The following is a 288,358-nucleotide window of genomic DNA, read 5'->3' as shown; positions in this document are numbered from 1 at the left end:
CACGTCTGCATCACAAGAATTAAGCATGAACACAGTCCCTTTCCATGCTTCTTTCCAGAAAGTGCTGCATATTAACAGAAAATATTGCAGACAACCCACAGTTCTATTCATTCTGTAGTATTGGAACCAGTGTCTAGGAAAGAAAAAAGAAAGTATGAGTAATATATACCCCCACTACAGTTGAGTATAAATTAAAGAGAACCAATACCATTTTCTAATCTCTTCCCCAAGCATTTTAGAACATGTTCTATACCTACTCAATTGCCTCCACTGCTATGAATGTGATGCATGAACTGCTTGTGCTGTTTCATTTCAGTTAGCAACATTGAAAAGAGCCAGCGCAAAACTTCAAGGTTGTGCACGCACATCATTTGCTATTAAGGCATTAAAAATACAAGAACCTTTGCTCTAACGTGTAGTGATACACAAACACTTCACTGCAGTCAGCCACGAGCACATCTGGCTAACTCACATGATCTACTAATAAGAAAGGGTTTTGTACATCCAGTAGCATAAGCTGCTATGGAGTATGGGCTACAGTTTACTAAGCATTTTGAAATAGATGCAAGAATGAGCACGATCTTCATAAAACAACTGAGAGCGATTCTCTGTTCTGAACTTTTGTCAGAAGCACCAATTAACACCAGGACAATTTCTGGTATTACTACCATTACTGCTTTCTTGTTCCTAGAGCTATGGAAAAAATACGTAACTTGGATATGGAGAAAGACAAGTCAGTGTTTCCTACGTTCCTTTAGCAAGTCAACTTCTTGTGGGAAAAAAAAGGCTGTAATGTTATTAGCAACTTTAAGTCATCCAGTTCTTTAAATCTTATCTGCATACTTTATCAAGAGTGAAAACGATTCATACTTAGAAAGTAAGGTTTCCTCTACTAGCTATAAGCACACAAAAAATAAACAGAGTAAGATTATATGCTTGGCTAATACCAGAAGTTGAGCAAACTATAAATTCTGTCAGCTCTTTAGAACTACAACTTGAAGTGACCACTGTAATCATGCCAGGATCAGGAAACCATAAAGAACCTGTTTCAGAGGTCTAGGGTGTATTTAAATAAAGCCTTTTCCATTCTCAGTTCTTCCTTTTAGCATCACTCCCTGGGGATGAAACAACTGGCACCATTTCACACATCTTTAGTGATATTCTACCACACTGATGGTTTCCAAAGTTATAAACCAGCTGGCCACATAAGTCACTAAATGACTTTTTCCAGTAAATAACTTCAAGAAACATTGACAAATGTACTCCAGTCAAGCAGATATGGAACATAAACTCCCGTAAGCAGTGTACATACAGTGGGCCTGTTGAGCAATATATAAATCTTATGATTTGCAAATGCTAACATAAGCTTTTCATGTGCTTGGGTCCCCTACTATAAAATCCAGCAAACAATTGCTTAGACAGTTTTCTCAGACAATTGCTTGCTCAAACTGATGAAGCACACCTTGAATTCAGTAAAATATGGTGCTGTTCTAATGAACAGGTTAATACAAGAAAAAAATCAGCACACAGAAATTTAATTAAATTACTTATGACTTTCTAATTGCTCTAGTAGTACGTACTTAACAACAGGTGTACAGCAATCTCCAACACATTTCTACTTCAGTGCTAATGAGTTACGGAAGCATTTAAGCTTGCTTTTGTTTCATTTCTCATCATATGTAAAAGGGAGGGCAGAGCCCTACTTTTGTCTGAATAATACAGTCAATCTGGCTTTAATCAGACATTTGGTCAAAGCTTTCTATAAATGATCAAGTCTTGTGTCTCAGCTTACGTATATCACATTCCATACTTACTTTTTCCATCACATGCTACAATTTTCACTTTATCCACTTTCACAAGTTCAGTGACCTCCCTAAATTCAACATCATTCAGTACAAATGTCCATACGTTGTCACAGAACCTGTATGTATTCAGAGACCCCTTTAAAAAGACAAGAGACATTTTCTATAGGATGCATCCCAGAAGTAACAGAAAATACGATGTTTACCATCTACTGAACTACATACCTTCTAGAACTAGGTTTGCCATAAAGCCAACTGTGAACCTGAATGCATACAAACTTTGCAAGAAAGCAGTTCTGAGGAAAACTGTAGTTTAAATGCCCTCCAGTGGCTGACATTTTCAAGACCGTGTAGTAATGTTACAGTCTATCCAAGGGCAAACTTCACAGGTACACTAAGAAGTTTTATAACTTTTCTAATCTGTGTAAAGGATCAGTTTCAGAAAAGGTTTCTTAAAACATAGGCCATAAGAAAACTCAGTTACAGCAGTGATCATAACAAGATGTGAATTTTGCAATTGTTTAAATAAAGCAATAGTTTCAATAAAAAATCATGACAAAACTGATCCACATGACATAAAGGGGTATTCGTCATGTTTGATGTATTACTGAGGATGTTGATATGTAAACCTTTTGGCCTTCATCTCTACATACTCTTGAACTTAAGCTCCAAGTAAATTTTTTTAAATTTATCCTCTAGACACATGCTGAACAGTTTTCTATACCATGTTACATACACAAAGTTTATTGTGTTAGAGAAAAGAAGTTATGCTCTTTTTAACATACCTGTATGGGTTAAAGATCTAAAATCTTAAGAGCTCCCTTCATTAATGCATTCTGCATAGACTGCAGAGGAAGCGTTAGGACATAAGTTAACAAGACAACTGCTTGTTTGTTGGGTTTTTTCCTCCTCAAAATTACAATCAAGTTGACACTTAATAATTTGCTGGCTATCTAATATTAACTAGGGAGGCTAGCTAGGAAAAAAACCCCAAACTTCTTTTTTTTTTTTTATGATACCTATAAAAACAGCTACAAAATGATCCAGTGACTTGCGGAAGGGTAGATCCACAACTGTGTAGCCTCTCAACATTATAGATGTGGCTGAAAATCTGGCCTCATCTCACTTCTGCTAGGTACAACTAAGAGAAGCAAAAGTCTCCCTCCCCATCTGCAAGGCACTGAGGGTGGCAACGCTACCCATCAAAGCATTTCCCTCTTCCTCTGGTTTTACCCACCTACCGAATCTATTTCTCATTTTTGCTTTCCTTAAAAAAATCCCTAGCAGAATAAGAAGATAACAATCCTTACAATTACATACAGAATATACATGTAAACAGTCATTATTTCAAAGTCAAAACATATCTTCATAACAGCTTTTAAGGATGTTCTGCATCAGCGGTTATTTACCGTACCTCAGGAAGAACTTTTTTATATATTGTTATCTTACCCTGAAATTGACTCTGTTCCTGACCCGTTGTGCCAATGCTGAATTTATAGCTTTATCAAACTGAAGTAACACCTGAAGGGCCAGCTGAGGTGTGATTTGCTGTGACTAAAGTAGATTTAAAAAAAAAAAAAGTTTTAAGTTGTTTCAAAGTAAACTTAAAAAGGCAGTAAAAATTAAAACCCTCAAAGTTCACACAAAGCAGATCTCAAAGTATTACATTCCTGTGTTTACTTCCTTTTTCCTATTTTAACTCGGAGAGAAGAAATGATGTCCTAACATGATTTTTTGTGCTACACAAGAATTTCTTCTGATTAACCTTCACTGGAAACAACCAGAAGAGCAAGAAATCGATTGCAGCATTCCAGATTAATCTGGCTGTCCGTCTACTGGGCCACACAACAGGGGATTATGCCACTTACATAAAACATTTTCCTTCATCTAGAACGTTAAGAAAAAGATTTCCCATGTGAATGGAGTGTCAATAGCTTTTGGTTTTAATCATTAGGTTTTCCAAACATTGGCCATAAGTACCCTTATACAGCAAGCACCAAGCCGTTTCAATAACTACCCTCTCTTTTTATTAAGCTAATTGCCCAGACCCTGAACCCCACACGTACCTGTATGAGCTCGTCCAGACTCTCCTGCAGACTGTTCCCCAGCGTGGTGTTCCTATACAGCTGATAGGCCATGGTTTACCGAGACGGGCTGGACACCCTCCTGATCAGCCAGGCTCTGGACGCCAGCTATGTCCTCGCTCTCGTTTAAAAAGCAAACAAACAAGAATCTAAAAAAAATAAAATCTAAAAAACCACACAGAGCCCTTAAGGTACAACACACGGCAAGAGCAAACAGAATTTTTAAACTCATTCCGCAAACACTGACCGACAATTAAGAGCGCTCAAGAGCACGAAGCATTAACGATCGGCAGGAAAACCGGGCCGCCGGGGAAGGCAGTAGGGAGGGAGCCGCATCGCTGCCGGGACGGGGCAGTCTTTGTTCGGCACCCGTTCGGCTTCCAGGCCGATCCCCGTCCCCCCCCGCGGCACCTAAAGCCGTTGCGGGAATCTCAGGCAAGAGCTGGGCACCGAGCGGCCTTGCGCACCGCCCGCCGGCTTGGACCGGGCCCCATCGCCCCCCCTCCCGCCCCGCCCGCGGCCCCAGCGAACCCGGGGGAAGGTGCCGGTCGTCGCACCACCGCCACGGGCAGCTCCGGCCGCGGCCCGCAGGGCGCGGGTGGCCAGCCCCGCCGGCGCCGCAGGAAGGGGGAGCCGCGCCTGCAGCGCCGCCCCGCCGAGCCCAGTCCCCGGGCTACCCCCTCCCGCGGCCCCAGCCTCACCCGCTCCGAGCGGCCGGAAGAGGTAGGGGCCCCTTCTCGGCCGCCCCGTGGCCCGGAAGCGGAACGGCGAGGGCGGTGACTGGGCCCGGCCCCATCCCGCCCCCCGGAGCTGGAGCCGGGAGGTCGCGGTGCACGGCGGCTGACACAACTCGGGCCACGGTGCCAGGTCGCCCCCGGAGCAGAGCTCGTCTCACGCGGTGAGGGGAGCGGAGCGCCTCGGCCACCCGGGAGCAAGGGCAGGCGGAGGGGCGGGAGGCCCCAGGGGCCGTGCCTGGCGGAGCCACCCGCCATCCATTAAACGCGTTAGGGTTAGCTTTTTAAAATTACATAATAAAGTCAGTTAAACCGTCTGCATTTCTGGGTTTAGGTTTATTTTACCTGTTCAACTAAGAGTTACTTGCCTTCCTTATTAAGAGCTTAGCCCATTTTCCTCTAACTTACTTAATCCTTTGAAATATTCAACTCCAAAAGTATCTTAATTGTTAAACTTCAGTGCGACTAACGTACTGGCACCTACAATGCTGTGGGAACCAAATTTAAATTTCATTTTTTTAAGGAGGAGTTGGTGGTGCATACAATCACAAAAGATTCTCATCAATATATTCCTAAGCAGTAAAATAAAACATTCAAATCTTTTCCAAAGGTATTTATTGCATATAGCATTTATTCTTTTTCCTAATTAAAAAGTTTCCCATAAGTATTAACAGCTAGCACATTCAGAAATGTGTTTATCACATTACTCCATGACACCTCGGAACATAAACAGAAAACAAGTTCATTTAAAAAGAAAAGATCATAACATTCTTAAGAGGTAGGTAAAGAGTCTTGTACTTACATAGTTTTGTATTAAAGGGGCAAAGGAAAATAGTGACATCTGTGAAGAATATTAATAGTCAATTTGAGTCATTTATATCATTTATGATTCACAACCTATGTCTTTGCATGACTACTGCAGCTTCATTTTGTTAAACACTGCACATTTCCCATACGACGCATATTAAACTTTACTAACAGACAATGTCTTAACCCTTCTATCTACTATTCAACTGGTAGAGCATTCTATTACATGGGCTTTTCTTTTTAATAAAAAGGCTTTGATCAGATGACTGAATAAGAAACACTGCAGAACTGCAGAGCCACTGGGAAAGCTAGCATCTGTCTTCAAATAACACTTTTTGAAATTATTAACCTGGAATTCCATGTCATAAATATTAACTAGCAGCTGAGGAAGCCAGAGTAAGGAGCATGACAAGAGAAGGACTTGACTTTCTGAAAACACTCCAGTAGCTTCTCCTCAGATCGTTCTCAGTATTGGGAAAAAAAACCCCAGTATGTTTAAATCAAAGCAATCTGGACAGTCCAAACTGCAAAACTGCAAAAAGATCTAGTTGAGTAAAGAATGGCTTTAATTTCACTGATCTCAGTCATGCTTGAAGGGGATGACAAAAAAAAAACCTGTAACATGACTGCACCCTCTTCACAAATGCCTTTTTTTCCTGTTAGCTCAATATTGGGAACAAGATGTGATAAGGAAAACAATGCAGTTCAAGTGACAATTTCGAAGCTAGGAAAGCTGCAAAGTCTGTCTTTCAGAATACGAGTATTGAAAGATTCCGTAAATTTCAGAGTGCTGCTCTGACTAAAACCAGATATCCTTAAAAAGTACAATTAAAGCACTTGTTTCAAGCATCTCCAACCACCAGTCAGTAAAACAAATCCTCTACAGAATGACCTGCATCCACAAGGACTAAGAAATTTCATTGAAAGCTTTGTAAGACTTCTGCGGTTACAAAAAGCACGCAAGCTATTATCCCTCTCCCCTCTGTTACTTGTAGGAGACTTTTCTGAGGGAGACTGGAATGACTTGAGAATTACAGTCATCTCCAAAGACAACAGCTTTTGATAAGAGTTGTGTTTAAGCCATCTTTCTACATAATAAATACTGTATAAATCCATAGCATACACAGACAAAAATTTAACACTGGAAGAAATACACTTTTCACCAAGGAACTTACTTCTTTGTGACAGATTTAGTTTAGAAAGTGCCCATTCACAATGCAGTGCCATTATTTTCTGTTAACTACAGATATTTCAGTAGATGTCATCAGTGAGGCTGATGGATGACTAGGCACCAATGCCACCCTCTCCTCCCTATGATACACTTGAGGTCATTTCATAAAAGATTCCATTACCGCCAACATGTAATCTAATCCTGAAGTCTGACACAAATTAACTGTTGAAAGGTTTTAAGCTGTCATTAGAGCACTGAAGTATACGATGCAACAAACTTACTGAAACATGCTAATACAGGCTATAGACTAATTGTGTGCAATTCAATTACTGTTTCTCAGTACAAAGTTCCTCACAGCAAGGAGTACTATTCTTCACTTGTTCACTGAAAATAAAGGAAAAAAAAAGCTAAACTGCACTGTTATGAACAACATTACATATTACTATAACTAGTTTAGCTTTTTGGAACCAAAAATTCTCTATTTTAACATCCCAGAACCTCAAAGAGTTCAATCTGCTTCAGCACTAAATCCTTATACATGCCTCTCCATTACTTTCCAACAGAACATGGCTTGGCCATACTACACAGAATGTCAAGAACATTCAAACAATCCAGAGTCTACTCACATGAGTTTTTAACGACATTTTCTCCAAAATCTTTGCCACTTCTGAACACTTATCCTGTTGTAGAAATCAGCATACAAAATGTCACATCCACACACAGAGAGGCCACTGGCCCAAACATCTCTATTTCAGTTAAGCACAGTAATAACAAAAGACAACTAACGACTTATTACCACATCTATATATAAGCTAACGAGACCTCCAAATCAATGGTAAAATAGTGACTTAAAGTTATCTTTTCTTGACAGGGCTCAAATTGTATTTTTACTTTTAGAAGGAAGTGCCATTGAAAGCTGAATTCCCTACAACACTGTATCTTATCACAAAGTGATTCAGGTTTTGAAATAACTTTTTATTAAAGTATGACATTCCAACTTTTCATGGTTTTAAATACTAAAATATATTAAATTATCTTATAGATTTTAAAAAAAATATAAGTATGACAAAAAGTTACCCATTTGCGTTCAAGATAACTTTGGGACCTCTTCACTTTTTGTAAACACCCACCTCACCATTAAATGATGAGCTGTAAAAGGTCAGAGGGGACTAATTCTTTAGTACACCTGTTTCTCAAACTGTGTATCTTTAGGGACAGAAGAACTGTTGTACTGTATATTCATTTACAAAAACTTATACTAGAGAAATAAGCACATACACATTTCCAAAAGAAATGGTACTACTGCAGCATGAAACTCATCCACCAGAAAAGACAACAGTAACAATCGATCCTTTGATAATATGGCCTATACAGAGGATTGGCTACTCTATACTGCACTACACACATAGGAAGCAACAGGACATATAGAAATACAATCCTTCCACAAAGAATGCAATTTTACTGAAAAAGATGACTTTTTTAATTAGGAAAAATTTGAAATGAGATGAGAATGCTTAGTATCTAGCTTAGGACCCACACAGAATCAGTAAAAATCAGGAAGGTTTACAGGTTTGCATGTTCATACACACCACACTGTGAAAATATCAGAAGTAAACAGGCCATAAGTGTCCAATTTATTGACTGGAACTTTACATTAATCTGGGGCAACATCAGAATTGAAGCAGGAGATAAGACAGCCCCAAAGAAACTGTTCACATTTGTGTTCTGCTGTCAGAGGAAGATCCAAACCTGACAAAATGGATGCAAGGCAACTTGAAATTAGCATTGCCTGTTGAAAGAAAACATCCTGCATCTTAATCTCTGAAAATGTGATACAGAAGCTACTGTAACAAAAGTACCTACATCTCAGGATTAAAGTCTCTGAACTGCAGGCTTAAACTCCTAGAGACATGGGCAATTTGTCCTCATCTGACATGAATATGCTCTCAGAGTCTATACATGTCTCATTAGAGACAGCAGATTAATTGTTAATAAGTCTTGACCATGGAACTATCTCTTGACTGCTATTTATATTTATCAGTGTCAGGTAGTAATCTGGTTGAATGCCACTTTTTTTTTTTTTTTAAGAGAACTGTATAACACTAACTTTTAATATAATTGAGAACTGATATTTTTGGCTTCAATACAAAATGGTGAGCACAACAAAACCCAAAAGTGATGATTTAATATATTTGCTATAATATTATATTGCTCAACTCCCGAATGGATTTATTTGCTATTTCCCTGTAAGGACAGGTACATGCAAAGATTATCAAAAGATATTACAAACTTTTACAACATATCTATCAGTGCATTATTGTTGTCCTGATAAACCTATAAACACTAGTTACGTGTGCAAGAACACCTGTTACAGACACAAGTTTACTACAATTGTGGGGAGAAAAAAATCCCAACCTTTAATTTTTTTTTTTGTTAAGTGAAATTAGTACTGGTATCATGTGCCAAACTGAGAGCTTTAGAAATGGATGTTTCACATACAAGGATGACACAGGCAGCATAAGGCTCCCCATACCTCTGCAAACAATTAATATTATGGCTACAATATCTATGTAACTCCTAAGCTGTACTGAGTATGACCAGAGTTCCTACTGGTGAGAACCGATACTCATCCAGGAAGAACCGCAATGAACCCATTTCCTACTGGTAACTCATTAATATACTCATTTTCTACTGGTAACTGAAGTCTGCATTCTCAAAAATGGACTACAAGATACCAAAGCTCAAGCTCACTCCAGTGAGGTAAATGAGTACTGCTTGTATTAGGTCTGTGAACAAAAATACAGATCTCCACACTTGTGAAAGACTACATTATGTGACTGTTAATAGCCAAACAAATTAAGGTTTCTGTGACAATGAAGAAATGCACTTGACCATTTACAGCAAAACAGATTTATACAATAACAACAAGTAACTTATGGCCTTGTCTACCTGCAAATGAATTCCTTCAGCAGGTATACACAATATATTGCTCAGTCATAAAAATATATATTATCTCTTTCCTTTAACATTTAGGTATATAAATACTTTACTGAAGAACATGCATCATTTAGATAAACAATTGCAAGAACATCCTCTGAAAACAGGGTTCTTTGACATTTAGCAATATAAAAGGATTACATAAACATAGCTATTGAATTAAAGATAAACCAATACAGCTGTAAGCAGTCCACTGTGTGCTAGTCCAAAGAAATTAAGCACCTTTTGCAACAGGTTACATAATATATATATACACACAGAGAATGCATTGTAAATGGAGCAAAAAAATAGCATCGTTCCATCTGCATATTCTTCAGTCTTGTTTGGACTCCAAACTTACTGTTCACTTTTCTGCTCTTGTTTTCCATTCAGCTCTTGGTCAACTCTGCTTAGCAAAGGAAGCAGTAAAATGAAAACTATGTTAAGAAGTGGTTTAGTTTGATAGCTCATATATTAAGCAAAAACTATCAATCTTAACAGAAAAACACAAAGCTTTTACATGGGAAAAAGTTTAGTAAATAAATATTAAATTACGATTTTTATTGAATGCAGTCACAACAATTTAAAAAGAAAAATCTATTTTCCTACCTCCCCCTAGAAATTAATTAAAGTTGTTAAGAAATCATTTAAATAACTATAGCATTCACAAAGAAGCATTTGAAAAGCGCAAGTGAAGTTTGACTACAGAAGAGAAAAAAGCAGGTTCTGTGCATTTATCAACGAATGCAAGCAGGAATACAAGTTTACAGGTAACATGACAATACCGTCAAGCATTACTACTTTGATTAATTCATACACTGCAGAATAAGCACAGAATTATCTTTAATGTTATAGTAATTAAGCAAAGAAGGTAACAGCATTAGTTGAATCGACAAAAGTTAAGTGGCTCCTTAACTGGATTACTTTTTCTGTTAAGTTCTAAGACTCTTGTAATCACCCCAGAAAAATTCACCACCCTGCTGCTAAAACTAGGGGTTTGTTTTTGTGGGTTTGGTGTGGGGTTTTGGTTGTTTTGGTTTAGTTGTTGGGGGTTTTTTTTGTTATCTGCCTTGGGACTAGCACACAAAATGTCGCTTTGCAGAAACCAGTGGATGGCTGACAGTCCTGCAGAAGATGTACTTTTCCTCTTTACAGTAAGAGGAAGCTACAGTCTTAACTGTATCTTCTGGAAAATAAGTTGTGCATGGAGGTAAATTAATTTTAAAACCATCAGCAGTTCCAAAGTAAGAGAAGCTAAGGCCAAGTTTGTCTTCTAATCACCTAGTTGTCTAACCTACCTGTCCCGTCTCTCAAACTATAACCAACCAGTTTTTCAAAATGATAAAAACAATGACAGCTCTTCTAGGCCACAAACCCATAAAAAGGGGAGGCAACTTTGGGGTTTTTTTGCAGCTGTAAGAACTGAACGTAGTACATCAGGATTCAGTAAGTTTGAAGCAATGTTGTCAAGAAGCAACAGTCCTAGTCGAATACCTGTTTGCCTGCACAGTATGCAGCTGCAACTCATCCCTGCCCTCACCGCAGTATCTTAGGAAAGCATGTTTTGACAGGACTTACAGGACTAATCACAGAAAGCGGAAGAAAATATGGTAAGCTAATGCAAACAAGCTATGCATAAACATACAGCTGACAATATAAATCCATAGAAGTATATCATATTCTAGCTTCCAAAGTGACTCATACACATAGCCAAGGAACTCCCACTGCTGTCCTCAACAAATATAGTAACTAAGCTTCACCACATCTCCTTTCTCTCATTGTAATAAGTAATGCCTACCACTGCTTTCAACCCCATTAAAGTCTCAGTATCAAAGAGTGCCTGTGATCTCTCCTTATACGTAAGTTTCACTTAGGAACATACTTTTTACAAAAGTGATGGCAGTATAAATTATGATATTGACAGGGACACTAGAAAGTGCTTGTTGTACAGGAAATTTTAAAAAGTTTTTACATTACTGTTTGAATGTCTCAGGTTTGCATCCTGAATACAATAGGCCTTGCAATAGAATTGGGCCAAATTATGCACATTGAGCGGGGGGAGATCAAGCAGAACTGTTGTTCAGTATTTCTTAAATTTGACAGGCTTAGTATTTCAGGTTACACACTGCAAGATTATCACTTAATCAGAATAATTCCTAGAGAATGTTCAATACTTGTCACCAGCTTTACCTGCTAGCTTTCAGAAAAAAATTAAATTCCTGTTATTTTAATCTCTCAGCATTCCTCTCTATGTCCATCACTCAATTTAGACAATAAACCTCCCTCAGTAGTTATGCACACACAGGAAGATAATTAAAAAAGGCAAAGTTAGTAGCAAAACCTTTCAGTACATTTGTTAGAGAATGAAAAAAAAACCATATCCATTCAAAAAATTTCATCAGCTGCTGGAATAGCTTGAATAGTTAGCAGGAGACTGAAAATTAACAAAATTAAAATCCAATGTTTATTAGCAAGGAACATAGGCACTGCAAATACAAACAGCACTAAAAATACTAATTTAGATTGCATCTGTGCAAGTTAATAACTAAAAAGGTAGTTAATACCAAAAATACAGAATACAAGATTCACTGTTAGAAATTCCAGAGTTGCATCTCTGCTGAGGCATAGCTACAGCTTAGTACCTAAAAACACCTCTTCCTTCCGACATCACTTCTTGTTAAAAATGGTGAAACTCAATTTAATCAATTCATACAGAAGCACTACTTTTGCCTCTTGAAGATTCAGTTGAGAATCCATGTATCTCCTTAGAAGTGAGCATCTCGTGTAAGAGAGACTATTCACAAATATCTGTTTAACATCCAGGGTGACTTCTTTTGGATGATATACTGTACTTGCAGGCAGTAAATTACTTTAATGCATAAAAACTTAGTCACTAGTGCCTGTTTATATTTACAAATGCTTATTCCTTTATGCAAGCCAATCAACTGGGAGTTAGTTGCAGTGCAAATCGTCTTATCTAGATGCAACCCTAATCAAAATATGAATATACCTTTTCTGTTTCTTTCTAAACTTTTCTTCTTCATACCTTGGTGAGGAAAAGTTTGATTTCAGTAAATATAATATATATGAAGGCCAAATTCAACAGAAGCTGCAAACTGGTATTAGTGTCAATACAGTTTGTAGAAACATACGACATATTTTTCCTTAATTATATCAGTTTTAAAACTTGGTATCTCCAACATTTATATGCAGTAAAGCAGCAGCATTTAGTTACTACAACGTAACATGTAAATTCAATGCAACTACCTGTACAGTATTAACATCCATCAGTAAAATTTAAAGTCTATATTCGTAACAATTTGAAGCCAGATATAATCCTCCACAGAAGTCTGAGCATTAACTCCGTAAGTCAACCAAGTTCAGCCTTTGCAGAACAGATAAAGTTGTTCTGTTGTTGACTTGGAGTGACAGTCTGAATATTCCTAACATACTTCAAAAGCCCTAGTAAAAAAAAAGTTCTAAAGTAGCACAAGGCTGCTTCAGCATTGTCCTGCCTTCCTCCCCACCCCAAGAAAACTGCGTTTTCTCTGTTTTATAAAAAGTTACATTGTGCAACTGATACCAGATTAATGTTTACTGCAATAACCAGACATTTGCAGGGGTGGGGAGGGATTTGTGGATTTGTCCAATGTGGATGTGCCCTTCTGTCCACAGTGCAAGACTGTGTCATCTTTCCTTACGGAATTACCAGTTTGCAAGAACCTATTGTGATGTGTACTCTATAGGTTTTGTACATTATACCCTCTAATAGGCTGATCAATTTATCATCAGAATTTTTAGTATTTTCATCTGGCTTTTTTAAGACCCCAGTTTATGGTTTCTGCTCTATTGCTGCACCCACAAATGCCATTGACAGAAGTATCATCACCATATTTGAGAGGAGAGTCATGCTGATGTTAAAATGGACATTTATATCTGGAGAGAAGGAAGAGGAGAAAGCCAAGGACAGCGATGCTTCCTTCACCTCTTCACCAAAGTAGTTTTAGAACTGTTATGGGTAGGGATTTAGCATTTTTCCACCACAGCTGCTCTGTTAAATGAAATCCCAATCCAAGTGGTATTTCACCACTTAACACGTTCCACATTTTAGCATGAACACTGAAGATACTATAACTAACTTCAGTATCAAGATGTCCAGAATTTCTCACTCACAAGCCAGTTTAGTATACTAAGGGGTTGAAGAACTGGAAGGAGGCCTTGTCTCTAGAAGACTAATTCACACACAAGGTAACTACATAAGGTACTATTTACACAAGGCACCAGAGGAGGGCCACGAAGCTGATCGGAGGGCTGGAGCACCTCTCCTATGAGGACAGGCTGAGGAAGTTGGGGTTGTTCAGCCTGGAGAAAAGGGGGCTCTGGGGAGATCTAATTGCAGCTTACCAGTATCTGAAGGGGGGCGACAGGAAAGATGGTGAGGGACTGTTTGTCAGGGAGTGTAGGGACAGGACAAGGGGTAATGGGTTCAAGCTGAAGGAGGGTCGATTTAGATTAGATGTTAGAAAGAAATTCTTTACTGTGAGGGTGGTGAGGTACTGGAACAGGTTGCCCAGAGAGGTTGTGGAGGCCCCATCCCTGGAAGTGTTTAAGACCAGGCTGAATGAAGCTGTGGGCAACGTGGTCTAGTGGAGGGTGTCCCTGCCTACGGCAGGGGGGTTGGAACTAGATGATCTTTAAGGTCCCTTCCAACCCAAACCATTCTATGATTCTCTGATTTGTGAAAGTCCCTATACATTTACATTTTGACTATCCATGCTACTACATACCAAACTATAGTTAGCAATGTGGTCAAACACGGATTCTCCTCCTAGAGATAGTTTTATTAAATACAAAGTATTACATTCAAACCAATCATTGAATACAGTATGTACCAGTTCTAAAACACGATCAATGTAGAACATGTTTGAATAATAAAACGTACTGTTTTATGCATTCTGGGATGCCAACGTATTCCATGGGGATGAGCTCAGCTAGTTCTGCCAGGGTAAAGACATACCTAATTTTTTGGCTGAATTTTGAGCTGTGGAAGAACAAATGCAGGGTACAGTTACAACTTAAAAATTTTTCAATAGGTCAACATTAACAACTGTTTAAACTTCAAAAACTGTTTTAGGATTATTTAAAAACCAAAACCAAAACCAAACAGCTTCTAGAGTATTACCTAATAAAAGGTTTTGTGATGGCCAGAAGTGTTCTGATGAACCAAGAAGGATGAACTATGATTAATGACTTCAGATTTTTCCTTAACCTGAAGAATTCAAACAGTAGACATAATTAGAAGAACAAAAAGGCAGTATGACAACAAGGGGTTTTTAATATATAAAATGTTTTTGAAAGCACAACTGTCACATAAGTCTAGTATTCTGACATTCTATTATTAGAAACTACCATCTGCCAGAAGAAAAAAAAAATACCTCACAACTGTATAGTCGAAAGTTAAGATATAGTATCAGTTTGACAACAATGACAAGGAAATAACATACCAAAGAGAAGTTTCTTTGAATCTTTTTAAGCAACTAATGGATGAAGTGGTTCATGAAGGACCCCCCCTTATTACCTTATCATATTAATACATGAAATTTAAAGGATATTCCATGTGGTACCAGTATTCAGTATTCTAACACTACTATTTTCACCAAAAACCCCAAAACCAAACAAAAAACCCCACCACACCCAGGCATGCCTGTAGCATTGTTCCGTATTGTTTAGCTTAGGAAGAGGTTTCCAATACACCAAGCAATTCTCTTTTAATTAACTCTTAACCAGTAGGTACCAGACACCACATTAAACAGCATTTTTTTCCTAAATATATGTATCACTGAGCACATGAATATTGTAAGAAAACACTTCAGAGCTTCTTACCTTCTATCAATTTGCTGGTAACATTTCCTAAGCCAGCCTAAACTTGGCATTTTTCTCCGTGTTGTTGCACCATTCAGGTAAACTATCATATAGTTCTCTGCTACTAACAGCTCTAAAGTGCCAATTACATACCTGCAGAGAGAAGCAAAGGAAAAAAAAACTTTTCAAGTGAGGATCTGTGGATATTAAAGTAATTCCTAGTAGTGCTCAAATATATTTTAAAAATACAGAGTTGGCAACAGCATTGAGCAACATCTAATAATTTTTTTCCTTCCCCTGGGAGCAGACGTAGTTGCTCTCCTATTTGTTACCTTTCCCTCACATGAAATATTAAGTTTCATTAAAAAAAAAAAGAGTGAGAAGTAATTACCCTTACATTAAAATGCTAAGTTTCACAATGTGAAATTAAGACAGGATTCAGAGGTAGATGATTACTTACTTAAATAGATTGTCCATTAGGTATCTGTAGTTAGGCTGGCTGCTTTCAGGCATAAAGCAAACAGCAAACACAACAATGGCATTTAATCCATCACCATAATAACCTGAAAACAAAGAAAAAAAGCAGCAGTAGTGACAAAGGTGACTATACATTGACTAAATTTACACAATATCAAGCACATTCTGTAGGCTTTTTCATTATTTACCTTAGAGAGATTTACAAACATCTATTCTATATAGACAGATTCAGTAGTTACAGAAAACCTCAAGATTTCTTTTTCAAGTTTGTCTACTTCTACAGAAACACCTGAAGTTGATGCAAATCAAATGCTGTACCTACAATCAACATCTCAGTATAGTCTCTCAGTATATTTAATAACATTTTATACAGTCAACTTTTTTTCCAGCCTAAACTCCACAGACTGTTGGGAACAGTTACTAAATTGATTTATGCCTTAGTAGATCTACAGTTAATGCTTTCAATACTCTTAAAAAAAAATTATACTGGTAGCACTGACACTATAGAACAGATAAGTACATCTTATTACATACGTGCATGTTAGTAGCTTCATCTGAACACGTGCACATTTAGGAACATTTAGAAAAAGTTCCAAAATTTTTAGGGGAAAAAATATTACATCAACCATATGCCTTAATACTGCAATAAATGAATTATCACATAAGTCTTCATGCCCAAAGCTCTTCCTGTGCCACCCCAACTCAACTTAAAGAAGTAGTTCCTCAACAGTTCCCCTCAGCACATGACTAATCCTTACCACCATGACTGATAACTTTTTTATATGGCTCAATCGCCTTCATGTCCACTCTATGGTCCTGTTCTCCAATCCTAAACATTCGCCAGCGTCGACCATCATCTTTCTCCTCTGCCGCAGCGTATTCAGTAAGTGATCCTTTCCTAATTACATCAGTAGTTTTTGGTTTTGGAAGATCATCTGCCAAAGTTAAAACATGTTCAAGATCCATTATGAATACTATGTACGGTGACAATGAATTACAACACAGGTTAACCACTTTGCTGTTCAATCTATTTTAATATTCTTTAGCCAGTCAGACGTATCAGCTGACTTAGTTTCTTCTGTCATTACAAAATAGGATCTCATGGGTGTCATATATATTTTATCAAAATAATCTTTTTGCAGTTATCCATTGACTGTAACTTTCTCTGTTAAAGTACATGACAAATTTCCATTCATGTAGGAAGCCTATTTAATCATAGGCTTTGAAAACACAGACCTTGATGAATCTCATCAAAACACACAAAGTGGTTAACTCCAATGATAATTACACAAGTTGCTTGATCACAGATTTACATAAAAGCATGATTTAAAACATTGACAGTACCTTGCAAGCAGACATGCAGGCAAATCTATTAGAAATTAAATCTAATTCATGTGTGTGCAATCAATATATATGAAATTTATGCTGACAACAATCTGTAAAACAATTTGCGCCAATTAAATTATGATTCTTTGACTTTGTTGCATAGACCTTACCCAAAGCGAGAAAAACCTACTGCAAGTTAGTTGTCTGTTCCCAAGACAAAGCTGTTAATTGAAACTATCCTTCCAGGAAAATGAAGGCAGCAGCATTAAAGGAAGAAAAGACAGAAACCCTTTTCAGCCACTTTTAAAAACAAGGCACAAACATCTGGAACATTTCCTTTGCATCACTGCAAAACTAACACTAAATACTTCTTCATTACAGAGATGAAAATCCTTTTACACAGGTAAACCCACAGCCTCTGTTATGAAAATTTCACCTGAAATACGGCTTTAGCTATTTAAAAAAAACCCAACTTATTCTAAAGAGTGTTTCTTTCACCATTTATAAGCTATATTGGAATGGTAGTGTTTCATAGTGAAAAGAAAGCTTCCTGTTTACTCAGGAGATAAAACGATTTTATTTCCAGAATAAAAAAATAATAAAAAAATTAGTTTACATGTTTACTTATTAGAGACATTCTTAAGGCATGAAGTTTACAGAAATTAAAGACTCCAGTATCTGTTCAACTAACACAACAGTTCTTGGCTTACATAAAAGGGCCTTAAAACATAATTAAACTGCAAGTTTAAAACTTGGGTTTTAACTCCCACACAGAACTTTTTTACCTCAAATAAAATTTGTTAGAATCTCCAGATTTTGCCTACAAGAATAAGATGAAGCATCTATTCATTTTTTAAAATTAAGATCATTACTATTGTGGCTATAGCTAAGTTAACTTCCTATCAAGAAATTTCAGAATTCCTTGACAAAAAATAGAGGCTCTTCTACCACTTCAGTCAATGCAAACTCTAAGGCTACTGACTTTTTGCCATTCTCACCACAGTAAGATATGAGATTGGGTGTTACTCGGTATTTTAAAAAAAAAAATCATTCAGTCCTCCTTAAATACAAAGGCAATTCATTGATTTCTGACTAGCTAATCTATAATCTATATCCCTTTATATGGTTTGCCTCCATTTAAAACTGATGTATAATATATGTAAAATACCTTTGGTATTTTTCTCCTGCCCCCAGGTTGGTTCTTAAAACCAACGGAGAGGATTTTCTGTAACTTTGAGACTTACAGGTGTTTAATGACATTCACCTAGGTTTATTTGGAGTTAGTTATTGTTATATTGCCTGTTTAATAATGAGTTGAGGTCTGATTTGTTCTTTAAAAATTCATTGCGCCTATTTCCAATTTCTAATCTAATCATTCCCTTTGTATTTTTACTCCAATTATATTGTCATAGTTACTTCCAACCTGAAAAACTGTTGACCTGCACATAGGAAAACAGAAATATTCTATGGCATCAGACAAAAGTAATAAAATACCTACCTTCCCATTCAAACTCATTGCTATTTTCTGAAGGAGTATCTAAATCGTCCAAATCAATCTCTCCACTCTCATCCAAGTCATCAGACAAAACAGATTCCTCACTGTAATCCAAAGTTAAGCTAATATCTGGAGCCATTAGTTTCTTCCTCACTTTGGTTCCATTAACCTCTGTATTCAAAAAAGCAAATTGTTTATTTTCAAAGCTAAAGCAAGCTTCGATAAGCATATTAACAAGACAGAAGAGCAGAGCGCTTTCTCAGAATGCATTGTAAGTTAATGCCTATAATTTAAATGATGGATCTTTAGAATAAGAATTAAACACAGGGTGAAAAGAACAGCACTTTGAGGTCCAAGTTCTCAAGATCTTAAGCTTACCCAACTGCATACACACTATGATCACAGTGGTAGACCACCATACTCCCTACAGAAGAAAACCCCAAAGTGCTGCCACCACCTAACTAACTACTACCCACGCTAGCTATAGCAAAGGCTACAACGAGTGGTTCTAGATGTTATACTAAATTTTGCAAATAATGCAATAGATCCATGTCCCTAGCCCTTGTTTTTGGTAGGTATTGGTAACATAACCATCTTTGATGAAATAAAAAATAATATACAAGCTGCAAAAAAAAAAGAAGGCTGACAGACAACAGTGAGGATAGAAAATTAACGAAACTATTAGGTGAATATACAGCATGCTTTGAGACACAAGGCAAATACTCGTATGATTTAGACAGCAGCTGAAAGCAGAGAATAAAATAAAATGACTAATCCAGTACTGGAAAAGCCACAACTAAGGCAGACAGACAATAAAAATGCTAAAAACCCCCAAACTTCTGTATTATTTCTCCTCTGAACATTCGGACAGGTAATGCTTTTAAGAGGCCACAAAAGTCTGAAATTTGGAGCAAAACTACGGTAGGCTCCAACTGATGCACAGAAGCCAAATAATGAACGAAGATTTTAAGACAGGTCAGGAAGTGAGTGCAATTTTTGTATTACCTGGATAGCTCTATGCACAGGGAAGATGAAGAGTCTCATATTTTATTCCAACCCCCTTTTCTTTCTACACAAGATGTTTATAACACCCTTCATATAGAAAAATGTCATTCAGAATGCAGTTTCTCAAGTCTGACCCAAAGAACAGGCTAAATCAAAACAGAGGTTTAAAACAGCCATCTAAGTAGGATGCAGTCAACTTGACTGGAGTGGAATGTTCTTACCAGCTTCACTGTCTGTTCCAGCTGCAGTCAATACATCTGATGCAACAGGATCATCCTCTGGCAGGGGCCTGGTAGATAAAGTAGAAACTATTGTTACAAAACTTAGAAAACTTTTTTTTTTCTTTTTTAAATAGCCAGCTAAATGCCAAATATTTAGACCTACACATTGCTAAAAAAACAACTGTGGGATAGTACTGAACTAAGTTTACTTGTAGCCTAAGTTCAAGCTTTCAGTAAACAAAGCACAAAAGTAGCAGAAAATTCCTTCGCAGCATTCAAGCGACCATTTGTTGATGTAACAGATGCCAAAATACTGGTTGCTACTAGTGTGTGCAATCTGTAAGAAAACTTGTCGTATTCTCACTTGAGAAAATTTGACATTAAATACTTTAGAGAAGTAGTTTAGTCATGTTATTATAGAATGTCTCTGAAGTCAGCTGGTTTAGTTTCTTTGGAGGCCCAAGCACCACTTGCAGTCTTAACTGTTAAAAATTCTGCTCAGAAACGTTGCTTGGTGAAATACCTGGGCCTTTCAGACACTGGTAATAATATGCAATGTAGTTGCAAAAGATTACCACAGGAAACAAAGCCAAACGTACAAATTTTCGCTTTAGTAACACTGGAAACTTCAACAGCGACATTCTTGTATTACTTAACTTACACATGAAGTGATCTCTTTTCAGACCATAAACAAACATGCCACAAAACCTTTTCAAGACTACTATTAGTGGAAATCAAGATTATCAATGAGTGTTAGTTCACCAGGAAGATAAAGAGGTAGCTTATTCTGGATATTATGCATTTAATTTTAATTACTTTAAAAAAAAAAAATTAAAACCTTGGAAAATCTTCATCTTGCCATTCTTCCTTAAACTCAACACCTTCCATTCTCCAGTCAACTTGAATTGCTAACAGAAACTCCTGATCAGCCAGAACCTCTTGTCTTCAGGACAGTGGGCTAAAGAGGAGCTGCAGGAACATAACAGAAGATGCTAGTTCAATAGTATTGTAATTCTCATACTTGCAACACATCTCTTATCACCAAGCTGAGGTATTATGCATGAAAAAAACCAACCCCAAAACAGGGAAAAGTTTATCGTTTGTTTCCTTTTTTTTTTTCACATAAAACTTCTTATGGAATGGTTTATCCTACAGTAATTTAGGTTGGAAGGGATGTCACGTAGTCCAACGCCCTGCTCAAGCAGGATCAACCTCTCCATTAAAATCAAGGCCCTGAGCAACCTGATCTATCATTTAGGATTACACCAGTTCACTCCAAACTGTACGAAACCTGACAGCTCTCTAGATTCTACAGAAGATATTGAATAAGTATATATTTTGAGAAATAAACCCAGATGGTCAGATCTAAAATACAACCAAGTTCCTAAAAACAAACAAACAAACGAAACCCCAACCACTTTAAAGATAAGTATTTCACAAAATGTTCTCAGAAAACTCACCCTGCGATGTGCAAGTCAAGCTGTGTTTTTTCAGGCTCACCCATCACCAGCAACAAGGAATCCCCAATAATGGAACATAATAAACCATGCTGCTGACATACAAGTCCAAGCCAGTTGAAGCTCTTAGCTTGTGTGTGCTCTAAAGAGGAACAGGAACAGATAAGCTAATGAATGAAAATAGTAAGAAAAATCAACACTAATCAAACCAGGAAACAATGATATTTTTAAATGCAAAGAAGCAATCAACACAGAACACCAGAAGTACAAAGTCTGAATGCAGTCATACTGCTAATTAAGCCAGAGAGACGATTTTTTACATGGCTAAAAAGAGACAAGTTACGCTTACTGTTCTGTAGGATCACCTTTCATGACAAACCTCAACTTCTCTTCTCCTGACTCGATTACAACCAGAGACTGATTTTAAAATGTCCTGCAATGCTTAAAGCTACACTACACAAGCTGAATAATAAAAACAACAAAATAAAAGACTGATTTCTTTGTAAAACTGCAGTAGCAGAGACAAATTAAACATTAATGATGACAATTATCCCTGCTTCCCTGACCCAGGAAATTGAAATAAAATTTCTAGAAGGTAGCACCCTAGTTCCTCTAAGGCTCAGACTCTCCTTGTTTCAATCGTTCAGCCCCTGCACTGCACAGCTGCTGACAGTATGAGCCTGTGCACACAATCTCCAAGAAGTTGTCCCCAGCAATTTTCCTCCCCGCCCCCCCCCCCTTTCTATTTGTCCTTTTTGACTAACACGCTGTTTGGAGTAGTTTCTTGCCGCTTGAATCATATGACTTTCCTCATGAAACGTGTCCAGTCTTTCATTAAGATGTTGATATTCTTAACATACAGTTTCTCCTGGGTAGTAACCTGCTGAGTGTTTGCAACAATTAATTTTAAATATGTGCTTGGAGATAAGATCATATTTTGATCAGTAGTAACAGTGAATATGCGCATAATTCTTTATGCATTTAGTTCAGGACACTGAGATGAAGCACAAGAAGTTTCAGAAGGTACCCTACGCAGTCAAGAGAATACCGTGCTTACAATCAGCATGCAACGGACCATCTGATGTAAATACGCAGTTCACTGTAAACACACACTAAACCTAAAAGAAAATCTAAACTGATAACTTTATTCTTAAGGGCAAGATGAAGAAAATTGACAGTAAAAAAAAAAAAAACAAACCATGCCACAACAAACCAACCCTATCACTGTGCTGCTGGCTATAAGATGCTACTCTTGAGCTCACCTGCACTGCCTTCACAATACAGATCCCACAAGACATGAACAATTTTCTCACCACGCTTTTGAAAAATACCAAACACCAAGTAACACCTATTAATTTCAGATGTACAGCATTTCAGTGTAGAAGCAATTCCGACCTGCATGTATTTCATTACAATGAGATAAACTTGATAGGCTAAGACAGTCACAGAGTTTAAAAAGTTACTCATGCTGTAATCAAAGTTTAAGACACTTCTACAAAACACTTCTCACATTACTCACTGAATTCTCATCAGCAACTTCTCATTAAGGTAGATTTGAAAGCAACCATTCGCTAAATACCATATAGTACAATTGCAAACAACTTGCAAGTTCCAAGTTCAACATCTGATAAGCTTGAATTTAGGTTTCCAGCATCCTACTTAACATGCAGACTAAGTAGTTGTCTTGCATGTTTCGACTTAAAGTCTCATGTGCAACAGCACAATCATTTGTTAATGTTGTGGTTTAACCCCAGTGGGTAACTAAGCACCATGCAGCGGCTCACTCACCCTTCTCTGAGGAGGAGAATGGAAAAAAAGCTCATGGGTCGAGATAAAGACAATTTAATAGGATAACAAAGGATGAGAATCATAATCATTTTTACTCTCCATTGGTCATTAGTTTCCATTTTATTTAAAGAAATGGAATTGGAATATTGGAAGCTATCTAAAGGTCAGAAACTTCAACACATCAAGTGGTTCTGCTCTCTTACTGGAACCACTGGACTTTGGTGCTCAACAATGCCTTTTCTGAAGTACCTCAACAGGCAAGTTACTACATTACAAAAAGAAAAACGCATCACAAGGGCACACATCACTAAAACCCCTAACTCTTCCACTACCGCTAATGAACGGATTTCCATTTCCAGAACACCAGCTGTAACCTACTGAAGTTTGCATCTGAAGAGTATTACTGCTTGCACCAGAAGTCAAACATCAGTGTTCTCATCCTTTTTCCTGGAAAAAGGAGATCGTTTCCAGAGTTCTCTCATTAATACTGAGCTGGCTTAGTTGGTAGGGGCTGAAATACCAAATACAACAGTGTTAAGAAGCCTATTATACATTGCCATTTTTTAAAATTTAGTTTCGTGCTAAACAGAGACTCTAATCTGTCCCAGCTACTTGAAAAAAAGACATGAGAACGCATGACATCATTTTATTCATAAAGACCCCTTGCAAAAATTATTTTTTTAGGTTTTCACCCTTGAGTTCTCAGAATACACAAATAAATAGGAGTTACGCATTTATATGGCCATATCTGCCTATCCAATATAAAGACCTATATTCAGTCCTTGATCAGAACTTCAGCATTTGAAAGAGAATAAAGTTTATCTTGCAAGACAACTGCAGTGATGAGCACGCTATTGAACTACGTACCAGACTGGCAAAGAATGGCATGCTGTTTCAGTCTCAGAAAGTGGAAACCAACTTCAAAAAAAAAAAAAAGGTTAGTCTACTTTTTTCTACATTTCACCTTCAGCATTTCAATAGAAACATTAACTGAGTGTGTTAAGTGAATTCCAGGATCCAGGCATTAAAGAGGTGCCTCTAAGAGTATTTTTCACATGTGATTTTACAGCTAGCCAAAAGTAAGGAATAAATGTATTTTCTGGTACACACATCCACATGGCGCGGCTCACTATAATTTATTTTCTAAATATTTTTATAACCCCACTGGCTTTTAGAACGTGGCCACACTAGCCATGACCCCAGGAGCCATTTCCCAGATCTGCAGATGGACATCTGAACTTTATCACGTGCAAGTTTGCGCGATAAGGTGATGCAAAGACTTCAAATAACAAGTCAATTCTTCATCTTCTTTTACTCCCTTCTCTCTACATCAAAGCACAGAGAAATCAGTCAGCTAAAAGAGAAAACTTTTAAAACCACTCTTGCTTTCAGCTCTGAGGATACTACTTTAAACTCCACATTCAGAGCAATAGAAGACTCTGCATTTCTGAATCACTATGATTCCTTTAAAGGGAAATACTAACTTGTCAGACAACAGTCAAAACCAACTAATATCCTGCCTAAACACAATCAATATTCCTCTGTAAGATTTAAGTATGCATACAAGCTAAGCAGAAATAATTAATCGCTACTTAGTGTTATTACATTAGTAGCTGGAAATAAGGGGGGACTAAAATAAAAGGCACTAGAAAGCAACTCTGAACTTCTGCGACACGGCTCTATACCGTGCACTTGCTAAACCTACACGGAAAAAAGTTCCCCGCTCGCCACTCAGCCACGCCGGAGAACGGGGGCGGGGGGGGATTAGTATCCGTAAGAGAAGACAACTCCCCAACCTCGTAGGCGCGAACAGGGCTGCAGTTCGTGCCCCCGGAGTGACCCCCCGGCGCAGGGGAAGGGATTCCCAAGCGTAACAGCTCGGGGCTCCGAACTCTGCCCTCCGCCGCCCCCGCCGCCGACCAGACGCCGTACGCAGCGACGCCGACGTCGCGCTCTGCGGAGGAAACCGCGAGCCCGCTCCGCTTCCGCGGGGCACAGCCCGGACGCGAAGGCGGTCCCCGCTCGCCGCCCGGGGGGCGCCGGCTCGGGCAGGAGCCGCCCCTCCGCGCCCGCTGGGCCAGTCACCGGCGCGGCCCGGCAGCGGCTCTCACGCTCGAAGCGCAGGCGAGCGCTTGCCCCGGCAGGGCCTCCCGCGCCCGAGGGCTCCCGACTGAGCCCCGCCGCCCCTCGCGCACCACCGGCTTACCGCCGGCGCCCCCTCCGCGGCCGTACCTGGCGGGGAGGCGGACGGGGGCGGGGGGGGGAAGAACGAGACGGGCCGCGGCCTCGCCCCCGCGGAAACGGCCCGCTCCTCGGCGCGCGCCGCTGCTCACCCGGAAACGCATACGCCACGGGACTCACGTGACAACCCCGCTCCACAGGGCGTCGGCGCACTCACGCGCGTGCGTAAAACAACACCGCCCCCCGGACGGCGGGCGGGCGCGCGCGCCCTCCCTTTCTTGCACGCGCGCGGGGCAGGCGTCGGTTGGGAGCGCGCGGGCGTGGCGTGGTGAGGCGAGGCGAGGCCCGCCGGGCGTCCGCTGGGAGCGCGCGAGGCGCGGGGCCCGCGTCCCTCTGAGGCGCCGTCTGTCCTCTCGTCCCCGCGGCTGAGGAGCGCTGCCCACCTCCCGGCAGCGCGGTGAGGATGAGTTCTGCAGCCCTCGGCCGCCCGTAGTAACTGGCGCCGCTGCTGTCCCTGGGCACCGAGAGCTCCCTCCCTCACCGCCCGTCCGGCCAGGAGAGTCGCTCGCCGCAGGAATGTCAACTGAGGGGGGTCGAGTCCCGGGCCGCGGTAAGCGGGACACACAATGCGAAATATAAAGTCCGCTCACTGAGTTCTCTGTGCTAAACTAGCGTGCTGATACGTCAGGTGCTCGGAAAAATATGAGGTGAATGTCAGAAACGAGTGGAACTTCTCCCTGAGGAAAGGGAGAACAGATAATATCAATATTACATACCGGCAAGTCAGGGGTAGCGGAGTTAGTGAGCAGAACACCTGAATCTCCACATCATTTCAAATTACAACTTGAGCTGTATAAATACAGCATCCAAAACGCAGTCCTTCTTCATGGCATAATGTAGTGATATTACATATGCACAGCAGAAGCACAGAAAATTAGATAAATCTCATACCCAAGAATGATAGTGGCAGTCAGCGTTACTAGGAGAAGGAGATCAAGATGGAAGGTTTTGGCTAAGGCTTAGAACTTACCACTAACACGTTGTTGTAACATACAGACAGCTACTAACTTGGTCACAGCTAATCTATTGCCCAAAGGTGAACGATGCAACAAAGTTTGTTTTATTGTAGGGTACTGAAGGAACTTGGAATAAATGTGACAAATGTGGTGAAGTGCAGAATGAATTAAAAAGTGATGCAAGGGAGCACAAAATGAATCCAGGAAAACATGAGGTAGAAAAATACCCCCAAAGAAGAACAGAAAGCACAGGCACCCCAACCAGCAAAGATAAAATCTACAAATAACAGGAAAAAAGGCAATTAAGGTAAATTGACGAGCATTGAAAATATATTTATAAAGAACTAGTAGCACGCACAGCAAATGGCCTGAGGCCTGTAGTCATTATTGTAACATAAGTTTATCAGATAATAGTTACAAATGCGAAGCAAGAGCTAGCTTAAGTATAAAGAAAGGGTATGTAATTACTGATAGGAGAAATATAGTAAAACAGTGAGGGGAAACAGCAAAAGGGAAAAGATACTGTATCCTGCCACCTTTGTTACATCACTGTTTTTTGTTTGTGAAAGAATTCAACACAAGGTAACCAAATAACTCCATGCTTAAGGACGTTATATTTTCTACCTGCTCCCAGGTGCACACCAAAGTTATTGTTACTTGTGTACATACTTTGGAACTTCTTATGCCTGTAGCACCCCAGTTTTTAGTAATGAAGACCTGATTATATCAATTTTGTGATCAGTGTGTAAGGTACTCGCCTCAGTATTGAAGACTGAATGGCGAGAGGTCTCAGCCTGCTGATGTGGAGTATCTGTGAACAGTATCTGTGAACAGCTGGAATTATTCCAGAATGAGCTGGTTCTAACTCAGCTGGAAAGATCAAGGGTTTCTGCGATTCCTAGTCAGGCACATTGCATTTCAGAAAAGAGAAGTTCCCTTTTATGAGCTGCTTAGTTAACATGGATCAAAACTTATCTGTTAGTTTGATGCCTGAACACTTATTTTATCAGCAAACTTAAGTTTGCAAAGTGTCACAGTGTGGATTTTGCATCAGTACTGTTCTGGTTTAGATAAAGTAGAAAGTGAGATTAAATTATGCTGTAGAGATTCATTTTATTACCCAATAGATAATCTTCCCTGTCTTTCAACAGAACAGTCATAAAGGAAGGGCCACCATGACTTAAGTCAAAAGGTTGAAAGTTTTCCAGCAAATTAATGAGTTAAGAAAAATTAAGTCTTGCATTAAATACTTTTAATGCTTTTCTAAATGAACTTCAGTTGTTGATAAACTTTAACCTGTCTTCAAAATGCACAAATGTCATCTGCAGGAGACCCGTGCCAAACTCACGTTGTGATAGCCAGCAGAGTTGTGCAATTTCCCATCTCTTACACCGGGTGGCACAATATAGCTGGAAATCTATCAAGTGTTCAAATGTAACCTAGAAAACAAGCAAGCAAGAGGTCAGAGCCAACTACTAAGGAATGTTGAATAATTCTGTTTTTAAATATGAGACAATTGCAAATATAAGCAGATTCTCACATGAAAGCTTTAACAAAGAGAACAGGCTCGAAGGAATAATGCTCTGTGGCACAAATTTTGTCCTGTACATGGCAAAAAATCAACTGTTACACAATTTTGGGTCTGAAATAATTCACAATTAACCTTTAAATATAAAATAGTCATCAAAAGCAACAGAATACCAAAACATTCACCTTTTTGATTGTCTTTTCCCATTTTACTTATTAGAAAAATATCTTCTAGTAATCTAAAAAAAAAAAAAAACCCACAAACAAACCCAAAACCTAAAGATGCCCCCCTTTCAGGTGGTTCAAGCAAGAGCTCAGAAATGTTGGAATTTTAAAACATTCTTTTGAAAGTCTGTCTCTGTGGGGATGTATATAGAGACTGCATTTGTGTAGAATTCCTCCTTGCCATTTTCCCTGCACAGAAATATGAATATGGGGGGGGTCGGGGTGGGGGTGGTGGTTGGGGGGTGTTCCAACTTCATTTTGCCCTTTCTTGGTGATAAGGGATTTGGGCTGCAGTCTATGCATGTAATTTGGCTCCTGTCTCAGGCACCTGTGATACAAAATGACAAGATCAACACATAATAGAGTAGTAGTAGCTTTCAGATATGTGGACAGGAAGTGGGTAGTGTGAAATATTTTGCCTTACTTCTAATATTCCCGTTGGTACGTCATCACCTCTTTAAGCCAGTCTATCGTAATCAGTTGTCGTGCTATGGTAGCTAGCTGAGTTTCATAGTTGCATCCTCTTTGTATATCATGGGGTAAGTTATTGAGCAGAAAGCAACCCTCACCACAGTCCTTCTATGTCCCTGTGTACTTTCTCGCAAAACTCCCTGAGCTACTTCAGATACAACCCATGATGTTGTAGTGGACTAGTTCTCTTAAGCAGACTTGAACTTCACATATCCTAGCACTCCTCTCTGACATTATGCCTTTTTCTATCTCCGAACAAATACTTCATTGTTGAAAAGTAGTCAGGGTCCAAGTCAAGTCTAAGTGAAGATCTTGTGTTTGGAATTCAGCTAGAGAAGTACAAAAATGCAAAGAATGTGTATCTTTCATAACAGTCAAACCAAACCCTAGACTTTTGCTATTTCAAGGATATAGTTATTACCTACTTACAAAAGAGAATCGATTCATCCTCTGTGTGTATGATTTTCAGGTTTTTTTAAATATATTTTTCCCATCAGAGAGCATCAATTTGTTGGGTACAAACAGCCATGCCAGTATGAGAGAAAGCAAGAGCCAACTTTCTAGCTATGAGAGTCTTCATGTCTGAATTTGGGGGGGGAGGGGGGGAATGGGACGACGACGTATAACGGTTATCTTGTTTACAGAAGTCATTGCTGTTCTTTATTAGTATTTAGATAAGATTTCTGTATCTGCAAGTGAAAGGTACTAAATACATTGCTATTAATAATTATTTGCTAACTACTATGCCCTCAGGAAAAATAGATACTAATCCTAAATTTCCCTTCACTTGAAAACTGAGGGACCCATTAACTGTGGAAATAAGTTGGAAAAATAAAAGCAACAGGAGATCTCTTGCATCTGCCTTTTCCAGATAAACGCCATGAGATGGTTCCAACACACCAGCAGAACTGCAGACAAACACGGCTGTATACGATTAACTCACATTTCTTAATATGTACTAGAAAGCCTGCCTATCTCAAAAAAGGAGATAGTAACACATACATACAGATAACCGCTGTTTTCTGAGGTTATTTTCTGCATAGATATTTTTTACATGGTAAACATCTGACTGTGCCTTGTAAAAAAATGTCTGATCTTTGCCATTTGCAGTATCAGCTTAATGTCTGCCATAATGCTGTGTTAATATTATTTTTATCATATTATGGTCAGAATCCAATATCAAGTGTGGATGAACCACACCACAAAAATATTTATGCGTTATCAAAAAATCTGCAACTTCCTTCATATGAAACTGTTGAGTTTTCAATTTGCGTTTCTGTGTGTTCTGATGGTCAGGCTGTTATTCACACTTGCATGCAGTATGAATTCAGTGATACTTGGTTCAGCTCACTTGTTAAAGTTTCTGAAAAAAACATGAAGTACCCTGTTACATGGACAGAAGATATCTTTGCTGGTTGAGCTTGAGGGGAAAACTGGATACAATTATATATTCTTTTAATTATTCATGACTTGGGTCTGAAGTGAATGTGTATACGTTTTTCACTTATTCACTTTATAAAATTCAAAACTAAGCCCAGAAGCAGTTTTATTCTTGGCAGCGTGACAAGTTTCCTCTTCTCAACAAACCAGTCAAAGGAATTGTTCCTCAGAGAGTTTGTCATCCTCATGTATCCTAGAGAGTCAGGAGGGGAGCTGGCATTCATTACACCTCCCCTCACACACATGCATGTGCACTCCCTCCCTCCCTTTCTCCCTCTCAGACGGTGACAAGCCTATCTCAGAGGACTGTGTTTATATCTAGCATGTGGTTTCATTTGTGTAGCTGATTTGCAGTTCATTAATCTAGAAAGCATTGCCCAGTTCTGGTAAAGACAATGTATCCATCCATATTGTGCTTATTCTGCCTCCTATCCCCAGTGCAACACACAGTTTGGAGAGAGGGAATTTACTCTGTTTTGTGGAACAACTAGAGCAAAAGCTGCTCAGGAGCCAAAGCTGATGTAAACATACGTTAGGAAATTGTTTTGATCTGGCCTATCAGGCTGCTGGCAATGCACCGTGCTTCCTTGGGAGACATGCAAATTTATGGGACACAACTTGACATGATTAAGGCAATGCATACAGAAGATAATTACCCTTTGGCAAGAGAATGATGTCAAGAACCAATGATTCTTTACGTTCTTGGCAGTGCAGGTAGGATCATGAAATAAGGAGCCTCTTGCAGATTCATTATAATTTAGGTATTGGGTTGGGTATATTTTAAACTATATTTTTCCAGCTTTTATGGTTGTATTACTATTAGTTGTTTGTCTTGCAGAGGAACGTAAGGACAACAGTCAATTTGTGGTTTTCAAAACCTAAATCTGTATCTGCGGATACTGTGATAGCTTATGGTAGCTTGTTGAGTCTGGAGAAAACAAACAAACAAGAACAAAACAAAAAAAAAGGGGGGGGAGTTAATGCCACAGGGAGGTATCAACTTCTGTTATTCACTCACAGCAGTGGGGTTCTTCACTTTGAAATTTAATGATCAGAGACACTGACACTCCTTGTTGACAGGAACAACAGAACTCATCTGTTGTTCCAGATGAGAACAACTCAGAACTCATCCACATACCTGAGCGGAGTTGGATTCATCTTGTGCCAGGGTTAATGAGAAATTACTGATCACTACCTGGGAATTTGGGGGTAAGAACAGCTGAACTTAAGGTGAAAGACTCCATATCCTATTACTACTCTCCTGAGTCAGCCTAGCAAATAGCTAACTGTAATATCTTAATTAACCATGTGTTAGAATCAACCTTATTCTCCCTTGCAAGCTGTACACGTTGCTAATTACATTAGGTAAGAACACAAGAGAAGTGGGTATTAGTGCTGTGGTGAGGCAGTTAGGTTTCCCACTATACACTATAGCAAAGCAAATCTGGTGGCACAATACAAACATAAGGATAAAGGAAAACATACTCTTTGTATACTGGAAAACATTACCCTTCCAACCTCCTGGACAAAACAGGCGCAATAGACAAAGCAGGCTGTCTTTGCATTCCTTTCACCTGTCAAGTTTGGCAAAGGAAGAGACTAGTAGGAGGAGCACAAAGTGCGTAGCTCTGGAAGCTGTCATCTTTCATATGCTTACTATACAGAGAGCCTCAGACACGCACGTTCTGCTGCTTTGAATGCTCATGAGCCCGAGTGTCAATATAGCCTCACTGCACTGGGTGCATAGTGAGAGGAAAGAGGAAGTGTGGTTGGAGCGTGTTATATTCTGGCTGTGCACAGCTGGCATATGATTCATCAGGGACTTGTACCATCTGGTACAGATGACAGTCTAGCATGTTACACAGTGTCTTTATCAGAGATAGGGACTTGGAAAAACATCACAAAGCTATGGATTAGTTTTCTGGTACAAACTGAACTTTTGAACTACAAACCTCAGAAGTAGTCAGCCTCTCCATGAAGGTCACATTCTCCAGTTTGTCCAATGCATAGTTGATAAACACTTTATTCTCTAGGTTTTGCTAGCTGATAATTTCTTGTGGTTTTTTAGATTTAAAAAAAAACATAGTCCCAAAGTCCTTTTTAGAGCTAAAATGCTTCAAATTTGTTTTTTCCATCCCTTTCCATCAGCACACAATTTCTTTGACATTTCCTCCATTGGTACCTGTCACATTCTTAAATCATTTTTGCAGTTAGTGTCAAATTAATCCATAATGGAAGGTAGATAACAGCAGAGATGGAGTCTCTTAGATTTTGACAGATTCCCTCATTGGGTTTAATGTTTTGTATAATATCTCCTTAAGTGAGCAAAGAGCTCCCCTTGATGACTTCCTTCCCTCACACCTAGGCTGCTGGCCATATAGAAATAATTTCTTTGGTTATGGGGAAAACTAACTCTTTTTTTAGATTTCTGAATTCTGAGAGGGAGTGTTGTTAACCCTGATTATATTATAAAAACATTTTTTGCCATTTTCAGGCCTTATATCTGGCATTTGATAGCTGATGGTTGCTGAACCCCCATGGATTGTAACATACAAAGCCTACCACCAAAAAAAAAAAAAAAAATTAAACTTGATTTCATAGAAATAGGTGAAAAAGAAGCCAAATTATCAATTTAACCAGTGGAAATCAAGGGATAGTAACCTCCAGTAGGCAGACTAGTGGAGAGAAGGAGGCTAGAAATAGGATAACATAACCAGTCATTTTGGGATCACTTCCTGGATCAACAAGAGTTGGGTGTGAACATACCTCAGTAACTCAGCATTTTGTCATTTAGACAGATTAAAAAAAAAAAAAAAAAGGAAGCAAACACACTACTACTTATATTAGGCTTATTTGAGTGTTTGCCTATAGACACATCTGTGCTCAAAGGGCATTAATTTGAGGTACCTGATTCTGAGCAGACTTTCAGCTCCAACCTGTGATTGAACTCAGCTTGACTTTCTCTGATGATTAAATGCTTACTGTTGTCTGCACTGAGCTTTCAGACGCTTTCATTTTCTAAGACTTTTTTTTTTTAAATAAGCAGGGACATGGCTGTAGTGGTTCATTTATTCTGGCATCATATGACATAGCTTAAAATTAAGCAATTGGTTTAAGCCAAAACTTTTTTTTGTGCCTGATCTGGCCTACCTGACTGCAGTGACGGTTTTGTTTAGTGACAGTTTTGTTTAAAGTAGTAGGGTGTTAAGAATTACTGAGAAGCAGGAATAGATTAAGAATTTCTAGACAAGATCTCTGAAGTTTGAGAAGACAAATAAGCAGTTCTGTTAGGGTAAAATTATTTATTGTTTACTGGATTTGGATGAACTTTCCTTGTGTATTCCATAAACACACTTTGGGCATAGTCATATCCTACTAGTCTAGCAAAATTCTCACAGATTACTAGTAGAGCTGGTGAACAAACAAACAAACAAATCCCAGAAACCAAACACCAAAAAAAAACCCCAAACTCCCAACATTAGCTACAGCTATCACAAGTAAAAACATAGACTTTGAGATCCTACAATTAAATACAGAGGATACGCATGGATAAAAGTAAAGAACTGAAGCCCTTAAACTAGGGATAGCAAGACCTTCAGCAAGCAAACAAGATTTTACCTTTCTGCATGTATCAGGGCCTCAATTTATGATATATCTTGGCTGTTGAAGTTACCAAGTCTGGCTGCACCTTTCCGGCAGAGACTACCATGCTGCGACACAGGCTACAGGACAAAATGTTGTCTGTTTCTTTTCTACTACAGTTTACAGCCTGTTTTACCAGCACAAGTTGAAAGCTGTGGCAATTTAAGCTAAATTATTACATTATTAGGTTAATAAGTAAAAGGTGTCTTTGCTGGCTCTACCATGGAAGCAGTAACAGAACAAGTGGTCCTGATGAACACTCCTGAATTGGAGTGAATCAACACCTTTTGGATGCCTTTGAAATTAAGACTCACATATAGAAAAGCCACGTGTAATTTTCAGTTCTGCTCTTTTCATAACCTTGGCCAAGGAGGATCACAATCCGTGTGTTTCTTATTACTCCAATTCATAAATGAACTATGCAGACTAAATTCTTCTTAGCAAGGATGATGTTAAGCTATTTGGTTTTGCACAGTGAGGCCTTGGCTTTATCTGGAGCTACTTAATGTTACTGTAGTAGAAATTAACAATAGTAAACTATTGATTTAGGGATCATTTAAATTTGGTGTTAATATTTGTTCAGCTATAGTCCATGTATGAACTTCACAAGTGAGGAGTACTCCCAAGTCATTGAAACTCCTTCTGTGAATATAATCTGTAATATTCAAGCCGTTCAATTTACTTAATGTTGAGCTGAATGTGTGAGTTATGCAGTGATTAATGAGATCTCTGAGAATGGGGATGTGTCCCTCAAATACCTTACAACATTTGCTCCTAAATGCTTCCAGAGACCTAATTATCATTTGTGGGTTATCAGTCTGTTCCCACAGACATACTGTTGATCTCCCGTTCAATAGAAATAGGGGACATAAGGAATGAAGATATAAGCACAGCATCTTGCAGTGAAGTGGTCACATATGAAATTAAGTCAGTCCTATTTGTTGGCTAGAACATTGAGAAGGAGGAGATTTCTCCTGAAAACAGAACTGAAAATCCTTTGCATCACTGCTATTAACTCTAGGTAAGCAAAAGTCAATACAGATTTGGGTAGAGGTGGATTGTGTTAGATTCATGATCAAATAAAATGTGAAAAGCACTGTCACACATAACAATGTTAGGGCATCATGAGGCACCATAAGAAAATAAAAAGGCAGTAAGAGACACGTCTGTTGTGTGCCACTGTCTTCACTTTATCCCTGAAGCACGCAAAAGAATTGAGCAAACCAGAAAGAGCCTTCTACAATGGAGCAATCTCAAATAATGCTCTCAATTTCCAGTGCATTTACAAACTTCTATTACTGAATATGACTCATCAAGATTAAAAAAGAAAAATAATTTAGTCAGAGCTGTTGTCAAGTCACTATTTAATGTTACTTTGTGTATTTGCTATGATAAGCACTAAAATTTGCACACTCCTTGATAAATCATTGTTTAGCAATGCCTAGAGGGTCCAGTAACTGGTTTCAAATTGCCACAATGTAATAAATGGTTATTTGATAATGAATGAAATTGTTTGAAAATACTGTTAAAATGTCAAGTTTTAACGTACAGAACATTAGTCAAAAGGAGTGCAAACAAGGAAACCGTTGTGACACTATAAATATACTGCAACAAATGCATTTATTTGTACAGGGCAAATATTAGGTGCTATATACAAACCAGTATAAGTTGATATATGAAGTTAATTTCAATCTGTAAAAGTAATTGCATTGGTTTAACTTATTTAACTCTCCTTACAATAATATTTATAGCAGAGTGAGAAAGTAAAGAAATAAATGATGATAAATAGATAAAATACTTAGGAAATGGGAATTGTTTTCCAGTTTAATTATGCTGTCACATAAAATTATCACAGAAATACACTATGCCGACAAGAAGAATACATTAAAATCCCATTATGCTGTGCAGAGTTGGCTAGCTTTTGTTGCTGTTTATTCCATAAAAAAGATATAGTTGTGCAAAAAGGACAATATAGGCTGTGCCAGTCGATGGTTAGCTTGTGGCATGAAGCTGGGAAACAAGTATGTCATACTTTTCTCTTCAAGAATAAATCTGACCACATAGTAAAATTTGAAGGAAAAAAAAGTCCACTGAGAATAAGTAATTTTTGTTCTTTTTTTTTTTTTTTTTTCTTTTTCCTTGGACACAACTCTAACTGGAGAGTTTTTGCATGGCTATAGTCATGCTTACATATTGTGGTGATGGGACACTGTTATAACTACAGCAAGACCAAGACCAATGAGCAGGCAAAACTTTATAATAAAAGAGCATTTGTTTTTTTTCTTCCAAGCCCAATATTTGTGGTTTCAAACTGAAGTTCATCTTATCGTTTCTTTTCATGATGAACAGCATTAATGTGTGTGGTATTTTTTATCCGCCTGCTTTCTATGTCTTGGGCTGAACACAAAATGACAGCCTGACCAGAGGCCATGTATTTCTCTGACAGGGACTTGACTTTTCTTCCTCTCTATTTTTTTCAGAACAGTTGAAGCTTAGTTTGTTTGAAAATAGTTACCTTTGTGTAGGTAAAGAACACTATAATGCTGCAGTTAATGCTACTAATATGGCTCCATTATTTTGATCTCTCAAGTATATCATAAACCTTGCTGTGTTTTTAAATTTGCAACTTCCAAAGCTGTGTGATTAAGTAGGAGTTGGTGATTTACTTAATTAAAAAAAATTAAATATTACTCTTTATGGTTCCAGTAAAAATCTGGAAAATATGATTCTTCGGAGACTTCAAATTCAGAGGTAAATTTTTAATATAGACTTCATTAATTTTAAGAATCTTATTATTTTTAAAACAACTTTATAAATCTTTAGCATCTGATTGATTAGGTTTGATCAATGAGGATAAGCAATATTCTGAGCAGAAAGGAAATCTCTAGAATATTAAATACCTGTGAAGAGAACACTAAGTTCAGACTGAAATCCCAAAAGATAAGGCAGCTTCCTGTGTAAGATGAGATTTAGGTCATCAAAGATATTCCTAGTACTTGTCATGCTTGAATAAATTAAATGAATGGACTTGCTCCAAAACTTTATTCCAGCTTTTTAAAATTATGTGTATGCTGTTAAGAATGATTTTTTAAAGCTGTCTGTTGCTGTAAAAGAATGGCTATAACTAAAGTAAGCTATCATTAGACTTTGGAAGGGATCGTTTATTATACTCCAAAATGGTCTGTTATTTACAGTTCTTATTAAAAAAATTGAACGTGGAATGCATTCAAATTTCACCAAAGTTGTAATACTGTTAACTTGCCTTCTAACAGTAGCAAATGATATTTTGGCTCACAAGAATGATTTATAGCCTTTATACTACCAGATGCGCATCCCAAAAGGACAAAAATTGAAACTATCATCTGAAAGGTTATGCAAATCAGACAAGCGCCTTAATTCTTTTCTTGTTGTTTTCTGATCTTAACCCATAGTACCTTTGGTGATACATGCACAGTTATGGTTTTTGTTTTTTTAAAGGGGCTTCTGATTTTAGCAGTCCAAAAATTAGATAAAGCCTAAATTTTAGATACATATAGCATCTAAATGATACTGAAAGCTAGTGCTCATCATCAGTAGCCCCAGATACCCACCTCAAAGTATTTTCAGAACTGGAGACACAAACCATGACAGCCATGACTATCTCTCATTAAAGATCTTGAGAATGAACTGCTATAATTGTTGGGAGTTTAGACACTATCGTTACGAAGACATGTAAAGATATATGTAAAATAAATACACTTACTCCTAATGAACGCTTCTTTTAGGTTTTGCTACTACAATTTTTTGCTTGAAGAGTTGTGTTTAAACAAATTCAGAATGAAACTTTACCAGAATCAAATTAATAATAACTAACATTAGAAGTATCACAGTAATAAACAAGTAACAGTGTTTGTTACAAACACACACAATCCCCAGGTAAAAAGAGAACTAATTATGTCCATCAGATGGAGTTATTACTGTTTTGCTTCATGCAGGACAATGTTTATGGCCTGGTTTCAGCTGGGATAGACTTAATTTTCTTCCTAGTAGCTGGTATAGTGCTGTGTTGTGGATTTAGGATTAAAATAATGTTGATAACACACTAACATTTAGTTCTTGCTAAGCAGTTAAGTGAAGGACTTTTCAGCTTCCCAAGTCCTGCCAGCCTTCTGCAGGAGGTGCACAAGATGCTGGGAGGGGACACAGCCAGGACAGCTGACTGACAAGACTGGCCAAAGGGATATTCCATACCATATGACGTCATGCTCAGTATAGGACATGGGGGGAGTTGGCTGAGGAGGGCTGCAACTCAGGAACTAGCTGGGCATCATTCACCAGTTGGTGAGCAATTGGCTGTGCATCACTTGTTTTGCATATTGATATTATTATCATCATCTTTCTTTTCTGTCCTATTAAACTGTGTTTATCTCAACCCATAATTTTTACTTTTCTTCCAATTCTCTCCCCCATCCCATTTAGTAGGGGACGGGAAATAAGCAAATGGCTGTGTGGTTGCTTTAGCTGCCTGCAGGGTTAAACCACAACAATTGATCATCAAAATTGTGCAGAAATACTCCACAATAACGTCCTAAATTCAGAGTCATCCTGTAGGGTCATTTGCACTTCCTTCCTCCTTAATTATGGCTTCTTGGACTCCAGTCTGTTCTCAGTGGAGTCAATAGAAACACAACAGGAGCAGAATTCAGGCCCTTTGGCCACAGCTGAGACTCTGAAAATCATTAACTTCTAAGAGTAAATTGAGGTTTCACTTGAAATTCCAGTAGTGGTGGTTTTGTGCCTCTTCAATTGAGCAAGTGTCTTGGCATAACAGAAATAATGCTTATCTTTAAAAGCATTTTCTAAGGTCTGCATTTGTCACCCTCGTGCAGCAGGGTATTAATGCTTCTTTCCATCGTATTTTACATGTTCATACCTTTGGCAAGAGCATAGAGACTCTCTTATCTCTGAACATACTCCTCTAAACACAAAGAACTAAGCAGAGGTAAAAATAGATTTCTCTTGCTAGTTTTTTTAATTTTTTGAAAATTAAAATACATATGTACAGAATTAATCTTTAAAAAGAAAGGAAAGGTTCTCTGAGTGTTGGGGGTTTTTGTTTTGAAAAGTCAGGAAATTCTTAAGTGACAAGTATCACTATGACAACAACAGCAAAAGTATCTTGTTATCTTCAGAAGTCAGACACAGAACAGAGTTTTTAAAATTGAGGAACTTCTTGTTCCTAAAACAATCCCTCCATGCTGTCATTGAAGCAGAATATGGAATTCCTGTATGTTTTTCCAACATGTACCAGAAGTTGTACTCAAATCTCCAAAGTTGTCTGTCCTGGACTTGAAGTGTTTCTACCAAACCTAGGAGAAATCAAGAGAGTCAGATGAGTCAGAATGTCTGTCAGTTAGTGTGTTGTAAAAGCAAGGGGTTTTTACCACTGTTGCCTACTAATAATTTGGGACATCACTTTGGTAAATAGAACCCAAAGTAGTCCCATATAAAGGCCTCAACTCAGTGTAATATTTGAGTAATCCAGTCAGAAGCAGAAGGGCTATTGCTGTGCTTTAATCTCACTGGCTGTGAGTACCTCACTGAATCAAGGCCAACGCCATGACGTGAATTTACATGCGGTGATGTTGTGAAGCCTGTACAGATTATGCCAATTGTGCTATGGCTGAGCATTTCCACTCTTCATTTTCTGTAAAGTCTATGGCTTCCCTTTGCCACAGGCTGGCAAGTCATATTGTTTCTATAGTATTGTCTTCTGATTTGTCAGCTGTGCATTAATTAAGATACGGATGAGCCATATGCTAGTGAACTAAGCTGTTAAATGGATTTTTGGGGAAGTTTAGCTGCGAGGAATTTTACAAGTGCCTGCTCAGATTTTACTTTGAACTGCATTAGCCATAAATATGGATTATTCCTGTAGGTCCTGTATATGGAGAATTTACTCTGCTTTAAAGGTTCAGCAGCAAAATATGAACATAATTATTTCCCAGCCAGATGAGTCACTTTAGTAGAGACATTTTGATCATGTGACTTAGTCAAAGTGCAGAAAAAAATAAATATTTCCATCCCTGTCTGCTTGAAACTTTTACCATTATATAAATATATATGTACATGTACGTTTACATAATATACAATTCAAAATACTGCAAATTTTGACACTGTTGCTAGGTCACTTTGTTTGAATAGCAAAGCAGCAAACAGGTTCCTAAACAAAAGGATAATCCTTTTTCATTGCTAAAATCTAAAGTGAATTTAGTGTTTCCTACTATTTGTTAATAACTGCTATCTGAAAATATTAATTTATTAATATCATTCAGCAGGTGACCACTCAGTGCTTAATAGGAACTAGCAATTAGTGTATGTAAATCAACTAAGACAACAGTATCTCAGTCACTGTTCTGCATAGAGAAATAGTTAATTTGTAGGAATACATGTTTCCAGCCCAGATTTGAAGAAGTCACGTTTTCCACTGCTGAAAACCTCAATACCTATAATATTTATTGTGCATTTTATGATTATTCTTAATGCCCTTGCAAACATGTGTAATAGAATGCTAACAAACCATCATCCATTACTTAATTATGTTTATCTAGATGGATAAAGTTGGGATGGGGGGGGAGCCTGTGGTAAAAAATATTGTTTCCCATTTGGCAAACACAGACTAAATGTACAGCTTAATTATTCCTTGTAGTGCTGTAGAGAGATTTTCCTGTTAATCATACTCAGGTCCACGGTTGATTTTAAAAAAAAAAAAAAAAAAGTTGTGGATTTTTATGTTGTTTTCAGTGAGGTTTAAAAAGTACGGTGACTCCCAATTAAATCAACCTCCCCTCCAGTAGGGGATTTAAATGTTTGTAAGGCTTCTTTGGGAACTACACAGGGAGCTTTTCTGACAGTGATGAAACACCTTCTATAAGGCAAGACAAATATCTCAGAAAATAATGTTATGGTTGCCTTCAGAAACTTTGCCTATGGAAAATATCAGAGTAATTCATCTTAATTAATAAAAATACCTCTACGTTTCAGCAGCCAAGTGCAATAAAAATGGAGGTCAGTTCCAGAAACCTTTATTCATGAGAGCATCCCACTAAATTCCAACAGATCACTTGTGTGCACAATGACACCCATGTGATTAAAGACTGCAGTTTATCTCTAGATGTGTTTTTCAATGCTCCATGAGATCTTTTTAATTTGAAATCTTTAAATAGTGTTTTTTCAAAGCCAAATCTGTGCCAATCACCACAGGACCACTAGACATTAAATGCAAAATCAGAAATTGCATCTTGTAACACACTTGACTCCTTTAGTCTTTTACCTTGCAAAGATAGCCTAGGAAGTGCTTACTGAGAAGAATCAACCAATCTTCATAGTATATTCTTCGGCAGTAGCTGGGCAAAAGTATTCATTGCAGTGAATGTTATTTTATTAAACTTGTACAGTAACCCATGAAAATACCTCCTTTTAATGCTGAAGCTTACCATCTTCATAGTCATGAGAGAACTTTGTACATCAGTTAGCTGCATTTGAAACAGGTTGGCAAAAGATTATTGGGCATATCTGTCATGGCTCTAGCCAGCTGTGATTTGATTAACACTATGTTAAGTAGCTAATGAATTGCTTTCTGTTAAGTATTTAGAAGTATACACTATGAAGAGTTACTAAGTTCCATTCCTTCCAGAGTACTTTTCAAACTTGGCAGAAAGCCTGCCTTTGTTGCGCTCACACAAAAAAAACACGTCAACATTTTAAACGGTGTTTGAATTCTGGACATGCATTAATGAAGTACTTTACCTGATTTTTTTTTTCCTGACATTTTCATATTTTTTCCTGATACGGGAATAAGCTGTAGGTTGTTAAGCACTGGTTAAAAAAAAAAAAAAAGGAAAAAGATATTTTACTTATAAGGGTTGAAAATCTGTTCAGTGAAGATATAAGTAGAAAAAGTGTAATCCAAAAACCCATACACAGAGATTGCTAACATCTCATTTATCAGCCTCAGTAAAATGCTGAATTAATCATTTTTGCATAGATTTGAACCTGTACTACCCAATCATTTATGTAAACTTAGAAATTTACTACTTGACTATTTGCCTTTCATTTTCTGGACATTGGTGTAGTTCTTGGGTAGTCTATTATGAAATGTTAAACAACGACCTATATTAGCAGTTCTTGAAGACATCTTTGTGTTGGAACATCATACTTTAACAAAAACAGCTGGAAAAGTTTTTGTTTTCTTCAAAAATAATCTGTAAGAAACAAAGCAAATATTTATTTCCATGGTTTTCTACAAATCATCATGTTGCAATGAAGAATCTGTAACAGCACAGAAGTAATAATCAATACCGAACAGTTACGCCAATGTATTTACAGAAAAGGGTGTGACTTGGGTTTTTTTCTGACATTATCATGCCAGCAAAAATTTTGGCATATGTGAAAGTACAGTGCTTTAAAAGGTGCTTTTAAAGACTTTAAAAGACTTGTGTTTCCTTCATGGGAATAAGCTGTATCAGTGTAAAAAAAATTCATACTGATCCCTATCCACATAAAGGGAACTTTCTTACTTTTGATTAAATCATTATAAAGCATCAGGAACTTTTTTAACATTTTTAAGATAGAGACATGCCCTAAATGAGACCCACTTTTTACATCAGAAGTGTTTTAATGTGTTTTCTTTAAATCAGCAGAGGAAAAAAAATAGGAATATTTTTTTTTTAAATCTTAAAAGGGAGCTTTTAGGAGAACTGCTTATAATACTGCATGGTAGCATACCTGTAATTAGGAAAAGGTCTAAAAAATAAAAAAAAGACGAGGAAACAATGACATTAGGGATGCCGTGGATGGACTTACAGCTTTTGAAACTCAACACAAGGTACACTACTGCAAAACACAAAAGTAATTTCATAGCCTTAAAAGCACTGCTAAAAGACAGCCAACTTTCAGCAAGACAAAAATATCAAAGTCATTACTGATCATATGTTCCCTTCAAACGAAAACCTTTCCAGACACTGATCAAATATTAAACAGAAGAACAGTCAGAATTAGCTGATAGTAAAATCTGTAATAGGAAATTCAGAAACCCATAACTTAATGCTTTTTAAACCTGACCAGGAGGGGAAGAGGAGTTAAAAACCAGCAGTCCCTGACAAACTGTTCAAAAATAATTTAAAATGTTTCTCCTTCTCTGAAGGAAGAAACTTAATATATTCAATGAGGAAAATACAAGCCTTTAATATGTTCATTTGAAAAGCTGAGTCTTTGTTCCCCAAGTTAAGTAGGTGTGCAGACATAGACAACCTTATTTAAATCGTAAGAATGATAATTAAGGTCGCTCTTCAGGAAAGCTCTTAATCGCATGCTTACAGAAGTTGATAGCTTGAAATATCTGTCTAAGCGCTTTCCTGAAACGGGCCTTACTAGGTGAAAGTTAACATATGATGATCATACAGAAAATATCTGAATAATTTCATGCCTATTTATAGTCCAGACAAGCACGAATTCTCATTTCTTACTCAGTTTACACATGTAAAGGATTTCATTTAACTACGGGGTTCCTGGTAATAGTTGTAATTTTTCAGCTGATGACATTTGCATCAAGCTTATGAAACGTCATCCTCTTCATGTGACATCTTAGAAAGCCTATTTTAAAAGTGCTATACAAGCCCAGAATATTAGAGCATGTTCTTTGCATGAAAATTAGCTATTAGAAAAAAAAATTAAAAATCATCTTGTAGTGAATATAGACTAGTTAATACCATCTCAGATTAAAAAAAAGGTTCTTCAACATTTCAGAGTCTCATAAAAATTCTCCTGGCAGATTTAAAAGGTAAAATCTGTTATGTTTATATTGATGATATAATAATTTTCTCTTAGGACCTGGATCAGCATTTAGCGAATATAACAGCTGTACTATAAATATTACAGTCTCTGAGCTTAACTCTAAATCTTAAAAATGAAAATGCTATAGAATATAGATGAAAAAATCTGTAGCATATTTTGTCAAAAACAAATTGGCTGTAGACCAGGTAAGTTGTTTTTGTTTACATGTTTCCCATGCCCTGAAATATGAAGCAAATCCAGCAGTCTTGGTTTTACAAATTGGTATCATCTATATACTCTAGTTGTCTACCTTTGAAGAGCCTCTTAATAATGTTATGGGGTAGAGAGAGAAAAAACATCAGATAGATAGATGAGCATAGAACATTTCTAAAGCCTCTTTAAAACTGTCCAATTAATAATCTTGTGAATCAGGCCTGCTTGCTAAACGCCTGCTTGTATAAATGCTATCTAAAGGCAAATTTATCAGACTTGTGAGAATTCTGTTTCAATATCCTGATATCTGAGAAAACATTTTTTCCCCATACTGATCTGGTAACACTACAGAATACAGTAATACCATAAATAAAATCCATCAAGAAATTTCTGAAAGAAAAGATGGTCATGCATTTATGGATTCAAGCCACTGTTTCATAAATTATTTTAATCACTGGTAAATAAAAAACCAAGCAAAGGAATTTCCTTTAATAAAAATATCAGAGCCCATAATCATACAAGTAGTTTGTGGTTTCCAAAACTGTTCAGTGTTAGCTTGACTTCTCTCCTACTGAAGTCAATAACTGGCTCAAAGGAGAGAAAGGTGCTCGGCTAGGTGTTAGCACAGACTTTGGACCAGTCTGTCAAAAGTTTTTAGAAGGGCCATTATTTCGCTAGGAAATGTCAGCTTGGTGAAACCGTAGTGTTACATACAGGCCAGCTCAAGCTCTCAGAGTGCAACTACAAACTCCAAATCCTCCAACAAGCTATTTCAAATGCCAGTGGTCCAGACACAGATGCTGAGGTGCAGCCAGGAAGTAAGGATACCGGATGACAGTTCATGACCAGTGAGTCCACAAAATTTAAAAGCATGAAGCACATTTAAAAATATTCTCCAGCAGTTCAGTTTGTTCTCAATGGAGATTTAAAAGAAGGACACCAGCCAGGAATAGTAGGTCCATAAAACCCATAATATTATCTGCAGCCACACGATAGTATCTCTTCTGACCTGCAGGGTCAAGACTGGTTTCAGCAGGGATAGAGTTAATTTTCTTCCTAGCAGCTGGTATAGTGCTGTGTTTTGGATTTAGGATGAGAGTAGTGTTGATAACACATTGATATATTGGTTGTTGCTAGGCAATGTTTACACCAAGTCAAGGACTTTTCAGCTTCTCATACTGGCCTGCCAGTGAGGAGGCTGGGGGTGCACAAGAAGCTGTGAGGGGACACAGCCAGGACAGCTGACCCGAACTGGCCAAAGGGATATTCCATACCATATGACGTCATGCTCCATATATAACTGGGGGGAACCTGGCCAGGGGCTGGGACTGCAGCTTGGGAACTAGCTGGGTGTTGTTTGGCGGGTGGTGAGCAATCATGCTGTGCATCACTTGTTTTGTATATTCTTTTATCATCATTATTATCCTCCTTTTCTGTCCTATTAAACTGTCTTTATCTCAACCCATGGGTTGTATCTTTTTCCTCTCTGATTCTCTCCCCCATCCCTCTGGGGAGGGGGGTGAGCGAACAGCTGTGTGGTTGTTTTAGCTGCCTGCAGGGTTAAACCACAACACTGAGGAAGGTAAATGTTTGATATTCTGGATCTGATGGTGGAGTGCATGTTTTTTATTATGGTTTAGGATAAGACTATTTGCATAGACCTAGAGGTTCATCAGGTGCTCTGGGTATCATTAGGTTTATCAGGTAACTCTACCTGAGGAAACTTCTTGTACTCCAGGATTGTCTTCCCATAAGAAATTTTGGTGAGATGGCTAAAGCTGCATTGATTGGTTGTATTTGTGTAAGTGTCCTGTAGGAATTTATTGTGTGAGTGCCTTTCAGCGAATATGAAAATATGACTTGTACTCAGTTCCTGAAGAAATTCAGGATTCCTGAAGAAATGTCTTCAGGAACTGAAGTCCGTCACATTCAAAGGTACCATTTTGCTATTTTAAGGGGCTGTGTTGGAAAAGAGAGCAGCCTGTAAATGGCAAGTGGCAGGGCCCTCCCATCTTCTTCACTCCCTATATTATCTGGTTAAGATAACAGATGAGGAAAATACATTAAAACAAAGCCACCACACCACAATTCCAGGATGATGTGAGGAATGGAAACTGTTAGCAGCAGCAGCACGGGCCACTGCTTGTCCTCCTTTCTCCTACCAGCAGTCAGTCAGATAACAGATTCGTGATGTGTTTGAAACATGTTATATAAACAAGTCCAAATTCAGCCATCACAGGAAATAAAATCAAAAGAACATTTTCTTTCCTAATCACTGTCCCTACTGGAATACCTCTGAGAAAAAGGCAAGCTAAAGTCCTCCCTGGGTTGGCAACCGTGGTGCCAAGGAACCAATGATTCCTGGAATCTATTAGCAACTGCTCTTCCATCCCCAGAGCAAGGTTAGGTGATAAATTCTGCAGATTTAGAATGAGGAAGCAGAAATAAAACTGAGCAGTGGATGTAGGAGCTTCCAAATTTTGTCCTTAGTACAGTATGAAATTAGGAATGAATGGAGACACACAGGTATCACGACCACTTTTAGCGTGGGTGTTTTTAAACATATAGGATATGAGATTCAGGAACTACAGTATATGTTTCAGGGGGTAGCTGGAGTCAGACTAAGTCAAATTATTTAATCTGTTCAATTTGTATGCTAATACAGATACAAGACAACAGGAATACCTGTTTCATAGCCCTATTACCAGTTATCAAAATAACTGATTTGTAAATAAAATGGAGAGCATAATAGTAAAACATTACACACCAACTTGAAATACATTTTTAATAAAAATTTCATTAGGGAAGAAATATGTGTTTTAAACTCTTCTGAATGAATTTTTGCCCCTCTCCCATAAAGGTCAGGATTTTCAATGGGGAAAAAATTGCAAAACTGCTATCTGATACCAACATCAATGCTTTGGAAGAAATGGCATCTCTCCTTTACCAGTTGAGAACCATGACATAGCATGGATCAAAGCTTAATGTCCATTTGCTGTATCTACAAATTAGATCACAAATAAAAAATTGTCTGTGTACATCCAATAAAGAACATTACCTTTCAAGCATGATTAATAAAATGAGAAACTTTTTTCTTAAAGATGGAAGCAATGAACAACCTTTTTTCCTCTTTCAGTAGAGCTGCATGTGATAAAATACAAGTAGTATGTTTCATAGACTGTTGGAAAGCTGTACCTTTGCCTAAGATGTGGATGTATTTCCTTTAAAAATTAATTTTAAAATCTTAATATGATCCAGAATTTTTTATAAATCATATTATTTGGTATTTGAAACTTATCACTAGACAAGCAGGGAAACCTGTCTTTAGGAGGCCAACATACTGATCACATACATTTTAAATACAGCTGGATAGCTGTGATGGCTTTTATTTTAATGGTTATTTTCAGACACGACAAGGTAGTAAGAAGTAATTTAAGGAGCAGCAAATGCACTAAGTAATTAAACATTGTGACCAGTATATGTATGCTTATAATCGGACATCCAGACATATTATGAAGACTAAATTCAGCATCACATATAAATTGAATTCACACCCACTTCCCAAATTTCCATCAGTCTTAAGTATACAAACAATGCTTGTGCCGTGTTCTCACTAGCAATGAACTTGGGCTTACCTGGTTCTCTGGAGGAGTTTAGTTTTTTTCATTGTCAAAGAACTGTTCATTAGGAACGTTCATCCAACCATACGTGCAGCAGAGTCGCTACTTATATGGATTCTGGCCAGCCAAGATGATGGACACAGTTGCTGTCAGGGCCTCTGCTCAGCCACCCAGAACTCTTTGTGCAACACAACCTTTGTTAACACAAAAAGTAAAAAATCAAGAGTTAGGTCATGCCTCATACTAGGCTTCATAATCAGCCTGAGGAAGTGTGTTATGGTAGACCAGCTTTCAGCAGCAGAGGTAAGGATTACACCTGTGGACGAAGCAAGTTACTTCTCCAGTTCAAGTGGGTCTGCACTGGAGGCATTTTATTAAAATACAAACAAGTTTTGTTCTTTGCTGCTGCTGCTGCTGCCATCTCTTTTCCTTGGAGCTGTATATTAATTCTCAGCTAAGTAGGTGGCTCCCTCCTTCCTCCCCAGGCTTGGGCCCCGGATTCCCTTCCTGGGTTTGTTAGTACAAACTGTACCAGCGCAGGGTTTGCTAGTACAGATACCATCTATTGACCAGGCTTGCACATTTGAAAGCTAAGCTAGGTGCTTTCAACAGAATTCAGCTGAGGATGGACTTTGTAATTGTTCCTTGAGTTACTTTTTATTCTTGATCAAATAAGCACTTAGATATTTAGTAATAATCAGAAATCTTAAATTTTTTCACATTAGTACATAGACTAAAGACTTAGAAAAAAGTTACTCTGCCATACTATAGACTACAATAACTTTAAAAAAACCAACAAAACTACATCAACAAAGCTTAACATTGAAAGCCTCATATACAATCAACTTCTAAACAATTTCTGCCTGCAATCCTAGACATTACCTGTTGTTTTTCCACTATTGGTCTTTATCCAGACAAATTCTCTCTGAATTCAAAGGATATTTGACAAAACACACCTAATAAAAATTTAGAGTTAAGCCATTGCTCTGATAAATCCCACTAAATTAAAACAGTTTTATTATTCGAGATCTGGATTAAAGGCTGCTACACCATAAGGCAGCTTGGTGCTTTAATTTAACCCTAGACTTACAGCCACATTTTTGCTAAATTAAAAATGAACACTACGTCATATACTAAGACCCATAAGCAAGTTTTACTTATGGCTTTATCAAATTCTAGTGTAATTGTATTGGTGTTACATGAAAAGCATGTGGGCTGTATTTCTACATTTTCTTACTCTGTGCAATGGTAATACTGGATACTAGTAAGAGCAAAGGCTGGCATAATGGGACCTTCTGCTTTTTGTAACAACCCAATGTACATTATTTAAAAAGTTGAGTGGTGCATCTTACATCTCAAATGCTATTGAGACACTTAGTGGAATTTAATGACTAATGTTGATCTACAGTAATGGAAGGCGTGATTCAATATTTGCAAATAGATACAAATTCCTTAGCAGTAAGTTTAAGTGGAAATTTAAATATTATCAGAAAAATATGGTAAAAAATATTTGTCTAAGTCTACAGTAAGATTTTAAAGTAGGATTTTAATTCATACTGCTGTAAGTCTAGAATTTCTGTTTTGATGTGGTCTTGTCTCAGTCCTTTGCTCCTGAGACAGAGTTCACAACATCACTCACACATGAAAGACATGACATTTGGACTTTCCAGTATTTGCAGAACTTGGAATTCTGAGGTCTCCTTACCTTCGAATTTGATTCATATGTTCCTGTGAGGAGGGCAAGTGATCAGAATACAGCTCCCAGTAGTGTTTATAAGCTGGAATTTTGAACTTGCCAAGGCTCTACACTAAAGACTAAATGTAATTGGTCACTTCAGGTAGTAATAAATTTAGAAACAATGGGGGGGGGGGGGAATCATCTACATTTGAGTGATTTGCACAAAACCTAACAGAGAAAAAATGCCCCATCACTGTCAATGGAATGAATATTCTATCAAAACTGCAGTCACATTCTGTTCTATTGAGATTAACTTTACCTGCTGAATGTTGTGAAATTTATTTCAGTGGCCTATGACCACCATATATCAGCATCCGACCCCTATCTGTATAAAACAATAAGCATGAGCTTAAGGCTGTCTTAAAGGCTGTCTGAGAGATGTATATTTACTGACATATAACCTGACTAAAGCCAAACATCATTACCCCTGTGACTGATTGGAGGGCAGCCATAACTTAACAGTTTTATTTCCCTTCTACAGCTGAGCTCCTTGACCATGCTAGCTGAGCTGACACGGCATTTCAAGTCTTGTTACCAGCTCAGTGGTTCTCTTACTTTAAAAAAAAAAAAAAAAAAAAAAAAAAAAAAAAAAAAAAAAAAAAAAAAGGGTGAGGGCACTGAAGAAGAAAAAGAAGAGGCACCTCTTCATTTAGTCTCTCCATCTTGATCATTGCTGATGGGCTCTCAATAATTTCAACTTGGTTAAGCAGCTGACTGAAGGTTAAATAAATTCTGCTTGGTTGTTTGCGTGATCATACCTGATTTCAAGACTTTCAATTTGAAGCAGATTTCTTTTTGGCTACTCCTTATGAAGTTCTTATATAGTCAAAGGTAGGCTAGAAAATAAATTATTTTTGCAGAGAAGCACAAGAACAAAATTATAGTCAATGGGGCAAAGCAACCACACTTTGAAATTTCTGAAAGGAAATCTAAACGGATAGTAAAGGCTTCATATATGTATATACACACACCCCCCAATTTCGATAAGCACAACAAGAACAGAAATCATCACTAATCCCCCAGAAGGATTTTGTCCAACTGCTTTAATAGATTGTTAAAATCTAAGAACATCTATCCACTGATTCATGGATGAATCATGACTTTAAAAGAAAATGTCATGCCATTTTGCCTGCATTGTGTTCAATTATCTTGCATACTACTATTTTGACACCCAGAGAATTATTTACAGCATGCATAACTACCTATGCGTCTCAGCCAATATGTGTACTAATATGCTGTTAACAATGCATTCTGTGGAGTCAGCATTCCTCTTACTTGCATCAGCTTTATTGTTTATGTAAGTATTTACTTCTTGGGAGTATTCCTGTTATTTCAGTACAAGAAACTCCAAGCTCAATATGAATCAAATACACATGCTTTCACATTTAGCTATAGCAGGGTGATTTTGGAAAACACTCCTCGTTACTGAGACACGAGGAAAATGCACACTGAAATTTGTCTAAAATAATCAGAATAGTTAGTCACTTAAATAGCAGGTGGTGTCCTGTTAAACGAGGAAGAGAATTATGGTTATGTTTTAAAGACTCATATAGCTACTTTGCCTCATACATGATTTAAGTGTATAGTCTACTTTTACATAGCAGTTGATTTTTCATAATCAGATTACCTGCATTTTCAGTAGTTTGTTACTGAAAGGCAATGAACTAGTTTAGAGAGAGAAGTCAGATTCAGGTCACAAATCTTGAGTGCAAGAGCATGCACATCTATGGTTACCCCACACAGCAAGTGCCTTGACTTGCTTCCTTCAGCTTGTCACAGGTGAAAATGTTTTGACTTGGTTATGATTTAGCAGCAAATCAAAATTTATTAATAGTATGAGGTAAATCAAAGGTTGAATTTTAGCAGCACTCAATGATTGACCAATTTAAAGATTGACAAGTAATTCAGTAAAATGTTATGATCAAAACCAACTCAATTATAGATTCGAAGATGACAAGATTCACACTAACTTACTGTAAGATACCTTAAATCAAAGTGTATAGGTACATATATATAAACACAAAACACGCAGGTATGCACAGATGGAAATATTTGGGCCCAGTGGTGTATGACACTCCCACTTGTGAAGGCAAATATATACATTTAAACACATAGATAGGTAGAGAGGTGGATGGAGGAAGCTAGCTTATAGTTAAAATTTCCCTTTTCGAGTTTAGAGCAAATACTCAAAATGTATCAGCATTCCTCAATGGCCGATGGTTGAGACTTGAGGAGGCTGACTTGCCCTGGCCTTCCGTTGCCTTTGTTGGCAGACAGTCCTTGAGGATATTGTCCCTGAGAGGTGCCTCAGCTCAGGGGAGCTGCTAGTCACAGCCTGCTGCAATCCAGGAGAGCTCAAAGGGTCTCACTTAGAATCGCTGTTTATGGGATCTGAGATAATTGACTTTTGTCAGGTACTTTTCCACTTCGGCCCAGGTCAGATCATGAAATATTCTGCTACTTTCCACCAGTTGTGCAGAGCTAGAACATGCTAGATTTTGAAGTTCTGGTATCACCCCTTTTTGGGCCATGACCCAGGTGCAGATGTACCAGGTTGTCAGGAGGCAATTGATTGTCATTACCATTCCTGAGCAATAGGGATGTTAAGGAGGTGCCTTAACACTCTGGTCTGCTGCCTTTTGGCATGTGGCCCAGGAAAGGGGGGAAAACCGCACCAAGCGGCTCAAGGAGGAAGGTGGTTGCACCACCATACAGCTTTCGCTGTTCGACACAGAGAATTCCCAATACCTACAAATAAAACATCTGAAGTTTGAAAAAAATTGAGCAATAATAGAAACATGTGAAAGGGTGGGAAAAGATGATTCAGGAAATTCCTTAGAAGTTTTCAAGACAAAGCTGGATAAAGCCCTGAGTAACCTGGTCTGATCTCACAGCTGACCCTACTTCAGTTAGGAGACTGGCTGGAGACTTGCAGAGAGTCATTCCAGCCTGAGTTACCCTATGACAGTATGACTCCAAATCATTGTTCAGACAGAAACCATAAGCCTGTTAAAGCTTCTAAGTAAAAGCCCTGACATGAGGACCCATCCACACTTTGGAGCACTGCTGTCCAACATTCCAAGGAAATGAACAGTCCCTTGTGGAATATACATTGATTCCCAAACCTCCTTTTTGTTCTCCATACATTTGACATTTTGGCTGTATTTTAACAATAGTTTATTTCTTAATACAGAAGAAACTATGTGTTTCATTGTAGTACAGTGCACAGTGTAATTACAGAGTAGGGTGTAATTACAAAGAACATAGAATTCAGGCCTTTGCTGAGTGTCCTTGGGCAAGTTATTCACAGTTTCATACTTTCAGACACAAAGTTGAAAATATTTTCAGTCCTCTCAACTACAATTTCCTAACTGTACAAATTGCAGCATGCATAAAACTGTATCTTTTCCAGCCTACATATGCAGATGTTCTGTGCTTACTCACCAAAGTCCAAAATTACATCATTTCTGCAATTTGATTTTCCTTACAGCAAGAGAACAAAGACAAGATTCAGCCTTCTCTGTAAGCTTTCTTCAGGGCTTCTCAAACCACAGTCTAGATTGTTTACCCTCCTTTTTTCTCTGAAGGGCAGCATCCACCTGTCATACCAGAGGAGCTTGGAGTTACTTCCTCCTATAAGATGATGTTTGACTTTAGTGAGGGACTTACAGACGTAATAGCATGATCTCCAGATTGCTACCAGTTTTTTCCCCAGTCACTGATATGTGCTGCATGGCATTTCTCCACAGACACTGTATCTTCCTTAAAAGCCTTGTTGACACAGTCTCTCCTTCATGCCTTCACCTTCTCTCTATTATCGAAACTAGAAGGGACAGAACCTGTCACTGGGCTGCAGAAAGCCGTGCAAATAGCCACCAGAATTCCGATGCAGATTGCCTCCACAACAGCATTTCATAGCGTAGCTTCGTCCCAGCTTAACATTTCATAGATTCCTGTTTCCCAGTCCAAATCCTATATAACAAAAGACCTCAGGAATTGCCAACTGCATAGCTTGAGAGTATTTCAGCAGTTTTAAGACAAGGACACTTCTTTGGCTCTGTGTCTCTCCCTCACACTTCTGGGACCTTTAAGAAATGGAAACAGGAGGATGCCCCTCCTCAAAGAGCTATGCCAGTTCAACGAATAAAAGTCCCCAAGTATTTATCTTATTCCTCTCTCTTTCACAAAAAGCATTACATGGATATCTTCATTCAAATTAATTACAGTGAGTTAGTATCATAGAATAGTTTGGGTTGGAAGGGACCTTTAAAGGTCACCTAGTCCAAACCCCCTGCAATGAGCAAGGACATCTTCAACTAGATTCGGTTGCTCAGAGCCCCAGCCAACCTGACCTTGAATGTTTCCAGGGATGGAACATCTACAGCTTCTCTGGGCAACCTCTTCCTGTGTTTCACCACCCTCATCGTAAAAAAAATTCTTGTATCTAGAATTTGATAAAAGATTTTAATTTTATATTTATTTTAATTTTATAAAAAAAATTTGATAAAATCTACCCTCTTTTAGTTTAAAACCATTACCCCTTGTCCTATGGGCTAATAAACTTTTTACTGTGAAAAAAAAAGAATTTCCTCTACAAAAATAATTCCTAACTTTAGTCTAAAACTGCTCATTTATTCATCAGCCAGTGTCATTAATATATCTGTCAATAGCTTTGAAAATACTGTCCTAATAAAACAGTAGGCTGCAATCAGCTATTAATGTATCTCAGTAACTTGGCAAAGGCCACGCAAGTTGCTCATCAACTCACATAGTTTTACAAGTTACAGACACACGACAGCAATTTCTGCACAACACAAATGTTAACTGGAATAAAATGATCATTTTATGAAACATTTTATGGAAGCAAAAAGTACACACAATTTTGTTTTATTAACAAACTCTTGACCTTACAAATTTCAGTGTCCATATTCAAAATGTTTCTGTTCAGCTAACCCCAGAGCTGGCCTCATTCCTTCTCTAAGTCCAGTGCAGTTGTGCCAGGAATGATTAAAAGCAGAAGGATGCTCAAAACAGTTGAAAACCTGGAATGCAAAGTGGATGTATTACCAATTGCCTCTGTTGTTTGCCATTAAGGGAGGGAGGGAAACAAAAAGGGGAAAAAGAAAAAAAGTGTTGTCACAACCTCTTGAATGTTTCTTAAAAACACAGCTTTGAGTACTCAGTCCTTTACAGAGTGTATTGGCTTCTGCAGAAGAATCAAGTATATTTTTAAAAAGCTTTTAAAGAATTAAAAGCCAAATATCAGAGTATCATATGTCAGTTCCATACTGACTAACCATAAATTAATCATACACGTTGTTGTAGGGATGTTGGAATTTCTGCCAGTTTAGGACACTGTGTGTAAGTATGCATACACAATATATATGTATTCACACACACAGATTGGCAATATCGATATTGTCACATGTAAGCTATGTAAATAGTGCACGACTGGAAAAACTACCACTTCCAAAGACAGCCACTTCCAAAATAAACCAATACTAAGCAATGGAAGATGAAGGGAACCACCTCACCACAATTGCATGGTTTACTTGTGGTTTGGGGGTTTTTTTCTTTAAACCCTTTTGGGAAGACTGCTGTGGAACATTCATGGGTTTCCAACAAAACCAGCCTTTATCTTGAACTTTCTTACACTATATTACATGCTGACTTGTTTTCTTTCATGAAATCTTGTTGATCTTCTGAGAGAGTTTAGATTAATATGTTGCCCACTTTGAAATTAAATTCTGTAACATGACAGTTTTCAAAATTCTTGATTTATTGGAGCTTACAGAGACCCACAATTTTAATTTTATTTTTTTTAATATAAAATTTAACAGCTCTTTAGTGAATCAATCTATTGCTATATCTATAGACAGTTTCTCTTTTCTGACTGAATGCTGTCTCTCTGGATGATGACACCAGATGAAAAGTTGTATAGGTTATTAGCAAAAAAAAAAAAAGGTACATGAAATACTTTTCTTTCTTGGGGTTGTTGGGATGGAAGGGTACAGGCTCTTTAGAAAGGACAGGCAGGGCAGACAAGGAGGGGGCGTCACCCTCTACATCACTGACCAGCTGGTGTGCTTGGAGCTCCACCTGGGGATGGACGAGGAGCTGACCAAGAGCTTATGGGTCAGGATTAAAGGGAGTGCTGGAACAGGGGACATGATAGTGGGGGTTTGATACAGGGCACCTGACCAGGGAGACCGAGCAGATGAAGCCCTTTGTAGGCAGATAGGAGCAGCCTCACGTTCACAAGCCATGGTCCTTATGGGGGACTCCAACCACCCTGACATCTGTTGGAGGGACAATGCAGCACAGCACAAGCAATCCAGGAAGTTCCCGGAATGTGTTGATGAAAACTTTCTCCTCCAAGTGATAGAGAAGCCCATGAGGAGAGGTGCCATGCTGGACCTTGTTTTCACCAACAAAGAGGGTCTGGTAGGGGATGTTAAGCTCAAGGGCAGCCTTGGCTGCAGTGACCAGGAAATGGTTGGAGTTCAAGATCCTCAGGGAAGCGAGGAGGGCACACAGCAAGCTCACTACTCTGGACTTCAGGAGAGCTGACTTGGGCCTCTTCAGGGATCTGCTTGGTAGAATACCATGGGACAAAGCCCTGGAAGGAAGAGGGACCCAAGACAGCTGGCTAATATTCAAGGGTCACCTCCTCCAAGCTCAGGAGCAATGCATCCCAACAAAGAGGAAGTCAAGCAAAAACACCAAGAGGCCCCCATGGATGAACAAGGAGCTCCTGGGCAAAGTCAAACAAAAAAAGGTAGCCTACAGAGGGTGGAAGCAAGGGCAGGTAGCCTGGGAGGAATACAGAGAAACTGTCCAAGCAGCCAGGGATCACGTTAGGAAAGCCAAAGTCCTGACAGAAATTAGCCTGGCCAGGGATGTCAAGGACAACAAGAAAAGCTTCTATAGGTATGTCAGTGATTAAAGGAGGACGAGGGAAAATGTGGGTCCTCTCCGGAATGAAATGGGGGACCTGGTTACCCAGGATATGGAGAAGGCTGAGGTACTCAATGACTTCTTTGCCTCAGTCTTCACTGGCAAGTGCTTGAGCCACACTGCCCAGGTCACAGAAGGCAAAGGCAGGCACTGGGAGAATGCAGAACCGCCCACTGTAGGAGAAGATCAGGTTCAAGAATATCTAAGGAACCTGAAGGTGCACAAGTCCATGGAGCCTGATGAGTTGCATCTGCGAGTCTTGAGGGAACTGGCGGATGAAGTGGCCAGGCCACTCTCCATCATATTTGAGAAGTCCTGAAAGGCTGGCAAAGTTCCCACCAACTGGAAGAGGGGGAACATAACCCCCATTTTTAAGAAGGGTAAAAAGGAAGACCCAGGGAACTACAGGCCAGTCAGTCTCACCTCCATGCCTGGGGAGATCATGGAACAGATTCTCCTGGAGACTATGCTCAGGCACATGGAAAATAAGGAGCTGATTGGTGACAGCCAACATGGCTTCACTAAGGGCAAACCGTGCCCGACAAACTTGGTGGCCTTCTATGATGGGGTTACAGCGTCGGTGGACAAGGGAAGGGCAACTGACATCATCTACCTGGACTTGTGCAAGGCACTTGACACTGTCCTGCACGACATCCTTGTCTCTAAATTGGAGAGACATGGATTCGATGGATGGACCACTCAGTGGATAAGGAATTGGCTGGATGGTCACACTCAAAGAGTTGTGGTCAATGGCTCAATGTCCAAGCGGAGAACAGTGACGAGTGGTGTTCCTCAGGGGTCGGTACTGGGACCAGCACTGTTCAGCATCTTTGTCAGCAACATGGACAGTGGAATCAAGCGCACCCTCAGCAAGTTTGCCGACGACACCAAGCTGTGTGGTGTGGTCAACACACTGGAGGGAAGGGATGCCATCCAGAGGGACCTTGACAGGCTGGAGAGGCGGGCCCGTGTGAACCGCATGAAGTTCAACAAGGCCAAGTGCAAGGTCCTGCACGTGGGTCGGCGCAATCCCAAGCACAGCTATAGGCTGGGCGAGGAATGGATTGAAAGCAGCCCCGAGGAGAAGGTCTTGGGGGTATGGATTGATGAGAAGCTCAACATGAGCCGGCAGTGCGCGCTTGCAGCCCAGAAAGCCAACCGTGTCCTGGGCTGCATCAAAAGAAGAGTGTGACCAGCAGGTCGAGGGAGGTGATCCTGCCCCTCTACTCCGCTCTTGTCAGACCCCACCTGGAGTACTGCGTCCAGCTCTGGGGGCCCCAGTACAGGAGAGACATGGAGCTGTTGGAGCGAGTCCAGAGGAGGGCCACGAAGCTGATCAGAGGGCTGGAGCACCTCTCCTATGAGGACAGGCTGAGAGCATTGGGATTGTTCAGCCTGGAGAAAAGGGGGCTCTGGGGAGATCTAATTGCAGCTTACCAGTACCTGAAGGGGGGCGACAGGAAAGATGGTGAGGGACTGTTTGTCAGGGAGTGTAGGGACAGGACAAGGGGTAATGGGTTCAAGCTGAAGGAGGGTCGATTCAGATTAGATGTTAGAAAGAAATTCTTTACTGTGAGGGTGGTGAGGCACTGGAACAGGTTGCCCAGAGAGGTTGTGGAGGCCCCATCCCTGGAACTGTTTAAGACCAGGCTGGATGAAGCTTTGGGCAACGTGGTCTAGTGGAGGGTGTCCCTGCCCGCAGCAGGGGGGTTGGAACTAGATGATCTTTGAGGTCCCTTCCAACCCAAACCATTTTATGATTCTTCCCCTGCCCAGAGCTCCTTTGCCAGGGAAGATGCACTAATTCTCACCTATCTCAAAAGTAGCAATGCATCCTGCAAAATCTCTACATGTAAAGAAAACTGTTAACCCAGGAGGCATAAATTAGATTTACTGCAAGAAAAAAGAAACACTGTTTCTTTGTCGAGTTCCATTTTTCTTTAACAGTTTCTCAGCTGTCAATTTGATAATGGCTGCTTGATTCTGCACTCACATAACTGGGGACAATTCCTATTCCAATCTACATTATGTTCATCTGTTAATCTGATGACAGAATTTGTCTCCTTAGGCAACAAATTTGGGGACTAGAATTTATCTACCAATAGGTTTCATTCCACTGAAGGGTAAATTAAGGTGGATTTATAACATCTTTGTTTATCCAAAAAAATCTAAATATATTGAAAGAACTTGAAAGCAGATTTAATTTAAGAGAAAAGTAAGGCCATTACATAAACAGGAGCAGATCTCATCCAGAGTATGTCACATAAATATCATACAAGAAATGTAAATTATCATACGTACTCTATAATTGAAAAGTGTATTATACATTAGTGAAGTCACCCATTTATCTAATCATAATCAGTTCCAATAAAATCTCATTTAGGAAAGTTGAGTGTAGTTCAGGGTGGATGGTTATGAGGATATCAGTCATGTGAGTATGCGCTGAAACCGTTTTGAAAGATCTTATAAGTAGAAATCCAATTATTGCATACCTCATATGAACGAAACTTACACTGATACGTGCTAAAACTGTGGCATTCAGAACTAGAAAAAAGTAAAGCAAGTATATTGAATAATTATTTTAAATAATGTTTTAAGGCAATTTTCACTCAAACAAGATTTTACATTTGCAGGAGTCATTACAAGAATGACATGGTGTTTAATGCTAATAAGAGATTGTTCAAAAGCAGAAGAAAAGTCCTGATATATCATTGGAAGGTTCTGATGAAATACAGCTTGGGTTTATAAATCCAACCTTTCAGGAGGAGAAATTCTGACTGACCACATATATACAAGTCTGTTACAAACGGCGGCAAAGCGCCACCATTTTCTATCACTGCTGCCTTTCTACTGTAGCATTTTAGATAAAATAGCTTCCAGACATGAACAATAGGTGGTTTTGTTGAGCTTGTTGACATAAAAAGATAGGAAACAGACTTATTTTGCCATTCATACAGTACATCATTCCACATGAATTGCAGGAACATTTGCTGTCTTGGTTTCAACAAAAATGCCAGTGACTTAATCCAGCAATAAAGTAATATGAATAAAATGTGTATCATGACTACATGAAGAGCTGAAGAAGCAGTTCATGATGAATACTTAATTTGGTATCATTAGCCTCTTCTGAAATTATTATTAATGATTTTTTCTTCTGTTCCTCCATTTATGGTACACAGCTGCTAATCTAATCACTTGCATAAACTTATCTTAACCTATGGATAGTGATGGTGATATTTACATGCAGATATTTTCAAGTCACTTTTGAATCTATCAATAGCATGATAACAACTCCAATGTCTACATGTTGTTCATTAAAAAGGAGCACAAGTGAGAAAACACAAGCTTGACAAAAAGAATATCCATATATCCTCTTTAATTTTTTTGATACACACTAAGCTCCAGGTATAACCCTCCATCAAATACTGCAATTCCACCTTATTTCTTGTACCATGATATGTTTGTTTCTTCACAAAAATCCAATGGATTCTGAACAAAGGGGCTTCTTCAGAAACTCATGGGAAAAAATTAACCATTTTGACTACCCTGTTTTTACAGCTGTAGCTAGTCCTGATTTGCTCTGCTTTGCCTGGCTAGATGCAGAACCATATATACATAATATTTATCCAATTTTAACAATGCATGAGTAGACTAGGGCACTTGGAAAATAACCATGATAATCCACAGGAGCTATCAGCATACCTTGTTCCCATTTTTATGTTCTACTGCAATATTTGAAAGTAGAAGAGAGCTAATTTACAAGCATATAGGCTGCTTTTAAGATGAAATTACAAAGGAGTTGTCAATCACAAGTAGATGGAAACCAGCTGGCCAGACTGAATATTATACTTGCAAACATATCATGTTAGAAGTGACTCTTGGCTAGACATATGCCTTCTTTCCACTTCACTTGCTTCTAAGCCTTTCTGATGTCATATGTACCAAGTTAAATATCATTCCCTTATTCTGGACAACGTATCTTACAGGCTACACGCAGAGAAGCCACCAGATCTAGACCACAAAGAACATGCAAGAAGCCTACTGACTAGGAAAGCATCTTTAGGAAGTGAGGAGACACATAAAGAGAGACCTGAACTATCCCCATGCACCAGCACAGGTGCCCTGACCATTCCTTACTTCATAAGGAGAGCCAGCCTATTTCTCTATTTTGTTTTCCTTTCCAGTACTTCTTAAATTAGATGAGATTTAGACAGCTCCAAAGCTCTAAATGCAACTCTATAAGAAGCCACTGTGCAATCATTCATTTCCATTTCTAAGTAGGCTTGTATGCAACTTAATTGCCCTGGTCAAAGTTATCTGCAGTTCTCACACTCCAGCCTTGAGAATAGCTACACTGTTTGACAGTTCTGGGAGACGTCCTTCACAACAGTACGCTTGAAATCAAACCAAAGTAAAGCTAAGAAACACCACATGCCTTTGTATATCTGACTTCAGAGATCCTCTCTTTACTTCTCTCAATGATATGCTTGCTGTTCTACTTGCTATGTTCCTTTTCAAACTATGGGAACACAGACCGTGGGTGGAGGACTTGACCATACTAAGCATTTACTAATAAAACCTCTGAATTAATATGAAACTACAGGGTGTTATTTTCTAAGCCACAGCATACCGTGCTGCTAGAGTTAGCTCAGTGTAGTAAGATGCACTCAAAAGACATGTACACCTAGGAAAACTAGTCTTGATAAGTTCCACTGCACAGGAACAGCATTTAAAATCTCAACACAATCACAAAATCATAACCACGAAACACACAGTCCAAAAGGAGATCTAACTGATCTCCCGTAGAAGAAGATACACTAGTGTTACAGAAAGGCCAAATACCATAAAGAACTAAATGAGCTCACAGCAAGAATTTAAGAGAAGATCAAATACTGCAAGCACAAAGACTGTCACTGCTGGAGAACTACGTCTAAAGAGATCAAGAGATGACAAGGTACAGGAGGAATGCTACACCTAATATTCGTACCTAGAATTTAATTCCATTCTCTGACTGTCCCAACAGCTTTAAGAGACTTTCTTCTTCATTCTCAGCCTGTAAAAATAGTATTACCAATATACTAGTGTGAGGATCAACTCTTGTAACAGTATTCTGAAAACCCACTGTTTAATATTTTGGTCTTGATTCTGGAAGATTCAGCTTGACAAAGAGTATGAAAGACCACACAAGATCTGTGGATATGTTCACTATAGAAACTCCAATACCCTCACGCTCCTAGAGAACATTTCTTTGCAATCCCAGCAGAATGTGTGAATTTTGAAGTGTTTCATTTAAGAAAAATAATCCACAGTAGAAAAACTTTCTGTGAAGTTATGCAGAAAGCTAAATACTGCTTGCTGTTCTCCTTCCCAGTTCATACCATCTAGCTTAAACCACCAGTGAACACTTTTGAAATATGCTGGGCTTTAGCCAGCAGTTTAAATGAGTATAGGTGATTTAGTTCATATTTCCAGGCCTCTCTATTAAATACCTTCCAGTTCCATCTTGCCTAATATTTGATCCAGCAAGTTTAATGACCATTCCTTCATTAAACATTACAAGCTTTTTAAGACCTTGGCAGTGCTGCATTTCATTCAATAACCTAGTACTGCTACAAAGTCAACACTGAGTGCCAAGTTAATCCCTCGTGTCTGCTAATTATGTCCAGTGCTGCAGCTTCCTGGGTGAGCCTGAATCACTGGGGAAGTGCAGGATTTCCAGGCCAATGGATTCAGCACTCCAGCTATATCTCATGTCTTGACACTAGATGTCAGCGAAGGGTAATTGTTGTCTCAATTTAGAGCCCGCCCAGGTAGCTACTAGCAACCTCTGTTAATGTTTTATAGCAAAGGTGAAGTATAGCTTAATACAAGCATCTGACATATATTACAATAAAAAAGGATATAGTTGTCTAGTGTTTTTAAAGTTAGTCATAAAAGATGAATAATGATGCAGTTTAAAGCTAAAAGACAGCTGCCAAGCTGAATGGCCATGATGGATGCCTAAACACCCAGTGTAGAGAAAACCTGTTCCCTAGAGACCACCATCCAAAAAATTAATTACTACGATTCAGCATCTTTAAATGTGCCACTTAATATACTGCCACCATAATTAAATTTCCAGCCCTGTGACCTTGAGACCATTTCCTGAGATAATAAATGAGATCAAGGTTTAATCGATGCAGATGCAAGTAGAAACTGTCCGAGGAAGCACAAAACCATCACAATATAGTCAAGGTCAGGGAAGAAAAACCAAGTGAAGCTGCGAATCAACACTAATTGCTTTCTTATGATAAAAGATGTTTATTTTAATTTGCTTTATTTGCAAACAACAGTTCTGTTGGATACTCTCTGACAGCAGCTTTTAAACTCCAGCCAGAAATGAAGTCAGTAGAGGGCATATTTGCCTCCTTGTAGATAGCACTTTTTGTAGCAAATGAATCCTGAAAATATACTGAATATAGTCGCACACTGAGATCTGATATTCAAGCTCATTACACATCAAACAATACAAAGACAAGAAAAAACTGACTGCTTCAGGTACAAGAAACCAAACAAAAAGGAGAGACTTTGGGCAGAGATATGGAGATGTGAAGGCTATTTTATGTGCTTTTGAAGTCTGAGTGACACAAAGGTTTTGGTCTGACTTCCACTGTTGGACTTTACTAAGTGCTAAAATCAGACACCATCTATATATGGTGTCTGATAAATGTATAAATATCGAAATATATAATACCACCCAGTAGAGGACCTATTATTTTAACAGAAGTAAATATTATTGTCGTGCACGTAATGAGTTGAAGAGATAGAGCTTCTGCAGCTAAGTCAAGTATCCTTAATTATTAGAGAAATTAGAACTAGGTGATGGTAGGGGGAGCATATGTTTAAAAAAAACCAAGATTTTCTAACTTTTTGAGATCAACCTTGTGTACAGGTAGGCTTTTGTTCATTCCAAGAAGCCTGGAGGAAAAAAAAGGCATGTGTTCTGACACCTAAAACCTCAGAACTTTAAAGAGCATAGAAACTATCAGTGAGAGGACAGAGAGATGAAACTGTGAAACAATGAAGACACTAGATCTTGAAATAATAGCACTTGGATGTGGGGGTTGTTTTGTAAAATAGGTATTAAACAACAATCTCTATCCTGTCAATATCAAATAGATTAAATTATGAACCACTATAGATTCCAAGGTTAAAATGCAACTGATACAATAGAAATAGAATCTAGAAATCTCTCAAGCAAATCAAGGAGGCTGGGGTGATATACAAAAACCCAGCGGTGTCAGAAACAAAGATTGCAGAGAGCTCCGAAATCACTCCATACCAGTAAGACCAATGTACAAAAATTTGTACTAAAACGAAAAGAGGGCAAAACAGAACAGTCCACTAACCCTCAGGGATTACAGATTTCCAGTGACAAAAGAGCTCAGAAGACCTGGGACACACACACAGAGGCTGCTGCGGCGTAACATTAACTTCACTGAAAGTTTCCAGAGATAACTGTCATCAGGGCATGTTTTCTGAGCATATGAGTCACAGGACTGTGCTATATACATAGTTAACATTCATGTTAATCCTGCGAGTATGGATGCGCATGTGTAAAACCTGAAGACACACTGAGGATGATTAATACAATTATTTCCTGGTAAAAAATTACCAACTACCCTTCAGTAAGGGAAAGTCTTGGTAAAACAGCTATCATGTCTACAAAATGATGCAACAAAATCACCCTGAGGACTCAATCCAGCTGTAGCTCTGAAAAATAGGTAGTAGAAGCCTGGAAAAAAAAAACCAACCAACCAACCAACCAACCCCCCAAGGTATTACTGTCTCGGAACAGTGTCTTCTGGGGGATGGAGATAAACAGTAGAAATTGACTTGATTTAGGCTGATACAATACTATACTGGAAATTAAAATCAACGTTTGTTGAAATTTGTAGTTGATCTGCCTTCAGTCTAATGCAATTAAGGTTAGATTAAAAAAAAAAATAATCTACTGAGGTTAACACTTTCAAAATGTCCATGGACTTTTGGCTATATTCTTGTGTTTGTAGGTAAGCTGGGAAATCCACTCTGCCTGATGTGAAACTTTTCCTCCTGTCATTCTGTATGTGCCAGTAAAACCTTTAGAGAATGAAAGGGGAAAAAAAGTCTTTACTCTTATCTGACAGGCTAGTGCTGTAAATAATGCACTATTCTAACACCATTCTCAAGAAGTCACATTGCATGACCGATGTCATTGCATGACAAATGCCACAGACTGCCAATACTGGTAGTTCCCATCTTTTCTTATTGAAAGATCCATTCAGATGCATCAAGACAACATGAAGGGTACTTCTGATAAGAACAATGGGCGGTTTCAAAGGAGAACAGGCAACATTTCAATTACAAATTTTTTTATTTTACATTTTTTAGCCTAATTTGGTCTCTTTGTGATAAACAAGATGTTTTACATATGCCTAGTAGGAATAATTGATAGTTCATGCTTCTGTGTGTTATACTTGTTAAAATATTTGCATTTAAAAGCAAAGTTGGACTTGTAGCTCTAGGCTACGTATGTGTCTTTCCTAAGGAGTCTCAACTAGAAGAAGCATTTTGAATTATAATTGTCTCCCAAATCTCAAATTGAGAGAGACAGAACACTGTTAACCCTTCACTTAAATCACTTATCCATGTGAAAACAAATTGTGATTTAGGAAAGTTGAGTAGAGACCTGGTAGATAGGCTGGAGTCACTGACTCCTCCTATATTCAATCAGTAAGATTAGACAGATGAGTAAAGATTACTTATGCTGTCAACTGTTGGAAGATCAGGCCTCAGGTAATTACAGCATCAGAACATATGTACTTTATGAGGAGATCAATTTTACAGTTAAAAGCTTTAGAAGCTTGATTCAGAAAAGCAAATTACTTGAAACTTTGCAGAAATAGTAATAGATTATGAAGAAAAGGTCCTGTGTTTAAAACACTTGCTGAACTCCTCACACAAGCATTTCTTACCTTAAAAAAGATGTGCTGTATAGGATTTTTTCCTGTGTTGGACATACAGAACTTTAAACATATGCACTCAGAAATAAGGAACGTAGAGATGGAAATCGAGGGTTTTTAACTCAGGGAGCTGTAAGAAAGAATATAACATGTGAAGGCTAAGATTTTCAAAAGCAACTTGTTACTCTTCCCTGTCTCTCTCTGGTGATATGCATGTGGAAACATAAAGAATACTCCTTCTCAAGAGGCTGAGGAGGCAGAAACAATCAGTGTTTTCCTACTCACAGACTCTTCTAAATACTTGGAGCTCAGCACCACCAAAATGTACTGTAATATTATTAGTTGCTTTTCAACCCACCAGCAATTGTTTTTTTCATTTGAGCTTCTTGACAGCAATGAACGAACATGCAAAGTATGAGAATAAACACACAGCTTAACTCATAATTTACATAGCTTTTAAAATCTGAGTACTATAATCACTATACTCATTGTACATAAGGTCACATCTTACTGTAACAACCTCCATTTTAAGTGTGCATATGTGGGCATGTAGGACAGAAGATGACTCTGTGTACCACAGAGGTTGTGAACTGTTGAGAAAGCTGTACAGTGCTGAGCATGACTTGCCATCCCCAGCTCAGAGACAGCCGTCTCCATTCCTCACAGCTGCATTCCAACACTGCAGTATTTGCTAAACCTGACAGAACTTTGCAGCTGCAGCAGAGCTGGCTCTCCCTGTTCCTTCTCACATTTATGCATTCTCACAACAGATTTTGTGCCAAATCCCAGCTATTTTCATCTCTCCTGTTTATTGTCTCTGTCCTAGTCAAAAGTAAGAAAGGAGGAAGGTGGGGAAACTGCCTGGGCTATTGCCTTCCTTCCTAAGGAACCACCTTCAGAGACAGAGCAGAGGTAAGCAGTTGTCCCATCTGTTGCAGTTCTGGACTAGTGGATGCCTTGGATTGTGGACTGACTATATTCAGCTTCGCTATGTGCTGCATATGAGGTTTTATGTCAATCTAGGCAGAGCCTACTACTAGCTTCAGCGTTAGAGAAAGTGCAACTAAAGCCCAGGAAAGACAGAGACTTTGTGTTCATGTGCTGATGTCATTCTGTCCTGTCATTCTGTGAACTAGTTCATGCTTTTTGTTTTCAGCAGAATATTACTGTTATACTGTTAGATGGCAAATGAAGCTGTTGTATTAAAAATAATGTAAGGAAGAGCAGAGTCCCAATACAGTTAGTAAATACATCACCTAGAGAGAGAAATGAGAATGAGTAACAGCTTGACAGTAGCAAGGTTGTCAATTCCTTACTTCTGTAGCCAAGGAAAGACATATATTTTGTAAGATTATTTTGGGCTACACTGGGGGAAAATAGAGTAGATTAAATAGTTTGTGTAATGTTATTCTTTGGTCAACCAAAAGGATATCTATATATCAGGTACTATATCCAGCTGAGGGACTTGCCTGCAGCATCCCAGTCACAAAACGAAGCTTTAATTAACTTTGAAATACTTAACCATCCTTGGCAAATATGGGCACCAACATGTTTTGATGGAATGAGAGACGTTTCTATTAATAGATTCCTGCTCCACGTACTACACTGAAGATGAGAGAACTAAGTGCTTATAGTGAAACAGTAGGGAGGCTTATTAAATCAATACACATCTGTTAGATAATGGGCTCAAAGTCAAGAATGTTATTCTGAAAACCTCTCAGCAAAATGTTGCTTGTTTGGCAGTGTTTTCCTACAGCTATTCCCTCATTGAAGGATCCCCTCCAGAGCTGACCATCTATTTTGTAGCGTTCAGTTCCTAACAAGCATATCCAAACCTCGCTGCCAAAGGTAAAGGATTCTCCAAAAATCTCAGACATTATTGTCAAGTATGCCAGCAAGCAACAACAAGATGCTGTGAAGTTTAAATCTCTTCATCCCATAACAGAAGGTTAAGGCTTTAAGAACACTAAGTGAGCTAATGGGAGCCAAAAAATCCCCTATACTAGTTGCAATATACTAGTAACAATTTTTAATGACGTGTTGAAATATCTTCAGAATTATACACAAATATATGTCAATATATACATATATTAATGTATTAAATATATATTATATTTTATGACACATGTTGGGACCTGTAGCCCTTTCTTGTGTAAGATAGTGCGATCTCACGGCTCAGTCAGTAGACATGGTGCTACTCTGCTTTCGCCCTCTAAGTCAGTCACTTCCCGGTCTGTGTGCACTCTTACCTTTTGTCTGGTTTTACTACAAATTGTGAGAGACATAAGTTGCCCCTTGCAGCATCTATGAAACGTTCAGCAATTTCATTTGGAACCCCTGGGCACTGTTGTAATAAACACGAATAAAATAATACTTACCCAGTTAGATATGAGTAAATATTTTACCTTTATCACCTTAAAGTAAACACACAGCTCAATTCTTAACTAGTGTGTTTATATTCACTCAGAATATAACAGCAAAGAAACTTAAAAGTGAACATATATTTAATAGATGTAATTATAATGAATAGGAGCCTGTGCAAACAAAGTAAGATGCTCTGAAAAATGGTAGGGAATGCAGAGAGATCAGATTATGTTTATGAAACTTCACTCACCCATGTTATTTCCATGATATGCATAAAGTTGGCTACTTCTATAATATTTGAATTCATGTTTTACAGACACACAAATGTTTTCTCTGCAGTGGAAAACGTGAATGAGAAATGTACATGTAAGGCTGTCATCTACTGACTCACCAGGGTAATTCCTGAAATAGTGGTTTCAGCAATAGCACTGAGCATGTGCAGGGAAGAAAAAAAAAAAAAGCTGCCCTGATGTTTTGCACACCTAAACAGTGTGAATCATAACATGATATCAATATTAATCTATCCCTTATAAAATCTTAAGACCTTTTCATTTAATGAATAAGATGCTGCACAACAATATAATCTCTACTTTTCCAAATTAGCCATGAACCATCTGGTTTCTCTCCAATTACTTGATTTTTTTTTTCTGTATCTCTAAATGTTACTGACCTAAAAAAGATTTCATCAAAGGCTGTTAGAATCCTAACCCCTCCAGCAACTATTAAATTGGTCCACTCCCTGTCCTGTGCTGACAAATCATTATACTCCAGAGCCTTACAATCCATGGTAGTATCTCAATTAGAGATAAAGATGAAGCAACAGTGTTCCAAATTAATCTATCCATCTAAATATGACTTTATTCTTAAATAAAATAGAAAAATCTATATACAGTGATCCCTAGTCAGTCATTGCTAGGTTCACTGATAACAGACTACTGTTTCCATAGTGAGCTAATCAAGTGGTTTCAAATCAACAGTTTAAAGTTATGTGAAGGTCCTGCCTAAGTTAATAACACTGAAAACAGCATACTCTTCCTTCTTTCTTCTGTTTTCTTCCAATTTGCATTAAGCAAACTGGATTTGTGCGTAGCTTTTAAAGTTTGCCTTGACAAGTACTCTGCTTAATCGGTGAAGGCTCACAGAGGTAATGCACTGAGATTCAGGGTATCCAGAAAACAACAGTGAACTGACTGAAAAATAGATGCTGAATTTTATTAATTTTTTCAGTTTTATGAACTGATCATCCTAGTACAGTGACAAGAGTCCAGCTCAGCCCTTCCATCTCCAGTGCTAAAGCTATTCCCAAACATGTCATAAGGACCACAGAATTTATTACCTTTGGCACTAAAATACCAGTATCATGTGCTAGCAGTTCAAGAGATTTCAAGTAAGTTTGGAAGTGAAATGAGATTATTTTTTTTCTTCTAATAGGCAAATATTATATATATGACTGACCCACTGTCTAAAGCTGAACAAGAACCCAAACCATAATAACTACTCTCCTTTTGGTGGATCTTCTAAACTCTAAATTTCAGTATGCTGAAAAGTAGGGTCTCTTGTCAGCAGAAGCTATTCTGAAGGAACTGTTTATGCCATTTCTGTAATGCCACTTTTCTAATTTTATAAATCCAGTCTATTGGAGGCAGCAGCCACTAAATGGCAGGAATTAATTTAGCCTCAATTAAGAAAAATAAGCAAGCCCATTTCTTCTCAGAACAGCACTTGAGTTGAATCTGTAATTAAAAAAAAAAAAAAAAAAGGAAAAAAAAAAAAAACCAGTATTTCTTGCAGTGGGACCTGTACTGTTTGACCAAGTAATCTCTGTGGAGTTATAATCATCACTTCCAACCTACTACAGATTTTCTGGTATGTTGTGTCACTGGTACAATAACTGTTTTCTTCCTTGTGAAACAATCTGCAGGATGTTAAATACAGCCATATTTCACTACTAAATCATTTGAGGCCTACTGAAACCTTCAGAAAACTATTTGGCAGTCTTACTGTACTTCTTTTTATTAGAGCATGAGAACTTAGAGTACAAGAACTTCTCCTTTAGGCAACAAACATATTCTGATTTGTCTATGGATTTGGGATACTGTAAGCCAATCAACGGAAAGCTCTCTTGCAATGATGGCTTTTCCATATTGCTTTGGCATCATCAACCCTCACTTGACTAGTCTAAAATAATAATGATTTTAAACACCAAGTGGCTCCCTGGATGGGTTCCATAGGCAACTAGATCCCATAACTCCCAGAATACTTTGAGCTTGTTGACATGCTCAATATATTTTGCCAATCTTAGATTCTGTTTTAGCGAATCACGAGATAATGCTGAAGATGCCTTAAAGATCTTACATCTTCCTGAGATCAAATGCTGACAATGAAGTCTTTAATTCATCTATTTCTTCTTACCTTACAGATACATCAATGAAAGCAGGTCTATTGCAAATTAAACCTGAAACAGTCAATAGTCTGTCATCCCGTAGTGAGAATTCACAGTTTATGCTTTACCAGTATCTTCAATTCAGTAGTCAATTTTTGTTTCAAAGAACTTAGTGGATGCAACGCACACACTAACTTCACTAGCAGACTAAGTGCTGATCTAATTACTAATCTGATCTAATTACTGACAAGCTGCTGATCTAGGAAAGTTAATTAACTGTAGGTTTAGTTATTTCCACTGGTTCTATCCTTTTGAAATACAACAGAGGTTGATGGAAAACATTATCTTTAGATCAGATTCCAATATCAGAACGTAACTAGTTGCCTATATAATCCATCCAGTGGGCCACTTCATGCATTTCAAGTCATAATTGCTTTTATCCACCACACATGGACCACTCTATTGGCTCATCACACCTAAAAAGGAGCCAATAAAACATATCTGCCAAGGAAAGAAAATTTTTAACTTCAGCAAAGGAGTACTCTGTCTGCTAAACAACATTAATTAATTGTCGTGGTTTCAAAGTACAAGCCAGATACATACATTAATGCTGACAATTCATCCAGTTTGGGACAATGTAGCTTTAATGGTTTACCTCCATCTTTATAGCTATCTTAAGATGAGGTTGTTGTCTATGATCTTTACTTATTCTCTTAAAAGGAAAACTATAGTTTTAATATTGGAGTATTTATTTTATTCTGAATAAGCTTTTCTGAGTCAATGCAGTGTTCTGTGTATCAGTGGGTCAAATTTCATACTGAATTTTAAGTTGTCTTCCTAATAGATATGTATGATGAAATGCTACATTGTATTCCAGTGCTATGTAACAGGAAGTCTTAGAAGACAGCTGATGTTCTTTGGATATGTCTTTTTGATTGTAAACCCATGAAGCTGGTTTTTTTCCCTCCTCTGGAGTCTAGAACTACTTCTTCTGATAGTAATACAGCATTTTGCCACTATCGATATGGGAGCACTGAATATTTACATTGTAGGTGTAAAGTTTTATTGCAAACACACTTGTCTGGCATAACAACTCTCATCAACTTCAAAGGCCTTTGGAACAAGCACTAATTCTGACTACAAAATTCATTTTAATTACATCACTGCCTATAAGGAAACAGCATGATACCTACTGTGAAATGAATATTCTTACCATATCAATCTTTTTTAAAATTTAGTATCTTAATATGACCCATGACTTAAGTCACCTTTTGTACTGCTTTCTGTTTTGATTATAATTTTATCTATTAATCATGTTAATCCAATAGAATCTGCCTTAATCAAATGCAAGTCAATTACCCACTTCGTCAAATTATATTTTTAATGAAAGACATTTTTTAAGATTGAATACCAATTAGGGACGTGTTTAGGGAAGCGTAGCTAGCCTTACAGCATGAGAACACTTGGCTCTCCACAGAGAAGGTAGTTTTTCATATTCACTTCCAGGTCAAGTAGTTTGAAGAACACTTCTGCACAAAGGCTGAACTCACAGCACACAGTTGTTGCCTACACACATAGGCACTGTCCCACCTAAAAAAATAGCTGCTGTCTGATCACAGAGGGGGATTAGGCTAGGTAGGCTTTAAAGGACAGATCATGACTCACCTCATGAGAATTAAAATGAAGAGGAAGGCTACACTGGCCAGTGGTTGTAAACCTGGGATATGACAATCAAATGTACCAGCCCCAAAGATGCCTGCATATTCAGATCCCTGACCCACAAAGGCCTACTCAGAAAAGCTTCCCTGACAGTAACAGCAAATATTCTATCCTTTTCATTCCCAGCAGCTAAAACTTGGAAGAGCAACATCTGTATTTCATGAGTTCATTTCCATCCCCATTTGACCAGCTTCCATTAAATCCTAAACCAAACTTCAAGCTATGGAACATTACACAAAAATGCTCTGTGCTTTATTTTTGTTTTACCATATGATCACATCCCTGAAAATAAAGAGTGATCTGATAGAGAAGGAATGCTGACTGACCAGCATGGCGAATCCAACACGTGTGAAGATCATCTTCACCTCTCTTTGCTTTCTACTCCCACCTCTTCAGTTCTGATTTACTTGGGTGTCCTGTAGCCTTTCCCATTCCAGACTTGCTCTCAGAAAGATTGCCTGGAGCTGTCAGGGAAGCAACTGCTAAATATGCAGGCAGGTCCATGTACCAGCCCTTTCGGTAGTTCAGAATCTGATCATTCACCCCAATATCCCTTTCCTTGATATTTACAGAATACAAAATAGTCTGTCTACTAAATAAGACACCTCTATTTTAAGTTATATTACACTGAGTTTCTAATGGTACCATTATGCAAAAGTTCTGCAGGGAAGAAGGGATGATTGATGTTAAAAGGCAGACACACATAAATGCAGCATGTACACACAATCACCTCACTGCCAGCAACATCACAGATTCGAAGGTTCATTAAAACAAAGACCAAGACGATGTTCTTCAGATATTTACCTTTATATGCAAAGTACATCTAGCATAAAGTAACCTGAATTTGTTCCCTCAGGAAGAAGGATGGTGCACTGCACTTAGCATATACGTAGTTCCTTCAGACTTGCAAAAGAGTCTGCACAAGGTGCACATTTATCAGTGTATAACTGAGTTTATAACTGAGAAACTGGAAAGAATAAAGGTAAACAGACTTCCCTGAGGATACAAACCAAACCAATGTCAGGGAACCTGTCAAACTGGTGAGAGAATCCAACAGCTTCAGTATTCTGAATAGACTGATGGAGAGCTTGTGGCAATCAAAATTGTGGAATTTTTCATTCACACTGACTGGATTAATATTTTTGAGGAGTAGAAGTGATGAAAACATCTTGATTTTTAACAAGCTCCATGGCCAGTTCCTTTTCCATGTTCTAACACAGTCAGTAGACACGATTCCTTAACAACACCTGTCACCACCCTCTCTTGGCAACCTTCATTTCCTTAGGGGAATGTAAACCCTGCACTTGAGAAATATGACTGTAGCTCATCTAAGCACACCTGGACAACTTGAAGCTACCTGGTTCAGGAGGCAGCTACACTGCGTGAAAATGTGTAAGGCTCCAGTTTCCACCTAGCATGCCAGACACACACAAATCCCCAGTTCTAAGCTCTAACTTGTGGAGGTTCGCTTGCTTCTGATACTCTAACTTGTCTAAAAAGCTCTATGCAAAGTCAGCAGTCCAACACACAGAGTACCAAAAGGCACCATAAAGCTTCACAATGTGCTTGCCTGTGCAAGGGAAGATCTCCCTTAATATACGAAGACATTTCTAAAGCTACCTCAGGTACCTGTGCCCATATCTAGTTTAAAGTAGCGTGAAAGTGTACAAAACTAGGCAACTTAGGGATAAAATATCCTGACTTATTTGAAGGCAAGGTGTTTAGCTCATAACATTGCTCTTATTTAGTAATCCTTTACAGATTTTCTTCTGAAAGCTAACCAGTTTTCAGGGGTTTTTTTGCCTTTTTTTCTTTTTCTTTTTTTCAGTGGTTTTATTTCACAGGTGGAGGTGCTAGATCAACTTCACTAGACCTTTAATTAGCCAATGGCCACGATCAAACCTTTTAAGCTCTAAGAAAAATAACATGGCTTATTGCAGGAGAACCAGGGTTTGCAGAAAGGAAAGACCATCTTCACAGCTGTTTCTCTTCTAAGCCTCATTTTTCCTTCTTGGGATGCATAAACCTGATCCTTGGTCCTATCTTAAAATATTCTGGTTTTCAATGCAGACATTTGATATATGATGCAATTATTCAGTTGTCTAAATGGAGGATGTCACTTAACTAAGGTCATTCAACACACTGAGCTTTTAAAGGACGTTTTATAAGTCCTAAAACAGTAGTGCTTTCTTTCTGGGATGAATTTTAAATCTCTCAGCTTCAATATTTATGCTACGCCGCTGATCAGAAAGGAGTCTTATCGGAGAGTGGGGCTGCTTATATCCCTTTAATTATACAGAAGACTCGGAAGGCAACAGCTTTTCAAACTTTGAATTTACATAGCAAAGCGAACACTGAGAATGTAAAAGACTTGGTCTAGTATTGTAGAATGCTGAACAAGATAAAGCACAAAATACATTGTGTCTGCAGATACACTGCAAACAAAAAGAGGAATATTTTAAAGAAACTAACCTTTACAAATTAAATTTCATCTGTTGCATTATTACTGACAAATACCTTACTAAAGAAGTCAAATTATATTACTAATCTCCAATTTGAATTAAATTCAAAATGCTATACACATTCATTGGGTATGGCTTTCTGCACCGACTTTCTATACAGTCATTTTTGTAATCATCATGTTAATTTAATGACTATGATTAGAATTTTTAAAATCTAAGTTTTAAAACTGTTTTCACATTCTAAATTCTTTCACATTAAAAAACTAATAGTTTTAATTTGCCATTAATATAATCTAAATAAACATTAAGCAACAGAGATACTTGGAGCTTTTGAGAGAAGTTATGTCAGTCAGCGAGAGCTCAAGTTTACTCATTGAACTGATTGATTCTAGCTCCTAACAGCTACATAATGTCCTTGTTTCCTATAGTAACTGGATTGCCAATACAATATTGACAAAGCATCACTAGGCTGAAGCCAAGCTGACCTCATATCACCATCTTTTCTTTCTGGACATGTAACATTGCGCTGCACTGCTCTGAGTAACAGCATGCCCTGATACGCAGTTTTCAGAAAGGCAAAGCTCTCGGAGTACCTTCATAGACTAGACTTGCATTGACTGGATAAATAATAAAAAAAGTCACTTAAAAGTGAGACTGTTTTGTGTCATTTAGGTACCAGAACGACTGTGAAAGCCAGGTATTTTCCTCGTATCTACATACACTTTTCTGGATTAGGACTAGAGCTGCACAAGATGTTGGTTACCCAAGCACTCCCAGGCACTGTTTGCCATCTGCTGGGCATTGTGGGAGGAACCCTAAAACTTTGCAAGACTTGCAAAATTTCTGAACAAAAATATTTGCTTCCTCAAAGTTAAAAAACCCCAACCACCACACTTTATGGCCCAGGACTAAATGTCAAATCCTGGTTAACACAAAGCAGGATAAGATAAAGCTATCTTAACTGCAATTATCTTCAGGATTCTGTAGAATCTAAATACCCTGAATGTCTTCTGTTGAGGTTACCTGAAGTCATCCTCTGAAAATATGCAGATAAAAAGAAATGAAGTTAAAAATGCTGTATATACATTAACTTACAGAATTATGGCATGGTTCAGAGAAAGGTGTTCTGTAGAGCAAAGCCTCATAGAGCTTCCCTTCAAAGCAGCTGAATCTGTAAATATTCTTCAGCTCAGTATCACAGCAATTTTTGCTTATTTTTGAAGTGTACATTACATTGCAGTGGTTTAGTCCTTTATCAGAACTACTGACTGTTCAACCAGAATAACATGCTTTTTGAAACAGTAACAGTTAACTGAAGATCAGCGTGCACTTATATTTTTTACATCATAAAAGATATGGAATAGATTTATCTAGAAAATAAAGGTTATTACAGTATATAATTAGCACAAAAATATTCTCCAGACTTAACTGTCTAATACAGTGACAAAGCAATACATTTATGTTTTAATTAGCCATGTTAGTGCTGGTGGAATTAGGCACAATTTTTTGTAGGATTATGACACACCAAACCCACACCAAATTCCAATTTTCTTAATCAGTTTTTAATTTCTGACCAATATTCTCCCTGCCCAATGCCACCCCCCAAGTTCCTAACAACTGTATTCCTCTTTCTGAAAGCCTTTTTCTCAATAAGTTACATTGAGTGAAGAGTGTTGGCATCTGTTTGTGCTCTTGCATTTTATTAACAGGTTTGGGATAAAGCAACTTTGTTACTCAGTGCTGGGAAACTTCTAGGCATACTTGTTAATCTTCTACTCACCTACTATCCTGAATCTTTCACAAGATCCAGTTGTAACTTTGTTCTAGTTTATACAGCTCTGGGATTTTTCCCACCTTCCCCTCTTTCCATCACCTATTTGTTTTGGGGATGTGCAGCCAGTTGGTATTACAGGTGATTGATACACATGAAAAATGAGAAGTCTACTTAAATCTTACTGATTAGTACTGCAGTACTTGAAGTCTCCCCAAATGATTCCTACTCTCATTTACATGACCTAGTTAATTTTCCCCTCAACACTTTTAAACAGAAAGACATCTCTAAATTTGAATGAACAATCTCAACCTCATCCTAGACTGATTACCCTGGGCTTGAATTAATATCCTAAAGTAAGTTGGCTTCACAAGTAGCTGCCATGCAACAAAACCTCACCTATGCTTGCTCCCTTGAGTTGGTTGTTCCTGCCATTACAAATGACATCTGGATGAATTTCTCTGGCACAAAAGGGTATTTCCATCCCTCTTTAACCCTGGTTGAAGATAATTAAACTGCACGATTCTCTTGAGCCCATGGCAATTTAGCAGAAGAGTTTTGCATTTCCATCCGGCTCTACTGGAGAAGCCAAGTGCCTGACTAATTTTGTGCATGTGAGTACATGAGTGTCTGAGCAGTTCCATTTGCATCAGGCAGACTACTTACATGCTTAGGATTAATTACACATTTAAGGCAGATTTGCCAGTGATTACCATTAATTGCACCTGCAGTGATTTAGGTCCTTTATGAGAGTTAGCATAAGTGCATATGCATTCTTCTTCATTACTTTTTTTCCTTTTTAAGTCAAATGACTTCCTAGAATTCATAGCTTCAAAAAAGCTAACAAAACCCCTAATGTCTCAAGACACAGCTGTGCTACTGCAGTCAAATCTCATGAATTCCAGAGATGTATTTATGCACTGTTCGGACTGGTGATGCTCTCCAGGCTCCCTCACCTTGTCATGAAGCAAGCAGTTTTTTATAAATTTCTGAACTACTTTAGAGATATATAGTAGACCTTAGAAGCCTTCTACCTGGAGTACCTAAAAAAAAGAGATACAAGCTGATTTCACAGGTGTATCATCATTTCAGTCCACATGAAGCAGGTCTAGTATACAGCAGCTGTTTTAGGGAATTAATAGCTTGGCTGTTGAGTCATCAGCTACAAATCAGAGATCTGCTGTGATGTAGCTGTGTGTATTCCTACATCATCATCCCTAAAGATCAGAGGGGAGAAGGGAAATTGAAAAAAATAACGGCAGAGAGGAGATACCATTATACTCAAAAGGGAGAGGAGACCAGTCTGGCTGTGCTGGCATGTAACAACTGCTAGCATTAGCTCCAGACTAGCAGTATTTTAAGGAAAAATTGTTATTACAGTTGACAGACTTTTGCTGCTACTTATTTATTCTAATTCTCATCCATTATCATGACAATGCAACATTAATTTTACAAAAGTTTCCAAAATATTATCAACTGCAAACTTAATGGAAAATTACAAATCAAAACCATATTTTGACAATGTATCTTGTATACTAAATTCAATTTAGGACTGCTAGTGATATGACATCTTCCTTTAATTTCTGCAAAGGGCTATCGTTATCCAACATGTGGTGGAGGCAGACTGAGAGGGAGGGACAAGAAAGAAAATGCAAGGCTAATAATGATATAAAGAGATTTAGACTTTAAGGAGTCAAGTCAATTTTCATCCTGATTGATCATAACCAAATACAATAATTGCCAGTTAAAATACCACTCCAAGAGGGCTCAGTGCTGTAAGCCAGCATCAGAAAAGCTCAGCTTCAGCCATCATCTCGACTGATGTTAACAGGCCTACTTTCACAAACTAAGGCTTTGCATGAAATGGTCCTAAATCGTGAGCAAACAAATATGGAAGTGGGAAATTACTTCATTAGAACAACCCTGTGTATTACAGCCTGACACTTTTCTGATAATCCCATCACCAAGGGCACCATGCATTCTAAGATATAACAAGGAAAACCAGTGAGGTTTAGTTTTAATCAGCCCTTATTAAAAGGGCTAGCATTTCTTGACTCTTCCTGTGAGACTGTAATCCTGGCACAAGACAGCCACTTTTAATGTGACAAAATGTTATTGGCTGAAAGTCAATTTCTATTCTGGCAGTTTTTATACTGGCATTCAAAACAATGATCAAATAAGTAGCTCAAGGAAGGAAGGAGAAAGTTACACATGTTTCTTTCAGATTCTTTCCTCCTTTTCCTGCCAGTAATAAAAAAATGTATAGGTAGAAATTCAGAACATTTCAGATCTTCATTTCAGATATCCTGGTGTAGACTTTAGGCATGTTTTAGTATAACCATCAACAAAATTATAATTACTGATTGCTGCCATTAAAATTCAGCTTTTGGCCACTAATCTGCCACACCAAAGCCATGTAAAACGGTTCAAGTTAGTTAAGGTTCATCAGGAAAAACAACCCAAAACCCTCTCTAGTGCCTTATCCAAACTTAACAAATTTTTTTAGAAAATTTTTAGAAATTTTTTAGAGCAGCAATGAAAATTATCAGTTCCGCACATATGGTACCTGAATGGTGAAGATGTGTTTATATTATGACATATTTACATCTGTGCAATAAATAACATCATAACTAGTGGCTGATATTTAATGCTTATCTAAAACATCCTTATCTTCAGAATCACAATTTCTAAAATAAATTCCAATCAATAGTGCATTTTTACCTAATTTATATTCAAATTGCCATATTATCAATTAGAATGCTTTTTAAAACATGTTTCTATTTTTACATTTTGACAATAAAAACCATGTCTTTAACAATTATATGAAAATGTAAAAAACAATTACAGATATTCATTTATAGCTATGTATCCATAATTATGTCTATATCTAAGTGTCTCTGTGGATAGCTAAAAGACATAAGAAAATGAGAAATGTATAGTTTATCTATACACATAATAAAGACAAAATAAATACCACGGTAGTCATTTTATCCTTTTGATCTATAGGCTACCAGTGGAAGATGTAATCTTTTATTTATATTATGTGAGGTAAAATTTTGAAACAGGCTTTTCTGTGTCTGTCTTCCTGCTCACTTCATAATTAAGCCTGTAGGGCTGCATGGTTTATTTTTTAATGCTGTACTTGTCAATTTCTGTTATCACTAATTTAAAGTTCACAGCTCCACATATCAAAAATATGAGGGCAAAACAATTTATATAAAAAAACGTTTTGAGTTGTGGGGGTGGCTAAGTTTTCCTGTGTGTTCTCTTGAAGATTTCATTTCAAACAGTGCCAGTTTACAAAGCTGGAAAGATAGTACAAAGCTCTAGTGACACACACTTTCCTCCACACCTCCATATCTTTCCCTCCCTCCATCTTTCTCCCTTTATATATATATATCTATATCTACATACATATTTATTTATTTTTTTATATATATATGAATAAGGTAAATTTTTTGCCTTCATTAGTATGTTAGCATTTTTAATTTAGTTCCAAACTTGCTAACACAATCAGTCCTACCAAGATCAACTATGACACTCACTATGAAGAAAAAGCATCTCTTATTTTACACAAAACATTACAAGGTCAGATCAGTGTCTTTCATGTCTTCCCACCTTCACCAGACTGAACAATAGGCAGCAATAATCCTGTGATATCCACAACTAATTTATCCAACAAGGAGACAGGTAGCACTCTGAACCGCACTGCTGCCTGAATAGGTGCAGTAAATAAGCAGCTTAATGGTAGCCTTTCAGGCAGGAGGGCAACATATCACAGCATGGCATTTTTATAATCTTCTTGGCATGCCTACAGCCAAGAGCACATAGCTGAGCGTATGTTCCCTCTTCTGTCGGGCTTAGGATGCATGTAATCGTTAGATTGTGACACATTGTGCCTTTAAGCAAGTTTAACTGTTTTATATCCCCTCTGATCTACAGCTTTGTACATCTGTTAAGTTGCCTCTTAAACTTCAGTCAGCACATCTGTGGATCTGATCTTTCTGAGGCTCATTGCATGGCCCAGGTTTTGCAGTGTTTCTTTGTATCTGTCCAGTGTTTATTTGCAAGGAATACTTTTTGTATTAGTGTTCTTGCTGAGTTAGAGCCAAAGACCTCAGTTAAATCCATACCGGACATCTTCATCTGGCAAAGAATTGAATGGGGCGCTAGGAACTTATTCTAATAACTTGAATTATAAATTGGTGAAGTGAATAGGTCCCTTTTCTTTATGTCTTCAAGCAGAGAATATGTTTTTCCCCCACCCAAAAGACGTTTTGCTGTAAAGGCATAAAGGAGCCACTCACTGGACTTCTCCCACAAAGTCCCCCAGGAATACTGATGAAATAGCCCCAATTATGGATAGCTGCACTAATTTGCAGGTGCACTGACTACCCTCTTAACCTCCCACAGATATTGGCCAGATTTCAGATACTTATTGCATGTCGACTAGTTTCGGCATTTTGTCCTCTGGCACGAAGCAGCCCTGTACCAGCCAGCATTCACCAAAACTATTGCACGGAGCCTGGTTCAAGTAGTGCTGGGTAGAGGACTGAGCCAGCAAAGCAGCAGTCCTCCACAAAGGAGTATATATCAGTCATAATGGCAGCCTGAAGATCTCTGCAGAAAGGGTGATACTAAATTTCTTTTATACTACTGTTTTCTTGTTACACCATGCATTGAAAGCCTTCATAGAAATTGCAGGCACATGGGAAGACCATCTGAATGCTCTCTCGTACAGCAGGGCTGAATAACACAGAGACTGCGTGATGACATTTAAAGATCCTTGTAAGCATAAACTCAAAGTCAGAAGGGCCTCACAGCTTCTACCATGCAGCTACCAAAATGCAAAGATGCTACGGTAAACCTTAGGCTAAAATAGTTATCTCTGCACATACTTGTCAGCTTACTTTCTGCATTTTTTTTTCCTTGGGGAGCTTTTCCACATGTTGGAGGAAATATTGGAAATGATGTAGAAGGTTATGAATCCTTAGATTTATTCTTACCTTGTGTTGAAAGTATAAACTATTATCCTGTCAGTGAAAAGTTATAAACTGCTATTTAAATAGAAGCCAATATTCAGCAAACAATATCAGTGCATGTGTGAAAGTAGTTCTTGTCCCTACCGTAATGGTCAGTACAGCTCAGTCTGCCGGGATAGCTAGTTAAAGAGAGCACACCAAAGTTCTCACACCAGTGGAGCAGTGGCTTCCCCAGACTAATTTACCATGGGCAAAATCTTGCCTACGCTGATCTCAGTGGGAATTCCCCATTACCTTTTTAATGAGTTAAGTTAGAGAAACTCAAGCATTAAATATCTGCTTTACTGCAGGATAGTTTCTTTTGACAAACTACCCAGATATAGGTACAATTTTCAGTTACTATTGTGCCAAGGTATCAGTAGAGATCACATAACTATTCACTTAAAAAAAAAAACCAAAAACCAAAAAAACCCCACAAAAAACCCCAAACAAAAACCCCCAAACAAAAAAAACCAAACAAACTGCCAAAACAAAACCCAAAACAACCACAAACCTCCAGAGAAGTGTATTAAGCTACTGGAACTGCTTTTTGATTATTCTCATAGTTCGGATTTCATATAAAAATATCTCAAACTTAGATATAAAGATACCTCAAACCTAGAGGCCCAAGAACTGAAACAGAAGCCTTCAGGTTAGGAAGATCAAATGAGACCAAAAGCAAGTCTATGAGGAAATGTGTGTTTCTTAGAATTACTCTGATGCAACAGTTCATTATTCAAAGGTGGAGCACACTGCTGGACAGAGTGATAAAAGCAAAGAGAGGCTGCTGCCTAGGTTTCCTCACTAGGATCCTTTCATACACTTTGACATCCCGACAAATATGAACATTTGATTTATCAGTGTTGCAGGATTATTAAGAGATGCCATGACTACCTTTTCCCAATACATACATTCAGCTGCCAACTTTGTCTCTTTAAACAACTCTTTCGCAGTTGTAATACTTTGTTGCCCAGATGAATTTTCTCTCTTTCTTTCCCTGTGACACCTTTCACACTCTCCCAAAAATGATACCCTATGTTTATATACAATGAATTTTCCAGAACAGTGAGAACAGACTTCTTAGTGCAGCATCATTACCCCTTTGCTTGGCAGAGAAGTAGAAAAGAGCTTGTCTGAGCTCGCAACCATCAAGCTTTACAGTCTAACAAGTTCCACTACTATAATGAAAATCCAAAGACCTGGAAACAATATACAGAGCTTCCCTGACTAATTTTATTATGCAGACACACTTAATAGCTCCTGTTACAATCACATTTATAGCAGGAAAACAGTATTCGATTGTGACTATCACACTAAATCGACATGGATTATCAGTCATTAAAAAGGAACAAAATTAGCAGCAAGCAGTAATATTTTACACTTATCAAATCTACAGCTGGTCAAGGTTCATTACAATACTGCGCAATAAAGTCAGGAAGCATTGGCTCATTCTACAGAACATTTAAATCTCTATTGTATTTGTGTAGGATATAATTTCTGATAGCAATAAAGCCTAATAAAAGTTACACCCCGATGAATAAAGTGTTAATAAATTGACCCAAGACATTTAAATGGCTAATTATATTTGAGATAAAGGAGGATTCACTTGTTTCTGTAGATTGTTTGAAGCTGTAATCTAACCAGCTAACTAACCAACTACAAAATTATTTTATATAAATACATCTCTATGATATAAAATATTAATATTTCTAGCTCCTTTTCCAATAGATTAATAATTAATCAGAATTTCCTAATACATTTCCTATTCATCAAAAGACTTGTACCTCTCTTTAAAATATCCAAGCTTTGCATAACTTTTAAATAAAATAAAATCTAGGGAATAGTTAAAGTATTTACACCAACTATGCTTAGCTTTTCCATAGGCCCTTTCAGTATTAAAAAGGGGTACTTTATTATAAAATAATAGTGCCCTATTACAATACTAATAACGGTATTACAAAACATATGTGAAGAGACAGACCAAACACGGACACTAACCAGCTCAGGATATTCATGCAGGATAATTACTGTGATGAGCCTCCCAGGATCCTGGGCCTGAGTCTAAAAAGCTGTTACTCTTTAAGACTGAATCAAGAGTTACAGTGCAAATACATGCTCCCCTCAACTCATTCCTTACACAAAAACACCGTATAAATCCCTCATCTCCCACCATCACATATGCAAGTGCTCACATACATCTAAGCTTCACTCCCCAGTCTTTGGGAGGGTTCAGATCCAAGCTCCGCAGATGACACCTGCTTGCACTGGCATCCAGAGAGGTGTGGGAATCACAAATGAACTATATAGCATTTAGGGCCACCAGAAAGATTTATGAACAGAAGTTAATGAGCAGTAAGGACTTTGCTGATTCTTGATCTGGTTTACTGCATGACTGCACAAACATGCATGAGGGACAAAAACAATCAGAAGCAGCAGGTTCACAGAACAACTTCCTGTGATAGCATCAATTGCTTAAAGTATTTCCCAAACTACACCACAAATTTTGGAAATCTTTGGTGGTTCAACTTCTCCAAATCACATCAGCGACAATAGTCAAAATTGTAACAGGCCTCTGACATGAATGGAATTGCCCAGCAATGTCACTGTTTTTCCAGGTGTCAGGTTCTAGATGCTGAAGGAACAGTGATTTGTGTGTGGAAAGTGACTGGAGTGGTACAAAGTGAGACAAAAGGACAAAGAATGTCTCAAAAAAAAAAAAAAAAGAAATTACTAAAATTTGTGTGTTGGGGTTTGTTTTTTGTTTTGCTTTTTTTGGGTTTTTATAAGTTATGGGGAATTTTACATGGGAAAGTGAAACAAAAGCATCTTGAAACAGAAAATGTTTTCCACATTGCAAATTGAAAACTTCTAGCCATTGCTCAGTATTCCACTTATTGTTACTATGTACTTAATCTTTTTGCTCCATTTAGGAGACAGGTGCACATAGGTGCATATCCCTATGAGATGGGAATTTTCATCTTTGAGCAGCTTAGTCTTATTTTGTGTTGGGTTTAGAACTGAAACCTGCTACTGCTAATAGATCACCTAAAAAAGGAGAGAAGGGGACATGTCCCTCCCAACAGCTTTTTAGTTTCTCCTCTAGGATCGCCAAAGGGAGTCTCTTTACCTAGTTGACCCCAATATTTTACAGATCAGATTATGCATAGAGAGAATCTCTGCTTGGCTAGACAATCTTGGGATGACTAGAAGACTACTTTTATTAGGATCATATTGGAGACATTGAACCAAGCCACTGCAGTTCACCACTTTTGTCTACCTCCTGTCATGCTTACCTTCCAGCATAAGCTACAAAAATTATAAAATGTTCTGGTTTCTGTAACATTATCAAGCTTGAATAATTTTCTATAACTGGTCCTAGGTCAATGAAGCATTTACAAACAGGCAGATGTTCCATTACCATCCTGGGACTTCAGGACATTGCTGAAATCTTGATTCATTTGTTGCAATCTTATTTTTATAGCAAGATGTCCAGCACTGATCGAGAAGAAACTCACGGTTTTAAAAAGGTTACTCTCTTTTCAACTGCCTATGCTTTCAGAGCTTTTGTGTGTTTGCATCAGACAACCATACACCCCTGCACCATAACAACTGTGTATATATGTGTGTACTTTTTATAGACGTGGTTTTAGCATACCACAAATACCACGGTCGTGACTATGCTCTATGTCATTTGATCTGTTTCGTCTAAGCTGTTCAAGTCACAGCTGTTGCCTGAAGTGCCTGCAAAGCTCCCCTCCAAAGAGCCCCACTGTCCTGGGCACTACATCATCCTTTCTTCCTCTTCCTTTTCTTCCTGTTGCTCCAGCCCAGACTAACAATGCTCAGCCCAGAGGTATGGAGAAGGGGCAACCCTTATGGGTTCCAGCTTCTCTTCCCCTCTTTCGATTCCCTAGCCCCTAGGATTGAACCAGCTTAAAGTTGAAGAAGAAAAAAATACTAATCACATATTTTGAAATATTATAGATAAGTCTTTATACTTTGTGTGACATCATACCTACTAGACATCAAATGAAATCAAAATATTTGAGTCACATAAAAATAACTTCATGGGGATTCCTTATTGAGCTGGTAAATTCTCTAGATGTACTGCAGTGGTATGAAAGCCCAACTTTGTGAATCTGTTATATTAATGTTCTACACATAGTATTAGACAGAATACCACCTGTCTGTATACTACATTTTCTAATGCATGGAAAAATCAGCCTATGTCCTTTAGTGGAAGTATTCATATGTTGAAGGAAAATTACATTAGGTAAACCCAGTAAGACACAAATAAGGGCACTTACCTAGGGAAAATGCTTTCTTCACTGCAAACCTGTGAAAAACCCTACATTATTAACCTTATCAAATTCTATTAGAGGATACAGAAAATCTTTTATTAGTGATCAGGATAAAAAATAGCTGATAATATTTACCATAAAAAATTCTGCATATTTTAAAAAGGTAATCACATAAATCACAGGTGGCTAAAGTTTCATTTGTTACATTGCACTTATGCAAACACGTAGAAGTATAAAAACTTCACAAAAAACATAAGGCACTCTAAGCTTAAGTCAACTTATCAGCTAATGATTGCAATATCTTGAGTTCCTAGGTCATACATTTCTCGCATAACTGAAGTTTTAAGATCAGGTACAGTAAAGGCAAACATTCTGGAACTATAGTTACTGCTACTGAAATGAGACCAACTTTGCTACATTTTCTACAATTCAATGCAAAAAGTCTGATTCTACGTTCAAGAGCAAATGCTTATCTTGCTAAGGAAATTACACTGTGTGAAACATCCCATTGATATTGCTGTTGTTAAACGGAATTTGAAGTGTCAATAGCTGCAAAACCAGTATTTACTTTTCCCCCTTTGATGTTTTTTCAAAATTCTGTGCTAAAATCCCCAAAGCCTAAGGGTGTTTGTTCTTATTCAAAATAGCTTCAGTATCATCAATGCGCTACCTTAATTCTTTGCATGCTCAATTTCCTTCTTAAAAGATATCTGCATTGTGTGTTTTTGAAATGGATTACCAAGCAGGTGTTAGATTTAAAGGGCAGTACCAAGCAGAGACCAGCAAGTGAGCTTCCTGGTAACATCCTGTCTGCTGGGAACACCTTGCCAGGCAGAGGAGTGGGTTCCGTGCTGGAAGCTGCAGGGATGTCTCAGATTGCTCTTCGACAGTGCTGAATACAAATAGTAGGCTATAACATGGTTGCCGTTACTCTCCTTCCCCTTGACTGTCTGCCTCTGGATCTCTGTATCCTCCATCTGTTTTATGGGTGTATAAATCCTTAAGAAAAGGAATTTGGGGAGATCACTAAGAGGGCTTGGGACTTTGAGTTACATATAACTATCTTCCATAGATAGAGCGGAAAAATATTTCCACTTTCCTTCAGAGCACGTAGACATGAAAATTGCACTGTGCCGAGTACCCTGAAGTACCCAGCTCTTATGGGAAGCCTGGGGGAGGTTAGACATCTGTCTTCTCTACCTTTTGGGAAGTATCTCTAACTTCTCCAGCAGTATTAAACTGACTGACTTATAAATTACATTACAGACATTCAGTATTATCCAGGTTTATCCCACCTACACATTAAATATCTCCATTTTCTCATAGGAGCCTCTGTAAATAAGCAGCATGAGATCTTACCATAATTTATTTCACATATAGTGTCTTTCCCTCTGTTTTCCTTAATTAATGGTAGACTTTCACAGGTTACTTCACTAGTTATTCAGGAAAGGTATGCTACAAAGGTGTTTTGGGGTGGTTTTGGTCACATCGACCTAGCTCAAGACAGCAAAATTCTAGGCCTATAAACAGGAGTTAAAACTTACAAACTCTGAAAAAAGCAGCTTGTTGAAAGTGACTGGGACTGTTCATAATGTTTGCAAAAAACGGTTGCACAACCTGTCCTTTCTTTAACATGCCATTAATAGCCATCAGACTACGGCGTTACAGTAAAACAAAAAAAATGTTCTAGAAGCACAACCCACAAACACGAAGGGAGAGTCCCATGAGAGTGGGAATGGGTGGAGGAATCATCTCTGGGGAGACAGATCAGTCCCTGAAAGGCAAAATGCAGTAACATTTATTCAAACAAGACTTTGATCTTTTCAGCTGAAGTGTTGTGAAGTTTTCAATTTTTTCCTGCATATCAAAATATTTTCATTGAAGCCTGGTTCCTTGAACTTGGAGACTACTAAGAACTCCAGCTTACGAAGACCTGTGGGTACTGGAATTTCAAACCATCCATTTGTACTTAAGTCACTCCCTGGCAAAATCCAGGAGTTCTGCATGCTCAATTTATCCTTAGCTTTATTTATTTATTTATTGTAGCTAGCTCTTCTTAGCAAGTGTGCTACATATCCATACTGAAAATATAAATTAATGATGAATATTTATGGTCTAAATTAATTAGCTGGGGGTTTTCTTAAGTAACCATAGGGAGGAAAAAAAGAAAAAAGTATCTTCAAAACCATGGCAGCAGTACTACATGAAACACAGAGAGAAGCACAATTAGACTTGAGGAAGCGGCTCCTCAAGACAGCCTGAACTTTCTTCAAACTTAACCTGCTCACAAGCACCTGACTAGTCTTCACTGTCTTCTGATTCCACCTTCGCAGACAGCAGAAACACTTTGTCTCACTGGAAAGCATTTCGCTGCAATCTTTAGTCAAATTTTGTATCTGTAACTGGGCTTGTGTAGCTTTTTCTATTTGCTGCTAGTCTGTGCCTGTGGACATGCGTTCATGATCATTCTTGAAGACAAAGGCAGTTGCAGGTGAATGTCAAATGGAAGAAAGGGGCTAGCTGCTACCTTTAAAAAGTGTGCTCAAACATGCAAAGGTTTTGCATAATTGTCAAAGAAAAAGCACAGACAACCCTCAAAACTGAAACCCAACAAAAGGAAAGAGAGTATTTCTTCATGTGGAAATGCTGGTCCGCAGTAGAGTGGTCAGCAGGAAGATGGACCATTTACAGAACCAATATACTGCAAAGTGCACCACAATTTTGTACAGTATTCTTAAGCAAAAATCCTCAGTTGTGGCCAGGCTGAACTGATAACTTCACTGTTGAAAAGAACTTCTTTCTATAGTTTCTTCTAGAAAACTCCTAAACCAATACTGATTAGCTTCAGAGAGGGCAGTTTATAGTAACAAAGATCCACATGTTTTAGTGCTGCACAGCTAGCTGTACCATCAGTATCAAGTATATTCTTCTTAAAAGCAGACACATTATGCACAGCACACTGTATGATGCTATGATGTACCTTGCTCCATGAACAGTAGTAAAGTCATAAGACACCTAGAACTACTTATGGGCCTTTGAACTACACAATGTTAGGGATTGCCATTAAGAATAATTTGATGCCAGCTGGGGTTGAAGACACATACCGTATTTCTAACTTGCTTCAACTCTGGGGAATCATAAATTATAGTTGAGAAATGTAGAATAGAAAACAAAAGAAAGCAGCAACAAACAGATTAGTGGAAAACAAAAATAAAGGATCACAAATCAGAAAAAGCATGGGCAAATACTGTCATCCTGGTGAGGAACAAAATGAGCGCAGATAAAAGAAAGATCATTAATCAAACATGTACCAGCTGGGCAAAATATCTCCTTCAAATTATAAAGGAGTTAGAGGAGAAAATAGGTAGACAACAAAATAAAGCTTTAAATGGAAAAAACATTTATGCAGATGAACTGTGGCAGCAGCTAGTTTGCATCAGTTTAACCCATCCTCTCTCTCCCATGTTCCATCACATCATCCTGGGCTTCAAACACCAACTTGCACAGACCTGTCATGGATATAATGCAGGTGCACACTGTGAGATCTCAAATTCTAGTGACAGTTTTGAGAGACATTATTCCTACAGGTCATTGCTGCAAAACGGAAAAAAAAGTTTGGGAATTATTATAATAGTTGCAGAATATTTGGAATAGCAGAATGTCTAGCTAAGAAGAGGTAATTCTGCATTGGAAAGTTTGCTGTTTCTGACATAGCCTTCCAGTAAGAAAGTGAAAGTTGACATTTTCTAGGGCACACATGGCACGGATATTTGCCCTGACACGGTCTGGCCTATGGGTATAACTAACAAAACAAAACTAAAAGCATGCATGAGGAAACGGCAGAACACTATTAGCACTCTTTACCACGCTGCTTTGCAAATATCGTAATGAGTTTGAAACATGCAAAATATTTCATCAGCAACTCTCCAAGTAAAGTAACTGTTCAAATATTTTCCTTCCTAAATAATCCAAACCTCAGTAAAAGGAAGACAGTTGCTCAATGTGTCTTCAGCGAACTTACTTGCAGTGTTCCTTGGGCCTCTGAGCAGGAATCAGACTGTGCAGAAGCACAGAGATAGTTTACTGAATTTTCAAGGACAGACCATTCTCCCAGATTAAACAATATTCACTCTCTGTCAAAAGCTCAGCTTCAAAACTGCCAAAGCATGAGGAGAATGAGGTGCTGCTTAGACCTTTCTATGCATGACAGGATAAAACGCAAGACTTCTCTGCCTAAAGGAATCCAGATAATGAAATAATCTTTAATCTTTGTCCCTTCAAGGCACTCTCAACACCTGTTATCCTTGATACTGTCACAGGCAAAAAAGTGTGTGAATTCGTCTCAAGGCTGGTAATTATTTCAGCTAATTACTCATTTGGATGTGGGGTGATTACCAATGATCCTTCAGGTGCAACACTGGCCGCTTTTATTCTAGCTGATGTTTCACAAAGCAGTAGAGTTGCTGTTCCCCCTTCTCTGTTCTTACAGAAAGATTAACTCCCATGCTATTTAAAATCTATGTTTCAGTGTGAAGACTGCTCATTTGTCTCAGCTACTGATTTCTAATTTGCAGCAGTTCAGATGAGTTGGTGGTTGTTGTACCCACACTCAAATACAGTTCAGTCCAACCACAGAAGTATTTATGAAGACTACTACTCATTTCTGAAAGGTGATGTTTGGTACTAGTCTTGAGGGGAGACTTCCTTTTTCCAAGTTCTTAAATTCTGGTGGACACAACATGGAATCCAGACTCTGAAATGAGTGGTCATCTAAGAGGAAGAGAACCAAAATTTCCCCAATTATCAGACTCTCTGATACTGTAGGAAAATTCACAGATCCATACAATGCAACCACAGTGGAAGAGGATCCTCTTCCCTCACCTCACTGCCATGGAACACAGAATCCTCTCTCTCTCACCCCCGGAGGGCTGTGGAGTCTCAAACCGTAGAGATATTCAAAACATGACTGGACAAGGCCATAAGCAACCCTATCAAGCTCTGAAATCAACCCTGCTCCCAAAGGTTCCTCTCAACTTATTCTGTGGTCTTTTGTGTTTATTGGAGGTATTGGTATTACCGGAGGTGCCCCTGGCTTTTCTTGAGGCATTGGTATAAATAAGTCTGTCAGTTGAAGGCCATGAGCCAGTTTTTCCAGAGTGTAACTGCTGGGGGCAGGAGGGAGTGGGCAGGAATACCCAGGGCCCAGGCTGGGAAACCACTCAACAACTAGCTATTATTCAATCAGCACACAGCTAACATTCGACAAAGGAAAGGCAGCGGCAACAGTGGTTCTGCTCAGCTTGAATTTCCATTCATGTGTCCGTACAATGGACTTCAGGACTGCTTTTCTCTGCAGTAGGCCAAGCTTTTTAAAATTTCTATCTCATAAAGAGAAATAAAGGAATAGTATACTCCCCATTTCTGAGAGAAACCTTCTTAAAAATTTGTTCAAAATAATAATCACAATATTTTTTACTTGGAAATAGGAGAAAACAGATAATTTTTCTTTGTCTTTAGTTTTCTAAATGTTAAAGTACATAAGAACACGGTACCATAAACGAATCATTTTAATGCACAATATAGCACATTGCTTTGATTTTCCTTTTTAATACTCACCACTCAGACTGCTTCAGGTTCTTAAATAATTGGGAAGACAACTGGAGCCCCTCAGAATCCAGTGGTCATTAGTAGCTAAATATCCTAAAGAGCTGCACTGCTTTAAGTAGCAGAGTGGTTTTATACTCTTAGAGAGGCAATTAATACTCCTATATTGTTTTGTACTCATCAGTTTGAAAATTGTCTGTGCTTTGGCAGAGGGCATTATTTATGGTCCAGTTTGCTATCAAGCGGCATTCTTTGCTGGCTGACTGATGTGTCCTGACATGTCTCACACAGAAGGGATGCAATATGGGAAAAAGTAGCAAATAGTCTGTAGGGTCTAGTTCTGCCCCCTCTAAAATAAAGAAGTCCTTTGTGAGTCACCGATCAGTAGCATATTCCCTCATCATTAGCATCAGTACTACATTCTCTACAGCACGTAGTTTTGCCTGGAAGGTAGGTGTACAAAGGTGGGTTTCTTTATACTATATTTAGGCAATTAATATTATACTTATATCACCACATACGTCTCTTCAGGACATGATCTAAAAGATGATCTCTGTTCTCCCCATACTTCCACCTCACATTCTGACACCACCACAGGAATTCCTCTTTTTTCTCTGCTTTCTTTCTACAGTATAGATTCACTGCCATTTGATCCTCTGGCTATTCCTCCCATAATACTAAATGCATTCATCTCACTGCTTCTAGTGGTTATGATCTTGTTCTTCATCTGTTAGCTGGTCAAACTGGAGTGAATTGTAGCCACTGCTATCAATACCCAATCCTTTCCTCAGGAATTTCTCTCCAGCCTACTAGGGCCTAGAGTATTCCTAGGGACCCTCGATCTATTCCTTTAATTGTTATCCTTATCCTGGTCCACTTTCTGCTCATCTGCCCCCTGCAGAAGTATCTTGAGACGTACAAAGGAAAGGCCTAGTTATTCCTTGTCAGGAAACCTGCTTTCTCTTTTTTGATCTCACAACTACAGATATTACAGGCTTTCTGTGCCTGTGCCTTACTCCCTGTCCCTTGCTTTCAATTTTTATTAATCAGCTGGGAGGATTTTCTGGAATCCAATCTCCCAGTAGAAAGCCTACATTTTCTCTGTATCCCACTGCAGAAATTGTCCCTTTTGTCTTCTTCAGCTATCAAAGATTTGGTTGGTGTCCTCAGGATTCTTTAACCTGGTCTTTCTTTTGGCTGTTACTCTTATTGGTCAGAGTATTAATCAGATCATACACTTACCAAAAAAGCTTTGTTTAACAATGAGTAACTTATCATAGGGAACAGCTCAGATGTAAGGGTAAACCAAAATGGGAGCACCTGTTTATGGAAGATAAGGTAACACCTTCCTTGCATAATATGAAGATAAGGCTAAAGTGAGTCCCGTGGGACACCAGGAAGATGGAAACAAGTGTACAAAGCTAATCTATAGGATATCTCAGAGAAACAGTCACTTCTCTGCTCTATAATCAACAGTAGGTCTCAACTGCTTTGTGCTGAAGCACTTCAGCATTGTAGTTTAGCTGGAAATATCCCAGTTTTCAAACTAATATTCTTCACTGAGTGACGGAGTTCTTCTTACATCAGTTCTGCGACTGCATGGTCACAGCTCCATATGCATAGCACAGAAGAATGTCAAGCAAAGTGTCAACAGGGAATAAGCCAGATGTGGAAAATGCATATGGGTCAACTGAAGATATTCCTCTATGTAATAAAATCTGGAAAGTGTGTATACACAAACACATCTTCATAAACATATGAAATTCTGCTTAGGGTTTCATGGAACTGCTTTACTGACTTTAAATTACTACAGCAGGAGAAAAGAACATGAGATCAAGCTAATACATGAAAAATATTTACAGTTGCTTGTATTTGCTTTTACCATCAAAGAAATTATATGACACGTATAAGAGTCCCAGTATAAAAGTTATATTCTCAGTCTTCCAGATGACCTATAACATGCAGGTGCATGACAGCACTCTTATGAGATGCTACCTGCACTCAGTTGATTTAGATACACAGAAAATACTGCAGCAATATTGCCTGAATATCAAAAGACAACTTTAAAAAGTAGATATTCTCCATTTCTTGAGCCTAGTGATAACACATTCCTTTTCTACCTACAGTGCTGTAGTACAGTACAGTGCTCAGAAGCACTCTGCATCCTTCAACATCAATCGACTACACCACTCAGGATACTACCTTTAGCACTTAAGTGAAATTTTACTTTTTTCTTTCCAGAACTCCTTCTTGGCTCAGCTTTTCATTGCAAAGTCTTACCCCGTTTCAACTGCAGTTCTACAAAGTGGACGGATGAGAAAATTTGGGGGTTTTAAATACAAGAAAATTTTTCAGCTTCCTGCTTAGGACTCAAAATTGTTGATTCCAGTCCAATAGGTTTGAGCCTACAACCCAAATGAAAATCTCAAGCAAGGCACAGGAGGATCTATAGTCCAAATGGCCCCATTCTGCCAGATGGGGAAAGCCAAAAATCATCAGGTGAAAGAAGAGTTTAAGAAAAATAACCTAGGGGGAAAAAAAATACAAACTTGAAGAAATACTGTCTCTCCAAGCAGGGCTGAAGCAGCAGGTAGTATGGCAAGGCATGAACTATGCTACATGCTACGCCATAGCTAAACAGTGGCTTTTATCCCTCAAAATTAAAAGGAGCCTTTAAGAGATCTATGAAACTAATAAAGTTTTCTCGCCATAAAACAAGAACCTAGGGGTACAAAATAGGTGAAAGCAAAGATTTCAGCTTCCTTGTAAAATGCAATGCTATTCTAAAGGTCAGGTATGTCTAACCAGGCTCATTCTCCTAACATGGCAAAAGTCATTTTTGGAATTAGGTGAATTTTCAAATGAGTAAAAATGAGGGGTTTGACCCATTTTTTGGCTTGTAAAAGGATCTCAAAATCTTGAAGGCATGAGACTCCAGAAGACACTTATCTCAAACGGGCCTTTAGTTTGGAAGTTGATCCCAGTAACCCACAGTTAAAGGCCACTGTAAACCACTGGCAGCCACAGAGCATTGGAACATGCGGGCTGTAAGCAAACAACATAATCTCTTTGCTCATACAAAGTCATAACCATACACCTGTGATACCACAGAAGCAGTTTCAACAACAGATATTCTACTTTCCTGCTTACACTAGTTCTTACAGAGACACAGAAATACGTTATGATGGTGTTAATATTTCAAAACTGTTTGCACTAACAAGCATATTAAGATGATTTAAGCAGATATTTTCACAAATTTAATCGGGTTTTTTTTACTCAAACTGTCACACTTCCATAATTTAACTTTCAGCTTGCTGAACCCGTGTACCTTTTTTCTTTTCATGTATCAATACAGTCTTTCTGTCCCTGGATATATCTATTTGTTTCCCTCACCATCTTTCACTTAAATCCCTTTTTCTGACCAGTATGTAAACAAAAATACCGAGCTGCTGAATAACAATGAGAATCTATATTACTTTCCCGCCTTTTATGGAATTACTTCAACACAGACAAATCTAAGATCATAATTACACAGCAGCAAAAGAGGCAGTGCCTGACTTGATTGTATTAATTAGACAAATGATATTATCTAATTTACTAATATGTTGAAATCAAAGTTTGCTGTTAGTGACTGCCAAACTCATAATCCAGAAGCAAAATGCCCATTTAAAAACATCTACGTCTTATACCTTTGTAAGCCAGAATACTGAAAACCTTACGCACCACAACTTGTTAACATGATATACTGATATTACAGATTGAAAATACTTCGACAACTTTAACGTGTCGTTTTCCAGTGTAATGGCTTGGTGCATAAAAATTAATGTTTTTCTCCAACATGATCCCTCAGCTCCTTACTGAAGATTTCAACTCATTTTAGGACACATGATGAAGCATCTTCCTTGTTATAATGTGACAATGGCACTACTGAGCACAACAATTTGAGTCTGAATGTGCCACTGCAAGAAAAAAAAAAATCTGAAGAGGCAATTCCACCTAGAACTATACAGCAAATGCATAAGAAAGAGGAAGAAGAATGATTAGAGATGTATTAGCACAGTCTGAAAAACAATGCTCTTGACAAAAGAACCCTTGGTACGTCTGGTAAAAGGGGAACAGCACAGAGATTAGCTGAATGAAAGACAGACAAAGAATTTGAGCAATTCTGATGGAGTCTTTTTGAAATACTTGAGATGTAAATGTCTCTGTTCAGACAAAGTCAATTTTAAAACAATCTCACTATAAAATAAATCACTTCTGAAAAGGTTTTTAAGTCTAGAAAAAACCAACCTTTTCCTAATTAACCAGCTCAAGTATTAAATTTGGCATGTGGAATAACCAAAAATGTATTAAGTACGGCCCAGATACTTTTATTTCAAGTAAATTAACATCCAGCACATCGAACATCACACACATGCTACTGCTTTTTTTCCCCTACAGTGTGGTTGCTCTGAAAGTTTGGAGTGCAGTTTTGTAACCTGTGCTGAAATTATTCATTGCCTCATACTACCTCACAACGCATTACTACTCCTACAGCTGGTGTGTTTGGTCTCAACTCCTGATCAGAAAAAATCCCAACCTCAAAAATCGGCTGCTAGTGAGATTTTGGTTCAATCCAGGTCACACCCCTAATAATTAGTGTGTCTTCAGAGAGAAGCAGCTGTTTGGATCTTTTGCTTTGGTAAGGACCGACCTTGGCTTACAAAGTACCTTTAGAGAGACCACCCTGAAGAAATCTAAGTAGAGCTGTATCTGTATTTGACACATTAAACTGAATATTATTTTTTTCCCCAGTTCTCACCTCCACTATTTTCCAACAATAAACACCACATTGAATCTCCTCTGCTAAACAGACTAAGCCATTTTCTGTATTGCAAAACTGCAGGAGAACCCATATGCAGCCTCATAAAAGGTCCAATCCTGTAACCTTTATTCATACATTTGACAGGAGCTAACCATTACAATCACTTGTGCACTGGTTCCTAAAATATTTGGTAGCAGCCTTATTACTGTTTGGCAGCTTTCGCTTAGGTCTCTGGACTTTCAGAAAGGAGTACATTATTGACTGCTGAACCAAGTTAACTATTTCTTCACAGTCTCAAAATTAAATGAATAGTTTTTAAAGAGTCAAACTGTGAAAGACACCTGCTTTCATAACACCTTCTAATGCGTTTCTATAAAGATCTAAAATAGAAAATTTTGATAAAAGCACTCATTTTAAATCTGATTTGAGGTTTGCAAATTGCCCATGCTTTTGCATGGTGCATAGACCCGTTAGAATGGTACAAAGCAGTTGTACACACAAGGAAATATTTCTATTTTAAACAGAACCCAGTATTCTTTCAGCTTTTGTAAACCTGAAAATCTTATTGCCATCCCAAATTGGTACTGTACTTTGCACACAGTAACACCAAGTACCCCCTCAGTACAGGGAAGCAGAACCATGCAGATTCTGAGCCTGATTCATGAGTAAATTCTGCATTATTTACCTGTGTTTTCTACAGAATTAACTTGTGAAAGGCGTGGGAGATTTCAGGAGTGATGAAACACCACAGCTATCCTGGTTCTGCTGAAATGTACGAATGCCTAGCACCCTGGTGTGTCTCACAGGGATGCATAGCCCAAAGAAGGCAATCTGAACTGATCAAGATATTCCTGAGGGAACCCTTCATTAAATCCTAGCCATTTATAACACTAACTCATTACAAGAAATAATTACCATAGCAACCACTGCACACCATGCACTTGCTAGCATGAACAACAGTGTGTCTTCTTAGAGGAGAAAGTGGGAGGGAATCAAGTCAAACCAAAAACTTTTGGAGAGGTTTAGGATAGTCAGTCACAATTAGATTATGTTTTCCTGTATTTTATGTTAATCAAAAGAACATTTTCTATGTTAAGTATACTGTTTCAAACAAGCAGCAAACATTTCAGAATTTTTAATTATGACAAAGCATGTCAACATTTCACAAGGCTTTCTACCAAAGCCCTTTGGTGCTCTTACTTAAAATAGCGCTTTACATACTCCAATCCATCTGATTTGACTTAGGATGCAAAGGCAAGCTAAGCTGCTAGCCAAAGACTTGAGGAACCTGGCTTCAGTTTTTTTTCTTTTCCTCTCTGTATCAGAACTCTTATGTAGCTCCCATTTTAACCTAGACACTCAAAAGACACTGAGATGCCCGAATCCCAGTGCCTTAGAGGACCAAATCACAGAAAACACAATTTCTCATCCATAAAAATGGAAATGGCACTGCCCTAACTGCTTTATTGCAAACATACTATAGACTGTGACATGCTTAGGTGCTCAGAGCAGTGGAATCACACAACAGCATGATAAAGATTGATGCAGAACCAGGGCCAAAAGAGTTCTACAGGAGACAGATTGGGGGAGTTCAGATCTAGACAAGACATCTTCACCAGTTTGAAAAACAGGAGGAGACATAAACTGGTAATAGCTCAGTTGCCTTAAGCTACTTCAGTCATCACCACCAAAGATCCCTTTATGCTCACATGGAACTCACTGAGAGCTTTTTTTATTACCTCCCAAGGCCCAAATCTGTTTCCACTGGCCAGGATTTCAAAGGCTGCAGGACCAACTGTGAAAGGCCAAACTCTAATACATTGTGAGATATTTAAAGTGTCCAAAGAAACCTAGACAATTCTAGAAAGCCAGTTAAGCTTCCATCTGCTGGTTTTAATGCCTACTTATTTCAGAATTGGTAACAAGACCCAGGACTTGTGAGGACAGTGCATATCATCTGCACAGAGGAGTGGAACTGCTCAACTGAAGGTTGCCCAGCCAGTTCTAGTACATTCTTATACTTGACAATTATGAGGCTTACCTAGAAAGAAATGTTAGCAAAAGAACTGTGAAGGTTCTGGCCTTTGAAGGCCTGGAAGAATGTATTTCATCAGTAAGTTTTATAATATCAATTACAGATTTCAAAGAGCAATAAAGCAAAAGGTTCTGCCCCCTTGTAAGCTCCTCCCACTTGTCAAGATTTCCCTTCCTTTCTTCAGAGCAAAATCACTACTATTTTACTTTACAGCACTGGGGGAAAAAAAAAAAAAAAAAAAGGCAAGAAAGTGAAACCCTGGAGGCTAGGAGACTTGGACTTTAAAGTACTCTGTAAATGAACTGTTTCATGGTAGTTAATCACTTTAATAGTGCTTCCTTTCCTCAATAAAAGTTTCCCTGTTCATACCCTCCAAGTGCTCTCCAATCCTTCTCTAATACAACGCCCAGAAGGTCAGAGAGTGTTCCAGCACTGGAACATTGGCCTGGGCAAAGGACAAAAATCCTGTACTCTTCTGGCTGATTTTCTTCCAAATGCATTCCAGGATTATCACCACATTTTAACTCCAGCACCATGCAGAACATGCTTTTACTAACAATTACAACAGGATCTTATTGTATCACTTTTCAATCATTAGCCTTCCGTTTTGTATCTGAGTTTTTCAGTTAAATTTCACAAATCTAATATTGTTTAAAAACTTTGGATGAAATTCTGGACTTCTTTCATGACTGTAAGTCTCATTTGGAAAAATAAGCTTGGGATAAGAGGACAGAAATACAGATTTGAGACCCACTCCGATGGTTTGGGCGAAGGGGAGAAAGAATGGACAAAATATCTTATGAGTTTTGATCCTTTTATCTCACTGAAAAAGGAGATGAGATTCCCAGTTAGATGCTATGTGCACCTTCCCAAATTTGATCATCAGTGCTTTTCTGTAATGGGAAGGAAGGATTCCTGACAGTAGTGGGGGCTCACTGGCCTCGTTTGGCATCTTCCTGACCTCCCCTTCTGAAGTGCTTGGTTTGTACACAATTATAAATCATGAGCTTTCAAGCATTTCTCGGTATTAACATGTGATTAACACTGTGTCTATTTGTTAAGTCAGTGATAATTTAAGGAATTGCTATTGTAAAAATGTGTTTGTTTTAAACTCCGCCTGTCTTCAGTCCTTTTGAATTTCAAAAGTTGAAATTCAACTTTTAGTTTATTATCCCATTGGAATAAGTACATCAGTTCACAGCACTGAAAAGAAGCTGTTTCCCTCCAAACACTGTAAAATAACTGTTCACACAGAAATAAATGCTGAAAACTTACAGCAATGTCTTAAGCTTTCACAACACCTTTCCCCTGCCCCCACCTTTGTTTCCTGCCAACTACTAACAATAAATGTAAAAGTAATCCTAGTTTTTATTTGAAACTATCTCAGCTTTAAAAGAACCTTCCGAAAATGATTGAAGCTATGATTTAAACCCATAGGTAACCCCTGAAATCTGCTTTGAATAGCAACAAATGCCTGACAATATCTTGAGCGCTTGTAGCAAAGAAACCTAATCTCTGAACTCCTAAAGGTCAAGATTTACTGCCTGGTAACATGGCTCAAGTGTAAATGCTCTGTAATGCTACACTAGGTGATTGCTTTGCTCTCTAGACAATGTCAATTTTGTCCAAGTAGCAGCAGATGTGTCTAGCATTAAGTCAGAATGGTGTCAAGGGCCCTTCTTGAACAGTATCGCTTCTCAGAGAAACTGGTCCTAAAGCCCTAGTCTATTAAGACTGTACCCAAAAGACAGACATTTAAAACTTAAAGGAGGCTGGAGAATCAAGGTGCATTAGAGCTCTAATGTTTTACAGTCAGAAAGCCCAGGAGAAGACATTCTCTTGTGATGAAAGTGCACCTCCTCGAATCACACAAGCCTTCCTAGCTTCTTCATAACCAGTGCAGCTAAGGTAACTTACACCAGAAAAGTATTTGGCTTCGAATATTCTTCTCTTCAAACTTCTTCCTCCTGATTTTCCTCAATAAGGTGTTGCTGTGGTGTCACAGTTCATAGTGTCCTCCCACACAGGGTACCCCTGCATCCCCTGGCTCCTTTACCTGAGCCATTTATGCCCAATACCCATGGCTGCTATGAAATCCTACCCTAAAACTTCTTTTTGAAACCGTTCATCATTGCTCTGAACTTTCCAAGCTATGGACACACAATAATCAAAGACTTCATTAAATTAAATACTACCTATTTTATTATGATACATTTTATGTCCAAGAATAAGACAGAAAAAGCATATCCCATTTGCATATAAATAGCTGTAATCAGTCTGCAGAGGATCCAGTACCCTTTAGTTCTACTTCTGTAAAAGAAGCAACACAAAATGATTCCAAAACCAACAGTGGAAGTTCCTCACACACTTTCCCATTTCATACTGCCAACACTTGTGTAACAAAGCAGGCTGAACCCTCTTCCCAGCAGAGCTTTTATACATCTGATGATAGCCCTTCCCACGTTGGTGTTGCAGAGCAGAGCAGTGACTAGCAAGACACCCAGAAGGCCTCAGGAAACACAAAACAGACCTACAGTATTTTTCATGTCTGCAGTGCCTAAAGAATATTCATGGAGAAGCTTAGGACAGCTTGAAGGCTAGCACTGGCTAGCTAAAACCAAGAACAGCATTTCACAAGAATCTGAATTTCAACAAAGACTTAAGTATCCTAGTTAGATGTCAGTCCCTGGGCCTGCAGTTATTTTGTACTTATTTTTCCACAATGCTTATGAACTGTATCAGAAGGATTCAGCCAAGAGTTTCCATTTTACAGGTGGATTGTTTTCATGACAGTAGGTGTGAAGTAGAATGCTAATAATAAGAACTTTAAGCCTTTCCCTCTTTCCACTGCTTTCCAAAATCATTTCTCTAAGGATTTATCTAGCACCCACCTTATTCTGCTGTACTACAGTCAGGCTTTTATTGATCACAAGCACTGCTAAAACCACTCCAGTTTCTCAGCACCAGGAGACAGAGGTCCCTCTACCTCCTTCCTGAACACAGTCTTCTAGGGATCATCAAGCACCAAGTCTCCAAGAAGAAAAAGAATAACAAGATAATGCATAGAGTCAATTTTGAGGAGGAGGCAAAATAGAAAACCAAATCGAAGTCAATTCCTTCACCACATTGTGCGCCCACCATTCTGACTGCCCAGCACAAAGGGCACCTGCTGGCTGCACTGTGTACCACAGCCAGATGATTTCAGCACTCCGCTGAGCACTGTGATACAAGCAGAAAAGCAGTATAACCAATGTAATAGGATAGGTGGCAAAGCAGGAAGCCAGCCGAATTCAGAGAAAAAAAGAAACCTCTCTGAAATATGTGAAGGGGTCACACTACAGGTCAGTCAGTCAAGCGGCCCAGTGTAGCTCTGTGTCTCTAGCTAAACCGGCATGCTCAGGAAATCAGGTGTACATTATAATAGTATAGGCAGTGCCTCCAGACACAAATGATCAAACTGCTCCAGGGAAAGATAACTTTTATCTGCTGGGACACATACCAGTGACTTTGGTGGTCTTTGCATTTCAACACAGGTCAGTGAAGATGAAAAGGCAATGCAGGTATGATTCTCAGATGTTGCTGATGACAAGTTTTCCTTCCATGCCTTGATGAGGACAGATGATTATACTTGCAAAAGAGATGATACTAAATGCCTGCACCTGGGTTGAACAGCACAAAAACAAATTGGCTGCCGAAATGGAATTTAGCCTGTTGAGCAGGAATATTTGAGTGGAATATTCTCTGCTTGTTACAGAGATTAAGTTGCCCTGGATAACTTGAGGGTTTTTTTCGGTTTTCCTCCAAGAATATTTAGAGAAAGTTTTCAATGGATTCATACACGATTAATATTTTGACAGCTGTATAATTATACAACATGTAGTCCAAGAAATCATTTAGCCCATCTCTTATTTCACTCAGCTGAGAATTCTTTGAAATTCACCATAATACAAAGTTTCCCGAATGGGGCTCCTTTGTGCCTCAATTCCTGTCTGGGGTGCTTTGTGCTGACTTGGCATACACACACTTCACATCTGTAACATATTTAAGACATCTAGTAGACTTTTACACACCAGTTACACATGACGTGGAGTATTACAGTGACTGAGGTCTTTACAGAAACATTGTTTCTGCAAGTCTGATGCTTGTATTTCAGGCTTCCCCAAGAGCAGAAAATATTCTCTCTCAAATTAAATTTTTCATGGAGGGCAGTAAGCAGCCTTCTGAAAAAACTCTGAAAGAATCAGACTCTGTTTATGTGCAGAAGTCATGCTAGGGTAACTAAAAAATTCAATGTAAAATCCTAGTGCAAACAACAGAGTTTAAAATTAATTACATTGGCTGAGTTTCTGGCTTTAAATCATACGAGTAATTTCACCAGTGGTACTAGAGTAGGCATTCCTGCCAGACCTCACTGTGAGCTTACTCACCTATATCATTTGAAGTAATCCTTTTGAAGTCTTATTTATAGATGCATGAAAAGCATGATGCCATACAGCCTCATGCTGGGCATGCCATCATTAAGCTCTGAATGGCAGCAAATGTTATTTAACTTCTCTGAACAGCATCATTTGGAATAGGCCCAGGAAAATCTAGTATAAAACTAATTTCTAGCAGCATCAGATATGTAAGTATTTACAGACCTCTTTGTAAACACACTGCAATTAAAAACATTTAATAGAGAGCAAACCCACTCTACCATATGGCAAATCATCTTCAGTTAAGGCAAGAGAGCCTTCGTGTCTGACAAAGAGGGCAAGGGAGACAGACTGTAAATTCCAAAGACCTGACAGAAGGGGCCCCCAAAATAGCTTATCTATGTTGGAATTATGACAACGACATGGAAAAAGTAACCCCAGGCCTCAAATCTTTGCCATGGGATACAAAAACACCTGTAAAAATCCCTGTGTAGGACCAACATATCGTACAAGAAAAATAATTGCTTTAAGCAGCAGGAAGTATGAGAAGCAGCATTATCCTGGAACATCACAGCCTGTTAGTGCTGTCAAGAACTGCATCAGGAGATTACTCTCCATCTCATTCTCTTGAGTTAAAATTTCACATGCAAAGTCAGTATGGAGGGGAAAGTCTAACAGTGGAATGGAAAATATATCTGATCCCTACAGAAAAACTCTGGAAACCTCCTTCAGGATCCATTCAGTACAAGGTGAAGAAAAGGGGGACTCGGCAGATTTAACTGAACCCTTAAAATTGCTCAAAAATACAGATTTTTTCCAAACAAAGCATATATTTGATTTTTTTGAAAAGATAGAAATGTGATATGATGGCTTAAAGAAATATTCCTCTTCCTTTGTCAGTGAGTTGTTTGCTGGAGTCCTGCCGGCAGAGCCCCCGAGTGACTCTAACTTTTCAAATGAGGCCTTCATACAGAAGAGGTTTTCAGGGAGAAGGCGACATACGTATCATTCCCTGAAAACTGCTAGCGAACAGAAACACCTAGAATGATAGTAATGCTATGTCCTTCATTCCCACAATACAAGACAGCTCGTGAACCAGGATAGCTGCACCTCCAGCTGCCCGGTGCTGCAATAGGTCTCCCTCTGTGCAATGGGAAGTAAACATCTGCTGCACAGGAAGATATCCTCAAGAGTAACACACGATACAGTCAAGCTCTGGAACTCCCTGTGGCAAAAATTCAGGTGATGATCTGGGTAAGATTCAAGTACAGACTGACAATGCAGACAGGGAAAGTACTGTAAAATACAACAGCGAACAACAACAAGAACTAGTCTGCTTGGCACAGGCAGATCATAAGACAACGAAGGAAGAAGTTGCCCCACTTCAGGCAAATGCCAGCCCGCTATTATGGAATTTTTACATCGGCAGGGAAGCACACCTGAACACACTTTGAGCAAGGCTTGGCACAGCAAAGACAATACCTCCAGAAGCCCAGTTTGGAATCAGCAGTGATCCTGGTGATCAAAGGTGTCTGTATAGAGTCCATTTTTTACACAGCTTTTACAGGATGTCAGACACTAGAGTTGTTAAATGGCACAGAAACACCTGAGTAGTCTTCAGTGGGTTAAATGCTTTCATAACAGGTCAAAGTTGAGTGACATTTTTAAGCTTCAATTTGTCCTAAGTGAACCAATATGCAAAACTAATGAGATCATAAATTTTTCCTCCAGTTAATGTGCTAGGTGGAGGATGGAGAGCAGGGAGAGCCAGGAGGATGATAGGCTACCCAAACTCATGAACTTGATTAAACTAATTTAATCTGCAACAAAGAATAAGACCCATAAAAGCAGAGACATTATTCACACAGAGGATGGCTTCAGCTCTGCCTGCCCAGGATTCAGACTAACCTAGCCCTTTTCAAGTTACAGGAAGAAACTAAAATACAAAAGTTGTTAAACAAGAAAGCCACATGGGGTTACAATTTATTTTGTTAAGGTTCAGTACAATAATGTCCTCCTGTCATAACCCAAAGAACTGTAATTTTCTCAAGATATCATCTTTTTAAAACCATAGGGATGGTCTAGCAAAGGCTGTAACTGCATGAAGCCTGACAAGTTACACATGTATACATTGACTGAATTGCTGCTACTCCAACAACTACAGCAAATATAAAATATAGAAAACATCATCCTGCATTAAAGCAACATAATCTCACACTTTATCTCTATTAGTAGATACCATGCATCAACATATACAGAGGAAGATCGAAGAAACAGCAGGTAGATATGGAAGAAACCCAGAGAGCAATGCTTCAGCTTACTTTATTAGTTAGTCATCACATATACTGAAGCATGAGACTCACTCTGCCAAAATTCTTGGGGTTTTTATTTTTTTAATCCTTACAACTCACATTTGAGATTAATCTGTTTGGCATTTTCCAACCAGAAACTATTGTTTTGATTATATATACATACATCCACATCAATCTACCAAAACTAAACCTATGCACGTTAAACTGCTTATTTGGAAAATGTTTTTTTAAACAAAAGTACCTTATCTTAATAAAAAACTAGCTACTTAGAAACTATCTGCTTATTTCAAAATTCAAGTTCATTATATTAGCAAACAGTTGTGAAAAATCAAAATTATATATAATTAGATTTTTTTGTAAACTAAATTCCTACTTCCTTTCACTTGAATTTGAGAGATAATAAACATGTCAAATGTGTATGGACTCAAAACTGGATAGCAGGAATATTATTTAATCTAAATTTATGAGCGTTGCTACAGTAAGCCTAAATCTTGTCACATTTGTGACAAGGCTGTACGTCCCTCCAGCATCCACCAAAATTCTGCCTTGCCTTCAGGGCAGAAGTACCAAGCACTGCCACAAGACTCAAAGCCTGACAGCACAGGGAACAGACTGGCTTTGCGCAAGGTATATCACAGCTGCTGTGAGACAGGCATAGGCAATGATCTGTCTGCCTTCCACTTTAGCTTGGAAACTCAACAGCCCCTAGAAACCTGAAGTGTCCTGGTTGGGACTTACTTTACCTGTTTAGGGGTTTCTCCAGTCTGATCAGCCATGGGATAGATTAAATCTTAAGCATGGTGTAATTCTGGTGTTATTGATGTGGCACCCAGGAAGGATGATCAGCTTCTGTGTTCCTCAAGACTTCAGACATGTGTAAGATAAATACAAGATGAACAAATTGCATTGTTTGTTTGAAAGTTAATCTAGTTTCCTCAAATACTCCAGTATGGGCTCATGCCCGTTAAAGTGGAAACAAGCATGTTTACTCACTGCAACATGTTTTTTTCCCCACACTTTTTCCTTAGGGAGAGCCAAAGTAACAAGTCACAAGGAAGCTGGAATTCTCAACCAGACCGAATTGAACACTTATATCTGTAAATCTGATCATGAGAATTGCTTTTCTCAATACCCTTCCACAGTTTTATAAAACTTCCTATGTTTCTTATATTTCCTTATTAATTTCTAATTTATTTTTCACAGTTCAGGACTGAAAGATCATTACATGCAGCACTATCTGCTTTTTCTTTCCTTGTTGGTTAATATTGGTTGGAGTTTCCTTCCACGAGAAGGTCTGTGTGTCTCAAATTCATAACAAAGAGACAGGAAAGTCCACTGGCTGACATGCAACCCCAGACCATGGGAAACCAGATCAGTTTCAGATTCTTTCACAAATTCTAGTAAACTGGATACAGCAAGATTCGCAAAATCTAACCTCCAGACTCTGTGTCTCAGCTCCTCATTTTTCTTCAAAAAAACCACAGCATTTTCCATTATTTTTTTTTTGTAGAGGGTTAGTTTTCTGAGGATTACACTGAAGAGTGCAAGGTCCTCAGCCTTTAGCAATGTGGGCAAAGTACTTAAGAAACAAAGCTTAGGCAGTAAGTCCTTCCAGGGGGTAAAGCTGGAATATATATACTGCTAGTTGATGAATGATATTTGTTAGCCTTCACTTCCCCCATCACCCAACACATATGATTTCACATTCTTCACATTGACTCAAACCTTACCTTAAACATTCCTTTTTTCTGATAATGCCTAAATTCTTACACTGCCCACCTGCAAATCATTTATTTGCTTTGTGCTGTGCATCACTGGCAATTAAGGATTGAAAGGAGACCAACCTATTTCTTTTATATCCTTGGATTTGAATCACAAAAGTGTTACAACTCCCAGCATGTGACCACAACTGAAATGAGCTAGTCCTTAATTAAACAGAGGTTGAAGCTCACTGTTTAATTAAACAGATGTAAGTGCCTAATCATTCAACTATTCCAAGCATACACTGCATATCATTTAATCTCACCACCCACACAATGAAGGCACAGCTCTAAGACTTTGCTGCAATCAAACTATTTCAAATAAGCTGGCCTATGCTTTTAATAGAAGAATTTTTCTGATGACTGGATAAGCAGGGAAAAGAAGAGTGAATGTGAATTCATTAAGTGAGCCACTTCCAGTAAAGTGTGTGTGAAATGAGAATCTCTGTATGGTACAGGAAACAGCCTTACAGCACACCCACACCTCTTGCTTTTTCTGACATAAAGAGGCCACACTAGGAAAGGCTTTATAACACCATGTATGCCTTTCAAACAACATTCCTGTAATGTGCAGGATACTGCATAGATCCTTGTTTGGGCAAAGATGGTAAATTTTACTTAGAACACTTTAAGAAAGCCTGAGCCGTGTGGTCATACATACAGTCACTAATTCAAAGATCTACAAGATGAACCTACCTGCAATGCTAGACAGATTCTTTCTTAGATGTTTAAAGTGAGATGTCTGACATCAGAGGTGGCAAATACTTTTCTATATATCCTTTTTGTGTAGCAGTCATAAGACAGCTGCTTTCTGGAGCAAAAGGGTTTATCTGAAAGAGTTTTGCTGCACGAAGGGAAAATAAAGACTGATAGGTTAGGCAGTCAGCTTTTTACCTATAACTGACAGATCCAATTTTTTAGAAGGAGAGCAGGGGGAAAGAAACTGACATATTTCTCCAGATTCCTCAAGCCACCTGGCAAAACCAGAATGGATCCCAGCATGGATTAAAAAACGTGGACAGAGAGTCTGAATTACAATATTTAGCAGAGAAAGAAGCTTAAGACACAGGCAGAGAAGCTGTAGGTACGCTTCCATGTTTGACAGGATAGTCACCACAAAAGGACCCTGCTGACTTTCTGCCTCCAACCACTTGTTTCCATCCCTTGTGCCAGTGGCCAGCATCCTCTTAGACTGCACTACAGCATACAGCAAAGGTGGCAGCGTGACAGAAAGAGTAGCCCATAGTCTCCTTCATTCAGTCATTTCAATGTTAAACCTGTGTTGCCAGCTGACATTCCAGCACAAGAGCATTTGTTAGCTGGATCAGGAGGTTTGGCTGAAAATAACCCCCCACCCAAAAATAAAGGTCCCTGGCCTCATCTGCAGAAATGCCTATACCAGTAAAGGACAGGGAAGGTGTGAAGTCAAGGAAGGTATTGGAGACTGGTTTGGTTTCTTTTTTTCCCAAGATATATCCGTGCAGACTTAAGAATGTACATCAAATTATGGACTCAGTTTTGTCCATTCCACTGCTTGTAAGCTGCAGCTACACAATAAAAAAATATTTTTTATTCTTATTAAACAACAGCTAATTTTAAGTGATTTAAAATAAAAGCGAATGAACAGTCAGGTTAATTTCTGCAATATGGTTCAGAGGACAGAGCAGATAGCAGCCTCACATAGTGGGAACAAGAGGCAAGAGTAGGAGAGCAAAAACTTCTCAGATTAGCTTTACCAGAAGCTTCATAATGCAGAATTGCCTGTGCCTGCCAGGCTATCACCCTGACCTGAAGACTCAGGTACTTGTGGCCAGAGAACCTTTGTTAAGTTTTTAAAATAAGATGAACATGTGGACTGTTTTCTTACAAGGAGGTTTGATCATACCTTTTCAAGGGAGTAGAAGTCACTTACTTAGCAAGTATCAAACTAATAGCCTAACATACAGGCTGGTGGTGCTTTGACAATCCAGTACTGAGCAAAGCACACAATCCAAGCTAGAAGAGAACGTGCAAGGATTAATCATACCAGGAAGGAGCAGGTCCTTTATTGTCTTATTGCCCAGCTAAGCAGTCCAGGCTTTAAGCCTTAGAAATGTCTACAAATTGTCTGAATTTTTATGGATACCCAGCTATGACACACTTGCAGCAACCGTTTTTCTGAAACTACACATCGGGTGGGAAATAAAAATATGGGAACTGTTACAAGGGGGAGAAACAAAGACATTTGGAAATTAACTGTTCTAGCTAAGCTTTTATGTTGACTCTGTGGAGTCTCTCCACAACAGTCCAAATTATTTTGAATAGGTTTCAAAGTGAATACCACAATGCAATCATATTGTTTTTTCCCCATATGTATAGCCTTCACAGGGAAAAAAACCATCCAAGTTAAGAATTATTCCACAATGGTAAATTTACAGTGGTTTTGTTGGGGTTTTTGCAAACCATAAAGTAAAAAGAAATAACAGAAATTCAAACTTCACATCAGCCACCGCTAACAAATTACCTTGTGCTGCCAGTAATGTTACGAAGTGACAGGATTCCTGTTGTTAAACTTGATGATCAGCAGCATTGCAAAGGAACAAGTAACAACCAGTGAACTTTCCACAAAGACAGTTTGCTTCCCATAGATCTCTATACATAACCTTTACTGGTCTCAGTAGGATCATTACATCCATTAGACTGTGGACTCAGCACTGCTTTAGCTCTTAAGTTAATACAACTGAGACTTTTTTTTTTTTTTAACTTTCCTATTGGGAAGTAGCATGTGCAATTTCAGTGATTTCTTAGATCATTCCATAAGTAAATCAAATATTCTTTCAAGCCTAGTTATCAAAATTGTGTCCTTTGATACTACACCCTCCATCAAACTGCAGTAATCCAGATCAACACATTTTAAACCTCCACTATCTCTCCTAATATCATTCTAGCAGATAGAGTAATTAAATTTGTACTTTTTTTTTAAGTCCTACTCAATAAATCTGAATAAATTAACAACGCATTACTAAGGCTGCTACATTAAATTTGCATAGTGCATTTAATGAATATGCAACTGCAAGTGAAAAGGTCTGCTACTGTGAACCTTCCACATTAGCATAACTACTTCCAGCATGTTTCTTAAATAATGCACTCATTTGCACATCACTGACTTGGCTAATTCTGACTTCAGTCAGGGTAGCCTTGTAATTAAGACTCTTGCTTTAATTTTTAATGAAGTTTATGTTACATCAATCCTGACAGTAATGAGGGGACATGGAAACAAAAAGGCTGCTAATAATTAAATTCACAAACCAGTTTGAGGGATAATAATTCCTGAGGAGAAATTACATGACTAATTATTAATTAAATATTCATACTATTGCAGGGCCATCTCCCTTAACTGCTCCTTCTTGTTGGTAATAATGCTGAGATGTGGATGCCTTCCTGCAACCATTCTGATTTTAAGGTCTTTGGTTAATTTTAGTGCACCGTTAATCAATATGACACAAAAAATAAAATTGCTTTAATTGGTATCGTTTTATTGTTTCTAAATATTACTACAGTTGGTTTAGTTGTGTAGAATTAATCTAGTTAGTCGGTGCCCATTTTATGGGAACATAAATCCAGTTTATATCCATAAACTTCTAATGGCAGGACAACTTGACCTTTTTTTGTAACATTACTGTTTACAGATAATTACACCAAGTCTTTAAAAGGTTGTTTAATAGCTTTGCATTCATCATAGTAAAATGAAAAACATGCAATATTATTTAACTCCAGACTATTCTAAGAAGGTCTGCAAGACCCTAATTTACCCCTGCTGAAAAGTAAGCAATATTAATTTGTGTGTTTTTAGGAAATCCATGAGAGTTTTTCCTCAAATGCATACAAACAGATTGAAAGTGTTTGTGTATGGATCTCTATTCATCTTTTACATAATTTAGATTACATATATAACAAAAAAATAACAGCACTGCAATGGCATCTTTCACAGAAAGAAAGATGTCAGTGTGTGGCTTTCTGTATGACACAGGTCTTTGAAATGATAGTTGTCCAATCTCTCGTACACAAATACCATAAATTAGCCTGATTAATCCTAATTTATGTTGACATTTATATCAGCCAGAATTCTGCCTACTGAAAGTGTCATAATAAACCTTTAGGATTACATGTTTATTAAAAGAAGTCCACTTTGCTGGAAAGTTTAGCAAGAGGAAAAAAAATATTTACATGAAGCTTATTAGTCACCTAACTCAGTTGCACTATGAATTTCTTTTAAAATTTATGTTAGTGCTTTAAAGAGGGAACATTTTGCATAGTGTGAAATTTATTCTCAAATTACTAAAAAGACATAATGCATGTCCTTTTATCCTAAAGGGGCATTTGGAAATTCTGAACCAGGGCAAACATTCCATTTTTCTAATAATTCAAACCAGTTGATTCATCAAAGTGAAACAAGTCCACCATACATGGGGCAATGATTCCCTTTAGCTAGTGCTTGTCACATTACTACAATCTGACAGGTTTGTAGGGCATTATTACTAGATCTGATTTCTACCACTCTATCCCTTTTACTAAATCTTAAAAATCTTTTTAACTTTTCTTTTTTCTCTACTCTCTTAAACTAACACCTGAAGGCAATTTAAATATACCACTCCATAATGAAATACCACTTTCATTCTCTCTAGAATTAAGATGTCGTTATCAGCCATCTGTTCCTGGTCTTGCTCTCTATTTCTTCCATCAAAGAAATAATTCCAGGCATGAAACACCTCATTGGAGCAACAATCACCTGAAACCGCTGGAGTGCTGCAATACAGAAGCCGGCCCAGCTTGCAAGGGGACAGCAATTGAAGAAACTTTTTCAGATAACTTGGTGTCACTGCACACAGGAGGTGAGGAGACATCCTCCGGTCTCTTTCTTCCCTCCTCCCCATTTCTAGAAGCAATATCTCCTCATTGCTCTACCTGTGCTCCCTGAAGTACAATACCAGCTATACAGGACAGAAGCTATCTGAAGTGTTCCCGGGTTAAGGATCAAAGTATCCGTTTAAGGGCCAAAGATATGGGGCCTATACTGAAGCATCTTGATGGAGTTCAGTGGATGCTGAACTAAGATTTGATGCTAGCAGTCAGAAAAGCACAACTCCAGCTGTGCTACTCTGAACATCACCAGCAGTTTTACACACACAAAAGCTGTAGCAACAGCACACAGGCTTTGATTCTTAACCACATTTCCACAAGCCACGCAGAGCTTGTTCTGATCAGGATTTCAAAAGGCAGGGGGGAAGGACGAAAAAGTATGAGGAGGGGAGAGACAGGAAATACAAGATGTTATTGCAGGGCCCATAGATGACAACTCAAGTGGGACTCTTCCCTCAGAAGTTAGCCACCAAGCAGCTTATGACCAGAGGCATTAGGCCTACCATGTTTTGACCAGGAATTTTTCAGGCAGGTAATATATTGTGTGAGAACACAGCAAAATCAGATGCACCTGACTTACAAGATGCTTTAGACGTACTTGTCTACCTAGATGATCTGTACCTAGGCAGTAAGATTTGTTATGTCCCCCACTGCAGTAGGCATGAATGAAGCAATGGGCATGGTGGATCTGATGCAGTGGACACACCAGACCTATGCATACCTGCTAGATGTCCAGTCCAGGACATTGCAGAACCTCGTCTAAATTGTACTGTTGTTCTAGCTGGATATAAAGTTGTCTAGAAATCCTAAAATAAAATATCCAAATTCCTTAAATTCTACCAGCATAAGATTTCCAGGAAGGAATACAGGGTTTGTCTGGGAAAACCTGGCCAAAAGCCAGCCCTATTAAATAATCCTCACTAAATTAAACTAAAAACAAACTTACCGAAAGGTTAAATTAACTTCTTGTTTTCTTTCAGATGTGTTGGCATTTTACGCATACTTACGCTTCCCTTGCTCTGCAAGTTACGCTGCCACACCATACCATTAGTTTCCATTCACTGCCTCCCTATGCTTCCCTATTATAGCTAATGTTTATCTTAGTTTGGGAAATTTCCTGACAGACCTTCTGGCTATATCACTATACCCATTTAATGATTCCCAGTCCTCATTTTTCCATGAAATTACCGGCGATGGCTAGCATCACTGCTGAATTTTACTTGTCTTCAAATGCAAACATCATTAAAAAAAAAAAAAGTTAATGGAACATTAGAAACTACCCCATCAAAATCTAAAGTTATGACAAAGGAGAAGGGGTGAGCACATACAACTATTGTATTAAGATGGACCTGGGAATTATAGACCAGTGCACCTCGCTTCACTGCTTAAGAAATGTGGCAACAGATAAGCACCGGAAGATGACACAGGAATGGTAATACCAATTTGACATGATTTGCTTTTCACAAATCTAACATCCTTCTGCAACAGGATAATCAGTCTTGTGGGTAGAGGAAAGGCAGTTGATGCCTTAAGTCTTGACTTCCGTAAGGTACATCATCTCTTACAGTATTCTCATCAGTGAAATAGAAGTATCTTTAAATCCAGTCTTTAACTATGCACTGTAGCTCAGGTTTCTAAGCCTTGGAATCTGGCTTCTTTGCTGAGTTTGCCAACAGAAATAGTGACCTAGATGGAATTGTTGAGATTACCAGCACTTCCCCAGCCCGGGTTATAAAATAACCTTTCTGCAGCATTTAACTGGAAAAGATTTGAGCCATATCTGAAAAGCCCTGAGCCAATTAATCTAAGCCAAATATCCTGAAAACGCTTATTTTAGTTATTATTGTAGCCTACCGTGGTAAAAGCACTGAGAGGTAAACTAAACTCAATTGCCTGGCAGCGGTACGCAAAGTATATCAACGAATATAGCTGGGTCCAGGCGAGGCTTTGAATCTACAGTTTGAGTTTGGAATTGTGATTATTCAAACTTTAGTAAATGGGGGGGAACCGCCATTTCTACTTTGAGACTATTGTACAAATTTCAAAGTATATGCTTATTCCCAACAGGAACAATATACAGATGTTTTCAAATATTCTAGTGATTTTATTTTTTTTTTAAACAGGTTTGGCTCAAAATATTTTGTTTAATTAACATAAAAAGGAATGTTTCAACTGATACTTCATTGTCCAGCTTATATTTTGTTTACATGAAAGGAAATATTTTTAAATAAGAAAAAACTTAAATATTCAATTTTGACAAGGTTTGGGTTTTTCTTTGTTTTTTAATTAGGACTCTTCTCCAAAGCATACCCTCATTAAAAAGAACACACTTTGAGAAAACATTTCCACAAAAATATCTTCCAACACATCGAACATTTACCAGAAGTTTTTTACTACCCTGCACTGAGATTAGTAATACTTTATATTGCACAAAAAAATACTGTAACTGAAATCTATTCTTAATTTCATAATTAATTCATTCTTAGATGTGGAGCCACAATGAGTTCTGCCAGTGTGAGAAGATACTGGCATGATCCCATGTGAAAGCAACAGCAAGAATCGAGACAGCAGATATGATCCTCTAAAAACTCTTTGGTAACTGAACAATTATTTTATTGTATTTCTTTTAAACAGCAATTCAATAAGAATGATAGACTGAAATGATTTTAGTAGCAGGACGTTTTTTAAATTGGAAGATAGTCTCTAACCAGCTGGTTTTATGCACAAATCTGCATAGCTTTCATAAAAAGCAGAAAATATAGATGCTTACTAGCACTGAGGTCCGCAACTGGAGTGTTAACAGCATGAACTGCAGAGTGACAGAGTATGATAATCATGTTACTGTAAATCTGACAAAAGAAACGGCATGTGGTACAGAAAATCAGCATCCAAACACTGCCACTCAGCTACAATCACTTCAGCAATAAGTCCCTCCAACTACCACCCTTCCATGAAATAATTCCATGTAAAAGAACTTTCTTATATGTTCATTTTTCAGCAACTGCCGTGTCAGTTAAGCTATCAAATTAGTGTTCAATCCTGCGAGCTGTCAATATTTCCTAGAGTAATAGCATCAGGCACTTTCCTAACCATCAGCAGCTACAGCATTTTGGCAAGTCAGTGAGTTCAGGAGTGCCTGGAACAAGAAATCAATTTTAATCTGAGGGACCCCTAATACACTTCCCTTCTAAAGCTTCTCAATTTTGATAGTGCCATAAAAAGCATAAAAGGATGCAAGGGAACAACCATACTTGAAAACTTGTGCACAGCTTTTTTAGGAATATACAGACTCAAATTTAATGTATGCACAAAATAGTCTGAAAAATTGAGATGGCTTTTTAGCACATAGAATTCAGTATCAATTCATAGCTAATAGATTAGTATGACCTATCAATTCCTAATTCCATATATACTGCAGTGCCTAAATATTACTTCATTATCCTGGACACCACACTGCAAAAGCCTACAGAGTTCATCAGACTGAGCATGCTGTCCATTTTGTTTAGTTTTTTAATACACACAAGTAATTCTGGAGATGCTTGGACTACTCTATCAACACACATTGATTAGTCAATATCTTATCTATATATGAACAACATGTAAGACACCTACTAAAATGAAAATTTTTAGGCAAAAATCCCTGTGCTGATTTTCCTCTGCTGCTCAGAAAAAGTTGGGTGCCTTCAGTATAGGCACATAGGCTTAATACAGATTTCAGGTTAACCCTCTGTTCTGCTTTTAAGCAAAGTCAAATGAGATAACATTTCCGAAGCTATGCTGGGGCTTCATTTAGCAGTACTGAGTGAGCCTTAACAAAAAGAATTTTTTTCCACAACAGTTTCTCAGCCACAAACAACAGGCAAACGCAAAGGGACTTTAACAATGCAGGACAGCACTGACCATATCCCCAAATCCCAGTTGTACTAGTGTTGGCTGGGATAGAGTTAATTTTCTTCATAGCAGCCCGTATGGTGCCATTTTGGATTTGTGACCAGAACAGTGTTGATAACACCACCACCATTTTAGTGCTTACACAGCATCAAGGTTGGGAAGGGACACAGCCAGGACAGCTGACCCCAGCTGACTGAAGGGATATTCCCTCTCACATAACATCATGCTCACCAACAAAAGCTGGGGGAAAGAAGGCAACAGGGGGGACCTTCAGACTGATGGCATCTGTCTTCCCAGGTAACAGTTACATGTGATGAAGCCCTGCTTTCCTGGAAACAGCTAAACACCTGCCTGCCAGTAGGAAGTAGTGAATTAATTCCTTAATTTGATTTGCTTGCATTTGCAGCTTTTGCTTTACCTATTAAATTGTCTTTATTGTCAACCCATGAGTTTTCTCACTTTTGCCCTTCCAATCCTCTCCCCTACCCTACTGGGCAGGGGGGGCGGGGAGCAAGTGAGTGGCTGTGGGGTGCCTATCTGCCTACTGGGGCTCAACCACAACACCAGTCAGTACAAAAACATAGGTGTATATTTATATTTTTGGTCACGCGCAACCCTATATTTAGCCTGTCCAGTTTTGCTAGCTGTGCAGTGCAGAGCTGGTTGACGACGGTTTTGAGTCTGCATTTACAAGAACTACACTTCATCCCTCCATGCAAAACTGCCAAGACTTTTAACCCCAAATACACCAATCTCAGATGCCACTGCCCATTCCTCCCACTTACTAACAACAGAGGCATCCTCACTCTCACAGAGGTTCACTTTCTCACCCTACAGAACAGTGTGGAAAGCACAGTAACATCCCAAACTCCTCTTCAGGATTTGGGTCCTTTGTAAGAATAAATTAATACTCTCTGACAGTCTGTTCTTCTCCACTTACCTCAGACTCTGGTAATGCTGAATTTCAGAAGCTCTCTACAATTTTAAGGGAATCAAGTAATAACATCCCAGCATTTTATAACCACCATTTCCAATAGCTCCGTGCCCAGTGATGATGAAGTTCTAGCTGGTTGTTCAAATTATCTTAGAGAATTTCCCTATATAGGAAATCTTGATTATCCAAGTTTAGGTGTGGAGTTACTGCAAATGTCCTACTTAGAGACTTGCCAACACTCAATCTCATTTGCTTCTGTTAAGCCCAGAAATTTCATTACTTTCTCAAAACAAAAACTGAAGAAATATCTTCCCAAATGCCAATGGTTGTCCACCAATATGTAATACTCAGTCTCATCTACAATGAGCCATTCAAAAGCAAGTTATCAAGGATACTTTTGAGGAACTACAAGGAACAAAAGAAAATCAGAGTTAAAGTCATCCTGAATTCTCAGTGGAGTCAAAGGGTTAAAAATGGCACTTTTAAATCTCTTTAAGCTTGAATTCAAATATAAAGATAATTCAGCAAATTACTAAGTGCAACATGCATCTGACTAAAACTGACTGAACTATAGAAGGAGCTCAAATGCCCAGGTATCACCTGGAAAGTGCCTCAGGAAACACCTGCTGTTTCATACGAGGAGATTCACTCTGACAACAGGAGCAAGACACCAAACCCTGTGTGGAATTTGTTGCCTATTGGCCTGAAGTCTCACAAAGGGAAAGTGATCCACAACTCTGACTCCACATTCAGTTTATCCTACTTGCTCTGAAACTACAGCAAGCATGGTACAAGCAAAACAAGCAGGTCTGGCTATGTTCTGGGCTGCAGATGGAAAAATAACTTTTAGATGCTGAACTATGTAGCAAACAGTACATTTTCTTGATATTAAGTCTGGGCCAAAGCCATGCCTCTCTGTAGCAAAACCCCACTTCTGAGAAGACAGTCACATGTGAAGTACAGAACTGACTGCCACATCACTGCATACATCACTGCACCACTTCACAAGCGAGAAGAGAGGCTCAAAGGCACCTTCCAAAAAACTACTGAGCAGCTAAAGTTCCGCACAGTACCTGCTGCACAGCCTAAGAAATGGCAGCTTTCTCTCTGCTGGCCAGCCTCACACCAGCAGGGGTGAACAAATTTTTTAAATTGTAAATATCAGACAGAACTAGAAACAACAAGGGCTGGGTTTAGGGGTTGGTTTGTTGTTTGGTGGGTTTTGTTTGTTTTCCCCCAAAAATTAAGATTTTATTGAAAAGGAATGAGAAAATTGCCAGCTTCTGGCTAAAAATGTTTAACCAAAAGCTTACTAAAGGTTGAATTTCAAACTTTAAAAAGCAGAAAAGAAGCAACCTAAGAGATACGTACTGTAAACCTAGAGCTGAAAACCTGTGTTTCCAATGATGAAAACAGTAATGAATCACTCAGATCTTTGTGTTTCTCCACCCAAGTTTTCAAGCCCTGGTGTTTACTTGGAGTGAACTAGAAATGGAGGGCATTTGTTATCCATTTATGAGGTTTTTCTCTGTGCCAGTGCTGTACTGATTATAGACTCCCTATATTTCGTTAGGAGACATTTGTAGCAAACAGGAAGACTGGCTATTTTATTGGCAAGGCATGCTGAAGAAATCAAGGCTTTGTGTATTCTATAAAGTTAGCTGTATAAGTAGTAATGGAATAAAAGTTAAATCAATGTTGCACTCTATTTCAGATTGTCTATGTAGTTTCTGCTAATGACTAAACTCCACAGCACTTTACAGTCAGGATTCAATAATCAAACACTGGAAATTTGGGCTATTTTGACTGAATATTTTAATTACTCTATTTTATTATTGTTTTTAAGATTAGGTGAAGACAAGAGTCCACCAACAGTTGAAACACCTAATGACAATGAATGCAGGTTTATTCATATAGTCTCTTCCCATTATTTAAAACTTGCAACTTCAGTCAGCATTCCGGCTATTTAATTTATTTCCCAAAAAAAAGGAACAAACAAAAGATCCCAAGGTCAAGTGCAATGAGACCTCTGAATCCACACAAGGAACTCCTGGTTTCCAAGGGGATCTATGTTAGTACAGAAACCTGTTTGTAGCCTGCAAGATGCAGGTACTGACAAATAGGTTATTTTAGAAATATAGTTTGATTTTGACTTTTTCCATCAGTAAAGCAAAATTTTCATCATATTTTATATTAACTTAATCTTGAGTTTTGGTTTTTTATAATTGCACTAACAAAGCAATAATGGGATTTTCTTTTACCCTTCAACATCATGAGCTAGTAAGATGAGAACTTTGTATTGCATAATACATGATGCCCTGCTTTACATGTGATATGCTTTACAAAAATCTTAGTCTAATTGTGAAAGACTACTGTTACAAAACATTCTCATCACTGGCATGTTTAATTGAGCTCCTGAGAGGCAGTATCAGTAAGACTTAGGGATAAATAACCAGTAGTCCCATTGGTCTCACCAAGAATCCATTGATGTTTCATAAATCCTAGTCAGTACAAATCTAATTGAGTTACCATGCTGAATTAGCTTACATCTAAATGGCATTCATGTCTACAAATGGAATAATTAGGGTCTAGAAAATGGGATATATCAAGTGCTATCCCAAGTGACAACAGCAAGACATTTGTATTCATTCAATCAAGTGCTTTAAAAAAGCAGATGTAATACTTGATTTGGGGTTGATGACAAGACAGTGTTATTGAGTCTAGCAATGATATTAGACAGAAAAATGTTAACTATTTCTTCATATCTATCTATTTATATTTATTTTAAGAGATTCTTCACTTTGATTCTTTCAGATTTTGCTTTAGGATACAAAGTCATTACATGACTACATACTCCCTATTTTATATCTAGGGTAATGAAACCAGCTACACTCATTAGCACTGTTCTTTCCACTACTAGAATTCTAAGATGAATAGCAAATAAATCAATAAATAACAGGGTTTGCAACAGAACTTTCAAACCTACTACTATTTTTAGCCTCAGTACCGAAGGAATCTTTTTAGACAGAATAAAGCAAATAGGACTGCTCATTTTGTTACCTTGATTAACCACTTTCTTCTATGTACTAAATTAAATAAGGTACCATTACACTCTTGCCGGAATCCAGTGTCACCCTGCCCATGTCACCCCGCACTACAGACTGAAAATCAGATGCCAATAGTTGGCTGGTTCAGTTAAATACCATCTGGGGTTTTTTTCAGGACAAATATAAAAGGACTATATCAAAACTGTATATAAAACCACTGTTAAATTAGGATGAATCTTTGCGATGCTGGATAACAGATTCCTTTAATTCAGAAAGTAGTCTAATTTGCATACATATTTTATTTATTACACCAATTAAGTTTTGCAAATAGTTTGCAATGAGGTCCCTATGACCTAATAATTCACAATTACTCCTGGGATATCCTGCCCACTTTAGCACGTTTTGAATAATATTGCTATCTCCTTGAGAAAAATAATGCATTTTTTACATGACGGATTTATTAAGAGTGTGCACACCTCTTTCTTAACCAATTTTACTCTAGGCAGCGTTACTGGAACTACTTCATAGGCCTTTGTCATGTTGGTTAATGAATGTTTTCCTTGAGCTTCCTGTCTTTTCAGATATTTTTCTTCTAAGCTCTTGTGGAAATCCCAAGTATATACAATCTAGATAAGCACTCCGGGTGGTAACACAATATAAATGAATAATAACCATTTGAAACTGCCACAATAATATTCTGTTTCTGCTATAGCATTAAATAACAGAGCATAGTTGAAAATGGACATTGTGGAGCAAACTTATTACGATCAAATCTACTCAAGTCTGGAAAATTTGCTTCAGATTTATACTGCAGAATTTAACTTCCAAAAAACTGCATCAGAAAAAATTTGAGTGTCACTTAGATCTATTCAAATAATGACTAATTGTATTGAGTTATTTTATAAGAACAAACTACCATATAGTTTGCTCTGCTTTAATCATCTTTATAAGGAATTTTACATGAGTTTAGAGTATGAGAAAATGCTTTATTTTGGTACTGCATTCAAGACTGGCATGTCCTTGTACTTGATATACATAGCTTCCTCCCTTAAAGCATTCAGCTAGTAATCTACATCTCTCAATTTATTTTTCATTCCATTAAAAACAAACTAACAAAATCCCCTCTTTGTAAGAAAAAAAAATTCCTTGCTAGCAAAGACAGTTAGGGAAAATGAGATATTTGCTAACCAAAAAAAAAAATCAGACATCATATGCTTTACATGCGACTTTCACATGACAGACTTGATTATCTGCCTTGTTTTGGAGAAGGTGATTCCTATGGGAATAGAAACCTTCTCAAGAAATAAGTACCCTGCAACAGAACCTATTTTTTTTTTAAAAACTACCTATACATACTGGTACAAAGTATCTTGGTACTCCTACATATTTTCTCAGAAAACATACTTGGACATACTCAAATAAAAACCCTAAAATTGATACGTCATAGCAAAAACCCCACCTTCCTGTGTCCTTTCAGTGCTTGTGCTACCAGGTGTGTTTTCCATCAATGGGCTAGAGCACAGGGGAGCACTAGAGGCCCCGACTTCCCTCTGCTGCCCACCAGAAAGGCTGGCAGCAGCCTGCACAGCCCCTCTGCCTGCCCGTGGGTTCCATCCTGCCCAAGAGGCCCTTTGCTCAGAAAGGCTCTCTGGATAGTCTCTTTTTGTTGATGTACCCTGCTATTTCACTCTACTGAAGTACAACACTGAGTAATCACTCTTCTTTCTCAGTGCTGATAGCTGCTAAATATTTGTGAACACACCTCAGCTTCAGCCTTCACAGGACACAGTCCTATTGTCAAAGTTCACACACCTCATCCCTTTCATTGCAGATAATAGTCCTCTCCCTACAGCCATCATGGAGTTTTGTCTCCCTTTACTGCTTTCTCATTTTACACTGTCTTTTGATAATGAAGTCCCAAGCACTATACTCCATGTAGAGCCAGACCCTGCCTTCCTACAGAGAAACTAGCTGGTGCACACAATGCCAACATCTGCCCACTTCAACACACCCAATCCTAGCCAAAAAGCTACTGAAATCAATCCAGTAGCTCATGCTGAACTTTTGCAATGGCCAAGTTTCCTGTCCCATCACCCACCCATGGCTAACTATCACCTTTTCCTCAGTTGTTCCCATAACTAAATCTCATTTCAGATTATTTTCCCCAGCTGATTTGATGGGATCCTATTTTGCTCAGTAAAATGGATTCATTGGTACTTTCTACCTGTTTTAACACCCTTAGGTTCTTTTCTTGTATGTCTGAAGTTTCTCTTGATAAAATGCACCTAGCAATGTAAAAAATAAAATTAAAATGGACAATTCTCAAATAGGCAACTATGGAAGAAATAATTATGCTTTAAATTAAAAGAAGTAGCTGTTTCCTTATCACCAAACTCAGCAAACTGTTTGAGAAGGGAATGCTGCAAGAGGCCTATTTCATGCCTTTGCTTATAGTGGTACATATGCTTTGTTGATAGCAAAATGAAGTAATGAGTTCTGCATTTTGGTCTACAAAAATTTGATTTTAAGCAAATGGGAGCTATATTTGTGTGTGAGAAAATAACTGAAACCAGCAAAACCACACAGAATAAAAGCCTTTTACGCGATGCAAATCTTAAGCGGCTACGTTCATTGGAGCAATGAGGACTAAAACCAAACCCCTTGCTGAATGAGGTGTGTAACCAAAGATCTTACACGACGAGCTTAAAACAAGGCATGTTTACAATATTCGTAAGTATAATATGAAATAGTCACAAACTACATAATATTCCAGCTCTTTGAGGTTTTTCTGTTTTAATTCTGTGCAATTTCATTAACCCCCTTGCAAGGAGATGTGCTTGAAGGAACCCTATAATATAGGTCATTTTTAGGAGACATTTATATTCTGCTGTTAATTGGCAATGCAAGGAGGAATGAAATAGCCTAGGAAGCATACTACAGGGAATAGCTTGCATTGGCAAACAAAATGAGTAAGTAATCTAGCAGATCTGTTTCCTTTTCTAAAATCCTTCTATGGCACTGCATTGCCAAGTATGAGCGTGAAATGCAACAAATTAGTATTAGTACAAATCATTTTGTGCTATGCCAACAGTTAAGTGATGTGCAGGGCAAATGAACCAAACTCCCATTTCTTCTGTGCACCAAGCTAACAACTGGAGATGGCAAACACAAGTTAAGATATCAGAAAAATGCTGTAGTGACCACATGAAACTAGAACACGTTCTTTCATTATGATGATTGATTTAGTTGGACTACATTTCCCATCATGCAATATGCATGAGCCCAACTGACAGTTTTGGTAACTACATTTTCATCAGGCAGAATTGTGACTCAGCTACAAGAAAAAATACTGTGTGAAATTGCATGGTGTTATTTAAAAGGACACAGACTAAATGATTGTTTATCAGTATACAAAATACTGAGTGAAATTTTCCCACAGGAGTAGCAGCATGAATAGTATTAACAGTGCTTTAAACTGTAATGAATTCCCAGTCTAATTCACTATGAGGTTTCAATTTATACCACATTTAGAGTACTCCAGGTTCAAGTAATCACTGCAGTAATTAGCTTACTTCCAGTCCTCCAAAATAAACCCACTAATTTTTGCAATCAGCCTTCATTTGGTTAATCACCAGTTTAATTGATTTAATTAGTTTGATCTGCAAAATTAGTCAAGTGTAAATACTGTTTTGTAAACAGAGTTTAGCTCCAAGCTGTAATACAGGGAATTCTAATTCAAAGCTAGAGTTAATAATAAAAACCAACACACACATGATTTTGTTGCAGTATCCAGCAGTTTTAAGTCTGCAAGACACAAATTTACACTTTTAATAGATAATGCTATTTTATATTAGTGGCAAAACTAAGGAAAGTTTTACTCTTGACTAATGATTTTTACACTGTGACAACTGACACTAGAACAGTGGTTTTGCTTTCTCTAGGTTAAGAGCAGAATTTTTCTTTTTTGATTTTTCTTTTGCTTTCAAAAGATGCTAAAAGACATTTATTAATGAGCTAGACCAAAGGAAAAAAAAATATACATAAGGAGAACTCTGATTACTCCTAAACAAAAATTATTTTAGAATGTTTCAGAAGGCACAGGAATAAAAGCAGCAAGCCAAGGTGCAAATCTGGGCAGTATCATACAAGGCAGAAGGGATGTCTAAACAGAAACAATGCCCTGAAATTGTAAGTTGAACAAAATTGGAAACACCACTGGAATCAAAGATTTACTATTCTAGCACAGCTCCATCAGTTATTGATACTAATCATCATAAAAGTACATTTGATCCTCTGAAAAATGCTATGTATTTCATGACAAATACCAAAATTCACCATACATGCATTAAACTGTTTAAAGTTATCCCAGAAGGTACAGAGCATGTGTTCAGAACAAGGCAAGTATCTTCACGGTAGGCAGGCTAGCAGAGAGTTTCTGGCAAACAGAAACCAGCCTTCCATTGAATAGCATTCAGAGAAAGGAAGTGACGGGGATTTACCATATAAATGGTTAAGACAGCAAAAGATTAAAAAAAAAAAAAAAAAAAAAAAGAAAGAGAGAAGTGGCCAAGACTCTATGAAAAATTTCTTTCCAAGGAATGCAAGCTAGTAAAAGCACACATCGAGGATGCAAATAAGAGATCTGTTCTCAGATCTGCTGTGGTCAAGTCATTTAGATTTTCTCAGTCTCACTTCAAACTGTAAATGCAATTAGTGTTTGTTCCTAACTCATACAGAGATTGCATCAATCTGTTACAGAGAAGGGGAAAAAAACCCCACCATCCTTCTATTGAAAAATAAGATTCTATCGACAAAACATAAAAAAGTTCTCTCAGATTATTTTTCTCCCTAAAAAAATTATATTTCAAATTGTTTTAAATTAAATTTTTATTCCATTTTAGTTTATGTAAAGATTTTCCTCTTTTTTTGTACTAAGTTTTACCCTTTCTCCCACCTCAATCTTGTCCCTGAGTATGAAAGTACATATACAACTCCTTCTCCTCCCATTTCCCCCTACCTCCTTTTTCCAGCTGAACCTTTCAAAATAATTTCAAATCAAAGTAATTTAACCACCATACTCAAACATTGCAAGATTTACTTCATTGTCTGAAAAATTATTTCCTGACAGCAGGACATTTTCATAACTGCAGAGATATTACAATTTCAGAGAAGAAAAAAGGAAAGAGGGAAGAAGGAAAAAACCCCTGATAAATCCAACTATCATTTTTTTCAGTTCTCTTCACTGTAAGAGATGGAAACCACCTGAGAAAAGATATATTTAGGAAAAAAAGTTAAATCAAGTTTCTGTTCATTCTGGTGTGAATTTCTCCCTCACAAAATGTTTCTAACTTCCTATCGTATTTTTTGTTCAAAGTATTTCACAGGAAAGGTGTTTTGTTTCTTTGATTAGCCACTTAGGGGAAAAAAAAAAACCACCAAACAAAAAAACCCCAAACCAACAGCAACTCATCCAAGCCTGTTTCAAGCTTTAGAAAAAAACATTCATACAACACTGGACAAGAAGCCAGCCAAGAAAGCTGCAGAGCAGAAACGTGCACCCATCCAGCCTTTATTCCACCCATTGCATCATTGCTCAGCTTCTGTTCCATTATGGAAATACAGTGAAAACTTACAAGATCTAAATGAAGAAGGAACTGCAACATCTGCACCAGTTCTTTCCTATCAATTTAAAGCCTTATTTTTCATATCTTATGATGTATTAATTTGTGCATTTGCAAAAACAACTGTGAATTCTGTTTTGTACATGTGGTATGGTTACCACTAAGGAGGATTTGGGGGATTCACATTAAACTGAGTCCCAGATGTTTTTGTCCTTGTGATTTGCATTGATCTGTGCTTTGTCAGTTCTAATTATCAATCAAAATGACTGAATTAAGTCAGCCACTCTGCAGAAGACTTATTTATGCACATGATCAAAAGCACAGCTATGGTACAAAGCCTGAAGAGGTTCCCCAATGCTTCATGCAACTTCAGTGACAGGTCTCTTCATAGAAGACACAACCCTACCCCTGCCCCGTCTCCTGAGCTAACACAGTCTAAGTCTCTCTGTAGGACTTTTGTGTGAATAAATAACATTTGCTGGATGAAAATAAAACCTGTAATCACCAAGCCCTTGAAGAACAGCACCCTGTAGAATAGATTACAATATTTTAGCATGTTCATTTCATTTGGTGTTTCCATGAGTGCTCTTTTAACAATGATACAAACTACACATTGGGTACTCATTACACCACACTGGAGAGAGTAGGATATCTTGTAAATATGCATTAAACTGGGGCTAGATTTTTCCTTCACTACACACTGTGTCTGAGCTGAAGCACAAACACATATACTTGAGAGCAATAGTTGGACTATATTCCTGGCATGCTGCCACTGTCAGTGAAATATGTCCTTTTTACAGATGTTTCTTATACTATTGGGAACAAATTGCTCATCCATACACGCAAAGACACACACAGATAGACATAAGGTACTATGAAGAAAAAATTATGTTTACATAGCCAGGGAAAAATTAATTCAAATACAGTTCAGAGAGTACTAAGTGTGTGCACCTTAACACAATGGGCAGCTTCCATTTTCTTAAACAGAAGTCAGAGAGAAAAAAGGCATGCTGCATTTCATAGGTGGGCTTAGAAATGCAGATCATTAAGCTTAACCAAATGCGAAGCATAATTGAAGCTTATTAGCTTTGTTGGTATAAGCAACATATTTAATAGTTTTACAAATAAACTGCAATTTGTACTTTTGCATTCCATTGCTTTGAAACAGATCTGTCACATGACTATGAACACTGGGAAAATTCCAGAGTTCCTGAAGCCAGTTTATGCAGAAGCTACAACATGTTTCATTCTTCTGAGAAGTGAAAGACATCCCCAGATTGTTCGGATATGGAAAGATCTGTTTGATGAATGAGCTGGACAAGAACTTCAGATTGCACAGGTGACTTGACATCAAAGAGCCCTGCAGGTAGGACAGCTTATTAGCAGAGACCTTTAAGACTTTTTAAAGGGTTTTAGCTTTTACACACATATAATAGAAATACTTCTGAAAATTTAGAGGCTGGGAATCTCTATTTAATTTCAGAGTCTCAGTTCCACGATCACTTGCATTTTGTGAGGGTCTCCACCACCATGTTTCTGTCAAAGAAGTCAAAACATATGAGAAGATGTTTAGACTGGATTCATGCTCTTAGTTTTATTCTATTTATGGAAAGATCCTTCATAAGCATGGAGTGGTGTGGATGTATGATACCCGGTCCAGAATAAACTTCGCTAGTACAAAGTTGTATCATCAATATTCTTAAATTCAGATCAGTAGAATGAGCTGATGTTGGATTAGCCACCCTAAAGAGTATTTACTTTATTGTTGAACTGTGGCTCCAAAATCCTATATACCCTGACCATGTTCTAATTAAGCTGCAATTATTTTATTAAATTTTTTAAGTTTATCTTTACAGTAAGCCCTGTTAGCTTTGCTCTCACAGGAACAAGAAATCAAGAGATTGAAATACATTCTGTATTCTTATTTATATGTATGTGTTGGGTTTGCAAACCCAACACAACGTATTATTCAAATTCATATTTTGTAAGAGACTGATGGATAATTCATTTTCTAATTTGTAAGATTTCTTAGACAATCAAGAGTAACTCTGAAACAACAATGAATGGAAAGATCATACTCGCTATACTTGCTTTAATGCATTTGGCTAGGGTTAACCTATTTGTGTTTGTTTCCTTTGACCATATATTAATAAAGGTTCATTAAAATTAAAAAGGTTTGTACATATTCCTGCAAAGCATACTACACATTCTTCAGCAGCTTTTAGACCAGAACATTTCCTGTTTTGGAGGAGCAAACAAGTCTCAATAGAAGCTTCAAAGCTTATTTGACTTTTAACAATCACATTAGCTTACATTACACAGCTCTAATCATGAATGCTCCAAGAACTGCTTAAGATTGGCCCATAAATATAGCACTTAAACAGGAAAAATAGAGCTAAACTTATTAAGTAATTATTAGAGTGACAGCAAAGATGCCCCCCACTCCTTAGATACTAGTTACCCTTTTCCTCCCTTTCCATGTAGTCTGTGGCTTGTGATCAGGGGGAACAAGAACAAACTACAGAAAATATACAGCATTACAGGCCACACACATAAAGGAATAAAACACAGTTATTTCATATACATTCTGACAGCTCTCAGAACTTCTGGCAGTGCCAACAGAATTTATGTGACTTCAGGCACAACATGGTCACAATTGTTTAATGACCACTTAAAAAAAAATAAAAATCAATACACCCACAGGCATAGGCCTTCTCTCAAATATATACCCTAGGTTAAATCACATTAATTCCAAAATGAAGTCACTCACCCTCTGCTTCTGATCAAGGCCTCAAAGTTCCCACAAAAGAAGTCTCTCCTTGGAAATGAGGACTGTATCAATGCAAGCATTTCCTTCTGCATGCTAGCTGCCTCCCCCATAAGCTGAGTATATTTTATTCCTAAACCACACACATTCTGTATGTCACAGAGATGTTTTCTCTAGGGAGGCCAGCAAACTCTTGTTACCACAGCATGTTGACTTCAGAGTGCCTGCAGACTCACACCTGCCACACAAACCTAGGTAGTCTCCCACCAGTTGTATTCTACAAAGATGATTATGCACTAATACAACCTCCTTTCCCTCCCCTTATCACCATTACTAAATAGAAGACTGTTCATGGCTCCAGGGTCGAGAAAACGAAAAAAAAAAAAAAAAAAATTTTAAATGGGTGGGAAAAAGAATAGTGAAGAGAGAAAAACTTATAACTGTCCTAGAATTTTTTGCCTGACTGCTAATTAAGACCACCTTACTCTTCTGAATGCCCTTGAGGTCTTGCCTCCATAGCAGCTTTCACAAATGCTGACAATTACTTGCAATCAGCAGCCCTCTGCATGGGCAATCCCTTGAGCACCATGAGCATCAGGTGCCAGTCCTTATTTCTGGGATACCAAGGACACAGCAGGAACCTGCACAGAACTTTTCCATGGCATTTAAACAGGTTTTGAAGCAAGTGAACATCACCTCAGTTTTTATGATCTATAGCATCCCTATACTCATACCTTATTGTCCTGATTTATTCCTCCTATATCATATCACTGATTTATTTCTGTGACTATGAGATTGATAATTTGCCATGCAGCATGTAGCTATATTGGGTAACATAACATCCAAAATGAACAAAGAAATGCTTCTGAGGATACTGTACGAGACTTTGTATTACAGACTTTAGCAAGAACACACTGTTTTTAATGATGAATCTACTCCTGAATCTTTCCCCTCAGGATTTTTTAATAATGAGGTAATATCACATGACTGTCATCATCTTCAAATGGAAATCATTATGCTGACACCAATAAGCCACAAGGAGAAATTACTATTTTTAAGATTATTAATGGAATCAAGGCCTGAAAATTGCAAGAGTCAGACAGACACTTGTAGGAATCATGTAATCCAAATTAACAGCAACAGGTTTATATAACTGTATCTGAAGACAGCAAATGTCACTCATGAAGGGAAACACTGTCAGAATAAATTTGTAAAAAGTAATGGGAATAAATTAAGACAGAAAAGCTACCTGGAAGTTAACACTTTGCCTATTCCTCCACCTTCAGTCTGCACCATGCAATGCAAGTCAGAGAAGAGGTATAGTTAATAAGACCTCTTCATGCAGTTCTGTGCTTTCACATGACATTTATTTATTTGGCTATATTCCACCATCCCTAAGAAATTATGTTTTCATAAATCCCCAGAATTTTTTTCCCTTTTGTGAGTTCCCTTATTCCTCGTCTAAGAACATTAAAATCTAACTATTTAATGTGACCAACCGATCAAAGGGAAGCTAAAACACATACAGCATTACTCAAGATCTGTAACCAGAATTAAGGGATTCATCCACAGGAAAAACTGTAACAAAGTCCATTACAGTCTATACATTGGCACTTAATAGCATTTTTAAAACAACACTGCAGATACTTAAGCCATTGTCATACTTTTACAATTGTCAGCTTCACTCCATTTTCACTGCACATGCATTGGGTTTCATAGCTTCATGATGGCCTATTTGTCACATTTGCTTTAAACCGCTCTACAGAACTTAGAAGCCTAAGTCCCATTTTCAAAAGTGACTTAAGTACCTCAAAGCCTAAGCTGCATGGCTTTGAATGAGGCTGCAGGTGTGAACGTGATGGACATGCAGACAGACAGAACAGTCCATGGTTGTAAATAAGCACCAAAGTGGTATTTAAGGAAAGCAATTGAGACCCTAATTCCTAGTGAAATCAAAGGCACTGGGCTTCTAAGTGCACTGAAACACCTTTCTAGAAGCACATCAACATTTTAAGGCACAGCCACACCTCTAAAAATCTGGACTGAAAACACAGACTTGGAAAACATTAGCCTGTTTACAGATGGGACACTCTGATCTTCCAGATACTATAAGTAACATGTATGTATTTGTGTGCATACACGTGTATATACAAACACAGTACAGTGGTTACACATGAAAGAAGCTGTAAGACATTTCATGGATCTTGGCCATCCCCATCAACCCCTCATCTTCCTGCAACAGAGTCCCAGGATAACTTGGCAGGTGTTCTCACTCACTTCCTCCAACAGCTGCAGCTTTAGACCGCCTGAGAGCCCTGCTGCAGAGCATGTAGTCAGCCCAGATATCAAAAATACCATTAAAGTGACCACAAATCACTGATGGTCGCCCCTGCCCTGTTTGTACACACCGCAGAACATCCTTCATCATCCCTTGGCTGGGTGGCTCTCCTGTTATTGCTGCTGCTTAACCTTCAGGAGCCTTCCTGGTCACACAAGTCTTCATAGTCTCTGGAAATAGTTTTGCCCATTCTAGGCTCTAGCTCCTTAATCTCTCTAGTGAAGCAACTATGTCAAATAAACATGTTTTACAAACACTGGTGTTCATTTAACGCTGAGGCACCACAACCACTCGAAACGCTAAACTCCAGTCAACCTTTAGAATGCCTTTTCTTTTTTCTTTTTTTTTTTTTTTTGCCTGGCAACATTACACATCCTTCTATAGCTACTGTGAATATTCAAATACTGTAATTGGAAATGATTTACTTTGTTTTGAATTAACTAAAATTCCATTGTTAAGCACAAATACTGCTTCACTAAATCATCAAGCTTTTAATAGGTCCACATGAGCAGGTTACCGAGCGTGTTAGGATTTATAATGCTCCTGGGGAGCTGACCACTGTATTATGCTTCCTGCTGCTAGGTAATATGCATGACACATTTCTGGACACTAATTCATTTATTTAATAGTAACAGTATGCAAAAACAGAGTTCAAAATGAGGCTGACAAAGAAGGTATAAAAGTTTTATTAATCCATAGCTAATCAAAGGCCAGAGGAAGGCATATAATGGTGGCATTTACAGACCATATCGAATGTGAATAAATTAAATTTTTGTTTCCTAAAATCTTACTAATAGGATGTATTCAGCTTGAAACATTTAGACTTTTAATTACAGTGGCAGCCAATTTAGAGCAGGTATCTGGTTGTACTGTATTTAAAACTTTGCATCAAGGATCTCTACAAATCCTCTCATCAGCTGTTTTTTGAATCTGATTTGTTACTGTGTTCACTGTGTCCATGCTCAGAAATAGTAACATTATTTACTTTCTCATTTAATTATACAGTGATAGATTACTTGTAGGGGGAAAGGGCACTGAGGGAAAGTATCCTCTTCTTGTGAGAGAAATTCCCCTGAAAGGCTCAGCATCATGTACATACAATATAACTTTATGGCTGTATCCTTCAAATGTTTGCACACAGGAATAAATTGATAGAATTACTCATACGGAAACAGTCATTTCTCCAGACAAAATTTTTCATAGGATCACACCCTCACTTCTAACAAGTTATCAAACACTCAAATTACACTGCAAATTTTGTTTGAAAGAAACCTAATAGTCAGTTATTAACAAATATAAGTAATAGTTGACCCAAAAAATATAAAGAAAGAAAATTAAAAGGAAACAGAATAGAAAAACTGGTGGCCACACTAATTTGATCTATGTTTTGAAATACTCTTAAAATTTTCGATTTGACTTTGATCACGATCTTCCAGAAAGCAAGCCAGAGAAACAATACTCAGATTTAGAAAGGATGGAAAAAATTAGAAGTCACAATGCTTCTATAAAATCTTTTAAATATCAGGACAAATGTCAATAAAATTGACATTTTTTTTCCTGTTCCTCACTGCCACAGATGACATTTTGATGAAAATACAAAATTAACCTCTTTGGTTTACTTGGTAAGCAAATGCACTTATGAAGTTTGTAGTTCCCTGCCACTGATGAGCACTTTTCCAGCAAAGAACTCAAGCATTTCCAAAACCAGACAGTAATTCTGTGGAAATACAGGTAGCTACTTGCTTAAGCAAAGGCAGATGCTTCAGTCTTCTGCTGAAGCACAGACTTTAAGGTTTTGCCACACGCAACCTTCTTACAGAGCTGGGAACAAAACTCATAGTCTATTGACTACCATCTCTATACTTTAACTACGGCTTTCCTGTAAGAAAGACCTAAAGTTTTCCCAGAGAAGTAAAGCTCTACAGAATTATGACATTTATTCTTCACTACGAGCAGCACGGTACATTTGACTACTGCAACAGCATAGACACAACATTCAGAGCAGGGTGCATCAGCTGGAGCTTAGCACAGCATTAAAATTCCCATGGGTTTTGCACGGCCTGCTGCTCAGGCAGAAGAGCACAGATATGCAGAATGTGTCCTACATACCAGGTACAAAGGTGTGTTGGTTTTGCGTGGCAAGGTTTTGGTAGCGGGGGGGGCTACAGGGGTGGCTTCTGTGAGAAGCTGCTAGAAGCTGCCCCTGTGTCTGACAGAGCCAATGCCAGCCGGCTCCAAGACGGACCCGCCGCTGGCCAAGGCCAAGCCAATCAGCCCCTCTGTGATAACATATTTAAGAAAGAGAAAAACAGTTAGAGAGAGCTTTTGCAGCCAGAGAGAGGAGTGAGAAGATGTAAGAACATCTGCAGACACCAAGGTCAGTGCAGAAGGAGGGGGAGGAGGTGCTCCAGGCGCCGGAGCAAGATTCCCCTGCAGCCCGTGGTGAAGACCATGGTGAAGCAGGCTGTCCCCCTGCAGCCCATGGAGGGAGGATGAGGGGGTGTAGAGATTCCACCTGCAGCACGTGGAGGACCCCCCGCTGGAGCAGGTGGAGGCACCCGAAGGAGGCTGCGACCCTGTGGGAAGTCCGCGCTGGAGCAAGCTCCTGGCAGGACCTGTGGATCCATGGAGAGAGGAGCCCATGCCAGAGCAGGTTTGCTGGCAGGACTTGTGACCCCGTGGGGGACCCATGCTGGAGCAGTTTGCTCCTGAAGGTCTGCACCCCGTGGAGGAGACTCATGTTGGAGAAGGCTGTGAAGGACTGTCTCCCGTGAGAGGGACCCCACGCTGGAGCGGGGGAACGATGAGTCCTCCCCCTGAGGATGAAGAAGCGGCAGAAACACCGCGTGAGGAACTGACCGTAACCCCCACTCCCCGTCCCCCTGTGCCGCTGGGGGGGGGCGGAGGTTGAAGCCGGGAGTGAAGTTGAGCCCGGGAAGATGGGAGGGGTGGGGGGAGGTGTTTTTAAGATTTGGTTTTATTTCTCATTCCTCTACTCTGTTTTGCTTAGTAATAAATAAGATGAATTCCCTCTCTAAGTTCGGTCTGTTTTGCTCATGATGATAATTAGAGAATGATCTCTCCCTGTCCTTATCTCGATCCGTAAGTTTTCTTTCATTGTACCTTTTCTCCCCTGTCTAATGAAAGAGGGGAGTGATAGAGCGGCTCTGGTGGGCACCTGGCCCTCAGCCAGGGTCAACCCACCACAAAAGGGCAGACCTAAGGGATGGATTATCAGTCCATCTAATTAGGGCGAGACTCACAAAGGTGTCTGAATGCCTGAATCAATGTTATTCTCCTTAAATACATTTGTCAATCCGTGTCTTGTTTTTTCTTTCCAGTCAAGTCACCAACTCACTTCATACAATGCTTCCGTCCACCTCTTTCTTCCTTTGCAGCTTCTGTTTGTTGTCTGTTTTGACTCTTCGAGAAGCCTCTCTCATTATGAGTTTGTAGGGCACCTCATACAGAAAGCCCTGGCACCATGTAATTTTACCACATTTCAATAACACAAATAAAATGACATAAAGGCTATGGACAGCCACCTCCAACCATGCACAGTGTAAATTTGAAGTTGAGAAGACACAAAACTCAGGTCTAAACTTCCCATGAGCTTTGTTCAGCTCAGGAGGAATGAGAGAACAAGTAGATTCAGAGTTGACCATGGTTCAGCTCAGCATCAGATTATATAAAATTGCCTCAAGACTGTCATTTATACTAGCTAGATTAGCTTTTCATCAGTACCTGTATCAGCTGAAAAAAGATGAGCACATTCAACATACCAATTCTACCTCTCTAGAGGACTGACACATTCACATATGTTCCTCCCAACTTCTGCCCATGTCCTCCCTTAGGAGGAGGGGGATCTGCTGGATAGGAACGTGCCACACACATCAAACCAAAAACATGTAAATCTAGAAAATCTAAGTGAAACGTGAAGTGGACTCCAGGCTTGCCTGTTTCCCTTCTTAAGCCTCTGCTTTGTAGACCACAAGTAGTAGATGCTAATGTTCTATTGGCTGTTTTTATAGTGCATGTGCCAAAGTGTGAAAGGAAAGACTGATGTGTCTGTGATGATGGGTGACGGTCAAGTACCATAACTTGTAGCCTAGAAACTGACACAATTAATGATTTCAGATAATGTACTGGGGAAAAAAATAAATCATTTACTAAAACAATGGGAAGATTTTTCAACCTCTTGAATTTGCTTTTTAAAACCCTAAAAACATTGTCAAGAATATCAAAGACAGTATTCCACAATATCAAGAAAACAATGCAGAAATAAGACACATTTTAACACTTATACAAGGTCTCATATTTCACTAACTACTACATATTTTACTAACTTCAAGCTACAGAAATATATTCTAGAAGCAGGATTCATGTGGCACATACAAACTATTTGAGCTTTGCTCTTGCTGTTTATACTGCTGTAGAAACCTCAAGCAAAAATAGTCTTATATCAGCATAAAAACTGCACCCAATGGAAATTATACAAGTCAGTCTGGGCCATGTGAGCTCTGCATGACCAGGGATGCTGGCTAAGCAGGGGCCTGATGTACTCAAAGAAAAGGTTGGTTTGCTACACACTCGTCTATGTTTTTTTATATACATGGGTATATAAAGTCACATACTGAGAAAAAGAAGACTCATCTTGCATATGCCTACAGTAGGGTAATTGTGCGTGTTTGCATTCTTAGCTTGTGGTGACAGTGACGTAAGATCTGTCATGGGAGTATAAAGTAATATTTAAGCAAACAAGTTTTTACCTTGCATTAGTAACGGATAGAAAGAGTAGAAAAACTTGTTATCTTGGCTCAACAGCTGAACAGTTGCTTATGAAGTTGCAGTAACTCAGCTGTGGGTCTAAGTCCCAAAGCAGTAAGTCTACACGTCTGTTTGTTGAGGAGGGGAAGTAGTGTGAAGGACATTCACAATTAGCTGTTTTATGATAGTGGACAAGAGCTCTAAACGCTACCATACTTCATCTCCTGTAATTTCAAGAGACAGTAACAGTGAGAATAAGTGTCTGATGAGTCTCCTCCCCTGAAGCAAAATCTAAACTGAAGTCAGCTTTAAAGAAATTAATTTTAGATATTGCACTTTATATATTTATCCTCTGAAGACAGGTAAGAACCACCCTGTCCTGGTTTCAGCTGAGAGGATTGATTTTCTTCATAGTAGCTAGTGTGGGGGTATGTTTTGGATTTGTGCTGGAGACAGCATTGATAATATGGAGATGTTTTTGTTCTATGGACCTATTGTTGAGCAGTGTTTACATGGGGCCAAGGCCTTTTCTGCTTCTTGCACTGCCCTCCCAGCGGGATGGCTGGGGGTGCACAAGAAGTTGGGAGGAGACACAGACAGGACAGGTGACCCAAACTGACCAAAGGGATATTCCATACCATATGACATCATGCTCAGTTTATAAGGAGCTTAGGGGAAGGGGGGGGGGGGGGGGGGCGGGGGCGGGGGCAGCGGCATTCGGAGTGATGGCATTTGTCTTCCCAAGTAACCGTTATGCGTGACGGAGCCCTGCTTTCCTGGAGATGGCTGAACACCTGCCTGCCCACGAGAAGTGGTGAATGAATTCCTTGCTTTGCTTGTACGCACGGCTTTTGCTTTACCTATAAAACTGTCTTTATCTCAACCCACGAGTTTTCTCACTTTAACTTTTCCAGTTCTCTCCCCCATCCCAATGAGGGGGGAGTGAACGAGCGGTTTCGTGGTGCTCAGCTGCCGGCTGGGGTGAAACCACGACACACCCATATTGCAGGAATATACTAAAAGTCAGAGCATTACCCTAAATTGATTTGCATGAGTACTGCTGATACACTGGGATACTTCATTTAGTGACCCTGCCACAGGGACAGGCTGCGTAAAATCAGACTAAACTTTTTTCAGTCTGCTTCAGAGGGACAGTAGTTCTTTGAAATGGGACACAAGGTTCTCATTTGCACACCAAGGCTGAATAAAGGTCTGATTTTAGCTTTCATCTAAGAAAGGCTAATTTCAATTGCCAATTTAATGATTTCATTTAGACTTTAGTGTCTAATATGGATCACTTTGTAAAAATCTTTAGTCTTAACTGAGGTATGCTTGCTGCTAACTAAATTTCTGCCTTTAATTCTTATTTGATTTTGTTATTTAAAGCAAATTAATCATTATTTGTGACACCAAATAAGCACGAGTCCGCTGACAAAGGCTGAAGGCCAGAGCAGGTAATTTAGATTTTAATATCCATTAATGGAGTTAAAGTAAAACCAGAGTAAAATAGTGATCTTACTGTTCACATTGTAAATACTGTTGACTTGCGTTCAGAGCAGCCTGGCTGTGTATGAGGAACAGCAATCGCTGCAGGCTGTACTGGGAAAACCTAGGCAGTATTCACAATGGATTTGTTCAACATTTACATGCAACAGCAGTGAACATTTGAGAGATCAAGTTATCACTGCCTTAAATCCCCAATCATGTTAACATACACTTCATAAACCAACTGGACAAGCAGACAACATGGAAAGCCTAAAGGTTAACTACACATTATTGACCTCAAGGAAGCTGTGTTCTACAGATCATTAAATATGTTGTGCTCTTCTGTTTCAGCTGGTCACACTGAAAAGTGCCCTGGGAACATTATTTAATGCTTAGATGTTCCACCTACGTTTGTGTGACATAAAATCAATACCTTTCCCCTAACCTTACTTGCTTATATTATTCTCAACTATTAGCTGCTTTTTAAATCACGAGTTCAATCATTTGCATGCACGTGTATGTGTCCCTTCATACATTTTAATGACACAGAGACACAGATAGGGAACTCATCTTCCCTACATTGGGGTACAGCCTACTTAACACATGAAACAGCAGACATGTTGGAAAAAGGATGGGTTTTGTTTGGTTGTTTCCTGGAACTGTTTCCTATGACTCTTTGGGACCACAACTCTCCTATTCAAAAGCAGACCAGCAGAGAACAGTCCTCAAGAAGTGATAAACAGATACCATATGGGAGCCATAGAACACCGCTGAGTATGGTATACCCTTGGGATACTTTTTCCTCTTTTTTTCTGCTTAGGTAAAGCAGCAATGGGGCATATTTGTGGACCATAAAGTGCAAAAACTGATCTGTGAACTGCGCCTGAGAAGATTTTTGGACATTTTTAGCAATACATTGTTTTTTCTTGTGAGAATGACTTTCTCACAAAAAGCTTTTGCTTAAAGCTCCACTTCTCAAAAACAAACTACTTCTTACAGAAGTCAGAAAGCTTTATCATATTGCATTTACATAACAAATTTAGAAATAACCAACTAGAGAAAATGAATGTACACATGCCTCAGAAGCACAAATATTTAAAAGACATAAAATCCAAGATAGTACAAGATGCACATGCTGAAAGGCTTGATTTACCTACTGAAACCTGAAAACCTCAGATACCGTACCTAATCTAATTATTATACTTGTATAGTAACCACTTATACTATGGGAAACAGTAACTAAACACAGAATTATGGCTACACATTTCTGGGACAAGTCCGGGTAAACAAGGCAGGGGGAAATGGTGATGCTGGCTTTACTAACTAGATAATGACATCATGCTGTTGACCAACCAATGGCCTGGGAAGCATAAGGATGTGAGGGTAAGCTTAACACAGGCTCAATAAATTACTACATTTAAATGTTCAATAACCAAACCCAAACTATTTCAAATCTAGTTCTGCTCTTGTGGGATTAACTGTACTTTCTTTAAGATCTGTCATTTTTAAGTCTTCAGAGTCTCTAAATACTCAGGGAGATTTTCATTGATATTTTAAAAATAAGTCGAAGATGCTTATTCCTCATATCCCTTCAGTTTCTATCAGACAGAAAATTGACAACACTGATCTTATGTCAAAATCAGGGAGACACTGAGATTAGCACTGAAACTACCTTGAGTCAGTAAATTCCTCTGGAGATTAACATACGAAACCAAAACCTCCCCATGCAACTAACTGTGAATGGAATTGCCTGAGTTCCTACTTTCAGATACATATATAGCTGCTTTTGGAAAACAGCACTTGGTCTCCTGGTAAAGGCAGGGCAGAGGGGAATGAGAAGTTGAAGCAAAGCAGACTTGAATACTCAGTGCATGGGAGATACACCCACATTTCTGACTGTTGAAAACCTCTGCACTGTTACTCATTTTTCAATTGCAGGAAAGCCCTAATTACCAGCTCCACTTCTCACCTGAAAAGTTATGATTTATTTAAAGATTTCTCTGAATACCAGCAAAATTATATCATAATTTTAGTTCTGATACCTATTATCATTGTCAATTCCCATTTGTTCATAGATGTTCTTCTGTGCGTGGTAAGCAGACCTCAAACAGGAATAGTATTAAACATATGAACATATTTCAAAGTACAGGCCTTGTATTAGATCTTCAGGGATGATCAAGATGATTAATAAACTTGAACTTTAGAGCATCTGTCAGGTTTAGTGCCCCATGTTTGAGCTGAAGATATTGTTGTAACATTTGGGAAAAAATTGTTAAAGGACAGTTTTTTCTGTAATAGTTTGCCTTGCCCACAGACTGTACATTTGAAGCCTCTTAAGGAGTCTATGTATACCACAGCAACTTTTATGCCAATCCATGAAAGTCCATCACTGCCACTGCAGCATCAACTTTTCATAAATATATGAAGGCATAAACTCTCTTCATTGAGGTTCAACAGGAAAAAAAACCCTAATTCCTCTAATCCACAAGCAATGTGCATAATTTCTTTTTTATAACCCTCCTGCATGTCGTGTCTTCACAATTCTCATTTTTGAGCTTCCATTCACTCCCTCCTCATTTTCTTTCTTTTTTAACTTCTAGGTACTGTATTTATTCCTTGTTATTTTTCATGCTCATCCTTATTATCTTTCTTTGGAAATTTACACACACTTTCACCCTTCATATTAAAATAGCTCTTTTCCACATTCTTTCTTTGCTTCTCACAGAAATGAGGTTTTTTTTCTTTGTTCAGTTGGTATTCCAAATTCCCTTTTGCACTTCTCTCCTCAACCTTTCTCCCATCTGACACGGAACAGCATCTTGGTATTTGATGGGAGCTACAGTTCAGCTAGCTCATGGTCCTACAACAGGCTAGTTTCTGAACATGTGATGCAGTGTCAGTCATCCACCATTAACTGGGGGTTCCCCATCCCTCAAAGCTCTGTTATGAGCCAAACAAAAAAAAGAGACTCTGCTACACGTTGTGGACAAAAGTCACGTCCAACAAAGCACTGCACATGTTGTGGTCACAGTCACAGCACTACTATCATAGCAAGTCAATATTACCCTACCATTTTACAGATTATATCTGAAATCCCACTGCTGGAAAAACTGAAATATTTTTCTCCTGTCCATGGAAAATATCTAAAAATATTAGAAAGCCTACGGCAAAAATTGTCTTTTCAACCAATTCAACAAATATCAACAAGTCCAGAAACTATCAATGCATGACATGGAAAGTTGTTTCCCTCTATTAACACTGAGCTTAGAAATAACAGAAGATTAGTAATTGTCTGTAGGGACTGTTTCTTTTCCTACTGTGTTTACGATTCACCAGAAAAATCCTAGAAGCCCACAGAATTAGTGATCTAAATTATTATAAATGATACTCGATTGTCCATGGCCATTTACACAAAGATATTCTATCAGTATTGACAGTAAGATGATAAATAATTTGATATGTCTACTCAAAAAAGAGTGCACTTTGAATGAATTGGAAGTATATTACCTTACAAGAAAGTGTATTCCATTGCTCAGCTCCAGCTGCAGTGGATCTCTGCTAGGTGTCTAGTATAATTTTAAATTTCCAAAAGAAAATTTTTTCTTATGGCTAGTGACAGATTCTTGCGTTTAGTTAAAGTCTTACATACAGTGCTACCAGATACACTGTACCAGGTCATGTTTTGGTCCACAGAACTGTAATCGTATACATTTTTCAACAAATAAACCAATAAGTTTATATCTGTTATTGTCTAACAAAATCAAGTGTCTATATTTTATCTCCTATGTTTCCAAATTAGATGCCAGGAATAAGCACTGGAAACTTACTACCAAATGCAACAGTTTCTAAATTATGAATATTAGATTTTAAAAGCACCTAAATACATGAAACAGGACAAATAGAGATTTGTAAAATATTGTTGAGGGTCAAGACTCTATCGAGAAGTAAAGTACGTATACATGCCAACAACAACGAATGTGCATCCCTGAAGATTCCCTCTTTTTTTTTTTGTTTTCATAAGGGACTGATTACTTTGCAGAATTGATGCCTTCCCACAGGTTCTGTGGGTGCATTTCTAAGGCTTGCAAGACCACATCCTGAATCCTAAGACTTCCATATGATCATGGGTATCACTGATTTCAAAAGCTGCAATCATGAAAATGCCATGTCACCGAATATTCATTTCTCATAGTAGTCATTAACTTTCAAAAATGCACTGTGTCATACAGCCAGGAAAACACAGCCCTCCCTAAGGACTATGGCATCTGAATACAGACATGACAAAATGAAAGAAAGGCAAAACAGACAGAGGAAGTGAAGTGCAAAATGCAAAATATAAATAAGATTTTTAAATTATCTTAAAGGCATTATATTGGTCTTGTTTCCATATCCATTTCTGCTGTTGTTTCTGTCTAAATAAGCATGGTGTGGAACTGTGACATTTAACATTACATCAGTCACTCTGTGAACATCTTGGTAGTTCTATTTCATATAGAGTATTGTATCATATATATACACACACAAGTGCATATATTGATATTACCAGAGAAACTGGTAAATGACTTTTCTATCTAGATTGCTTAATACTTTCAATTTTAGAGAAATTTGTGACCTCGCGTTTAAGAGTTCTCACACCTCCATTGTGTGCAGAAGGCCTTTGATATGCAGCCCTCCAGGTGGTGAAGTGCCTCTTCTTTGCCTCATGAAATTCCATTCAGATTTGACAGAGATATAAAGCGTAGATTCACAGTTTCCCCTTACTGCTTCTGCAAAAAGAGTTTGGCAGCTTGCCCAAACTCCTGAAGCTCCCAACACAAGCTTCTTATCATCACCAGAGGAACAGCAGCAGTTGATGCTAAACTGAATATACCTCTGAGCCGCAAAGCAGAAAGAAACCACCACTCCCTATTCCTTCAACACACCACTGACTTCTAGCATCTACTGCTCCCCTACTCAAGGCAGCATACAAGGGCAGGAGGATCGTCAATTTGTTTGGGAAGAGGGAAGAAAGTAAGCAGTGAAACACCTGGTCCCAACACCTCGCCTCCCCAAGTATCCATCACTCCTACTACCATGCACTCCTCCTTCCCATCTTTGCACTCTCTTTTCCCCCTTCACCCTTTCTCCCTTCTTTTCTCTGGGCTCAGCTGCCCATAGGAGGGATGGTTTGCTGCATCTCAGTTACAGTTTGTTAGTGGGAGTACCAAAGGCAGGTGAAGTTCTGTTCAGCTCCATGCTCATTGCATGGTCTCTGGAAAGTGACCAAGATTTCCAGATTGTTTCCAGATTTATTGTGAAGGAATTCCAACTAGGCTGCCAGCTCCAGCAAGCAAATATAAATGAAAAAGCCACCTTGGGGAAGTCTGTGAACAGAAAGTGATGGTATGGCTGAGAAAATCCAGAGGCACACCAGAGCTAGCAAAAGGGCTGGCAGTCTTTGGAGAACACTTCTGCAATTCAGATCAGGAGTCCTCGGTCTCCGTGTTCCTTTGCTGCAAACAATTGTGAAATCCAGAGACAGTAATAATATTAAAGTTTCTCTTTCTATTCTGCTGGCTGGTTCACATGCAAGGTAAAAGACAACCATTGTTTTGCTAGTCTGAAAACTCAAGGTGTATAGATCTATACACTAAATTTAAAAGAACTGTTACTACCCAAATGAGTATCGATTTAGTTTTACATTATTTAACTTTTTATTGTGGCTTATTTATTTGCATTTTAATTGGGAAATCTTTTAAAGCAGCTTAATTGCAAAGTTAAGCACAGAAAAGCTGCCTAGACAACCTTAATTCAGCCTCTTGTGGCTATGCACTACAACGTGAAGAAACAAGAGAGAGAACTACAGAAATCGCTACAACTGCATTTCAGTTCTGAAACTTTGATTTCAGTAGATGTAACATTAGTGACAACAAAGCAAAGCACAAATCAAATGAGATGCCTTTTCTCAACCTAACTCCAAACATACTGTCTGCACCCAGAAACGTCTGATCTACTTTGTCACGGCTGCTTAAATTAGACCTGCAACTTCAGGAGCATCCTTGCTGGCCTACCTGGGGCCAAGTCAGGGATGAGGAAGAGCACATCCTCAGAACTTTGCGCAGAGGGTCAGACTGCTGTAGTATTCATAGCCCGTAGGTGAGAAGCCTCTTTCCTTCTATCACAAGCGAGACGAACATCACTCAAGTATAAGGTTATTGCACATACTTTTATGGACTGATTTCTGCAGTGTAGCAAGCTTCAGCTACTGAGGATGAAAAACAAAGTGTATATTAATTTCTTAACTGTTCTTTGTGGCACCAATTTTTTTTTTTTAAAGGTCTCATCTCAGCCACTGCCTATACAGATACTTAAATTTCTCTTGTTACTTGACTTTGTGGACTTAACTTCAGGCACCTTCTTAGAGCCATTTAGCAAAGAGATTTTATGTGTTTTTTGAATGGAGGCCATGGAGAAGAATCATTTCACTTCTTGAATAAAAGCTAGAGTTTAATGATATGAAACATTTCTGGGAAAATATCCACCAATGCTGGTGCATTGTAACACCACAAAAGACCAGGAGACAAATATCAATCCATACCTCTTAACTTCAAAAGGACTTTGGATCAGTCTGATATTCATAACATTCTATAGAAATATTACCTAGTTTATTTTTATAACCCCATGGAGTGGCAAGAGGTTAAGCAGGACACTATGAAACAACTGCACACCTACTACAGAGTGAATGTGGACTAATAGTAAGTGATTGTGTGCCCTGTATATTCTTATATAAATATGATCGATGATTTTTTTTTAATATGGTATAAAAGCAAAAATCATAGGGACACTGGCTGCATGAAAGCAGCATTCATATTCATGAGGAATCTAGTTCCTTTCTCACTCAATGTTTCCACCACTCATCTCACTTTGTTTACCATCAACACCCATCACCTATTCCCCTTGCACTACCTCCAACCCGTACAGAAATCTTCTCAACTCCACCTCCCCAGGCACCATCCTCATATCTCAGACTATAATTATTTCTGCCAGGGTCTCTCTCAGAAACCTGCTAAAATACTCTTTGTTTCTCTTCTCAGTTCCTCTTTCCCTGTTCTTAACGGCTTGTCATGGATATTCCGGACCTTTCAAAGAATCTGCCTTTTTGTTCTTCTTATGGATACCATGATCTGGCTCTAATCTCTCTTTCAGCAGAACTTTGGGCTGCTGCTTGCAAAAGCCTATGGCAAAGTCTACCAAGGACATCTCATGGAGTTCAGAGATACTGGTTAGCAGGTCAGATGCTCTCACACAAACATGCAAACATTCAACCTTCGTTTTGAAAAAACTGTCAGTAAAATCACACCAGGAAATGTCTGGATGAAGAACATTCCCAAAAGCAATAGCAGTAAATAGAAAATATTACCCAGACAAAGTTTTCCTGAGGCATCCTTCCCTTTCTGGGCAAATTCCATGGAAGTCTAAGCTCAGCAAGGTCACTGAAACGATTTGCCTGGATACTGTAAGAGGGACAGTGAAGCAATAACTGTTCCATGATGCTAGATAGAAATATGTGCCTGCAGGACTATACCTGGATGATTCAGAGACCTGCAATGCATGAATCCCCGCAAAGGTCCATCCTTAAGCATAACCTCTAAATTGTAATTTTAAACCAGCTTCTTCTCCACCTGTTTTCTGTTTGCACTGCAATTCCTCCCCCTCAACTGCAAGCAGTGAATCTTCCTTTAGAACATGGCAATATTTATTGACTCTATTCTTTGTTCACATCTGTCAGACATGGGAAGTCACCACTGCTTTACAAGACTATCAGTTTTAAGTAATGCCATTCATCACAAAATGGAATAGTGTGAGCAACATTTCCTCAACTGCAATGAATTATACAAGGGTCAGCAAGCTGGAGTCGCGGTTGGCAACACAAACATTGGCCTCAGGTAGCAAACCCATCTTTCCAGCTGTTCTCATCCATATGGGTTCAATGAACTGCAGAGAGTACAGGCCCTTGCTTATTGAGAGTATCTGCTGGAACTATTTCATCTAACCAGCATCATAAACCAACTATGAAGCAAGGTGAATGCTATTCATCTAAAGCTCATCTGGTAGCCAACTGCTGACAGAGGGGAAAATAGAGATGGCAAAGTAGACAGATGTGATCAGGAAATGCAGGTGTTCCTGAATTTCAAAACTCAAAGATTAAAACCACAAGAAGTTGAAACAATACACCTGTGGTTCACAAGCATCTGGTCACCCCAACAGCAGTATGCTTCCTGACAAGCAATTTTCAGGATTCCTCAGTGTGTTTCCTCACTAGCATAATGCCCTTTTAATGTACATGCTGTCAAGTAGATTTGTTTGGCAGCAACACAATTAGCCCTATTTTTGCTCTGAAACAGAAGATTTTGTTTATGCACATGGCTTTGCAAGTAAGACTATTCTGTGATTAAACACAGACATTTTACCAAAAGCCTCATTGCTTGTACACAGCACACACAAGGCTCTAATTCTCTCTGCCTTCCAATCTATCTCAAGATTCTCTAAGATTTTACTTCTAGTAACAGGCCCTGCAATAAATTAATTTTTCTAGAAGACAGTTAACATCATACCATTTTCTTCAGCCTTGTTTTCCTCCTCACTTCCATTAGTGTAATCAGACTCTTAGCAGTTTTCTATCTAAAATAGTGATTGTGCAAAAAACTGACCAAGAATGTCAGAAGTCCTTAGTGAATTAACACCTGTTAATTGCGAAAATGCTACAAATCTGGCTCAAACTGAAAAAGCAACAGATTTCAGAGACAAGACCTTCAACAGAGTTTGCTTTTATACACAAGAAGCACAAAGGAGCTTCAATTTTCTTATCTTACTGGCATTCATCCTAGCAAAATTAATTCCAAGTTAAGCACTCCTAAGAAAAGAAAGCTTGTAATAGAAATATCAAAGCCTTAAACGTCAGTTACTAACACAGCAATCATTTTTGAGTAACACCATTGACCCAGTTTGCTTAGCCCACTAGCTGTAACATTTTAAACTGTTCACTCAAAAAAAGGATCTTTCAGAGACACTCTCCAGTTCAGGGTTAGGCTAATGGCGCCAGACAACTATCTCATCTAATGGCATTTCCTTTGGAAACATAAGTTGTCTTATTATTATATAAATTAAGCAAATCCCCCAAATACGGAGCTACTGCACTGATGGATCATAGCAGTGAAATGATTAAATTAAAGGGTGGCTTCATGACTATAGGTATATAATATTTCATTCTTTAAGATGTTTCCTGGGATGAATTAAATTATGTAAATATATGTTAACAACAATTCATAATATTTTAATAAAACCTTTTTATTTCTCTTGGCTTCTTAGAAGTGCAGTCCCAGGTGTCCTTAGGGTGGTGGGTGTTTCGTTTTTACACTTTAAGGACACACAAGGTTATACACTTGATAAGCAAGGAAGCACAACTATTGATATATAATGCAGATAATGATGCCGGGCATCCTTTGTCTTGTATCGTTTCCAGTTTTTGCTGGGAGCATTGTTCATCAACAAAGTGACTTGGTACCAAGAAGGGGATTCACATTTTTCAAGTTTTCTGCCAGCTAGCTATTCTGGGAAATAAAAAAGTATTTTGATTTTTGTTTTTCCCCTCTAGTGGAAGATTAAACAGTGAAGGTGTTTTTACTGTTGTCAAATTTGGCATTATTAAACGGAATCAAATCACTCTACCCAAGACTCATGCCTTAAGTGAACTTACTGAAAACTACATCCCCAGAGACATTTTTCTCCACATGGTCCTCCTGCTAGTTCAGACTGTGAAAGCTCATCAAGTTTAAGGTGACCCTATTTTCAAAATGAAAAAAAAACCCAGGATATTTTTGTCACAAAGTTCTGTAGCAGCATTTCATAGGAGTTACATAAGAGAAACATTTTTCTATGCTAACAGTTTCAGCAGTAGCAGGATTCTGGCACAAGTGGGAGGCAATCATACTTCCTGGAATGCAAAGAGTTTTCCCACAGCAAAGCAGTTCAAATAAGTTTGTATGTAACACAGCACTTTAGCTTTTAAGCTGAGCAGAAGAGGAGCATAGCTGGAGCATTTGGGCTTTTATCTCCCAGTGCTGAACATGCATGCCATGACTTTCCTTGCTTTCAGAACTCATGGAACAAGTTCCCACCTTGAGATCAGACTCTGGATTTCTTTTCATCTTGGTATTTTTCCTATACACTGGCTCACTCCCAGTGACAACACACAGAGCAGATTGCTCGCTCTGCTCCTGCTCAGGTGTCTATAATAGTACCTTGAACAGGTAGTGAGAGGGACAGAACAGCAGACATTAGGACAGAAAAGAGAAATATCCATGGTCACAAACGTTAAGAACATAAACGCTACATACGGGGTCAGACTACACATCACTTTCAGTTCCTTGTTTCCACAGCCTATAACCAGAAGTAGATAATTAAGGTTCAATCTTTGACAGGTTCTGTCCAATCACCTGAATTTTGAGATGGACCCAAGCATCAGAAGTAGCCTATATTTCCAGTTTTCCTCTGATCTCATTCTTTGCCTCATCAGAACTCTACAGGAAATACATGGAAATAATGTTTCTATTTGGATGCATCTCTTCCCTTTGGGAAGGGCAAATACTCAGTTTTAATTTTTTTTCCTCCTCTAAGATCCACTCCAAAACAAAAAATATTGACACTTAAGGATTTGTCTGCTGATAAAGCTGTCGGCTTGACAGAGGTGCTGATATTACTGAACATTCACATTTTATTCTTTCTTCTTTTTCTATTAAGCAAATGTCTCAAACCAGGAACACCTGTAGTAACCATAAAAAAAAAAAAACCCAACCAAAAAAACCACAACCAACCACCAAAAGCCAGCAAGCCTTTAAATAGTCATTATATGTTTTTTTAATTATTATTATTATTTTACTTGCAGCTTGTAAAAACATGCTTATTACAGCTGCTACATACATAAAGTTTGCTTACAAAATTCCCATAAATAAATGTTCAACGTGCTATATTCAACAGCATGCATGTGCCTATTGAATCTGCACAGCAGGATCAGGACCCAAAACACTATTAGATTGGCAGCATATTCATTGAAAAATACACCCAAAGCACAAAACACGCACACATTTCCTCAAGCCATGTTCTGTGACACAAACTTCAAGGGCCATTCTACCCTCGCTTTCTGTGAGGAGCTCTCACTGAAGTCAGTAGGAGTGCTGCACGTAGCGCTGCTGTCAGACCTGTCCCTGGGCATAAATGTCGCCTTGAAATATGCCCTGAAGTTGAACTCTAAGCTCCATGAGACAAATAGACAGGGAATTAATCCCAGAGCCAAGCACCCCATTCCTCACTGCAACTGTCTTGTCCCCAGCCTCCTTGCAATAAAAGGAATGATAGTCAGCAGCACTGCCTGCTATCATGGCATTTGAAAGCATCAAGCACAACCAAATAATTCTCCTACCAATACAAAACCTAGGTACAAAATCCAATCACAAATTACACAGCTCCCTGTCACTGAAGCCTGTAGGGTACCAAACATCCACCAAGTCTGACTAAACCAGCAAATACTAGTGACCCTAGAACCTTTATTAGGGCTGAGAGTTTCATTGTTTAAAGCATGCAGTATCAGCTTGCATTAGGAAACAATACTGCTTTTCTCTTGTTTTCAAACTCCTTGGACCACTTCACGCTGGACTGTTTTAGAGGAACTCTTCCTCAACACGAAGACTTTCTGAAGCTTCTGTAATGTGAGCAATACTATCTTCCAAAAGTGTTGATGCTTCCAGTGAGTACAGAAATATAAAAAGACCGCATTATTTACAGAGGAATTCCTGTGGGTCTAAAAACTTTTATAATTTTTCCATTGATACCAAATAGTCTAAATTAACCCCCCCACCTACTAACCCTGTCCTGCCACAGTCTTCAGATTATCACAGTTACAGCCAAACTTCTGTTTCTGGTTGTATTTTTACTGTTTTTCCCTTACTGCAGAAAAAGGAAACTCCTAAACAATGTGAAAATGCACAAATGTCATTTGGGAACATAACTACATTTAGGACAGCATTACCAAATGTTTTCATCTCTAGGATTAAATTCAAGCACATGTTTGCAAGTCATTTAACAGATGAACTGAATAAGCATGACTCAAGTTCCTTTCGTGACTTGGGGCTCAAGATAAGCAGTCATACTTTATGAAAATCCGTTTACATATTTCCAGCCCTCTCTTTCAATGTCCAATTTTGATTATTTTTCTTGTAAAGAGTAGTAATCTGCATGTGGCAGTCTGACAAATGCCAAGATCAAGACGATTCACATGACAGGTTTGTAAAATAAATGAATCTGTTCAAGTGGTAAAATGATCTGGGGAGCTTCCCTAGAATGCGTCAGACTAACTCTACCTTGTGTTCTTAGAGCCTGGTGTGGAGTTTTTGATGAGCATTGATGCACAGGCTCAATCATAACCTTAGATATTTTGTCTGTATTCAATAGTATTGCTATTGAGCACCAGAGGTCTTAAAGATAGGCTTAAATAGCTTTATGCTACTTTCAATCCCTTGACTTTTTAGGGCTACGTTAACTTCTGTCAGAACATGATGGTGGTCCCAAGTCCAGCCCCCTTGCTGGATGAACCAGGCACATGCTGAACCAAGGCCTCGCAGCTCTCCAGATAACAGGAAGCAGAGCAGAAGATAGATGGTTGAGGTGAAGGGCTGGAAGAGGAAGATATAAAGCTTTCCCTGTGCCATAAAACCAAGACAACACATGCCAGTCTAGAAAATACCAACAGAAAGACTGCAGGCTCTTCAGCCTACTCAGCTAATCAACTGCTGCCATTCAGGGCCCTTGGGATTGCACTAATGATATAAAGGGGACTGAAGAATCAAGGTTTCCAGTCAGCTGAAGCACCCCAGTGGTCACAAAGCTTTGTGCAGTACCATCCCCAAATGACTGCTTCCACACCCACAAGTGAAAAATCAGGACTCAAAACCTGACAATGGAGAAAATACACTCGATTAGCATAATTCCCTAATATCAAACCAGACATGATTAACACAATTCATTTTAGTGTTGCTAAATGTTAATACATCCCAAGGTCCCTTCTTCTTTTCCTGTTTACTCTCTTTTGCTAGAGGTTCTCATGGTAAAGCACTTTTCACTCTAACAAGGTCTCTCTTGGAATAGCATCTTTAAATTATTTAAATACTCATCTGGTAAACAATGCAGTATTTTTAGCAATAAGGTAAAAATCATGTCACTTTCTGAACTAATCCCAAAGGAAATGTTGAATTATACTAACTGGTTTATTTCTTAATTGATAACAAGGTGTGCTTAAGGAACTGTGTGCATCATGACATTATGATTAAAACCAAACTGTTAAAATATCTAATTCTGTGGAAAAAGAAATGCCTGCAAAAGCCCCATGCAGTAACTGTTACATATACACAAAGGTACTTTTTCCGTCAACTAAACATGATGAAAACCACAAAAAAGCTCTTGCCAAAAATAAGACCGTATCTTAAGTATCTGCATAATATTCCTTTACATTCCATGGATAAAGGAAACAACAGAAAAAGGCCTAACCCCTTACAAAAGCAACTGAACCATTCCCATTTTTACCAGCACTACCAAGGCAAAAACCTGGAATGTTCAGCTGACACGTCCCATCTCAGTAGTGGGATGCACCTCCTAGAGGTTCCTGGCATGCCACAGGATAGCATCCTATGAAATGGGGACGGTGAAAGAGCATCCCCACCACAAATATCAGCCCAACAAATGTAAGACTCATTATAAAGAAAAGTGGAAGAAACAAAATAATCTGTCTATGCATACATCCTTGCTAAAGGACTTTGCTTGCAAATTACAAACATCACATGTTACATTAGTGACCCTACTGCGATCACGTGATCCCTAAACTGGATGGTGTGGTTGACTTGAAGTGAGACAGTCAGTCAGCATCAAAGCTGAGTGGCACTGAGGCTTCCTGCCTTACTCTGTTCCTACAGCATTTGACACTGTCTGCCTGCTTCCGTACGTCTATCCATATGTAAAACTCTCATTCCCTGCCCTTTTGTCCCATTGAAGCCTGGGGGAAACTTTTGAGTGATAAAGAGTAGTTTTATCCTCTTTCCCCAACAGTATCTTCTAACCGAAACAGGATGTTACAAAAGTTGCAGAAATTTGACAAGGGAGGGCAGGTACACCTGAAATGATGGCAGAGCTGTTTACCATTTTCACTACTACAACCATAAAAATCACAAAGACTTTATTTCTGTAGGGAAAGAAAGCAGTTACTGCTCTCAGACTCAGTAGCCTCTGTGTAGGCATAAGCTCACTTCTAACGTAGTTGATTTAAAACCTTTTGCTGTGATGGCAGTGTTGGTAAAAGCTTTAACCATAGTTTTTATGACGCTATTAAGTTTTAGTCATTTGTGGGTTTTGCAGTATATGAATACTATAGATGCCACCTTAATTAAAAGGTCTTGTCATCTTGTGCAATTAAAAAGAGAAAATGTACTCTCCTACGAATAGCCAGGAACAAATTGAGCAAGCTGCATTATACACGCTAAGTACACAGCAATTTTGTGCCCCTTCCTGTATCACATATATTCTCAAGCATTCAATACTTTCTAATAATCCTGTTACAATGTTTTATGTATAATTGACTTGTAAAGTACTAGTACCATGGCATCTCTAACCATTAATGACAACTAAGTTAAACAAAGTTCTACTTTCCAAATACATAAAAACTTTACACACCCAGAGTGCAGAAGGAAAACTGTGCTACATCTCTCAGGATTTTCAGGTACAAACACCTTTTAAGAGGCATTCTTTTTTGTAGAGGAAAATATCTAATGAATAATAAGACAGTCTCTTCCCAAAGAGTACATACTAAGATAAACACCACTCAGACTTTAATAGCCGTGCACCTACTTAATTGGACAGCATATGCATATAAAGTACATCATGAACATAGCATTCACAGTCTACACATGAAAACATACTTCCACAGCTACCTACGACGAATCCCAGTAGATGGTTACCAGCACGTGTCCACACTTGTCAGCTGCAAACACATTCACCTTCATGAGTCTGGCTCATTCTTTGAATTTTGACTCCAACTCAAGGTCTTTCAAGATAATGAAGCACCAAATGACTGGTTGCCTCGAGGTTTGTGCCCAGAGAAGGACTGCCTTCAGGATCCACTAGTAACTTTTGACCATGAGAAAAGGATATCCTATGTCCATCTGCTGCTTGTGCCCTGGGGCATTATACTGACAGGGCAACAAGAAAGCCAGGCACATGTCCCTGAGCCAGTTAGACTGAAACATCCAGTTCACACCATCTTATCAGTCCAACACAGCTGCCAGGCCACAGCAGCTGAAAAGCTCTGTAAAAAAGTAGAAGGGCATGAGACTGTATGTCATCTTCTCCAATGAGGCCTCGACTTTTGCTTGGACCTTTTGGCATTACTACAATATATCATACGGTCATCTAGACTTCTCAGGATTTGCTATAGACTACAGAGTCAATAAGATTTATGGCAATTTTTGATAGACATCCCTGTAGGTCCAAGCAGCACAGCTCTTGTGCCTGGGTCACAAAGAAACGAAATATATCCTCACTCAGAAGTTACGTACAATTCACTTGTGAATGCGGTAGATCGTTACCATTTGTAAATACACCAATTCCACTGATGTCAACTGAAGCAGAACCTCCTGCCTTTGGGCCTAATTTTTGAGTTATATGGCTGCATTAGAGAACTTATCCTTTAAAGGTACTAGGTAACTTAGGCTCATAGGTACAGCCAAAGGGAGTCCTTGATCATACATTTGAGTGAAAGTGCAAAGTTGACATACATATGGAAAACACTTTTTTTTCCCTTCTGTCTTGCAAGTAAGTAGGGCCTTCTGTTTGGAGAGCAGAGACCTACCACCATCCAAACAAGTAACACAGTGGACTTAAGGATAGTATAAGATAGCAATAACTTGGGGGCTGGAAAGCTTACAAGCAGCAGAACAGACAATGCTCTCATCTCTCCTCAAGGGAAACTCTCCCCACCACCACTGCCCTTGGTGCTTTGACTCACCCAGGAGCTGCCCACATAGCTGCTCTAGTTTCTGGGAAAATCTTCACAACCTGCATAGATGATCCTAGCTTGCTGCCTTGTCCCTGAAGTGCCCAGTGCTCCCCTACAGAAGGAAACTCCAAAGCTGCTCCTTGAAAGGAGCTTTTCCTCTTACATCTATGCCCGCAGCCACCTTTGGGGCTTAGAGCACCACAAGCGCCTGTTTTCTGGCTTCTATGAGCCTGCAGCATCTCCTTTGAAGTGCTGCTGCCTTTGGGGAACATCCTGGGGCACTTCTGAGCTGCACAGGCAAGCAACAACTGCTGCAGCTTAGACAAGCATATGCTCCAGAGGAAGAGACAGATTCTAGATGAGGGATGAGCAAGTTGTGATCACAGATAAAGTGAAAGGGAAGGGTTTTTGAAGGAACTGGAGAAATACTAAGGATACAGAAGGCTTCCAAAAAAAAAAATCATATTGGCTGTGATAATGTAAACTATATACATGTAAGTTAATTAATAATCCTACTGACAAGCTATTGACCAATTAGAATAAATACCCTTAGACATGGCTCCGAGACCCACGGTCCCCACTTGGACAGGAGCCCAGCGGCCAGTGAGCAGCAGGAGCAATGCCAGAAACATCTGGTCCATTGTGCGTGGGTGATGGAGCCACACCACACCCCCACACTGTACTAGCAGCACCCTCAGTGCTAATGATATCCCTGGATAGGAGGCTGGTGGCATGACTGGCCTTCAGAGTGCAAAATAACAACTAAACATTACTCGTATGTTGAAAAGACAGATCTTCTCACATGGTCATTCCTTGGAAGCTGGCACAGACTGCTGTTACCAGACCCTTTCCAGTCAAAGTGAATGACAATAGGATAGAGTTGGTACAAAAAAAGAAGAAACCTGCATGCTGCAGTAAACTGATTCAACAAGAAATGCACAACAGTCATTGACAAAGCTTACCTCTCCCCTTCAATACTGATAGAGCAAGCATGCGTCTCGTTTACAGGCTGTGAGCAGCTGCAATCCACTTACAGTCATTTGAATGCCCACTGACAACAGGTATACACATGGATATGCTATTCTTAACCTACTAGCCACCCAAGGCCAGGACCAAGGCAGGAAGTTTGAATATAGATTAACAGGCTCATAACTTTGCTTAAAAGTGTGCTACATGCTGGGGAGGCTAAGCCGGTTGCTACAATAGTCTCTTAGTAGGGCTTCTGTCCATTAAAGGAAGAGTAATTCACAGGAAGTGGCTTCAAAGTGGATCAAAGCACAAAGAAAAGAAGATAAATTATAATTTTGAGAAAGATATGCACATTTGGGCAATTCTGAAGAGATAAGTGCTATTTCCTCCCCACCCTCCAGTTGAGCTGCAGCATCTGCAGTCTGAGCAGCGTAAGTATCACTTAGATACTAACTGCCACCTTCTGTACAACTCTGGGTAAATATACACTGCTACATGAGATACAAGTAGAAACATATCTTGATTTACAAAAAACCTGCAGAGTACACCTGGGGGTTACTGACCATCAACACTGATCTGTGCTGCTCATTACTGTTACAAAGCATGAAGTATTCTATAACAACCTTAAGTTACAACATGGAAATAAAGCTTACGGCATTGCTTAATATTTTACTGTTAATGAAGTATCCTAGACCACTTTTGTCCCGTCATTTTACCTGAACATGTCAACAGTTTCCAGCATTCAGATGCACAACTTTTTCTTTTACATTAATGTGTGATGCAGAACCCTTTGTGATCCAGCCATGTAAACCTAAACAAAAGGGAAAAAAAAAAAAAAAGAAACCAGCAGAGAGAAAAAGTAAGCAGGAAACCATGTGGCTTGAAACCTAGAGGCTGGTGCCCTATGCTGCACTGTGTGTTCTAATTATCGAGCTCAGTTACTGACCTCTGCGTACGAGCTCTTCCTCGAAAATGATGGCAGGTTCAGTGCCTTCCTTTCTAGAGTATGCTGCCTGTTTTTGAACTTGAGCTGCTGAGAGAGTTTATGAACAGAGCTGCTGTTTTATTTACTCTCAATTAATCATGCTCAACTGTAAACAAAGTGTCTGTTTTAGTTCTGCTGACAATTATCCACTTGTCAACATCTCCCTCAAGTACCTTCAGCATCTGGCAACAGCACAAAACTGCTACATCAAAATGAACATTTTGTCTCAGTAAAAGGATAGATGTGTGGCAGGTTTTCATCTGTTTTCTAGCCCATCAGCAGTCAGACTATATTGTTACTAATGCAACCAGACCACTTTCTACAGTATATTTATTTACAAAGGGTGAAGGGAAGCCAAATTTTATTTACACTAGTGAGGCAGACTCACAGCAGAAACTAGTGGAGACCTCCAAAGAGCCCCCAAGTCTCCCCGCAAAGGCAGAAGTGAGCCTTCCCTGCACCCTGCCTGGTGCCTGCCATGGGCTGCCTGTTCTGCTGGGGCAGGCCCAGCCCCAGCTTCATCGGTCACCTTGCCAAAAGCTGCAGAGCAGGACTTTTTTTTCCTTTACTTTGTGGTGTTCAGCAAATCCCAATGTAAATGCAAACCAGTTACTGGTCCCTCCCCAAATACTTTTAGTGTGAAAATTTTTCCATTGCTTGCTCCACAGCCGGGGCTTTCTTTGGTCCTTGGAGCTCCCTTGCTGGTTTGATTTTTGCCATTTTGAGCTTTTAAGATGTAATTACTCCTGTCAGCTCAAAATCCTTCCTACATTTCAACGCAACCACCCTTGTGCTTAAATTGTTAGCTACAAGGTAAACTGCAGATAGCCTGCTACCTTTTTTGGGTACAGTCAGGTGAAATTGGACCCTCCGTTTCTTCTGAGGAGATGAAGGCAGCATTACCAGGCGGATCCTCAGCTTGCAGGCAGCCTCCCTAACAGGCAAGGAGGCTCCAGGGTGCTGGGCCTATGGAGAACATCAATCACCTCATACCTCGGAGGCACAGCAACAGCATGCCACAGCTTTGGTTACCTCAAGTTTTTAATGTTATTTGAAACTTAATCCTGTTCTCACAAAATAACGGGAAAATCTGACTGACTTCACTGGAAAGCAACCCGTCTGCGCCTTTTCTCCACAGAACAGAGTTTTCCTTCCAGAGTAAAACACTTGAGGGTGCAGAGGATGGCTGGGGGCTCGATCGTAATGGAGTCCCAAGGGAAGAGGGCAGTGTCAAAGCAGAGAGGGCGCATCCCCGCCCCGGGCCATACCGTGCACTGGGCAGCAGCGAGCTCCTACGCTCTCAGCTCCGGGCGGCGGCTCCGGGCCCGGCGGGCCTGAGGCAGCAGCGGCCCCGCTCTGAGGAGAGGAGAGAAGAGGAGGCTCCGCGCGCCCGTGCGGAGAGGCGGGCGGCGGGACGCCGCGCCCTGGCACGAGCTGATCAATCTTCAGCTGTGTAATTGATTCTAATGAACTCGGCTTTCTGTCTCCGTGCGCTAATGACCGCCCGAAGTCAGCAGCGGGCTCCGGCCGCGGCTCCTCGGCCGCCGCTCGCAGCGCCCGCCCTGGCCGGACCGCCAGCCTCCCCTTTAACCTTTTCCTCTCTGCACAATTAATTGAGATATATTTTATACTTGATATGTTGTAAAATTAATGCCTAATTTATGTAATTAGTCAATTAACTATAATTCTAACATATGGTGCCAAATGCCCAGAAGGTGTTCTTGTTTCCCAGGTACTTATTTTGATGTCATGAAATGCAGCTAATTAATTTTACATGCATATTAATTTCGGATCTATTTAGCGGCTCCCTTTGTGAAGGCAGATTTAATATTTGTCTTTCTAACCTTTTTGGGCAAATTCCACACTCGGTGTAGAAATGGAGGTGACTTTTTAAACGCATTTCCATCGGTCTCCCTTTCCTCTGTGGAGCCTCTGCTGGCATCGGGTCGATCCCTCCTGTGTGAAGATGCACAAGAGCTGATTATTTATAGCTTCCCGCGCATCCATAACTGTCGCAAGATACGGCTATTGAATTTAAATCCGATTAATATTTAATATTAAACATTTCTGAGGGAATTTTTGTTTGTTTTTTGCAAAGCACAATATCCCACGGACATTTTTTTAAACAGCTGCTCTTAATACAATGCTCCTTAGAAAAATTATGAGAATTCAAGCATTGCCTAATTAGAAAATGAGCGTAATCCTTCTCGCTGCCTTCCGATCCTCACAGTTCTCCTGTTTGAGAAACTGCGAGCTCCCTGCCAGCGCGCCCCGGGAAGCACGCCCCGCTCTCCCCAGCGAAACAGCTCACATCACACCCCGGGCTCTTTTGGAAAGAGATCGCCTTCGATTTTGTCCGGAATACTAGCGAAGAGGAGATTATTCCTCTTCTTTCTGTAGTTTGTGCAGAGATTAAGGGGTTAATCGCACCGTGGGCTTTCCCGCTCCCCAGATGTTGAGAAAAGGTTTAAGTAGAAAAAAAAAAGATGAAACCCGCAGTCTGCGCCTCAAATTCCCAGCGATACCCTTTTCCCTTTGCTCCAGCAGCACTAATTGCCGCATTATATTTATCTCTGGGGTGAGGGGAGACGAAAATGCACCCGGCGGAGGGGTGCAGGGCCGGCGGGGGCAGCGGGCAGCGCGGCGGGCGGGTGCGCTCCCGGTGCCCGGCCTCCCGCCAACCCCGGGGAACCGCCTTCCCGCGGAGCGGCAGGGCAGGACAGGAGCTGGCTTTTTAAGACGTCTACGCGAGTGCTGTGGCGTCATAAAACTTTTATCCCCCTTTCTGGATAAATTAATGAGCAATTTAATTAATAAAATCAGAGAGTAGCGTAAGTGCTATGATAATGAAGTTAAATGAGCGCGCAGTAAAATATTCACTAATCCAGCACATTGGCAAATGCCCCCTTAATTCTGCTTAGCACTAAAAGGGTTTTGAGCACCATAATGAGATTCCTCTGTCTGCTAATTAATTGACACTCTCCTGAATATTCATATGTGCTAGCACCAATACGTTCCTAATTGCACCGTGGAATGGATCTCAGAGGAAAGTAAATCGCCATAGACTTAATTAAAATAATGTATGCCAGATACAGCTCGCTGAAGATGAGACATTTGCCATCAAGCGGTGTAAGAAAGTGGCACCTGGTTTGTAGCGAAAAATGAGAAGAAAATCTTTATCCCTCCCAAGGTGAAGTCAGCAGGGGCTGCGAAGTGCCAGGCTGTGCAGCCTCAAGATCTGGAAGCGAAACTTCGCCTTCAAGTGCCGATGTCAGTGCGCGGCCCGCCAGGGCGGCGCGGGAGCCCGTCTGCAGGCTGCGGTGCTGCGCACGGAGTAAGCCAGCCCCGCAGTTCAAAGCACGGGGAGCGAGCTTTACACGGCGAGGTGGCAGAAATCTGGTCAGGGATGCCCTCTACAGAGGCGTTCGGGGAAAACCGTTTGTCTCCGCCGAGGGAGGGGAGGAGGGGGAGGCAGGGAAGGAGGGAGGGAGCAGCCACATTTGTAAACTTTTCCTTGAGGGGAATCCGGTGCCTTTGAAGCTCAGTCTCTGAATGGATTGTTCTTTGCACCTCCAGACTAATACTGTGAGCTAATATTGTACATTTAAATTGTTCTGCTGTTAAAAGCGTGGCAAGTTGCACTGAGAAACGAGTGCCTGCCGCTGCCTGGCCGCGGCCTTCGCCTCCCGCGCCGGGGGAGCGGGCGGTGGCTGCGCCCGCCGCGTCCCGGGGCTCGCCGCAGCGGGCAGGCTGCGCCCAGGCCCGCGCACCCCCCTCTCTCACTGAAAGCAGACGTAAAGCGCTTCGCTAGGTCTCTTCCTTCCCTACCAGCTCAGGAAACGAAAAGAAAAATTTGTTTCGTGGAAAAGACAGCTTTTAAAAAAAAATCACCACAGGTTAGAAACTAAAAAGAGTTTATTTGAAGGCATACAAATGCATATTTATTATACACATGTAGGCATTAACAATGTAAATTACACCGCCAGCACTTGCTGGTTGTTTATTCATTAGATCTTTAGAAAATCTACATTGCCTGCAGATAGCGGGATGATAATGTGAAATACACAAGCAGTTTACCCCGGCAGCTCCGCCCAGCTCCGCGCGGGGCTGCCAACAGGTCCGCGGGGCCGGGTGGCTGCCCGTCGCCGGCAGGGAGCGGCGGGCCGGGCTCAGGGCCGGCCCCGGCTCCTTCCCGCTACCGGAGGGGGCTTCTTCAAAGTGTAACTCTGCCTCGACGAGACAACGGTCGGGCCGACTGAAAATGCCGTCACCCAAAGTACAGAGCAAGGGGTTTACAGGTCGTGGTCCAAGAGAGAGCAAACTTACAGAGGGCAATACTTTCTAGCAGAAGAAATGCAAGGGTGGGGGTCTCCCCTGAACGACAGAGCAGACATCTCGCTCTCAGAGCTCAAAACACTGTCATTCGCAACGTCTTTTATTCCCTTGGAAAATCGTTTCTAGCCAAAGAAGGAAAAAAAACCCCAAACGCTATCAAATTCTTTCCTCTTTAGCTGATTAAATGCTGTATGAGTAGGGTATCGCTCGATAATAAAGACAGAGAAAAAATATAAGGGAAGCAATCGCTGCAGGGAAATCTTTTCTAAAGTTAGATCCAAAGAACCTCTTCCAGGAATGAAATATTAAAGAAGGTTAATATGTTTTTTGCTGCAGAGCTGAGGGTTGATGGGAAGATGGGAGCTTTGCTCGCGTCGTGAGGGTAGCAGGCGGGGAGCTGAGGCAGACGGAGGAGATCAACAAACGTAAGGAAGCGCTGGAAGCCGCTAGCCTCGGAAAATAGCCAGCGCTTCGCCTGCAACTGCCAGGCTGCCCTGTCTCACTCCTGCCCTCCCCTTCCCTTCCCCTGCACGGGCGCCGAGCGTGCGGGGCTGCGCGGTGCCATGCGGTGCGATGCGGTGCGGTGCGATGCGCTCCACCGCGCCCCCGCCCGCGCCCTGCCCCGCGGAGAGCGCAGGCCAGCGCCGAGCCGCCGCCCGCGACGCTCGCAGCCGCGCCAAAGCCGCCCGAGCCGCGGCCCGAACCGGCCCGCCGGGCCCGCGGGTCCCGCTCGCCCTGGGGTGCGCGCTGGCCCCGGCCCCGCAGCACGGGGAGGTGGTGGGCAGCCCCGCTGCTTTTCGGGAGATACAGGGTGGCCGAGGAAGGCACTGCCCCCATCCCGGCGGCCGCCTTCCCAGTGAGAGACGGGCCGGGGCTTCGCATGTGGGCGAGCGCCGGGGGGCTCTGGCGGGCGGTGCTGTCCCGCCCCGCAGCGGAGCGGAGCGGGGCCCGACCGGGCCGCGGGGGCGGGGAGACCCCACTCAGGAATTGTCTTGCCTGTCCCTGGGCAGCTTGGTGGGTGGCAGCCGGGCGGGCGGCGTGGGGAGGGGGCGCTGCGGCAGGAAGGGAACGCGCAGAGCCCCGGCGCCCACACACTCACACCGGCCCACCCTCCCCACGGCGCCGCGGCTCTACGCCTGTAACTTACGGATCTGTTTGCAAACATGCCCCCTGCCAACGGGGAGAAAAACACAAGCATTCAAAGTTCTGACCCTAATTAAATCCCGGCTCGTTAAAGACTTCACACAATGGAGGAAGATGTTTCTCTTAAAGTTTGCCTGAGCCTGCATTCCGCGAGCGGTTATTACCTTCGCTTTTAAAGAGGGGAAATAACCGTAACGTGCGCGCCATTATTCTTGTGGATATGCAATTTAAAATCATCGTCAATTGTCATAAAAACCATTTCACAATGTTTGGCTAAGTAATAACTTAGTCATTTAAGGGTGGTTTTGCCCGGCGTCACAGACATGCAATTCAGGGAAGAATTACACTGCTTATGGATTTTGTACCGCAATTCTGACCGCAGCGAGAAGGGGACTCAGCCTTATTTTTTTCTTTCTGTTTTTGTAGGGAACACCAAGACAAGAGCAGACTGTGGGAGAAAGCGTGAGCGAGACGAGCATGGCTTGGAAAAAAGCTGATGATTAAAAATCAAGTTTATGAAACGGATTGATTTGGAAAGAAGAGTCCTAAAAAAAAGAAAGAAAGAGAGAGAGAGAAAGAAAGGAAAATCAAGTTTGCTCCACCCAGCTATTAACCAAAACACAATACCTTTTTCTGGGTGGTACTGCACAGAAGTTGATTCAGTTTTGACAATGTTGTTTAGCTATCATTTGCTATTTTGAATGAATGGGAGCAATCCCCCTTTTTACAACAGTTGTTTCCTATTATGGAGAGGTGCAGCAGTTGAGGGCAGACATGTGAAAGTGGCTGTTTGATTCCCTTTTTCATCCCCCTGACCCTGCCTTTGTCCCTCCTCACCCTGGGAATGTCACGCCTCACTACTTCACTTTGAGATGCTCTAGAAAGTGGCTTTGTTATTCCCTTTTAGACATACACGAAATTGTTCTCATTCCCCCTGCTGTAAAAGATACTTCAAATTGGGACTCGGTTCACAAGTGCAATGCAATTTGGCTTAGCTCAACCTTTGTTCTGCTTGTACAAATGACCAAACAGTGCACACATTATACAGTTGATCTACTGCTCCCTTTACACCAGAGTTAGGGGCTGGGAGAAAAGCAAGTTAATCCCTTCAATACTAAGGTGGCATTTTCAATATTTCCTACAATGCAAAAAAGAGAAGAGAGGGCAGCTTGAAATGCGACATTTATTTAAAAGGGAAGATTAAAAAGAAAAAGTTTGCGAGGCCTCCCGATACTTCTCCAAATAAACAAATAAATAAATAAACAAACCAACAAATCCCATACGCGTAGATAAACACTCCAGCGCGGAAGGGAAGGGAAGGGAATCACGAAGACAGGCTCTCGGGGCAATAACGTCGAGACTCAAGCTGGAAACCGCGCTAACAGCCCAGTACTTAATAAAAGGCTCGGGGAGAGGCGCTGAAGCGGTGGCTAAGCCCGCGGCCCCGGGCGCACACCTGCGCACCCCCGCGGGGGTGGGGGAGCGGGGGGCAGCCGAGGCGGGGGGCCCAGGCGCGGGCAAAGAGGGGCGCGGAAAGCCGGCACGGCGGTGGGCAGGGCTGGCCCGGGCTCGGTGTGTCGGACCCGCGTAACGCTGGCATCCCTCGGAGCCGTCCCAAGGAGGTCCTGGCAGGTTTAGGGGGTGGCCTGCGGTACTGCGCTCACCCGCGCGTGGATTTACCGCCGGTGGCAGATGGAGCGCAGCGGGAAAAGAGCTCTCCTGGGAAACCGGCTCCGGACAGGAACCAGGTGCTCTGGAACAGCCCCAGGAGCGATGAGCGGGAACAACCGCCTCCTCGCGGGATTAAAGAAGCCGGGTAGTCCCAGTGCGAGCTCTCAGCGCGCTGGGCACGGGCGAAACGGCTGCCCCCTGCGCGGAGGCCGGGGGCCGAGAGCGATGAGCCCTGCGCCGCGCCCCCGACCGGGGCGCGCTCGGACCCTCTCGTCCCGGCAAAGGCAGCGGGTCCGGAGCGCGGCCCCGTGGCAGCCGGCAGAGGCCTTCGAGTTTCGACAAACTTTCGGCGCCGGGCTCATACATGCCCCTGGGCTCTGCCCGCCCACGGCACGGCGCCACGCACGACACAACCACTCGCGCCCTTGCACGCAGACGGGCCCCGGGCGAGGCGGGCACGGGGGAGCTCGGACGCCCCAGCCCGTCTCCCTCGGGGCCGCCAGACAGGGCCGCAGCGGCCCCCGGGCAGAGGGAGGACAGGCAGTGCCAGGGCTGCCTCCTCCCTGAATCCGACGAGGGTCAGGGTCCACCGTCCCTCCAGCCATGAGGAAGGGTGTCCTGGGACATGGGGACCGGCCGTCCTCCGAGCCACCCCCGGTGACGGCGAAGCGGGGCCAGGTGCACGGTCAGACTGTTGGTGCTTGAAATCCCCGACGGGGCGGGCGAGAGCGGCGCATACAGGGAGCCGGCGTTAAGTAGCGCGACAGCGACGAGGAGCCAGCGGCGGCAGGGAAGGGGCGGCGAAGCGCGGTGCCCAACGCCGGGACAGCCGGCCCCTCGAGCACAAAGGGCACTGCAAATCCCGAGTAGTTCTGTTGCTATCAGGAATACAGGTTTGGGGAGCCTTGACAGGCAGGGGGAGTTTGTTTAGTGCTCCTTGCGAAAGGAACAAAATCCTTTTGAAAGGGCGCTAAGTAGTTTCACGCCAAAGTGGCAGATTTGGTGAAGAATGTGGTGTGGGACAAAGCCCCCCCCCCGTTCCCAGAGCGGCCGGAGCGCTTCGGGAAACCGCACCGGGAATTCAAGCACACAGAAAAGCGGGAGACCCCAAATCTCTCCGCTTCCTTCTCCCTCCTGACCCCCCAGAAGCAAAAAGAAGCAGAACCATTACCAACAAGAGAGCAAGGCTTAGCCGAAATGCAGTCACAAACAGCAGCCTGGAGCTGACTTTCCAAAACGGGGGAAGCTTGCTCAGAGCCTGGCATTGTGTTTCGCAGCCTAGGAAACCCTAAGAAGCTGGTACTTGCCCCCTCCCTTCTCTTTTCTCCCAACTGGTTTGTAAATATTAACAAGGTTGTGAGCTATTCTCTCACACAGAGTGGATTTTTTTCTTTTTTCTTTTTCTTTTTTTATCCTTGGAAAACTACTTGGCTTCCCCCCACAGCCCATCTCCTACTCTTCTCTCTGCAAAGCTACACACCTGCTTGGAGCCACAAGGATTCAAAATCAATATTGTATTTGTCACTTTTCTGTCTCCTTTCCTCTCTCAACAGCCCTGCTTGCCACTGAAGCGAATTGTGGATTTATGGAGGAAAATTAGCATAAATTATTACCAAATCTGTAAACGTGTGTGGTCTTGCTTGTGGGAAAGGGGGCTATTGCGAATCTTCCATGCAGAAAGGTGGTCCATGATGGGCTCCATGCAAGGGCTGAATGGCTATTGCAAGAAATAGATTTCCATTGGGTTTGCACATTGATATAATTGACTTATGTGTATTTTATACAGTTTTCCCAACACCTCCCCTGAGTTCCTTATTTGAATTAGGCTTCAAAAAAATGTCTATTTGTTTTGGTTTTCTGCACAATGGATTTGGATTCATTTGCCCCTTCCCCTCCTCCCTAATGTTGGCTTTCAAAGTAAAAGGCAAATGCTACAAGTTACATTTAAATCCTATATTGCCCAACTCTGTCATCTGTTGCATACTTAGCACGAGGAGAAACTTTGGGAATCAATTACTAGGATGGCTTTGCCTGCCCTACCCCTCTGCTCACACATTCCTTTGCACTGGGGAAAAAATAAAATAATAATAAAAAAAAAAATCGGGCGCCGCCTTACAGCCATACCTCATTCGCACTCGGAGTAGCAAATGACAACGGAAGTCGACTTTTCTTTAACTTTACAGCTTGCGGGTTCCCATTTGCGCCAGCGCGTTTCTTTCTTTCTTTCTTTCCTTCCTTCCTTCTTTCCTTCTTTTTCTTCGAAAAGAAAAGGTACTGGCAAAAACAGGAAGAAAAGAATTTGTCAGCCTCTGACTTTTAGTTACTCCCGTGCTGCTTCTGAGCTCTCTTTTTGACAGGCATCCCAGGAGAGATCTTGGGCTGAGAGACAAAACCCGAACTAAGGGGTGTTAGAAGTTGGGGGGTGGGGGTGTTGGAGATGTCCATTAAACCCAGGTATTTGGGGACTCTCAATACAAAAAACAGAAGCCTTCTACCCGGTGTCCTAGGGGACGCTGGGAGGAATCTGTTCTTATTTCAGAGTATTGTCTTTCCTACCCTCTAATAAACATCCATCGGCTCATCACCTCTTATCCCCCCCCCCCCCCCCCAAAAAAAAAAAAAAAAAGTGTGGAAGCTGTCTTCCTGCCCTACGCGGCTGGCACGAAGCATCTCGCAGCCGGTTAACGGAGCTCCTGGGCTCTGAACCGCACGCACAACCCCGGGCCCCTCTCTGCAAGGGGGGGTGACATGCGGCAGGTCTCCCCCCAAAAGGGCTCGTTAACTCGGTAACGTGGGGCCGAGGTCGGCTTCTCGGATTCCTAGAAACACAATTATTTGTCCATTATTCTCTAAACGACATCCTGCCCCGAGAGTAGAGGGATTAGATGGGACTGAGGGCAACTGGGCTGGAAGGAGAGGAACGCAATTTAACACACACGACGCCGGAGCTAGTTGCAGTGTGAAACGCGTTTTCAAGCTGCTGCCAGGTTTCAGGGAGCCCTGCTTGATGGGGACCGTCCCTCCAAGAGGGCTCCAAGCGCCCGCAGAGCCCGTCTTGCAGCAGCCCGCGCTGCACGGACAGCCGGCGCGGCGCTCCCTCCCCCACCCCAGCTATTTTTGCTGAATTAAGAAGGTGACATTATTCTTTTCTTCAAGTACTTCTGTTAATATTGAAAAACGTGCGCTTGCATTTCAAGCGGGTGCGCTCAGCCTCAGCAGCCATTTCAATATTAATGAAATTGTTTAATCTCCTAAATTCATCGTGTTTAAGTTACGTTTTGGTGAGTTATTGACCGACTGCAAAAATATTGCTAATGGAGTGGATGTGTATTCACCACAAAGGTTCTTCCTCCCAGGGCTTGCAGCTCCCGCGACAATCTTTTATTTTGGCTCTAGGGTGACAGGATGCACCGCAGCCTCGGGAATATACATCATACAAACTTCCCTCCTATGCCAGGGCAAGCCTGGGACCTTCCGGGCCTGATCCCCCCCCCGCCCCCCCCCCCCCCCCAGGACACACGGTGGGAAGTGGGGCTGCTCTTCTGGGCTGCGGTTCCAGGATCGGGCCTCGGTTGCCGGGGAGGCGGTACAGCGGAGCAGAGAGCCGCAACTCGAGTGTTACGCATCCTGCCTGCCCCTACACACACAAGTGCGCCCCGAGAAGCACACAGGGACACGAACAGCCTGAGATACATCACGGAAATCCCGCGGAAGGCGTCAGGTTGACGATATTTAGCACGGTAACCGGTGACACGGACCGGTTACCCCAGATCTGTTCTGCAGGACCCGCCCGCCCCGAGGCCGGCCGGCTGGCCCGCAAGCTGCGCCCCGACGCTGCCCGCCGCGGTTTCCGGCCCCGGGACCGAGATAGCGGCGTGGAAGGCAGCTCGGCCCCGAGCGTACTGGGGGTCTGCCCCGGCGGCGGTCCAGGAGCCCGGCCGCTGCGGTGTATTTTTAAGGCGACTCCCACGGCTTTGCACCAACAGGTCCCCCGAACTAGAGCAACAGTCCTGCCCGGGCTGGGGTGAGGGGAAGAAAACTTCCCGGGGCGGCTACGGAGGAGCCCGATCTTTTCTCTCCTCGAAAGAACCTTCGCTCAGGGAGAGCGGATTTGGCAAAGAGAAAGTCTCTCGTTACAAGGGAAAAAGGCTTGCCTTAAGTTAGCCAACAATACAAATCAGATAACAATGCAGAACAAACAGAATACCACAGCCAAGCAATTTCCATGTCAAACATCCCACTGCTCAGTACCTCCATTTGTAAGTGTGAATTGCAGACTAAGCTTCCTGCAAAGTCCACAGAGGTTAGTGCATACCTTCCCCCCCAACCCCCAGCCACCGGGTACCATCGCACTGCAATTCCGCTGGCGAAGCCTTTTCACCCCTCGCCTTGTCTTCAAATGGAAATGATTCCCATTGGCCCAAGGTGTCCATGTAAATAGGTGTAAATGAAACCAGATTATGCCTTTCTCTCCAGCCCCCTCCTCTCCGCTCCCCTCCCCCTGCTCCCAAGGCGATTGTCATATGATAGCAAAGAAGTGGCACATTAATGAAGCGCCTCTACAGGGGTCTTTTCTGCTCATGTCACCACATAAAACTATCAGATGGTTAGAGGAAGGACATGGAGGCAACTACTTAGCTCATCGCGGCTGCACAGAAGCAAACAAGCCTCTGCTGCAGTCCAGCTGCCGGTGGTGTAAAAGAAGCTGATTCAGCCCGCGGAGGAAAAGGGAGGGGGTGTACAAGAGGATTCCCAAAACCAAGCCAGCTCGCTGCCTCCTCAGGACTAAACCGGAGCAGAGTGGCCGGGAAAGAAGCGAGAGAGACGCCGGAGGAGCGAGGTGGGATAGAGTCCGGACTCCCAGCTGCGTCCCGGATGCGGACTGTCAACTTCCAGCAACTTTAAGGTGGGCATATGCAGGGCTGGCATGGAGTGGGGTGGGAGACGAGGGGAGGGAATGAGAGAGGAGGGGGTCCCTTTCTCCTCTTCGTCGAGACCAGAAGGCAAAGCTACCACCAGAGTAACTTCCCGGGCGCGGGCTGCTGCGGGAGGCCAGGCTGAGCGAGGCCGGAGCTGGGAGAAAGGCACATTGCTTTTCCCCGGCCGGCGGCGCAGAGCTAGGGGTTGGTTTCCCCTGCTCCCATCCCGCCCCCGGAGGGCTAAGGTCCGCCGTGCCCCTTCCCCGTGCCCTTCTTTCTCCAGCCCGGCCCCACACCCACCGCTGCCGCCGCCGGGTGTGGGTGCAAATCCGCTCGGACTCACCCCTCTCCCCCCACCCCCGACCCCCTCCTTGTCGCTGCCCTTCTGCAGATCTCCGCGGGTCCCCTAGCGAAGATGCCTCGCCCTGGCAGAAACACTTACAGTGACCAGAAGCCTCCCTACTCCTACATCTCGCTGACCGCCATGGCGATCCAGAGCTCCCCGGAGAAGATGCTGCCCCTGAGCGAGATCTACAAGTTCATCATGGACCGCTTCCCCTACTACCGGGAGAACACGCAGCGCTGGCAGAACTCCCTCCGCCACAACCTGTCCTTCAACGACTGCTTCATCAAGATCCCGCGCCGCCCCGACCAGCCGGGCAAGGGCAGCTTCTGGGCGCTGCACCCCAGCTGCGGGGACATGTTCGAGAACGGCAGCTTTCTGCGCCGCCGCAAGCGCTTCAAGGTGGTCAAGTCGGACCACCTGGCCCCCAGCAAGCCGGCGGACGCGGCGCAGTACCTGCAGCAGCAGGCGAAGCTGCGGCTCAGCGCCCTGGCAGCCACCGGCACCCACCTGCCCCAGATGTCTACGTACAACCTCGGCGTGTCCCAGCCCTCCAGCTTCAAGCACCCCTTCGCCATCGAGAACATCATCGCCAGAGAGTACAAGATGCCCGGGGGCCTCGCCTTCTCCACGATGCAGCCCATGCCGGCCGCCTACCCCCTCCCCAACCAGTTGACTACGGTGGGCAGCTCCATTGGCACGGGCTGGCCCCACATGTACGGCTCCGGCATGATCGACACCGCCACCCCCATCTCCATGGCCAGCAGCGAGTACGGCGCCTACGGCGTGCCCATTAAGCCGCTCTGCCATGGGGGGCAGACTTTGCCGGCCATCCCCGTCCCCATCAAGCCTACCCCCGCCGCGGTGCCGGCCCTGCCCGCCCTGCCCGCGCCCATCCCCACCATCCTCTCGAACTCGCCGCCCTCACTCAGTCCCACGTCCTCGCAGACGGCCACCAGCCAAAGCAGCCCAGCCACCCCCAGCGAGACTCTCACCAGCCCGGCACCCGCCCTGCACTCCGTGGCGGTGCACTGACCCGGGCCGCCCGCACGGACTCTGCCGTCCCCTTTCTCCCAAAGTTTCCTCGGAGCTCTCTCCCCCCCGCCCCCCCCCCGCCCCTTCTATTCCTCCTTCCGCTTCTTTCCTCTCTTCTCTTTTCCTCGAAAGCAGAGACAACTGCCCGCGGGAAACTGAGGTTTGCCGTTCGCGTGAGCTTCCCTTCTGCTTCGCCCCTTCAGCCGTGCCCTCCTTCGCGTCTCGGCTTCCTTCCTGGTTCTGAACTTTGTTTTCCGCTCTTCTGAGGCAAAACGAACCGACCCGGCCCGCCCCCCTCCCCGCCCGGTAGGAACTGCCATATGCATCACTAGTTTTCCAAAAGTACTCCAGGCATCCTCGACTGGCCGGAGACCTGGCAAGGCCCGGCGATGCCTCTTTCCCTTCTTTTGCCTGGGGAAGAGCAGGGGTTTATACAGGACCGACCTTTAAAACCATAAACAGTGTGAAATGGCTGCAGGCTCACTGCCTGAGAGCAGCGATGTTTCCAGCCTCCAAGCAGCAAACGCTTGGATCTTGGAAACGCTGGAAAGTGCTCGTGTCCTTTGTGTGGGTGCGTGTGCGTGTCCGCCTGTGCGTGCCTCGTTGTTACGCAAAGGGCAGCATTTCCGCGGGGCGAGGCTGCGGGACCTGCTGGCTCCGTCGCCCCTAAGAAGGAGCGGGCGCTGGCAGCCAGGGCCCCGCAGGTAAGGGAGGCGGCGGGCGGCCCTGCCGGCTGCGGCCGGGGGCGCGGGACGAGCGCCGCAGGAGCAGGACGCCGTGCAACGGAAACGCACCCCTTCACTCACTCCATACCCACATTGTTTACAAAGCGCCTGTTTTAATGTAAATACTGAACTTGCATCTGTACTGTAACTCAGATGAGGTCCGCTTTGCAGTACCTGTTGTAACGTGGATGTTTACTGTACTTTTCAGGTGGCAGAGAAAGGGAAGTTGATTTGTCCTTAACTTCTGATTAACATGAAGGTGTGGGGAGCCGACAGTTTCTTTGTTTTTTAAATTTTGTGGCTATTTATTTCATAGCTTAAAAACAAACAATAATAATAAAACCCCTTAAACCTGTTACCAAGCACACAACCCGGCACAGCTTAAGAAAAGCTGCTGAAGTCACTGATAAAACGTAGAGAAGTCACACAACGGCAGGTACAAACTGTGATGTCATTCTGATTTCTGCTGGAGCTTTGCAGACAAGAGAGAGGGGGCTAGGGAGACTGTAAATGTTTGTGCATAGGAATGATTATAAAACCGTGTAAAATGCACTTTTGTTTGATATTCTTCTTTCTAGTTCTAGGTAGTTTGCTGGAAACTGAACTGTTGTTCTGTTGTGAACTGCTTAAGTTAAGAAAAAAAAAAAAAGAACACCCTCCCCCCCCCCCGACATTAGCATCTATTGAAACTGTAAAGAGATTTCTTTTTAACTTTTTTTTTCCTGTACAGAATAAGCATGGCATTTTAAATATTGATGTTCTTGTTCCCAGCATGTGTGTTTTAAGACAAAGGTTAAAAAAAGTGTCTACGTTAAATTATGAACCTAGTCGTCCAAATAATATTTTCTCATTAAAATATGTAAATGAAGATTTACTTCCTTATTTGTCTTTTTAAATAGTTTACATGAAAAAGTAAAAGCATTAGTTCATGAAAAAGGAATGACGTTATTACAATATTTAGTAAATCGAAACAGCATTTTCAAGGGAGGTTACTATATAGTTATTAACATACCATAACATGTTAGATGAAATTATCGCTGGTTCACCGAAGAAATAACCCTCATAAGTGTGTTCTGTTGTTTTTATATCTATACATATATGCATAACACACATATATGCGTTTGTGTCCTATACGCTTATAGGGAATATAAACACACATTACATTTACGCCTGTGTGTATGAATAGTTATCACCTACATACTCCAAGTTAAATTTTCTCTAGAAAGTATAAAAAGTAGTGATCTACAATACAGAGCAAACAAAAATCTTTAAAGAATTAGTTATTTTTTAAGGCTGAAAATACTGAATTTTTGTCAGTTGTGTTTTTTCTTACAAGTGGCATCTCAAAATTTTTTTCGAGTAGAAGGGAGCTATTGGAGTCTTTTACCTGTCGTTTAAACCTCCTCAAGCATTGCAGTTACTGCGACCACTGCTATAATTTCTCCATCTCTCTTGATCACACTTTTCAAAACCGGTAGATTGCAAACTTACTAAACACTTACAATTGTACTCGTTTTTCCCTAAGCCAGCTTACGGTCCCTTTTAAAGAGTAAGGGCAAAGTAGTTATAATGAAAACTGGATTCCGGGCACCTTCCAGTGGGGTTCTTCAATTCTTTTAGAGATTTTGCAAGGATTATGCAACTGTTGAAATGGACAGAAGCAATCTAGTGAAATCAGTAAATAAGTGTCTCGGAGATGAGGCAGTCTGCGCCAAGAGCGCAGTTAGGAGATAACCGAATACTTAAAAGCTTATTAGCACGAAAACAACATTGTATTCTAACGAACCGACAGGATTCACTAATTCTACGGCAATGATGTTACAGAGGTGGTGTCTCTGCCCGATCTCTCTGCATTTCTGGACCATAAACAGCGCAAGTGACATCCCCATTTCCTTAGTACATACAGAAGTCCTTGCAGAAGTTTTAAGATTAATGTAGAGGGTAATTAATCCAGTTGCTACCATTTTTTTTAAAGAGAACGGATCCCACACACAGAAAAAAAGGTGGAAAATACATGAATCATGGGCTGATTAAAATGCATGAAGCTGCTAAAGCTTGTCAGATGGGGGACAACTGAACTCATTCATCAAGTCCAACCCACGATTATATCAACACGATCAGCTAAAGAAAGCATTCAAAACTTATCACCAGATCAATGGACACATAACTCGACAAACTTTTCCTAAACAAGCGATGACCTACATTTTTAGACGACGGGGACTCTTTTTCTCCTTCCTTCCTTTTTTTTTTTTTTTTTTTCCTTTTAAGATCTAGCAGTCAGAACGAATCCTCAAAGATGAAATCCGAGCTCAGCTAAGAAGATGAAGCTGCACTTTCAGGGTCTTTTAAAAACTATATCGTAATCAGCGGAGATAATGATCTGAAAAGATCATGCCCCAAAGCAAAGTATTTTCAAAAGTTGCGATAGCTTCCTGGCTACATAATCCAACAGAAAGACTCGCACCCCAACTTTTAAAGAGCTTTATCTCTGCGACTGCCCAAGCCCGAGGATCCCCCTCGCCACCCGCGCCCTTACCCGCGCCGCGGCCGCCAGCGCGCAGCCCGTGGGGCCGGCGCCGCGCTCCTACGCGCATCTCTGCCCGCGCCCCGCTCCCCCAAATGTTGCGATGCTTATTTCAAACAAATACGGAGCTCGGCGCGCCGCCTGAATTTACTGCTTTGACTTGTTAAATCTCCCTAATGGCTCAAGTCCAATGTCAATAAACACAGATCTGAAATAGAACAGCAAGAGACAACAGCGCGGAGGGAAGGGGCGAAGGGGCGCGAGTGAATCAGCCGCGGCCGAGCTCTCCGTCCTGTTTAGACATTTCCTGGGGGTCAGGGGGGATTTCTTTATTTTTTTATTTTATTTGCCAGCGAGACATTATAAGCTAGGCGTACTTCACGCAAAGAGACCGTTCATTCTAGGCAAAAGCTAAAAGCTCTTTTCTTCCGGAGGATGAGTTTGAGCCTGGCTGTGCAAGGTAAGCCCGCGAACCCAGTCGTGCTTGGCGACTCGGGTTTTTGCTTCATGTCAGTGCATGGTATGTGAATCCTTTCTCGTCGGGACATTTCTTTTTCCTTTTTTCTTTCCTTTTTTCTTTTTTCTTTTTTTTTTTTGTTTTCTTTCCCCTCGACGTGTGACAAGACACCACCCCACAAGACTGAATCATCTATTGAAGAAAGCCAGCTCTTTCTCACCCAGAATATTTATTTTCTCTCGGACCGCGCCTTGCGGGGAAGGGCGGTCTGTGCCAGGTAGGGAGAAAAGAACTCCCCGTCGACCCCTGAGAGGGAGTTTTATGAGCCAGCCTTTCTTCAAAAGTGGTCCTTGGGAAAGGGAGAAAAAACTTAGCAGCTTCATCAACTTCAGTAGCGAATTATCTCAGATTCTTAATATAAATGTCACTTTAGTGGGTTGGGGTTTTTTGCTTTGTTTTTGTTTTGTTTTTATTAACAAAAAGAAAGCGAGTCTGAAGCCTTGGAGGGGCCGTATTTGTTTCTTTTAAACTAACAACAAATTATCTAATTAATATGTTTCAATTACAGCATGAAAAAGAGAGGCTTTGGACCGCCTGCAGTGGGTTTACAATAGCCCCAGAGCCCACTATAAGAATTTACAATAACTTCACATCTGTTTCTTTATTTCCCACTTTTCGAGTCTAAAACTCCTCTCGAAATCACTTCAAACCGTAGCCCAAGTTATGAAATATGGTCTCTCTGCCAGGAAAAAAAAAAAAAAAAGTGGAAAGAAAAAAAGGACAAAACTTTGCAGATCGAGGCTTCATTTGCAAACTAGAAAGTGAAAGCCCCATTGTAGAGCATTAAACAAATATATTAGAATTCTGTCACTTTATGCAATTGAGTAGATCAAATAAAGGGTCCCAGGCCACTTCATTCACTCTCATTCACTTGAATAGAAAATGCAAAGAATAGCAAACCTAGACTGGGCCACCGATGTAGATTTAGCCCTTTTTTTCTAAGAGACAAAAAGGCTGAATTTTCACAAACACATTGCTGACTCGGGGACTAGGAAACCAGCACTGAAACCCCTTTGGAATTTAAATTCATTTTATCTTCCTCTCTCTTTCTGGGTCCGTTTGCGCTACAGGACGAGTTGCACCGGCACCCTTGCTCGGAAAAAAATACAGTAAAATACAACAACAACAACAAAAAGGCTCCAGATTTATCAAGCCGAGCCAACGTACAGTTTGGAAGGTAACATTTTTATTCACAAAGAGAAAATGAGGAATCATCCGCCCTTTGCCCAGGCTGCCCGGAGAATTGCAGCCCTTTCACGGGACGCCTGGGCAAAGTGCTCCTGCCCTGCTGCACTCCGCAGCCTGCCGTCCTGCCGCGCTAAGGGCACTGCGCACATGCGGAGCGCTGCCGCGCTTCTCGGGGCCGGGAGGGCGGAGGACACCCCCCGCTTTACCCCGCGCCCCTCCATGCCGGGGCCCGCGCCCGCCCTCGCCCCGGCGACGCCCGTAGGCAAGGCCGGGCCCTGCCGCGCAGCGCAGCGCAGGGCGGCCGCGCCCCGCTGCCGGGCTAAGCCCGAGGCGCGGCGGGCGTCGCTCCCGCAGCCCCGCGGTGCTGCCGGGCAGGGCGCGGGGCTCCTCCGGGCTCTTAGGAGGAGGAGGAGGAGGACCCCCGAGACAGTGACCCCTGCCCAGGGGCGCTCAGACCCGCCGAGGCCCGGAGACAGGCAGCGTCTCTCTCCAGTTCATCTGTGCCGTGCCTGACTGGGGAGCAAGCAAGGAAGACAGAAGAGAAACGGCTGCTGTTTTCAGAGGAGTGCTGACTGCTGCATATGGACTAGGTGACCCTGCCCTTCCTTTGGCAGCACTTCTATGCGAAGGTACCTTTTCTGCCACCCTTCCTCTGCTGGCGGCCTCAGCACTGAGGGCACTCTGGCACCCAGGGAGGGCCTTGTCCTTCTGCTCCCTCACATGTCCCCAACATGGCCACTGCCAGGAAGCACCAAAGCGTTTGAACGCTTAACTCACACCTCAACTGTAGGCACTACTAAACAAAGGCTCTTAATTTTGCACTATTTAGAAGGGCCTTGGTATTTCTTAAGTAATAACTAGAGTATTTTGCATTAATTAGAGCAGCTCCTTGGAGAGACATTACAGCCAATACTAATCTTACGCCACAGAAAAATGCTCAGCATTTCCACTCCCCCAACTACCACAGCCACAGACAACTTGCACCTACTAGGCTTGTTTGCATTCACCTGTAGGCATTTTTCCCAATGATGAAATTAAGGCACTTTAGGGGGCTACAACTTCCATCCTCCTCGCTTACTTTAGTAGCTACTGGATAGATAATAGATATGTAGGGAGGGACTGAGCCCAAAACTTGGACCTGGTTCTACTCGTAGGTGTGCCCAGTTGCCCTGGCCTCAGTGGCATGAGGTGCCTTCTCAGCCTTCAAAAACCGCTAATATGTCTGGTGTCTGCTGGAGGACTTGGGAACTGTTGCTCCCGAGGCTGCTCCCTTGAGCAGGCCTACACGTTAGTTCCATGTTTTAACAGTCTAAGCTACTAATTACGGGGCACTTTTATTCCTACTATCAGCAGTGCTGCTGCACTACCAATTAAACACGAAGCAAATATAAACTCAAATGAAATAAGCAAAAAGACATAAAAAGCTCTGTTTTGGAATGCCTGAACATGAAAGCATACCATGTCATCCAGCTCCGGCCAAAAATAGCTGCTCTAAAGGTTGGGTCAATGTTAGGCCAGACAGGAAACTCTGCTGCAGGATACCAAGGTGGACAAAGCACCCATTTCAGAGCCAGGAAGACAATGCTCCACTGCCAGCTGCAGATGGCAACCATCTCTTCAAACAATTGCAAGCCCACCTCTTCCCATGCCACAGAAGTGCATTTTTCTACCAACTAGAGCAATATCACCACCCAATTCTCTCCCACCTCTTCCTGAATTTCTCTCCTGTGTAGTCTTCATGGCTCTGGCTGACAAATTTCCCTTTTAACTCCTCTGCTTAATGATGCAGGTTCCTGGCAGCAGAGTACTGAGAAGCTGAAAGGTGCAGTCAGCACCCCAGGGTCTTTAAACAATGTTATTGCCTTGTCCCCTGGGCTAATGGGGCATGGATAGCTCTCTGGGCCTTACACACCAGAGAGCTGGAGCCATGGAAACGGGGCTTGCATCATCTGTCCCTGTGCTCTCGCCTCTCCTTAGCTTTTCCCAGGGCTGGGCTATTTAGACCAGTGATAAAACTGCTCACACCCAGAGCAAAAGGATGGGATTAGCCTGCATGGACCTGCTGAAGGAGACCACAAACACACAAATAGTTTGTTTCCTCTCAATTTGTGCTTGATGTGCTTGAGCCCTCTTTGAAGACAATTTCATGATTAATCCTCATAATTTCCAGGTTAAGAAAGTTCTCCGGAGAACAGTGAAGAGGATGAAGAGAGGTTTGATCCCTGTACATGTAATTGGGCTCCAAATTGCTGATTTGTTGGTGGCTATGAGAACTCTAATGGAATGGAATTCTAACACATGAAAGCAGACATTTGTGTTTTCTACACCTGCAGAAAGTTGTTAATAGTCACGTTCATTTGTTTATTGAGCTACAGCTTCCTCATCTTTGCTAGACCTAGAAGGGTCAGGTATATCCAGAGGTTCTGAGAAGCATACTCCTGAATGTGCATGGGGACAAACTGGACCACATCGAGCTGCTTTCCTTACTAGCCAAAGGATGCATTTTTTAAGTAAGTCATCTTCAACCATTCATGATTTGCAAGACTGGCACCAGTATTTTCTCCTGGAAAATGACAGGTACCGTGTATGTCAGAAGGTGACCCACAGCTCTTATAACAGACGATTCTACAGAGAGGGAAGAGCTTGTCCCTACTTGCTTGCCTTACCACTGCTGAGTTTTCTCATCTATCAGTCATACGGTCCTCTAGTTACAGCATGGCTCACTTGAGTCATGCTTGCAAATGTCTTATACAGTAGGGTGTAGGTTTGAGGGTAAAATTTAATTGCATTAAAATCCATAGAAACTTCCTGGTGAATTAAATAGAGCCAGGGTTTCACCATCAAGGTGTTTCAGAACATTCAGATGGTTTTCTAAGTAATTTCCTTTCTCTCAGTTTGGGTTCACAGTCAGTGGATGCGGCAGGTCATATACAGTATGTACGCAGGTGCCTTAATGCTACGTGGCCATGGGCAACTCTGAAAACTCTGGAAAATGTCTACATTCTTTTTCATTTTTTCCTCAACTGTTAGTCTAGTACTTTCAGACCGTAAGCCAGAAGCGTTTTTTTTCCCCAGCCACAAAAGAACCAGCCAAGGAAGGACTGAACCCAGAATATTTGGTCTTATGTTCCTCTCTGCCTTCAGCACAGTTTTGTTTTTTGGAGTGCTTGGAAGGATAAAGAACAGCTCAGAATCCATTTTTAGGACTGCTAGGGTACTTTTTTTCCAAGCTGTGGACAAATCTATCTAAACATTAACAAAATCACAGTCCTAAATACTTCTGAGATAAAAATAGAAAGTTTTGAGAAATTGTCTCTTTTCCATGCTTTGACTCCACTTTTTCAATGGGGAAGAATTTTTGAATTCCTTTTGCATCAAAACCACATTATCCAGTTTTCATCTCATCAGTAAGACCTCAAACATACGCCCTGCCTCCTTTTCAAACCACAAATCAAACACTGGAGAATCTCCAGTATTCAGTTCTCCAGGACTGGTAAGTAAAGCATCAGGCACTGTGACACTTCTGATAAAACCATCAGAGTTACTAATACTGGATTTTCTTCTGAAAGCAGCACTAAAAGAGTTAGTGGATGCATTCCTGTGATGGAATTTCACCAATGACATCAAACCTGACAGCATTAGATCATGTCTGGATCGTAGCAATGTTTGTTAGATTTGATGTAATGAGGTGAAGGATTTATTTTCTGTAGCATTTTCATACAGGCAAAATCCCAAGAGAGCATAGTTACACTAGTATTAAAGCTGTTTGTGTCTTCACAGGGAACTTACACCAGAAGTCATATCAATGAAAGCCCATTTTGTTAGTATAAGCTATTTCAGTAGGAAGAGGCTTGCTGGGCCAGCTGCCATAGAGAACATACACACAGACACAGATGAGCACTCTCCTTTGGAAAGTAAACCCAGTTCTGCCTGTAGTGCTCAAATTCTCTCAAACTGGTCCACTTTCTCTGTCCGCAGTTGATGCATCCGAGTTGTGTATCAGAGAACAATGGTTTTTTCCTAACTGGTCAGGCCACAGAGTCCCCAAGACATCAGATCATATAGCCACCCAGAACGTTAGAAAAGAAGAAAACACATGAGACATCTAGCACTCTCGATCACGCATTAGCCCTCCCTTTGCAGTAAGGGCTGTATATATCCAAGTGCTGCTTTTTCTTTTGTTCAAAATACTGAAAGTCCCTTGACATTTTTCTATTTTCCTAAACATTCTCCTTTATCAGTTCCTACAACTAAATAAAGCAACCCCAAACTGTTTCTCCATGATCAAGCTCTGGGTGATTTCTTTATTTCTTTCAAAGTAAAGAGATACTGCTTAAAAGGACAGTTTTGGGGTCAAATGCCGCTGCAAAGAAACTCAATGGGATGCATTTGGGTCAGTAACAATGCGTTCCTTAGTTCTCAATGCAAGTCAGGGAGGTTATGGTTCTGTGAATGTGGATGTGGCACAGTTGGGTAGGAGGTCAACAGCACAGAGTTAAGTACTATTTTCAGCATTGTCTTCTCCTTCAGCTTTTGAGGATACAAAGCAGAAGCTGTCAGTATTCATCCACTTTAGCTCTGGAAATACCTATTAGGAAAGCTGGGAACTGATCTCATAGAAAACCAGCAAGCATCATTATACAAGCCTGGATCCTCAGAGTATCCTGACATGAGGTGGAATTCCTTGTATCGCTCAGAACAGCAATGGTAAAAAAGCCTTTCTCCCTGGAGTGGGGGATGCAAATCATGCCTGTCCACTTCTCAGCATCAGCTGAGAGGAAAGCCTGAGCTGCTCCTTGTGCTGCAGACCTCGGAGCAGTGTTTTGGTAATTCGTTTTGTGTCAGCTCAGGTAATACCTGCACCAGAAAAGCCTCTGCTGTAGCAGCACAAGACTTCAGAGAGGGTAACTTATCTCGCAGAAGCTCCAGACCCTGGCCTCTCTCTGGACCTTAGAAAATGTTCCACTTTTCCAAGCATGCGACACCATACACTGGATCCTTTCTCTGTTTCCAATAGTAAATGGTAATTGTACATTTGAAAAGAGAAAACTTCTTTCTTACAAATATTTATTAATTCTGCCTAAACCTTCTCTTGGCTCTGAAGGAATTATGATTGAACTCATATTGTCTGTATGGAGGGGAAACCTCCTAAATTATTGCATTAACCATACTAAATGGACTGAACAAACACCAATCTCTTTAACGACCTACTGAAATCTCCTTTGTGTGATCCTTATTTCAACCCAGCAGAACTGGTCTCATTTTAGTCATGCAGAGCAAGACCGTCAAATAGAAGTTCACATACACAGTTCCTACGCTGCTAAATTACATATGCAAGTATATACCGTGTGCACAGAAAGCATCATGCACATTAGGCTCAAGCAAATGGGCATGAAAATGTGATCAATTTTGTTTTCTTTCAAAAATAAAATCACATTTGTCAGTCTCTGTGGACTATTTAAAACTCTAGGCATTAAGGTGCCATCTGCTTATCTGTTCCTTGGAAGTCACCAAGCAATGCAAAGCAGCATCTACAATTGTGTAAAACAAATAATTCAGAGTATTCTTGAATGTTTCTGTTTCAACTTTTACTTGCTGAAACTGTGTAATTAACACACAATCACTGGAAAATCAACAGCCAGCGAAAGATCTGCCAAAATATTGCTATCAAGTGTTTTCTCAAGCAGTGCAGGATCCAGACTCTGACACAATGAAAACTTTAATCTGTTCATATAAGCCCTCTCCATGATCTTGGTGGGAGCAGTACCAAGATTTTGTTCTGTAAGTTCTGTAAGGAGCTATTAGTGCTAGCACTCAGGGAGCTCCCTCTGGACACTGAGGCTTTTCAAGATTGTACATCACTGTTCTTCATGCTATTATCCTTTCAGTCCACAATACAACTCCCATTGATCTCAGTGAGGATGGCTAATGCAGAACAGTATTGAAAAGCATGTTGTAGTGTAAGCACTGGAATAAATTTACCTGATTCCCTACAGATAATGTCCTTTGTTCCCTAAGCTATACCTGCCTGAACAGCCCTCCCTTCCTGTTTCCTGCACGGTAGCCTACCTCACAAGAGCAGATGAAATAGCAAGCTGCCTGCTGACGTGTCAGAGGATGCCCCCACTGACTGACTGGCTTGCTGCTGCCACACAAAATGTACAGTGCTTGAGTTCAGACTGCCTTTCCCTCAAGAAGGATCTAGCTTGAGACTGTCTTTTCTATCCAGCCAACATTTTAAGAAAATATTTAAGAAAGCATTTTTAAAAATAAGGAACCCAGCTAGTAGAAACAGGACTTTTACTCCTCTCTAGTTTGACTGAAGCTGGCTAAAACATTCAGCATTACTTGGGTTGATTGAGAGAAGAAAACAGGCACAAAACATGGTCTCATAAGCCTCACTTCCTCAGCAAACCAGGATAAAACACTGCAAATTTAGATAATACCACCCAAACCCAGTTAGTCACTAGGACTGTCTAGACAACAGTCTCTACCCCCAAAATTATCTAAAAGCCCAAATGAGTACATCAGACTCATCACTAAACTTGAAGCAATTCTGTTCAACCTCTAAGTTCTTGCTCTGAATGGTGCAATTTTCAAATGTATTTTTGTTTCCTTGTCCTACTCTTTGTCCTAACTGCTTTAAACTCCTTGTTTAATAACAGCAGATTAATAATGCATCTTACAAAGAGGAATTAGAATGGATTTCATTAACACTAACAACTTGGCTATGTTCTCACCATATGAATACACCATAAGTAAAACATTTTTGATGCCAGATCTTGGCCTCACGACACACTGAATTATTTTGCTCAAAGTCCCTGTCAACTTTCCATTAGTTACTGATAAATCAAAGATGCTAAAATGATGCAGCAAATAATCTCCTCCTATCTGGAACACGTGTACTCTCTTTGGGACTGGCCTATTTACAACAGCTATGATGTTCCACAGGCTTGGAAAGAATATGGGATTTCTTTCCCTCATGCTCTGAAAGCATTCAGAGATTTATTTTTTTAAGGTATGATTTTTCTTTTATTTTTTACTTACTGTTTTCCTACATTTCCCATCTACTTTTTCCTTTGATCTGAGTATAGACCGAACTTTTAAAGATTTATCTGGTGACAAAAGAACAGCTTCTATAGGAATTGCTTTTCTTGTGTTGATGGCAACTCAGTTAATATAAAGCTAACCTTCTGGATATAAAGTTTCTGTGTCTCCCCAATCCCCCCCCCCCCCCCGCCTTGTATTTTTTCTGCATGTTCACTTTTAGGGCAAGCTCTGTAAACTCAATGGCTTGGCAAATGCAGAGTCCAGCCTTGTCCTGTTCCTTGGCTACAGCCCTCCTGAGGGCAAATTACCACTGGACAGAGTCTCTCAGCCCCAAAACTGCCTTCATCCTACCCAACTCTGAGTACCAAAAAATGTTTCTATCTAGAAATAAGGACTCATGACTGATGTCCAAAGCAAACTGGCTGTCTGGAGGACCTGCGGTTACTTTTGTTCACTGATCTTCTGCTTCCCTCGACGACACGAATGACTAATGGTATGAAGAGGGAGAGCTGCAAAGGAAACAGACTTTTTTAGGAGACTACAAAGAGAACATGGAGGTAGAGAGGAAAGAAGGCAGGGTTACTACACCTAGTCATCAAAAGCCTGACTACTCCAGAGACAGTACAGCAGTCTATTACAGCAGCAAGAAGAGGGACTGGCTTATAAGAACTGTGTCAATATCACACTGTGTACTCAATCACTTCTAAATGTGCCCTAAAAAAAGGACTTGAATATGTCACCAGTGGAGACTGCAATATGGCCACCATATTTTATTGCTGCAATAGTCAGCAAGTTACTGGTTATTGTTAGGATTACTTAAGAATAAAGATTCTAAAGGCAAAAACAGAGTGCAATGTCAGATTTGTAGAGATTTTTTCTATAATCTTAGTATATAAAAAATTACATGAAAGAAATCCCCTAGAAACAAACATGCACAAATACATGGAATAACTTGTAACTCTTGGAGGAATAATTCTGTCTCATATTGGCACATCCTCTATCCTATATTTAACCCTCCATAGGCAGAGTCCTCTCTCCTCTACATGTAGATGGATATTTTATCTTGGCTCCCAATTATTATAGAGATATCAGGTTCAGATATCTGATCTCTGGAAGACTCTGCTCTCTGCATCAACAGTCGTTCAACTGATAACAATTATTCATTATTTATTTATAGGACACTAACATTTGAGTTTGTACATTTGTGAGAAGATACAGAACTATTCTGCTCAGAAAGAGGAATTTCCTGCTTTTAAGGAACAACAAACATTAATTTATAGTTACTGAGACAACTCACATCAGGCAATACCAATTATTGTTCAATACCTGTAGAGAATTGGCCAAGAAATCGGATGTCAAATGACAGGTTATGCTGTCTGTTGTGCCCATGGAAAATGTGGTCTGTTAAATGTTTCCAGTTAAAGGCTTGTCTCTTTCAGTCCCTTCTGGTTTACATGAAATCCCAGAATCAGTCCTAAGTGACACCTGAACTGGTGGCCATCATATATGCATTTCTGTCACACAACACTAACTGCTGATTTTGCCTGGGTGTACAGATTTAGCCATGTAAAATACATTGAACAACATCTTAATTCAAATAGTTTGAAAAGAGGCTTCAAAAGATTAAATCAGGCTGCAGAACTTGATAGAATTTTCACAGAAAAACAGAGGAAAATTTCTTCTACAAGTTCAATGTGAAAAAACAAATAAGAGTGAATCAAAACAAAAATGTTTGGAATTGATTCTAAAGTATCTAAAGTCATGAAAGTCATGAATATTTATGACCTCAAATATAAATAATATGTGATGTCTAACAAAGACTTGTCTGTTTCATTGGAAATAGCTTTCTTATTTTGTCATGAATATAGAAGCAGCCTTATTAATAAAACAAAATACAATAAAGGAAAACAAGCAGAGAATGAAGGTTCCCGCTAGTTTTTTAAGGGTTTGTATTCTGTTATGTTATGTACTTATTTTTGATGGTTTTCCCCTTAAATTACGAGCTTGGGGAAAGAGAAGAAAATAACTTGAGTGTAAAGTTTAAACTGCTTATAAATAAGACAGTCATGTTTGAAGCTGAATTGCCTTGTCTGAGGAAAAAAAGAGCTACTACACAGCACACTTGAGAATCATAAATCAGTCCACACACACAATCCCCAAAGTCACCAACTGGAGCATTGCCCCAGCTGTGGACACAGTCCTGCATATTGTGCCACGTGCGATCACAGAGCCTGAACAGGACCGGCTGCTGGGGAGCCCGAGGCCCAGCTGTGCTGGCCAGAACGTAAGTCTGCCCTCAGCTACCATAGCTCTGGCTTTTGTGGTTAAGAGACAGGACAGTCCAAACATTAGTGCGCTTGCCTACAACTTTGGAAAACTAGGTTAATATTCCAACTCATTCACGGACTCCCAAAGAGCCCTTAAGGACTTGCAGAAAAAAAGAAAGAAGCAGATGGGATCTCGGGAGATGATACAACCATCTTCCTGTACCCAGACAGTGCAAAATAGGCCTAGACTGCCTTGAAAGTGCTTGTATAGCCTCTTCTCTAAACTCGCAAAGCGTTTCACAACAACCTATGTTACTTGCTCCAGCATCTAAGTGTCTTTATAGCTAGTATTTCTGAGATGTGACCTATATATTCTTTGCAACAAATACATGTTGGGCCCCTTTGTGCCTGCTCCCCATAACGAAACCAACACCATTTGCCAAACTCACAGTGATATTGTGCAATTGTGTGCATAAATGCTTGTGAAGAATTCAAATCCTATGGCAGAAGGAATCACAGGAGTATCTAAAACTGTGAAAAATAACTAACCTCTGGGAACTGTGAACCTCAGCTGTAGGATGCCTGCAGGCTCAGAACACCAGCACAGAGCTGATAAGCTTTGGATGGAATTCTCTTACAGCACAGGGTCTGTACAAAGACCAGCGCCTGGAAGTGGTGCAATAGAAGGGGAGACCCTTGCTCTGAGTACCTGGCCGTACCTAGAAAGCTGAGCTAAAGAAGCTGGGAGTAAAGAGAGTATAAAAGGCCTGCACAGGACAGTTTTAATACCTCAGACCCATACTTTCCTAATAAGACCTCAGAAAACGAGAAGACCAGAAAACTCACCGGCAGTACTCAGTTTGGTTCAGTCCTGACTACCCGTGCATACTTACCAGAGACCACCCAGGGCCAGACTCCAAGCTACAGCAACAGTGCCCTCACCAGCCAGCAGAACTGTTCTTACTGTTCTGTGGCTGACATTTGGATTTATCTTTCTATGTATTTTATGTCTTTTGTCTGGGTGACCAGAGGGGTTTTTTTGGGTTGGTACCCTATGTAAATTAGAATACATGAATAAATCGAAAAGGTTATTTAATTATCCACGGACAAAGGAAGCATGACAGTTGTTCTGAATAGAAAAATGATTTTGTGAATGAATCAAATTCCAGTAAGAAAAGATGTTGCACCTGCAGTACACTGAGCCTGATGACTTCACCAAGTTTGCTACCCATTATCCATAGCATAATCTTTAAAATATAATTAATTGGTCAGTTACATAATTCCAGCAGCACAACAGGAGCATAATGCATCTTGTTTCTGAGGTCAAATGCAGTAGGCTGGAATTTTGCCAGGGTGGGGAATGTCATGTTGCTAGATGAAAATAGTCTGTGTTTTAAGGCTTCAATTTGACTCTAAGTTTTGTAAATATGAGCTGGACCTACATGACTGAGGAAAACGAACCCCCAAAACATGCCTGTTTATCAGTTACAGCATGAGGGATTATGAGGAACTGAACTGGGACACAGTCCAGATGTCACCCCTCAGTGTGAGACATTTCACCAACAGGTGAATAACTAGGCCAAAATCTGGTCCCATTTCTTTTTTGTTAAATGGCTTCTGAGTACAACACTGGCAGCTGTGCATCGTGAAAGCTCTTCTTATGCTGTCTGTCATGACAGAAATGCTGATAGATACTTTAAATTCATGGAAAATCCTGCATTATTTCTCAATACTGTACGACCTGGTGAAGAAACAGGGTCAGAAATCCACCACTACATAAATCTGGTGTGGAGGAACCAACAGGAAATATATGTCCTTCTTTAAATTAAATCATATAAGTACTAGCAGAGCTGCAATATAGTAGCTCTGAATTTTTTTTAATCTAGCAACAGTTTTCATCTATTGCTGAGGTTAGCTAATGGCTGTAAATGATTTTAGGACACATCGAAGTCATATTTGCTGAGCTTGCTTATTTCTTTACCTTTTTTCTAAGTGTGTGGATTTCTTATCTGGTGCATACACGCAGAGACACACAGAGGAAAAAAGAAAGATGGAGACAAGCCAGCTCCTCAGTTTAACCAGCAGATGCTATACTCAGTTGTTTGCAGTTCAGTTGCTAGTGCTTCACAGGTCTGAACCCCAGCCCTGTGTAAATAAGGTTTTTCAGTTGTCTGCACAGCAAGAACTCCCACTGTAGTCACCAGGAGCGTGAGGTGCGAGGAACACAGGACCCTGCCCTCTCCAAACACGGGTGAAGCAAACATCTGTGGGAAGACTTGGAGAGGACTGAGAGGTCTAAGAAGAATACAGCAAAAAACAAGAACAAGATGGCATAACTGCAGCATGTAGAGGGCTCAGAATTAAACCAGACCAACAACAGGAGTGGGAGACCTGTATACCAGAAGAAACCAATCTTGAAGCCTGAGCTTACACACCTTTCTGTCCAGATGACATGGTCAAATGCAGAACACAGTTAACTATGCTAAAATAAAATAAAATAAAATAAAATAAAATAAAATAAACCAAACCATAGCTTTTCTTTTTCTCTAGAAAGAACCCAAAACTCTCAATAGAACTCTAAACCAAAAAGGTCTGGAACGAATTAAAAAAATGGATTAGTTTAACTGTGACAACTTTCTAACCGAGAACAAGCTTTGACCTGTGCATTGATATTGGCAATATCGCCAAGTCATCTCCTAGCAATGATAGCAGTGACAGACATCTTGCTTCAGTGCTGTTAGCAGCACCCTTATATGCAGCTGTAAGAAATTTGTCAGTGACTTCAATAGGTGCCATATTTCCCCCCCTTCACAATTGCACCAAAATGGTACAATTCTTTTGAGACGTGTAGACTAACATTTTTTCCGTGAAGATCAGCATGGCTAGACTTTAGGTTTCTTTCCACTGTAAACGTAGTGAGGAATTCACTTATCCACCCCGCCATTTGTGACTGACCCCAAAGACTCCTTTTGCTTTGGCCTGTTCTGGCATGGAACAAGGTCCTGCTGTGAGGTGAAGGGCTCCCTTGCGTATGTTTCTGTGAGCCTTCTGCAAGGAAAGAAAGATGATGCTTACTGAAAATGACCCTCATTCTACCCTAACTGGCATGAAAAAGAGCTTGCAGTTTGCACACAATGTTTCTGCTGTGCCTAAGTGAGGTATTGGCTATATATTTTGAATGTGTGCATGTGAATGCCTCTGTGTGCATGTATGTGTGTAGGAATATTCCTAGATTTTGTTTTGTTTTTAAAATGTCCTGGAAATTTAACTGAACTCTCATATGGAGTCAATTTAAAATAAAAGACTTGGCGTGGGTTTACTTGTATATCTTTCTTATGCATTTGTCCAATAAAAATGATAATGTAGACAAACTGTGGACTGCAAAGTGTATTATCCAGCAATATCTCATTATTATGCAAAAAATCAGATATTCACAGCAACTGTCTCATCTATTTATTGTTTGGTTACTCATCTGGAAATTTTAATACTTTCTTCAGGGGCAGCGGCTGGCAATAAAAAAATAGATCTATATATCAAACCTTTAACTTCCAGCCATCATTGTGTGCCATAATACAGATGGAGTAGCTATCAGCTCTCTTTACCATGTTGGTTTATTTACTTCAACTAAGAATAAGGATTTAAAGAGAATACAGTAACAAAGTCCACTGTGAGCTAAATTTTTGTGTTCCAAAGTGGAAAAAACCTTGACACACAATAAATAAATAAATAAGAATGTAACCAATGTGCAGCTATACGACTAATTATTAAAACTATACACCCAACCTTAATAACCTTAAAACTTCTCTGTTTTTTCCAAGTACATGAGCGGGCCTACTGAAACACATCAACAAGCCTGCACCTCTGTATGTGTAAGGCACATCATGGCTACAACCACAGTATTATCCAGAGATTATGCTCCTTAGTTTAGCGAAACTCTGAAGTACATGGCTCACTTCAAGCATCTGACTGGTCCTATTGAAATCTCCAGCAGAGCTTACACATTATCTTTAAAAGGTCACGGCCCTAAAATAGAGAATTTGATACACAAGAATACAAAACTCTTGGGAAGCAGCTACGTCGCTTTCAGTCTTGTCACCAAATTCAGCATCTGCATCTGCAGCAATAAAAGCAGCTTTTGTAGACCGAGCTTCTGAAAACATTTTAAGTACCATCATGCTACTACAGCTTCATATACCATAGTAATAACATAAAGAGAGAATTCTATCTTCTGAAAATTAACAGAGCTTGATTTTAAGGGTACAACGGGTCTTTCTCTAGCCATGTATACTTACATCCTGCCATGTCAAAACTCTATTCTGTGGTCTCCTGTTACAATATTCATTTGCTGCTACAGTGACTGAGACCTTTCAAAGTAGACAGTGGAACTGAGAAGCTCCAAGTTTTTTCTCAAGACATGTTCTAAACACATTAACTCTCCAAATGTATTGGCAAATCTTTTTTATCATGCTGTTACTTATGTTCCTTAACTGCATGCTTCTTTCCTTCCGTAGTGGCTCAGTGCTGCAGTCAGCTCTGTGGGGACTGAATCCCTCATCCCAACTGACCTGATTCCAGCAGGAGCGCCATGCACTTGGAACTCTTTGTAAAACTGGGATTTTACTGGAAAAAAACCAACCAAACCCCAAACCACACAACAGCTAGCGTGCTTGGGCAACAAACAGTTTCCCAAACTGCTATGCGCAGTTTTTCCTCTCAGCCACTTTGCTGCCACCACGACGAGGAGATAAGCCAGTCCTGCACAGATCTCACGTGCCTCTTGGGCTGCGGCTGGTGGTTCTCACCAGGCCCCAGAGCAACAGGCTCTGGATGCCAACCTCCACCCACACACTCAGCTCTAGCAATTGCCTCTGGTTTGCTTGCTTTGACAGCATGTCAACTAAATCAGGATGCATATTTATCAAATCACACACACATTTTTCCTCACAAAAGGCTACTTCTAGGAAATGCATCAGTTTTCAATATCCCAGTCACACTGATGGAATAGTTATTAAAGATAGACAAGAATTCATGAAGTAAGCCATATTTCTTACAAGAAAGGACAATGTACCTCCTGGTTGGCATATGCTCATACACAATTGTTATATTTGGGTTCAAATTTTCATTATATGAATTATAATTTTATTATAAAAATAATATTTTGAGAAAAATCAAAGAAAAGTTAATACAAGAAATATATGATTCAGGAAGAACAGCCAGATTAAAATAAAAAGTTAGATGGAAAACTACTGATGTACACACTGCTTTTTAGCTACCTTGCCACAAAGAATCTCTTTCACCTGCAGTGAGACAGGCCTGAATGAAAAGAATAAAGCTTCGTAAGTAATTCCCCTAGCTACATGCATATGGTTAAGATGATTGTCATTTTACATCCACATACCAGGCTTTATCATGATAGCTGACTTGGAATGGCCATATACCTACAGAAGAATGGAAATTCTACGAGGAGGCATGGAAGGGTTTTAAGAAATGAATCTGTATGAATACTAACCTATTGCAATGTAATCCAGATTTTTCCTGTTTCATATTTGGAACAAAATAAAATTTAGTTTCTACTTACTGTTTTGTTTTGTGAATTAGTTACTGTAGAAATTAGAACCTGAATAAAATCATAGTGAACATTAAGTACTTACTCCCTGCACCTTCAAGTAATATGAAGTGACCCCTATGCCTCTACAGATCCCCATTAAAACCCAACAACTTGTTGCTACAGGTGTTTGAACACATTGAATAATTTACAGGTTCCTAACCTGACTTTTTAAAATGAGACATGCTCCATATAATCCTTTCTGTTTGGAAAGCTGCTAACAGATTTGGCATGCTGGTACAACCTAAACAAAGTATACAAATTCACAGAGTACTACAGTTTCTGTTAACATCACCAACCGCACACACACACTTCTGGCTGCCAACCACTGCATTTTTACAAAAAAAATCTTCATTTTCTGTAAATTTCAATAAAATACCAAAGGATTTTTCATTTCCATAAACTATTTTTGGTTGGAGTGAGAAAACAATAATCACTGCAATGACTAAAAGCCAGTCCTTCCAAGCTAATTAATAGCTACCTTATTTGTTTATTCTTGATGCTTTTCAACAGAGGCAATCAGTCAAGAAAGGATGCACTTGCCTTAGGGGGTTACTTAGCTGGGCAGCGGAGGGCTCTGGAAAACTTGTTGTATGTCTTCAAAAAGAATCTAATGGCACTGCTTGAAACTGGTTGTGAAACACAAAGTGATTGATGGGGTTATCATCTACTGCTTCTGTTTACCCCAAACTAATATCGAGTGGAGTTACTTAGAAATTATTTAGCTGTTGATATTCACTACCCTTTGTCTCTATAGACTTCTTTGAGGTTGAGAATAAGTAGACCTCCTTTAACCTAGCTCCAGATAGGAAAATTGACTATCCTGATAGTAAGCTACTAATTTCTGCTCAGCACATCGTATCTGAATAACTAAATTTAGCCCATCCTGTAAGTATCACCTTTCACGAAAGAAGAGGTGCACTCCATTCAAAACTATTACATTATCTCATTTGTGATGTCCTTCAAGAGCAATTCTTGACCTTTCAGTAAAGAATCCAGATGAATTTGAGAACAATTTAGGCACCATTCAAACAAGTGTGTAAGTGTTCTGTTAAATGAACCCTGTAATTAGGAAACCACTTGCATTGGGTTTGCGTGGCAAGGTTTTGGTAGTGGGAGGGGCGCTGCAGGGGTGGCTTCTGTGAGAAGATGCCAGCAGCTTCCCCTATGTACAATAGAGCCAATGCCAGCTGGCTCCAAGGCAGACCTGCTGCTGGCCAAGGCCAAGCCCATCAGTGATGGTGGTAGCACCTTTGGGATAACGTAGTTAAGAAGGGGGGGAAATTGCTGTGCAACAGCAGCCACAAGAGAACAGTGATAATGTGTGAGAGGAGCAACTCTGCAGACACCAAGGTGATGAAGAAGGAGGGGGAGGAGGTGCTCCAGGTGCCGGAGCAGAGATTCCCTGCAGCCCATGGAAAAGACCATGGTGGGGCAGTCTGTCTCCCTGCAGCCCATGGAGGTTAATGGTGGAGCAGATATCCACCTGCAGCCCATGGAGGACCCCATGCCGGAGCAGGTGGATGCCCAAAGGAGGCTGTGACCCTGTGGGAAGCCTGTGCTGGAGCAGGTTTGCTGGCAATACTTCTGACCCCATGAGGTCCCACACTAGAGCAGTCTGTTCCTGAAGGAACATCCCTCTGCACCACTGGAGGGGAGGAGGTAGAGAAAATCGGGAGTGACGTTGAGCCCAGGAAGAAGGGAGGGGTAGGGGGAAGGTATATTAAGATTTGGTTTCATTTCTCATTACTCGACTCTGATTTGATTGGCAATACATTAAATTAATTTCCCTGAGTCAAATCTGTTTTGCCTGTGATGGATCGGTGAGTGATCTCTCACTGTCCTTATCTTGACCCATGAACCTTTCATCATATTTTCTCTCCCCTGTCCAGCTGAGGAGGGGAGTGATAGAGCAGCTTGGTGGGCACCTGGCCTGCAGTCAGGGTCAACCCACCACACCACTACCACATGTTATTTTCAGCATCAATACAGGACACAAAAGGAAAAATACAGTTATTTGGGGGACTGCAGATGCCTACTATGTATACGTATTTCTGCTGATCGCAGAAAGCTTGGGATAACTATTTTTGACATTCCAGACTTGTCAGAAGACAGGTTATATACTTATGCTTGTGTTTGGTACTCATGACATGGACGAGAGAAGCAATTTACAAGCATATAGTTTACAGTCTCTTTACTTTCATACATACAATGTCATTTCTAGAGAATTCTTAAAATAACTCTTTTATCCTTTGAGGCTGAAGATTCCAAAAGAGGAACTCTTTGATTCACAATCCAAATCCAAAGTGGAAAGAACATAGCAAATTGCATAGTCTGGAGTGATGGTAGCCAAATGGAACTAGAATTTCTCTGCTGATGACTGAATTACTGTTGAAAAAACAACCAAGAAATTAACCTTTTCTACAGAAATTTGGGAATGAACTTTCCACAGCAGATAAAACATCACCTTGGGACTCTGACAACTGGAGAAGCTACATTATAAAGCTTCTGATGTGCCAATTTTTTCAGGGAGCTCATTGTTTGAAACAAGAGGCATGAAACTGGTAGATAAATGATGTATATTAAATGAAAGAATTCAATCGTTTCTATACAGAAACCAAACTATTATGTAAGTCTTTGAAATTATGGTTCAAGTCAATTCTAAAGCTTTAGTCTTACATTTCAGTTCCTAGGTAGGCAACTCTTACTTCCAGTTCTCAGGTTCTCTCTCAAATGTATCCTGTCACAGGCTTCGTCTATCTCCCCTCCCGGCTACTGTTGCAACTAGAGGACAATTTTATAGCTTTATAGGTTTATAACCAAATGGATAGACAGCTCCTTTGATCCCAAATTAGATTTTTGAGGCTACTTTTAGAATTACTAGTGTGACTGTTTCCAGACCTGTAAAGTCCATCAAGAAACTGTGAAGGGCTGCTCTCTCAGAACTAGATAACAATCAGTCTAGAAGCCAGGTTTGGCTAAGCTATTCTCTGTCTTCCCCATGTGAGGCTGAAATAGCTACTTCTTCTACATGCATCTTCTTACTATAGCTACTTCTACATGCATCTTCTTACTATATCATTGCAAGTCAAAGAATAGGCCAACTAATTCCTGGTCAGCAGAGGTTTAGAAATTTGAAAGTTTAAAGAAGAAGAATGCACATGCATCTCTGTCATCCAGATGATATGTCAAAGTGCATATGCAGGTTGTAGGATGATCCAAACCACAGCATCATTTTAGAATATGTTACAACAGGGAGGTGTGAATAGTATTTCTATACTAGCTTTCAACTAGCTCACATGAGTACTAGGAATAGTGTAATTTCACTATGTTGCAATAGAGAAGGCAGAGAGGAAAATTCCCCTAGTACTATTCTCCCATCCGAACTGCTGAAGATATGCAATAGCCACTGAAATTAATCTTTTAATTAACTCTAAATAACTTGGCATGTAACCATGCTTTTTTGTTTATTTCTGCTTACAGATTCCGATCTTTGCGTTTGCTTAGTATCCATTTTGTCACCTAGCCATACAACTTTTTAGCTGATTGTCCGTGACACTTTGAGGAAAGGGAAACATACTGGTTGCAATTTTCTTCATTCTGCTAACTCTGTGCTTTTGTGGGGGTTAAAAAAGCTGCAGGGGTCGTGACCAACTTCTCTTATGATTACATGTGCAAGTGTAAGATATGCAGCTGTTGAATTAGCCCCTTGGAGCAACGCTGTCTTCAGATACCTTTAATACACATGCTGTGCAGGGGTTCTTGGTTGCTGGGAACCTTATGTATGGCGTTGTGCCCAGACAGAAGGCATGCTAAACCCATTTCATTCACCCGTATGTGTCAGACAGGCACTCGTGGGAACTGTGCCGAGTCCTTTGGTTTCAATCCCTTTCCCTATACCAATAATGTCCCATTGGATCCATAAGCTGCTTCATTCTTTATCACGTGTTAACACTTCCATGCTAAAATAAGAATCTCTGACCCATGGAGAAAGCCAGACAGAGGGTTTGTAGGCACTGGTGGCTGCCAAAAAGACAGGCTGCAAGAAGGCAGACACTTGGGAAACCTATTGGAACCAGATGGCTTATCAAAACATATGCTATATAAGAGCACAGCCTGCAGGCACTGTGAGGAAGACAAGCCTATGGCAAATAATGACACCAAGGAATGACTGAAATCACACAGGAATCACTGCAATGAAGAGCAAAGTCTAAACTGTAGATTCACCCAAGGAAGTGCAGATGAGATTAAATCTGTTACAAAGTGCATATTAAAATTCATTCCCCAAACAGGAGATTGAGAGGTATGCAACATTTGCATGCCAGCACATAAATATTTTTCAACTTTCTAAAATCTGCCTCTGTCTACATGGAATAAAACTGGTCACATATTATGAGCACAAGCATTTTAACTCATTTTCGCAGCAACTGAAGACCAGACTTTGCTTTCTATTGCAAAATGTTAAGTTCAGCTGTTGCCACAGAAGACCTCAGAGAAAACTAAGAACAGATTCCAGCACCAAATACTTAAACAAATCTTAAAAGTTAGATTGATGTGACATATACAGTATATTGGCCATTTATCTTCATATCATACCTCAGATTACATAGTGTGCAAACGTGAAAATAGTTTGGATGCACTGAATGCACAGAGGCATGATTATTCCTGTCTTCACAGAATAATAGAATGGTTTGGCTTGGAAGGCCCTTTCAGCAAGTTGCTTCCCATACATATCACTAGAAGTAGTTTCTGTGGTAGGAGATAACTACACAAGTAACTATATGGGGCAGATATTCCTTCCAGAGGAAGCAACAATGAAGAAACAACTCCAAAAGAAAAAGCGATGGTGAGACTGAAGGACAAGCACGAGATGGATAAAGCTATCTATAAACGGTGAATTTAAAAGAGAAAATTCCCATTTACTTCTGTGGACATACACCTTGGCTGGTGCACAAGTAGCAAACAACCAAACAGCGAGCTGTGAAGGAAAAGACACGATACTATATTAGATCTATGGGGAAAGAGAAGGATGCAAATGTGCCAGCATGACTGACAAGGAACACACCTTGCAGTTATGTTTTATACGGACCCTGCAGGAAGGTGACCTGGATAGATAGAAGACAGGCAATCTTTGCTATTTGCTGTCATAAATACTATCAACAGACACCATGCTTCTTTTTAACCAAGCAGTTAGCTTATGTGTCAGCTGATGCACACCCAATAACCATTTTTATTCTGTGAACTCTGGGAAGCCACAGAAGCCTCAAAACTGCTAAGAACAGATAAATAACAAGGACAAAATAATAAACTCCCGCAAAATGCAAAAGAGAAAGGGCACATATATTTCTGGATTTCATACGTGGGGCCAAGGACAAATAAATTGAGAGGGGGCAATTACCATACTTTGCTTTTAAGAATCGGAATGAAATGAAACATTTAGCCTCTGCTGCTATTCCTGCTAGTAAGCTATTGGTGCTGCCACTGTGGACAAATTCTTTCCAGGTAATAGTGTAACTGCTACACTGAGTTGTTATGACCTGATCATTTTTAAGAAGCCACAGCCACTTCATAGAACATACTAGGGACCCAGATAATTCTGCTGGTTTTCCACTAACGTAAAATGCCAAGCGAGATGACCTGGGAAATGATCTACTTGTGTTTGTTTTTGAAATTACCAGTACTACACCATTCTTTAACTTCATTTCTTCAAGACTGCCTTTCTTTTCCCCGTGTGTTGGCCCTTGCCTTCCTGCCAGAATCATAACTTTTCATTGAAGAATCTAATCTCTTAGCAGTGCAACAGAACACAAACATTTTTCAAATTTCTCAGTGATAGCAAGGGTAGGTTGCTCTTTGTATATACTACTTAAATGAATTAAACCAACTCAAATGTGTGATCTCTCCAGACAAAGATGAAGGTTACATAGTTTAAGGATGAAATATAGACCATCCTCTACAAAACCACTCTGTTGCAGTTTAATTAAAAGAATTCATTAAAGTCGTGCCCCATCCAAGGTAATTAGTATGCATAATTTATGCTTTGCCTAATACACAAGGGCAGTAGCCTGAATAATAAACTCAAGTTAACCTTAAGTGGAAGAGATTGAATGGTCAGATGTTTATTTAGCTCAGGTTTGCTCAAGAGCTAAGGTTAAAGAGGTGAAACTCTGTTATAGTTAATTAATTTCTTAAATTTTCTTCATAAAATGCTGCCTACCCAGTAGGATGAAAGTGGTTTTTTTCCTTTTCTTAAGGAAGGATACAAATAAATGTCTCTTGTTCTCATCAGTTACAAGAACACAGAGTCTGTGATAATGTATGTGCAGTTTGCAGCAAGGATTTGACTTGAAGGAAAGTTCCCCGGAAAATTTTCACCAAGTAGCAAATGTAGCAGAAAGGCTTCAAAACAAAGCTCTCAAAGGTATAGCTTCACAATCCAAAGTCAGAGGCTTCCATGGCACCCTGACCTAGTGCTTTTCCACAACCTACTTTTTCCAGTTCCTGCCTCTCTTTCTGGATTGGTATCTCTCCAGTTGCATGGCCTCATTCCAAAATAACACAATACACCTTATTTTGATGCACTATTTTCAGTCATACTCAGTTCACAGTGTGCCTACATATGCCATCATGCCAGCATTACTGCAGGTGTCCACAAAAGGATCGATAGTGCCTTGAGCTGCTATTACTACTGAAGACTTTACTAACCTTGTTACAATCCATTGAGCATTAAGCAGCTGTGAGCATCTGTTCCACAGAGCAAAGTGAATCAGCTCCTTTATATACAAATTGTTATTCTAGAGCTACACTACTATGCTCCTTCATGAGTGACACCCCTGCTAAGCCCCAGGGGACCTGCAGTTCAAATCCTGAACAACAGTACAGTGTCCTTGTGACACAGAGTTCTGCTCTTGGATCACTACGTCAAATCCAGGCCTATTGCTTGTGGATCCTGTGAAAAGACACAGGGATATCAGGCGGATTTGTGGTAATAGGATTTCAGTGTTTGGGGACAGAGATATAAGACAGGCAAGACAGTCAGACGTCTTAGAAAGGATTTATCACTCTGGCAGAGGAACTGTAAAGTTTCATACTGGAAGAGAAGGCCCCAAAGTCTTCTGGTAGGAGCAAGAAGACAGGTTTGACCAAAGATCTTTTTAGCTCCAGATCCTTTTTCAGACAGCAGCCAGTTAAGCATACTTAGGAAAAGCTGTCCAACACTGACAGGTAGTTATTGACACGTGGAGTAAGGTGGGATAGCTACTTCACAGGAACCATGTTCACATCTGCATTGCCTTGTAGCACAAATTTGGCTGTAAGGCACAGGGGGTGAGGCCAGGTGAGCTGTTGAGAGTGGAAAGATCTCGTGGAGTGAGAGGAAGCAGAAGTAACTCTGTAGGGCTCTGCAAGATTTGAAGTCCAAAGCTCTGAAAAAAAGTTCTATGGGCTACTTTTTCTTCCCTGAATATTTTCTTCTAACAGCAGGGCAGATGAGTTGGCTGTGATCTATTCATCACTGAAAAGCATCAGAAGAATTCATCCTTGTCAACGGCCAGCTGAACCAATGTGCCTTAAATACAAATTTTACTTAGATGGGAGAGAGTTCCCTTACTCAGTAACTCATTAGCTGCTACACAGGTAGATAATTTCCCCCAACTGTCTTTGTCTTGTCAACATTTGCCTTGTTCGCTCTCACATTTATCCCTAGTCGCTACCCACACTAACAGGTCTTTGAAAAAAATCTGTGGTTGATTGGGTCATTTCCACTGTTGCCTGAGTGGAAAGACTCTTCGTAAGTGCATGGGTCCTAACACAGAATGGGTATATCTTCCTTTTGAACTTAGATTTGATTTTTGCTGCCTGTTATTATCTTCATGTTCTAACAACAGCACAAAAACTAAAGGCATTTGTCTGAGGTAACACAGGAAATCTGCAGCTGTAAGTGAATCCAGATCTTTTTGCACTGGTCTATCCACATGCCAACTTCTTTCCTGAACAGACAAGCGTGAGACTTTGTAGCTCTTAGGTATAAAAGATCATGTAACCACCTCCATATGCTTTTCTTTTTTTTCCTTAAGTTGCAGAACTAAGTCATTCTGAAGTATTACCTGCAGCAGGATTTTTTGCTCCAAAATGCATGTGTGATACTAAATAAAATGTTTCTTTTGGGGTCTGTATCACCCAAGAATCCTTATTTGCTTTCTCTTGTCGCTTGTATTTATTTGTATGTAGTACAAATAAGCAAATAATAATAGCCAATAAGCAAACCTCCTCTACAGGGTTAACTGTTATTTAGGGATCCTACTCCACAGCTTTAAATGACAATCCAAGTGTTGGCTTAAATATCTCCCACTACCATGATCACAGTAGGAAGAAGATGAATTCATAATAGTTGTCCTGTAGAACTAATTGATGTAGTATGGGAGGCCAGGACTCAATCTTACTGAAAGTGCTGGCAGAAGACAGGCTATATTTTGCTGTTAAGGAAATTGAATCTACATTGATTGAAATGAACTCACTAGAGCCAACAAAAATCTGCTTTCCTTTGGAACAGAATACTCCGTTCACATGGGAGTCCTCTAGCTTCTGCCAGTATCACTCAGATAAGGCTGGGTCCCATAATCACTAAAAAAAAAAAAAAGCCAGACTGCAGAAATCTGTGGATATAAAGATTTACAGTCAAGCCTTCTGGAATACGTGGTAATACAGAAATGCCAGCCAGAAAAGTACAGCAAATTTTAAAATAAATGTATTATTTGTGCTACATGTTTCTGACCTTTTATTCTTTTTTCTGTAAACATTCAGATAACTCGGACTAACTAAATTTTAATGAAGTCAAAATGGTGGAGGAAAACAATTTTCGGAGTCACCTGTGCACATGCTTGCATAAATTTGCCTGTATGAATTTTTGCCATCCAAACAAGAAACAGAAACACCAGAAGTGTCCAACTTCTAAGACCAATCACAACCACCTAACAAAACTCACATTTTTAAGTAGTGAACAATGGATATAAATGTCTCTTAGAATAATTATACTACATTTATTTTTCCCAAATATAAAAATTCTCAAGTGAGTTTGAAGAGGTATATTTGCAAAAATTTTTCTTGACAAAAGAAATGGTCAGAGGGCAAGCAAATTTTATAAACAAGAATCTAGTTTGCTGCTGTTAAACTAGAGTCCAGCTCAATATATCAAAAAATACAGAGATCACTGCATTAGAGAGAAATTCATTTCACTAGAGCTAAGGTTCAAAGCACAGTTGTTCCAATTTCATAAAATACTATTAAAACTAATGGCAAATTTAAATAAATTGTCTCTTATTTCCATATAATAATAGAAGAATATTTGAATCATATATTACTCGGTGAGACCTGAATTCAGAGTATGATCCAAAGCCAACTGTTCAGATATTCAGACTTTGAGGAAGCAACTAAATCGTTTTAGTCAAGAAAATTATTCAACTGAAGAACAAAAAGAAAGAAATAGGTTTTCTATAATTAATCAGCATGGATGTCATAATTATAGTGTTGAACCTTTCTATGAACTGTAAGACATAAAATCATGACAGATTTTATTAATTTTATTATTAAGGTTTTTTTTTACTTGTTTCTAGCTTTGCAGCCAGATTTACTCCTGAAAAATTAGAATAATTTTATTAATTTAGCTGTCTTCAAGCTATCTTTTGTTGGAACACTTTTCCTGAGGTGCTTATGCCCTTAAAGGGCATAAGGCTTTCCTTCAGAACCTGTCGCCCCCTCCTCCTCACCACAGCACTGCCATCTAGTTCACTCCCATTACTTTTAATAATGTGGCACGTGTCCAAAGCTTTATCAGTGTCAATTTACTGGGCACCTCAGGGCGTCAAAGGGTGCTCAATGTATTAAGCCATATACTTCTCTTTCTTTGACTCTATTTTTAAATTTAATTTTAAAAAGATGCACAAATAGAAGTAACTATGAATGTAGTACTTATCCAACAGATTCCTTCAAGGCAGAGATGTAATAGCAAACACAGCTTCATTAAACTTACAAAATTACATTTCATCCTCTGATTTTTAGAATTCAAGTACACTTATTTGAGTGCCTAACATCAAGTAAGTAAACAGATCAAGTGAGTATAATGCTCAGAGTGGAACTCCTGTATGTTCTTTTAGTATCTGGAGCAATGCTATTTACAAATCCTGTCTGGAGTGAGTGTGCAAGACACTTAAATCAATCTTTATCCATTCCAATTACAAACAAAGGTAATATCACAGTCAAGCATACATTTAGCATTAGATAGCACGTATCTGGACAGACCTGAGAAGCTGCAGAATAAATATTGATATGTTAAAACAGAGTCTATTACTCACCTTCTGAATAAACCACTGATTTTAATTTACCTACAATTTTGCAGTAGCATCTTTCCAAAGAGGAAATTAGATTTTTACATATCATAGCAAATCACAAAGCCAAAATGTCAACTTCATATATCAAGCAATTACTTGTACTGTTTATTTTTAGGAAAAATTTTAACATATATTTACTTAGAAAGCCACATGGGTCCCTCCAAAATAAATAGGGGCTATAATTCTTGCCAAAAAAATCCACAGTTCCAGAGATCTACTCATCAATTTCCTGCAGCACTAATGAGGAAAGGCGCTGAGACAGTCATTCATACTGTCTTTATGATAAGACTAACCTACAGGGCAAATCAAGATTAAGGACAAAGGGAAGACAAATGGATAGAATACAGAACTAGTTTGTGTTGGTTTTTTTCTAATCCATAGCTTGAAATTTTTGTTTACTATCTTAAATTTAAGTACTACACTCAAAGTGCACATAAAAATTAAAGATAATCTCCAGACAGGAAACTACATAAAAGGAGGGGTGGAGTTATTTTTACCTCAAGATTTTTCATGTTGAAATACAGAGATTTATTTGGCTAGAGCTGGGAGGAGGGGAAAGAGGCCACATTACTCACAAGTTACTAAAAGCTTTTAAAATTGCTACAAGTTATCCTTATAAGAAGAATGAAGTTCAAGTTAAGAAGGACAAGGTCAGAAGGTCACAGTCACCTGGCTCTCTAAGTACATACTTTGCCACTATCAAAAGCATGTAACTTGCTCAAATCTCAGGAAACTCCTTCCAGAAATATTTGCATTCATACTCTAACCACACCAGAATCATATTTCCATCTGAATATTTGAGGTTTTTTTTGGTTTCCATGCTACTTGGAAAGGAACCAGCAACTTAGCCTACTTTAATGCACATGTAGGTTTTGAGGAGTCTTACATACTTAAGAATAAAGGATGAGAAAGGACATAGTAAGTTCACCCCCAGGTATTTGAGAATACAACTCCTTGCATGCTCAAGTTGGGCTTGCTTAACAAAATATGTAACCCTGTTGGCATAAAGGTCAGTGCCAAACAGAACCCTGTCATACACTCACTTTTTCTCTACTATAATCAACACACCCATCAGCCTGAGATCCAGACATTACTTTTCTAAGCCTTGTGACATTTTAATTTTCATAACATCTCCTCTATCTCTGTGCATCTTTGCCAGGCTGGGAGTGTCTCTATTTCTAAAAGAGATATATCAGCATTAGAAAATTATCAGCTTGCTGGACTTAGGCTATAGACACTGGAGATGGTTCTGCCAGTGCTAACCTTGGCAGCAGAAGTTTTGGGGGATCGGTCCAGACGCACGCAGGCTGGCTGTTCACAACTCAGCTGAAGTCCAGAAACAGTACAGCAGTGTTGACGGTGGCCAAGCCAACAAGCCTGTCAAGTGCATTTATCACTTCCCGTCACTGTAAACCTGCCCTTAGCAGCTTACAACTTAGCAAACATATGTAATACTCCTGCAAACACAGTTTAGCTTCTGGAGAAGCACAGAGTTACATGGAATTTTCTGTAGCAATAGCAATGATTTTTCATTTCAGTCATTGCACAACCCTTCTCAGACAATAAAACAGTCATACCCAGCGTTGCATCAAGGGAGGTAATTATATTCTTACCCAAATTCTAAAGAAATTGAGGCAAATAGATATCATTCAAATTGCCTCAGTGACATAAGCTTTCATGAACGAGATGGGTAAATAGCATCATCCTGTCTTTTTATTCTTGGGCATGTAGTTTAACTATTTTCTTTATCTTCTTATTTACCACTTTCTGCTGCTTCTTCCTCCTCTGTTTCATAGACACCATCTCTGTCTCTCTCACATTAGCTACTGTGGAAATAACAGTAGCTTCAATGGAAATAACAAGACAGAATTTACCACTAAGCCCCTTTAAATGTGCTTGCTAATATGTAGAGGATGCAAGGAAAAGGAGTGGGTCCCTTCAATATTTTCTTTCTTTAGTTGGGAAAAGGAAGTTTCAGGCCATAGAGGAGTCAAAAAACCCCATTAATGCCTCTTGGGAGAAATAGAAATGCTGCTGCATTGCCTTGCAGAAAGAGTATCAACAATATTAGCCTGGCTTTTTTTTTTTTTTTTCCTTCCGTTAAATCCATACAAGCACAAGGAGGTTGGGAAGTTGTAGGTTGCCACAAAAACATCCAGCATGTCCAGAGTCTGAAATGCAATGACAGGGAACTGACAGTCAAAAAATATCCTAATTTATCAGCCAGACCCATTGCACCATCCACTACCAATTTGTTTCCTTTTCCTATCAAAAGATTATTTTCTTCTTACCGCTGATATTAAATGTTGCCAGATTTTTGAAACTCATTCAGAGTAGGCTCTGCTCAATGCTTTCAGTGCTAGAAAGGATGGATAATACTCCATATTACTTGCTGATGACTTATATTCCTGATGATGTAAAGCATGGAATTGAGCCCAGTTCAGGTAACCCCAACTGTGCAAAAATGTCATCACCGACTCAAATACAAACTCTCAGATGTCCTGCATACTGAATACATTGTTTAAGAGGAGATAAACTGGCATGCACGTTAAGAAAAAAAAATAATTTGTCTTAGGTCTTCTTTATACAAAGACCTGTCTGCCAATAAGCACAACTAAAACCAGGCAACTATCAAAAAAATCTCAGATTGGGCTATATGGTCCATAGGAATGTGACCTGGGGAAGCTGCTCCCTATAAAAGCCTGTATTTGGTGCCTTGTATGGAATTTCCACTGATGGAAGGCAAAAAGCCCCATCTGAGGCTGGACTAAACAGCTCTGGGCATGCCAACAACATTCATCAAAACTAAGGAAAATACTCCCATGAACTGCTGCAAAAATGGTGAAAGAAAAGCCAGGGTTTCTGGCAAGGCCACTGGCTGAGCGGGAGCTGTGCTAAGAAAGGCTCTGCACAGTAAGCTTCCATTTTGAAATCTTCGCACGTCCCTGAAACTGCACATCTGATATCAGCAGGGTTTACTCAGCCCTCCATCCTTCTGAGGGAGATAAATTCACTTCTGCACAATTTACTGCGTGTCATTCTTTTGGACTAAAAAAAAAGTTCCTTTTTACTCTGAAAGAACTTTAAAGATCTGGCACATCTCAGACACAAGGACTTGTCCAAGTGTCTTGGCTAAAATATCTTCCCTTTCCACTCCTGCAGTACTGCACATGCCAGCTAGATCCTGCCTTCCAGTTCAGTGTAGACAGTGTATCAGTGGGCTGTACATATACAGTCTGAAAAAAATGTCTGGAACCCTTCCAGAGGACAAGAGAACTGTGTATGTTACTATCCTTACACAGTTCACTTCATGGCACTCCTGTCAGATCCAGGGCTAAACACTCCTCTGATCCATGGATGCCAAAGCTGAAGCACTGGACTCCGGCCACAGTCTGTTCTGGACCACAATGAATTGAAGCAGAGCATCACATGGCTCACGACTACCCTTTATTCTCATCAGGACTCGATAACAATCCAGATCTTTCAGTGCTTCCAAACACACACAAAATTGGGAAAGCAACAAGCAGGTATTTTTATGTTTGACAGTTTGCTCTGTTCAACAATCAGGTGCCACCAAGCCCCACAGTAACTCCTTTAACACCCTTCTCAGCAATTCCACCATGAAGTTCTGGGAACGTTTCTGAGATGTGCCATTGTGGAGCGCCTCTAGATCTGTGAATAACTATTCAAAGCCATTCTTTTGCCTTTGCCGTGACTTTTGGGCGCCTTTCAAGAAAAACAAAAGACTTTCTCTAAAGCAAAATAAATCTGCTCTTTCACTACAAATAACTGTACTTTGCATGGAAGCGGAACAGAACTACAAAAGAGAGACAGAAAAATCCATGGTTTTGATACTTGCAAGATTTTAACTGTATTTGCAATGAAAAGTTGGTTTCTGAGGCTGACTTTGCCACAATTATCCCAAGAAAGGCTCAGGAATGTACTTGATACTTACCAAAGTGGAAAGCAGGTCTCTATAGAGTGAGCTGCAGGCAAAGGCGGCCGTTGCCTGGCACAGCAGACAGCCAGGGCTGTCCCTAAGGCAGCCTACTCTGGCCATGCAAGAGCCATGAAAAGCCAGACTTTCTGCTGTGCCAGAGGAAAGAGGCCACAGGAGGCAGCAGTCCCTGCCAGAAAGAGCAGCCTCCTCAGCCATCTCCACGGCTCACGTCAAACACCTTGTGCCAGCTGCACCCTTCTCCCTTCCTGTAGCAAAGGCAACCTAACCCCAGCCACATCACATCCTCTGTTCCTCTTCAGGACGACAGCCTTGCACTGTTCCCAGGGACAGAGGTTCCAAGACTAAAAAGACAAAGGAAAAGAATACTTAAGCCCTATAGCCTCTGACCATGTTCTGGCAGGTGGGTCTCAGAAGCTGGCTGTAGTTTTCTCTCTGGCCAGAGTGCTCAAAGATTAGGGGCATACTGAAGCTGAATTTCATTTTAGCCCAGGTGGTGGTTGCTTGGAGGCAGAACTGAAGCACTTTAGTGAAACATCTTCACAACAATTATCAACAGGCTTCAGTTTCCAGGAGCAAAGCCATAACAGCTTTTGTATTTAAGCCATTTGGACAGAAACGGTTACAATAGAAACATTTAAACAGTTTTGAGAATGAAACCATCTATTCCATACAGGAATTATGACAAAAATCTGTTAGACACACTGAATAAAACAAAGCCATTTTTTTTAAATACAACTCTTCCTGTAAACATGCCTGTCCAGCCTACTATACAGTCACAGAAGTTATCAGCTCCTGTGGGAGAATAAAGGGCTGTACAGCTTTAACTAGCTCCAGTACTTTGCAAGAAGGTAGCAACTTCCCTTTGGGCGGCTGTGAAAAGGCCTTGTCTCCCTGATTTACACAGGTATGGTGTGAATGGCTCAGAGGCTGAGGCCTGCTCAGCCAAACACCCATGTGTGCATGAAATTAGAATGTCAACATTTGATTCATGCTGCCAGGCTGTGACTGTGAAACAAATTATGTCAGTGGGTGGCAATTGCAATATTAGTCTAAGCAGATAACATTTAGCTAAAAGGAGGGGCTCAGTTCACATTCTTCTCCCTACCGTTTTAATATGTCAATATCATTAGACATAGAAGGCCTGGAATTTTGTCAGAATGGGAAAAAATACGGAGGCAAGCAAAGATATTATAGGTTGAGAGAGGGTTTATGACAAAGCACAAGGCAGCACAATCCAAATAAAGGTTCAGCAATTCCATTACTGCTCCTTACCACATACCTTCACTACACACAGTTCAGAGTCCTTAAATTTTGTCGCACACACTCCTCCTATTTAATGATTTAAAAAAACAGTGACTGAACATGGTGAAAGGTAAGTGACAAACAGTGTCACCTAGAGTATGTTAAAAACTACCTCTTTAGGGAAGAAGTGCCATTTACTAATTAATTTTTTATAAAGGTGGCCTTGGAAATGTTTGGCTTGAGCTATCAAACTTTTAAACACATGAAAATAAGGATCTAAATCTGGCTTCTTTTCAATTAAAAAGAAATACAAATTAGTTTTTTAGAAGACTGAAAGAAAACAGTTTTTCTAAGTTGCTCCTAGCATTTTCAAGGGCATTCCCATGAGATCAACAGTTTTCGAGATGTGAAGTTAATATTTTGTAGTAAATTACATTTTAGGAAAAAAACCCCATATTTGAAACCAATACAGGATACTTAAGAGTAATTGTTATTATAACAGAATTAATAAAGAAATACACAGAACTCACCATGCCGTAAAGTTGGAAATGGTATCCTAAGAAACACTAATGGTTATTTTCTTCTGGCTTTCTCAATAAGCCCCTAACCATATCAGAACACAATTTTACCACAGAATCCATCATAATTCTAGCTCCATTTTATTTTCTCACTTGTTTTAACTAGCAAAATGGCAAAGCATCAATTTAAAGTTTTATTCCATAGTAAACACCCATGTTGTTAAAGTTAATGCTGTGAAAAATCCAACTTGTAACAGTGAAACGTTTATAGAAGTGGCTATTTATTTAGTTGTAGAACTAGGTAGCAGCTATCAGCTTCCTAGTTAATGTTCAGAAAGACAGAGTTTTTAGGTGATTTTGCCAAAACTTAATTTACCAACTTGATCTTCCAGCATATACAACTAGCTTTATCTGAAAGCCATTAAGAGGGAAATGGCTTGTAACCACCTCCTCTGCCCATCACTCGGCACTGCATATTCCAGAGCAGTCATAGACCTGTACGTGTGCCTACACCCCAGTTCAGCGGGCTGAACTACACCAGGTTCAGTGTTGCTTTCCCTGAAGGCAATGAGAATTTCATCACTGGGTCAAACTCTTACTGCCTTCCTCACTTGAGAAATTTCATTGAAGTTAATTGCCCAAATTAATCACTGGCATAACTCCATTGACTTCACCAAGGATCAATTTGATTCAATAGGACTATTCTCTTCAGTAGACTAGGACTGGATGCACAGACTTCAATGGGAGCAAGACGGGGAACATAATGAGAAATCCAGATCATTTATTCTTCAGACTTTGCAAAGATTGATTTAAATTGACTTCAGAAAACACACATTGTAGTAAGACGTGTACATGTGTGTGGCCCAGCTCTCATTTCACAAGCTCAAAATTCTTAAACTGTGTTACCGGTGCAGCTACTACGTGGTATACCAGTGATTTCCAAAGCCCAGTTAAAGTTCTTATCCTGCTTCTCCAGTAAATAGTCTTTTTTAAAAAATCTTTATGTGAAGGCACTATAAAGATTCAGATTAGAATATCTTGCTACTTAGGAAAAAAAGACAGAAAATACAGATATAACTGGCTCCCTTAATAAAATTAAGCTTATTTTACTCATTGTGACAGATGCTACAGTATGACCTTTACAAATAATAATAAAAAATGGAAAAAAAAATCACAGTAGCAGATTGCAATCCTCCTGCCACTTCACCTACTTCAGGGTATGTGTTTTTGGAATCTTTTCAAAGAAGAGGATTTTTCATCAAAATCTTTCAGAATTGTCCAAATTGCCAAAAAAAGGTTCAACATTGCTTAGTCTCTTTCTCTACGATATAAACTATTAAACTATTCTATTGAGTTTCCAAAGCCCCCAGAAAAAAAATCTGTTTGCATTAGAAGTTACATCTTTGTCAACAAACAAACAAAAAAATGGAAATATCTGTCTTCGGTTTAGCACACCACAATCACTCCACCCTCCCAGTAATTAATAAGGATATAATGAGCACAACAACACTGAAAAAACCCCCACAAACAACCTGGGGAATTTAAAATCATTTTGTCTCTTTGGACTACTCTACAGTGAGGAAAAATGTCTGGGGAGAACACTGTAGCTCATTTTAAAAGCTCAGCTATTCACTCTGTATAGAAAAATAAGTGTAAACCATCAAACTTCTCCAAAGGTAATTTGGTAGCAGTGCTTACAAAGAGGAAAGCAGAAAAGACAGCGCTAAGACTGCAGGAAAGATTCTTTCTTTATGGTGTAGTGACAGCCTTGTAACTTCTCCATTATGATGGGAACCACAGCATAAAGATTGCATTATCATCTGTAGTTAACTGTCAAATGCATTTTAATGCTTTATTTGGGAGAGCTAAGTTAAAGACAAAACAATCCTCCTCCTCTTAATCTATCCATCTTTGAGAACGTAAATACAGCTCATACTTGTGTGTCAGAGTGTGGGGAGTTAACTGTATTCTTTCAGCTTCATGTAAATTCCTGAAGATCAGAGAGCTGAGTAAACAATATTTTGATGTAAACAGATTATCAACATGAGAGGAATGACCGTCTGGTCACCCGTGGGGGTTTATTCACTTAACACTTCCACCCCATAAAGACAATTGTGTGCAATCAATGCATATAGGGCCTTTCACTGCGTTGCTAAGTGATACATAGTGTCAACAGAAAAATGTGTGATGTACAGAAGGGCTGCTCAACAGCCAAGAGAAAACAACACACATGGATGATATTTTAAACTTAATTCAGTGCGTTATGAAGATTGTGACAGGCACACTGGCTGACCAGAAAGCACTTCAAAAATTTGACTTTATAAAGTTGGATCTCCCATGTGTGTAAAGAGTTTAATTTGGTAACAAGTGAATCACAGTGCATAACAGTAGCTGGTTCAAATAGGAAAAGCCAACCCAGCAGGGAAGCACTGAATATTCATTCACTGGAAAGCACAGCAGTCATTTTACAATCCAGGCTTCAATATATGAGCAGATCGTTTGTCTAAGATTGTATATGCATTCTCTCATTTTCCTCATCTCTGGAAACTATTTTAGTAAAAGCCCAGAAGCTGTTCTCAACAGTTTCTTCAGAATTTCCAAAGAAAGGAAAGAAAGTTGAATGGCATCACATTGCCCCATACAACCATGAAAACCTGTTTTGTGGGACATTCTTGAAACCAACCCAGAAAGAAACCCTTAAGAGGTTTTGTATTTATTTACCCATTCTCTCCCCACCACCCACTTGATCGGTTTTATATTCAAATGCAAAATATATCTGCCTTTGTTCTAAGGATTCAATCTGATTTTGGTTTGATTTACAGAATGAATCCTGAGAAATCCAACTGTCTGCCAAATTTTATTGTCTAATAGCTGCACACAGTACACAGAATACTTCCAATCCTCCAACCTTTTCTAAATCACTTGTGATGATAGTCCAGCTTACTGTCACATTCAAAGGTTCCTGAGAGATCACAAAACTTTGACCAAATACATTGCTCACTGGATCACTAATGCTATTTTCTACAGAACATATTTCCCAAACTTGCAAAATGTTTTTCTTACAAGATGTTAGTGAGCTCTGTGTTCTCTGGGCTACTTCTGACAATACGTGGGCAACATGAGGCTCTGTGGTAACAAAAGTACTTTTCAGTGGATTAACCATAATTCAGTCATATGTATCAGACAGGCCTAGCTAAGCTTGTAAATCCCTGAGCTTTCAAAAGGCTAATTTTTATGAATTTATAGAGGTTTGGTTTTTTCTTTTTTAAAGGGATTTGTAGTTAACATATTTTGGGAGAATTTTACATGAGTATGAAAACATTTTATTGAGAGAACCTTCTTCTGAAATGCTGCCAAGTTTCAGGTTAATGAAGATTGTTACAGAGTCTCTGAGCTACAGGTAACCAGTTGGTGACCTATTCAGGAGACTCAACTTCCCAAATGCATTTGCAGACTTCAGCTCAGGACACACAAAGCAATACTAACTTTAAATAGGCATAAAGTTCCTCTGAACGCAACAGGGTAAATTGAGTTCACAGAGAAATACTTAATGCACTATTGCTAATAATTATATGGTTCCTATTTGGGTGATATCTAGGAAGTAGGCACATAGCATATTTATTCTATGAAAAGGCAAAAATAAGAGATAGTCTCTGCCCAGAAGAGTTTCCAAGGTAGGTAGGCAAGCCAAGTGAGAAAAGGATGTAACAAGGAGGATCAAGGCCTGACTCAGCATTCTTTAAAGAAAATATAGAGAAGTCCTTCCACTGGTACTGACAAGAAAGGAATCAACCTTTACAAGAAAGGAAGGATAATTAGGTTTGGGGTCATTTCAGTAAAGGGTCTCCTCAGCTAGTCAGGTTGCTGGATTTTTAAATTGAAAATGTAACAAGTCAATAAAGAGAAGTTTGGAACTCTGTGTTTGGAAATATACCTGGGTATGCAACAGTTTTGAGGACAGTAAAAATTAAGTTCCTTAGACAATCAGCTTGTAGCTGAATTTGAATTAATTGGTTGGATCTTACTCTTAATAAAAGTAACTCTCAGAACATTATTACTTTTAATACTAATATGTAATTATTAACCTCAACACAATCATATAATTTATCAATAACAATAAAACTCAACTCCTGAGTCAGGAACTGAGTTTTATTTTCATCCTCAAAGAATTATCGGATTGCCTGGAAACAAAGTATAAAAAGATTTGTCTTCCACATAGAGAATTCCCATTCTGGTCAGAAAAGCTCTATACAAAAGCTAAAGTTAGAATATCCACCTTATATACCAGGAAAAAAAAAAATCCCCAACCAACCCATCCCCGTCCCCCTCTCCTCCCATATGCTGTGTCATTTTTGGTAACAATGATTTTGAGGAATTGACAGGGAAAACCAGGAAAAGATACAACTCACAAGTACAGCAAAGCTTTTGTGTCATTCACAGCAGTCACCTCAGTGTAGCATTTCTTTGGAGCATTGCTCCAAAGAAAGAGTAAACTAAATGGGACTGAGCACAGATTCTGCTGACAAGCTGCACATAGTCATCTGTGTGCATCTTACAGGCTGGCAGCAAAGTAAATTCTTCTAAGAGACTGGCAAATTCTTGTACTATCTGGACCTGTGTAAGTGGTGTAAAACACTGGTCTGGATTTTGCTAGTTCCAGGCCCCTTGGGCTGTCTGACACTGAGACAACATAGGATCCTACCTCTTTATTCCAATTCTTCTACAATAGCAAGTCATAAATTAGAGCTGCTGGAATTGGCAGCTCTGGGTTACATCAGGGCCAGAATAATTTGGGAATAAACTAGCTCTACCTTTAGCTCAGACAGTTGGGATAAAATAGTTTTCCTTGGTTAACAATAGTATTCTGTGCAATATTAGAAAAACCCCCTGTCTTTCTGTGTTTACTTATCACCACATTTCAAACCTTGCTTGAGAAGTCTGTGTCTAAGAGTTGCTTCAACTAGACAACTCTTAGTCTTGGACCTCAGTATTTAAAGATACACACACACAAAATCTACTTGATAACAGTTTATAATGCATGAAGGCCCTGCTTCAGCTTAATTCCTGAATCCCCACAAATTTTGACATTCTGCTTATCCTAGTTTTCACATTTGCATCTTTTTAGATGCCGCTAGAGAGCAACTCAATCAACAGGCGGAAAGGATTCATTGTGCACTAGGCTCTGAAACATAATGCAGAGAAGGCAGGTTATTCACAGAGGAAGGCTCAGAGTGGTAGGACTCTTGTAACATGTTCTGTGAACGCCAAGGACAGGGTGATTCATCTGTGATCGGTAAGAAGAGAGCCTTAGACCATGGAGATGCCGTGTGAAACCAAAAATTGCATTTCTGATGTTTTGAATTAAAGTTCCCAACGTGGAATAAGCATTATGCAGTTAAAAATATTTTTTTCTAAGCAAAATATTTCATTTTTTAGAACCACCTCAGAACATGCTCAACCATTATTTACCTCTACTGTGGTTTTCCTGTTGTGTTACTGTAAAGGAAGATGAAACAGAGAGAAAAACAGAACAGGAAAAAAGTCTGAAATGGACATTTTTTTCTTTTAAAAACTTTTGGAAAAAATGGACACCAGAGTAATTTCATTCACTAAAATTATTCCTCAGTTTTGCATCAGTTTTATTCACTCTCTGACTGCCGTATCTGCTTTTAACTTTCACAAAAGAAAAATTGGTTCATTCTAGTGGTACATGAGCTAATGTGTTTAATGCTAAAGTAGACTCAGCTGGTCTTAGACAAAGTATGTTCAACTTTTACGTATTTTTTAAGTTTGAAAGGAAGCAAGTGACCCTGACATCAACCCTAATGTGCATGAGCTATCAGTTTAATTGGCCTTTCCTTAGCTGAGAAGTGAGCTCCCAAAAGTATGTTTTATTTTATGTTATACAGCAAACTAAGGACTTGATTCTGCCTTTATCAGCAGATGTTTTGCTTTTAGCTAAAACAAAACTAAATGGGGCCAAAGTTACAAATTTATTTGGTCTTTTATTCTGAGAGTCAGTATGTTGCTGCTTTGAACACCTAAGTGTAGGTAATTGCATAGTCAAGTAGCAATCTGTGCAGGCTTTGTTTAAGTGTGAGATTGCGCTGTGTTATCCAAGCTAATCTCAGCAATGCCAATTGTAGTTTGAACTGCTCCCCCTGCCCCCCCATCAGAACATGAGAAAAGAATCAGAAATACTCCTACGCAAGAGACTCATTCCAAGCAGCTGGTTCTTTCTAACATAGAACATCTCTGTTAAGCCTCAGGATCCCCAAGACTCAAAGAGCAAAAGTTGTGAGTCTCAAAGGGCCTGTTCACCTGGAAAGGTCTGTCCAGAAAGGCTGGCTGGTGCTGTGGCTGTCGCAGCAACTCTGCTCCTGCACTGTTGCATACACAAGGTCTCACCAGCACCTGGACTGTTGCTCGTTTCACTTTGTTTTTTAAACAAACTTGGACAAAGCTGCAGACTGCTCGCGGAGTGGAGAATGATTCTCAGCATCACTGCGGTTATGGAGTTCTGCTTTAGTAAGCAAGATTAAACCTTATAACTCCTCCACTCATCCTTCTCCATCCTCTTAACATACAACCCAAAAAGCTCACTGCAGCTATAAGAAGCATTTCCCTAGCCCACATGGAGGGATGTGTACTTTGGCACCCTCGTTGCTTGGAGGAAATTTCCTAGGAAGAGAATAGCGGTTTGATCTATTTCCATTTAACAGGAATTCAGCAATAAAACACTCATTTTACCTTAAAGCACTGATGCAATTAAGTTCAGACTAGCTGAAATACCAGGCCAAACTCAGCAACATTTCTAAACAATAGATGAGACTTTAGCTTGACATATATTAACAGGTAGCTTGAAAAGCTGGAGTAGAAGTCTTGGACAGTGTACCTGTTGTTAGGACTGACTGGATCTGGTGAATATTGCAAACTAAGTGGTAAGGGCTTAAGTGGAGGTGTCTCAGAGGAACACTTGACCAGCACTAGATTACAGCAACCAGTCTGGAGGAAATCTATCCTCAAAATGTTCTCAAACCCCTTGTCATCAGAAACAAAAGAAACGCTTGCTACTAATTTCTGAATCTATGGACAGATGAAAGAACTGTACAAGCATGTTTCAACAATACTGAAAAGCTTTTCCATATAAAGTAGCCAATTTACTGTTATGGTTACACTTAAGTCAATTAAAATGTTTTATCTGCAAGGATTTGAATCTCTTACCTTCATTAACATTTAGCAGTAAATGGGAGAAAAAAGGTAAATAAAATATTATCTGGCTTTTTAAAGGTCATTCCAGCTTGATCATTATAAAAAGCTAGCTAGGAACACAGAATATGCCCCTTGTGTGGATTTAATGCTACTAGCCAGTGCAGAACAGTATCAGTAGAAGACAGCAAACAAAAAGTCAGTGGCCGGAGAGTCTATAATGCGGGTGTTTAATACATGCTTAATTACAGCCATCCTTTGTTCATCTGACTTGCGATAATTTTCCTTTTTCCTTAAACCTCCCATCATAAATCACCCTCATCACAGAGCATTTAACTGATGCACCTACTCTTAGCACCTGCTTTTAAACAACCCTAGGCTAGCAATCCAAACTGATGAAATTACATACCTAATACTTTGCATGCCTTCACCAAAGGAGCAGTCAGCCGGGTCCTGGAATCTGGGTCCTACCTAGGCTGGAGGGTGCTTAGGAGGGCAACCTCTCCGTTGTAATTAGGCAGTTATTGCAGTACCTTACTTCAAGAGCTTTCATATTTCTGTTTATTAAAGAGAATAACGTGGTGTTCAAAATTAATTGTCACAAACTTTTTTTTAAACAAATATTTTTATTATTTGTAAGTAGATGTAAAACTAATGATGCAGGAAGACCCTGTGTTTTTAATAGATAAAAAAATTAGACTAGAAAAATAAGAAATATTTGTACTCCTGCGTGCAAACTTTTATTCAAACACAGAGTTTACATTAAGCTTGCTTCTTTCGCTTTCCATTTTACTACATCCCTGACTGCCGATACTAAAAGGAAAACAGAAATTCCTCATAAACCACAGAATTAGCATCGCAAAATGCCACTCGGTAGAATATACAGAGATAGAGTTATTTTCCATCATGTCATTGTCCTTGGTAAACAAATTATCTTCAACACAAAATGACAAATAAAAGCCCACAACAAATCAGTTCTTGTCTAACACAAGGATACAAATGCTGCAAATATCCATTCCAAAGGTACATTGAGAACTAATCCTCCTACCCCCAAGGCCAGAGAAAAGTAATACCTTAAGAACCTTAAAACTACAGCATCTGAGAAACTTTCATGAAGAGTTGACATAATCAGTCAAGAATCCTACAAGCAACTGAACATCTAAAATCACATTACACAAATCAAAGAACGCAAGTTGCAATGAAATCCCAAAAGAGCCAAGGAAGGTGCAGACTAACTGAATTTACACACGCGTGGATACTAAAATTTTAATGAATATTTAGCTAAGGATGAATTGCTCTGTCTAAAATAAATTTTCAAACCACAAAATTTTAAACAGGTTTTCCTTAATTTTCAAGAAAACTAAAACTCCCAACAAATGTTAAATGCTTTAGGCTTTTGCAGGGGATAATTCAAATGGTTTTATTGGGCAGCCATATATTGTTCATACTTAAGAATATGTATGGAATGCTATAATAATGAATATATTAGAAGAGTATTTCAATATTCTTTCTTTATTTCTTCTCCTTGGTTATCTTTTCTTCACACAGGTGTTACAACCTCTGTTTATTTTACAAGGGAAAGAAAACAGTGATGTGCAAGAAGTACATGCCATTTCATATTCCTCCGAATTCACTTTCCCTTGCTCTCTTCTACCAGAATATGCATGTGGGCCATTAGCACTTTGACTTTTATATCTGTAGCATAATATAGATTATCTATGGATAGTTATCTATGTTGATAACAATGTATTTCAATGCCTTCTGTGTAAAATCCATAGTGCCATACCACACACTAGAAGAATTTGGCAATAGTTATCACTGAACATTGATTTTTAAAAAAAAAAAAAAAAAAAAGCAAAAATATTATTTCAGTAGCCCAATAACATTTCATAAAGTTATGTCAAGCTTGGAAAATGGTATGCCTAGAGAAAAATATTTTAAAATAAAATCCAGGGTTTAAATCCAATATTTTCTTAACATAGAAGGTCATTTGTGGGTTTTTTCTTTTTAGTATTGAGCCTTTTGTTTCATCTATATGGCAAATTTTAATTTCAAAATTTTCACAATTGTATTCTAGAAGAATTAAAAATAATCAAGGAATTTACAAAATAAAATATTGTTTTTACTCAAAACATTTTTTTTCTAAACTTTCTTTCAGAACTGCAAGTGAACAAACCAAAAATATTAATTAGTAATGTGTTCAGCAAACATTAACAACTTAGTTTTTAGAACGTGCTTGTGAGCTTGAGGGTAGTTAAATGCTTGCTCTTATTTCCACAGGAATTGTGGTTGCGAGAAGCCAATAATTCAAGAAGCAGGATTAACAGACATAGGATTAAGACTATAGCCTGAATCTCAATAATCAAATTTGAAGGCTTCCAATTAAAACTTTCCTGTAAGCTCATTTGCAGAACATATTGTGTTATTAAAATAAATAAATCTACATAGTGTCATATATTTATATACAGCAAAATCTACAGCACAATACAATTAAATTTTAGCATATGATCCTAAGTAAGCCCATCAGTGATCAAAGCTGCAACAGTGTCAGACCAACTTTGTGACAGCAGAACAATGCCTAAGCTACCCCATGGAAAAGGGGTCAGCATGAGTGCTCCCTCAGGGAGTGGACAGAGCGCAGCTCCCACGGATGGGAGATGGGCACCTGCCAAAAGAGCCGATCAACGTGCAGAAGAGCTGCAACCAAGCGCCAGACTAGATGCATAGAATTTGCCTCAACATAATTAGATTGCTTTAATAAAGCAAGAGTTGACCTGAACATTTCAGTCAAGTTGAAGGTCATTTGTTAGAAGCAAGTAATAATGGATTCAGAAGTAACACAAAATACTACTGCTGAGAAAAAAAAAATAAAATAGGTTATTAGCTATCATGACGAGAGAAAGATTTCATCTAGTCCTACAAGGATTGCCACCACCACAGTACACATTGACATGAAATGTGACTCTGATGACAAATGAGGCAGGAAAGCTCTCGGCTAGTTTCAAAGCAAGCCATTCTAAAACTGTATTTCACAAGCAGCTGCCTAGAAAATGTTTATCCAAGAATACTGTATGAACTGCTCTGGGCAAAGTTGACCATTACCTTGAGCCACTTTCTTGGCACTGTGGGGAGCACAAACAAAATATTTTTTCCTTTCTGCTGCTGCTACTTATGGAATGTAAAACATATAGGAAATCTGGAGGTGAGGTTTTAATTGCTGATGAAGGAATAGCTGGTAATTAACTTGCATTCTCTTTGGAATGTAGTTTTCTGTATGACCTGGTAACCAAGCAACAGGAAGAGTAACAATGCAAAAGTGTGATAATCAAGGCCTTCTTTTTTTGATACATAAATGATATTTTCAGGCTAATAATTATTTCTTACTCCACGCATAAAGCTATTTCTGTCTAACACTGGAAAGTCCTGGACCAGAGAAGGAAATGCAGTTAACAGTAAATAAATGGAATAGTTGGGAACAGCATTATACCATATCTTAACATGGCCTGCTGTTCACTATTCACCAACAAAATCTTGCACATGCACCAGACGCAGGTAGGAGGATCACTGTTCCTGTTACTGTATTTTGGCAGTGGTAGCTTACACTCACAGAGGAGAAATGCTTGGAGCTACATTACTCCTTCTCCGTCCCAGACAACCATGACCAAGTGCTGACAAGTTTTGAATTCAAATCATACACACTAATAAAGACTTAAGGGACAAGTACGTACAACAATATTTTCCAATGTAGCTATTGAGACTCATGGTCTAGTCTATTAGGCCTGCCTGCATCCTTCCCCTGCGTGAGCATGAACATTCAGCATACGCACAATCGCCTTATCCTTTGTTACAGAGAGGTTTGTTTAGGTTGGCTCAGAAAGCGACTCTCCAAAAGTCAAATCCAGAATTCTGAGCACCACTGAAAGACCAGTGAAGACAGACCATTTTGGCACAGAAACATCTGCAAACACGTTTCACACTGAGTGTGGGAAGGTTTGCACAGCCCTTAGGAAGTCTTTTCTACTCTTTAATTTGAGGAGCTCTTTCTCAAGAGCTTTGCTATTAAAGGAACCAATTCCCAGCTTTCATGTGCTATGTCTTTAACAAGATGGGCCTAATCAAGCCTTCAAACATAAGAAAGATCAAAGACTATATCTGTAATAAGCCAAACGATATGTGTCTGGCATGTATTGACAAGGCTACATGGCTTTGGCTGTTCAGTTTCATTATTACTAACATTTATCATACAAAAATCTGGATGGCATACTAGAAGTTCCCTAACTTTCTAGCAAAAATATTGTCAAACAGTAATAACACTTGACCTCAGTTTTACCTTCTTAAAACCTGCAGTGATCTGCAAGTTCAAACAACACAGCAGGACTTAGAAAAAAATTAAGCCTGTCATTAGCACACAGTAAATTTGACGAACAATAATTTTAGGGTAAAAACTTTAACTATTCATCAACACTAACACAACATGGAAGGGCTATACAGCTCCCTTGGTGAACCCTTTAAAGTACCTTCTGGACATCGGTTAAGCCTGCCTCCCTCCCCTAGAGATATGTCACAGTTACTGGGGTCATTTTCTAGATAGGCCTGTCTAGGGTTTGAACTTAATTGAGCAGAATATTAGCTCAGAGATCTGATTCTCCTCTGCTCTAACTAATCAACAATACTGTTTCCCAGTTCAAGTAGCCTGCACAATCTCTTGTGTTTCCTGGCATACAGAGTTTCAATAATTTTATTCTTTCCTTTTCTTCCTGTAATTGCCCTGTCTGTGCTTGTGCAACAGTTCCATGGACTTGCAGCACACTGAGTAGAAGCACCAATCATTAATTCTGCTTAACTTTTACATAATAGCTATAAGAAATCAGAAAAAATAATCCTGAATCAAACTGATGATTAATAGAATCCATGCTTATCTTCTATAAACAAGATTGTCCCTTTAAAGGTAGTGAGGAAATAAGCCACAAACCCCCAAATAATATATATAAAAATCAATCAATCAATCACACTTTACTATCACAATCATTTGCAAAATTCGACTCTCGATTTGGCGCAATTGCATTTTATTTTTAAGGTTATTCTAGAAGACCTAGGTTATTTCCAGAAGTCTTCCACTGAAGATCTCTCACCACTTTTCCCCCTAACATAATACAAATCAAGACCTACTACATTTGTGTGACTAATGACATTAACAGGACAACCTGCTTTGTGAATGTAGGCCTGCCTTTGAAAACAGAAGGAACATGAAGAAAAATAAAACTGTTCACACCCACAACACTCACGCTGTCATATTACAAGAAGATAAAATGTTGAAAGCCATGGAGAGCTGAAAAGTGACTCTGCTCATTCGTCTAGATGACAACAGCAGTTGGATTTCAGTTACCTGTTATTCAGCAATAGTTTCTACCCTTGTCTCTCACACTGGAGGGAGACTCTAAATACCGAAGTCTTGTTGACTCAGAATTGTGACTTACATTATAGTATGCAACAAATACTTTACTTGTGATCTGTATTTTGTGTACCATGGATTACAATGTTAGTGTCAGACAATTAAGAAAATACATTCAAGATAAAAACTAATAGCAAATTATTCCACAGGGCCAGCATTTAAAGACCTTTTGAGCCTTCCCTGAAGGAAGCAAACATTTGAACACAAGGTTTACTAGTATCTTTGTATTTCAATTGTGTCCCCCTGTTCTAATTGTTCCAATGATAACAGTCTCCTAAGCTGTTTCTGAATAGTATGCCTTTTCTCTGAAAAAATAACAAGGTTACCACTTAATCTCACATACTGTACAACTGCGTATCCATTTGTTAGGTCCTGCCTTAAAGTTGATTCAACCTTTTTCTACGAGGTCTCTTCAGAAGTGTCAAAGTTCTAGCAATCTAACTTTTTGCAGTTTCTTTTAACAGCGTATTCTGCCTTTTATGGCAAACTATCTGTCCACAGGTTATAATTGCCTTTGCTCCTCAAATGTACTGTATCCACCCTGCTAATTATCTGTCAAAAGCTGTATGGATTGGACAGAAACCAAACTGTCAAAGGGAATTGATCTAGTCTCTTATTTTCAAATTTCTTACTGTGTGTCGTACATCAAGATATATCTTATTCTGGGACATCACAAAATGTTGGCACATAGGAGCAATCCAACACGCCTCAGAAAGACTTTGAAAGCTTTTTATGCTGGACAGCCACCTATTACCCAGTGAGTGAGAATAATTCAATAGGAATTTACTGGAACAGATAGACAGATTGTGTTTTCACAGATGTCCTGGTATGTCTGTACCAGTGATTATTCCATTATTTGTCTATATGCTTTTCCTTTCATGCTGCAGTTCCTTTTCAACCTTCAGTAAGAAGGGCTGTCCAGAATAGGCTCAGCCGTCTCTTTTTACTTATTAACAGCTCATAGAGATGACAGCCAGAAATGGAGTCTAGCAGCCCTCGATCTAGTGCAGTCACCATTTCCAGTCAGCTTACAATCTACAAGCAAGCCAACAGAATTGGGAAGGAAAAATGGAATAGCATGTATTTTATCATGGCTGAACTAAATGTAATTTCCAACCTTTTTTTTTTTTTTTTTCCATTTGTTTAGTAACATATGACAAGAAAATCCTGCCAGCACTGCAGACTCAAGAAAGAGGGAACAGAGCAAACCTGTGTTACAAGGCAGCTGAAAATCCTCATACAAAATCTTTAGCACTTTCTAAACAAAGGATTCCAGCGTGCCTGCTCTTTAGCTCTTTGACAGCGTGAGAGCAACGTGCACTTCAGAAAACAAAGCAAGCTCCAAATCCCACCTGAATTGCAAGATGGTCCTAAACTCTGTTTTGGCCTAAGACAGGAACGTAAATTAATCAATTTCTTTAGACATAGAACTAGAAATATTTACAAATAATTGTAGAAATATGAATATAAGCTAAAGAAATATAACCTAAAATAAAAATACTATGATTAGGAGATGATGCAGTTTAATTTTCTCTTGAATGAATCACTTTGTGCTATGCTACAGACCACTGCATCTAAATATATTTAACAAACAACTTATTGTAGAATTGCAACTGCTCTGGGAAGCTCAGATCATGAGGGACAGTGATATAGCAAGTATGAAATTCAAATGCTTGAAAGGGCAGGGGTCTCCGGACAGTTTGGAACTCTGGAAGCCTGCAGTGAAGAAGCCAGGAGTTAGATTTTTTTTTTTTTTTTTAAGGTGGTAAAAACATAATTACACATCTAAATGGGACTTTCAAAAATGACTGTATACCTGGAAACTTTTAAAATCAAGACAGCATCTTCCTTATTCTACGGCCAATTAGACTACATATTATCTGCTCTCCCCAGGGTCGCTCAAGAGTCTCCCCTGTGATAAATCATAGGGGATGAGGTCTTCCTGAGGAAGTTGGCTAACAAACCTGAGAGGGGCATGAGGCAGTTATGCTACAAATCCCATGGGCATCATGATGCTGCTTGTGGTTTCCTGTCTCCCTCCACCAAAAGATCAACATTTCCCAAGGAAAGCAATCTTTTTTTTGCTAGAGAAACTTCAGTATGGCATCCAAATAAACACTATAAACTATTTTAAACATCCCTTCTTATTACAAAAACCCCACCTGCTTTCCACTCCAAATGGAAACCCCCTCTTTGATTGAGTCCAGTAAAGCAAAGGAGTACCAAGGATAGCCGTTAGTTTTGAACACAGACTGCTTGATTGTGTAATGCCTCGCTACCTGGCTTAGAGGAGCAGATCAGGCCTCTTGTCTCCCTAAAGCAGGTAATGGATCTGGCTCATTCATGCATAGCTAAGACAGGAATTCACTCATTCTCCTGCATCATTTTGGTCTTTGTTCTCACATCATGAGAAGGCCCGAAAAAGGCATTTGGCATTTCAAAACGTTCTTCTTATTAAAAAGAAACAGCAGCAAATTAAACAAATGTTATTTCAAGCAAATAAAGATCCATGTTTTCTTTGGCTTTGGAACATTAACTATGACCTGGACCCAAGATTAATTTTAAGAGTGGTGATGAGAATTTACTATAGCTCCATAACTTGCTCTTCTTGCTAAAAGAGTTTGCACAAACAATTTCAAAGCTTGACTGGAGAACCGGCCAGCATATCATTCTGGTCAATTATTTGCCATGATAGAAATGCATCAGGATAATGACACAGTGAGGGATTGTAAGGCAATATTGTTTCCCCAGAAGCCTTTGTCTAACAAGGTAATTTATGACCTGTTCTGGAATCCAGTCTTTACAAAACCATAAATTCACACTTGTACTCAACTTCAAAGGGACCATTATCAGTAAAGGTGGCAGAAGGCATCAGACTGCTGCAAGCTAGATAAACAGATAAGTGAGACTTTCATGGTTTTCTCCCCTAGGTCTGCTAACAGGACAAAGGCACCTAAAGGTGCAGCTGCTCCTTGGCATTTGGCCCTGTTATTTGCAAAGTTCACCACTGAATGTGCTACTTCCCTTTTACAAGGTGAGGAAAGCCATACTCACTCAAGTGCAAAAACTCACGGCACTAGCAGAGCTTTGAAAGCTCTTTCAATAGCCTACCAATGCTTACCTAGGAGTTGATGCTTTCCTATGAACAGAGTGACATGTAAAGCAAAAACCAAGAAGAAACAACGAAAACCCCAAAGTGTCAGTGCTTTGCATCCTGAAGGAAAATAAAATGAAAGTCCTATAGAGCAGCCAGCTTTAACTGACATGTGTGTCTACAACTGGAAAACTTCTCAGGGCTCTTGCAGTGTTGCCCTCTCTGTAGCACTGGATAAGCAGTACATGTGTTTACATTGGTGCTGCTAAGTTCGGCTGAACCCCTTCCCTCAAGGTGGGATATCAGGGGCCTCTGGAGGGAGTGCTGCATGCAAAAAACAGGCCAGATTTATACTCACTGCCTTTCAAACAAAAGCCTCCCAATTTTGAGATCATCATTCTTGTCACACTGGAAATTCACAGCCCCATACATTTGAAAACAATACTCAAATAATCCTATTTTACTGGAGCAACAAAAGGGTGGTAGGGAAAGCAGGCAGCTGTCCCAGGTGATTAACGGTTCTGGATACCACCAATCTGCCTGATTAGCCACCCAGACAGCATGGGCTAGGTCAGTAGCTGTTGACAGAGAGCAGTGCCTTAGAAGTACTCCCTTGCTGACAGTTAAATCTCCCACCTACCCACCCTTCCATCTCTTCTGGAGAGATTAATTAGTTAATGTTTGCACAGTGTTATGAAGATCTAAAGAGCTGAGTGTGATCACGGGTGCTGACCAGAATTACTTCTAATTACTGTATTGGAAGTGAAGATGGCATTGCTATGGAAAGGTGTGAAGGTACAGAACAAATACCTTTTTTCTGGCCCAACTATCTAGCAGCAATAGTGCTCTCTAGTAGAGGAACAGAGACTCAGCACAGAAGCTGGACAGTGCAGCCTACAGAGGAGATGAAGCACATCATAAAGGGAGGAATTCAACTGAATAAGCCAGCCCACAGAATATAAACTACTCTCACCCAGGCAGAGAACTGCAGATACTCTCCTGCTGCGGGCCATTAATCTACTAATCATGTTTTTCATTCGAGATCCATGCAGAACAGTCTTCTGATTGAAATGCAGTCCTCTCTGGGATAATGCTGGAGGAGCTGTGCTCACTTAAGTACTCTGTACTGAGAGAAATTTAGGCCACTAGATTTGTAGCCCTGGCAGACAAAAATGCCTAGCAAAAGTATTATATGTGGTAAGATTATTGATAGATCCTGACTGAAGGGTTGGATGACAGGTTTGGTACAAGCAGCATTTGCTAAGCTCCATGTTCTGGAAACCAGCCCTTAACCCTATTATTGTCCATGCTATAACTTTGCCTTTTTAATTGAAGTTATTAAGACATCAGTGGCAAAACTAGCTGGTGTTCTTTAGACATTTCTTTGGCCTGGGTAGTCAGAGGAGCTTGCGCTGTCTTCATTCATGGACGAACTTCCTTCCTGGCACCAGATGCACAGTAGAGATAATGTCCAAGTAACTTTGAGGCCAATGAAAGTTTTGCTAAGAACTTGATATGCAGATTTAAATCTTTTGCCGATTCTCTTAATTTCTGCAGCTGCTTCTGCCATGCTGAAGAAAAAGTACTACCACTTTTGCGTGAAACTCAAGTAAGGGTTGCCTGTGTATAACTGATAGTACTCTACCCTACCAGAAAAGATGCTGGACTTCATGGAGAGGCACTTTGCCAGCTCCTGAGGAACTCCTGCTTGCCACAGTGACATTGTTCCCCAAGACAAGATGATGTTTTTAAGGGGTCAAAGCCTGCTGCTCTAATGTTTGATATTGCTGTTGAACAAAAAGAGTATTTGAAAAATGTGCATCTGCTGCAAGTTGGCAGTACCTGGTATTTTAATCACAACTCATCACCAGCCAGCTGTGTTTGCAACTATTGTCTCTCAGAACTCGGTCACAAATTTCCCATTTCATAGTTTATTAAAGAAAGAAAAAGAAGTTGTACTTTAAGTAAGCCAAAAAATCTCTGGCATTAGAGAAAATGCGAAGTGGTGTACAGCTGCAAGTGATGTGAGTTCAAGTATTCCAGTAACAATTACTAATTCCCTGCATCACAAATAACAGTTAACTTCAGTTTCCCTGGATGACTTCTACCTGTCCTTAAAAAACACACCATTCAGGAGGAAATCACTGCTATTCTTGGCAGTATCCAAGAAGTTTTAACACTTGCTTGGTAGTCAGTCTAAACAAGACGTAGTGACTTGGCCCCTTAATCATCAAATAATAGCAAGAATCCCTGATTCATTAATCTAGGAACTGATTGTTATTTAACTGCAGGGGAAAAAAAGAAAAAAAAAAAAAAGGAAAAAAACTCCAACAAAACCAGACCTAGACCAGGAACACAGCCACACCCTCAGGCTAAGGAACGTTTTCTGTCCTGTCTCACTGTATGCCTCACACTGCTCTTTCTTGAAAGGCTAGCTCCCCACATAAGCCAACACTGATGCAGTAGGACACCCCAATACTTGAAAGAAAAGAATGCTCATAGATAATTGAAATAGCAGCCCTCACTCTGCTTTGGCAACCCCACTGGAACCTTGCTCTTCCTTTTTTTTTTTTTTTCCCTCTTCTCTGCTTTCTCTGTCACAGAACCGTAAGCAGAATATTCTTTGCTACTCCTAAGGCTGAGTGATAAACTACCTTGTTAAGTACTCTCAGTTCCTACTCCAGCAATGCAGAACACAGACTGTAGTGTCACACAAATGAGGTTATCAGATAACTCTATTTCTAGCACAAACAGATTAGTCCCGAGATAATACATATACATATGAATACACAGATATATAAGTATTCTTAGAGAATTAGGGTTTTTTCCCAGCTGGTACTGCAGTTTGGATGAGTTTAAAATCTATTGTAGTAAATTAGTAAATAATTTGTCTCAGTTTAATACTAAGCCATGGAACAGGTGTTTCTCTATCTTATCCTATTGACTCATTTACAAACAATATATCCACTTCAGAAGAGGACAGAAGCCTTCATTATCAGCCATCAAATGCTAAACCAAATACTTTTATTGTTTCAACAATAAAAAGTCCCACCTATCTCACTAGGAATAAAATTGAAGCAATATCTTGTACTGTAAATTTCCTGTCCACCACAGTCTGCTACCATCCCTTGTCACAGATGACAAGATTGCCACATTTTGTAGTTTAAAAGCTGAGTTTTTATGAGTACATTGTTCCAAATGCTTTCCATGGTCTCCTCTTACCTGCTCATCTCACTCTCCAGGTGACTTGTAAACTACAAGTCTTGCTCCACTGGTTCAGTCCCCATTCCCCATATTCTATTACATTACTTGTTTTTTCAAGGTTGTTTCTTCCTTTTGTACGAATCTGGCCTGGACTTTCATACATAAACTTAGGTCAGAGTCACTGTGTCTACAGCCTTCTAACTGAAAGGTCTGGAAATTGTTTCCTGAAACAAGGGTAAACATATTGAAAAAGTGTTGAAATAAAAGGTCAAAAATATTAAAAGCAACATATCCATGAAAATGAAAAAATAAACAACAGCCCACAAACCATTTCATGAAACACTCTGAATCAAATCGTTATGTTTACAGACACTTAACAGACAATAGTTAAACCTCCCACCAGCCCAAAGAAGTATGTATCAGCTGTACTACCAGCTGGGGGACTGGAGGAACAGCGATTGAGTGGCATGCCCTAAGCTACAAAGCAGAACTATGTCAGAGGGAAAATGAGACCACCAAAATAAGAGCACCAAAAGAGCTTGACCTCTACAGTTCTGTGCAAGCCACAGGAGCACGTCGTGTCTTATCTCCTAAAATTTCCTCCTGGGGAAATGGGAACTGTACTAATTTTGTAATATTTCTGCCCAAGTTTCTTTGGAATATTGGATATCTTTGCAGATTTGTAAACGCTGAAGCTAGGAGGAACTTCTGCCAAGCTCCTGCCTGGCCTCCTGCATACAAAGGCCAGAGCACCCCATCTATCACCCTTTCGTAAGACGTAAACTTAGCAAAGGTTTCAACATAACTATGTCTCCATCTCCAGCCAATGAATATCTGTCTTACTTATCATCCCAGACTGTGATACTATTGTGCCTTTTATAAAGCTACTACTCATGCTGAATTTTTCTGTGCAATATCACTTCTTCACTCCATGGGTGAAAAAGAATGAAACTGAGACCTGCATCCTGACCTCTCAATCTCTGATGTCTTTAGGGAAAAGGAAGCGGCAGTGCTAACACTAATAAAATGAATGAGCCCTGAAAATTGAAGAGTGACATAGAAATCATACATTATGTCAATTTATTGTTTGTCATTTGCCAGTGGTCCAAGCTTATGATATAAATATAACTGATTCTTACTAGACTTGCACTTCAAAATGAACCTCTTGGTGCAGGATCTCCATTTTCCATGGTGTTGCTGATGAGAGGTGGGTAGGTACACTTGTACACAGACAGATGAAAGACAGCTTGCTCCAAGCTTAATGGCTTCAAATGTTTTCTAGCAGATTTTACACACACACACACACACACACTCTTTGCATGTCAAGTCTCACAATATGGGGGGAGAGGGAGTCCCTTTTCATTTCTGATGTGCTCTACTGTAAAATCTTGGATTTGTATATAGGTTCTATTTTAAAGATATGAGAATTTTCTATTTGTGCAAGTAAACTAAGGACATTTCATACCAGCAGATACTTCCCCTCATAAGCACACATCTCTGAAATTCACTCTAAGCTGACATACATAGAATGCTGATGTGCAAACTGAGGAGTCCACATATATTGCCACAGTACTTTTTTTAAAAAAAAAAGTATAAAAAACATAATTAGTAGACATTAGTCCTTCTTAACTAGTATTTAGATATTAAGGTGACATCCAATTCCTATATTTCACAGTGAGGCAAAACTTCTTCCACAGCAGCCAAAATTTTGCTCAAGTAAAGCTTAAATGATTAAAACAACATACACTGAAAGCTTGTAAGCAACATATCACTCATTAACTGACAGCTTGTAGGAACTTACACTTGCAAGGGCAGGTTGAACTCCACTTGCTCATGCAACAGGCCAACCTCAGCTGCTTTAAAGCAAGGAGCAAGAAATCTCATAATGGGGAGATAAGGGATAATCTATCCCTGCCATTGGGGTCTCATCCCATCTCCTCTCAGACACCCATGCTGCTGTTGGAAAGCACTTTGGCTAAACCCAGCGTATTGAAGGTCATGCAAGTTGACATACGTTGCCAGACTGTTCAGTCCAAGAGTCCTAGCAGCAACAGGACAGGCTCCAGGCATGCACACAGTTTGCTCCCTTATGCTGCAGCTCACTAATCCCTGCCTTTGAAAACTCTCCATGAGTGCTCAACCCCATGAACAGAAAGACTCCAAACAAGCCGGTACAGCCTCTCACCCTCATACCATGCTGCATTTAGAAAGAAGTTCCATAAACTACAGTTTAGTCTACTCAGTGAGACCAAATGCCTTTGAATATGCCAGGTCTCACAGCAAAAAATTGATTATTTCATTAACCAGTGAAATGTTTTGCTTTTAGTAATACATCTAGTATGATTCTTTCCTAAGAGATTAAAACTTCAAACAAGCCAGCAAATCCAAGGAAAGTTCAATGACAATCGAATTTGTGTGTCACATCACAAGCCGTGTAGTCTTTGTTTTTCTTACAGAGCCATTAGTTAACCTGACATTTTCTTTTGCTGTTCAGTATACAGTTGGCTTTTTAAAAATTGATACAGGTTCTCACCTTTACATACACAAAACAAAATGCATCTAATGCTATGCCGCAGTTTGCACTGCTTTGCATCAAAAAGATTACCATTAAAGATGATTCTATGACAGACACTCCAGAGAAGTGAAGGGGGAAAGCCTATCAAAATACTTTCAAGCGGTGGACTTCTGAGCACATTAAAAAAATAATCTAAAAAAAAAAAAAAAAAAAAAGCCTTACTGACTCCCAAGCTGCAAGTTCTAAATGCAAACAACCAGCATTCAAATGGCATTAGCAAGGAAAAAAACCAACCCTGAGCAACACTGTTCTCCTGAAAGGAGTAGGGAAATTAAGTCTGGTTTTCATGGTTAGAGAGAAAGAAGTTAGGCCTTCCCCTGGGAGTAGCTGTGATCTGATCACCACCAACAGATATAATACCAACATCCACAGAGCTCCCATTAACAAGCCAATGTGTCACTGCTTCCCACATCTTGTCTGTTAGCTTACCGAGCACAGGGGTTGCACTCTAAGTGCCTGAGTGCCACAAATCACTAGCTAAAATAGTTCTGCTGCTTCAAAGGGGAAGGAAGAAGATTTGGGTGGGGGGCAGTGTGCAAGAGGGAGGACAGATGCTTAAAGTGATTTACGACCCCCCTTCGAGAACAAGCCAGACATAGGCAAAGTTTTTTTTTGCACCTGGACCATTATGAGGCAACAAGGATGATCTCTCAAGGAGCAGAAGACATTCAAATGTACAAGTCAAAGACTAGGACGATTCAATCTTCCCTAGGATCAGCCTGGCTTAAAGAAAAGAAAAATTCTGGGAAAAATATACATCTCCTCTCTCTTTCACAGAGTAAAAGGGAAAGGAGATTAGAAAACAAGAGGTCTTGTGTATTCAAAGTGCTAATTCAGAACTTCTCTCTCTAAGGAACTCATGAAACATTTTAATTGTCTGACTTTGCATTCAAAAACCTTGTTTGCAACTCTTAATTGCAGGCAGCTTTGAACAAATAATTGAAATGCATGACTTGTGGAGCCTACTTAAACAATTATAATGTGCTTTGCCAATAGGTGCTTTGTCCCATTCTCCTCCCCCCACCTTTTTCATAATGAAAATGAGCTAGTATGATATTTGGAGCAAAGTTAAAACCTTGCTAATTTGCAGCACTGAGATCTGGGACTGTGACAGTGGCTGTACGTGTACAACTGCTTGTATCAGCAAAAAATGCACTAATAGTTCAACTGAATGCAAAGAAGACCTTTTCATTTTCTGCTGAGAGCAACCCACTGGGAGATTCTTTTCTAAATACAAATCCTTCATATGTCTGTTAGTTTTGCACTTCCTAAGATTTATAGAGCTATTTTCCTGAAAATTCCCTTTGTAGGATTTAAACAGAGCCTCTCATAAATATATACAATCTTTCCAAGTAGAGTTTGAAAAATAACTTGAATAAAATCATATCCTTTTAAGACAACATGAATTATTTTGGCATGGTGTAGTCAAAACTGATCTAGGCAACTTACTGTGTTCCTAAAGCTGTAATAATCTGCAAAACGGAGTGTATTAATGATGAATTCACATTTATCGTTATCCAGAAAATAGACATCTGCTCATGCCTATCCCTGAAATTAAAAGTGCACTTGTGAGAAGAGTGAAATTGGTACAGGTCAGATTATTCAAAGTCATAATCAAAACTGGTGTCCTCTTACACTGCTCTGGTTTTACTCTATTGGAAAGTATCTTACCTTTTTATATCCAGATGTGGTATATGATTCTCATTTTAATGTCTGAATACACGACATTTAACCCAGGTCTGGGAATGATTCAAGCATATTTAAAACACCACCTTACCTCAGACACTTGTTGTTGCTGGGTGTAGACAGGACATAGGCTCTAAACTGGTTCTTAGAATACTATTTTCACTTAAGTCTTGTTGAAATATTAATGTGCTGACAAGCAGTGCTGAGTAACACACTTAGCAATTGAGATTACTACATTTGTCAAAACCAGGACTGCAGGTGTATCAAGGAGGGAGGAGAGCCACTAACGAGGTACTCTTTTTTTAACCCAATTTCCCCACTACATTTAAACTCTCAGCTGGGCACAGGCAGCTTAGACACCTGATAATCACAGTCACTCAGCCTCCTCTACCTCCAGCACAGGTCCTGGCCTGAGCAAACAGATCTGGAAACTCAAGGATTTAAGTTAAGAACATAATATCTAATTTAATGGGAGGTGGGGGAATAATTAGACTGTAAGTCAAATTTAATCAAAATCTAATCAAATTAGGCTACTAAGAGCTGTTCTAGCTGAACTCCAGAAGCTGGAAAAGCTGCGAGAATTTTAAACAATACAGAAACATGTAGCATCCAACCATCTGCCACTACAAGGTAAAGACCTTCTGTTGCTATTGCTCCTAGCTAACATGCTAAGAAAACAGGAAAGAAGCTTTCTGTAGGCCCAGTTTTGTATTTCTTGCTTTAGAATCTACTGTGCAAGAAGACAATTATCTTGTTTTCCCACTGGTATTAAAAAGCATGAAAAGGATTCAGAACCCTGCAGGATTAGACCATTAGCATTTTTTGCAAGTAAACTTCACTGAGACTTTAGAAACCTAAGCTAGGTTGGGTTTTATCCCTGGTGCCGCTATTCCAGTCTAAATAAATACTTTCTGAATATGTTGGCATAAGGAACTCACCCTATCTATAGAAAGCATTGGCGTAACTTACTTCATACAAGTAAAAGATTCACATATATGCATTAGCAAAATTTAAGCCTAAGTTTATAAATCACCATGCAAATTTATGGGGCCACAAAACAGTTTCGTGATAATTATAATAAATGCAAGCTCTGGCAGGAGTTTAATAACTCATTCTGAAAACGCTTCCCATGTTCACTACCCATTTCATTGGCTACTCCCATCAATAACCCCCCTAACATAAAAACAAGGTCAGCCAAGCAACCAAAAGACTGAAGAAAGATGTTGAGAAGATCAAATTCTTAAAAGCACACCAGGGCCTGATAATTCAGTTTCAGAGTGCAGACAATAACAAAACCAGAAAATAGCACAACTGGAACCCATTCTCCTAATAAAGTCAGTAATGGAACAAAACAAACCCAGAGTTATTCGCCCTGTGATTCTCGTAGTGTGTTGTGCTATATGGGCCTATCAATGTGGCATTTCATTTGTGGTTTAATCGGCCAACGTGGGGCACACTATGAACAACGTTGCAATCATCCCCCTCCCCAGTAAGGACTGTAATGGCATCACGTCCATAACAAACTCATCCTTCACCAGCATGGGATCTGAATATTTGAACGGTCTCTCAATACACAGCCAGTTCTCAGAGCCAGCTATATGAACATGCAACTCTGCAGCAAGTCACGAGAGACATCATTGTCATAAAAAATGACTGACCTCAGACTAGGCAGAGGTCTGTGACTATTAAATTCAGAGTTTGCATTAGTCAGTGAAAGCTGTCACTCCAGAAAAAGAAACTAAGATTTAAGATAGGCTTTAAAAGAGAATCCAGGTGTGAGTTCCCAGGTAGTGTAAGTCTATTGAGATAAATACAGTTAATGCTAGCAGAGGTCTTATCTCCATGTACTCTGTAATGGAATCGTTCTATTTACTATCTGTATTTTAATACATTGCCTTCAGATTGTGGACAAACTAAAATGGGAATTTCTCTGTCCCAAGACAGTCACACATACTAACATATAGCTTAGAAAGTGCATTTCCATGGTAGGAGAAAAACTCACCATAGTAAACTGGGCAAATAAAGGATTACATTACAGAGCTGTGACAGAAAACCACTGTGTGGAAGTATTTTGTGAGAAGCAGCATGGCAATAATGTGTACTCTCAGATTCCCTTCCAAGGTCAGTCTGTGATCCCATGAATCAAGCCCACTTGAGGGAATTCCTGCTGACGCAGAGAGCTGTGCATTCAGCAAGCACAGGTTGTACAGTTGCATGAACAGACAAAACTTTTTTCACTTAAGAAAAGCATTGTTTAAATGTTAAGCTGGCTAAATATATTAAGGTGAAAGTAAAAAGATTTACCATATGAATTGCTTGGTACAGACCCAAATTTTGAAAATTGTTTAGCAGACAATTTCCTATGAAATTACAGCAATTCCACACAGGTACTTTAGTCTTACAGTTATGTCTGTGCATGCCGTTCTGAGCATCTGGGCCTCCTGTTTCCTTGTCACTTCCTCCAAGCATCTGTAAAGCACCTCATTGCCAAAGTTCAAGAGCATAAAATGTGAAAAAGGGGACCACACACCTGGCTAGACTTTGCTAGCTTCTTTTATGAAGAAAAAAAAGAAACAAAGAAAACCTGAGAGTGGAGGGAAAAGAAAGAAAGGGACAGAATTCTATCCCTGCAGCTGCTCAGTGATGCAAAGGCCCTGGCTGAACTCAGAAGATGGGAGCCACAGACTTAAGCAAGCAGTTCTGGGAGCAGCAGAGCCAACAAAGCTCAGCCAAAATTAATCTGCCTCTCAAGATTTGAGCATCTCTCTGGATTCTCCGCTGTCTAATAATGTTTGGAGCTTACTCCAAGTTCTTACTTGGAGTTTGGAACTTACTGACTAGTCCTTAGTGACAATGTTAGTAGGGTTTGTTTCCTGTTTTCAAAAAGCCTTCAGGACTTCAGTCTCTTAAAGAACACTTCAGATTTGATGGTCATTGACCCACAGATTCAAAATGTACAAGGGCAGATTAATACTCTGACAGAAAAGGAGAGAATGACATACTCAGAGATGAAAAAAATCCTTCTTTTCTTTGGAAACCAGACTAAAAGAAGAAAGGATAGCAAACCAGAGGTTATGCTGAAAGAGCTCTCTTCTCCAGTCAGCATGCACCCTCCATCCACATTCTGCAGCCTTGATTGTTGATGTAACTCAATATTAGTATCTCAATGTAAATGTCTCATTTGTCACAAATGCAACAACCCACTAATTACTATCAGTAAAGCTTTTCTATCAGGTGATAGATTGGGCTACCACTGCATTCAAAAGATTTTTCAGTAGGATTAGCTTGATTTAGGTTCAGCATATCTAAGTAGTACATTAGTTATTCCAATAGAATCCGTATTGCTAATAAAAGAACCACTGCATTCATTTCAGGAAACCTGAATGCTAATTACATTTAGACTCAAGGACCTTCCTTTTGATTTGCAAGGTACACATCAACAACCCTTTTCTGTACAAGTATTTCACTTCGCTTTTGTGCTTTATTTAGTATTCCAACTACCTAGTAGCCAACATAGTTACTCTGAGAAATGTCTAAAATCTTGCTAAAGCTTGTAATTTCAAATGAAAAAAAAGTATTTTTATGGCACTGATGAAACATTGATCTAAAATAAATAGGTAGTATTTAAAGATTTTTAGGTCACCTAATATCTTAGAACAAGAAATAATGAAAAACTTGCTTTATCTAAGAATTTAAACTAAGTTCTCTTTTAAGTGAAATTTCACATGCCCCACCAAAGAGATTTTAGAGGGTGAAAAAAAATAGGCATCTTTACATTAGAGCAAGATGATGTTTCAACTAGAAATTTTCAGGAAGCAAAGTGGGGTGAGTTCATCCTGAGAATTGTATTGCTGAAGAGTGAATTTCAATAGAACTAATTAAATAAATCACTAATGTATTTCCAAACCACAAGAAAAATACATATCTTGATTTAGGTTGGGGAATGTAGTGGGATACAATACATTTATGCCAAAGATGATTTCTAAAACAATTTTATATATGCAGCTGAGAAAAAACACGCTGCTGTACCTTGCAAAATTACGTTAACGGAGCAGAAAAGAGAAGCAGGATGACAAGTGCAAGCAGAAAGCAAGCAGTGGTCAGCTGACTGGCCTAATTGCCAGCTTTCTGTCCCATTCATGCATGCTATGGTTGTTTCAAAATGGCATGAATTGACAGTGCTCTTTTAAATTTCTCAAAAAATAGGTTTGGAATGAAAATGCCAACAGTTATTACAACTCAGGTGCCTGAAGCAACAGAATTATTGCTGAGGTGTTTAAATGGCATGTGATTTTCTGTTTTATTTTCATAGAGAAGTATGATTTTTGAAGTAACTGCTGCAATTGATGTGCAAATTTTGACACATTTTGCATGACAAGTGACTAGCCCAGTGGTACATCTGCAGATCAATAATAGTACATCTCAGATACCTGACTAGTGGGTGTTTGGAAGGAGAAGGAAAAGGTTTGCAATCATGCCCAGCAGCAAAATGATTCCCAGAGGATCTTGCTCTCTACATTATTGAGCACTTGAACTGTTTTTATGGAACAAACTCAGATAGTATTGGCAATTCCCTGGTGTGAAAGGTTTGGGTGCATAAAAGCAGAAGTCAGAAATATATGGCTTCACTGATTTTAAAACATTTACAGATGACCTAATAGTTTCCATATTGCAATGGGACATGAATTTCAATTTAATTTAATGTACAACCCTAAGAATTTCAGGAAAGTGGCTTTAGTTGCACCAAAATTCTCTGGAGATGTGAAGGCACCCACCTCAAACTGATTTTTCAAAGAACTGGCTACTTCAAAACAAAGGAATACATACCTCAAGCCCCCTTGGACTTATAAGGAAATAAAGTACTAAAAAAAAAATATATCATGAGCAAGAGCAGAAAGATACACCAGTCTTTTGACATATAGTGCAAATGGTAAATAGTTCCTATTTCTAAACATGCCTTCTGGAATATTGGAAGCCCAAAGAATGCTGGATACCTTGCATTGCAGTTTCTACTTTTTTCCTCATGGGTATCTTCCCTTAAAGGCCAGAGAGAAAGTAGAAACTTAAAAAAAAAAATATCTTAATCCCAAATATTTTATTTGTTTTTTATTTTTCCTCTACAAAGGGAAGGAGGTAAAAATCTACAGAGATTGCAATGGGCTTCATATGTAAAATGCTATGCAATTTTCCCTGCTAACATTTTTTAAACACAGAAATTTACTGATAAATCTTGGCATGCTTCTGTGAAAAGCAGATATAGAAGTGACCAATGCAAAGCAGTTATAAAATAAGACCATATCTAGTCTGATTGTTTTTCACAGAAATGTTTCCTATGAAAAATAAATTTAATAAAAATTGAAGCATTTTGAATAAATATTCTCATCTCAACAATATATTTTATGAAACCAAATCATAAATATATTACTGTCCTGGTTTTGGCAGGGATACAATTAATTTTCTTCCTAGCAGCTGGTGTAGTGCTGTGTTCTGGATTTAGTATGAGAATAATGCTGATAACACACTGATGGTTTCTGTTGTTGCCAAGCAGTCAAGGACTTTTCAGCTTCTCATACTGGCCTGCCAAGGAGAAGGCAGGAGCCGCCCATGAAGCTGGGAGGGGACACAGCCACGACAGCTGACCCAAACTGGCCAAAGGGATATTCCACACCATATGATGTCATGTTCCATATATAACAATAGGGTGGGCCAGGAGGTGTAGCAGCTCAGGGTCTTGTGGAACATCGACTTCAGGTGATGAGAAATTGTGCTGTTCATCACTTGGTTTGTATATTCTTTTATTGTTATCTTCCTTTTCTGTCCTATTAAACTGTCTTTATCTCAACCCATGAGTTTTTTGGTTTTGTGTTTTGTTTGGGTTTTTTCCCCCCCATTTCAATTCTCTCCCCCATCCCACTGAAGCGGGGGGGAGTGAGCAAATGGCTGTGTGGTTGTTTTAGCTGCCTGCTGGGTTAAACCACGACAGTTACCAAAATGAGAAAGGCTATACCCGTCAAAATATCTCACCAGAGATATTTCTTTTTTACTTAATCATCTACTGCAATTTCATTTCAGTCAGAAAGGGGTGGGAGAAGAGGTGAACCAGGTCAGCTGGTGAAGAAGGTTTGAATACAAGTCTCTGATTTTTTGGGAACTGCTAACAAATGACTGGCTAAGTCATGAGAAGCACAATGACCTGGTGCTATAGTGAAGGCTATGGCACAAGAGGAATAAAATGAATCTATCTACTTCTGACTTCAGCAATACAACGTTTATTCAATTCTTAGAGATAATGAGCACAAGCACAGCTGAATTACTCCTTTTTAATTTACCACTATATCTCGAAACAGCACAGGCGGAGACAGAGTTGAGCTGAAGGACAATAGGATGTTTTAAATGTAAAAAGTCACAATTTATTTGTCACTAACTATAGTTCTATCCCACCTAGAAGCAGCACAGTAAATTCTCTTACTTTCCACTCAATAAAGTACTTTGTAGAACGGTTTTATAACATCACCTTCTAAGCCTGTTCATCTTTGTTGCTCCTCTCTCTTCAGCCTAACACAACCTTTCCATATAAATTTATTAGGAAACAATTTATAGTATTACCATTGATAATTCTTTCTGTAGCATTGTAAATATGCACAAAGGTTTACAAAACTGATAAGGCATCTTCCTGCCCCAAGGGCCTGTGTTAGTTTTTAAAGTCTTTATGCTTATTACACTAATATACTTTAATGCAGATTTTTTAAATTAATTATTAAGAAAGATCAAAGTGAAACAGAAGCAAATCATCAGGAAACACCTACTTACAGATCCTAAATAAGAATAAAAGACCAGTTTGTTCTGACAATAGTGTCCAAAAATCCTTAGTTTTCAAGGAATATCTAAAGCATCATTACCTTTAGTTTAGTTATAATCTACTGATAGCAAAGTTCACAGCATCTGGAGCAAAATCTACAGTGCAATACAACTAAAAGAGTTTCAAACTATCCACAAGAGAACTGGCATCCTGTCATCTCAGCACTGAAAAGAAAGAAAAAGGGTTTTTCAAATTTACTGTTATGAATAAGCCCCTCTTTCCCTCTCGCAGTTCTTTAGCTCCTTGCACGCAGGCAGGACTCCAGGCCAGCACATGAAAAACAGCAGGCTGGCACATCCTTCACGCTAGCTCCTTGTTCTTTTCAATTTACTATTTCATTTAAAAACAAAGTCATGACAGTTGATGTGACAGACTTGAAAACATGAGCCAAGAGCAAAAGACGGTAAGATCTGCCAGCATCTGGCAAAGCCTAACACATGGCTCTGAGAGGAGTGGCCTGTACCGACTGTTTCTAAGGGTGCTATCTATCAATGCCGACTTTGTTAAATATTTTGTTGACCATAAAAACATGGAAGTCAAAAAGGAAGATCAACATTGGAGAAAATTCCACAGGAGAGCTAAAGCAAATGCAATCATGCTGTGAATGTGCAGTTAACCCACTTGACCAGTACGTATATGAATGGAGTTCATCTTGTAGGAGAAAGATGAGGGAGAAGTCTTGGGATAGGATAGACAGAGAGAATTAAACTGGGGTAAAAAGGAGGTGAGGAGGTGGTGAGATGGGACAGGAACAGCCTGGAGAGGTCAGAAAGGAGGCTGCAATTCACAGGACGCGGGCAAAAGAAACTGCTAGGGTTCCCATGATTTCACAGCCCTTGCAAGGAATCAGAGATTCCTCCAACATGACCACTTCCCTGCATTACACTACTTCGGCAGCAGTGCCTCTCACTCACCTGCCGCAGAGAGAGACAATTTACTACTGCCATCAGCTACAGTGCTAATGTTGTTAGCAGCGTCCTGTATGATGCATATAAACATGACAAGCAGATTACAGATTGACCATGGTTGAAGTAGGCTTAAAGAATTTCTGTTATCTCAGGATACCACTAGAGAAAAAGTAGGGAAAAAAGAGATGATATGACATGACATATCAGAAAGACATGACATACAAAAAATGGTGATGGTGAAATCTTTCAAGCTTACAAAACCAAGCCTTCAGAGGTTGTTTAGCAGTGGGATAAGGACCGCCCATACAGAACCTATTTAATTTCTCATATGTATATGCATTTGCTTTTTGTTTTTTTTAAACTATATGTATTTCTCTTCCTTAAAAATGTCTGGGTTGTGCTTTGAGAGTAGCTATAGAAGTTGCAACTTCATTTCTTGCTGAAGTTGGAAAATATTAAAAAAGAGTATTGGGAAAAAATTAAATGAACAGTTATTGATTAATGAATCTGAATTTACTTTGGAAAACTGGGTTCAATCCCCAACCACCACTGAGTTCCTTAGCAAAGTAAATTTAAATCAAACTTTGAAGAGATCCTTTCTCATAGCACATCCTTCTATTCTAGATTCATTATTTGAGATCTCAAAATCTTATTTGCTGAAATCTTCATTTGTGCCCAAAATCAATGGGAGTTGTGTCTGAATACAAATGTGGTGTTTGATGCTAAAGAGGATAAAAAATAAGGTCTTTGCATCTTGAATTGTATATGCAAACTTAGAAATTACTTTTTAACACTCTGTACCTCAACTAGTATTCTCTATAATGGGGATAATCTTATTCACTTCATAAAGGTGAAAGCAATTTCATTAATGTTTGAAAAACTGAATAGCTCCCTGGGTAAATTAGTCATTCACTCTTCAAAACAAAGTTTGAAAAGCATGTACTAAATAAATGTGTCATGTTTGAATAAGGAAAATAGGTACTAAAATGCAAACATCATATATTCTGCACCCTGAAAACGGCCAGGATCTTGTGGAAAAATAAATACTATCAGAATACTCATGCACATATAAAGCTAGCCCTACCTACTATAAAGGTAAGGAAAGTCAGCATTCAGTGTTTCACTTTGCAAGCTTGGTCATGGGCTTTTAATGTAGCTTTCTGTAAGCAGATGCAGACAGATCAAAAATCTACACTTTGCCAATCACATTTTCCTTCTGTATTCTCAGAAATAGCTTAGAAAACAGAGTAATGCCTTGTGAGACAGGAAAAGATCATCTGGTGTGACAAATCTCTTTCTTCCATGTCTTTTTGTAGAATTTCCTGTTTGGTCAGCATCCTTTAAACCCTTCCTTCTGTATGCGTCCATAAAATGCTGTGGTATCTTAATCTCATTTAAACCAGCTACTTACTTGTCTTTGCCTTGTACCTCCTCCCTAGCATTTAATAGTCTCTGCATTACACAGTTCTTCCTGAATCCCCTGCATATATTTAATAGCATTCTTAACCTTAAACTTGAACTTCTATTCAACAGGAGCACTACTTCACCCTTCCTCATACTCCATGGCTGTCAGCTCTAGCCAAAGTCCTGCCACTTATGCAAAGGTTACTGGAAATCCTAATCTCCCCCAAAAATAAAAAAAAAAAATCCAGATAAGAGGACAGGGTCAGTAAAACCCTTAGTGCCTACATGAAGTAATTTTTGCTTAGTTTTCTTTCTGAGATACAAGAGACACATAAAATAAATCAGGGAAAAATTTAAATTATTAAGAGGCTATTTCTGCTTATTACTTCATCAAGCTTATGATATAGATGGCAGAACCCTTAACTTTCATCTGTCACATCAATAGGCACCCACAACAGCAACAGCCAGAGCACACAGGGTAGGAACGCAGGTTATATTCCATCTCTAACTGTTCCCTGTAAATAACTAGCTTTCCTCCCAAGAATGCAAGTTTTCTCCATTATTGCCTGGCAGGCTAAATCTCTGAAATCATCGTAGAATCGTTCTGGTTGGAAAAGACCTTTAAGATCATCAAGTCCAACCGTTAGCTGCCAAGTCTACCACTAAACTATGTCCCTAAGCACCACATTGACCAGTCTTTTAAATACCTCCAGGGATGGTGACTCAAACACTTCCCTGGGCAGCCTGTTCCAATGCTCAATAACCCTTTCAGTGAAGAATATTTTTTCCTAATATCCAATCTAAACCCCCCCTGGTACAACTTGAGGCCATTTCCTCTTGTCCTACCACTTGTTACTTGGGAGAAAAGACTGACAACAACCTCACTGCAACCTCCTCTCAGGTAGTTGTAGAGAGTGATAAGGTCTCCCCTCAGCCTCCTTTTCTCCAGGCTAAACAACCCCAGTTGAGCAGCCAGTTTCTCCAGAAGAAAGCTGTGGAAAACTGTCAAAGGTTTTACTAAAAGTCCAGATAAACAACATCCACAGCCTTTCCCTCATCCATTTTCATAGAAGGAGATCAGTCTGGTCAAGCAGGACCTGCCGTTCATAAACCCATGCTGACTGGGCCTGATCATCCGGTTGTCCTGTATATGCTGCACGATGGCACTCAAGATGATCTGCTCCACAACCTTCCCCAGCACCGAGATCAGACTTACAGGCCAGTAGTTCCCCAGATCCTCCTTCCGGCCCTTCGTGTGGATCAGCATCACATTCGCTAACCTCGAGTCAACTGGGACCTCCTGGGTTAGCCAGGACTGCTGATAAATGATGGAAAGTGGCTTGGTGAGCACTTCCTCCAGCTGCCTCAGCACCCTTGGGTGGATTCCATCTGGTCCCGTAGACTTGTGGGTGTCTAAGTGGTGTAGCAGGTCGCTGACCATTTCCCCTTGGATTATGGGGGCTTCATTCTGCTCCCCATTCCTGTCTTCAATCTCAGGGGGCTGGGTACCCAGAGAACAACTGGTCTTACTATTAAAGACTGAGGCAAAGGTGGCATTAAGTACCTCACCCTTTTCCTCAGCCTTTGTCACTATGTTTCCCTCCGCATCCAATAAAGGATGGAGATTCTCCCTAGCCCTCCTTTTGTTGCTAATGTATTTATAGAAACATTTTTAACTATCCTTTATGCCAGTAGCCAGATTAAGTTCTGCTCAGGCTTTTGGCTCTTCTAATTTTCTCCCTGTATAACCTCACAACATCTTTGCAGTCCTCCTGAATTGCCTGACCCTTCTTCCATAGGTCAATAAACTGTCCTGTTTTTCCTGATTTCCAGCCAAAGCTCTCTGTTCAGCCAGGCCAGTCATCTTTTGGCACATAGGGACAGCCTACTTCTGTGCCTTTAAGATTTCCTTCTTGAAGAAGGAAATCAATACTAAATGGGATAGGAACTGACTAATTTGGTAGGTCAGATGGTAACAACGATTTCCAAGTTACATATTTGTATGACTACCACATAAGGAATCCCAAGCATACTAGTAAATAGACTCCCTCGCTTCATCTCTTTATAATCTACAGGGAGGACAGAGAGCAGCCACAGTGTTAGCAGCATACAACAAGTCCATGATGGTTTGTATGTATCAGTGCCCAGAGGGAATAGTATAACTGTAGTAGGGCTCACTGGTGTCAAACATCTCCTCATTTGTACCTTTGTAGCCAGGAAGAATGAGCTGGATGTAGTGACTGAGGCAATGATGACCTAATGGATATCAGGGAAATACTGAATTCAGCAACTAACATTGAGATAAACGTGAAAGGTTTCATTGAAAGTGACCGTCAATCCTCCTCTACATTTCAGCAAGCTTTGGATCAGGCCCTATTAGAGCAACTCCCAAGCTCTGACTCTGCTGACCAGTTTCAAGGCTCCTGCCCTTCATTTTATTAGTTGCATTTTTCTCCAGCTCATGACCTCACTAGCAAAAACCAAGGTCCCCATCTGAGACACTGCGTTTTCACAGAAATACAAGACGTGACTAATTTAGTACAATAAGCAAAATACAAGTCTCAAGTTATAATAGTCACACTTATGACCATGAAGTAATTTCATTTAAAAATGAGCATAAAACTAAGTGCAGACAAGAATAACTTTTGTATCAGAAGACAAATATCACTGGTATAATAATGTAAAATTAAAATATTAGAATCAGCTAAACTTAGAAGATAGATAGCAAAATGAATAATATATGCAAGTACAATCCAGAGTTCTGTTTTATGCATACAAGGAGAATAATTAACTGATCTGGAAACATGTAAATGAGGGCTTAAAAGCATTTTCAAAACAGCACATCCAATTTCAGTTACACATGCAGAAGTTGCTACATTATAATAATTAGATTTTTTTTCACAAAAGATTTATTTATTTTGAATAGGAGTATTAAATATTATACTAATTACTAGTTATTTTACTTTGTACCCAGGGAAAAGGAATGAATATTCATTAATTCCTCAAGCTACCAAACCCCAACAGACCAGACAGATTCCAGTATAGCTACTGATAAGTATGGAAAACGTTTGGTACAAAATCAGCTCATTCCACAAATCATAGCTCTATCTTTTTCATGTGTTAAATGCACTACAAGAAGCAATGGAACAACAAATAAAACCAGAATAAATCAGTGTTTTTCCTTTTACTTTTTAAGTGTCTTTTTGTATAATGCCCTTGAGAAAACTTTTTATTAGTATTATTTTGGGAATATTATATCCATTTTGCTGTGGTAGCAAAGGTAAAACTGAACATATTCTGGACATAAATAGTAATCAAGACATCTTCCGCTTATTTGCCTGGTTTTTTTTGTTTGTTTTTTTTTTTAATGGAAAAAGCTCTACTGGCTTCCTATCATCATCATGGCAACTGCAGGAAAGACACTCGTCCATCAGATACAAACTGGCACATAATAATCATATATTTCTCAGCAGCATGTCAGGATGACTGTCTAGCTTAAAGACAAGAAACTCATTCAGATTCCATGCTTTGTTTTTATTTGTTAAATTAAGACCAAAACTTTTCAGTGATGAATGATCTGGGGATTCATAACTTTTGGAATGCCCAAGTGCAGTTACTGTGTAGGTGCTCTATTTTTCAGAGATTGGACCCATGGTGATTTCCGAAACTAAGCCATTCCAGGGCATTTCCAAATGGCTGTCCAACTCAAGCTCTGGGAGTGATTTTATCAGCTTGGCAAATGGCTGAGTAAGACAAAGGGAATCAGCTGGTCACCAGAATCAGAGCAACCATCAGGCTAAATCACTGCAGAGCTTGCCATCAGCCAGTGTTTGGACTCTCTCCACACGTGCATGGATAACCCTTTCCAGGCTCCTCTAAAGACCAGCCATGCCCACCTAAAGATCTTTAGAATGGTCAAAGACAGAGTGAAACCATCTGCCTGTAAGTTAATTTGCTATTTATGTTGTAATTCCCATTTGTGTCATTTCATTCAAATCCAGAATAGTTACAGGCCGACGAAATTTATTTCTCAAACTAGACCTAAAACTTACTGGAATTAGGTTGACTCTCGACAATGTTTCAATGGAAGGTATGAATTCTGCATGAGTTTGGATGCTTTCTGTTACTCTAACAGTAACCATTTTGCTCTCCATTTTAAACTGTCTTTATTTTAGTTACGTATAGTGCTAGATGAATTAACAAGCATAGTTCAGAATCTAATCACTGACATAATAGCCAACCTATTACTTTATATTATTTATTAAAAAGTTACTGTTTATTAAAGCATCATTGCAAAAAAATCCCCTCAGAATTCATGAGCTGCCTCTGCATATTTCGAAGAGGCCAAAATTTAAAAAAGAGATATAAAATACCTTAAGAGAATTCTTACTTCAGCTGAAACTTAGGCATTTACACTTTGCACTTTGAAATCAGTCCACCATTTCACATTTAGATGCTCTCAAGGAAGGTTAAAATCTCTTATTTGGACACTCAGATTGATACAAATGGACATTAAAAAAGCCCCTCTGGTCCCTCTACACAGGATCTATACCTGATCTGATCTAGTGATTTAGATGCAAGATTTACACAGCTTTGAAGAATGTTTAATAATGTGCCTAAAATACTTTTTTGAGCAGCACAAATTTTCTATCAATTCTCTCATTTTACAATTACTCAAATTGTGTTCTCTCTTAAAGACACCTCACACTGCTCCCCCCCTTGTAATTACAGTGTAAAATAGCTTTTCTTCTATTGACTGTTTGCACATTGCTTTCCTTGCACATGCACAAAACACAATCTCTCCTGAGTTTAAAGAATAAACACTGTATCATCTATTGTGGAATTCATTCTTGTAATTTTATATATTGCATGGAAAAAGTGCCTTGAAAAAAAAATTATTACCATATTAGAAGAATGTACTAAAGCTAAAATTACATCAAATCCCTTCAGAAACACCCACCTTCTGGGACCTAAACATGCCTATTTTGAGTCCAGAACTGGGCTAACTTACCACAATGAGAAGAACAAGGGGGTTTGTTTGTTTGTTTGTCTTGCCTGAACTAACATCCAGAAATACAAACATGTTAAATCCCAGGCATTAATCTCACATTTCACAAGCAGTTACCAATATATTTGAAACAACTCTAGTTCAGAGCAAAGCATGGAAGCATACAACATAGGGTCTAAAAATGTATCAGGGAGTGATTACAGATGTGCATTAAAAGTAAAGTAAACTGATGCCATCTTCTTTACATTTTGGGATTACGTCCTCAGAGGCTAACACTCTAATTCAGGGCATACACTGTATTCCTAAACATTTAAATGAATGCTGAAGTTCTTTCCTGAACAAGAAGATAAGTACAGAATTATATCATGGAGTTAACCAGCATTTCAATTAGTCTATTACTTTTTAAAAAATTTTTCTTGTTCTTTTATACTCATCAGGTCAATACATGGCATGCCATGATTGGTTGGAGACAATACTATGACATAAAATGCATCATTAATATTTTAAAAACCTGTATGATATATCTGTATGGATAAATAACATAAAAGAAACCAATTAAAACAAAGTCACTGAAGTATAAATTATATTAAAAAAAATTATCATTCAGCAAGCTACTAAAATAAACTAATAATGAAGGTATTTACCATCGGTCTACAACAATGCAGTCAGGATTGGGTTAAGTGAGCTGTGTGCCTGCAGTGGGGGGATACATTGGTCGGAATCATCCTTTACTAGTTTGAGATAGTACTATAAAACATGCACTGAAATATTTCAAAGAAAATGTTATTATATTAAATGTTACCTTTTTCTGCTACTCAAGTAATTAATTATTTAAACTGTTATGAGAAAGCGAGTCTAGATTCACACACTTGTAATGACTAGGAGGATATTTAAAATTCATTACAGTACATTAAACTTCCACTGATTAGTTAGCATCACCGCAAAATAAATAAATAGCCAATTTGCTTTGATCAGCAGAAATTCTGATAAAATCAGCAAAACACCAATTAAAATGTGAAAAATGTCACCTACTGTCATTATTCTAATGGAACTAAGACATATAGAAGAAACTGATTCAATGTTTATTTTCATATCAGCTGTGTCTTCAAACTGTAAATCATTACAGCTTTTACTTGCATCTCTTTCTCATAACCCCAGAATTAATTCTGTAGATGGATTTACTGTGGACTGCATTGTATGAGAATAGACCATCCTATCATAAACAGAATAATAAGGTCTTGCTGCACTTCTATGAACTCCTGTTGGGAGGGGCAGTGGGGAGTAGCAATTCACTCAGAAATATGTGAACAGAGATGAAACTTGACATGTGGGATTTTTGCCTGAAACTTTGTTCTTTGGAAGCAGGTGGAAGGGAATGAAATGATTAAGTAGAGGTGCTATGTTTACAGTTATACACATTTCTTATTTATCGAGTTCCTCAGCTTTGAGGCACTGAGCCTGCAAATAACCACATAGTTGCCTGTAAATTGGCTAGAATGCTTTGAAGATATAGAAGGCAAAATCCCAGTAACTGGCCTGCAATTTTTAGCAACCCTAACTTTTATCAAGTAAGGAGGTTTCATACAAATGAACAATTCTTATACCTACACAAGCTTCTGACGATGCCAGTGCTTCTAATTTTACATACGTCATCTTCAGCTGGAGTGATTGCTAGGTATTCAGTTAAGACAATCTGGGTAAATAATTCGGGCTTCTGGCTGTTTCGACTGAACACAGGCTGAACTTTTCGAGCATGGCTATGCATTGATTTGAACTACTGCATACTTCCTATCACCTTAGAAGTCTTGATGGCTCTCAGAAAAAGAGCGCCACATCATGCATCCTACATACCAGTTACCCATCGTGGAGCTTGGGGAACACAAAAGGAAAAACTGTGGCCTACTAGAGATGAAAGATGATTAAAGTGTTTATTCTCTCTCTCTGGGAGGTCATTTTGGTCAGACATCCTCTGGGTGAGCCAGCCCCACTGCGAAGTGTTACTTTACATACGCACGCCAGTTTCTTTGTGACTTATTTGCCTTTTTAAATTCCGAATTGGGAAATTTTCATAGTACCTGGAATGGAAACTGAGCAAAGACTTTAGTACTTGATCCACTGTCATCACTCAGCCTCTTACTGACTAATGTCAGCAACAGCTAGCACACGTTTAGAGCTGAATGATGGACTTGCAAACACAGGATGACATAGTGCTGGAATAAAATACCAGCTAACAGGGAACTTGAAAGCTCAATCACAAACACATACTTCTCTTGGAGTGAAGTTCCAGTGAAAGATTAACTCTGAGTGCCCTTGCAAAACAGGATTCCTATATCATAGGGACTTCAATGGAGGGAACCAATGATCTGGCACACAAGAGGAAAAAACCCAACAAGAACAAAAAACTAATGCAGGTATAAAGAAGTCAGCACAAAGATAAGAAGGGCTGGTGTGGCAGCTCAAGAGACATGAAGAGAGAAAAGTCACAGTTTATGTGCAAATGCAAAAGAAGGCAGAGCACACAGCACCTTGAAGAAAAATATGAAAACTAACCTTGGAGTCAATGAAGGAATTCAACAGTAAAGACCTGACAGTTATAGGGTATAACTCTTGAAACAACTTCACAAAGTAACTTCTCTTTTCCCAGCTCTCATTACCCTTCCCATGCTGACAAAATTTTCTCAGATGGCATAGCAGCAAAGAAAACCCATCACACAACTTCCTGAGGTGTGAGCACAAAGAGTTTGGCCCAAGGCTTGCTTTCTCTCACAACCTGCAACAATGGCAGGCAAAAATGTGAGCAAGCTAACTAAACTGATGGCTGAACACAGTACAGATACATACTGCCCTGCAGAGTCAGGATCAGGTTGCTCTGAGTCTCTTAAGAAGTTCATTAATTTTGGTCTCATGAAAAACCAATAGATACCACAACAGTTCTTTAATTGGTATTTTGATTTCTACTGAAGGATCATAGTCTAAGAATAGATAGCCCATGTTCATGCTGTAAAACCCAGCTGCTGACCAGAATCCATGGGAATCAACTGGACATTTTCCTTTCATTTTTTCTTTCTAAGAGGCAAGGGAAATAGGGCTTCTTTGCACAAATGCTTATTAACCTACACATTGTAATATCTGAACTAATTCTTCATCATGACCCAGGTCTATTTGAATATAAGCAAGTGCACAAGAATGCAAAAAAAAGGAAACATTAATATATTAATCTGTTTTTCTAGCTGTCAGTCTTCATGCTTGGTTTCAGGTCATTGTAAGACAGGGAAAATGGGAAAATACAGTCATGGGATACAGATCGTGTACTCTAAAATGCACACCACATCATGAAGTCCTATCACCAGAACAAAACGTATGTTTGAGTCATATGTAGCTACTTATTACTAGGGTTTGGGTACAATCAGGAAAAAGTGGGAAAGTTTATTCTGCTATGTGCTTTTTCTGTGTCCAGCATCTATAAGCCTCATGATATAAAGAGACATATGATTTCTGCTACCAGTCCATTCCAGTATGAAATTTTGTAAGTGATTATGTTAAAACCAAGGAAGGAATTAACCTGAGTTTAGTCTCAACCATCAGAAGAAAATAATGTTCTACGAGAAGACAAAATTTCGTGCCAGATCTACAAAGCAGGTAATGAAAATTTAAAGAATGTGAGGACCTGTGCCTGCATATATGATGTGCAAAGATGACAGTAAAGCTAATGGTTCTGGGTGATCAAGAAATCCTCACAGCCTGTGGATCCCTGCTTCTCTGAGAAAGTGCCATTTTAAAATAATAGAAGGATGCAAGATGCTGCACAGATTCTCAGTTACCATACTTAATGTCCTTAGGTTTAAGTCAGCCCTTTAACACTATTTCCACATAGAACTTGTAATTTATTAATTTGTGTTCTATGATGTTCATTGTTTACGAAACCTGCATCTTTCAAAACATTTTTCTTGACTATTGCAATGTTTTCTAATATGCAGGAAAAATAGGTACTCAAAATGAAATGTTACTCTGAAGTTCAGTAATTTGGATAGAAAGTTACAGATACACTGGTAATCATAAATGGTCTGAGTTTTGAATGATTTTTCCACTCCAGTTAAACATATTGAGAAGTATATTCAAATAATTAAAAAGTGCTGGAAATAAGCAGTATTTGGAATTAATGGAAGCCATATATTCACCCTGTTGCATTCATTATTTTTAAATTATAGTTCCCACAGATTAAGAAATGCAGTGAAGTTAAAATGAAGCAATTTTGTTGCTAAATATTGTCATTTAGATTAAAATTTATATGTCTGTTGAATCCAAAAGCCAAACACTGCTATTGCTGCTGCTTTTATTATTTGTAAAATTTAAAATAAACTGCCAACGAGAAATGAGCAACAACTGGGAAAACATTAAAAAAGCGAGAATAAAAGCCCTAATATCCACATCTCCCTGGCTAACTATTTTCTTACACAGTATGAGTTGCCAATCATATGATGTAGAGATCAAGAAAATCATGTTATATTAATTGCATGTTTCTAAATAGTTTAATAAGGGATCTATACATTATAGATGCTGTAATATATGGTTGAGAGTCCAAAAGGCTAAAAGGTTGCTCATAACCCTCTCTTATCCATCAGTTACAGGCTAACACCCCTTATTTCAAATGCACAAGCTTTTCCGTATTGGTAACACAGTAAATAATTTAAAACCTTTTATAAGTAATTTTTAAGTGAATATGACTGATTGGAAGTTACAATTAAAGGAAGAATGGAAATTCTTGTCCTGCCAAGAATTTCACAGGAGCTGGCTCATGCAAACACACAGTTCTACAAACCCAAACATTCTTCTTCCAAATCCTCAAATCTGTATGGATTTCTGATCATTTCAAATTGGACCCTTTATCTGGGAAAATGTTTATCTCAAGCAAACTACCAGGCAATTTTACATCCAACCTTTAAGGATCTTTGGCAAAATGTTGAATGCTAGCAACCTTCGTTCACTGACCATGGAATAAAGGGTCTTCCACATCCAAGTGGAAAAATCCTCATTTTTAAATACAGTATCACCAGCAATCAACATACAAATGAACACTCATGGCTGCATTTTTAATTACATTAAACCCCACTTGTTTCCTTTGAGGCACAGTTTCATCCCAACAACTCAAGACAGATGGTAAAGTTTTACTGTGACCAATTTTTCATTTCAAAAACTTCAGTGCATTTTAAAGGCAAATATATAAAATGCATTTTAAATTTATTTCCCTTCACACTTGTATAGAATTTATATAAATGTCACCAACTAGGTCTTACCACATTTCTATGGTTCCACATAGACTTCATCAACTTTGTTTTTTCATTCCATTCAATGAGCTATCATATTTTATATCAAATTTAAACAAATCAGCCAAGACAAATACTTCTATGGCGTGGGGGCGTATCTCCTAAATGATGTTGCCAAATAAGTCACCATTATTAGCATTTCCCTATACTCTTTCCATGCTGTCCTACTTTGGCATTATCAGCCGCAGAAAGAACACAAAAATACTTTAGAATAAAACCTCTTCTCCATTGCTGATGCAAAAAGTGAATATGAAGTTCCAGAAACTACTTGAGAATGCCCATTCCATGGACCTCACTAGTGGCACAATATGAAATGACATCTGAACAGTTCAACTGCGGGGAAATTGAGGTGCTTACCTGGCTCAAGACTTCTGGGCTGATTGTAACTGCAGTATTTTCCATTAATTGCCATTCATTCTTCTCCTTGCAGCAGCTCCAAAACAAATATGCTATCAGTTAGCTACAAAAGGAAAAAGAAAATAAAACTAAACTCAAATGAATTTAAAAGAGAGAGAGAAAAATAAAAGAAAATGAGAAAAATCACCTTATGTTTTACAAGTGAGAATTTGTTAAAGCATTTATAAAGAAGTCATTTTCAGTAAGTACATACTCAGAACACTATGAAATCTTTAAAGGGTATATGACTAACAAGCCAAGGAAAAAACTTTTCTTTTTACGCTACTTGGTTATCCTGTTTATTTCCTAATAGTTCTACATTCATAAAAGGCCAAAGGACTCTGACCTTGGCAAGCTAACTAAGCAAGAAAAGGCAATCATGTGTGCAAGGTTGTCACCTACACTACAAATTATGATAAAATATATCTCAGTATTGGAAAAAATAGCTGTATGTCTTCAGTGACATCCACTGTAGTACATTTAAGGATTTGAATAGGACAGCAATTTATTTTGCACTAAAATGTTTTATGGTTATCATAAAGCGTTATGTCTTCAGAGACTGAAAGGTGATGTTTTTATGGACTGTTGCTTCTTGTTGCATTATCTTCACAGATCAAAAATTATCCCTGTTTTTTCCCCTCTTTTCTTTTTTTTTTTTTTCAAGTGCCCCTTATTGCCCTGCTAATAAAAGATGTTGCACAATGGTTCAGTCTGATAAAAAGGAAACTGTTAAACAAAGTGTACAAGGAACATATTTCTAACACGAAAGAGTTTTACAATGAATGATTATCCAGCTAATTAGTGAAATAAATAATAATAATTGCCTGTCCCTCCTCATTAGACTACTAGAAAGAAAACGGAACCCCAAAGCAGAGTTCTAGCTTTTGATTTGAAAAATTGGACCTTATTAATTTTATTATCACTTTGCCAAAAAGCCAGTCCTCTTGCACAATGACAGGGTGGAAAAAAATGACAGGTAGACAGATTGACTGATGTGAAAGATGTCCCATTTTTAGCTTAAGAATAGTTTTGGGGTAGTAATTGAGCAACCTGATGTGGTTAGTTTGCTCCTGATTTATCCCTTCTGAAGAGCCTGAACTACCAGTGAGGATTAGGTGGAACAAATATACAGTATGTGCTTTTGACATGTTAATCTGATGGATTTCAGGCTTATCTAAGTCTATGGAAATTGTAGATAGTATATAAATTGATTATGATTGAATATTATTAATACATCAAAGCCCTTTCCTCTTCATCACATGTTCTTCAGCCTTTGACCAATATCATGCTTCCACATGGCTGACAGTGGTCCATGCTTCTGTCACCTTTGGATTGTTCTCTTGTAGGCCACTTTTTTCCAGACAGTCCTTAAAATTCTACATTTTACACAGAAATAGAGTGCCTGCCAAAGCCAGCATATCTAAACACATTACTTGATGCTGAAGGAATTTCACTGGCTTCTAATGAGGCAGTGAATTAGCCTTAAGGGGTCTAGTTTCAATTTGATGCGTGCATTAAATGGAGTTACGCACGTCACATAACTAATCAATTTATCTAGGCATTAATATAGCTCTCATCACTGTGGTTTCCAAACACTTCAAAACAAGCCCACAGAGGCCTTCAGAAGATCATCGCAGAAAACTGGTCCACAAGAACCTTTTGTTCACTAATATGATATTACAGATTTCCCCCTCTTATCCCCCAAGTCCTAGCAACATCTTCAAGGCTCTTGGACATTGTTGTCCAATACCAGTAAGATATAGAAAAATCAAGATACCCTACATAACCTGAAAGAGATGAGACTAAAATATGCATAGATTTTAAGAACAAACATGTTTTGTTTACTTCTTTTAACACCAATCCTTGCCATAGTCCCAGGGTGATCTATACAAAATGTCCTATCCCTGTCCAAAGATACATTCACAGAAGAAAAAAAGGTATCTCCCAGTTTTACACTGAATTGCACTTACATAGAGTCTCAAAATTCAAACCTCAGCAATTTAATCCGTATGCTCTTCTCCCCATCTCCACAGCCCCCCTTGCTAATCCCTTTCTGATACCTTCTTGTCTCCTCACCTGGCCAGCTGCTGGCTCTAACTGCTCCCACCACGTTCCCCACCCTTACAAGTCAGAGCCAGAGCTTCTCTTGTCCTCTGCAAATATCACATCAGCTTGGATGAACCTGGAGAGGCTTAATTTTTAACAAACTACCCTGAAAAGCCAGTCCATTGCCTTATGTTAATTCCAACATTTCCCTTTCAACAAAGTTACGTTCAGGCTCTATGCATGAGGAATTTTCACTTGACACAAATATTTTTTTCCAAGTGATTTAACTAAAACAGTGAGAACAACTGGGTGGAATCCCAACAGTGGCTTAATTCAGCTCAGCATGCACCTGCTCTTCACAGTGGGAGCGCAGCTGAAATACACCTGGTAATGCACTTTATATAAAACTCTGCTCCCAATCCTTGACACTAGTTCAGTTGTAGAATGTACTTTTAATATAGTTTAAAGATCAGTCCATTTCTACACTGCATATGTGAAATCAATGCCATGATTGTGGCTTTCTCTTCACAGAAAATAGTGCACTGATATTATAACGGGTTTGTACCTAATTTCGGCAAGGCGGTACCAGAACAATTGCCATTTCATTTTATTTTTACCTACTACAACAAAGTCAGGGGCAACGTAACAAATTAATACAATGGCTGGAATGCTAGCACATTTACTTATCGAAAGTAAACTGAAGGTCAGTTTAGGGAAGAGGTCTTATGCTGTGAACAAGATAGCTAAGGTGACACCAGAGTTTTAAAGAGCCTCCTTCAGGCTGCAGGATAACACTGAAGCACTTCCTGAATGACCCAACATTATTTCTTTGTATTGCTTTATAATTTTAGTCTTTCAGATATTAAGCTTCAGTTTCCAATGTAAAAAGCAATATCCCCACCACCAAAACAGCAAAAACACCAAGATAGTCTTCTAACTTTTCCATCCTTCGCTCAGTTTTAACTGAAAATATCATATAAAGCTGCAGATTTTCACACGTGCTGGATAAGGAAACTGGTGGTGTTCCTAAGTCTTTCATAGGGTAGAAAATGCCTCTCTTTGACTTACATAGAGAAGCATCCTTTCGGATTATATTACCAGAGGAATATTTACACTTCTCCAACTCCTTTGTTTCTTTGGCTGTGCTTCCCAGTAGAGTAAGAATTCATCATTTTTCTCATCTTTGTATTGCACATAGCACAGAATTTCTTTTTTCCCCAAACAGAAAAGTGTGATTCATAGCACATAAACAACTGCTCCTCCCTAACTTCTACCTTATATATTCACATTAATAAATGCTTTTTCACATTATAAACTGCAGCATATTTTTCTAAGGTTTTTGTTTAATTCCCGACTAACACATCCCACAGATGACATGTAATCTGCTAGTTGGAATTGAGCAACAGCTATAGTGGAGGTAAATACCCCTTCAACAAAACAAAAACTCTCCAGAAATTTTTCTCAAGGATTGTAGAATAAATGGCAGAGAAAGGGCCTGATCCAACTCACCATCAGATCTTATTGCCTTGTCTTCAGAGGAGGTAGGGCACAGCCATTCAGGCACTGCACGCTGCCCAAATAGGAGACCCTTTCTCCAATGCTTGTGGTGAGGCTGGTGTTCCCCGACTGAAGCCACTGCAGGCCTGGAGACAGGCTGCAGCTGGGAACACGGCTCTGCAAGAGCAGAGAGGATGCACCCACATAGCCCTGGCCGGGTCTGCTATAGCTGAGAAGTCTCAACTACCTTGTAGGATCAAAGGAAAGTAACAACCGTTGGTGCAAAGCGTATTTGCCTTGATGTATATGTGCAGAGATCAGTTTTCTTCTACTAATAAGGTCCAAACATACAGTTGCTAATGCGTCCATGAAGAACATGTCCTACATTTGTTTTTATTCCATGTACTTCAAACTGCAACTGGATAAAACAATCAATATCCCTCATTTTTATATCAGAACTGGATTTGAATTGAGCAAATGACATTTTTATATACCTAAAAGCTCAGATGAAAAGCACTGAAAGAAACTCTGAGGTGTTCAGAAATGCATCTATGCTCTCATTCCCCAGATGTTGAACTTAGGCTCATTTCTGATCCAAGCTTGTGAGATCAAACTAAACTACACATTCCTGTTTGTTATTTTAATAATCACATTACTTTCATCTCCCTGTTCCAAGATAATTTAGTGCCAACAGGATCATATAATCACACCACAGTACCACAGAAAGCTAACATATGCTATTCCAATTTTTCAAATTTCTGATTCCTCTTCATATAGAGCACACAATGTGGCCTAGCACAGTTTATATATCTGAAGTGAGCTGCTTTGAGAGCTGTTCAGTTTTGCAGTCCTTCCTTTCCTTGATGCCATGTCATCTCCATTCAAAAGCTGATCCTTTGAAATATTCCTATCCTGACCAAAAGCATATCTGGAGGGTCTCGGTGAATACGTAAATGTTTAATATGCTTTTACGTTTAAAAAAAGCAACCACAAAACACCAAAAACAAAAAAAGGGAAAAAAGCCCAACCAAACCAAAACCCCACAAAAAGCCCCAACCCCACAAACCCCCAGAATATAAGAGACTTAAACTGCTGCATTACACCCTACTATGGAGACATTGCAAGCTGAAATCCTCCATAAGTTCAGATGCTTGCAAAGAACCAAGAGCAACAGTCAAGCTGCATGCGAGCAGTCCTGTGTGTCCCATACAATTTGTGTAAAGTAAGAATAGGGAAAATAATAATAATAAATTAATAAATAAAATCAATGCAACACTCCGACCATCCAGCAATGCGCACATAAGTCGTCATTAACTTCAGTGGCAATATTATTGCCTGGTCATGAAGGGGGGGGGGGGGGGGGGGGGGGGGGGGGGGGGGAAGGAGAAAACTCCTCACAAATAGAGTGCAAAGGAGGTGCTGGAAGAAGCTGGAATTACAAAACATAATAACAAAAAACTCTGAGCGTCTAAGTGGCAAACTTGGCCCAATCCAAGGGACACATCCATAATTTAAACAGTTCAAAACCAGAGCTTGTAGCAGCCAGTGTGAAGTCATTCCCAACAGCAAGAAAAGCCTAGTTACGAAGGCAAGCCAGCTCAATTGCTGAAATCTTCAGATCACACTCTGTGAGTTATGAATCTGAATAACTGTTCTATGTTCCTCAGATATCTGTCAGGCAGTGATGGGTCTCCATTTATGGCACTGTGAGACCACATTAACTCTTTCTTTGTCACCATCCACTTATTGTTAGTATGGAAGATAATGTGAGATTGTGCCCATGCATCTCTACACAAAGATAGAACTTTTTGTAATGCTACTCTATTTAGAGGGTGAGCCAAAGCTCATTAAAATCAATGGCAGTCTGTCTTCTTCACTGCAACAGAGGAGAGACATTTCCTCTCTAAATAACATATGAAAAACATACCACAAGAAGACATGCACCACAAGACAACAACACTGTATCAAGGCAATCACAACTTATCCAAAATGAGACAAGCCAGGTTTGTTTTTAAGCATAGTTTTGAATGAAAGTCATATTGCACAGAGGGATCTATTTATCATATCAGTTGTAATCCCACCTCTAAAATGAAAAGTGAAAAAACCCACAATGTGCATCAGCCTATTTAGTTTGGAAGAAGGGCAGCTGTTTTGTCTGTATCTTAAATGGAAGTCAAGCAGACCCCTCTCCCTGAAACATTAACCATTTCAAAAGATCTCATTAAAAGGTTTCTCTGTTTTCACTGATTATTATGTAGCAACTACAAGAACACCTATAAATCTGATCAAATTAGGTTTTCAGGCCTTTATTCCAGATAATTTCTTCTCCCTATGTGGACTTTCTCAGGAAATGAGATTTAATGAGTCATAGTCCTTACTGATAATCACAGGAGAGCTCATTAGCTTTCTGTCAGATTTGTACCCACTATCTGCCCTCAGTATGCTTGTGACTTACTAGAGCTAAAAATGACACTACAGAGAAAGCAGACATGCTCAGATGAAGCAATACAGTGGATTTGAAATACTATAGAGAGAAATATTTCTCCTTAATTTATTTTGAAACCTTAAAGGAAAAAAAAAAATCAACATGACTTCTCTCCTTTCTTAACCTTCTTTCTCTATTGTGATGTCATCGCTGACAGCAAGACGCATAGTATTAGAGAAAATTAAGCATAATATTTGAAGACTCCTCACAGATACAGTAGCAGAGAACTAGTCTATACAGTCCGTAATACAAGGCTCTGGGGACTGGAACATATTTCTGTTCCAGTGTACAAAATTGTGGTTTACCTCAAATCCTGCAATATCTTCAGGGTATCAATGACAGATTAATGCACAAGACAGTGCAAGTGAACCTGCTTTTTGACCTGCTGAGCTGGTTTTGCCTGGGATAGAGTTATTTTCTTCACAGTAGCTAGTATGGGGCTATCTTTTGGATTTGTGCTGAAAACGGTGTTGATAACACAGGGGTGTTTTAGTTACTGCTGAGCAGTGCTTAGACAGAGTCAAGGCCTTTTTGGCCACCAGCAAGTAGGCTGAGGGTGACCAAATGGATATTCCGTACCATATGATGTCATGCTCAGCATATAAAGCTGGGGGAAGAAGGAAGGGACGTTCAGAGCGATGGTGTTTGTCTCCCCAAGTAACCGTCATGCGTGATAGAGCCCTGCTTTCCTGGAGATGGCTGAACACCTGCCAGCCAATGGGAAGTGGGGAATGAATTCCTTGTTTTGCTTTGCTTGTGTGTGTGGCTTTTGCTTTACCTATAAAACTGTCTTTATCTCAACCCACGAGTTTTCTCACTTTAACTTTTCCAATTCTCTCCCCCATCCCGCTGGGGACAAGTGAGCAAATGGCCGTGGGGTACTTAGTTGCCAGCTGGGGTTAAACCACACCACCTGCCCCTCCCACACTTACAGATGTCTATCTCCATGTCAAATATTTCTACTTGGGTTGTTACCTCTCAGCCCATCACATGCACAGCCTACTGTCTCCTGGGTCTGCCACAAGGGCATAGCTCTGAGCTTGTCTGTGCAAAGGAACTCCTAAGCCCCATGGCTGTAGCACTGGGAAAGATGCTTCTGCTCACCACACAAAGTGCTGTGGAACAGCAGTGTTCATCTGATAGATTGTGAGATATGAATGGCCTTAGTATTCTTCCACCTACACTTTTTGCTACTTATTTCCCAAACTATTTTAATGACCTGCTTATTCTCTATGAAGAGGGTTGTTAAAAAGCAAAAACTTTCAGTGAATAACTGCTTAAAGAAATATCAGAGGCCAGTGAGAAAAAGACAAAGAAATGTGATCAAATATTTGATCCCACTCCTTTTTCATTCAGAATTATCTGTTCAGATCTATCTTTTCTTTTCACACTTGCACACTTCAGCACACATTCACTTTGTAGTCACAGGAACACATCATCTGAATTTTCCATATGGGGAATAGGCACATAAGTGACTATTTTCTTTTGCTGAAAAGAAAAATAAACTTTTTTTTTTTTTCCCCTGAAAGAAAAGTCAAACATGCAGCACCAGCCACTGGGTCAGCAATTAGACCTTGTCAGTGTTAGGCTTTCACACGGCTTCCATTCAGGTACTATCTGAGCACTTCCATTACTATAATATTTGGTAGTTGTGTCCAAAAGCTTCCCATAAAGTAGGAAATACGTTTATTTTCTCTCTTGCAGATGAAGCAGCAAGGCAGAGAAATCTTCCCATGTTAACAAAGGAAGTTTGTAAAAGAAAAGAAAAGGGGACCCAAGTCTTTTGTGTCCCACGCCAGCACACTTTATCATGAACCAACCTTTCAAAGCGATCAAGTCGTCTGAATGTAAGTGCAACAAGCCAATCCTCCAACTACGAACATAAGTGAAAGCAAAGAGCTGAAATAATCCAAATCTCTTTTACACCTTAGAATTCATGCTCTGCACTAAATCTCATTTCTCTCCAGCTTGCATAAACTTTTGATAAAAGTTTAAACGATAACAAGGCATACACCCATCTTTGCTTTTCAAAGAAAACTACCTTGGTCACAATGTAGATTGATGGTCAGAGCAACTGAGTGAAACCAGGAATTACAACTTCTGTAACTGCCTCAGGTCATAGCTCCGAGCAAGCCAATTCACCTCTTTCATATTTTCCCTTACTATAAATACAGGGTGTGTGTGTGTGTGTGGCATGTGGAACAACTTGTAAGAGATTGAGATAGTCCAGTGCAAACTTATATTTAAACAAGCTGTAACAGCTCTGCATTTTGAAGGGGTAATTTAGGTATTTATTACCAGTTCAATAGATTTCATGGATAAGTAGTAGTTTTACATATCTGTTCTTTCCTATACCTGCGATCTCTCACCTCGTCAGAAGCTCCATGTTGAGACAGTCTTTCTTCTCATTAGGAGCCTTTCCTGTGGGGCCAAGCAGGGGCCACTGAAGCTGCTAAGCACTTCCAGCTGACCAGAGAGCAGAGGGTCAGCTGCGCATAGCAACAGGTTGTGTTGCCATCAGATTTTCAGGAAGATCCTGAACTATTTGTCTAATCAGACCACTTGCGCATTTATGTATTTTTTTATCTGTGATTTTCACAGCAACAGAGATGAGCAGCTTTTTATGCCATTATATAAGCTCTTTTTCCCAGGAAGTTAATGGTTTTAAAGTCTGAGACATTGCAAATAAGGATTGCAGGTGTAATTCCAGCTCAGGATGACTTCAGGGTTCCAGCGTCAGTCATTAATCACTTGAGCTGCACTTTCTGGGTTCATGATTTTGACAAAATCGCTTAATTTGAATTATGGCCTTGTATTCAACACTAGGGTATGTACTATTCTCTGTATAATTTTTAAATACAAACAGCATGGAAAAATTAGAATCTATGACTTAGAAGTCTAGTCCTCTTATGGCACAGGCAAACAAAATGCTCTTGACTTTAACCTATGGGTTCCACTTCCTATGTGGTGTATTTTTCATACATCATGGGTTTTTATAAATTTGCTATATAAAGCATCAGAGCTACGTTGCCAGCAAAATATAAGGAAAACAAATATGTCAAGGTAATGATGCCAGGACAATTCCTTATTGAAAAAAGCAGTTTATTAATACCTTATTGCTACAAGCTAGATCTTATTATCATCTTGGGTCATTTAGAATCTTATTAGGTATTCTGATGGTGGCTGAATAATCCTGTGATAAATTCTTTGCCATGTCCTTCACAGTTGTCATAGCAGGATCATAAACAGCATTTATAACAATCTAGCCTGGGGGAAAAGGCTTACAATGGTCTGTTTAACATGCAGAAAATATTCAGATCGGCTGTGTCTGGTTAGATTTGAGACCCACAGGAGAGATACCAAAGTTAAATGTAGCATGGGTTTCTCTGAAGATTAGCTTTAAAAAAGGCTTTGGGTCAGGGACGTGGGGACTAATGCCAATGATATGGCCACAATCAGCCTTCTTTCAAGAAAGCCAACTTGAATAAAAATGGTAGCTGCAAGTTACTTTCTTACTGAAAAACCATGTAAGGTTACTTGAGCCACTACTTAAGAAGCACAGTTGAAATTATTCGCAATTGAATGGCTTGGAGCTCAGTCATCTACTTCAGTGATTATTATATGAAATATAATACTTCCAAGGATAGTATATACAGCAGTTAAGTTCAATGGGTACAGATCACAGTCACCAAATGAAGAGCAAAGTACTGTCAATTGCTCAGAATTTGTCCCCAACTTTAAAAACAAATTGTCAATAATTCTAAAATTGAAAATATATCTCAAAAAAAGAAACCTTAAGCCAATCAGGTGAATACTGAGAGGGGAAAGGGATTAAGCTCACCAAAAAAATTGTTACTTAGAGCAAATAGTTGCATTGTTTTGTCTCCTCTATGATCCTGCTTTCCTCTAACTTTTTCTAGCTGACTGTGGATTCTTTGAGAGGTGTAGCTGTACCTTCATAGGTAGTTTTTAGCGCTTTGGGGATGTACCAGCAGAAATAAGTAATAGCATTGTAATTACAGAGACTAAGGAAAAAAAGCTTTGAATTAAGCAGTTAAATCAACAGATAGGAGCCTGTAGAAAAACATACTATACAAAAGCTATTGGGTTTAGGGTACTAAGTAAATTTAGCTAAAGTTGAGGCATGCTGTTTTTCCCCTTGTGACTAACATTAGTTTTTCTAGTTTGTTCTTAGCGCAAATCTAGTTGGGTTGAAGGAAAGCTCACTTGTAGCACGCAGGCTGCCAAAGTAGCACAACATACATGTTTCAATCACACTGCAATCATGACAGTATATAAGATTTTCACATCTCTAAACCATTAGCAGGTAGGTTATAGAATTATACTGCTAGCTTAGCAGAAGTGTCATGGCTTTTATTTTTTTATAATAAAATTCAGCCTTTGCTCCTTCTTAAGATGTCATGCTTTCTATTAAAAAGTAAAAGTTTTGATAATATATTTTTTCAATATGAGATTTACATTGATAATCTTCCTTGTCAATTAAAAAAGCATATTAAGTATTACTATCACTGTGGACAGAAATTTAAAAATTGACTTTGTAAAAAAAAAAAAAAAACAAAAACCACAACCCCAAAAAACCAAACCACCAACAGCCTTTCCATCTTTGTTTTGATAACTGTACAGCTGTAAAAAGAAGTACCACATGTGAAGATGATTCCTATTTTGGATGCACAGATCAACACTCAACCAGACTGAAAGAGCAGCAATGCAAAATGAATCCCTTTTAAGATTGCAAGTTAACTAAAAGTCTTTGGAGGTTTAAAACTGTTAGTATCATTCTATAAATGTACAAAATCCCTCCAAGGCAGCTCTCCTGATACAGTCACCTAAGCATATTAATTTACAAAAATCTCTCTTGCACTAAAAACTAAACTGTGACAAAAGAAAGTATCTGCTTCACAAGTTAAATTTTGCTTTGTCTTTAAACTTAAAAGAAGTAAAATATGCTTATCTTAAAATAAGATTGCCTCTCTGCCTTCTGAGCATGTCTATACAGCTGTTTAGGACTGAAGCAAAATCTCAGCAGCAATATGCAGTCACTTTTCTTCCCTCTCACCTGCTTATGAACAATCTCTTTTCCTCCCGAAATCAACTTCTGCCACTGATCTGGCCTCATCTGAATCATACCAACCAATTTCCTATCAGATTTATTGCTAGTATGAGCGCACACCATCTCTGTAAGACTATCTCTGGTTTATTTCGCAGCATTTTACAGTGCTATGCCATATACGCTTCATACGTAATAAAATAGTCCAGTTTCTACAGATATTATCCAAACTAGCATTACTTGACAAACTTTATAGGTAGTTTTTAAATTGACATAATCTAGCTCCACTTGGCTGCTTTTGACACTAAACTCACATGAACTTACTTTAAAAAAAAATGCACATTACTATATGCAAAATTTTTACCTGTTGTTCAGCATTTTCATTCAGCTTGCAAAGCCCACCAACAGAAGTGTTCAGAGGGCTGTCACAGTTTTCTACAAATATGTCTGGGGAGGTTAATTTCTGTTCAGCTGCCCACCCACAGCTTCTTGAAGAAGCACTAGCAGTAAAAGGTGCAGATATAATGCATCGGCAAAGGCAAGACACAACTCAGTATGAGCCCATTCGCATAGAACAGCTTGCTTTAGTTACTGCCACAGATTCACAACTCTCTAAATTGAGTTACAGTTATCACCTGCTCTCAGGTAGGGTGATAACTATGACACAAACACCTTCCCTCTAGCCTGCTAATTGACCTCAAACCCAGCTCTCCAGAATATCTAGCAAACTGCTACGAGGCTCAGCAGAAACCAGAAGAACAAAGTTTTTTCATGATCAGGCACCATCAACTCCCAGCTCAGAGGTTAAATGCTAAGTCAGAAATTTTGTGACTTTGGGAAGTTGTTTTTCAATCGGTACCTGTGACAAAGCCTTGAACAGCAACATTGCAGAAAGAAAGTAACATTTACATCAACGCAAAGGATCCTCTTCTTCTGTATACAGAAGTAGCATGTATTCCTGATTACAAGAAAGGAATCAAAATATGCTTGCCAAGTGTACTGGCTAAACTACTAGCCCAGCAGCTAAGGGTTTCATTTCCTTTCCAGATGCTAATGAGAAGGAGGGTGGGTCAGTGGCCAGGAAAGAGAAGCTGAGTCAGGCTGGCCCATGTTCTGGTGCAGATGGTACCAGCCCAAAGGGGGCTAGGGTCCTCATTGTGGCTGCAGGCCAGGCACTACCTGTGGCTTGTGGAGTGAAGCTCAATTAGCTGTGCCTGCCTTGCTGCACTCACAGCTTCAGGTGCATTAAGTAGATTCAGCATTTTTATGGAAAAGAACCCAACACTGGTTCCTGAGCAACTACAAGTCAGATTATACCTTCAGTGGGAAAAATGTCTTAGAATTATCACTCAGATGTGAAAAACCTGCAGCACACCAACAAGGAAAATGATGACTGGGTCAAATCAGCTCAGCTGTTCAGCAATACAAGCACCAAGAACACATGCAACACATCTTTCTACAGTTGTACCTCACTGCCAAGGTGCCATTGCACTTCTGTTTGACTTTTTGCTATTGATCCAGAATGTATATGTGGCAGTCTATAACAGTGCAGAATACTCTGCATAGATACTCTGCTAGCTCCCAGGTAATTCAAGAGACAGGTAAACAGTGTCCAAGACTGACTTTCAAATCACTTAGAGCAAAACACGGTAAAGACTACTGAAGGAAGAATAGATTCCCAGTAATTCCAAAGAGAACAGATTAGCAAAATTTCCCTTCTTTTCCCCAAATACGTTGCATTTGGTTACGTATCCTCTTCTTAACTCTCAGTGAAACTCCCCGTCCCCACTCACTCATCTGCAAACAGAAATATTAGCTAACAGGTTTCCTAGGACCTGGATTGCCACTCTCAGTGAAACATCTCTAATTTTCCTCATGCACTGAGATTCATTTACAAAACCATTTCCGTTGAGAATGTTTGATGTACACTATAAAGCAAAATGTGACCATATACATATTTCCCACTGTAAACCAGCAAGATGTCCAAATGGTAGCCATGCTCTTTTTTGCACCTTATGGGATATCTGTGAATTGATATTCCTCTTACAATAAATGAGACAGAGAAGAGAATAACAAACTCTACAATGCAAACTTAGTGGATTAATAGCAAGTCTGAAGAGTGCATCAGTACAGACTATGAACCACTCAGATTGGCTTTAGAGTCAGTAAGTAAATATGCTGTTAAATACCTCGATCATGAACAGCATTATTCTTCACTGGTCAAAACAATTTTCACTTCTTGATCAGGAATAGACTATACAACTGCCCAGACCTATACAAATAAATCCAGTTTGGTGCTACCTAAACCAGAAATCTGCTGAGAAAGACACTTGGAATTGGCAATAGATGCAGGCACTGCAAAGAATTTTTCTGCATAGATGGATGATGCACTAGAGACCAGCTCTTATCATAAAAACTACAATAGCAGGTGTGAGTGAAATAAAATTTAGCAATGACATGGACATTCTACAAAAGTCAATGAGAAAAAAAAAATCTTCTCAGGTACATGTGTATGCTGTTAATCATAATTAAGGCAAGTGTGACAGTTTCTTGGCAACAGACACCAAGTTCCATTCCCTGACAAACAAATCCTGCAGGAATACTCTCTTTCATTACATCAAGCCTGCAGTTCTTTACACTAATATCCTCCACTTGGAGCACTCCAAGTCATAGGGAAACTTTTGTTTTTTCAATTGCTTTTTGCTGGATAATCACATGATGACCTCCACAAAAGAAAGGAGCAAGTTTCTCATTAGTAAAGTAAAAAGAGCTTCAAAAGCTTGTAATATAAACAAGCACATACGCTACTGTAGGCTGGGGCAGGAGAGTGGGGACAAAAAGAGATTCACAGCATCCAAGTTAGGGACCTAACGCTATCCATATTGTCAAAGAAGATTCAGAGCACCAAGTGGAATAGCAAAGCCTGACTACCCTAATAGCAGCAAGTAAATTATAGTCCCCCTGTTTATATATTTTACTTGCATAATAAAGTATCTATAACACTTAACGATGAGCACCTACACGTAAATGTTTCCAAGAAAGCAATTTATAGGTATACTTACTATTGACCTTTCAGTAATTAGGGGATTTCCCATTTTTAACAACAACAAAAATTTGATGATTTGGAGGGAAGCAAGCTTTTTCAGAGAACTTTTTTTTTTCTTCTCCTTTGAAAAACCTTTTTGATAGCAAGGTTTTGGCCAGCTGCAAGTTTTTCATTGAAAACAAGTCACACGTTACCATGATTCATTAATTTTTTTCATAAAAGGAGAAAACAGTTGATTAAAGAATACTGAATCATTTAAAGAAGACACTATAAATGCATGTAATAGCTAAAAGGGTTGCAAAGAAACATGGTTATGATTCTAAAAGAAGGTGTAAATACCACAGAGAGAACAGAAATCCCTTACAGTATGTATAATTATATTACTGATAATTGTATCTCAGTAATGAGGAAATTACAGCAGAACACCAGTAAAGCCTCTCACAATAAATTGCACAAGTTTATGGAATCTCTTCAGGGAAGCGTGTGGAAACTCCCTACATCATCTGAAAGACATAAAACACAGGAGACAAAATACATTCACAGTGTGCTGTGGGGACAATATCGAGCTGGAAGTGAGATGGACTGGTCTTTTCCATTTCTAAGTGCTATGCCATGAGCCTAGGAATGGGATTTAAAATCACCACCTCTGCTGTCTTCCGATTTTGTTGTCTGTTCCTGGCTGTATCTCATGTTAGTGAGATCCCACAGGGTTTAGCAATTAGCATAAGGAAAGCAGTATGATAATCAGAAGAAATTAATGGTTTAAAAACATAATCTTACACTTCCCCTGAGACTTGTTCCATGCAACTGGACTCTCAAAGAAAGAAAAAAAAAAACACAACAGGTAATTGATTCTTATTAAGAGAATAATCTGCTACAAAACACTATCCATGTGAAGAAGATGTTAATTTTAAAGTGCTCTCAGAGTCAGTAGGAATCTAGTCTCTGACTAGCTTTCTAAGGAAGGGAGGCTAGGATCCTCCATGTCACCCTCCTCTTTTGCACCTACTCCAAACAGCTGAGGACAACATGGGTCTTCATGTGCTAACAACCAGCATCTGAAAAAGGGAATAGGATGTGACAGTGAAATAACAATCTCTAGTTTTTTGTCAGCAATTTAAATGAGAAAGGTGGAGAAATAAGCATGCACTGCATACTCTTCTCAGTCAATTGTGAGGAGAAGCTAGGACAGCTCATGAGTCATGGATATTATCAAACTTCATAAGCTATATATTGTATTTAACTATGCCCAGTGCTGAATTTTTATACAATCCTTGGAAAAGATTGAGTTACAGACTTTATTCCCATGGTCAACTACACTATCAAATATGTGTGTTATTTATTCTGGCTTAATTTCCTCTTTCAATGAATTGATTAATAATGTAAAAAAGCAATCACATAAAGCAGAAAAAAAAAAAGCCCTCAGTAAATGTCTGGTCTTACTTCAACGAGTGTAGAAACTAAGTGGATCTCTTAAGGACTTAAAAAAAAAAATAAAATTAAAGATAGAAACACTCAGCCACTTCAGTCCAAAACAATGCTTCACATACTCAGTATGTCATCCAGCTATTCATTAAAATAGAGGAAATTTCCAAGATCTCTATTCTGGGAGAAAAAAAGGAAAAAAAAAAAGTGTTTCATATATAGCATTTTGACCAGCTAGTACAGGTGCTTCAACTCCACATGTTTTTTATACAGTTTTATCCAGACAATACAGGAGGTCATGTGGGCAGCATTTTTTCTATGAACTTGTTCATTAGTAGTGCCTGTTCACATAGAGCAGCCTTGCCTCAAACATTTGCTCAAGTCAAAGAATAAGGCTGCATGCAAACTTTTGTTGCTCAGTTTCAGAGCCTTCATAGCAAAAATTAACACTGTAGTGTATCTTCCCATAACTGAACATCAGCTCGCACAGCAGAAAAACAATTCCGACGTCTACGTGAAACAGCACCACCTGGTGATCTTTGTCATAATGACAGTTACGTCTTTCAATGGGTACTCAAAAAGTCACATTTTTCTCTTTTCTTCCAACATTGTAAGATAAGATTTAAAAAATGTAAAGAACATCCCCAATTCTGAGAAGTTGTAGTTAAAATTTTAAAATGTATATGAAATGTAAAAAAGTTAACATTAATCTAAATCTCAAGATCCCAAAATATTGCAGACGATCTTAGAGAGGTAACCGTTAAAGTAAGAGTGGAAAAGTAAATTAAGTTCTGTAAACAACTGAGTTAATAGTGCTTTAAGTCTTTAATTTTTCTGTTTTCCTCTTTGACTGAAGTTTTGAAGCAGTGAGGTTAGCCATCCACATCCACAAATTTTACAAAAGATAGGGTTCATTCCATTCAAGTGTTTGAAAATGTTCATTTATACCCCCTTTTGAACACAGCGGCATCCCTAGGAGCCATGAAAAGCAGGGCTTCCATCCCTTTGTGAAGTTCTGCATCTGAACTCTCCCCTCTGATTCTTTCCCCCCCACAGAAATTTTGCCTTTCTCCAGACAAGATGTCTCTCTAACTACACATCTTCCTCTGTCAAAATACAACCTTCCACACTTCCTCCCATCAGCGTAATCTTCCCTTCTACATCAAGTCATTGCCTTACGATCATTTTTCTCCAGGCAGCAAGCCATATTCTTCTTGAACCACAATAGAAAGAGATTATGTCATGAGCAAACAAGTTTTGTTGTGTGTGCCTTGTATTGTGGCATGGCAAGTACTAGTCACTTGGGGAAGGCAGATCAGGAAGATAGGAGACTGACCTCAGCAAGGGACTGATCAAACAAAACTGAAATCAGCCACCATCAAGAGACCAGTTCATCATTAGCCACAAACCCACCCTCTTCATTGCTGAGAGACAACAGTAGACCTCCCTGCAGGAGAGGTGGCTGTTGGCACTTCCTCAGGAGGCTCACCCTACCATTCCTTCTGCTAGCTGGGATGCGAGGACATGAGCACAGCACTCGCATCAGAGCATGTACCCACTTTGCCCAGGAAAGCTGAGCTGCAGAATATTAACCTGAAGTGGCCTAATTTGAAGGGATATCATCTCAGACATCAGGAATCTCTACACTTCTAAATAACAACAACAACAAGAAGAACAGATTGTTTAAAAACATATAGCTTATGTTCTTCACAGACCTGGTGCTGCCTTACAGTCACCAGCTTGCAGCATCATGCCCTTAATGGCTCCAAACAAAGCATCTTTAGTATCAGTCCAGGAAAAAACCCATCAGAAATGCTGTATTCAGACAGATGTCAAAACAGTTCTTTTTCCCCAGGGACAGTCTGCCTGGCTGCCCTGCTGATTTTGTCATTCTGAGAGCTCAACACAACTCCATTAGGATAAATTTTGTCATAAGATAAATTGCACGCTCAAAATGCCTCCTGAAGTTTCAAAATCCACGATTAACAATTTCATATTCATAATGGTAAACATCAATACATCTTCCTCAGGAAGAAACTACCATTTGCATAAATTTAATGAGTACTTTAATACAGTGGTATTTTGGTAGCACACTCACACCACTATCTCTCTTGTGAAGTCTGACAACATTTGCTAGAAAAATGCTGATGGGTTTGTGGTTCCTTAAATTATTTTTACAGGCTCCACAAAACCACTAGGCATGTTCATGATTACAGGAGAAATATACCTAACCTTCAGAGAGTGGTTACACAGACATTGCCATTTTACATTTTATGAAGCTGGACATTCAAGGCCAATGGAAGCTCACATCACTTTTCTCTCCAGAATAATGAATTGTGTTGATTTATTTTTTTTTAAATTTATACTCTGCAATAGAATATTAACCTATAGAAAAGCTACTAAAGGAGCCAATGCTTTTCCTATAAAAAAGCAATACCTTCTAAAATTCAATATATTTAAAAGGAAAGCTAGATCCCAGGATGCAAATTTGTCAAATATCTTTCCCTGATGTCTAGTGCCATCTTTTGCATTTTGGCAAAAATATGAAACAGAAAAATATTCTTGGTTTTAATACAAGGATCCAGTGCTGAGAAATTATCTGCTTGAACTGAGTTAAGTTACTAGAAAATTATCTATGAGCTAGACTTTTTTTCCAAGCATTTGATGCCAAGTGTCACAGTCAGCCTTCGGCACTAGAAGCAGATTCCGTAACAGATATGTAATAGCATGGGATTGTTTATGAGCTTGGATGGAAATAAAGGAAAACTCACAGCTTGCAGAAGGTATGACTGATGCTCTCTTCTTTCAGAAAAATACAGTAACTCTTCATGAGAGACTGCAGAAAGCATTTTGAAAGAGGATGCACAAGCAGGAAGAAAAAGAAAAAATCCACATGAGTTTTTTTGGAACTGGAGATAACTTAGACCACAGATGATAAAGGTACAAATGGGGTAGCACAGTCTGCAGTTTGATCCTTTTTGTCTCAGATGATTATGATTATCTAATTATGCTCACCACATACATTAAATACTTCTTATCTGTAGCATAGACACCTTGCCCCCTTATTTATAAAAACTCTTTATAGCAGAGACATTCCAAAAAGTTGTTATTAGAAATATTAATATTTGCTATTTCCTTTTATAAAGGAAGGATTAACACCAATATTAAAGAAGGAATGGCAACAAGCAGTAAAAATTAAAGTCTTTGATCCTTTGCCGCGTGACTCACCAGGCCTAACTCTGTAACACACTGCTCTGAATCTTTTAAACAATTCCATATTTGTAGACTTGAAAGGGTGTTCAGTGCTTTTTGAAGTACAAGTCACCTCAAAGTGTACAAAGCTGACTGCAAAAAAGAATCAGTCAAAACTGCTAGCTGCATCAGAAAACATTCGGGAAAGTTTAATGTTTTTCTGAATTTCCAAGAAAAATGCTATGGTGAGAAGAGATACAGACTTTCAAAGCAGATGGTTCACTGGTAGAGCTAGGATTTCTGCATACTGGAAAAGCAAGTGTAAAAGGAAATTTTCCATAACTGTATAAATGAACAGCATCCACCCTCCAAAAGGCAATATGCTGTTAGCTTCTGATACACTGATGCTGTATTATTAAGGATTTTTCTCAGTTGTGGCAACAGTAAGCAGCAATTTTCAGACTTTAAAACTAGAGACAGGCTGTTAAACATGCACTGTTCTCCAGCATTCTTTTATTTACCATCTAGTTTGTATTGTTATTACGAATAATGTGTTCAACTTGTAATTTTCTAATCAATGGAAACTGCAAAATACTGATTAATCTAAATGATAACATAATTATAATGAAATCAGATGCGCCACTGATTGAAGGCAGACGCAATCTGAACAGAGTGATTGGTGCCTTAAAAATGGCAGTCTTAGAATAACAACAGGGAACCTAAAAGGATTTTTAATGCTAATGTTACAGTTGATAATTAAATCCTATCACATGCAGCTATTCAGAAAGATACACGGAAACAAGATTGGGGTGGAGTTTTTTGGCACAGAATCTCTTAATTCTTTGTCTAAGAAGATGGATAAAGGAAAAATAATTCAGTAAAGGATTTTCATTATTAAAATATTCTGTCTATCTCTCTCTCCAAATCACTCCAACTACATCTTCTATCAAGATCTCTTGAAATTTCTGGGTTGTTTTCTGACCTGGTAAAGGAAATCTAGTTTCTCCCAAATTAGCTTTTGGTCCTCTAGAAGAAGAAACACATACATCTCTGATCTGGAAATCATAAGACTAAGTTAAAAATGATGGGGAAGGCTTTTTCACTTTTTTTTTTTTTTTTTTTTTTTAAATTGGTCCCGATTTTAGTTGGGCTTTCACAACTCCCATCATTTCTTTTCATTCCAGGTATCTAATGACTTTTTCCTTTTTTTACCATTTTTAAATTATTAGTGATGTACTCAAGTGACGATTTAAGAAGCCATAGCATTCTTTAGAAAAACAACCAAACAAAAGGAATGAACCAAAAACTTAGACTAGCATGATGTGGCAAAAAGATCACTAAAACTGGCAACGTTGTAGTGTTAACTTTCAAAGAAAGCAACATTTTTGTAGTTTGGCCCTTCTAGATTCCATGTTTTAAAAAATACCAGCAACTGAACTTTAAAACAAATATAACTAAAAGTTTTAAGAGATTATGTTTAATCCAAACATAAATCCTCTGTAAACTAACAAGAGAAAAAACCCAACCAAACCAAACTTATCCATTAAGTTGCTATTTTGAAAACGAAGGACAGAACGCCACAGCTACAAAATAAAAGCCTAAGATCACAAAGCTCTGAGACACGCACATGCTCTGTTGTGGCAGTTCCACCCCATGTCCTGCTTCCAAGCGACACCAAACATACCATTCTCCCTTCCTTATGTCCTAAGCTGTTTGATTCAGACCACGGACATGGGAAATGAACCTCACTCTACATTTTGTTCACAGACACGCACATTTTAATTGTGCCAGAAAAATGTTTGTAATGCAGGTAGCATATCATAATGTCACAGAGTGAACTTCCTGCCTCATTTATGTATTTCTTCTCTCCTTGACCAATTCCAATGTAAGTAATTTAATTCCCACTGCCTAAATTCCCTTTTTGGTACCTGAATACCATGTTAGTGTCTACTACCTTACACCAAAATGCAGAGTAACTGTACTGTCACAGAAATGAGAAAGGGACCCCAATTACAACCGTATGAGCACTTGGATGTTGCAACAGGCTTTTGATCCACCCTTTCATGTTGCTCATTACTCATACTCCCTTAGGGCTTACCCTTTTTTTTTTGCTATTTTGGTTTTTACTTCAGCCTCCAGTGGGTTTTAGATTGAGGTTCCTAAGTTTACATAACATCAGTTCAGCTCTGATTCAAAGGTGTCTTATCTGATTGTATAAACAAAAGACTGAAGCAATTTTAAATTTAACTTATCTAAGTCTTATTACAGAGGAGTCTATAAGCAATATAGATAGGTCATTTTTCTAATATGATTGTTTCATGTCAGCAAACTGAGCATGGTGATGATGCATTTTGAATTTGCTGCTCATGCACATTTTATAGATGCTTTCCAATGCTGGAAGAACATGAAGAATTTTGACTGGTCAAGTAGACCAAACTAACTATTGTCCACCTCCCTAGGTCATGTGCCTCTATAGCAAATGATTTTCAAGGTACAGACAACTTGGAAGCTATTGAGTACTTACACCCAAACAGATTTTATTACAAGAAAGAAATACCTAGGGATTTCCAGTCTTCAGAATAATCACTGTCTGTAGCATTTATTATCAGTAGCTGAAGTTCCACACTGCACTTCCAGCCCGCCCTCTTTTTCTTTTTAGAGCCTCTGTTATCACTATTAGAGTAATCTGTAATCAAATACAGGCTAATCACTGTCATACAAATGCATTATACTGAAAATTGCCTCATGTGAAGCCTGAGTTTTCTGAACTTATCTTGTGTCTCCCATAACATGAAACAATTAAAGATGTGCTGCATTAATTTTACTAATCTTTAATAGATGATAATTGGAATTAGGTCTCCAAAGGGAGGATTTGAGTGTGTGTTTACCAACAGAAGAATGACAATGATTGATCAGAAATAAAACCAGAATGCTTAGTCTAATTACTTTGTTGGTTATCTGAATATAACTCACATTTTATTTAAAATTGTTTGTCTAGAAAAACAAGATTGCCACTGGAAACAAGAAATCCCTTAGCTTTCTTCTTTCCACTGGCAATCTGCTAACAGCAGCAAATTACATTCAAATTGCACATCAACTAGTATTAGTATTAATTGTAAACTAACCTCAGTTCACTTAATTGTGGGCATAATGAAGTATTACAATTAGCCATAATATATTATTTAAATAAGAAATATCAATATTATTTAGAGCAGGTGCCAATTACGGCAGGCAGTGAAATATGCCACCAAAAAGGATTTCAATTAGAAATTCAATTTCAGCAAGGACAAAGGTCCCTGTCACTGTAAAATGGCTAACAGCACTAATGCACGTCACCTCCATTGGGGAAGGGAGGCTACCTTGGAGCTCACCTGCATTCTGCACTATGGATTTCACAGGAGTTCTGGAAAGGCATGTTACAGACACAACTCCAGGCTTCTGCAGAACAGGTTTATACAGCGCTGTACAGGAGAAAGAGATCACTACACAAACCCACTAGGTTTAAGATGCTAGTATACTGTTATTTGATCTTAAAATTATCTGTGTCAAAGTCTACATTTCCTATCTGTATAGTCACTACTGTTTGAAATTCTCTTTGCTTAAGAATATGATAAATACAAACATAGTTTTCAATGGACTTAGACGCAAAAATTGTAGGGCTAAATACTTACATGCCCCTTTTTTAGTATTTTAAAACTTTCAAGATTCATTTCTGGCTTCTTATTCCAGTTCTCTGCAGTTTCGAGCAAAGTAGTAAAGGCTGAAGTTTAAATCCCCACAGACATAAGTTTGGATTGAAGATGCTTAGCTCTCCTAAGAAAAATTTATCTAGTTTAGTGTTTCTACCCCCAGTTCTCTATCAGGATCAGGACATTCACTCAAAATACTCATGTCAAACTTAGTAACCAATGTTTTTGCCAGAATACAATTGTCTTTCCAGTAAAGAAATTGCATCCAGCAGAACAGTATCTGCCAAAGTGGAAACAAGCTGCATCTATAAGGCAACCTAGACTAATTTAAACTAGTTAAACGTTACACTAAAAATGACTTAGGCTTGAGCTGCCAAAATCTAAATTTCTTTGCTTTCGTGCATCATCACTGGTTCACATCTCAGTTTGTAAAATTATAAAGCAAATGTAGCAACTTGAAGTTAGCGAAACATGGAATATCTCAGGGGGAAAAGTCAAAATAACAAATATGTTCCGTGTGTTCTAAGCTTCCTAGAAATGGTCCTGGGTTATGTTGGACCCTAAAATTGGGGCTGTCAAATGAACGTTGCAAATCACAAAACATAGCATCAGTGATTCTTTCAATTTGCCATGTATTCAAAAGCATTAGTAGTCAGTTCCTGGCATCATGTTGCAATAACACGAGGTAAGGAAAAGATTTTGATTAGCTAGGAAAAGTTGAAGAGAAAAATTGCAAGCTGAAATATGCTGGAAGTATGCTCAAGTTTCAGCCACAGGCCCACGGTGATAGAACTTTTCTTGCTGTACATTAAGATAATTTCAGTATACTACAATTATGTGCCTAATTAAAATTAAGAAATTAGAACACAGTTAAAAGGAATGATATTTTGCTCACAGCTAATTTCATTAAAGTATTAATGAACGGGACTCATTTTATGGCTAGAGGGCAACTACTTTCTGCAAAGTACTTCCATGCTAGCTAATTTATTCATGCATGAAAAACAATCCAATGAGAAATGAGCGAGCCGGGAACTGCTGGTCCTAATTAAAATATTTAAAACACCATGTCTATTCTGTTCCATCTAGCCAAAGACCTAAGCTAGGAGCCAGCACGATACCAATTAACATGGAACAAGCAAACACACAACACCCACAGATTCTGATTAAAGTGCATATTATTGCACCATACAATATATTGTTCTACACATGTATGTAAATGTTTAATTAACCCATGTCTAAATCTCTGTAATGTTCAGAAACTGATACTTTAAATCCTAAACAAGTGACAATCAGACTGCATGACTTCTATTTATCACAATGCTTTCTCAGCAAACTCTTTGGAGTCATCCTGCGATTCACACAGTAATGTCTTTCTAATGGGAGGGAGGGGAGACAGAAGCAGAGGAGGAAAAAGGAACAGGCGAAAGATTTTCTTCTCTGCATTTTAGACAGCAATGAGATTGCTGGTTGCCAAAGGCTTGGAAATGGAATGTAATCTTGGGTTAGCCTCAGGTAATACAATATTTTTCATTAATAATTGAAGGAAGAGCCTGGGACTAAACCCATTTGTCAGTCTTGGACGGCAGCAACAAAAACAAAATAAAAATGCTTCCTTTATAAACCAAAGAGCTGTTTGTGGGCGAGGAACCCAAGGGATGGTTCCCACTAGAGAAGAACACTGTAAAGGCTTAGAGAGAAGTTGGAGTCTTGCAAACTTAGTAGAAAGCAGGATCAGAAAAACAGAAAATGCTCTAAACTTTACTTCACACACAGATGAGAAAAATCTGAGTTCAAGGAGGCTTGAAAAAGCAGAAATTTGCTTCAGTTTGCACCATCATAGGTCTTCCTTTTTGAAAAATTTCTAGGGTACTTTTCCTCACTCAGTTAATCTTCAAGCATTTTGTGAGAAATCTGGCTCCCCACAGAGTTTTTTCTTCCCCTTTTCTATTCTGTTCCCCAACAACACTCATACACTAGTTTCTTCATTAAATGCAGCAAAAGAAAGAAATTAAATAGCCTTCCCTTGCTCTTGCTGGCTGATTGGGTAGACTAACTTCCACCCCTCCCTAACTGACAAGCTTTGCAACCTGTTGATAGAAATGTCAAATTAAAAAGAACTCACAGTTGTCAGAAATCCCACTAGAGCAGCTCTTACAAAAACTTTCCTATTATCGAACCATGGAAATCTGCTAGCACAGCCAGTACTCATTCAAATTAATGTGTGCTCAATCTTCATGCACTGGCTGTGGAGTGGCAAGTTAGTAAGACAAGAGTAACACACACACTCTGACTCTTCTCATTGTCAGGTATTTAGTGCCCTGAACTTGGTTCTCACCCTTTCTTTGGAATATCCAAGAGGAACCTACCCATCCTGCCAGTCAAGCTGAATGAGCAGAGTCTTGTTTCCATGTGGAGTAATTTGCAGCAAAATTCCCTCAGAAGACACTACTGACTAAAGAATGGTTTGCAAAACAGTGAAAAGCGCTTAAACAGCCATAACGAGTGCGTACTAAAGCAATATATAATCCTACAGCTTCCTAAAACGTCTTCAGTCTCCGCATATGTATTCTGGTCTATTCTACCTATTTAATCAGTGAGCTACATTGTATGTACCATTCCAGTGTCTATCCTCTGCCCAGTCTATCCACTGCCACAATAGCACAAACAAGTCAGATTCAGGATTTGGCTTGGCATACCAGGCAGAATGATGACTTAAGGGAAAACTGGGAAAACATACGAATAGGTCCCCTAGTTCCATAATCTAGAGCCTGGAAAAACACTTTCACAGCCCATAGGAGACTAAAAGTTGTTGTGGTTCCCCCCCGCCCCCGGACCCTTTTAAAACATTCGCTGCAACATCACTGAGTGGTAATACATTTGGGAGCCTTGGAACTCTATACATTTAAGATAAAATCATGTCTAATGCTAAATAATTCTGCTGCCTGTCCTGTTATACTTCACAAGGGATCCACTTAAAAAGATCTTGTGTCCCATGGTAACCACTGAGGGAATTTTGCTGCAAATTACTCCACGTGGAAACAAGACTCTGCTCATTCAGCACGACTGGCAGGATCAGGACCAAAAAGAGCTCTGGGTTTTTTTCTTCTTTTCTGATTTGCCCATATAAGCAAGAGTGGGTACAAATACTCGCAATATGTAATACTTACAGTATGTAATTGGCTTCATCACTGTTGAAGAGCCTCTCTGTTATTCAAACAGCCCATATACCAAAAGTTTTCATCTTGCCTCAAACTCTGGTTGAAGTGAAGGAAGTTCTTCCAAAAAGTCTGCGGACTTTTTGTCAGTAAGGTACGGTCTCTTTGCAAAGACCTAGTCTTTTCCTTAATATTTGCAATGGAATTTGAATAGCCTCTGTATGCCGCATACAGGGATAAGTGTCACTGCTCCAAATTACTGTTGACAGACAAACCTCTAAAGATCATACAACACTGCAAACACAATGCTTGTCAGAGATGCCTGATTTTCTGCATTCTCTAAGAGATAGCACTTTCATTTGTGTTCTAAATTAAGCAGCATAGGTTAATTTCAACAGTCTCAACTAGCAGGAGCAAAGAGCAAACTTCAAAGACGACACCACATTTTTATGCATCTTTAGCCAGACAAACATTAGTCCTTTTCCCAAACTGGAGCAGCTATTCTAAAGAATATTAACTTACTGTTTTCTAAATATGCAGATGTTCTGTTGTCATAATTCCATAAAGTAATGAACAGCTTCTTAATATTTAATAAACCTTGCCTGCTGTCCCCAGGCAGGGAACATAGACTGTTGATAGCCAGCTACTAAATGTCCATTAAAATACAGCATCTCTCTTTAAAAGGTGCTTAACAAACAGCTTATATCACCTGCAATGAAATGTGAATTGTTTCGGCCACACAACTGAAATACTCTCACCCTACAAGAAACCTAGATAGGTAGCAGGGAAAGCTGGTACTTCCTGCACTCTATTCTGACTCAGATAAAATCTTCACCTTGTGACAAATGCTTGTCACTCATGCCATTCAGCGCAGTCTGCAGCATGGCTAAATGACAGACCAATGGACTTGATATCTTCAAAGAATGCTACAGAGAAGCTATTTATAAAGCTGCTTCCTGAGCATCTTGTTTATTGTCTCTTGTGTGCAGAGCAAGTCATAACATATTGCAATAATGATCTTCTCTAATTTTATATAGAAGTCATTAATACAGAACAATAACATTTGTGCACTTTAGTACTGGCTTTTTATGTTCTGAAAGCAAAAACTATTGCTAATGACATTTGATAGAACCAAGGAAAAACATTAATGCAACTAAGATTAAATGTTGCCTTTCATTGTGCTGCCACACTGGGGGTCCACCTATGCATTGGATTCTGTGCTGGACTTTGCCAGATGGCCTTGCAAAGTGGAAGATGTGTAAAAGTGCTGTGTAAGAAAATGCTAGGCAAACTGCAAGAAATTCCTAACTACTCCTGCCTGATCAACACAAGTGTGCAAAGGCCACATCAACAGAGCTGTTATTTATCTGCACTTAGTCAGTAAAATCATCTTTGTCACCTGGCTCTGCTCACAAATATCCCTACATTGTCAACACAGCTGTGACAAGTTTGAAATAAAAGAAAAAAGCTACATTAATATCAAAAGACAAAAATGAAGTAATCAGAAATAAATATGGAAGCTAATTATTCCACCAAACCCCAGTGTAGCCGGCAGAGTTTGGCTCTGACTTCATAGGAAACACAGAAAGAGGAAAAGGATAAACAAGGTGCTTTTAATTGAAAAATTTAAAGAGTCTTTAAAACTGATCTCAACTAGTGCTGTAAGAATTTGCTGGACTGAACTTTGGCTTTTTAGGCTGTACTTCTTGGTGTCTAATTGGTTCGATGCCTGAAGAGCAGCAACAAACATGATAAGAGAAAAGCAAGCTGCCTTTTGAAATCAAGAACCTCTCTGAATCTTGAATATCCCTTAAAAGTGAATTGGATCCAGCTAGCTAGTCCAGCGCTTTTGAGTTACAGGAGCCCAAGTGGGCTACATTTATTAATTTAAAAGGTCGCAATAATTACAGGGTCAATCTTGCCTAGATAAATGCACATGGAATACAAAAATACCCCCGCACATGTATTCCCTGCAAGAACCCAAACATAAAAAGGCAAAAAGTCTGCACAATACATTACTGATTTATTCTTCTACTGATCAATATATATTGGTAATTTTCTACAGCAGCATGTGATCATATGAACCTGGGGTCATACCAACGTGCAAGCCCTAACTGACTAGGAAGCAAATTTGAATTAAAAATGTTCTAAAAGGCTTTTACTCTGACATATCCATGAAACAAGCAAGCATCACATATTGCAAAGAAAGAGCACCTGCTAAATAAATCCAAAATAATAATAAAAGTTTTTATTTTATATTTCTTACCAAAGTTCCACCATCCCTTACTTCTCATTAAGATTTTGACACATCTGTTTGTATAAACAAAAACCTAAATATAACTGCATATTCTGAATACAGATCTTTATTCAACCTATGGAGCCTTTAAACTTTTAAAAAGGTGCACAACAGTAGCTTTCCTGTCATATTCTCAGAGATGTAGTTTTGAAATCAGGATGGCATCTTTGCTCCTGGTCGTCTTCTGATCAAGTGAATATAACAATTTGAGTTATTCATAGGTATTACATTGCAAGAGAACTGACATGGAGAGAGTTTGCATGTTTCTGGGGAAGGAGGAAAAAGCAAAGGTCTTTTTTCCCCTTCCCATAGGCAAGGACACAGTTGTTCCGTATCTTTCAAATGAGGGATCTAGTTTCTGATTTTATAGAGTAGCTTGAGTTGGATGAGCCAAAAGCCAGCAAACTTCAGATGCTGTAAGGAAATCACAGAATCAGGTATGTTAATATTGAAAGCACAAAATTGCATTGTAGCTGGTAGATTTTTTTCCAAATATTTCAAAACCATTAAAAAGATGAAGAACCATTTTAGGAACTCCATTTTTATCACTCAGATACACTATGTCTGCTGTGGTACTAAGGCCTTGACTGTCAGCCAGAAAACAATGTGATAGTAAAAATGTCTATATAGAGACTGGCTTTTTCTTAACATATTAAAGGAAACTTATAAAATCAAACATCTCTCAAAGCTGATCAGACCTTGGTCCTTTCCTGCTAGGAGACACAGTGACAACAAATAACTATCACAATTGCAAAGTTCAGGCCTCAGTTTTCCCCACCTGTGACCTTCCAGCAAGTGCTGGATGAAAATGCCCAATCAGCCACGTTTGGTAGGCTGACGTATGGTATCCGACATGACTGCAAGCACCAACAGTTGAAGTAAGAGCACATATCTAAAAGAAAAGATCTAAATTTCTCACAGCATTTTATCACCTGCCTGGTTGTGATTTGATAGCTTTAAAAATTTTTAAAAATATAAAACCTACTTTGTTTTATCCTTGAGCTTAAAGTTTCATGAGGATTAGTATCTGACCCTGTCAACACCCTTAAATGAAGATCATATTTCATTTTTATAAGAGTCCATATAGACGTAGTTTCATTTTCCTACCACAATGCTACAGCTAATAAGTTCTTTCTGTTGAGGAACATTCTGGGCAATATCATCTTCCAAAGTGCAAAATGTCTCAGAAATTAAAGAACTGCAAGTGCTGATTGGCTGTTGATAATATTAGTTGTAAGCAATTAATTTATCTAAGAAGATATCTGATACTTTATTTAGAAAATAATGAATTATTCCTATAAACAATCATTAAAAATATACACATAAACTGGAGATGCCCTGAGCTATGAGCCAAATAGTAAGCCTATCAGAAGAATACATCAACAAACCTGTCATAAAAATAGACCACTCCACCAGCCACAGATGCTCCAATCTTATTATAACTTGGATTAACTTAAAAAAAAAAAAACCAAAACAAACCACTACTAGAACTTTAAGTAGTAAACAGCTTTTTTTTATTATTATTTTGATATCACAAAAACCATTACAGACAACCTTCCCCATCTGAACAAAAGGACTTTACGTATGTATTGTAACTCTTTTCTCTGTGGGTTTGAAATTACACACAGTAGTGCCAAAGGTAAGTCATTTCTAGAGGTTTAATACATTTCTGAGGTTTTTTTTCTTTTTCTCCCTCTTGTGAAATGTATTTGTGGCCCACAGCAATCACTTTAGACTTTTTAGACACGTCCGGATAGAGATAGATGACACAAGTAATCTACTTATCTTCCTTTTCCATCACCAATAAAAGTGACAGCCTGCCTAATTAGGCCTAATAAAGCAGCAGCCAAGAGAGGGGCTCAGCAGCGATCTAAAGAGAAATGGCATTGACCCACAGATACAGGTGCCGCCTTGAGGCAGTACTGGTATTGCTTTATCTTCAACACATTACAACTAGCTCATACCATATTCAAATGCAAGTAGCATGTTTTTCTCCTCAATTCTTAGATCAAGAACAAAAAAAAAGAAACCTCATCTAATCAAAAAAGGCACTGACAATTTTTCAGCCTCACATTAAAAGCAAAGAGTCATTCAGAACAGTGCACTCCATATTCTATTTTATAATATCACTTTAAGCTATTTCTTTGAATCACAGACATTTCTTTGTTAAGAAGGAAAATCAAAAATTCATCAGAAGTAGTTCTCAGGTTTTTTCCTTTTTTTCCCCCACCCCTTTTTTCCTCCTCCCCCCCACCCCATTCCCCCCATCCCCCCCCAACAGGGCTATTGCATGGGATTTTTAGCTGGAACCAACATTTATAGAAGTTAGGGATCCTTAAGCAATTACTAGCGGTGAGAGTTTGACACGCCTGAGAGTTGTCAACAACTGACTTTAAATAAAGTAGAAGGAAAGGGAAATAAATGGTGCTCTCAGCAAAATTAACACACAGCCTTGCAAATTAAAGATGTAGTGGTTTTTAAACAAGGAAAAAAAGTGAACTTTGCATGAAACAGCATTTTAAGTATATCTTTGTAAAAATTATCAGCTTGTCAAATGGCATGAAAGCAAATCAAGTCTGCAGCTACATGTGATATTTCTACATTTGCTCAAAAACAAAACAAAAAAAATCTTGGTTTTTTTTTTTTTGTCTGCAAGTATTCTTCATTCTTATTAGCCCAGATTGCTGAAGGCTGTTTTTGTTCAACTAATACTGGAATACCACCACTTTCAGTACATTCCTTACTAGTGAAGGTTTTGTACCAGGAGAGTTGAACACACAAAGGACTTTACTTCAAATTATTATTCAAGTTTCTGCCTTTTCTGAATTAAATGCAAAGGCTACAGTTCTGTGGTCCAGAAAGGTTGTAAATGTTTTGCATAAGAACACCCCAAGTGCCCTACCTCAAATGCCAGCTTGTTATTAGTAACACCAGTGATACCTGTCCCGACAATGTTTGTGTTTGCTCTTCAAAATAGATGCATAGTATTGTGAGTGAAGTAATCTTCTTTCATTAGAGAACTATTGCTTTGAAAATATGCAGTAGTAGTCTGTGGAACTGACTGTCATAATATCTCATCAAGAGTAAGGCCACTGGAGGGGGGGGAGGAAAACCCCAAAAAAGAAAAAGAGAATAGAATATAACAATAGACAACTAACAAATTTTGGAAGGAGACAGACCTCCTAGTTTAGGGCATTAACTAGTCTATGAGCACCAAGAATTACTGAAAAACACGCCCCCGCCTTTTTTTTTTTTTTTTTTTTTTTTTTTTTTGCTTAATAATGGACCAACTGATAAGTATGTTTGCTTACTAGGAACATTCTGATTCAAATCCAAAAGACTTTAAATTTAATCAAAAGATTTCTGTTTACCTTAACAGCCTTGATTCAGATCTTTTAAGATCACAGGAGAAGAATGTTGTAGAAAATCAGAGCACAGAAAAAGCTGACTGTTCTCTGATGAGAACAGAAATAACCACAGTGACATTTTCTATCCCATTTCCACCATATAAAATGACCCTTCAGCACCCAAGGCATTGGATGACACACTAGTTGGTGCCAAAGAGCAGTTTTACTTCTAATTAAGCTTAACTTGTTAGAAGAGTCCTTCTAAAGAAAGGTTTAACTAATCTCATAGTTATTCTTTACATTTAAATTCTTACATAGCATAAAACTAAACAATATTTTCCATGCTGACACTTTTTTTTAGTAACTGAGAACATAGGCATACTAACAGAACCACTTACATGTACTGGCAAAATAGGTCTGCCACCAAAAAATTAATACCATCAACATGATGAACACAAAAAAAGCATAAAACCACGTGAATGACAAAACACATTTCCCCCACTGGTTAACATAAGAAACTGCTGCGAGTTACTCAACATGTTCAGCTTTGAAACCACTCGAGGGAGGAGGAGAATTCCTGTTCTGTTAGGCTCAACTACCAGAATCACTCAAGCTACTGTTAATATCAGCTCTTTTGCAGTAAGTACTTGCAGGCCTCAGACTCCTACCTCAGAACATTCAGTTAAATTACCAAAAAAATGTTTATGTAGGCTGAGCAAAAGCCAAAGGATTTGCTTAACAAAAGCTCCTTGCAAAAACAAGAGCATCTTTCGTCTGCTTGTATATCCACCTTTTGGTTTTAGTGGCCACTGTTGTCTTTGTTTCCTATTTTAAAGCAGTCATTTTGCACAGAAGCTCTGGAAAGTTATCTAAAGGGATCAAGTGGAGGGGTCGTAGTGGCTCAGCAGCATAAATTCAGATGAGCTTAACAGAGAGAAAATAATCCCTCACCTTTAAATTCAAACGACATCAAGAGTCAACCTGTCATTCCACAGTTAATCTCACTGGTTTAGGATCCTTGGCAAAAGAGGAGGACTGAAGAAAAAGAGGAGTTACCCACAGGTAATCTCTCTGCATAACCGGAGGGAACAGGGATTAGCTTATTATATTTATTGCTTCTGTCTTCTCCGCGTTATGAAGAGTTATTCCTGCTCCTTTTACATGATACTGAGTTTGTCATAAAAGGGAGCCAGGACTTCTTCCATAAGGATGTGGAAACAGCCCAGAGCAGGCAAGCACAAAGTCAACATTGGCAGTTCCACAGGGTGTAAAGAGTTGACAAAGGTAAATGATCCAACAGCACTCAGAAGGCAGAGGTTTTGGGATGAGGAGGGCACCATTTTGGGTCACTTCAAGAATCATAAATCTGGGGCACAGAATCAGTTACGTATTTCTTACTACCCACATGCCAACTGTGCTTACTAATGGTGCTGGTCTGCAACATAAACACCCAACCCTTTGCTAACCCCTCATTTGAACAGACCCCCACAGTATTGAGGGCAATTGTGCTGACACCAGAGGAGAGATCCACCTCTGTACCAGCCCTTGACACTGTGGCATATGCTGGCTCAGCAGTGCTACCTCAGTTTGAATTGGTAATAGACTGACATAAAACTCTTAACCCTTAATGAAGTGAAATAATGTGATTTGCTGAAAATGCTGGCCCTTCTTTTTATTATTATTATTTGAAAAGAAGTAACAGATGTAGGTCAGCTTATGAACATAACAGATGAACAGCATTTCAGTGCCTCACACTGGTCAAAGCTAAAATGCTCTGTTGGGACTTTTCCACCTGCAAGTTTGCAACATGCAACATCTTACTTATTTAAGACTGGTTTCTGCTTCAGTGCATTCATGATAGAAGGCTTGTCATTATATAAATATATGGGCCAACTGGCCATAAAAAAAACATGCACATTGTCTCAGGTGTTTTAAGACTGGAAGTTTTAGTTATCACTAACAAGCACAATTTAAATGAATCAGATCCTATTAGGAATTTCTTGCTGCAGTGGTATCCTCTTGTGAATGAGGCTATAGCTCCAGAAGTACAGTGAATTTCACCGCCAGATCCTGCATTAAAAAATGGAATTCTCCTGCACCAGCTGTCAAAGACACTACAGAACTTCCTGACTTGACTGAAACCTGATGAGGATCTGATCTCTTGAAGACCTGGCCCAAAGGACATCTCAGCAAATTCTAAGACAAAGTTAACTTTAAGGTTAATATGCTACAAGTATTTTGTTTGCTGATGCCTTCCAAAGACACAACACAAATTTTAGTTAAAAATAACCCTCAGCCTCTCCAGGAAGCTGTTGCTTTCTTATTTTTTAGTCCAAGGAATTATTCACATAAGAAAAATCTTGAAATTGAAGTTGTGAACTTTTGTAAGTAGGAAGGAAAAGAAAAAGCTTTTCATCAACTCAATTAATTGAATAATTTTTTTAATCTGGGTCTCAGATTCACACTCCATGATACCCAGGCAGCAAAGTCCTTTGGCTTTGATTTCAGTAGGTCCTGGTTAAGAATCAAAAGTCCGTCTCCTACAAAATCGTGAAAGTACTGCTTATGGTTGAATATGTGACTAGTTCCTCTGATGGGAAAGATTTTTTCCATCTGAAGTTAAGCAAACATGCTTTGTTAGATTTGGAAGTATTTAAGACCAGGTTGGATGAGGCTTTGGGCAACGTGGTCTAGTTGAGGGTGTCCCTGCCTGCAGCAGAGGGATTGAAACTAGATGATCTTTAAGGTCCCTTCCAACCCAAACCATTCTATGATTCTATGATTTCTGGTGCAGATATCATTATCAGGAACAAATGATGAAGAAAGAGTTCTAGATGAAACTGATGAGCAATGCCAAGTGGTTTTCTGCATGTTCTTGTCTCACCTACATCTTTCCTAAGTCTGTCTCTACATCACCTCACCTCAAGCTAAGAAAGTACCTAAGAGTTTGCCAAAAATAAAGTTAAGCTACTATAGAAAGCATACTAAAAATTGTCCTGTATTTTGTATCAAACATATTAAAATCCCATTTCATGCTCACAGAAATATACGTTCTTCAAATGCCTTGTACACTTACTTACACTTCATGGCCCTGTATCTCAGAGTTCAAGGGCACGAATATAAGAAGATACAAGGCTATATATTTATGAATCCATAATGTGTCAGCTTTTTCTTTTTTTCTCTTCTCGCTTTTTGTGAGGGATTGGGCAGGTCTTCTAGAGAGGCAGATATTTGTAACAATGCCCTGAGGGTTAAATAATGATGTTGAGGGGGGAAAAGTTAGGTCAACCTGCAGAGTTTCATATGGCCTTAGTGACCAGTATGGAGCTGATCACCACAGCTAATGATTACACAGAGAAAAAAATTCCCCCAGTGTTCTGTAAGTAAATAGAAAATGCTAACCTTAGCATATTCAAAGGAGCATTTTAGCATGCAGTCATTAAGTTATCTCTTGGTTATTTATTTCTTCTGCTTGTTATTAGCTGTGTGAAGAATATTATTCTAATTATGTCAGCCCAATCAGCAGTATTGCATGTCCAGGCTCATTTCCATTAGTTTGAGCTTTGTCTTTCACACTGTGATACTAATTCAATGAGACATCAAACATTTAAATCGACCCAGGATGCCGAGGTCAGGCAGTTTTGCCCTTCCACTCTATTAGCACTCGAGTGTAATTGTGTTTGTCACTCCCCGCATGACTAATAGTATCAGGGTGACTATCAGAGCACAAATGAGCAATGCACTAATATATTATTTTGTTCTATAATATCAATATGTGTTTATTCAGTGGTTGTGTTAGCCAAGTTGAAACGTTCGCTTTAATATAGTAACCATAAACTGTTCACTTAAACAGAGGCACTCACTCATACAATTACTTTACAGCAATAGAATTTTTACTTTGCAGCAATAGAATTTTGCTTAAGTGAGAAAAATGAAAAAACCTCACTTTAAAAATAAGCTTTCAGAGATGCAGCTTTGCAACCTCAATTTGGCCTAAAAGCATCAGTAAAACTATGCTTAGTTCATACACAGAGCATATATAACAATTTGCAGTGTATAAATATAAATGTATAATGGCTATATATAATCAGAGAGTGCATAAACCATTGAAGCATTTTAAAAGAACATCTTTAAGAACAATTGCTAAAAACTTTAAAGCACTAGGCCTTGAACTAGAATATTTAGATACCTGAAGAAAAGGAAACCAAGGGGCTTCCTTTACATCACTACAATTGTGCAATCCACTATGGAATTTCAGCATGTAGCTGACTTGAAAGACGCAGGTAATCACTGGCTGATGCTGTTCATGTACTTAAAGATACACATTTTCCTTAATAAATTCCTGAAAGGGAGACATGGTAATTACCTCAAAAATTACATAAATATGGAAAAAGGAAGGGAGAAAAACCCAAAACCATATTAAAAAACCTAATTATTGATTCAGCACATATGATAATTATCAAATCCGATAATTTCAGAAAAATTTAAATTTGCTCTCCTCAGAGCAATAAAGCCTCTCAGTACTTAAATGCTGCATCATTTCTTTAACAGAATAAGTGTTCTGAAGGTTTCAGAATAACTAAAACTATCAGTGTTCTTATGCATTTCCATTTTTGTTTACATTTTAAGACAAAGTAAAATTTATTCTTTATACTTTGTAGGGCAGAATTTGCACCAGCTTCAGGGGAGGCTAACTTTCACCTATAGCATTTGTACTTTTGCACTACATTCGCTAGTGCTGAGAAAAGAACACACGATGCCTTTTTGTGCCAGTTTAAAAAAATGCCAACAGTCAACAATATTACTTCACATCAGCATTACATAACTAGCTAAATCAAGGTTTGAGGGGGAAGGGAAAGCTTTTTTTTTTTTTGTAAATTGAACAAATACAACTTCCTTCTCAATAGTATACAGTGGCTTTCAACATTTTTAATGCACTACATAAACTCCATAGAAAATAATTCAAACTTTTGTCATCTTAAATCACATCCATTTAAAAAAATCCTAAGCAAAAACCAAAGCAACAACACACACAATAGGTCAACTCTGGGAGCCATCTGGCAAAACTTGGGGATGTTTTACTGATTGTCATTGTGTATGTGCACCCCCGCCTTTAGGCAGGGTTTCAACACAATACTTGAATGTATGCTAAAGCGTACACTCATGTCTAAGTTTCACTGACTCCAAGCAAGTATGTAAAGGTTTTGGTGACTCAAAATACAAAAATTGTTCTTTTGATAGATTAGAGATAACATGCTGAAAGCTCCCAGATGTGAAGACAGATTCTGAATATTAAGAGAGATGAATGACATCATCATCAATGTCTGCCTCCTCCAGGAAAGTACACTGTGTTTACATGTACAGTTGCCTGCTTCACACATACAGCTTTAAATGCAGATAAGATTCTTCACATGAAAATGTATTCCAGATCATGTCAGGAATTATTTTAGAAGGAAATGTTTGTCCTGTGATGTTAACTACACTAAGTAGCTTCTGAAATTTAAGATTGAATAAAACCTACTCAGTAAAATTCACTACAGCATGACAAGTTAGAAAAAACAAAGCAAACAAACCAATCCACCTGACCCAATCTTTTTCCTTCCCAATTGGTTTTGTACTTCTTTCTTTTCCTCAGCAGGAAGAAAAACCAAGCCAAACCAAACCAACAAACCACAAGATCTTCTGACTAGGGACCAGAGTACAGAGATTTAGAAGTGGCATCAAGCTACAGGAATAGCACCTGATCTGAAATTTGTTTGCACATCACTGAGCATTAGCAGTCTGTACCCTCTTTACATTCTCAGCCTGTGATGAATCTGCAGCAGACTAAATTTGGCATCATGCCCATTCTAACTTATATATCTTCTCCAAATCATAAACTTCCTAAACTACTGCTTCCCTGTGCAAAGATATTGGGAAGAGGATAAAACTTCAGCCTTAGCAGGCTGTTTTAATTCATTGAACCCGTGTGTGTTAACTCAAAAAACCAGTCCTTATAAATACAGATCAAAGACACAAGTACATTTTAACAGTTTTTTTATTGACCTTTCACTATTTAAAGATCCTCTAAAGAGAGCAAACACATCTAACTTCCTACCACATCACACTTTTTGTTTGTTTCCATTTTTTCAAGGGAATTGGAACATTTAATTGTTAACATCCCTAATAGCACCATTCCTATTCATTTACATCTTGGACAAAAAAATATATTTTTATTTAATCTTCATGAGTTGCTCAAGTTAAAAAAAAAAAACCACCACCTTTTATGGGATACATAACAGATGGGACAACTGCTTTCTAGCTTCAGTAAGAGTAGAAGCCCAAAAGCATTGTCCACCCTGACACTGATTTACAACAGTCTTGGATGAATTACTGAAAAGTATCTTTGTATCTCACTGATCCCTGCGTGTTGAAGTCATGCTATAAGCCACAAAGTAAAACTCAAGAGATGTATTTGTCTAAAGTATGTTTATTTGTCTACCATACAGATGCAGCAAATGTTTGTGTTCTTTTCTATGTGCTTCCCAATTAGGGCATTATGTATGTCTAATGAGTAAAATTAGCTTTCTTTGCTTTGAGTTTAACTTCAAAGATTTTTTTTTAATCTTTGTCTATGACAAGTAATTGCTATATATGGTAGAGTTGGTAGATGCTTTTCTATCAAAATATTTATTTTGATAAAAAAACAAGGAAAGTGTGGGTGGCAGGAAAAATGCATTTTCTGCCCAACTCTATTTGTATATGTATATACACACATATGTGAAGAGTAAATGTACTGTTTTGCATACTTTGTTTTTGCCTACCCATTCATGGTAATTAAGCCCGTGTGTATTATATTTATTCCCACGAGTTCAACCCTCCCTTTTGACGAATCAAATGATTAAACATGTACTTTACTTCTAACAAGACTCTATGCAACACTAAACTGCTGCCAGTTAGTTGCAAGAGCTTTGCTTTTTATTATAAACACATTGCTTTCTTAAAAACAACCAAACGTCCATCTCTCTTCTCCCCCCCGCCGCCTTTGACTCATGCTCTGATAAGTAGCAGATCTAAACAGACAGCATTCTGCTCCCTACAGGGACAGCATTATCCTTCATTCAGCAATGTAACTTCTCTGTGGCAGCAGATGGACAACTGATTGCTTATGAGGAAGTTACACCAGCATTTTGAGGGTTATGCAGGTATCCCTAACTACACTCAGGGAAGGCTGAAAAGTAATTATTCTGTGTGTAGTAAAATCACAGCACAAAAGAAACCATTGCCATTGGAAAGGCCTTACCTTACTAGAGAAGACATCTGCAGATTCCACGCCACAGACAGCAGGCAGTATAGGCAGCCTCAGAGGTTCCTGCCTGAGAAGTACAACACAAGGTTAATGACAGAACTTCCTGCTCATAGCCCAGTATGTTTTTGTTGCTTTCGGTTCAAGTTTCCATAAGATTGGTTACTAATTCTTTAACTTTCTGACAAAGATGACGATTAGCTCAAGCAGCGATTTGACTCTAGGTCAGCTAGAATACTTGGATTCCAAATCAGCAGTGCTTCAGTGAAAAACCATATTCTGCAAATGACTTGTGTAAGTATTCCATGTTTAGAAACAAAGGCTTTTCAAGAAAACCTACTATCACTCTAGACATAAACAAAAGAGTGTCAATAGCAAACTAAATGCCACTTCAAACTAAAACAATATGGCCCACTAGGACCAAGCTTATGGGCTAACAATGCAGACACTGTGAGAAACAAATACAAATGCTAGGAGGAGAGCTATGGTACAAATCTTTTGTACACCAAACCTAACGAGGAAATATTTGCTCCCATCACAGATTATCAAAGCTAGCATTGAAACAAAGCCTTGAGTTCCTTTGAAAATTCTTTATAAAGACTACAGTAGTTACAACTTGAAGTAACTAAAAATCTGTATATTCTTCCTATTGATTTGCAAAACAGAGTCTCTGTGTGTGGAGGGAGTTCACACACTTTAAACATTGTAAACTGGAAGACTATTTTGCTAGCCAAAGAATGAAAACACAGGTTTGGGCATTCATCCTGTAAGACTTTTCCTCCCAAGAACAGATGAGAGGTTGCAGGGGGGAGTTGGGTAAAACAGACAATTTATGCATTCAAGTCCACTGTACACCCTTACTTTTATTGGGAAGGAAAGCATCCACATTCTCCTTTTTATACTTTCTCTCAGTTCCACACAAGGTCAAGGCCTGCAGTTCCTTTATAACTTATTCATGACAAGTAAAAGATTGGCAGATCTGTTGACCAAATAGTTTGCAATAGCAGAGTAGCAGTACTACACTTGCAGTTGTCCAAGACCAAGCAGAACTGCTGAGTCTGCAGCCCATCAGTATTCCATAGTGGGGTTGGCAGAGGGGTACTATGCATGATCCACTCCCAAATTCCACACATTTTAGAAGAGGACATCTTTTAGCTTCGGGGAAGACTACAGTTCATTTGAAGGATAAACAGAGGTAAATGTTAGAGGAAAGACGGTGCAATGCAGACAAAATCATGGGTGTTTTTGAAGTAGTAACACAAGAATTTAAAAGTCAGTAGCCTCAAATAATTTCCTTATTACAGTCTGCTGAAAAACTCCATGTTTCAAATCCTTAACTAACAGTTTTCTGGTTAGTTTCTAATGCAGATTAGAATGTATTCATATAAAATGCCACTTACTACAGCTTTGAAACTCAATATCCATACATTTATATATCCATCTCCAAGATAGGATAGATTTACTTCCTTGAAGTGAAACACACAGGTGTGACACTTCAAAAGGATTTCCCTTTATTTACCAGACAAAATTACAAACACATTGCATTTGCAGTAGTGGCCCTGATTCCACTTTATGTGAGATTTGTTGTCCCTTTGTTTGCTGCTGACAAGCGTAAAGAGCCACTTTCACTGCAGATAATAATGGTTAATTTATCACACAGAGCAGTGGCTGACCTCTGTGCGTCCCTGGCCTTCCATCACCTTCACACCTGCTCAAGCTAATTGTTAGAGCCAAGTGTAAATGAAAATCAACTGGGCTAATAATGAATGGAGGCCATTACTCGCAGCACCACGTTGCTTTACAAAGGTTTATCAAGCTACGATATAACTAGTCCCTTAGTCAAAGCTCTCTGTTTTACAAATGAGGATAAGGCAAACTCTTCAAGCCAGGAAAGAAAACCAGACAGTAAGGCAAAACACCTATGTTTGGAAGTGTTTTTATAGACCCTTAGCACAGCAAATAATATACTGACATTAGAAAATGCAAGCCAGAAATCTTATTCATAAGCAACAGTAGTATTTTTAAAATTCTGGAGCAGGGGAAAGAATTTCCCCCTTACCCATTTAACGTGATACTAGTCTCCTAAGATTCATGGGTACAAGTATACTAATGAAGGAACAGGCAAACATAGGTGAAAATTCAACCCACAAGTCCCTGATAAATCATACCAGAGACTTTCCCTGTAAAGAGCACAAGACAACCTAGCACTTAAAAAAATAAATTTCAAGGAACATTACCTTGCATCTACTCTTGCTCCAAATAGCTCAAAACAAAACCTAAAATTCCAAATAACTCCCTGTCTTTTAGCAAATCCAAGCTCCTACACTTACGTCCATTTATCTTCAGACAATAAGAAAAGAAATCATGAGCATATGCAACCACTTGGCCTCATAAATAAAAAATAATTGTAAATTCAGGGGGGAGGTTGTCTATAACCTCAAAACTGAGAATATAGAGGATATAAATAATTATGTAAGACCTACTAAAGTCTCTTTTAAGATCCCACCTCTATAATTGTTGTCTCATACAAAAAGAATTGCCAGCCCATCAGTGGGTTTTACGTCTCTCCTCCAATCCCACCAAGAGCAAAAAGACAACTTCATTCAGAAACACAGAGCAGATAAACAAATAGCTTGATAAAGATTAAAAAAACCCTCAAACCAAATAAAATTCCACTTCCAGCTTCTCATTCATGTTCAGATTGTTTTTCAAGCAAAAATTCAAGAACTACAGAAACTGAACATGCTTTAAACGCATCTAAACTGAGTCCTGCTGCCTTCTGTGATTTACTAGAAGAAAATCAAATACTTCTCTTTTTGTAAGATTCTCATTACTCCTCTGTACACAACACCACAATTTTTATTTTTACACATCTAAAAGGAAGAAAGAGTATGTATTACCATTGTCTATAATCTTGTAAAATAATTGCATTTGCCTGAGTAATTTTTATTAAAAGCAAATGCATACTAGTTCTTCCCACAGAGTATCCTAAAAGCGGAGCTACTGATCAATTCAAAAGCACTTTTCCATAAAAAGTTAATAAAATGAATGAAAACATGCAAATACTTTCTACCATGTATTCTGCATTAAGAATGTACTAGATGCCTTCAAATTAGTAAAATAAAGTGCTTTCTTGCATGAATCTGCAGGACAGATTCCAACATCAATAAAAATAAATAATGGAGCTGTGATGTGGGTGTTGGTCTCTTCTCCCAAGTAACTAGCAAAAGGACAAAAGAAAATGGTCTCGTTGCATCAGGGGAGGTTTAGACTGGATATTAGGAAAAATTTCTTCACCAAAGGAGTGGTCATGCATTGGAACAGGCTGCCCAGAGAGGTAGTGGAGTCACCATCCCTGGAGGTGTTAAAAAAACGTGTAGATGTGGCACTTTGGGACATGGATTAGTAGACATGGTGGTGTTGGGTTGACGTTGGACTTGATGATCTTAGAGGTCTTTTCCAACCTTAAAGATTCTATGATTCACTGAACATCAGATTGCTTTTGGCAGGGCAAAGGCT

General features: G+C 39.3%; 3 protein-coding genes and 3 long non-coding RNA genes across 13 annotated transcripts in view; 2 read left to right on the top strand and 4 right to left on the bottom strand.

Moving 5' to 3' along the window:
* Positions 1-4,671, bottom strand: part of GTF2A2 (general transcription factor IIA subunit 2) — a 4,858-nt gene extending 187 nt beyond the window's left edge. Inside the window, exons 1-5 of the mRNA XM_075764581.1 lie at positions 4,588-4,671; positions 3,869-4,007; positions 3,252-3,356; positions 1,815-1,941; positions 1-133 (exon numbers count right to left, since the gene is read on the bottom strand). The exon at positions 1-133 is cut by the window's left edge and continues 187 nt beyond it. Coding sequence (XP_075620696.1) covers positions 108-133; positions 1,815-1,941; positions 3,252-3,356; positions 3,869-3,940 — 330 coding nt within the window. The 5' untranslated portion in view covers positions 3,941-4,007; positions 4,588-4,671 and the 3' untranslated portion in view covers positions 1-107. The remainder of the gene's footprint in view (positions 134-1,814; positions 1,942-3,251; positions 3,357-3,868; positions 4,008-4,587) is intronic.
* Positions 4,672-9,014: 4,343 nt separating this feature from the next.
* On the bottom strand, positions 9,015-25,564 carry BNIP2 (BCL2 interacting protein 2). Of its 7 annotated transcripts, XM_075765033.1 has the most exons (13): positions 25,438-25,540; positions 24,073-24,123; positions 21,421-21,559; positions 20,799-20,929; positions 19,961-20,028; positions 18,738-18,905; positions 16,672-16,848; positions 15,897-15,999; positions 15,458-15,589; positions 14,757-14,843; positions 14,517-14,615; positions 12,585-12,620; positions 9,015-9,980 (listed from the first exon to the last, which is right to left on the bottom strand). In XM_075765033.1, the coding sequence occupies exons 4-13, from the start codon at positions 20,846-20,848 to the stop codon at positions 9,932-9,934; spliced, it is 969 nt and encodes a 322-aa protein (XP_075621148.1). In that variant the 5' UTR covers positions 20,849-20,929; positions 21,421-21,559; positions 24,073-24,123; positions 25,438-25,540; the 3' UTR covers positions 9,015-9,931. The 7 variants fall into 7 exon arrangements, with proteins under 7 accessions (XP_075621148.1, XP_075621146.1, XP_075621150.1 ...); XM_075765031.1 differs by lacking the exon at positions 24,073-24,123 and having other exon boundaries at positions 25,438-25,564; XM_075765035.1 differs by lacking the exon at positions 24,073-24,123 and having other exon boundaries at positions 25,539-25,563.
* Positions 25,565-25,727: 163 nt separating this feature from the next.
* LOC142603529 (uncharacterized) lies at positions 25,728-116,659 on the top strand. The gene is made up of 6 exons (XR_012837475.1): positions 25,728-25,996; positions 102,995-103,153; positions 105,252-105,320; positions 110,648-110,854; positions 113,369-113,477; positions 115,071-116,659. It is a non-coding gene; the product is annotated as an uncharacterized LOC142603529 (long non-coding RNA).
* LOC142603530 (uncharacterized) lies at positions 38,749-105,087 on the bottom strand. 2 transcript variants are annotated; one of them, XR_012837476.1, is made up of 3 exons: positions 104,967-105,087; positions 47,369-47,547; positions 38,749-39,055 (listed from the first exon to the last, which is right to left on the bottom strand). It is a non-coding gene; the product is annotated as an uncharacterized LOC142603530 (long non-coding RNA). The 2 variants fall into 2 exon arrangements; XR_012837477.1 differs by lacking the exon at positions 104,967-105,087 and adding an exon at positions 65,045-65,074.
* A 38,961-nt stretch (positions 116,660-155,620) lies between the features above and the next one.
* Positions 155,621-284,869, bottom strand: LOC142603514 (uncharacterized). Its single transcript, XR_012837461.1, has 3 exons — positions 284,837-284,869; positions 246,270-246,372; positions 155,621-155,717 (listed from the first exon to the last, which is right to left on the bottom strand). It is a non-coding gene; the product is annotated as an uncharacterized LOC142603514 (long non-coding RNA).
* FOXB1 (forkhead box B1) lies at positions 165,715-167,231 on the top strand. Its single transcript, XM_075764669.1, has 2 exons — positions 165,715-165,816; positions 166,221-167,231. Exon 2 carries the CDS (start codon positions 166,245-166,247, stop codon positions 167,205-167,207), a length of 963 nt encoding a protein of 320 aa, XP_075620784.1. The 5' UTR covers positions 165,715-165,816; positions 166,221-166,244; the 3' UTR covers positions 167,208-167,231.
* Positions 284,870-288,358: the final 3,489 nt, after the last annotated feature.

This window comes from Balearica regulorum, chromosome 12, assembly GCF_011004875.1.
Source record: "Balearica regulorum gibbericeps isolate bBalReg1 chromosome 12, bBalReg1.pri, whole genome shotgun sequence".
NCBI lineage: Eukaryota > Metazoa > Chordata > Aves > Gruiformes > Gruidae > Balearica > Balearica regulorum.
Note: the sequence above shows the minus strand (reverse complement) of the source record. Positions and strands in the feature narration are given on the sequence as shown.

Excerpts from the sequence above, each read along its gene's own strand:
- FOXB1 (XM_075764669.1), top strand. The coding sequence starts at position 166,245 with ATGCCTCGCCCTGGCAGAAACACTTACAGTGACCAGAAGCCTCCCTAC.
- BNIP2 (XM_075765031.1), bottom strand. The coding sequence starts at position 20,848 with ATGGAAGGTGTTGAGTTTAAGGAAGAATGGCAAGATGAAGATTTTCCA. Across the intron at positions 18,906-19,960 it reads TGGAACAGACAGTGAAGCTG|AGGTTAATGGAACCAAAGTG; the intron begins GTAAGAACATTC and ends TTTTGAATACAG. Across the intron at positions 16,000-16,671 it reads AAAAGTTATCAGTCATGGTG|GTTATTATGGTGATGGATTA; the intron begins GTAAGGATTAGT and ends CTTTGTTTTCAG.